The sequence below is a fragment of the Sphaeramia orbicularis genome, chromosome 3 (assembly GCF_902148855.1).
Source record: "Sphaeramia orbicularis chromosome 3, fSphaOr1.1, whole genome shotgun sequence".
Classification (NCBI taxonomy): Eukaryota; Metazoa; Chordata; class Actinopteri; order Kurtiformes; family Apogonidae; genus Sphaeramia; species Sphaeramia orbicularis.
Window position 1 is genome coordinate 44525965 of NC_043959.1, and position 259901 is coordinate 44785865.

Here is a 259901-nt window from a genome sequence, read left to right on the forward strand (position 1 = left end):
CAACTTTAGCAATTTTTGGGAATCATGTTTATGGCTGCCTTCTAGCCCAGATCTAAACCCTCTGGATTCTGCTATTTGGGGCGTTTTAGAACATGCTACCAATAGAACATCACACAGCAGTGTCGACTTTCTTAACCCTTTCATACACGAATTATGAGAACCTTGATCAAAATTTATTTTCATGAGTGTTTTTATTCCTCTTTAGGCATGAAAAAAAAAATGTGATTGAAAATTTTGTTAAGAATCTATTTTTCATGGAGTTCAAAAAATGTCCACTCAGTTTGACACCATGGATTTAATTTTTGTAGCAAAGAAGCATGTATTTACTGATAGATCATGTGAAAACTATGAAATAACAACACTTTTAATGCAGCTAATCTGATGTTTTCTCACATTTTAACATACTCTAATACTAGTCATTACTCACTTCATGGAAATAATATGCAAAAAAAAAAAAAAAAAAAAACCTTTATGTAAAATTAAAAAAAAAAACAAAACTGTTTAATAATAATGACAAGCAATTGATTTACACTCAAACATGTTACTGCAGATCAGGTTTATCAAGAACAGCTAAGTTACTGTAATAGTGTGAATTGCAGTGAATGAGATGATGCATAAGTGTCCACTGTGTTGGCTGATATGCAACTAAAACAACAAAACCCATGAATATATAAGACAACAGCTGTAGAATAACTGTCCACTGTAGTGACCACTATGCATGAAAGGGTTAAAGATACTATTAAAGAAGAATGGGAGAAGTTGTCACCCGAATATTTGAGGAACACTTGCGCAAGTTTCAGGAAGCGTGTGAAGGCAGTTATTGAGAAAGAAGGAGGACACATAGAATAAAAACATTTTCTATTATGTCAATTTTCTTGTGGCAAATAAATTCTCATGACTTTCAATAAACTAATTGGTCATACACTGTCTTTCAATCCCTGCCTCAAAATATTGTAAATTTTGCTTCCCCACCCTGTATTAGAGATTAAGGGAGGTTTACTTGTTTTTTTGTCTGGTTCATGCTAAGATGGACTGTAGCCCAGTCAAAACCAAGAGTAATAAGTATATTGTTTTGACAGATGGTAGAGTTTTAAAAAGGGCTGTCTAATTCACACTTTTTTTTCCCATGCAAGACATTGTTTTTAATTGTTCTGGGCATCTTCTGCAAGTTGGGGGTAAATACATTATGCAGCTTTGGCGCGTCTCAGCTGCCATATTTCCATATTTTCATCATCTGAGGGCTTATCATGTTAATTGGTGCTGAATTATTCTTTGTTTGTTGAAGGTTTTATTACAGATTTAAACAAAAAGACTTAATATCTACATTATCATCAACATTAACCTGGTGAACAGGACTGGGACACAGCATCAACCTTTCACTGTCATGTTTGTTTTGTCGTGTATATTCTGATTATATTCACAGCTATAAGTCATTTACACTCTTGAGGACAGCTGTATTTAGATAGTGGGAAACCGACCACCTGGCAGAACAGAATGCGATCTCAATGCACACAATACACACACACACACACACACATAATGGATCAGCGTCAGTGTTTCGACAAGGGACCCACCTGCTGTGAGTCAGCGGCCACCGGACCACCGTGATGTCGGTGGATGCATATTTTTTGATTTCATCTGTGACTTTTCACATCTATTTGTTTGTGTGTGTGTGATATTCAGTGATCCAGTGTGGACCTCCTCCTCAAGTGCATCATGGGAAAGTAGAAGGAACTGACCACTCATGGGGATCCAGCGTTAGCTACAGCTGTTTCCATGGTTACCAGTTGTCCACTCCTGCTGTGTTGACCTGTGAGGGGAATGGAACGTGGACAGGAGACATACCACAGTGTCTGCGTGAGTTAGCTGGTCTTACTTACCAGAAAACTGGTGCCGGTGTCACTGCTTCCTTTTCAGAAAAGTCAGAGAAGTCATAAATGTATCTTGCGTGTGTTTTCAGCGGCTCTGTGTGGAGATCCAGGCTCTCCCGGAGGTGGATTCAGGGAAGGGAACATATTTTCCTACAGGTTAGTGTTTAAATATTGACTAAGGTTTTATTTTATGTGTGGAGGATATGCTTTCATATCTAGTAAAGGAAAAGATTCACATGACAGCTTTGCAAGGAGCAGGTGTAGTGGTGTTATTCAAGCTGATTGATGCCTGATTGCTGATCACTTTTTGCTTCGTGTGCGTGTTTTCTACCACATAGGTCAGAGGTCAGGTTCTATTGCCACGCCCCTTACCTGCTGGTCGGCTCTGCCTCAAGAGTCTGTCAAGCTGATGGGATGTGGAGCGGCCAACAACCAGCCTGCATAGGTAAATAGAAGACCATTAACATTAACTCATAACAACCCAGTGTGACTTTTGTGGCAGTTCCCAAATGAATTTTTCTCTCTATTTAACCTTTCCTAAGTGATTTATCACCAATTATTAAAATATTATCCTCTGAATTTTGCAATTTATGCAGTGAAAATCATCTATTTTTCTATGTTTAACCCTTTCATGCATACTGGTCACTACAGTGGACAGCTATTCTACAGCTGTTCTCTTGTATATTCATGGGTTTTGTTGTTCTTTTTGTTTTTTGTTTTTTTTTAGACATAGCTTTATTAAAGTTTTAAGACACTGTAATGGAAATATTACTTATATCCATATATATTCACATATATTTCATATATCATATAGGCTTCTAACTTTATTTCAGATATATTCATGTCACTGTGTATTATAGAGCAGTTTGGACCTCTTTTGTGTTGTGTCCAGAGTAGAAGGCCAAACCAACATTTCTCACAGGGGTCTTATCTCTAAGTTCCTGACACTAACCAAAACACTTTCCACACATCATAATTTTCTCATGGGAGACAGAAGACTACAGGGTGATTTGTATTTTTGGGTTCAGACCGTCTCAGTCTTTGTCTGAGGGGTATCTCTTTCTATGGAGCTCCAAATAAAGGGATTTCTTTGACACTGAACGTTTGATCTTATCCTTCATTATTATAGACGAATTAGTAGAGTAATATTTTTTCCATAACAACACAACATATCTTTTCTGACATGAATTGGTAACATGTTGATCTCTCCTGAGCATAAACCCCCAGAATCACAAGCCCTCTCCATAGTTTTCACACAATTTATCAGAAAATACATATTTCTGTGCGTCAAAAATTAAATATGTGGTGTCCGTTTGAGTGGATATTTTTGCAACTTCATGAAAAATAGGTTCATAAGATTTTTATTTTTTTTCATTATTTCTTTTATGTATTTTTTTTTTAAATTTTTTAAATTATTTTTATTTTATTTTGTTTTATTTTTATTTATTCTTCAGAAGAAAATTTCCAATCGCATTGTGTTTTTTCATGCCTAAAGAGGCATAAAAACACTCAGGAAAAAAATTTGATTAAGGTTCTCGTAATTTGTGCATGAAAGGGTTAATTGACTGATCATGAAGATTTTGATAGAAGCTCAGAGTAAAGTCAAAGGTTATTCTATCAAAACAGAACAAAACTGAGGAAAAGTTGACTTTTTCTGTAAAACATAGTATTAACTGAACATAAACCCAGTGTCTCCATCCACTGTCATCCACTGGTTTTACTGGTAAATTAATGCTGTTGAAGATGACATTGTTTCCACAGTAACTACGAAGCCTCTGAACGTCCAAATGGGTCATATCTGATGACCATGAAAAGATGAATAACTGTATTTTACACCAATTATTTACATGTATTGATAGGATTAATGGATCAGCAGTTTATATCAGATGTTTGGGTCTTTATGGGTTAAAAGTAAAAATGTGAACGATAGAGCATAATGGTGTGTCTCCAAAATATGTACAGCTATTCAACACACGTAATCTTACATATTCTATTATACAGAAAAATGTCTGCAGTTTTTCTAAGCCACCCTTAAATACATTTTTCTCCTGATTCGCTATGCCTTGATAACAGGAGGTTCAATCTTTGGTTCAATCAATGCCAGTGAGACGAATACCTCACATTTGGTGGTGGTTTAGTCGTCTGTGCTGCACAGTTAAGGCTGGTTTATCATGTTATTTTCTACTCTATCTGTTCGAACAAAGACTTGAACACAGAACAGATCCCCACACACAAGCCGGCACCGGCCACGTCAGAAGGCCGAGCCACCGATGTGACATACGGCGTACTGTAAATGTCATGATGCAGCATTTTACAGTTTTTAATTACAGTAGATACAGAAAACTAATGTCGGAGCGGTAGGTTGAACCCCTGCAGTTTGACATTAAATGACAATGCAGTCTCCCACAGGGCTTGTTAGTGGTCACCTCTGATGGAAAGTGTGATATTTCATTGCCATCATTGCTTATAAAATCTCTCCATCTCACACACACACACACACACACACACACACAAAACTGCAATAATTTGAGATCATTTCCCCAGGTCTGACAGAATGTTGCATTATTTTGCGAAATATTACACACAAGACTTTTTTCCATAGTTGTGAGTAACAGACAGCATTTTGTTTACAGCAACGGAAAACATCATCAGGTTTAGAATAACGCTGCATGAAATCTGATTAATAGTAAACAAGGTTTCAGAGCTAACTCCTATACACTGCTTGGCATTAGTATTCCTGCGCAGGTTTAGCTGAAGATATGATCTAATCAATAGATAAAAAGTGTAGTTTTGATGTGAGCATTTGGGTTCTATAAAGATTTTATCGTGGAAAACAGCTCTTCATTTCTCAGGGAAAATTAAGTTTCTTTTTCCTTTCTGGGTTTCTGTTGTGAGAGCATGAAACTTATTTGGAAGAGTCTTAAATGTCAGCCCAGCCATTTTAGCATTTCATTTATCGACTATAAATATCTTGTTTCCTCACAAATCATAAGCACAGCCATCTGTGGTGGCACTATAAAAATACTATATTGCCTCTTCAAGTGTGTGTTAGCATCTAAAGTATGCAAACTCGCAAAATTCTACTTAAAATGTTGAATTGCCTTGTTGGAATTACTAGCATTGTATGAAACCCTTTTAAAAAAACATCTAATCTTTCTTCTTTGTTATTTCCTATTTTTCTTTCTTTTCCTTTTTGTCTTCCTGTTTTGTTTTTTTCTTTCTGTCTGTCTTTCGTGTTTTTGTGCAGATCCAGCCTTCAACAGCTGTCGTGACCCAGGAACTCCTGCCTATGGTATTCCAGTCATGGCCCAAGGGTTTCAGGTCAGAAATATAGTAGAAGATATGCTCAATTTCAGTACAGTGATGCTCAAAAAGCTATAATCATCCATACAATTTAAAGCCAGTATCCATTTTTTTGTGTGATGGTTTGGTTAGTCAGCAAATGAGAAAATTCCGGTCTGTGTGTTGGCTTCAGCCCACTCATCTCAGTATCTCACTGTGAGAGCAGGGAAGGACAGATGGGGATATCAGCATTACTTCTTCTTTTTTTGTAATCTGCAAGTTGCAGGCTAATTTGGTCTTTTAATGACCTTATTGTATTAATTTTCATGATCATCAGCCAGGATGCTAGGGTTATTTAATACAGCAACATCCTGCGACAGACATCTCAGTGTTTCACAGTAATGAACAGTTTAAATGTGAGAAAATACTGACAACACCACACACAATGCAGATATGGAAAAGCAAACTGTCAGTAATCCTAAAAGCCTTTTGAAAACAGTGACTCAAGTGATGTGCACTGAATTGTGGGAGAAACTTTAAAAAGCTACTGGTTCAAAGGCACAAGCACAATATGAAGCAATATATAATAAACATAACCTCATGAGAAGACCTCAGTGTTGATATGATACGGAGCTAATCAGTCGGACCATGCATAGCTCAAAACACCATCACCCTTTTTAGGTGTATGCTCAACATTGTACTGTGTACAGGGTGGGGAAGCAAAATTTACAATGAACATTTAGTTGTTTTTTCTCAGCAGGCACTACGTCAATTGTTTTGAAACCAAACATATATTGATGTCATAATCATACCTAACACTATTATCCATACCTTTTCAGAAACTTTTGCCCATATGAGTAATCAGGAAAGCAAACGTCAAAGAGTGTGTGATTTGCTGAATGCACTCGTCACACCGAAGGAGATTTCAAAAATAGTTGGAGTGTCCATAAAGACTGTTTATAATGGAAAGAAGAGAATGACTTCGAGCAAAACTATTACCAGAAAGTCTGGAAGATACTATTAAAGAAGAATGGGAGAAGTTGTCACCCGAATATTTGAGGAACACTTGCGCAAATTTCAGGAAGCGTGTGAAGGCAGTTATTGAGAAAGAAGGAGGACACATAGAATAAAAACATTTTCTATGATGTCAATTTTCTTGTGGCAAATAAATTCTCATAACTTTCAATAAACTAATTGGTCATACACTGTCTTTCAATCCCTCCCTCAAAATATTGTAAATTTTGCTTCCCCACCCTGTAGATGTACAGGTTTAATAACAAATATACTATGCCTCACCCCAAAAAATATTCAAGGATTAATAAATCTCACAACATTTATTCTACCCAGAGTTTTCTTCACCCTAATCTTGTATTGATGATGGAGAGACACACCAATGTATAAAGTTTTCTCCCTTACATCTCAAACAGTCTCACTGGGGTTCAGGTCTGGACTCTGTGGTTTTCATAACACTGAACCCACAGGCTTGTACTGTAGGCACTAGGCATGATGGGTAATCACTTCATCTGCCTCTCTGTTCACCAGGATGCACCGATCACTCTGGAACAGGGTCAGTCTAGACCAGGGGTAGGCAACCTGTGGCTCCGGGGCCACATGTGGCTCTTTTTTGGACCCTTTTCCAGTGGCTCAATGTAGCTTTGTCAAAAACCATATGGAAATGAATAGCACTTTTTTTGGACACATTTTGCCATTGCAATAAAGTGATTCTGACGTTATTCAGCTGTAAAAATGTAGACTCTACTTCAAATGAATAAAAAAAATAGTAATAGTAGCAAAAGTAGACTATTTTTTAATGTTGTAATACTGAAGGTATTGATCTATATTGTCCATTGCAAGGAAAGCCTTCACTTACCAGTTGATTTTTGCATCAAACAAAAATAATGAAAACTAGAAGCACTCGGAGAGCGCAGACCTCCGCCAAGGCTGATCAGTGGCCCCCCCGTGGGCCCCCCCGCCCCCGATCACCACCAAAATTTAATCATTTCTTCCTTATCCCATTTCCAACAAACCCTGAAAATTTCATCCAAATCTGTCCATAACTTTTTGAGTTATGTTGCACACTAACGGACAGACAAACAAACAGACAGACAAACAAACAGACAAACAAACAAACCCTGGCAAAAACATAACCTCCTTGGCGGAGGTAAATATCCCAAGTCGCTTTTCCATTGATCCTCAAATTGCGCGAATATAACTTGCGCTTAAAAATTTGCCTAATGCAAAAACAACTTCACCAAAACTCTTGTTTTTTGTTTAAAAGTTTTTGCACTGGCAAGAAGTGTATTTTCCGACATAGTGCAGTTGGTGTATCATGCAAAACTGCAATGAAAAGACCTTTTTCCGCAACTAGAGTCATGTGAATAAAAAAATTAGGATGCTGACAGATGTTACAACAAGTGAAGAAGAAGAGTTTTAAAAGAAACATGACGCGGTATGTGTGGACACACCAGGAAACTAAATCTTTTTTTTTTAATTTAGCACAGGATAGAGGGATAATATATAATAATAATGAAAATATCTGTAAATCAACACAATATTTCCGTTTGTCACCATGTTTATGGAATGACTTCTGGTGTCATCTCGTGATACTAAATAAGCAAATCATCGCATTTGTGATTTAATGGAAAAACCGACATTACGCACTTCTGTTTTTTTGACATTTTGTAAGTATCGGTAAAGTTTTGCACATATGTCCAATGGCAAAGCGACTATTGTTTTCTTTAGTTTTGTCATTTCTTTGTAGCTCTGTAAATGCACCAAAACTTTGGTTTATTTTCCACATTTTCTGTACAAATTAATCCTAAAGAGCTTCTTAAACAGTCACCAGTTTGAGGAAAGGTATAAGGTTATCTTTTGGCTCCAGTTTGTTTTTCTTTATCTGTCCCAAAATGGCTCTTTAGATTACAAAGGTTGCCAACCCATGGTCTAGACTCATCAGACCACATGACCTTTTCCCATTCAAAAACACAGTCCAGTCTTTATGCTCTATATCAAAGCCGTAGTTGTTTAAGAAATGAGAAGCTGCTGCATCAGAGTTAAATAATCACTGCAGCAACTATTCACGGAAGGCTTAAATATTTGCATAGTCATATCTAGGTGACCAGACAGTACATATAATGAGACATTTCAGTGGAATATAACAAAATGAATTCAGTAATCAGTGTGCAATGTTGTGAAAATTTCTTTTGAGAAGTAATATATAAGAGATTACTAGATAGCCTATAAATAATCTAAGGAATGCGTTTTTTTTTTTTTTTCATCTAAGTAATGTAACATATCATTTTATTGCTATCATCATAATTACTTGATAATTATTTGATGAGTTTTTAACAGGCCATTAAAACAGAAAAGTTTTTAAAACCCATTAGTATAGACAATCTCAGAAAGTCCATTGATATAAACACCTGCAGTGGCATGATTTACTGTTTTATTCTCTATAAGATTTTTAGCGATCATAATATAATGAAATATAACCCCTGTGAAATCAGAATGTTTCTCTGTTTAATTAAATGATGCAATTACATGTTCCTAGTCACCCCCCCACCCCCCACCCCTGTTAGTGTGCTGTCTGTTAGACATGACACAATTAAGGTGACTCATCCATGAATATGAATTTCTTTGGGAGATACAATGGCTCCTGTTTTTTGCAGCAGGAATGTATTAACACTCTGATTCATAATGGAAGTAAAGCAATTAATGTAAAATCCTCAATTTGTCACGTTGCATTATAGCAGCTGAGATTTTTACATTATGAAGCAGGCAGTATCATAAGCACTTTAATCTTGACCAGTGTTTCTGTGTTTTATTTGTCTAATCTGATATTAAATGTTTTGTTTACTACCTACTGTTTCTTACAGTAAATTAGGAGCATGAGGATTTCACATGTCTGTATATTCTTAGTTTTGTTTATTTTTGCTTTGGTTTAGGTTGGCAGTAAGATTTCCTTTAAATGCCGTAAGAACTACCATATTCTTGGTTCCACGACAAGAACGTGCCTAGAAAACCTGACGTGGAGTGGAACTCAACCTGAGTGTATAGGTAAGGAACAGAGTTGGCAGAAGTACTCACATTCTGTACTTAAGTAGAAGTACAGCTACTTGTGTGAAAAAATACTCCCGTAAAAGTAGAAGTACTGATTCAACCCCTGTACTTAAGTAAAAGTTAAAAAGTACAACAAAAGTACAAAAAATACAAAAGTAAAACTGCATTTTTTTCCATGAATGAAACAATACTTAATTACTCAGACAAAATCAGAAAAGTTTCCGTTTTCTAATTCCACAGTGAATGTACTGACCAGAGTCCTGCACTGGGTTTGGTACCCGACAGGTAACCTGCAAAAACATGCGGGGATAGGTAAAAAAAAAAAAAAAAAATTATAAGAATTTTCACAGGTAAAATTAAACGAAATGCAGGCAAGTAGTGGGCAAGGAAGTGGAAAAAATAAAAGAAGATTCATGACTGAAAATAATTGTCAGAACGTTTAATGATGATGATCATTTAATTTGACTGTGGTTGATCCACAGCTGGTTTGTTTTACTTTGAAGTGAGTTTCACCTCTGTTTACATCCACTCACAGACGTCATTGAGCAGCACACACTAGAGATTTATTGATAGCGTGCGTTTTAGCCAAAAATAAAGCCCGTAAAAGTGAGTTACTGTATAGACTGTGTTGAATCATTGGTTGGGTTGTGGTACTCAGCTTTGTGGGTGTGGGCGTAAAACTTTAGAAAAAGACAGACTTGTGCAGGACTCTGGTACTGACCCTGGTCACAGCCTGTGCTCCTTCTCTCCTCCAACGTTATAATAGTTTTGGATTTTTCATTATAGTTTAGTTTTATTTAGTTTTGACTTTTTTTTCCCTCTAATTCAGTTAGTTTTAATTAGTTTTTAGAGCAGGTTTGCTAGTTTTTATTAGTTGTCGTTTTTTCTGAATGCTTAGTTTTAGTTTAGTTTTAGTATTAGTTTCAGTTTTTTCATATATTTTATCTTCCTCGCCACCCTATTCAAAGAAATAAGTGAGGTTACTCTGGACACTTTATTTGGAGGTCAGGTTAGGGTGGCTCTGACTGAGCAGAGACACAAACATATGTATAGTATCATGTATAAATTCCCTATAGCAGGTTGGAGGGGGTAATGTAGGTGGGGGTGTGATCTATACACAACGTCATTTATGTGAAAACGAAACTGAAACTTCCCATACTTTCAACATTGGCCTCCCGACTTCCATACCTCTGTTTTCACGTTCTATCCTATATCAACATTGACAAAGATGAAAACTAAGGGAATTTTACACATAATTTTTATACGTTTTAGTTAGTTTTGTGAGCACATAATACAGTTTCAGTTAGTTATCGTTTTTTTCTTTTAATTATAGTTTTTATTTATTCCAGCTAACGAAAATGTTTTTTCAATTCCAGTTTTCGTCATTTCGTTAGTTTTCGTTAACAATAATAACCTTGCTCTCCTCTACTGATTTTCCCTCTGAAGCTACGTATTTTACATACTGTCACATCTGTTTACTTAGAAAAAGTAAGGAGCCTATTCTGAGAATGTAAGGAGTATAAAGTACAGATATTTATGCAACAATTTAGGGAGTAAAAGTAAGAAGTTGTCAGATAAATAGATATGTACGATAAGTAAAGTACAGATACCTAAAAAAATCTACTTAAGTACAGTAACACAGTACTTATACTTTGTTACTTCCCACCTCTCTGTTTGGATGTTCCATATAATGTGTATGATGTTGTGTGTTCCTGTTTCACTCTCTCTGTCCATAGCTCACTCATGCAGACAGCCTGAGACTCCCACTAATGTAGATGTTCGATCCATGGACTTGCCCACCCTGGGATACACGCTAATCTACACCTGTCAAGACGGTTTCTATCTCGCTGGAGGATCAGAGCACAGAACATGCAGGAGTGATGGAAGATGGTCAGGCAAACCCCCGCTCTGTAAAGGTATTCAGATCCTATCTTGAAAATACATAGCTTGTATAAAATTGCCTGAACCACAACTGCATGTTCTAATCCCGTAAGGCTTAAGATAAATACAGATTATATTCCTTTTATTGTTACGCTCTTATGAATCAGCCTCAGGCATGAGTTATGGAGTGATGTTTTCTTTATCACACAGACACACACCTATGGCCTCACGTAGTCTCAAACATGAAAACAGGTGACTCTTGAATACTCTGATACAAGAAACACTCAAGTGTATATGCAGACAGGAAGAGTGACGTGCAGTTTCATTGTTTACTGTCACATTCATACTTATCCTACGGTCTTTAGCGACTGTTGCTGCTGCTAAGTTTACAAAAAGTTTTCCAATTAAAGTCAGTGTGACTGAAATGTATGATATTTACTGTTTCAGTTGGAGTAAAGGTCAATCCAAAAGGAAGAGGAGAGTCAGATGTCCAGAAGAACAAGATCCGAGGTAAATAAAATGAAACACAAACTTACGGTTTATTTTCATTAAAAAATAAAAGTTTGTTCTCATGAAAGTGCTTTTATTAAACATGATCACCACTGTTTAGACAATTATCATTCAAATTAATAAAATAACAGTGGATTATGGTTTGAAAAGAGCACACATAAGCTTACACAACATTTAAGTGCAAACTCATGTAATACTATATAGGCGTGAAGTAAAACGTTATAACCACTGTGCATTTCAGAGGGACTGATGAAGGAAGGGCCGACACCAGGAAAAAAAAAATACTGAGGCTGAGGAGTTCTGAATAAGTCATTTCCATGAATGTGGGATTCACACAGTATCCTACTGTAGCAGCCAATGTTTTAAGGAACTGGTCATGAATGTATTTTGTCTGTTATTTACAGTGAAAAAAGGCTGCAAAAGCACGTTTTTACACCATTGTGATGATACATGGCCTTTGATTTGTAGGATGGGTAACAGGAAAACTACACTTGAACTATTCTAATGGAGGCACTACCATTGATACTGGTTTATTAGATGTAGCATTAGAACTTGGTTTCGATTTATCACCATTTATTACAATATTATCCTCTTTTTTTTGCATTTTTTCCTGTAAAATCATGTATTTTCCTATATTTAATTCACTGACCCTGTAGATGTTCATAAAAGCTCAGATTAAAGTTGAGGGTTAGTATATCAGAAACAGAGAAAACTGAAGAAAATGCTACTTTTCAGCAAAATATACCATTAACTAAACATAAACCAAGCTTCATCTACTGTCATTGATCCAACTCCATGGGTTTCACTGGTGAATCAATGTTGTAGAAGATGACAGTGTTTCCATGGTAACTACCGAGCCTCTGAACATCCAAATGGGTCATATCTGATGACCATGAAAAGATGACAAACTACATTTTACACCAATTATTTGCATGCATTGATAGGATTAATGGATCAACAGGTATTAAACAGTTTAGATCAGTAGATGGTTTAGATCGCCAGTGGCTGTTTGGTTCTTTATGAGTTAAACTTTAAATGTCCTAACTTTCTGTCTGTCTTGTTCTTCTTTTGTTACAGTTCCAGTCGATGTTTTTTCTACAAACTCAGAGTGGAGTGGTTTCTACGAGTATCTAGGAAAGAGGCAGGCCACCACATTTACAGTAACTGGGTTCAATGGGACCAGTGGGAGAGTTAACGTCACTTTAATGGAGACCAGCGGAGTGTCGATCAGACTGTCAGGTAAAAATAAGAAAGAAGTCACACGAATAAACATTCAGATTCATGTTAGTATGTTAATAGAAGGAAAACAGAAAAAAGTATACAGGGTGGGGAAGCAAAATTTACAATGAACATTTAGTTGTTTTTTCTCAGCAGGCACTACGTCAATTGTTTTGAAACCAAACATATATTGATGTCATAATCATACCTAACACTATTATCCATACCTTTTCAGAAACTTTTGCCCATATGAGTAATCAGGAAAGCAAACGTCAAAGAGTGTGTGATTTGCTGAATGCACTCGTCACACCAAAGGAGATTTCAAAAATACAGTCTACTCTCGTTAAACCGCCCGCCGTTATACCGCCATTTCCGCCTATCGCCATCCGCCAGCCCAGTTCCATGCACAAACAACACTTATACCATTGATTTCCCGACCGTTATACCGCCAGTGTGATTACCATCGAGTACACTTAAATTTTAACAATGCACTGAAACAAACGCGCCAGACGCTGATCGCGACAAGCTACGAGTAGGTCTACGGAACGGCCACCGTTCATTTATCGCAGAACACTCAGTAGGTCGGGATGTCGGGAAGAGGACGTGGGATTAAGCCAAAGCCTCAAGATGATGGGGTGTCATTTCCCGACACGGTATAATAATGCTTAAAATGTTTCCCCACTTTAAATGATCCCTTACAACATAACAGAATCAAGATTTATTTAGAAACGCAATTAGAACGGGTTAACGGAGGCAGCATAGACATCATACAGTAAAGACATGCACATTATGGACGCAACCCGTTGTAACGCCATTTTCGCTATACCGCCAATTTGGCCGTGAACGGAAGCTGGCGGTGTAACGAGAGTAGACTGTAGTTGGAGTGTCCATAAAGACTGTTTATAATGTAAAGAAGAGAATGACTATGAGCAAAACTATTACGAGAAAGTCTGGAAGTGGAGGAAGCAACAAAAAACGTACATAAGCTTTTATTAAAGCTCTCAAATCCAAAATCCTAAAGGATCCAACCAAATCCATGAGAAAAATGGCAATTGAACTTGAGGTAGACAACAAGACCGTTAGAAATGCAGTAAAATAGGATTTGAAGTTAAAATCTTACACAAGAACACCAAAACACTTGTTGACAACAGCAACAAATCCAACTTTAGCAATTTTTGGGAATCATGTTTATAGCCGCCTTCTAGCCCAGATCTAAACCCTCTGGATTCTGCTATTTGGGGCGTTTTAGAACATGCTACCAATAGAACATCACACAGCAATGTCGACTTTCTTAAAGATACTATTAAAGAAGAATGGGAGAAGTTGTCACCCGAATATTTGAGGAACACTTGCGCAAGTTTCAGGAAGCGTGTGAAGGCAGTTATTGAGAAAGAAGGAGGACACATAGAATAAAAACATTTTCTGTGATGTAAATTTTCTTGTGGCAAATAAATTCTCAAGACTTTCAATAAACTAATTGGTCATACACTGTCTTTCAATCCCTGTCTCAAAATATTGTAAATTTTGCTTCCCCACCCTGTATGTTCATCTGGTTAGAAAACTGCAACGCTGGCAGCCATATTGGATTAGAATTCCAACTGCATTACTGCAGTATAAGGTACAAGATTCAGAAGATCTACAAACATATTAAGACATTCTGCAGATTTCTGATTGTTACTTGTCATTTGCACAGTGGTGTCTTCCAATCAACTGACAGAAACACAAAAATTTTACAGTAAATCATAGACGTATTAGATTACAACTCATAGTGAGGGAAATTAATGCTAAAAACACTGCGCTTTCATTCATCTGTAATATCTGTGTAATATATCATCCCCTTGCTAAAACAGTTATTTGAGTAATTTTTTTTTTTTTTACAAAAATGACTTTTTTGCCTAATAATAATAATAATAATAATAATAATGGATTGGATTTTATATAGCGCTTTTCTAGACACCCAAAGCGCTTTACATTATTGATTCATTATTCATTCGCTCTCACAGTCTCCCTCTGGTGGTGGTAAACTACATATGTAGCCACAGTTGCCTCTGGGGCAGACAGACAGAATGCCTAAATCAGGGGTGTCAAACATGCGGCCCGGGGGCCAAAACTGGCCCGCCAAAACTGGCCCGCGGGATGAATTAGTGAAATAAAAAAATTACACTGAAGATATTAACAATCAAGGATGACAAAATAATTTTAGTTCAATTCCATCTAAAGTGGGTCAGACCAGTAAAATACTATCATAATAAAGTATAAATAACGAAAACCACATATTTTTCTCTGTTTTAGTGTAAAAAAAATAAAATAAAATAAAATTACCCAAAAATGTTAACATTTACAGACTAGCCTTTTACAACAAATGTGAAAAACCTGAACAAATATTAACAACCTGGAATGTCTTAAGATATTTAAGAGTAATTTTACCAATATTCTGTCTATTATTAAATGTTTTGTGCATTTGTAGATGCACTGTGATCTGTATGTTGTAATGAGCATGTAAAAATGAGAAGCTGAGGCCAAATAATGGCATAAATTGTTAAAATTGCACTTTTTTTCTTAATAAATTTCATTTTGGTCGTGGTTCATGTTTTTCCATATTTTTTTAAAAGATAGTTTGTAGATGTAGAAATTTAATAATATGTTCTTACTTTTTTCACTCTAAAACATAGACATTAGACATACAAGTTTTGGAATTGATATTATTTATGTATTATTATGTTATTATTGTGATGATCTGGCCCTCTGCAGGTTATATTGGGCTTTATGTGGCCCCTGAACTAACATGAGTTTGACACCCCTGGCCTAAATCATCAAATATTGAATTTCTAGTTAGGTTTTTTGTGTTTCCTGAAAAATCCGAGAAAAAAAACAGTATAATGACTCATATGAGGTATACCTTTGCCGAGAAGTTCTTGACTTTTTCAACACTCAGGTATGTTTTGATATTTTACATTCAATAGTTTAGCTTTACCACAGATTTTTTCAAGGATTTCTGCAGGTAGGAAAATCAATTATTGTGAATTTGTGATGTGCTGTGTTGTATTTTCTATCATCATACATGGACTCATCATGCTTAACAGTACCAGTGTCTGTGTTGGCGTCATGTTTAAGTACAGGCACATAGCTGAAGGGTAGATGTCACTTTTCTCCAGTAAGGTGCCAGGTCTGGGTGAAGGAAATAGAGTAAGTTAAAATGTCAGGATGTCTCCTTTACTGTGTTTATCAGTCAGTCAGTCTGTCTGTCTGTCTGTCTGTCATGCCTGTCATTCTGCTTGCTAACTTCCCTTGTTACACTTGTTTTACCAGATAATGGGCAACACCATTAAAAGTTAAAGTTCTAAGGCTCTAATTGTATTTTTGCTCCTCTAACATCCTCTCTTTTGTGTGTTTGCGTGCAGGTACCTATAAGTCAGAGGAAAACCAGTTGCTGTTGAAGGTCTACCAGGTGAAGGGGCCCACGGAACATTACTACAGCAAGTTTAAGAACGACAACTGGGCAATGGATGGATACGTAAGGCTGATTTTTATCTCTTTATAAAACAGTTCAGTTTTTACTGCTTGAGCCGAATGTGACAATAATGAGAATGAACTAATAACAGGATATTATTCTTTCATCATAGTGTTAAATGATTATTTTGAATTATTATTCAGCCGTACACTCAACAATAATGCTTTGCACCCATAACTCGCCTCGTGGACCCTTTCTTGTGATAGGCGTGTATTGAAATTCAAGACAAAACCTCAGTCACTTTATGCAAAATAGAGTTTGAAACACAAAGAAGTCTAATTAACATCCTTTCAAAGGGAGGGATGATGCTGTTTGCCAAGAGGCTTTTTTTTCCCGTCTGTGTCACAAAGGTGTAAGACAGAAATGATTTCATGAAATTATCACTATGAGCCAAAGTTGATTAAAGTAATCCAGAAATCTCAGTACATTTCTTTTTGTTTTTATCTACATATTATAATTCGAAAGCGCTGTCAGTTATTTAGAGAGTGTGGGCTTTCTTTTATTAGTCTTTCCAATGTTTCTTCTCTTTGAATTTTATAAATAGAAAGCGTTTAAATAAATATCTTTTCACTTAGATTGGAGTTTACCCCTCATTAGTATCTTGGAGGAAAACGGTTATAACTTGGGCAAAAAATCTGAGCAGACCTGAAACAGAATACCAACAACAGCTACAAGGGCTGAATGATAGTCTGGCAGCCCTGTCAATTATCCTGTCAACTTCAGAAAGAAAGGAAGTCAGTTTTGTTTGGGTTTTCATGTTTCATGTAGACTTTGAACTTTGTATGATGTGATATTTGACGCTGAGACCCGTGAAATAAACGTCTGTGTCTGGGAAATGGATTAAAAATCTGATAGTGTTTGACTTGTTGGCAGAAGGAAAGAGAGAAGAAGGAATGAAGGAACTGAGTGGGGAGATTGTAAAAGATAGTAATAGGCAAGCATGGAGGGAAAAATCATGTAAGACAGAGAGGAGGAAGAAAGGACACAGACAGTTAGCCAATTTATCAGGTTGCAAATGACAGTGAGGAAGAGAAGAAGGAGAAGAGGCAGGCAGATAATGGCTAAGTTATGATTTCTGAAAAACAATCTTTTTAAAGGTTGAAGATGAAAACCTCAGTTTTCACTTTGAGAGTAAAACATTGCTGCGGCAATTTTCAGAATGCAGACTGTTGTTTCTGAAAGATGGAAGGGAGGGGAAGTAGAGAGGCCAGAGTGCAGGAGGAGGGGGATACTGTAATGTTGGTTCATGAGTGGAGGCACAAAGCACACAGGGTATTATGTAAAACCCATTGTATAATGCAGACATGGTGAGAAAAATCTCCCTCTGCCTCGTTCAGAGCTTATGTTTGCAGCTCAAGACAAGTTATACTAGTGTAACAACATTTTACATAACCATGGTCATCTAAGTTCAGCCAGAATGAGCAGTATATTCCATATTTTATTCCCTCACATTCGACGGTTTGATCTACAATTGCTCTGTAATGTCATCACTCATGAATGTTTTTTTTTTTTTGTTTTTGTTTTTTTCAGGTCACTGCAGAATCGGACCAGAAGACGTTTGTGTACCAGGGGCACATTCACAGTAAAGACTTTGGCAAGTTCCATCTGACAAGGCAAGGTACGTCAGCAACAAAACAGGCACTGAAAACTTAAAACCACAGAAGTTCAACTTAAGTGTCTACAGGGTGGGGAAGCAAAATTTACAATATTTTGAGCCAGGGATTGAAAGACAGTGTATGACCAATTAGTTTATTGAAAGTCATGACAATTTATTTGCCCCAAGAAAATTGACATAATAGAAAATGTTTTTATTCTATGTGTCCTCCTTCCTTCTCAATAACTGCCTTCACACGCTTCCTGAAACTTGCGCAAGTGTTCCTCAAATATTCGGGTGACAACTTCTCCCATTCTTCTTTAATAGTATCTTTAAGAAAGTCGACATTGCTGTGTGATGTTCTATTGGTAGCATGTTCTAAACGCCCCAAATAGCAGAATCCAGAGGGTTTAGATCTGGGCTAGAAGGCGGCCATAAACATGATTCCCAAAAATTGCTAAAGTTGGATTTGTTGCTGTTGTCAACAAGTGTTTTGGTGTTCTTGTGTAAGATTTTCACTTCAAATCCTATTTTACTGCATTTCTAACAGTCTTGTTGTCTACCTCAAGTTCAATTGCCATTTTTCTCATAGATTTGGTTGGATCCTTTAGGATTTTGGATTTGAGAACTTTAATAAAAGCTTTGGTACGTTTTTTGTTGCTTCCTCCGCTTCCAGACTTTCTCGTAATAGTTTTGCTCATAGTCATTCTCTTCTTTACATTATAAACAGTCTTTATGGACACTCCAACTATTTTTGAAATCTCCTTTGGTGTGACGAGTGCATTCAGCAAATCACACACTCTTTGACGTTGGCTTTCCTGATTACTCATATGGGCAAAAGTTTCTGAAAAGGTATGGATAATAGTCTTAGGTATGATTATGACATCACTATATGTTTGGTTTCAAAACAACTGATGTAGTGCCTGCTGAGAAAAAACAACTAAATGTTCATTGTAAATTTTGCTCCCCCACCCTGTATGATAACTAAAGGGTATATGTATTTGTGTATGTGTTCATGCACGTGTATCCTCCTATGTGTCCACAGGCCCTGTAACCATAGCGATAGACACATCCAACCCATACACAAACAGCAGCTCCGTGGCAGCCGCCATTTTAGTTCCTTTCTTTGCCCTCATCCTGTCTGGATTTGCCTTCTACCTCTACAAGCATAGGTAAGCCATATCCCAAATGTAAACCCATCTCAGAAAAACAATCGGCCGGCAGAGTAGAATACCAAGCAGGTGTTTGCCTTCAACAGTAACTCTATAAAACAATATAGTAGATTTAACATCCTCAGTCAGTAATATTGTAATTCACTGAGTGTAGATATTCAAAATGAAAAACAGAAGCATCAGTTCTCATGTTAGTGGAGACATATTCAGCATATTTATCACCAGATCTCACTATTTGTCATGTTAAAGTACACAAATGCAAAAGAATTCCTTACACTGATATAACAGATAATTCGGAGAACTTTAATACGTTTTCACTGTATCACGATTTCCTACTTTGCCGCATCTAATTAGTTTCTTTATTTCACACATTTCTAGCTCATTTAAAACATCGCTTAAGGTTACGTCGCCTTATGGTCTCTAAATGCTCCTGCTGATAAATAGCATTACTGATATTTTCTGCCTGTTGGTTAATGTTTATGCTAAATTGTCAGACATCTGATTGGGAGCATCTGACACCAAAACTTGTCTCTGGTCTATGATGTGTCCTAAAGTGGGAAGTCACTCCAAACATTTCTCACAGAGGCAAATTTTGTCATATTTTAGAGCTTTTTAAGAAAAATGTAGTTATTAGAATTTCGTGTTAACAGTTCAAGGGGTAGGAAACTGAGAACACAAACATCCGCAGACACTGTGGAATGAGAGGAAATATATAACGAGTATGTTTTTTTAAACAGCAATAGCTTTTTCAGAGATAATGATTAAAACAAATGTGCCTTGATCTAGTTTGTCTCTGGTGTAATCGCTTCATCCCCAAAACTCCATTAACAAGTTTTTAGAATTTGCATTCGGCTGACAGTGAGAAAATGCATCTACAAATGTGGCCCTTTTCAAATGTGATGTTTTTTTGTATTTAAAGCTGTAAGTAAAAAGAAAACTGTAATTTCTTACTGTAAAAAAAACAAAAAAAACATACAGTTTTTGCAGTGCATATTGTTTACACTACATTATTTATGTTTGAGGTGGCTGAACATTGCCTTCTGTAAACTCCAGCTTGAATCCATGTATTTTGGAGTTAAAGATTTCTGTACATTTTCTATCCTCAAGAATAAAAAAAGAAAATTTGTAACATTAATAAAATAAATCCAGAATTGCAATTTAACAGTTTAACATGGTTTAGGGTAGACTTTAATCTTAAATGTCAGTATTTAGCCACAAGCCTTAATAACACAGATCTACAGTCGCAGAAAAAAATATTAGACCATCCTTGTTTTCTTCAATTTATTGTTCATTTTAACACCTGGTACAACTAAATGTACATTTGTGTCGACAAATATAATGATAACAACAAAAACAGCTCATAAGAGTTTAATTTCAGAGTTGATATCTAACCATTTTCCATGTTTTTTTGATAATAATCAAAATCACTTCAGTTCTTACATCAATGGCTATGACATTGCAGTGACAAAAACAGTGCTTTTAGGCATTCCGTGTTTTCTTTTCTGTCTGATTTAGTCGCATGATACACACAGGAGTTAATACTTGACTGCATAATCATTATTTTTGATCATTTTTAATGGTCTAATATTTTTTTTCTGTGACTATACAAGTAAAATGCTTACAGAATAAAAGTAGTGCAGCTTTACCAAGTTTGAGTCGCCAATAAAGAAAATTAAGCAAAAAATGTTGGTTTGCTGTAGTCTCTCAGGTAAAGTCATAAATAAACATATGAAATTTTGAGAGTTAATAAGTTTTATTCACAGGTTCTTTATACTGGAAGATTTATAAATACATTGTATTAATGTACATGTATGTAAGATGAAGTACATTTAATCACTGAGGTAGATAATTCCTAAAAAAAAAAAAAAAAGTAGACCATTGTAATAGTATTTTCATAAGGATCAGCTTTATTCACTAAGTACGGAAACACATACGTGGAATTCTTTGCCAGTAGTTGGTGTCTAGTAAATGCTAAATAGAAAATGTAAGAAAAAAATTCAGAAAAGTAAATCTCTATATAATCTCTATACGTAAAGACACAGGTATTATCTTATGCAAAAATAGTGCAATTTTTTTTGTGAAATGCAAATGAAAGTGCAAGTTCCACAGACAACACATAACCAAAATAGCTAGGGTAGAATTGTCAAACTATTGAAATTGTTATTTTTCTTCCCATTAACATGCCAAAAACAAAAGAGCATTTGTATATTGAATTACTGGTATGATCTGAAATCAGTCCTAGTACAAATCTTCCTCACTGGCATTGGCAAATTTTGTTGTGTACAAATATAACTCAAACTACATCTGAGATTAACAAGTAATACACAACAGATGCAGGCAGACAAATACTTGACTAAATACCAACTAAGTGGCAGTTTCCAGCATCTGCATTTACCATCTTTACTCCAAACATCAAAATGGAGGTGTCCATATTTATAGCACGGTGATGAACTCAAATAATTTCACTCCAACAAATGAGCAAACTGTGAATCTCCTCTTCTGAACAGCTTCTACTCCCTGTATCCTGAAACCTAATGAATAGTATTGAGTGGCCCCTTTATCAGACCTTTTGGGAGGATGGAGGGTTTACAGACATTTTTTATCATAATTATAGCTCTAAAAATTGCAAGTACACCCTGAGGGTTACATCTGATTGACCTTAGATATTAATTAGAGTTCCTAGAGAGTTCACAAAAGACTCTCAAGATGGCAAATAATTCACTACTATATTGAGGGTAAAATGTCATCATTTGCTTTTTTCGGTCTAAAAGTCATGTTAGATTCTACATCTGAGGAAGATTTGGGCTTCTGCAGCTGAGTTCATCACCCAAAGATTTTACAATTTTTAATATGATAACAGTAGCTAATGCTATACATAAATCTGCCGGCTTATTATCCCCAGAGCCTGTGTTATCAGAAAACCCCACAGTGGTGTTGTGACGTCCTTGGAAATGCAGACTACATGTTCAGAAATCACGGCCACTTAGTAAATGTTTGTTTACATAGTTAGTAGTTAGAATATAAAGCCTGTATGTGCTGGTTTATACACAGATACTTCATTTATCACAGCATTTGTTGACAGATTAGGCTTCTACATTGCCTTTTGCTAAATGACCTGCTCATACTAGTTGATGTATATTAAAGCTGATGGTTGTATGCAGGACATTGTCTGCTGACACAGATGACAATGAGAGACCAAAAGACACCTGGGGGCCTGGCGGCAGGTAAGACTGACAACTGTCATTCACCTGGTTACAAACAGCAACCAGACCTCCGCCCGCCGCCACATCCTCCGTCAACCTTGTCATCATTTTTATTTTTTTCATGCTGTTTGGTACGGCTGCACAATGGACCCAAAAACGATGACTTAACCTTACCCGAAAAGGAACCCAAATATGATACGACGAATCAGCGGTAATACATTTATACAAAATCAGAGAGTGAAATAGCGTAAGTTGGTGTGGAATTTGTGTTTTTAAGAAAATGATTGGTTTTTTGATCAGCGGTGCAGCCCTACTGTGTGGAAACAGCCGTCATTTTCAAGTAAAACGAGGGCGTTTTATTTAGTCTTTTAATCTCATTGTCATCTCTCTGTCAGCATGATATCATCAAGAGCAGATACGTAAAATGGATCACCTGTAACTTGGTCTAATTCAAAAAAAACAAATGTGCATTCTTATATAGGCTGTTGTCTTTTGTCGTTTCTCTGTTGCTACCTATGTGAATTATCCGCAGTATTAATTTATATAGGTGCTAACTATCCCGAAAAAATGCCAAGCCGACAAAAAAGAAATGATTTCTTCTGTCGACCATTTAATTGTTTAAATGAGAAAGCGAAAGCGCGACGATAGTGTTTACACTGCAGTTTCTCCTTGCTTCAGCCTGCATGTCTGTACTGTATCTATAACACTGTCAAAGTAATTATGTGCACTGTTTTTCATCCTACCAATAAAATGAAACTACTGCACCTACAGCCACAACTAGAAACTAGTGCAGCTATTTGAACCACTGCCACTGAGGGAGGTCTGCGGTGTGTGTTGGTGTGTGTGCAGTTTTGTAAAGTAATGGGTTGAGCATGTATGGTAGGCTTAGTGGCTCCCCAGGGCTGGATCTCTACCGATGCACATACACACACACACACACGTACACACACTCTTAATGAGGTCAGAGTCAAACAGCGTTTCAGCTGCAGTACTCCTCCCTGCTAATAGTTCCACAGGGTTTGGGAGTAAGTGATTATATCTAACAGGATTATAGGACCTGATTATCCAAAAATGTAATCTGCGACAAACAGACAAATTAGGAGGGGGTAGTCATATTCTGCTGCATATCCTTTTGAACCTCTGCAGTAAGTTTTGTAAAAATCCTCTTTCACATAGATTGAGTAATAATATATTCCTTTGAACTAAAAACCATCGGGCACCAATTTCAAGGCCATGACATGTTATATATCCGCAGACACACTAACATGACAGCGGCAGATGGGTAGTGGGCAGCGGAACCACTGAGGCAAACAGTCGTTATGGTTCATGTTCTCACTTCGGCCATAATTCTTCCTGCAATTTATAGTATTTATTTATTTATATGTGTTTTTGTTTTTTGTTTTTTTTCAGACACTCACTCGTATTTAGTTTGCACCTCTAATCTCACAGGCAGAGCTGCCAAAAAAACAAGACTGTACAAAGACAGAAACATGGCATTTTAAGTTTTCATTATTGATTAAACACGAGGCAATATGTCAATCCTTTTCACACTGACTTCAAATACATAAGATTATCCAGCGGTCAGCTCATTGCACATTTTGCAGTCAGCATACAGCACGTTCAAAGCTGAATTAAGGGACCTGAGGGACTAAAGCTGTAAAGCATCTTGACAGGTGTAAGCCAGTATTTACTAGCCTTTTGGTTTTGGTTAGATTCACATCTCTTCTGAAGAAATATGTGGATCCTTAACTGCTAGCTTTTGTTTTAACTTTACTTTGAATCTTTGCTGCTTTTGTTGTACAGCTTCTGTTCAGGTTTAAATGTTGAGAGTAGCTAGGATTTTCTTTTTTCTGCCTTTTTCACAGAAATGTTTCATTTTGAGCTAATCAGAAATATTAATTAATTCGATACTACTATTGGCTGCAGCGTTAACATAGTACAGGGTGTCCCATAAGTCTCCATACATAGGAGACATAATAAATAATGGTTCTAACATGTATTTCTTTATATTTCTTCTTTATACTTCTTCAGCAGTGGAGGACACGCATTGAAATGTGTTCCCGACAAAATGGCAGTCATGTAGAGCATATTATATAAAGAAAAATGGTTTATGTCAAGAAACATTTATTTTTCATATGTATGGAGACTTATGGGACACCCTGTAGAACTTGAAGTGTATGTTCTTGATGATACATAATACTGAGCAGCATTACGTTTTGGTTTATAATGTGCTTTTATTTATATATCAATGGCGGATTTCCCTACCGGCGCCCTTGGCACCGTGCCACTCATTTGCAGAAAAATATCTGCAGAAAAATTTGCTGTTCCGACCAGGAGTCAAACTCTGGTCTTCCACATCGCAATCCAACGTGTTAATCTCCGTTGGCCTGAGGTCAACCTGTTTGCAATCTGATTGTCTTGGTACTTTTCGGGATGTGACGTTTACATCTAAGCTTCAAGGTTAATTAAGATTAAAGTGTATATTGTGTGAAATATGACCGTAATGCAGAGTATGTTCTGTTTACAAAGCAGGCAGTCATGCTGAGCAGTAATATGACAATTTGGAGAAGGGTATCATATGTATGTATATATAGTGCCCCCCCTTTCATTTTGTCTGGATCCGCCACTGTATATATATATATATATATAAAAAAAAAAGAAAGTCTGCGCAACTGCATATCAACCATTAATATTATGTTTTTCTTTTTTGCCTTTCAGGACCCGTCCCAAAGTCCAGTTCAATGGTTATGTTGGACATGAAAGCTCAAATGGTCAGGCATCATTTGAAAACCCAATGTATGACACCAACATGAAACCCACTGAGGCTAAGGCTGTGCGATTTGACACCACTCTTAATACAGTCTGCACTGTGGTATAGTCCAGCAGACCTGCCACTCCCTGCACAGTGGTTGAATCCAGCTACCCCACTGCAGTCTGTGGTGTGGTTAACCCAAACCCAACAGAAGGAACAAACTTATGATTTGGATTTGTCACTTCAAGCAGTCTGTGTTGTAGCACGCTGGGCATCTCCCAGCAAAATCTGCATAGTAATACAGCTCTGCTCCACCTCCTACCTGAACGATGCTATCATCCACCTCTCCTCATAATCTGAAAGAGCAGATTAAGGCTGGAACTGGGAATAAATAAGGGAGCAGATGATGACGCCATCAAATAACATGAAGTCAGGAGATTAAAACTGAGACCAGAAATCATTTAAGCACTGATACTGATACTACTGAGACATCAAGGACAAAGTCAGGGAGATGGGACAGGTAGGAACACTTCCTCCTCCAGAGATAACCTTATTTAACAGCGTTTATCTAATATCAATTGATTGTGCAAATGTTCCAGCCTCCTACATGGAAAGGGCTTGGCATGGTCAGTGTTATACGGCCCAGAATTACACCACACCTGCAGCCTGACCAGTGACTTACCCCAACCAAACCCCCACCCCTATGCCAGATTTGCACAGTGGTATAGGCTCGCTAACTCCCCTGCTGCAGGCCAGACATGGGTTTGACCGATGTAAGGGTCTACCCTCAGGGGAAGCACATAGACTACACATAGACCCTCCAGACATCCAATAGTGATTGGACAGTTCCTGTGTGACAACACTAAACCATCATCGGTACTGGACCAAAAAACTCCCACTGTACTTCTGTCACATCACAGGACTGGACTCTATGACACATCAAGACAACTTCCACAGTCTGTTTTGGTGGAATCTGATCTGGTTCATTTGCTGTAGAGTTGACGACCAGATACAGCCAATGAAGTGACATATTCAACCATACTGAAACACCTGATATTCTCATCAAGTTTTGGACACAGTACTAATTTAGTACTAGGTATGTCAGTGGCAAATGTCAGAAACCTAAGGGTCTAATAACAGTTGCAGATGAATTTGACATGTTTTAGCCTGTTGGATGGGTTTGTTTCATAGCAGGACAATCACAGAGTTAAGGATTTAAGCTGTCTCAAATATACTTCACCTCCTGTGATTATTTTTACCTTTTGCCATTTACTATATTGCCTTTATGACAATATCTATTTACAGTATTTGGCAACAGTTCAGGCTAAAACATAGCAAATAAAGCATCTGCAAATGCTACTTTTCCCACATTATGTCCTACATCCTGTGAAGAGATGTGGACAGATACTTTTCAGAGGAACTACACTGCTGAAATTAGTCATATACACAATATTTCACTCTAGCTCTAGGCAGACCATCCCGAACCAGAAACCCAGACATTTGAGTTGCTGTGCGGGTCTACACAATGGACTGGTTTCCAGAGGCCTGTCTAACACAATTAAAGAATCAGACAACTGATTCTTGTTCTTGGACTAGCCAGGATTCTGTGTTTGGTGGCTGAACAAGTGGAAGCCTGGAGGCAATAAGCTGTCAGGATCGTCGAGTGCTGCAATCAGCTTTGGCCAAACCCAGGAAATGATTTGTCTTCGTAACTCCGGTTGGGAGTACCAGTCACTGACGGCTGATTTTTCTACAGTAACTCCCCAGCCACAAAATCATAAACACATGAACAGATTAATGGACAGACTGGTTGACTGACAGAAATTAGACAGACGAACGCAGACAAACGAACAGACAGACAACTCTGTCAGTTATGCTGGAATAGAGAGACAAGGACCGGTTGCTACGGAAACGGAGGCAAATAGTCTCTGAATGTCTCTTCCGGCATTTTTTTTCTTCAGTGAAGATATTGATAAACAGACTCTATGTTCGAAACCCAGTGGCCCCATGGGACTTCAAAAACCACTGCTGCTGGGGACCCCAAGATAAAAACTTTATATAAACTCTTAAACCGCACAAATTTTGCACTAGTGTGTTTTTCTGACTGGGTTATGAAAAAATGAATAATTTTTGGGTCTGAAATGGGTTTGAACAATAAGTCATTCAAAAAAGAGAATTTTATTCAGAACTTATATCTTTAAAAAGATGACAAATGACTAAATACAGGGTTACAGAGTGTTTGTATATACACATTTATATTTCACACTCCCTGTTAGCAGAAGGTGTGACCACATGCTATACCGTTGTTTATTTTGTTGCCATGACGACATGCTAGCCAACCAGAAAGTTGGGATCAGTTTACCTGTGGACCTCTAAACTTACAGTGTCATGTAATGGCACCAGTTCCTGCCATTTCTTGGAACGGTAGTTGTTTGTGGAAGCTTACTCTGAATACTAATACTGTCACATTATGTGGAGGAAATATCCTCAGTTGCCATCTGGGCTGAAACATTGGTTCCACCCTGGTAGTTTTATTTTCAGTCATTTTTGCTGACATTAACTTTCATCATTTTATAAGATTTGTGCTCTGAAAATGATGAAGGCATTGTAAACAGTATGTGATGTTTTACATGAAGGAGAAGGAGCAGGTGGTTGGCAGTGTAAGCTTTCAGAAACAGCTCATCATTTTTCAACTCTCTTTAAAAAGATGTGTTGTAATTGTCTGTAACTGCTCATCATCATGCATCATATCTCAACACATTTGATCATAACTTGATGCACATGGTCGTATCTGAACACACCTTTTTAAAGAGCACAGAGTATGCGTGATCGGGTTAAGAATTGGTCGTTCAAGGCGAGGAGGACAAACGGACATGAAGACAACATGCACAATTACTGTTGTCAACAGTTACCGCCCCCTGAGCCCCTCCATTGTTTGAGAAATACCTCGTGTGCAGAGAGCAAGTTACATCCTGCTTATCAATGCTGGAATCTCACTGCTACAAATACGCAAGCTTAGCGAGTGCAGCCTTGCATTCAGCTTATTTCCTGGTATACTAAATCACAATATCATACTAACACCCTTGAGTTCTTTGGATTCAAGAAAAGTCACTATTTTCAAATCACTTGCCAAGCTTGTTATTTCTCGCAGTGTTCTCTCGAAATATTTTTATTTTTTTGGAAGATGCTGCATTTGGTTTAGATCACAGATGTAACTGCTTTCAGTGTGTGTCTTTAGGCCTGTTTCATTCAACATTGGGTTTAGATTTAGGTTTATACTTCAGTCACTGCTATTGTTTGTTAGTTTTGCTGGTCCTGAATCATTTTCCTTTTGGTTTCCCACCTTCCATCACATTATCATATACCTAAAACTGATAAATCACCAATGCATTCATTGACATGTACAATATAAAATTGATCTGGTATGAATGAGAGGCAAAAACGTCCAAAATAGTAATTTTATCAGTAACATATACATATTACAGTACTATATTCTAGGTCAAGACTCAGTTTCCTGAAGTCTGAATGCAATTATTCCAAAGAACTGAAAAACATTTGGCATGAGAAGGCTGTTAAATCCACCTTTTGAAATGCATTACTGTAAATTAATTAGATCTACCGCTGTACGTATTTCCATTTTGGGCTTTAATGAAAATGAACCGCATCTGGCAAATGCATAATGGCGACTGTGCTCGGAAGCAGGAATAGCACCGGTATTATAATCTTCAGTGTAGGCTTGTAATTCATAGTGTCAGGGTTGAGGTTGAACAGGCAGAATCACGACGGTTACGACACTGGCAGGAGATTAAAAGAGCACCAAGACGAGAGATGAGAAGTCTAATGTTTTGAGAAGAATTAACGGGATATCTGTAAACAACAGTAGAATGTCTGCTGTCAAGATGGAGAGCCTCCGCTTGTCCTTTTATTGCTGAGATGCACCCAGCGTTTCTGTTTGAATTGATTTAATTAATTTAGTTGAGGTTTCCTATGGAGTCAAGAGAGCATAATAAGGCCTGAAAATTAGAGGCTGTTAGGTTTCCACAGGCGTAATAAAAGGTCTAATTTTTCACAATTAATGACAGATCTGGTCTCCCTATGTGCCTGAACAAGAAAATTTATAGTCTGCAGCTCAAGAGGCAGAGTAGGTTTTCCACAAACTGCAGGGTTGTTGGTTTGATCCCCAACTCCTTCTGTTAATATGTTAAGTGTCCTTGGGCTAAACACTGAACCCTGAGTTGTTCTGCTGCTTCTAGTGTGCGAACGAATAAATGGAAGGCTCTTTGTGAAGCGCTGCGCATATGCAGTCCATTTACCAAATGCAGTCCATTTACAGTGTCCTTATTTCTATCATCTGAAGATCAGAGCTGTACTCTGGAGTATCAGTCCTCATGTGCAAAAAAGCTACCAAACAAAAGCAAATGTTCGTGCTGATCCCAGAAGGCTGTAGCATATGTCCTTAATAACCCTGAAGCGGAAGCCTAAAATTAATACAATATTGCTTCAAGCACAGGTAAGTAACATTATATGACCACCAAAACAAAAAAGAGGAAAGAAGATGAAAAAAAAAAAAAAAAACCTTTGAGGAGAGTTACATTTTTAGCCCATCAGAACACTAAGTCTTTCTCTTAAAAACCCAGAAGATCTGTCAGCGTAGATCTGTCAAAATTGTCGGTACCTACTTGTACTGAAATACTAGTTTGAGAGATATTATGAACCTGAACTCAAAGGGAAAGATCTTTACCCAGCATGCCGAGCCATGGCGAAGGCGCAGGCTGAGATAGTGACATGTTAGGATTTAGAATGAGATGTCAGGTAATGTTTTTCATTGTCTGACTAATGTGAATGTTTCAACAAAGAAGACTTGAATTGCTGCCTGCATGAATAGTGCTCTGTCGTGTCCAGTAAAAGAGACAGATTTTGGCCCGATAGCAGGGAATAACTTTGTACCTTGACCATGTAATTCAATTAAAGGGAATGTGAATGAAAGAGGGACGCTCCCCTATCAGATCTGTCTGTGTTTCCTCTCAAGAAAAGAAGCATAAAAGCTAGATCTATTGTAGAGGTTCTGGTTTAAAAAAAAAAAAGTTCTTGACAGTCTTACCTAATAGATCTTCTATTGAAGCTGTAAGTGTACGGCGACTTCTTTAGACTCTTAATAAAGTGGTTTAGACAACAAGTTAAGAGGACAGACGCTGGAATGACTGCATATTTGGCTCATATACTCCACTTCAAGTACCCTCTCTAACAAATCAAAACATAAGGTATTCATTAAACATTGCACATCTCGCCTCTGAGATGCCTTTAACATTTGGATAGCGTTCTCCTCATTCAGGAATTGTTATAATGTGCGCAGAAGTTTCCACAAGTGTCCTTCATTTGGCATTGTCTGCAGTCCTCACTGTTTTAACAATGATAGCTCCTGCAAATATATATATATATATATATATATATATATATATATATATATATATATATATATATAAAACCAAAATTTCAAAATGCCAAGGTTGCTTCAGCTTCTTCAAAAGTTTTCACAGTTTAGGAAAGTTCCACATTTGTCCCTTACTTTTTTTAAAGTGGTATTGTCAGCAGTCTTCATTGAAACAAAGGGGTCCAGATGGCTTGAAGCTTAAAAAAAATACCAGCTAAAATTGTAAATGTCAGGCTTTTTCACAAAGTGTCACATGGCAGCGTTGTACTGTTTTACCACCAGGTAATACTGAATAGATTGATTACAGATAAAAGAAGATGTTCTTTTCCTCTAGGAGGCAGCATGACTGATGCCCGTAGAGTTCTCCTGTGGGAATACTGCAGGAAAATCCTAAAAGTGTTCATGTTCATAGGCAACTCCCCCACCAGATGACCTGTAAAGGCATTTCATCTGTGGTAAAATATGATTCCCAGTTGGAAACAGGGTCTACCTGTGTGTTATGAGTGCCTGCTCATGTCATACACAGTATTACAGCTACTTCAGGTCAATTAAATATTCTGTATATTCAATATTGAACATTTGCCCTTGTTAGGATGTAGTTGCGTATTTCACTCATTAGTTTGGATTAGACAAACTTCTCATGCCGTATGTTCAGCATTAGAGCTTTGAGGATTTATAACCTGGTGTGTCTGAGATGTACGTGAGTCGACTGCAGGACACCTCACTCATCAGTGTAGAAGATTAATTATTTCATTTAGGCTCATGACAGCTTGTAGATGTGAACACAACACATATTAGTGTGATATTTACAAGTGACAGAGATGGGATGTGTGAGCAACACATAGCTACATGCAGGAGTATTTTGTTGCTTCTAAATGTGAAGTGTTTTTAATTTTGTTGTCCTAAATGGCACACAGATATGTTGACAACATCATCAAGAGTTTGCCATCCTTATTTCTGTTATTTCATTGTTATCTGTTATACTGAGCATCACAACAGCCATCATTTCCATCACCGTCACCTCTCACCATCATCATGTGCTGCTGAACTTGAAGTAGGTGCAAAAGATTAAAAAAAAAAGTTTTTGTACAGAAATCTATTTTTTATGGAGAATTTGTAAAAAAAAAAAAACAAATTATTAAACATGCTGTACTTTTTATGATTAATGATGTAGGTACAACTAAATCTTGTTCATTAAAAGTCAATGTTTTTACCGTTACACACCATGTAAAAAAAAAAAAAAAAAAAAAAAAAATCTATGGTTCAAACTGAGTATCAAACATCAAAATGTCATATGATCTCTTTTGTCCATTATTGCTGCTTTTACACAGGAACAGAAAAACGGGAAAAAATCAGATCAGGCCTGGGTCGTATGTGCTCTTTATCATATACATCACTCCAATCTAAAAAGAAGGGATGTTGTTTTCTCCTCCTCTGTAAGTAACATCGAACCCAACATGGGTATATATGTAGTTTCTTAAGTCATCCATTCTTACAAAAATACCATTTGTGTATTGGTGTAAAAAAGAGAGATTTAGTGGATGCTTCTCATAAAAGAAGTGCCTGAGATCCAGGTCATTGTTCCTTTTAATGTAACCTTCCTGATGTTTCATATACATTCACACTGAAGGAAAAAATACACATCCGGATATTTGTTATCATGAGCATTTACAGATGGACTGAAAACAATGTTCCTTTCAAATGTAGTTCTTGTGTAAGAGCAGCCCTGCGTGGCTAATCCTAGTATCTATATCCAGGAGAGGGATGATTTCCACAGGTACAAAAGATTTTGGATGACTTGACCCCTTTATGGCCCAAAATCTAAACTCACATCTGTCTAAACAAGGAGGAATGAAGATGAGAACATGGTGTTTGGTTCTTTTCTTGTTTAGACACTGTGGGTTTAGGGTGAGAAATTAAATGGTGGTAATAATGAAGGCTCTGGCAGCAGCATTAGAAGACTGGCAACAGTTGAGGAGGCTCCTACCTTGACGAGAAAATGAAAGATCGGGATGGAAAATGAGGCTTTTTCTGTCCTTATGTGAGAGATAAACAATATGGAGTGTTATAAAGAGTTAAACAACAGATACTGTATGTGAATGCAGCCTCACAACCTGCTGTTTAAGAGAATCACAGTTTATCTATCAGCTATTTTGAAAACATTATTTGAGAATAAAGTTTTTGATACAATAAGTCCTGTTTTTGCACCACTGTTTTTATCAACTCATGTTCTAGTTGGGACCATTTGTATGATTGTGTTATATTATGTATTTAATTCATAAAGACCCAGTACTACTTTTGTAACAGTCCCCAAAGGATTTTTTCTCTCTATTTGACCTTTCATAAGCAAATTATCCTCTACGTTTTGCATTTTTCACCATAAAAGTATTTTCCTCTATTTAATTTCTTACATTTACCCTGACCCCTGAAGGGGAGACAAGGGGTATTGTTTTTGGTTCGGTTTGTTTGCTTGTTTAACACTGTAGCAGCAAAACTATTGGTTGCAATCATACCAAATTGGGTTTACAGATTGCCAGTGACCCAGAAGAGATGCAATTACATTTTGGGAAAAGCAGGTCAAAGTTCACATTTTTTATGAATTTTTAAAGTATTTTTTCTTTTCCCATTTACTTATAATGGGTGAAATTTCATGCGTCTCTAAAAACACCAGTTTTGTTTCAATTTACTTCAAACATGGCACATACAGAGTGGGGAAGCAAAATTTACAATGAACATTTAGTTGTTTTTTCTCAGCAGGCACTACGTCAATTGTTTTGAAACCAAACATATATTGATGTCATAATCATACCTAACACTATTATCCATACCTTTTCAGAAACTTTTGCCCATATGAGTAATCAGGAAAGCAAACGTCAAAGAGTGTGTGATTTGCTGAATGCACTCGTCACACCAAGGGAGATTTCAAAAATAGTTGGAGTGTCCATAAAGACTGTTTATAATGGAAAGAAGAGAATGACTATGAGCAAAACTATTACGAGAAAGTCTGGAAGATACTATTAAAGAAGAATGGGAGAAGTTGTCACCCGAATATTTGAGGAACACTTGCGCAAGTTTCAGGAAGCGTGTGAAGGCAGTTATTGAGAAAGAAGGAGGACACATAGAATAAAAACATTTTCTATTATGTCAGTTTTCTTGTGGCAAATAAATTCTCATGACTTTCAATAAACTAATTGGTCATACACTGTCTTTCAATCCCTGCCTCAAAATATTGTAAATTTTGCTTCCCCACCCTGTATATAGAGGCAGTTGATATGCTGACATCAGCACATGCATAGACATGATGACATCAGCTGGATCCATGGCAAAATAAGCTACAATAAATGTTCATGAAAACTCTGAGTAAATTCAAAGGTTATTATATCAAAAATGAAGAAAAAGTGCCTTTTTCAGTAAAGATATCAATAACTGAACATAAACCAAGTGTGTCCATCCACTGTCATTTAACAAACTTCATCAATGAATCAATGTTGTAGAAGATGATGGAGTTTCCATGTTTACTACGGAGCCTCTGAACGTCCAAATGGGTCATATCTGATGACCATGAAAAGATGACAAACTGCATTTTGCACCAGTTATTTACATGGATTGATAGGGTTAGTGGATCAATAGTTGTTAAACACGTCATATCAGTAGATGCTTTTGGCTGCCAGTGGATGTTTGGGTCTTTTTAGTCCTATCGGCCTGCCCGTGGGCCGAAAAAATTATTTTAATATTCATCTACTATAAAAATATAATAAATCAGGACAATGGATTTTTTTTTCAAAGTTTAGACCCTAATGTTAATAAAAGTACATCAAAAGTGTATTTTAGTGCAAACTTTAATGTTCAAACATGATTTTTAATCTTTGAGGGGTGAAATATACGCTATTAAAAATCTCCCACACAATTAATTAATTTATGTGTATCATCGTTAATCCAGCCAAAAAAAAACAGGTGAGGATAAAAAATTCTAATTTCTCTTTTAGTTTGTTACAGTTTACTCAGGCATAGTAATAGATACAATATTTTAGACAATGGGAATAGATTCTGTGAGGTCTCTAAATGTCCATAGACACCAAGAACATCCATATGAACCTTATTATTGTGGAGTAATTCTTCATTTATTTTGGGGATGTCTTTTTAGGTGTTTTTCCCCTGAAAATATGGTCAGGGTTAAACAGGTTAATTATAATCACACACAGTTTGCATGACGGTGTACTAGGCGTGTTTCGACATAGCTTCTCCACAATACTGCCTCTTAGCAATGCATGCTGGGATTTTTTCTAACCTCCAGTCACTCCGAACAGACTGCACAGATATAGAAACCTGACAGATGAACGATCGCAGATACTTTGTTTTATAAGCACAATAAAATAAATGAACATGAAAACACAGTCACATCCCTTTGCAGGTAAATTATATCAGGTGATGAGCAGATTAAGGTTGACACTACTAAGGGATAATCCATGACACAGAGTACTTATGAAAACCTTTTGTTTGCCTCTGCTTTATATGTTAAATGTGAAATAATCCACAATGACTGGAGTATATTATTTCACTACAAGGCCACAAGGATTATTTGTGGCACGATGCTCTTTAAATAGAAACCTTTTATCAACTTTATCTTTGACACTGCTGTGAGCCATAACCTTGCAGCTGTATTCTTTGTGTAAAATCACGATGAATCCGCATTAGGTTTTCCGAACAGTCACTTCACCATCGGCCTAATTATACGATAGCACCCTTCATATCATCTCTGCAAATACACCATGAAAAAGTAGACTAAATTAGATTCTTTTTCTATGGTCTTGTGACTTGAGAAAGAGGTGAAAAGTGTGTTCTGTTACTGGACCTGCTACTTCAGCATGTTGTCATGGATACAGAGGTTGGCCAGAAACTTTGGGACCAGCAAATCATATCAGTGAGAAATGGAAAATAGGTAATGCAGAAGTAAAGAGATTCCATCAGTGACTCATATGAAACTAGAGGAGGAGAAAGCTGGAGAGGTGAAGGCACGAAGCAGCACGACCGCTCAGCCGTGGTATGTGGCTGCTTTGGAAACACAGGGGAGACTGATAAGATGTAACAGCTGAAACTTTATTTATACAGCATCTCACAAAACAAGGTTACACGCTGCTTTACAAGAGAATTCAGGATTAAAAGTGTCAAGACTGAACAACAAAAACCAAAACAAATGAAGGGACAAGAGGAAGATAAGACGCACAGAATGAGGAACGAAACAGTAGGATGAGGAATCGAAACAAATAAGTGTACAATGAAACACGAGTGCAAAAGGACACGAAGCAGGAGAGGAAACGCTAGAGACGACAACAGATGATTGATGTCTCTTCGGATTCATTGGTCTCTTCCGCCCCACTGACCTGTCAATCACTCCATTAATGTCGCCTCATAGAAATGTGTCGAGAAAAAAAAAAGAGAAAACCACAGAGCCGGATCTGAAGTATCCTGGATTTGTATTTTACACACAGAGTATGTGCACTATATATTCTGTCCTGCTAATATTTTCTGATAAGAGGAATCTGGATGGGTTAGCCTACACTTGAACTGAAGCTCAAAACAACAGCAATTATGATAATAATGTGGCACTCACAAGAAGCACCCGCTCTTCTCCTTGTACCGCATTATTATTAAACTGCAAAAATGGAAGATAATTACACTCGTCCTTCAAAGAAGTTAATATCCCATTGCAATGGAGCTGCTTTTCTCCATTTTGTGCTCAAAGTGTTCCTCAAAAAGCAAGACAGTTGTGTTTGTTTTTCTTTAATCTCTCAATCTATACTCTTCGCAACTATTGAAGAACTTGGACTTATAAAAAAAAAAAAAAAAAGCTAAGATAAAAAGCTAATCGTTTTTTCAATAGTAACATCACTGAATAGCAGCAGAGCCTCTTCTCCACCCTGTTGGACTGAAAGCGGCTGTCAAAAAGTATCTATGATTTTTTTTGTCTGTATTTATAATGCAATTCAACTCAGCTTTATTCTAATATTTCATGGCACTTGTTCTCATGAGTATTAAGAAAAACTAGTGCAGTATTATTTTATAAATCTACTGAAAGACAGACAGACCAGCAATTGTTAGAAATACCGATGTTTGGTGAACCCAGCGTGTACACAGCAGTATTGACAGGATGGAGTATCTGGTGCCAAAACAAAGCTACAAGTTTCAGACTTGACTTTAGATCTGAGATGAGAACACCAAAGAAGTCAAATACAGAAATCTGTCATGTATGCACACTATCATACCAGTGGCAGGTTTTGTTGTTGTGTGTGTGTTTGTTTGTTTGTTTGTTTGTTTGTTTGTTTGTTTTGTAAGAGAACTCAGGATTTCTGTATTTATTGATTTACTTTTATTATTTATTTCGAACATACAAAGAAACAAAATAAAACAAAGCAAAATAAGATAAAGAAAATAACATCAAAAAGAACAGAATCTATCTTCAAGTATGTGCAAGTCTGAATTTTGCAAAGTCAAAAAGGAGTAGGAAGAAGTATAAACTTATTTAATCCTACCCCTCAAGTGCTTTTACACCTTTATCGCGAACTTAATACAAGAATTAAACGATACATTTTTCCTAATCTTAGCATTCAACCACAACGAATACATAATGCAGTAATTGAATTATGCACAACAATATGATCATGATAGTACAGTCATACAAACAGATTCAACAATTTTCTTCAATAATTACAGCATATTTATCAATACATTATCCGTAAACAAACAGCCGTCAGTGTCATTATTAAATACTGTACCTCACAAGAATCAAATCTTTATATCTTTTTTTTTAAACTGAATTATGTTTGATATTTGTTTTATCTCCACACACAATTAAATGTTTCGTGCTAATGCTCTTACTGTTTTTATCATCTAGTATGCTATCAAAGTGTTTTGTAAAGTACTATTTCCAAAAGTGCTTTATACATTCTTATTCTTGGAGAGGGAAAAAAATTAAGGGGCAGGAGGAAGGATGAAATACAGAGAATGAAGAATGAAACAATAGGACAATTAATCAAAACAAAAAAGTGTACAATAATAACAAAGTAAAAAAAGGACAAGATGAAGACAGAGAATGTTTGGTTTATCAGATTTTGGAACTGACAAACCAAACAAGTTAAAGGTTTGAGAGGTTCTGGTTTGTTGAAATGATCTAAAAAAGTTTTCCTCACTTTAATTGTGAATTTTGATAATAAATACGGACAAATATAGGAGAAACAAACCATGTATGAACCACTCAAGCCGTTATCTCCAATGCATGGTGCTGAACAATATAAACCAGAGCCACGTTGAAGGACGGTGAGTACAAATGTATTTCTTTTGTGCCTTTTTCTTCACGGATGTAAGTGCTTATAGGCATGCAACGTCGCTGTCCTTGGTGCTGAATTCAAAGGCTGGTTGTAATTCAGTGGGAATGAATACCTCTGCAGTAAATTTCCAAGAAAAAGTTCTCTTGTTTATGAGCAAATCATGATGAGAACTTCAAACAGTGTTTCTAATATGCATTAATACGGTAATTATTATGTGAAAAATTCGCACTCAAGACCCATTAAAGTTACAGGTTTGTCATTTGTTATTAGAAACTTACCTGCATGAAAATAACGCTCCATCAGCAGCCATTAAAATCCACTTTAACCCACCAGCAAACACATTCAGTTGATGGTAATTGTTGTATAATCAATATGGTATTACTCTGATTTCTCCGTGTCTTTGGTTTCCAGTTTGTTTCTTCTTGTTCAGCAACATCTATTTATAAGCCTGGTGGATCACGCACATGTTAAATGCAAGAGCCATTCAGGAAAGCCAAAGTCTCATTTACTTAGATTTGGTTTGGCATCTACAAAACACTTTAATTTACCATGAAAAATCGACCTTTAAAACTAAAATGAAAAACAGGGTAATAACGCAGGTTCCGTTCATCATTATCTACAAAGAAAAGGTCAAATATTTCAGTGATTATTTTTGGAGTTGACATAAGCATTTAAAATTGAATCAAAAAGTTTTGGATTGTGTTTGTTTTATTCTTGTCGTAGCAGGAAGTCACCTCTGTAATTTTATTAAACAAAAGGACAACATAATGTTGAACACAGAACATAAAAAAAACTTGACATGCTTCTGTTTTCTACAAATAACTGAATACCTGACTGTAGTTTTCTATGATGTTTATTGGTTATCACATTTGAAACTGTCAACTGAACCAAACAAGATATTAAAAGTGACCGATTTCATGAGTATAATCATGTAAAATACATTTATACCTACAGTACAGTGCAAAAGTTACCTTAAGCTTTATTGTTTTTGCAGGGTTAAAATGAGCATAGATATTTGTTTTCCTCATCCCCTTTTCTCCAGATACAACAAGAAAATATAGGAAATATTTGCACAACCTGAAAAAACACACAAAAAAATGAACTAAATTTGTTCTAAAGGTTAAAGTCAGTTTTTATTGTGACCCCTGACGACATGACAGGAAGCAGCACAAACTAATAGAAACATCTGACATGTTGAATAAAACCTAGTATAAAACATCAGAAAATTAATGCAATAAATCCCATATTATCTGAATAAAAGGGTTAAAGGCATGTTAAGCGCAGAGGGAGGTCACACTTAATATGACCACTTTGGTTTAGAGAAGCAGTTTTTTACCTGAAACTTTAGTTTTTTTTTCTGCTGTTCATACTTTACATATATCCAGAATGGATTTTAATACAGACTAAGAAATGCACATGTGTGGTCATTAGAACTTTACTAAACCAGAAAACCTAGTATTGGCTGAGGACTTTTCCACAGTAATACAAAAGCAAATTAAGAAACAAAAGAGACAAATTAAAGATCAGAACATTAAAGGTGGTTGTATTCGCTGTATCTTGTCAATTTTGTCTCCATACTAATCAGCCTATTTCACTGAATGTATCCAGTGGACAGTATATACAGAAGGGTCCAATCAAGCAAAACTGAACATCTACATGAAAAAGTAAAATTGCACACATCATTTATCAATTGGGCTAATTTTTAAGCTAAAGATCTCTATTTTATGGAACTGTTATCTTTTTTAAAATACCTCTTGTGAAAAAAAAGTTACAACCAATTTTACTAATTGGACATTTTGCAGCATAGCCATGCCTCAGACATAAAAATATAGCTTGAATTTGATGCTAAAAGTTTTAGTTTAGCTCAAAAATTGTAAAATGTATTCAATTGCATTTAAAAAGACTATATGTGAACAGTTACAGAGAAATTACTCTTTATTTGTAATTTACCTATATCAGTATGGACCACCACAAGTTGTAGATAACACTGTGTTAATATAAAATACATTAAACAAAGCATTGTGATTATATCTGGCTTGTTTTAAAAAACATAAGTCAACATTTTGGGTGATGCATACAATGGTAAAGAGTCGTCCATGTGTTACTATGGCAACCTGTCCACCTGTTACCGTAAAGAGACTTTTTAATATTTTACTCCAAAATGTATTTTCAGCATAGTTGAACATAATGTCTAAAAGGTTTTGTCCTGCTCTATATTAATTTCTGTCGAGAACTCCCTGTTTTAAATGTTTGTGTAAAGTTGAAAGAATTGATCTCCATTTTAAGTCCATGTGTTACCGAGCAATAATTTGACATTTTTCACTTAAAAATTTTATCTCCCCAAATTTTAATGTTAAAGTGCTTATAAATACCTACTCAAATATGTATAATACATGTATATAAGTTACTCTGCTTACACGACAGAGACTGTTGAACACCAAATGTGTCCTCGTGTTACCACTTGATCAGACCCATGTGTTAACCATGGGAACTGTGGGCATTGCTTCAAATACGCAGTGATGCAGTGATTAAACTGTAGCCCTGTTGTCTGCACAGAAAATCCTTCAGGAGGACCCGTCAGTGTGACAGTTACAGGTTAGTCTGCTGTTTTGCGAAAGTTACCTTCATGGAGATCACACTCGCATCAACATAACGCAGGGGAGCTAATTATTACTGTGAAAAAGGGCTTTTATCCACCAGCAAAACACAAAGTGTTGACATTTAGACAATTACTTTCTGATAAGACCACCTCAAGCTATAAAATACTGTGGAAATTTAAATTCCTGGATGACTCTTGAATGATAATGTCTGCTTTAGGCATAAAGGAAATATGATTTTAATAAGAGATAAAAAATAAAATAAAATAAAATAAGAGATACCATTGACTAATTAAGAAGCAGCAGTTTGGATTAATTAACAAGAAGCTGCTATCGATGTAGAATGAAATGCATCAGACTCATGTGAGGACGGAGGCTTGGTCTTAGCGTCGGTAGGGAAACAAAACCCATAAGTCAGACCTATTTAATCATATAGTAAACACAGCCTCATTCATTTTAAATAAGGAGTGAATAGGATCTTATGAAATGTATTTGTTTTTTGTTTTTTTTAATAAACTCAAGACTCAATATTTTGACTTTCAAAGTTTCTATTTGCTTAACATTAATGCTGATGTGTCTCTGTCTCTATTTATAACAAACTAGGTTAAAAATCATAATTAGGAGCTCACCTAAAATCCTGAATATTTATCTGTTTCCTCATCAACCTGCTCTACTTTAACTGCTGTGTTTCCTGCATGCAAAGTCATTCATTAACGGTAATATTTTCAGGGGTTTCTGGTCTTATATTCATGTTGTAATCTGATATATTCACCCATAAATGTTTTCTCCTGATAATCTTGCTGTTAGTCTAAATGTGATAGATATGACGGAAGAACTAACATCAGGTGACATTATTTTCCACAGTGGAGAGGCTGAGGCATTGGAAGGTTTAATTTCAAAACAATGTGGTGTCTAACTTTTTTTTTTTTTTTTTTTTTTACCTATTACACTGGGGAAAAATGCTTCCAGGATAAAAGCAGTGAAACTTTTCCAAATCAGGGTCACTAATGAAGCAAAATTAACCCTTAAAGACTTAGAGTTTAGACTTTTTTGTGACTTCCAAATTAATTTTTCTTTACACTTAAACTTTACAAAGTGATTTATTGTTATCTATTTTAATATTATTCCCCCCATTTTGCATTTTTCAGTGAAAATCTGGTATTTTCAGTCAAATATATGTTTATTATTTTATCAGTGTTGCAGAAGATGTGTTTCCATGTTCACTACAGAACCTCTGAATGTTCGTATCTGATGCCAGTGAAAAGCTTAGAAACTGCATTTTACCTGAATAATGTAAATATATTGAAAGTGCTAGTGGTTCAAAAGTTACTAAACATTTTACATCAGTAGATGGTTTTGGTTGTTGGCAGTTGTTTAATTCTTGAAAGGCAAAGTAAAAAATGTTAATTGTTTTACAAGATACAGTATTGGGTCAGTACATGGATTACCCGTGAACCAAACAGAAGAAAAAAATTAACAATCAAATTAGATATACTCAATTTAAATACTTAAAGGAAAATAAAGCATAAATCAGTAGGATCAAAACTCAATCCTGATAAAGGTGCAGTAAAAGAAAAAGAGACATTACATCATAAATATAAGTAATAGAAGGAGGACGGAACCTATAAATAATAAGGCAATTGAAGGTACAAGAAGGCACCAGAGACTTGCAGTAATATTGTTCGGGAATATTAACTGCTGAAGTCAATAAGAGTGTTTTACTATTTTTAGACAGCAGGAATTTGATCACTATGAACAAAGTTTTTTTTTTTTGGTTGAATTATACAGGGTGGGGAAGCAAAATTTACAATATTTTGAGGCAGGGATTGAAAGACAGTGTATGACCAATTAGTTTACTGGAAGTCATGAGAATTTATTTGCCACAAGAAAATTGACATAATAGAAAATGTTTTTATTCTATGAGTCCTCCTTCTTTCTCAATAACTGCCTTCACACGCTTCCTGAAAATTGTGCAAGTGTTCCTCAAATATTCGGGTGACAACTTCTCCCATTCTTCTTTAATAGTATCTTTAAGAAAGTCGACATTGCTGTGTGATGTTCTATTGGTAGCATGTTCTAAAACGCCCCAAATAGCAGAATCCAGAGGGTTTAGATCTGGGCTAGAAGGCGGCCATAAACATGATTCCTAAAAATTGCTAAAGTTGGACTTGTTGCTGTTGTCAACAAGTGTTTTGGTGTTCTTGTGTAAGATTTTAACTTCAAATCATATTTTACTGCATTTCTAACGGTCTTGTTGTCTACCTCAAGTTCAATTGCCATTTTTCTCATGGATTTGCTTGGATCCTTTAGGATTTTGAATTTGAGAGCTTTAATAAAAGTTTTGGTACGTTTTTTTGTTGCTTCCTCCACTTCCAGACTTTCTCGTAATAGTTTTGCTCATAGTCATTCTCTTCTTTCCATTATAAACAGTCTTTATGGACACTCCAACTATTTTTGAAATCTCCTTCGGTGTGACGAGTGCATTCAACAAATCACACACTCTTTGACGTTTGCTTTCCTGATTACTCATATGGGCAAAAGTTTCTGAAAAGGTATGGATAATAGTGTTAGGTATGATTATGACATCAATATATGTTTGGTTTCAAAACAATTGACGTAGTGCCTGCTGAGAAAAAACAACTAAATGTTCATTGTAAATTTTGCGTCCCCACCCTGTAATTTAATTTAGTTTAATTTGATTTAATTTAATTTGATTTAATTCTAAAAAAGAATGTGCATATTAAAATCATATATTATCTAAAAGCAGATGGTTTTATTCTCAGTCTGAACTGGGCCTTTCTGTGTTGAGTTGTTTGCCTGTTCTCTCCCAGTTGGCTGGATTCCTCTTCCATTAATAACAGGTACATCACATATACTGGTGAAGATCTGGTCCATGAGTGCCTTCAATGTCAACTCACAGCCTCTAATCCGCTAAGTGCTAATGCTAATCACTAATGCCATAGGTGTGCTAGTGTTGTGTGTGTGTTGATGGGTAAAAGGCACAGACCAGATTTCTCAACAGGGATAATAAAGTTAGAGAGTTTAACCTTTAACTTTAGCCTTTAATGAGAGAATGGGTTTTACTAAAAGTTACAACATGTACTTTAAACACTGTCTGCACATTAGAACACATTCACTTTTCCTTCTACTGTACATTACATTAATGTTATAAACTAGGGCTGTCAAAATTAATGCATCCATCATCATGATTAATCAGATTGAAAATGTTAACGCAATTAACCCATCTGCAGTGCAGAATGACTCTGAACTTCTTTGCCAGCGCATTTCGGGCAGTTTGTCCAAGCAGAGTTACTGTCGCACATGCGTAAATGGGCAGTTGATCCAGTAGTGACAGGCAGCAGAACCAACCCATAAAGATGGAAGACACTAAACAGCACGTTGACCTTCTGGATGGAAATATGAGGACAAGAAACCCAAGACGGAACAGTCGACCGACATGAAGTATTATACACACTCTGCAGGAAGGAGTTTTCTTTTCATCGAACCACTTCCATCTTAAATACCGCATTAACGTGAAATATACTTTAGTCTGTGGTTCTGATAGCACTTCAGCTAATGCATTGCCCAGCTTGCAACCAATACGTTAAAGGTAGGGTAGGAGATCCTGGAAAAACGGTTTGAGCAAGCTACATTTTGAAAATACACAATTCCAAAGTCCAAACCCCTTTCTTCAGACATGCCTCGAAGCCACACCTCCAGAGTACTGGATTGTACTCGCTGAGAGGGGAGGGACAAATGGCAGTTGAGTTTGATAGACATATTACCATTCAATCATTTTGATGGGCCGGTTAAAATGATTGGATGGTGTTTTTTCAGTCCTGTCCATTTCACAGGTGACTAAAACTTTTTATTTTTGTGTTAGAGTATTTAATTAGTTGGTTGCAATCGGGGTGTGAAGAGGATTTTAAGTAATACAGTGAAAAATGCTCCAGGAAAACATCTCCTACCCTACCTTCAAGTGTATATTTATTCCCTTCTTTCCTGAGTCTGTCTGCTCATGCAAAATGAAACTATGAAATTAATATTGACTAAAAATTAATGATATTTAATTGTGATTAATCAAAATTAATCCACAGCAATCCTGCGATTAATCTTATTTAAAAAATGTAATCATTTGACAGCACTAAAATAAACCTATGTATATACAGGGTGGGGAAGCAAAATTTACAATATTTTGAGGCAGGGATTGAAAGACAGTGTATGACCAATTAGTTTATTGAAAGTCATGAGAATTTATTTGCCACAAGAAAATTTACATCATAGAAAATGTTTTTATTCTATGTGTCCTCCTTCTTTCTCAATAACTGCCTTCACATGCTTCCTGAAACTTGCGCAAGTGTTCCTCAAATATTCGGGTGACAACTTCTCCCATTCTTCTTTAATAGTATCTTCCAGACTTTCTCCTAATAGTTTTGCTCATAGTCATTCTCTTCTTTCCATTATAAACAGTCTTTATGGACACTCCAACTATTTTTGAAATCTCCTTTGGTGTGACGAGTGCATTCAGCAAATCACACACTCTTTGACGTTTGCTTTCCTGATTACTCATATGGGCAAAAGTTTCTGAAAAGGTATGGATAATAGTGTTAGGTATGATTATGACATCAATATATGTTTGGTTTCAAAACAATTGACGAAGTGCCTGCTTAGAAAAAACAACTAAATGTTCATTGTAAATTTTGCTTCCTCACCCTGTATGTAATAATGCTTACTCATGTACCTTGAAGCCAACTCATACTTTTGTCATGTGCGTTTCAGTTCATTTTATCAAAATACAGTATGTAAGATTTTTATCTCTGAAGCAGATAATTTCCAAAAAAGATGTAGATCTGTGACTTAAAAAATGTTCCATCTCTTCCTTTTTTGTAGAAGCACAGCAAAGTACAGAATGTGCAGACATGGACAAACTTCCATGAGGTCTGTTATTATGCTGCTCACATAACGGAGGAAAAGATCAAGTCGATCCAGTTTTATGAAACATCATGTGTAACTGTATAATGGGTTTCCCTGGAAGAGGAAATATTGGTGAGGGCAATATTGTTTGTCCAAAATACAGTGAGGGTAGAATAATAAAAGTAGCTTCATGAAACCGTTTATTAAAAATGTAGTGGGTGTGAGTTTGTGCTGTTTTGGCCGCTCCTCACATTCACATGTAGCATCAAAGAGCTGTTGGGGCGTTTTGGGCTTAGTTGTAGGTGTTCATTTGGAGTGTGAGGTCAGCGTAAGGGGCCAGAGGATGCATTATGTCAACGGCCGACCCCCACCCCCCCTCTCCACCTTTAGCCTAAACACTACAAACACATCAACTGAACTGATGTCAGCTGGTGAGTGGATGAGTGTGAGAGGCTGTAATGGCTCCAAATGGTATAAAGAGATATGGAAGAGCATTTGGACATGTCATGTGACGTTACCTTGACGACGCCAAAGCCTATTCAGTACTATTGTAGGTTTGGGACTCTTTATTTTACATCTTTTCCATTCCTCACAGCCAAAGCACTTGAGGGACTGATAGCATGATTTGAATGTCTTCCAGGCTCTTCCCTCACAGAAGAGGAGAGGTACTTGTCAAATGATTAATTCACTTGTTATTGTCAAAACAGCATCATTAAACAAAAATTAAAATAAACGTGTGATGACTAAACTAGGTGTGTAATGTAGCATATGCTCACATTTCTTTGATTTCACGTGTTTTTACGGACCTTTGTCAGTTTAGGCGTACCATTAAATGCAGTTCGACGTTCCCTTGATGAACCTGTGCTTAACAACGCAGTGAACTGTAATTACCTCAGGCACAGTCTGCGGAAATGTAGGACATACTGAAAGTGGCAGCAAACGGCTCAAAATATGTGCAGGAAAGCCTTCATGTGTTTGAGTATTGAACAGTGGTGCAAACATGCATCAAAGTGTGTGAGTGTGTGAGCGTGGATATCAGGATATAAGCCAAAACGTGTCTTCACAACGACAGAAGCACTATCATGGTGTGTGTGTGTGTGTGTGTGTGTGTGTGTGTGGACTGGGCGACAGATGGTCCTCATTGATGCTTTATTAAACTGATCTGATAAATCAAATTGTTTTCTGTACGCTGGAACACAGAACAAGACAGCATTTGTATCTTGTTCAGATTTCGACTCATTTGCACATGCTTGACTGCACACACGATCGCTCTTAAATCTCTACCGTTTCCCTTTCAAGCGGCGACAGTGTTGTTTATACCCAACTGATGCTTTGTTCATCATTATCATTATCTGAGTTTCCTTTTGTCTCAGCTGCTTTTCCTATATTTCAGGCCATATTTTATATTTTATTGGCATATCAACAATAAAACTCAAGAGGTGAAACAAATAGAGAAACAAGAAGAACAGCTTTCGCATTAACTCCCACACTGTCAAGCCAACCTGATCAAAGCAAATGAAACAGAAAATGTTGCTTTCACTGTTACATCCTTTTCTCATTTACTGACTCCTCGGATTTGACAATGCATATCTTCTTTAAACTTTTGTTCTTTTTCTAATGGGCTTTAATCACTAAATCATTATTCACCATGAGCTGCATTAACCTTTGAAACATGTGAACCATTCTTTATGTTGAGCATGTTATCTAGCGTCACTGTTTTAGTCGTACTGCACACTGCTTTAAATATTCATTTGTATTTAAAAACTATATGATAACACTGGAGAACTTAAGATAAAATGGTAATTATACTCATGTGAGTTCCTCTAGTTATTAACCCTTAAAGAGCTGTAACTATTTTGTGGCAACATCCAAAATCAATTTTTCTATACATTTAACCTTTCCTAATTGATTTATCATCATTTATTACCCTGAAGGGGAGGCAAGGGGTATTGATTTTGGTTTGGTTTGTTTATTTGTTTGTTTGAGTGTTGTGAGGACTTTAGCAGCAAAACCATTAGTTGAATTCATACCAAATTGGATTAATAGATTGGCAGTGACCCAGAATGGTTCTGAGTACATTTTGGGAAAAGTAGGTCAAAGTTAATTTTTTTTATTAATTTTTTCAATCTTTTTTTTTCCCTAATTTACTTATAATGGGCAAAAATTCACATGTCTGTAGCAGCAAAACTATTGGTTGAATTCATACCAAACTGAGTTTATAGATTGCCAGTGACCCATAATAGATGTAGTTACATTTTGGGAAAAGTAGGTCAAAGTTGATTTTTTAAATTAATTTTTAAAATCTTTTTTCTTCTCCCATTTACTTATAACGGACGAAATTTCAAATGTTTATAAAAACATCAATTTTGTTTCAATTTACCTCAAACTTGGCACATATATAGAGGCAACTGATATGTTGACATCAGCACACGCATAGACATGATGACATCAGCTGGATCCATGCCAAAATAAGCTACAATACATGTGAGGGGTGGGGTTTGTTGTGCCTGGCACCACTTGTTGTAATATAATCCTCTGTATTTTGCATTTTTAAGTGAAAATCTGGTATTTTCTGGTATTTTCTGATCATGTAGGTGTTAAATAAAAACTCTGTTATCAAAACAGAGCAAAGTGAAGAAAAAGTGATTTTTTTTCTGGAAAATATTTCATTAACTGAACATTGAAACAATCTGCAATTACTGTTGTTTATTAAACTGATACCACTGAAAGGCTGATAAACTGCACTTTACCGGAATAATTTACATGTATTGATAGGATTAGTGGTTCAAAAGTTATTAAACATTTTAGATCAGCAGATGGTTTCGGTCGCCGGTGGCTGTTTAGGTCTTTAAGGGTTATTAAATGCTGGATTTTGTTACACATTCATGATATAGGAGCATTCTTATAATTAGGATAACTGCAATACTGATACCTTAATTAAATTTATCAGCCCAGTATGCAAAACAAGCAGAGGATAAACAAAACAAACAGTGTTATCAGTGACTGAGTAGGTGAGAGAGTGGGAGGACGAAATGGACCAAATCTTTTACTGGAGTCAGCAGAAGGACTGTATGTCTGCGTTTTCTCAACTTTACCCAAAATAAAATTTAAAAAAAAACATCTCCACTAACCTTAAAAGAAATTATCACACTTTTAATGCGATATGATATGAGGCTTATCAGGCCTCAGGGCAGGGGGAGCGGCGATTGTGCATCAAACTGCGAAGCCCACATTTTCAGCGAGTGAGATGTAGGTACATTGATATCATGATGAGATGTGTCTTATTCAGCTCAGCGGGCGATTAGTCGATCACATCGTATTGTTACACAGCAGTAATGAATCTGAGCTGCATGTGGCTGTGATTGCAAAACAGAAAAAAACTAGTACAACTCAATCAGTCTCAACACAAGTCATGATTTATCATGTTTACAGAGGATATATTATAATTAAATACTGAGGAAGCTGTCAATTACAGCAGACATCACAGCCTTCTATTAACCCTCAAATTTAATTAATGGAGAAATAAATCACTTATTGATGGACCACTGAAACACTTATTAAAAGGTACAAATAAAATGAATCTCACCAGTGACCCCTGGAAAATGTTTAGATTGGGTGTTTTATGAGATGTGCTTGTACATGGTGATACTGTTTTCCACCCAGATGATGAACAAGATTTCATTTTTTTTCCTTCTATACTCCGCCCCTGAAGGGAAGGCAAGGGGTGTTGTTTTTGGTTCAGTTTGTTTGTTTCCTTGTTAACACTCTAGCAGCAAAACAATTGGTTGAATTCATACCAAATTGGGTTTATAGATTGCCAGTGACCCAGAGTAGACGTGGTTACATTTTGAGAAAAGTAGGTCAAAGTTCAGTTTTTTTAATGAATTTTTCCAATATTTGATCTTCTCACACTTACTTATAATGGGTGGAATTTCAAATGTCTATGAAAATATAAATTTTGTTTGAATTTACTTCAAACTTGGCACAAATATAGAGGCAATTGATACATCAACAACTGACATCAATTGACATCAGCTGGTTTGACGCCAAATGATTTTTTTTAACAACTTTATTAACAACATTTGAGTATACAGTACAAAATTTTAGACAAATATCAAGATGCCAACAGAGAAAAAGCATTTGAACATGTAAGTTTAAGTAAATAATGCATAGATTTAAAAATACGAAGCATAATATACAAATAATAATTTAAAAAAGTAAATAAGTAAATAAATAATAAATCTGACAAATGTAAATAAACAAATGCAACAGAGAGTTCAGTCAGTATTAAAAATTGTTTATAAATAGCCAATGTGTTAGTGCTTTTTTTTAATTATTATAAATGAATTCTAAAGATTTAATATAATTTTCATATTCTAATAGGAAGATTTTAAAAATTGGGTGTGTTTTTGTGTATTTGTTTTTATGTATATGAAATTTTCCAAATAATATGAACAAATTTACAATAAATTCTAGATTGTTAGTATCATGTTTAAAATAAGTAATTACATTTTGGGATGTCAAATTTATTTTATTGTTACTTTTAGATATGATATAATTTTCAATTTTGGACCAAAAATTAGAAGAATGTTCACATAAAAAGAATAGGTGTAAAGTAGATTCAGATTCAGATTGACAAAAGTTACATATTTCTTCCACATCATAAAATCGACACAAAATAGCGTTGGAGGGATATATGTTATGTAAAATTTTGAGATGTAAAATTCTAATTCTGTTTGTAACACAGTATTTATACAGTAATGACTATGCTTTTGGCCAGTCAATTTTAGAAAAAGTTGAATTCCATACTGCTTTACCTCTGGGGGAAATTTTCTACTTTTCATTCAATGCATTACATATATGTCTGTTATTACAGCTCAAACTAAAAATATTAATGCCATTAATCAATAAACAAGGTTTATTTGTCTGTGATGTTAGATAACTAAGATGATTTTTCATAAGTAAGACAATATCATTAGGGATCGCTTTGAATACGTAGTTATATTCTTTATTTGGAATTGGACACGAATTTATTATCATAAATTGTTTATATCTTAATAAGTTCCCATCTTTGTTGGTTTGATGCCAAATGAAGCAACAATAGAGGGAATGCACATACGTCACTTCCTCCCTGGGCCACGCCCCTCTAAGACTGAGTGGCAAAAACAAACTGGCTCAACATGGCGGAGCATAGCAGTAACTTCAGCGACACCGGGAAAAATGTGGAATATAACATGAAATTAAAGACATTTGGACTGGACATGGATCGACACAAGCTACCAAACAACAAGTGGTCTACGAACATTGATATGTGGCCGGAAATCACGTATCCTGACATTTATATGAACCTGATTTCAACGCCGGGAAAATACCCAATGCAAAGGCTGAAAGCATACAAAAGACAGAGTTGTTGACATCCTGGTCATCGTTAATTAGAGGATTACAGCTGGTGAGTGCTTTCAATTCAACATACTATTGTTTTTGAGGTTTTCTGTCAGTGCAGACGTACTTTCTTGACGGTGGTAAAAGGTAAAAGCCCAGCAGTAGTGCTCACAGTTCACTACTGATTTACTGGAGTTGAACCCTTAGAATTGACCCAAGTGAGTGGATGATCTACTGGTACTGTGGAGATTTAAGTATAGTTAAAATCAAATACTTGATACAACACAGCTACAACAGCTTTGTGCTAGAGTACCCCCTTATTTGGAAAAGTAGGTTAGCCTCAGTTTAAGCTAGTTCACAAATTATGTAGAGTACAAGGTTCATAATTGCACAACTGAAGACAAAAACGTTTCAGTTATGAAATATAGAACTAAATGACAGATGCTAACATTAAGAGCTTTACTAAGAAGTAACGTTAGCCAAAACAACATGTAATTTAAGGTGTGATTTTACTAGTGATGGGTCCAGCAACACCGATGCGTCGGCGCATGCGTCGAGCTCATAGAACAAACCCCCGTGTCGGTGCGCGTATCGCTTCGAGAAAGTCACGTGACCGATACAGGAAGTGTTTGGAACTGACACTGACGCGCCAAACTGTGTTAATAAGGAAGCGCATCTGTCAACAGAATCTCTGAACTTTTGCGGTTCATCGTCATTCAATTCATCAAGAATCATGGTGCAGCCTCAAGCCAAAAGAAAGGTTTCCACTGTGTGGGACCATTTGGATCTCATATCGGAAAATAAGGTATTTGTTTTAATTTCCTTGTTTCATCCTGTTCCTCTCAGAGTTTCCACTTGATCTGTCTGAATTCAAATTCATTTCAAACTGACTCTTAGTTTACTATTCATATTATTTTCTGCAGGTTAAATGTCTCATTTGTTCGACAAAACTTTCCTATTTAAACTAAAGCACCTCCTTGATGCTGAGGCATTCTAGGGCCAGGCATGAGAATGAAGTCCCAGATACGCCCAGGCTAAACTCAGGTATACAGCCATTCTGCAATTTACTCAGTTGCTTTACTGATAATTAATTCCCTATTAATTTATCTTTTACTTCATTTTTAACCATCAAACTCAAAACATTGGAAAAACTTATTTTTTTGAATAAAAATTTGTTAAAAAAAAAAATCCTAGTCCACAAGCATCCTCATTCACAACACGTTCACTTAGATTTTCACGTTATGATACATGTTCACATTATTTATTGACTGTATCTAAAAATATCAAAGATATTTTAAATTTAAATGAAGATATCAAATAATACAACATAAAATACAATGACTTAAATTATATTATTGCATATACTAGATCATCAAATCAGTGTCAGTTGAGTCTGTCAACTAGGTTGCCTGTAGGGATTTTTAAGGTCCAGCAGGTGTCAATAGTCAGTGACACAGTATCGACACAGTATCAATACAGTTTGGCAATGTGTCGAAACGCTTCATGACGCCTCATCTACCCATCACTAGATTTTACACAAGAACACAGCATAAATTAATGTTATCTGACACGAAATGGCAACCACAAATCCATGTTTTGTTGTCTGGATTCCAGTTATTTCTACGAATTGCAGCGATCCATCTGCTTCTTCTGTCTTTGGCTTTAGGTAGCCGCTAAAACAATAGCTCTGAGTGCTTTTTAAACCTATTTGTGCAATCAATGGCACAACAGCTCTTCCCCATTTTTTAGATTGTTCTAAAGTTTTCGCAGTATTCAAGCCAAAGCCGCTACTTGTCTCCCTCTTTCTGCCACTCAGTGGACGTAACCGCGGTGACTTCCGCTAGCAGTGATGTCACGTGCATACCCTCTATATGTGCGAGAGGCGGGGTTTGCTGTGCCAGGCACCACTTGTTTAAAGTTTCCCATCAGTTGCCAAATGCATTTGGTGAAAATATGTCAATACAAAAGACAACCAATATACACATCACTGTATATTGTATATTGTCTTCTTGAGTAAGTGTGAACCTTCTGAGAAACGGCTTGTGATTGAAGGGTCACTACTTAGATTCCCAAGACCAGGCACGGAAAATGTTGGCTGATGTGCCTTTGAGCAAGGCACTTAACCCACCATCCGCACCCTGAAGTCCTGACATGGTAGCCCACTGCTCCCAGTCTGCAGTATGTGGTGCATTCCTGTATGTTAAACTGGTGATTTGTTAAAAACAGAGGGTTGATTTCAGTGTGTGTTTCATATCCACATGTAAAAAATATACTGACAAATGCATAAGTAATAATACACAAGTAAGAGTGAATAAATTCATGAAAATATTAAATTTGACCTGCAGTAAATGTCAATATAGTGTAGATGAAATGTAGATAGTTACTGATATGTGTAAATACAACTCATTAGTATTAACACATTTGTAAATTATGCAAAACCAAAAAAAAAATGTAAAGAAATCATTTTAACTAACATAAAATGATGTATATACTGTACATATTACTATTATGAAGTCAAAAGTTAATTAAAAGTTTTTAATCATATTCTATGCAAAATATTTTAACTATATTTATTCTAAACTATGCTGTCATTTTAAGTATTTATTAGAAATTATGCTGTCATTGTAACCCTATTTAACTTTAACATTATTAACATTATTCAAGGTTTTAACAAGCCAGCATCTTTTTAGATTTTGGACTTTTGGTTGGTAACAATATGCACGGTGAAAAGATTATTTTGGCCGTAAGGATATTATGATTTTTTATAAAACGAATTTTTCAGCCAACTCCATTTTTGAACAGTAGCTGGTGTCTCATATCGTTGTTGTTATTGAGGAGCTTTGGAGAGTTTTGCAGTTACATCTGTAGTCCAACAGTCACTTTTGTCGCCCCCTGGTGTTATACAATAGTTTGTGTTGAGCAGAAATGATCAGTCTCCTTGTATCTGCTTCAGCTTTCATTGTTATGGCATCATTTACATTTTTATGTTAATATTTTGTTTGTTGTGAGAAATCATCTATATTAATATTTAAATATACTTCTTGCGTTTACAGTAATGATTGACATATTTTTGTTTGTGCAGTGAGATACACGACTATATAAGACTTCTCTGGACATCAATAATTGAGTTGTACCTTTTTTTGTGTTGTACTTTACACTGTCTTTTTAATAAACTGAGGGAAGGGTAGCGGCAGTCTTCAGGGCTTTAATGGTGGAAAGGTGTTAAACCCAGCTGCCAAATCCTCTTCTCGTGTGCTCAGGGATGGAAAAGACAGTACAAGAGGTCACAAGAACTTGGGAGTGAACTTTAGGATTTATCTGGAAAATCCAACTAAAGTCCTCTATTTAGAAAACTGTGTAGCAAGTACCACAGTAACTGTGAAAAGTCTGGAAACACGTTTTTGACCAACGTGTGTATATTCCTATGATTTGACTGTACTGCAAATAATAGGCTGCAGTACTAACAACCTTTTGAGTTTTATAAATTATGACTATTATTTCATGTTTTTTTGTTTGTGTGTTTTTTAATTTTTAATATCATGCATGCACATTTTCTTGCACTTTATCCTGCTACCTTGACAAGTGAATTTCCTACTTGTCGGATCCATAAAATCTAATCTAATCTCATCTCATCTCATCTCATATAATATAATATAATATAATATAATATAATATAATACAGGGTGTCCCATAAGTCTCCATACATAGGAACAATAAACGTTTCTTGACATAAACCATTTTTATTTATATAATATGCTCTGTATGACTGCCATTTTGTCGGGAACACATTTCAATGCGTGTCCTCCACTGCTGAAGAACTATAAAGAAGAAATATAAAGAAATACATGTTAGAACCATATGTATTATGTCTCCTATGTATGGAGACTTATGGGACATCCTGTATAATATAATATAATATAATATAATATAATATAATATAATATAATATAATTTTATATCATCTAACCTAATCTAATATAATATAATATAGTATAATATAACCTAATCTAATATAATCCAATCTAATCTAAAATAATCTAATCTAATCAGAATCAGCTTTATTGGCCAAGTATGTGAATATAATACAGTACAAGGAATTTGGCTTGTTTTTTTCTTTGCTCACAATGTACAATTTCAACATAGACCCAAACACACTTAAACATAGACCTATTAAAAACAAACATTTGACTAGACACAAGGACAACAATGGGTTGAGATTTACAGTGGATTTGTAATATATACAAAGTGCAAATTGGAGTTTTATACAGTGAGTGAATATGTACAGGGATCCGGTCTATTAAAAATATGTTTTTGTATATATTGTTTACAGTGGGTTTATATTGTAATATGTACAGAGTGCAAATTGCAAAAAATCTAATCTAATCTAATCTAATCTAATCTCGTGTTTATATGCAACACACTAGGTAATTTAATTTTGACCAAACAAATACTGTAAATAAATGTTGGGTTATTGATACACAACGCTTAACATTCATCAGACTGTCACCTTAGGCAATAACAATAGATTTGAGATCAAATCCATGCTGCTATGTCACATTCTCCTTCACCAGTTTCTGCTTACAACAGGTTTAGAGAACATGCTAAATCAGTACAAATATACAAATATATACAGAGGAGCAAACAGTTTGATGGTTCAGCATTGATACAGGTCAGTACATAACACAACAAATGACCTGGAACATACACCCAAACACTGTAAAGGTTATTTAGAGAGAAAACACTCAAGAGGAGTATTATCTATTATGGAATGACCATAACTAGTCAGGAACACCTTTGGTAAGTTTTTCAGTATTAAAGTAAAGTATTTCAGGTGAATGTTTGGAGAAACTGTGTAAAACTGTTAGAGCTAGCTAGAGGATTTTTACATGTAAATAAAAATCATACATTTGTATATTTATTTGGTCATCATGCCAATAATTTACCTAGTTTGTGTTGTACATAAATAGTAATAAAAACCTGTTTCTGATCTGGGTGGTGTAGTGGTTAGCACTGTCACGTCAGCAAGATGGACCTGAATTTGACCCAGCCGGTGGGGTCTTTCTGTGGGGAGTTTGTGGAGACACAGGGGAGAACACACCTCCTCCCACCGTCCAATACGTGCACCTCAGTGGGTTTATAGATCACTCTAAATCGCCCGTAGGTGTGAATGTGAGAGTGAATGGTTGTTTGTCTGTGCATGTCAGCCCTGTGATGAATTCTGGACGGGTTTAGGGTGTACAACACCTCTGCCAATTGGTCCAGTATCCTTGCACCGCTCTGGAGGATCAAGTAGTTGATCCACTGGATAAATGTGTACAGGTGAATTTCTTTGCAGATGTATATGATATATGTTTCACTTTTTATTACTGAACAAGGGGTGCCAGGCACTATAAACCCTGCCCCTCGCATGTATTGTAGCTTATTTTGACATCAGTCCATCTGATGTCATCATGTCTATGTGTGTAGTGAGGTCAGCATATCATTTGCCTCTATATATGTGCCAAGTTTGAAGTAAATTGAAACATTATTGATGTTTTTATAGATGTGAAAATTATAAGTAAATGGGAGGAAAAAAAGGTTTAAAAAAATTCATTAAAAATTTGAACTTCGACCAACTTTTGCCAAACTGTAATGACATATATTCTGGGTCACTGACAGTCTATAAACTCAATTTGGTATGAATTTAACCAATAGTTTTTGCTGCTACAGACATTTGAAATTTCACCCATTACACTGGGTTACAAAAAAATGTTTTTTGCAAGTTGTCTAGGTTTTTTCAACTAAATTAGGACCATTTTGCACCGCTAAATCCAAAAATGACATCTGTTTTTGTCAATCAGGTCAGGTTTTTTTGCTAATTTGATTTTGAAAAATTTGATCTTCTCACAAAATTGATTACATTTCTGTGACTTTATCAGTTGATTTTTTTTTTTATATAGTTCTCACCCAAAATAGGTTTTAAGAGAAAAAAAATCATTTTCTAACAGGATTCCTGTTAGGTACAATGGTGTATTCACCGCAGATGTAGCAGAATATGTCAGGCTTATTTTTGCAAGATCTACTAGTCGAAGCCATTTCATTCACCTGTAATATTAAAAAAACCATTAATCATAAATTGGCAAAAGTAAAATCTTCAGAACTCGTTTATTGCAAGAAATATGAAAGAATTTTGTATCATATGATGTGAAAATGCCCATAAATGTAAGCAAAAATGTTAAATAGCCAATATGTAGCATAGTTCAGAAAGTTGACCTGATTGAGCAAAATTAATGTGATTTTTGGATTCAGCACACCAAAATTATCCTAAATCAGCTCAAAAAACTTAAACAATAAATTTGTTGTTGACCAGTGTTATAAGTAAATGGGAAAAAAAAAAGATTTTAAAAATTCATAAAAAAAAAATTAACTTTGACCTACTGTTCCCAAAATGTAGTGAGATTTATTCTGGGTCACTGGCAATCTATAAACCCAGTTTGGTATGAATTTAACCAATAGTTTTGCTGCTAGACTGTTAACAAACAAAGAAACATACAAATAAACAAACCAAACCAAAAACCATACCCCTTGCTTCCCCTTCGGGGGGTGGGGTAATTAATCAAAAATGAAAAAAAAATCACTGGTTGTAGCTGCAAACTGTAACAGGGAGAACTGGACATATGCTGTTACCCATAAAGTTGGAATAATTTTGTTGTCAGACACATTCCTCTTTTTTTCCCTCATTTATTTGTGCATAAGTAAAGAGTTTTCTTCTTGGCTTCCTGAAGTTGAGAGACCAACTTAGAATCTGGTAATATTACAAAAAATCTAGTTACAGTTAAATTAAGAAATACACCACTGCCCATAAATTTGTAATAATTTTGTTTTCAGATCCGTTTTTATTCCTATATATATATATATATATATATATATATATATATATATATATATATATATATATATATATATATATATATATACAGTACATCAGTAAACACCTTTGACCAGGTTGCACTTTATCTATTTTATCACATTCACTTTATCTATCTAACCCTAACCCAACTTTATGGGTAGAAGTGTGTATTTACAAATAAAAAACATATTTGAGTAAGCATAAGGCATTATATTTCAGTTCTGTCTCCTGTTAAAGGTCAAAAACAATTGTAAAAAGGTTTGTCCTGGGAAAGGCTAGAAGGGTGATAGATGTAAAAGAACCTTAGACTGAAGGACACACTGCTTCACAGTCTGGACAGACCAAAACAATGCTGCAGGATGTTATAAAGCATTGTACACCGCATTCTTATTCTTCAATACCACTGAAGTGAACAGAGACCCACTGCTGAGGGTTTCTGATAAGGTCATGAAAAGGCCAAAAGGTGGATTTTCTGGTCTTTATCCATGTTCCACAGGGTGCGGTGGTTGCTTGCAGTGTGTCAGCACATTGCACAAAATGACACACCATGGTCCATGAAGCACCTTTTTTCCCCCCGTGTCTGTCTGATCAGGTCATTATCGGGTTGATATCGTGTAGGCTGGAGGAGGCTTTGCATGACTGTGAAAAAGTGTAAACAACAGTGAGTCTGTCTGCAGCTCATTATCAGGGAAGAAGCCCCTGTGCATCTGTGTCTTGGTAACATCGCAGATTAGAGCGTTAGCCGAGCAGGACTCGATCTTTGGCAGGCGGTTGTTGATTTTAACGGGACAACTTTATCGCCACGTGGTTTGCTGTCACAGAATTTCATTATTATTGGTTTCAATGGAGAGTTTTTGTATCACATCTAAATTCTGTTTCAGGGGGCCTCTCTGTAGTGCCAAAAAACATATCTTGGGGAAACACTGAAATGCTATTATGTACTTATTGTTTTGGCCAATTGCCTAAAATGGGAAATGGCAATGGATTTTGGCATCATTGCAGGGATTTGGGCATGATTATCATTTTGGCATCATCGAATGTTGGCAGTGTGAGTGAATCATTTTCCCTCTTTCTCTCTTCCTTCTCTCTTTATGTATGTGTGTTTGTGTGACTGCAACAAGGAATGGAAATTCAGGATTCCTATCGGGTAAATGCCTCCTGAGTCCGCTCTCATCTTTCATTCTCCTGCTCTGCTCTGTCGTCGTCGTTCTCTGCCTTTCTCTGCCCGTGCCTTTGCTCCTCTGCGCTCTCTTCTTTTTCTCCGTGGTTGTCTGAATGAGGATGGTGTATGAAGGTGGATATTCGGCATGGCAGCAAGTTAGGGGAGCACTTAAACACACACAGGCAGACACACACTGTTATATCACAGGGATAAAACACGTAACCAATGGTACAGTACTGTAGAGGCTGTGTGTGTGGGAGTTTTCATCCTTGAATGGGTGCAGAAGGCGGTAATGTAGCAGACTTAATGACTCCACTTGCCATTACTTGCCATTATCACCAATTATATGCTATTACTTTACTAACTATATTATTTTTGCTCAGATTGTTTATAATGTATATTGCATTTCCCACCGGGACTGGTGCGTTGTGTGGTATCTGCTTTATCCTGTCGTCGTCATTTTAGTTTATCTGCTTAAAAGTATCATTTCTATGTGATTCAGAAGGATTTAACTCATGTTTGGGATGAAATTATTATTATTATTATTTTTTTTTTTTTCAGTTATTTGTTGAGCTATCCAAGTTATTGTGACTTGGCTAGCTTCATTGTAGCATCATAAAGAACTAGTTGGATAAGACAGTTAACACCTAGCAGATTTTTTTTCCTTCTTTTTAATGCTATGGATTTTTTTCAAAGCATAATATTATTCTCTTATCTGCTGCCTGCACATGGAAATATGAAAAATGTCTTTGTCATTGTTTTTGGTTGATTTGTTTAATGTGATTATCAGCTACTGATATGTGAGAGGACAGAGTATTTATGAAGGTAAACGACACGCGCATCCAAAATAGGAGGTGTGCAGGATCCCAAAAAATTTAACCATGAAAAAATAAAGGAAGGTCCGCACAACCTGTGAGCTCCCAAACCATTTATTCAGCGACGTTTCGGGCCAAGGCTCTTCATCAGACTGAGGACAGACAAACTTACACAGGTGTTTTATATGCAGCATCTAATCACAACACGTGACCTACGATATATGTCATTTTGGAGTAACAAAAAAAAAAAAATCTTTTAAAACTTATCAAGCATATGATCAATTATAAATGATCAAGAGTCAAACATTTGAAGTGACCACAAATACAAATTACACAGGTGTTTTATATGCAGTGTCTTACCACAATAGCATGTGATATTCAATATACGTCATCTTAGAAGAGCAGAAAATAACTTATTAAACCTTTATCATACATACAATCAATCATAAATTGTCAAATGTTTCGAATGTCTACAAAACACCTGTGTAAGTTTGTCTGTCCTCAGTCTGATGAAGGGCCTTGGCCCAAAACGTCGCTGAATAAATGGTTTGGGCGCTCACAGGTTGTGCGGACCTTCCTTTATTTTTTCAGGATAGAGTATTTAACAATAAAAACGACTGATTGATTGATTGATTGATTGATTGATTGATGTATTTATTTCGAATATGAATGTCACAACAGAAGAAAATAAATAAACAAAACACTTGAACATAAGACATATAATACATATTCAAATAGGAGTGAGAAGAAATATAACTCATAAATTCCTATCCCTTCTCCTTAAATAATTAATAACAGTAATAATCTTCCTAGTCTAAGCATATCTATACTATACACTATACTATGACTGATACTTACAATAGGTTTTTATTATAAATGAGTCTAACATCGATTCATTTCACTTATCATATTTGATATATATAAATGCTTTTTTTTTTTTGCATTAAATGTCTGTCACCAGTCTGCTGTGAGTTTCTGTTATTTCCTGAATTTTGTTAGTATAACAACTGTGAGAGAACCTAAAGTGAAATTGAATTTGTTGAACTGATAGTTGGAGGTTGATTCATCTCACTGTGCACCAACAGTAAGAAAGATAAGATAGGTTAAAGACATGTTAATAGGGTGGAGACACATGGTTAAAAGGTCTGTATAAAGACAGAAGAAAAATAAGTGACGTGTGGGTCAACAGAGCTGGAAACACAAACAGCCGGGTGGGCAGGGCATTAGCAGCTGGCAGCTCTGATAAATAACTTTGGATTGGAGCTTTCTGTTTAAAATCAATTCCAGCACCTTTCACAGATGTTGGTGTGTGTAGGTATGTATGTGGGTATGTGTGTATGTGCAGGCGTGCTCCATGTGTCAGGTGTTAGACCCGGGAATCTGTTAAGGTTATTATGACCTACACACACACACACACACACAGCGAGAGGTGTCAGATCATGGGTTTTGTGATAGTGTGGCAGTCTGCTATAATAGAATCTGAAGGGACAGAGACATAGAGAGATTTATAAGTGTACGTCCTTTCCCCTTGCCGCCCCAGCAGCTTCGTTCTCTGGTGCTTTATCAAACACCTCTATCCCTGGAATTACATTTTGACCAAAGACTGGCCTTTTTTAAAAAGTCTTATCTCCACTGTCGTCTGCTTCTTTTCCCATTCTTTCATTATAGCTGCTCTTAGAAAATGATAAAGTCTTCAGGCCTGCATCTCACACCCATTAGTGCATCGGTGGCAGCCTTAGCCTGAGTACCCAGGCCTTTATTATCTGGTGAATAAGGATATCGACTATCTTGCATCATGCCTTGTGAAATGCGAATGACAAAAAAGGAAATTGGCCTAGTCTGGGTCAGGTTGTGTTGAAAACCAGGAAATCATTTGGTATCAGACATTTTTTACATCTTCAGTGACAGATTTTCAGTGTTCGTAAGGTTGTTTTCAACAAACAAGCGAGGCAGACTATAACTGATGAAGGTTTCTGTCAGGAGTTAGTCGTGACAAAGACATTTCAGAGTAAAAGTTGAACCTGAAGGCATAGGAAGGATGGTCTCATTTCTACACAATCATAAACAGAGCCGCTACTGACATTTCTGTGGAATGGGTTGTTACCTCAGCATAAAATGGACAATCCTGATTCTTGAATTGCAGTGACAACCAAGATTTACTTTTACATCCTTTACTTTCTCTCCATGATGCACATATTCACTGAGTCATGGGCTTTACATGGTTAGTGAATGCCAGAATACTTCCATGTAAGTGAATTAGCGGAAAATAAATGTATTGACATGGGGAAATTTAACTTAGAGTCTGGTTTTGACCAACTCGATATGTAAAGTGTCATGAGATAACTTTTGTTATGATTTGGCACTATATAAATATAATTTGATTGATTGATTGATTGAAGGTGCAATATGGAAGATTTGCACAGCCATCCATAAGAGCTGTTTTTGCTAGAGTCTGTTTTCTACGTACCAGAGGACGGTATTTTGTTGACTTTAGCTAAACTAATGATGGTCTCAAGAGCCTACATCCATGATAACAGACAAAATTATTCTGATTTCTATGTAGAGATATCAGGTTAGATTTTCCTCTTTGTCCTCTGTGCCTGCCTTTTGCGTCTCTACAGCTGCAACAGCACACAACACTAGATGCTGATATCACACATACAGAGGACCTTTAAGGCAGCAGTGTCAAATTCATTTTAGTTCAGGGGCCACATTCAGCCCTGTGTGATCACAAGTGGGCTGGATCGGTAAAAAAACAACTTAATAACCTATAAATAATGCAGACTGATTTCATGAAATCGCATTGTATGTCACGCTAGTGCTTATGGCAAATGGTGTGCTATACGTATGCTCTTTCACGTGTTATTCAACGCAATTTGATCGCGTGTCAATGTATGCCAAGATCTCGAGTTTACATATCTGTAACCCCTAACCCTGAACCTAACCCTTTTTTTTTTTTTTTGTAATCTTATTTTAACCCTTTTATGCGTAGTGGCCTCTACAGTTGACATCTATTCCACTGCTGTTCTCTTGTATATTCATGTTTTTTTTTTTTTTAAATTGCATTTCAGCCAACACATTAGACCAGGGGTGTCAAACATGCGGCCCGGGGGCCAAAGGGTCCAGTTCGGCCCTTGGAATGTTTTTGCCAAGTGCAAAAATTCTTGAATTAAATTAAGCAAAAAAAATTTTAGCTTGAGTTAAGGAAAAAATCTTGAATTAAGACCAAAAAAAAAAAATTCACTTAAGTAAAAAAAATCTTCAATTAAACCAAAATAGTCTCAAATTTAGCAAAAAATCTTGAATTAAGCCAAAAAAATCTTCAATTAAGTTAAAAAAAATCTTCAATTAAGAAAAAAAATCTTGGATTAAGTTAAAAAAAAATCTTGAATTAAGACAAAAAAAAAATTTCAATTAAGTAAAAAAAAATCTTGAATTAAGCAAAAAAAAAAAAAAAAAAAATTCAATTAAGTAAAAAAATCTTGAATGAAGCCAAAAAAAAATCTAAAATTAACAACTTAAATTTGTTTTCTTTGTTTTAGTGGAGAAAATAACATTAAATTATAAAAATATTTACATTTACAAACTCTCCTGTAACAATAAAATGTGAATAACCTGAACAAATATGAACAACCTGAAATGTCTAAAGAAAATTCAGCCCAGTTTGAACTATTTTCTTCCTGTTCCTCAGTGTTTAGTGTCTTTGTAGATCTGATCCATACTGCACATGGAGAAATGATAAGTTGAGGAATAATATTGTTGAAATTAGGGCTGCTCGATTATAGGAAACAAAAAAAATCACGATTATTTTAGCAATAATTGAAATCACGATTATTAAAAACGATTATTTTTTAACCTTAAAGTTGTTTATTTTTTTCTTGCAAAACAATGTAAAATATACTCTTTAAACATAAATAAAGCTTTTAACCACTAAAACAAAGTATGTTCACTTTTGTACAAAACAAAATTTTTGAATGGAAATGAGTGTCCTGTAAATTCAAGTATGTTTCCTTTCGTAAATAAATAGTGCACTGTAATTAAACTGCTATAGACTTGCCATAGAACTGTAGCAATAAAAAAAAAAAAATCACGTAAAGTGCAAATTATAAATTCAAGTATGTTCAATGTAGTATGAAACATAGTAAATTCAGTGGCGTGCCGTGAGGTTTCAGTTCAGGCCTTCTGTATACATCAGCCATCTAGAATACGTACGTTAGGGTTATACGGGTTAGGGTTAGGTTAATACGGGAGTTACAGCGTAAAGAGATTCGGAGACTGAAGATTGCATTGCGGACGAAGTTGTTTTTATGCGTTGTAGTTTTTCATAAGATTATGATAACGGTGGCGGTGGTTAAACTTTAGATGGTTAAAAAGGTTTGTTGTGTTACCGGTCGGTGCGGACACAACTACGAAACACTTTTTGCACGTGATGTGTTTTTGCTCTTCGTCTTCTTCATCAAACCCAAAGTGATTCCATACAATTGAATTTGACTTGCCTTTTTTGTTTACCAAGCACTTGTGCTGTGATTCTCCTGCCATTTGTCCAGACCGCTAGGTACAACTGTCCTCTTGGGGTGGACCTGCCGGCTAGCTGGCAGCTGGAGCTTAGAGGGGGGCGGGGCAGAGCAGCTCATGGGAGCTTGCGTGCGCATGAATTAAAACAACTCAAAATTAATAATCGTTTTTTCTCGATTACATAATTTTTGTAATCGTTGCGTGTAATAATCAAAATCGTAATTGAATTTCGATTAATTGCACAGCCCTAGTTGAAATTGCACTAAATTTCCCTACATATTTAAATTTCAGGTTTTTTTTTTTTTTTTTTTTTGGGGGGGGGGGGTGGGGGGTAGTTTATAAAAGTAAGTATTTTCATAATTTAATGTTTGTTTTTTTTACACTAAAACAAAGACCAAAAATTGGAGTTGTCATTATTTATAGGTTATTATGTTATTATTTTTCTGGTCTGGCCCAGTTCAGATCAAATTTAGCTGAATATGGCCCCTGAACTAAAATGAGTTTGACATTAGACACTTATGCACCACCCATACACTGTAATTCATACCATTACTGTAACTTTGCTGTTCTTGATGAATCTGATCTGCAGTGACATGTTTTAGTCTAAATCAATTGCTAGTTGTTTTTAGACTGTAATTAACAGTTTTCTTCATCAAAAAGGGTTTCTTTTTGCACATTATATCCATGACGTGAGTAATAACTAATATTAGAGTATGATAAAATGTGAGAAAATATCAGATTAGCTACATTAAAAATGTTTTTATTTCCTAGTTTTCACACAGTACATCACTTTCTGATGATGGGTTTTAAATACAAGTTTCTTTGCTTCAAAAATTAAACGTGTGGTGTCCAGTTGAGTGGACATTTTTGTAACTCCATGAAAAATAGATTCATAAAAACTTTCAATCGCATTGTTGTTTTCATGTCTAAAGAGGATTTTTTTTTTTTCTGTCTTGTTTTGGGTGTTGGGAGTCTGATGTTTGTTTCCTGTGCTGAAAAATGTTGTCTTCAATTGAACAAATATTGTATATTTTCCTTCACACCAGAAAAATCAATAAATATATTTGATTTAAAAAGAGGAATAAAAACACTCAGGACAAAAATCTCGACTAAGGTTGTCATAATTCATGCATGAAAGAAAATTAATAATAAATTAATTTTAGGACCCATGCAGTCAGGGCTGGTGGGTGGTTGCACATACCCACAGAACATTGTGGGACCATGCTCCCATCCCAACTTATTGATTTAAATTAAATGTGTGTGGGGGGGGGGGGGCCCTTTTCCTTCTGCTCTGCCTGGGGATTGAACTTGGGTCCTAGGCATGAAAGCCCCAGGCCCCTTCCTCTCCACCATCTCTCCTCCAATAGATGCTCAGATCACGAGACCAGTGCATTATAGTTTAACCCTAACTCTAACCCCAACCCTGAACCTAAACCTAACCCTAAACCTAACTCTAACCCTATCCCTAACCCTAACCCTGAACCTAAACCTAACTCTAACCGTTCAACGCGTGGTATTTTACGTTTCTGCGTGCAAAACTTAAAATTACATTTTGAAAATGTTTACATCCACAAACTATCCTTTAAATAAATGAATAATATGAACAACTGTGAACAACCTGACATTTCATAAGAAAAATGGTGCAGTGGATAGCACTCGTGCCTCACAGTAAGAAGGTCCTGGGTTCGATTCCAACATCAGTCAGTGGGGGTGGGACATTTTGAGTGGAGTTTGCATGTTCTCCCCGTGTTTCCGTGGGTTCTCTCCGGATACTCTGGCTTCCTCCCACCATCCAAAGACATGCACTAATAGGTTACTCAGTTAACCTAAATTGCCCATAGCTGTGAGAGTGATGTTTGGGTCTTTATGGGTTAAGGTGATACGAGGGGTTAAAACACACATATTGAGAAATGTTAATATGAAACATATTTTTGGTTAAGGTGATTATAATGTATTCTTAGTTTGCAAAAGCATAACGTTTTAGCATTTTATTTTGGTGAATGGATTCTGTTTGTCTGAAATGGTTAACATTAATAAATGTTGAGTGTACAAACTGTCATTTTTAGTCATAACCTTCTTAGATTGTTAAGAACACAAGCATACACAAACACACTGTGAGATAATCAGTGAGTAATGCCTGCATGTGTGTTTCTCATATCCCCCGCTCAGTTTATTAGTGCTGGTCCATCCTCGGGTCGGTCAGTCTGACAGTGACAGTCACATTTCATTTCTCTAATCCCATAATGAAGGATGTTACAGTCTGCTGTGTGAAGTCCGACGCTGTAATGAGGCATTGTGCTGGAGGTTAGACGCTAGTCAAGAAAAGGTTGCAACCCTTCCCTGCTGAGGATGTCTAGTTAATGACAAGCGTGGGCTCCAGGGCAATTAGCAGCGCTCTGTTATTATTCACTTTGATAGGTGTTGTCTTTGGCCTCATCTCCTGGTGTGCTTAAACAACTTGATGGTCTTGAATGTAAAGACATGCCTCTGTTTGTTTTCTGGTCAGAGAGTTCAATTGGGCCTATGCTGTTTGAACGCTGCATGGAAATAAGTGTTGACAATGGTGATTGTAGGGGGTTAAACTTTTTGAAACCGTGGGAGCATCTTCTATCAAGTTGTCTCTGTTTTGCTGCTGGGATTTTCTCAAACGTGTCACATGTGAGGCAACATCCATTTAATCTATCGCGTAATTGACTATAGTGATGAATGATGGTCTTTTTATTCCTTTGTGCAACAGTCAATAAGTTTTATAGTGGTGAGTCTGGATAGCAGGTACCTAGCAAGGGGGGTATTATCATCTGTTATAGTTCACTGAGTTGAATTCAGCTTTGCAAGGGGTGTCCTGGAGTCACGCTGAAAAAAGTGGACAGTGAAAATGGTTTTCTTAGCTGGAGGGTTTCATTTCAACTTTAGGGGGCAACACTTGTGGCAAGTGGAGAATAATTGTTCCCTGTGCAACACACTGACAAAGAACGATAGCTTTGAAGAGAAAATATTGACTGAAACACGAAGCCAGTGCAACTTACTATGGTTAAAATGCTTTCATGTCACGTAAAATTAGAACTGACATAGAAAGAAAGTGGTGTTTGACTGTGGAGCTTGACTATATAGACATTACATAATAGACAGGTGTTTACAAATACTATTTATTTATTTATTTATTTATTTATTTATTTATTTATTTATTTACATTTTTAAAATATATAATAATAATAATGGATTGGATTTATACAGCGCTTTTCTAGACACCCGAAGCGCTTTACATTATTAACCCATTATTCATTCGCTCTCACATTAACACTCTGGTGATGGTAAACTACATTTGTAGCCACAGCTGCCCTGGGACAGGCTGACAGAAGCGTGGCTGCCAATTTGTGCCTATGGCCCCTCCGACCACCATCAAACATTCATACACCAGTGTGGGTGGCACTGGAGGCACGGAGGGTGAAGTGTCTTGCCCAAGGACACAACGGACTGACTAGGACAGAGCGGGATTCAAACCGCCAACCCTTCGGTTATTGGACGACCCGCTCTACCACCTGAGCCCCACACATACACATACACTTGTAAATATAAACACATGTAGATGTGTACCTCACTAACAAAGGCACCTGCAACATTACAAGTGTTACAAGCAGAAACAAAAAAAACAAGAAACAAAAAAAACTAAAATAAAAAAATAAAAAAATAAAGATTACAAATAAACAATACACATACACATCACAAACTTCTCAGCCATAAACATTTGTGCATAATTTAATGCCCTGTTACAATTACGGGTATTTGAACTCATTAACCCTGTTGTAAGGTTTACACAACTGAATATTTATTCCTCCTCATTGTCATTTGCTAAATCAATACTTTGCTATGTTATATATTTACTTTATTCATCTGTAATGGTATCTAAAAATGAATTGTTTAACGGCATTAGATAAATAATGGGATTAAAATAAAATAAAATAGTGCCAGGAGATCATGATGATAATGATGATGATAATGCTGGTGCTGAGTGTTATTATTATTAGTAGCAGTAGTAGTAGTAGTAGTAGTAGTGTTATTATTATTATTATTATTAAACGGGAATTAAAAAAGAGGAATGTGTCTGAAAACAAAACTATTCCAACTTCATATTTCTTAATTTAATTGCAACTAGATTTCTAAATATTACCAGATATTAAGTAAGTCTCGCTCTTTCAGGAAGCCTAGATTAGAGTAAAACTCTTTACTATCCATGTAGCATTAGGAGTGAGTGATATGATGGCGTACTGTTTTCACCACAGGCACTATTCCTTAACATCTCTGCTCTATATTCAGGGCAGGCTTTGTAACTACTAAAGGGTGGATTCTCACATGATCTCACAAATCCACCTGCTACGCAAGGCAATGTGATTTGGGCAGCAGAAGCTTAGCATGTTCTCACTTGACATGAGAATGACAGTTGGTGGAGGTAATGAACCACTAAGCTGGTTTGCCAACTGCTGCAGAGGAAAAGAATCACAAGGTAGAGGAAAGTGAAAATACAGAGCAGAAGGCAGCAGGGAACACAAAGTCAGGTACAACAACTCTCAGCTAAAGGGGTGCAATTTGTTTTTTTGCACTTGGCAACATGTGGTTTTGATAAGTGGGTTGATTGTTCATTGAAAATGTTCAGTATTCTGCAAAAGTCTCAAGTCAGCTTTAGCTTTTTCTTTTTCTTTTCACCACATTTATTTATTGGTCTGTTAGGAAAAAAAACAACAAAATGCTGGAAATATATGCACAGTATTGAAACACACAAAAAATTATAACTACAGGTAATGACAATAATTAATGTGACCTCTGTTTGGATTTAGTGCAACATGAACTCTCTTGGATTGTTGGATTGTCTCCGGAGGTTTTCCAACATCATCTTGTTGTATAATATCTGAAGCTTTCTTCAGAGCATCCCAATGTTTTTGCTCAAACAGCATTCCTATTTTTTGCATAATTTTTGTTTTTAATGCTGTTTGTCTATTTCCTGTATATGTGTCTTGATACAGAGATGGAGAAATGCATAAATATAGTCATTATAGCTTTGCTCAAACAACAAACCTAATGGACTTTTGCACAGGGCTGTATATCAAAGTGTACCATTATCATGATACTGTGATAGAAGATTGTAGCCATAACTCACTAACCTACAACTGTACATAAATGTAGCAAGGGATTTGTATAATATATGTCTTTAATACTATTCATGTTTATCTTAATGATATTTTTGGAATTGAAACCTCTGCATAAACTGTAAAATATATGAATAAATGCAAAAGCAGTTTTTTTTTTTTTAAATGCACGGGATTATATTATACATTATAATACTGCATTGGCTGTTTTGTCCAAAAAATATATATCAAACTTTTTGTTGCAACAGGCTGAGGTAACTCCGAAACCTGTTTTATATCTGTTCCACTGGAGTAAGCAGTCCTGCAGAGCTTACACTAACGGCTGACACTCATGGATGCATGAGCTGCTTCCAAAATCCCTCTTTAAGCTTTACAAATATTATCAATTCAGTATTCCAATACAGTGGAGAAAATCTGCTGACAGACAGGTGCAGGAAGAAAGAAAGAGAGAGAGAGAAAGAGAGAGCGAGAGAGAGATTAAAAAGGTAAGGAAAGAAAGGAAAAGAGGCTGCATGAATAGATACAGGAGGAGCTGAAGCATGTTTGGCCCTTGGTGCTCCGGTAACTAAAGCAGCTGTCATGATCACCTGGCGTTCACACATACATTAACATAAACCCAGTCCAGGACTCACAGTAGGAAACACACCCTCTCTGTACGTACTGGAGCTACCACCACAGCATTATGTAAGTGCTCCAGATGCCGCCTCATGCCTTTGATTGGGAAGTAGGACATAAGAAAGAGACAAAAAGACACAAACCAGCTGCTTATACAACCCATATGTTTGATCTCTTTGTAACAATATATAGGTTTGTTCAGTATATGTGTATGTGAACTACCACACCTGCAAAGACCTAAAAATGATAGTCTATTCATGTCATCATTTGTGTAATATGGTATTTTCAGACTACATTCATTAATTATAAGTCTCATTTCTTCCTCATTTCTGTTTCCTATCCTTACTCCTCTATTTTTTTGTTTTATTTCTGAGCTCACGACTTCACATTTGGCCGCTTTCTGCTCGAGAGGATCAGTGCTGAAGTTTTAATGTGTCTTCCGTGAAACACATGAACAAACACAAAAATGCTAGAGGAATGCTCAGAACCACTGAGTATGGTGCGTTCTCAGTCCTGAGGCTGGAATGTCTGAACATGGCCAAGTATCTTCTACCTACATTTACACTGCAGCTTGTTGATGTCTTCCACTCTCTGTGAAAGAGAATAACAGGTATGGGTGACTGCGTCGCTAACCCTCGTATTACTAGAATGCATGCATGTGTGTTTGTGGAGACGCTGTGACTGTCTTGACAGTGATTGGCTGTGACAGGGGAGGTGTAGAGGCCTGGAGCCAGGAGCAACTGTGTCTTAGTACGACGCAAACACACAGCGCTACTGTATTCTCAGAAGTGATCGTGGATATTACTTCGATGCTTAAATTTCACTCATTTTAGTCAGTGTCACTCTGTATTCCTGTAGTCATGCTGTTTTTCCCTATTTCTGTGCTCATTTCTTTCTCCTTAATTCAGTGGTTCTCAACCTTTTTTGGCTCGTGACCCCATTTTAACATCACAAATTTCTGACGACCCCAGACATTCAAAACAGAGGCATTTTTTTTTCTGCTAAAATTAATTTGTTTTTGATCATGTAATAGTTTGCTATACTATGTTGCAAATAAACGTTAATTTCAGATGACATTTAGTCTATATAATGTATATTATTATGGATGGAGGCAGAAAAGCCAGGTGTAGATTACTGCACAAAGGGAGACTTTGATTTTCCTTGGTCAGGATATGTACAGTCAGTCCAGCTTGTATTTACAAGGTTGACAATTAATACTGAACAAACAATAACTCAAACTATGAATTATGAAAGAGCTGCAGCATCTGAAACTGACCACATTGAAGATTTGAAAAATAAACAGTACCACAGTGCTTCAGTTTCAGCTTCACAGTTTGTCATGTCTTTTATGTATTGTGATTGTCTCTGTCAACTCACCATATATTTTTTATTAGTTTTTATTTTTATTTTTATCAGTTACTAGAAATTCCAGGCGACCCCACATGGGGCTCCGACCCCAAGGTTGAAAAACACTGCCTTAATTCATGTGTATTTTCCATTGCATTTGAAAAAATCAAAAAAACAAAAATATTACATTAAGAATTTCATAAACCTATGGCTTTTCTACAGTGGCAGTAACATGTCAATGAAGAAAAAAAAATCAGAGTTATTAAATTGTTAAGTAAGTTAGGATGCACAAATGATTCCATCTCAGACTCTACATTTTATTGTCATGTTCTCCTACATATCACAATATAGTATGCAGAAGAATGTAAAAAAAAAAAGAACAAAAACAGCCTTAAACATGATGCAACATAAATACTTTAGGGTTTCTCATAGAAGTTTTATTCATTATCAATTGTTATGCATGTCATTCTTTTGTGAAATAGTGAAAGTAAAGATGAAAAACCCCTTTCTACTCTCAGAGTCTGAGATGAATCCTTCAGATATTTTTTTTTTTCATCCAGAAGAAAAACACTGAACATGTTTTAATAGAAATGTTTGACATTTTTTGTTTGGTTATTGGCTTGGTAACTTGGACTTCTTGTTGAGGAAATAACTTTTATGCTTTTCAAAAGACAAGTCCTTCCTTCTCCAGTGCTCTCCTCTCAGTCCAAATCAAAAGGCTGAATACAGAGGAGCTGACACTGTTTCAAGCCGTTATGGAAAAGTGAAGCTGCTTTTCAAGGCTCCTGCATCCAGGCACAAAGTACAATGTAGCAGTAGAATCACCTCCAGGTTGCATCACGTTTTAAACCCTTCTATCTGTCACAGAACGTCTGTGATGAGATGAAAACATGCTTCATGGAGTAGATTTTCAACAGCCCAAAAACACAGGGATAAATGCAAAAGTCTGTTGTAGCCTCGAACCACTTGAATTACAACATGTTGAAATCTGAAGATGGATTTTTTTGCCCAGCGACACTAAAAAATTATCAAGCGCTGCAGCTTTAAAGGGGTTCTATGTGGCACTGATATTCCAAACCCTCAACAGCAGGGGGAAGTCATGTATCAGAACACACTTAGTCCTACTAAGACCACCAACGAATCAGCACTATGTATCCAGACTATATCACTCACTGAATAAAGTATAAAGTAGTGATGTTCAATACCATGGATTTCCTTTCTGATCCTTTCCGAAGTAAAATACAGACAGATATCGGTGATACTGATCTGATGCTAATACTTTGTACAAATACACTAAATGTCTGGAAAATTTAAAAAAAATTTAAAAAATAGTATATTTCAAATCATAACTTCATAAAGAATACAAGACATTAGAGTAATTATTGTTTAATTATTAATAACTATTATCAAAATGAAAACTCTAATATTAATGATTGTCTTGGTTGTTTGTGGAGCTAAAATAGTTCCACACATGACTCCTTTTCTGCTTTGCCATTTTTTTCTATAGACTGAGTCAAAGTTGACTGACTGAGAAGTGTGATGAGTACCCACTTACCCAGGCGGAAGAAGAAGTAGTTCCCATTAATTGTGTATCATTTGGACAAGATCCCAATAGTTTAGCTTTTTTAATGACCGAAGTATCAAAAGTATCGATATTTTGATTTGTGAATCGATTCTAGAGTGTAAAGATCTGGTGTCAGAGATATCAATATTTCAGTATCGAGCCTCACATCATTAGTATAAAGCTCATTGTTTATACACATCTGTATTATGGTATCAAGTTTTCTTCTTCAAACTAAAACTCATAGCTGATATTTGGACAGTCGGTCACAATAACACTGAGTCTTGTAACCTTCACGTCACCTATTAGCTTAGGTCTGTTTTTAGATAGAAAACAGTTGCAGTAAAACCACGAATCACCTCCATTTTCTGTACAGTTTGTGTTGTCAGTAGCTGCAATAACGGTCTGTATTGTTTTGTCCAGACAAGAGCTGACAGTTTAGTCTGAACTAAAGATCAACAAATGAACTTTGCAAACATAACTAGAACCCCCCCCCCCCCCCCCCCCCCCCGTGGGCCCCCCCACCCCCGATCACCACCAAAATGTAATCATTTCTTCCTTATCCCATTTCCAACAAACCCTGAAAATTTCATCCAAATCTGTCCATAACTTTTTGAGTTATGTTGCACACTAACGGACAGACAAACAAACAGACAGACAAACAAACTAACAAACAAACCCTGGCAAAAACATAACCTCCTTGGCGGAGGTAGTAATAACATCAAATAATAACTTTATACCTTTATAAGCCTCATACTCAGACTCACCCACGTAGAGGAAATGTTGTGAATTCAGCATCAAACTTCATTCTTTTCGTTCAGAGCTGTGTCCAGTGGAAAAAACAACAGTGCTTTTAGCTTTTGCCACTTTCTTTGACTCTAGAACTTGTTTCTAATCTCATCCCATCACTTTCTAATACTTGTTCAAAGGTCCTGTGGGGTTAGTTTTCCTCATCATGGGAGACCAGCAGAGTGACTCACTACTCCCTCTAGTGGTCACATAAAACTGTTGAACTGTCAGTGTGAATAGATTCAGTTCATATTTCTACAGTCACATCGCCATCTTTGGCAGAACTTCAAAGCTTTTTATTCTAAACATCCTGATGGTACTTTTAGGTCATGTGGGAAAATTTAAGGTAAAAATACTACATGTAGCCCCTGTAATGTTACTGTGTTTGTTTGTTAGTCGTGTCTTTGGAGGAGCTGTTCAACTCAATGTAAACGCAAATGTTAATAATTGACTAGTTAAGTGGCAAGTCAACAACATAACACAGTAACCTACCTTTAACATCCAACATGTGCTCATTAACAATAATATTATCGTCTTTGAGTTGGATTAACTTTTCCTTTGTTCAGGGTTCAGTCATCGTTGTGTGTGCAAACACTTGTCCATTTCATCAATGTGTGTAACACAAATCATTAACATTTAAATTACATCATAATTCATCTTAAACAGTTTCCTCCTAAAAGTAATTACATACACTACAACAGGTCACAGTCTATAAAAAATAATGTGAAACACCACACTGTTTCTTTCTTGAATCTCAAAAATTTCCTGGTACTTTCATTCTTTGCTCACCTCTGTTCAGAGATTGCACAGTTCTCCATTTAATTTCAATTTCTTGTGTCAAAAAGATCAAGGTGAAACCACATGGATCAGTAGGGCAATAAAAGATTAAAATTAAATCTGAAACAGGTTTGTTCTCTGCTTACTCACAGTTCAGAAGGTGAGACAAAATGTACTCTGAAAAGTCTCTGGAGGATTTATTGACATTTCAGATGAAAAAAAAACCAAACAAACTTAACGGCAGACCAGTGCAAAGGTTAACGTGTTTACTGATACTCTGACCTGGTTACCGTACGTACCATACCATACCATACTGTACCGTCCGTGCCATACTGTACAGTACAGTACCGTCTTCTTCTGCTTATCCAGGTCCAGGTTGCGGGGCAGCAGCCTCAGCAGAGGAGCCCTGACAGCTCCCTCCCCAGCCACTTCCACCAGCTCCTTTGGGGGAATACCAAGGCGTTCCCACAGGCCAGCTGAAAGACATAATCCCTCCAGCATGTCCTGGGTCAGCCCCGAGGTCTCCTCCCAGATGGACATGCCTGAAACACCTTCCTAGGAAGGCGTCCGGGAGGCATCCTCACTAGATGCCCGAACAACCTCAACTGGCTCCTCTCGACATAGAGGAGCAGCAGCTCCCGGATGTCCAAGCTCCTCTCCCTATCTCTAAGGCTGAGCCCAGACACCCTGGGGAGGAAACTCATTTTGGCCGCTTGTACTCACAACCTCATTCTTTCAGTCCTTACCCAGAGCTCATGACCATAGGTGAGGCTTAGCACCTTCTTCATCACAATGGATCGGTTTAGCATCCGCATCACTGCAGACACCGCCCCAATTGGCCCGTTGATCTCCCTGTCATCCTACCCTTACTCGCAAACAAGATCCTGAGATAGTTAAACTCCTCCTTGAACATTCACCTTACCGTGGTGGAGGAGTTTGAGAGCCCTGATGACCCTAGGAGCTATGTTGTTGGGGGCATTTTGCCCCTGGTAGAGTCTCCCATGGCAGATTGGTCCTAGGTGAAGGGTCAGGCGAAGAACGGTTCAGAAGACCCTGATGCCAGTAAATACCAAGAGATCATGTACCTGGGCCAGAGGGTTACCTTACTCACAGTTCAGAAGGTGAGAGGGGTTGGGGTCTGTGGGCGAGTGCGTGGTGGCCAGGCCTTTGCCCATGGGGTCTGGTCGGGCCCAGCCTGAACCGGAGACATGGGCTCATCACCCTGTGGGCCTGTGACCTGGTTAGTGAACTAAATAAAGCTGAAGTTTTATTATAAACAAGTTTTAAAAATCTTTGCACAACAGGTTATGGGTTTCAAAGTAAATAATTTTGTTTCATTTAGTTGTGGATTAAAGTGGATCAGAGAGACAACGCTTTTATCTTGGATGTTGTAACTTTCAAGTCACTTCTTGTTTTTACTGAATTGATTCAAAGAGGTTGTAGATTAAAGAGATGAAGGAAGAAAGAGATGGCCTGACACTGGCCATGAGGCGAGTCGAAAACAATCTGCTGGTGTACGTGCCAGCGTGCTTCTCGTACATAAAACACAACACACATGAGGCGGGAACAGAAACACTCAGACAGACAAAATGTGTGCAGTAATAACAGGTACGTCACAGAATTGAGTCATTCTTATTAGACCGCCACTGGGCAATGTCCTCCTCAGGACCCTGTGGTCAGGAGTCCACACCTCTAATTGTACGGTCACAACCACAACCACTGTTCTCTCATGTCTATGCACACACACATTTTAAGATACACTTTCTAATATCTCTCTGCTGGACTTAAATGGCTCATTTCACATTACCAAAGGCTGACTTTGAAACTATCATGTAGTTCATTTACCACACTGGATGTTTATACAACCCACTAAAAGCAGTAATACACATGCCTTTTAACATTTTGTTAATTATTGCTTGTGTGTAATTTTCATAATTGATGAGCATTTGATCACATGAATTGTTATGAAGTAATGTTGGAACATTGAATGTTCAGTATCAGTTATATTGTTTTATCCTTTTGGTTTGATTAGTCAGTTATCATAGAAATGAACCGTGAAGGAACAACAAATAAGACTGGTAAAAATCTTATTCAACCAATTAATGTTTAGTCTTTGCCTAGTAGGTTATGTATACATTATTTTTGTTGTATTTAAGTACATACTCATAAATACAGTACGTCTAGATATCTTGAATATTTGGTTTGTAATGTTATCTCAAATGTTGACATTTTTTTTGCTAATGTTGTTCATTAATTCACTTTCTGTGCAGCCCTTAGATTTTTTTTTTTTGATTTTTTTTTATTTATTTTTTTTTTAGGTTTTATATCTCAAAAAAACCCAAACTTTGATTCAACCTCATTTGAACACTGATACAATACTTAAATCTGCAACATCCAAAATCAGGAGAAAAAAATTAAAATAAAAACTGAAATCACCATCCTTCTGCTGCTTTTTCCTCTCAGTCCACATCATAAGAGTATATATTAGAGTACATATGCTGTTCTCAAAGTGCTGTGTAGACTTCACTGCTGAAGTAGTTACTGCCATGTGCTCAATACACTTCAGTCTTCCACTTGCAGGTTGCACAGAGTTGCTCAAAATATGATGCTCCTGATTTTCTTACTAATAGCTTCCATTTGTAACAGTGATTGGAGTGGTTTTGATCTATTCATCATTTTACCCACCTCCACTTGTATTGCCATCACGTTTTCACTTATAACAGTTGATCAGCTTGTTGCGTATCTCATAAATAAGATATTGAACAGATAGCTTCTACAGAAAACTTTCTTTAACCCATAAGGACTAAGCGTGACTTTTGTGGCAGTTCCCATATTATTTTTTCTCTTTCCTAAGTGACTTATCAACATTTATTATAGTATCTTCTGAATTTTGCAAGTCAAAGGTTATTGTATCAAAACAGAAAAAAAAACTGAAGAAAAGATGTCTTTTTCAGTTAAATATAGCACTGACTGGACACAAACCAAGTGTGTCCATCTACTGTCATTTATCCAACTCCATGGGTTTTACTGGTGAATCAATGTTATAGAAGATGACGGTGTTTCCACGTTCACTACGGAGCCTCTGAATGTCCAAATGGGTCATATCTGATCTTTACATGTTGCCCCTGGGCCAGTTAATACGCAGTAGTAACATGTCCTACCATAACTATGCAGACGACACTCAGATTTACATCTCGCTGACAGCAGGTGAACTTAGGCCTGTGGACTCACTTTGTGACTGCCTCCGACAGATCACTGTGTGGATGCAAAACAACTTTCTCCAGCTAAATTCAGACAAGACTGAAGTCATTGTCTTTGGCCCACAAAAACCCAGAGAAAGTGTCATCAGTCATCTGGAAACTGTTACTCTAAAAGCTAAAAACCAGGTTAGATATCTAGGGGTAATAATGGACTCCGACCTAAACTTTAACAGCCACATTAAATCAATTATATAATCAGCCTTTTACCATCTCAAAAACATTGCCAGAATCAAAGGTTTACTGTCTAAACCAGACTTAGAGAGACTTATCCATGCATTTATCTCTAGCAGGTTAGACTACTGTAACGGCCTTCTTCCTGGACTCCCTAAACGATCTGTAAAACAGCTGCAGTACATCCAGAACGCTGCTGCTTGAGTCCTGACTAGAACCAGAAAGTACGACCATATTAGTCCTGTGCTCAGATCTCTGCACTGGCTTCCTGTGGCTCAGAGAACAGACTTTAAAACAGCTCTGCTCATTTATAAGTCTCTCCATGGTCTAGCACCAAAGCACATCTGTGACATGTTGGTCCCATATGAACCATCTCGGACCCTGAGAACCTCAGGGACTGTTCTTCTGCTGGTGCCCAGAGTCAGGACTAAACAGGGTGAAGCTGCATTTCAGTTCTATGCAGCTAAACTCTGGAATAGTCTTCCTGATGACGTGAGACAGGCCTCTACTGTGACAATGTTTAAGTCTTCTGTTCAACTGTGCACAGAACAACTGAAAGGGTTTTATCTGCACTCTTCTCTTTTACTTTGTTTTAATTGGTTATTATTTATGTTTTATTGATTTTGTTTTAATTGTAATTGTTTGTTTTTAACCTGTCTCTGTTCCATTTTTGTAAAGCACTGTGAATTGCCTTGTGTATGAATTGTGCTGTACAAATAAATCTGCCTTGCCTTGCCTTGATGACCATGAAAAGATAACAAACTGCATTTTATACCAATTATTTACATGGAATTATAAGATTAATGGATCAACAGTTTAGATCAGATGCTTTTGGCCGATGGTGGATGTTTGGGTCTTTATGAGTTAAATTACCTTTCAAGGATCTTATGGCTGAGGCATTTTCATTTGTCAGTATTTTCATAGTGTTATGTGTTGGTTAAATTTATTTCTCTGTGGGACCTCTGATATGTGGAGGTTCTTGCACTAGAACCACAGGGTTGGAGGATTTTACCGAGCAGTACTGAGTGTTGAAAGTTAATTTCTCTGGGACTTAATCTAGACTATACTTGGTAAATTAATGAGTAGGTAGTTAGTCTGAATGTTTTAGAGGTGAGAAGCAATGACAGTGTTAATGTTTTTCTTTTTTTCGCTGATTGCAGAAGCAAAGAAAAGATTGCAACCGCCTGATACGAGGCTGCAGAAATAATTTGAGAGTCTGAATGATAACATTTCATAAAAATCAAGGAATGAATCAATGCTTGTGAGTTCTGGCAGTGCTGCTTGCTGATGGCTGGTGAGACAGGGTGAGAAGTTGAATTTGAAGTGGCTGATTACGATGTAGCTTCTTCCTCTGAATCTGCCCCTTAGCCCGAGGAGGTGCAGGCACCTGTTCGCTGTGCCGCAGCAGTTCAACGCAGAAAGTCAAGAAGAACATCTGATGCATGGCAAAGACAGGTGAGGCAAACCTGCTACGCTGTCTTCACATAATAATCTCAGTAAGACAGCTGGCCCCCACACATCAAGAGAAAATGAAAATTGCCAACAGACTTGACAGCTTCCTTTGTCTGTGTGACTTCGACATGCTGACACACATCAGGGACTGTGCTATTTCCAAGGAGCACAGAATTCATCTGCATGTGGTTTGGGGAAAAAAATGAGGAACAATATTGCAAATCTGTACATAAACTGTATGATCTGCAACATAAGTATAAACCAGGATTGACAATCTATTGATATTTTAATGATATACATTCCCTGTCACTCCATCTGTCTGCCATCCTTTTCCAACCCCCTCATCCAGCTGCACCATTTTTTTTTTTTCCCAGCCGATAAAAGTCTGCGTGGTCTTCTTCTCCTTGTTGGCTCCACATCAGTAACACCCCTTTAAGGTGTGGATTATGTTTAGTATGTATATGTTTGTCTGTGTGTGACAAATGAAAGGCTTTGTGTGTGCAAAAAAGAGAGGGCAGAAGACTTGCAAAGTGTCAAAGTGAGTATGTCTGGCTGTCTGGGTGGGTGTGCCTGTGAAGCTGCAAAATCATTTAAATTGGGAAAGGAATGCAGGAATGCTTGCGAGTGATTCCGATCGCAGCCAAATTTCCCTGTCAGAAAAGTCCCCAACCAGCCGCCTTGCAATTTCACAGTGATTGGAGAGGGAGAGAAAAAGAGTGAGGGAGGAGAGAAGAAATAGAGGAAGAAAGGGAGGTAGAAATGAATGGAGAGTAAAGAGATAGCAGTTAGAGGGAGATAGAGGCAGAGAGGTGGGCAGACTATGAAGAGTATAGAGTTCATTTTTGTCAAAAAAAAATTTCAGCTGTGGGGGTAAGAGAAGTGTGCAGTCAGATGAGAGGCTTCAGTCTTTTTTTTTTAAATCATCTTTTCAGGAATCAGCAGCTAACATTAAAATCACACATCACTCTCATTGTCTCCCACTCACACAGAACTCAAACAATTTTAAAAACACATTCTGCATAATTGACCTTTTTTCTTCTTTTTTTTTTTTTCCTGCGCCGGCTCTACTCTATTTTCATTCAGTGCAGGTCACATGGGCTCAGACAGCAATTGAGGTGCATTCATAAATATGAGCAATCTCAAAACTTCTACCAAAGTAGAAGTTTTGAGAGCATGACAGAACATTTTAAGGACCAAGAGAGAAATAAATATGCGTGAGAGGTTTGCGTGCTGGAAATTGATCTTTGTTAGTTTTGTGATGCTAATAGAATTGCTCAGATACATTGTATTATTGAATATTTGATTTGATTTCATTTTAGTGATTTATTTTGAACATGCAGTGAAGTTTAACATATGTGTGAACATGTAAAACATAAATAACAATACAAAAATCAACAATCAAGACAATCTTAGACAGAAAAACAGCACAATAGTTTCATTTATGCCCGAAAACCCTTGGCATTATTGAGTGCCTACCTAAGTAACAGGGAATTTTTCTGTGAGCAACGGTAGAAAAACACTGAAAACTGTGAATGTATTATGCAGGGAATATTTATAGGAATAAGCTCGTGAGAATGGAATATAACACACCGGATATTGAAGGATCTACTTAACAAATGCACTCACCATTATTAGTGCTGGGCAGCGATTAAATTTTTTAATTGCAATTAATCACGATTAATCGCAGTATAACTACCCCCAATATAACTATGCGATTAATCACGATTAATCGCATAGTTATATTGGGGTGGGGGGTGGGGGGGTTGCCAGCATCAACAGTGCGTATTTCCTTTCAGTGTTATTTCAGACTTGAAGTACTCTGGTGATAAAAAAATAATTCCACATTGCAGCGCTTTCAAACAACTTTGTCCTTCTCAACCCCACCATCTGAAGACATTTAAAATGAAAATGTCCATGTAAAACACCGGTACTTTTCCCCACCACTTTATATCCGCTTGTGAGTGATTGACAGGAGTCTTAAGCCCACTAATACAGGGGTTGGACAAAATAATGGAAACACCTTAAAAAAATCAACAAAATATAATTTAATATGGTGTAGGTCCGCCTTTTGCGGCAATTACAGCCTCAATTCTCCGAGGTATTGATTCATACAACTTGTGAATTGTTTCCAAAGGAATTTTAAGCCATTCTTCAGTTAGAATACCCTCCAACTCTTTTAGAGACGATGGCGGTGGAAATCGACGTCTTACTTGAATCTCTAAAACTGACCATAAATGCTCAATAATGTTGAGGTCTGGGGACTGTGCCGGCCATACGAGATGCTCAACTTCATTAGAATGTTCCTCATGCCATTCTTTAACAATTCTAGCTGTATGGATTGGGGCATTATCATCTTGAGGTGAAGGTGTTTCCATTATTTTGTCCAACCCCTGTAAGTACTAATACTAATAAGCCCAATAATATGTGATGTTCAGTTGTTCAAAGCAAGCAAAGGGGGCCCTCTAGTGGTCAGAATAAGTGTCACTAACGTATGTTTTATCCTTTTGGTGTTACTGTAGTCAGTTCGGACACAAGAAGACACGTTTCTTTCACTCTGTTTGTATGGCCCCAAAAACGTTTGTCTGTGAGTATTTTATGTTCAGATGCTGTGAGAATGAATAGTATCAAATATATCTGATGTGAACCTTTGTTGCTGGATAAAAAAGACGTAAATCTTAAATTAAGCTGTAAATGCTAATCGTTAGCGTGTCTATGGATTTTCCCATTCAAGTGAGCATCGAGCTAATCACATCGTAAATAAGTAAAGGTTCGTTCAAAGGCTGGCATATTATACCTAAACACAACCAATGAATTTACATAAACTTAGCATGAGCCTGCATAAAAAATTAGCAACCCATCTGCGACTGCTAGCATAAACGAATTAGCTTAAACATGTTAATAACACATTGTAATAAACACATCCAAAATAACGTCATAAACATGTTTCTAACGGCACGTTTGCATGTGAAATTATTTAGCAAACAACAGAATGATTGATACATACAGGTGTTGCTTCTGCAGGAGTTACACAGAGTTTGATTCAGCATTACTCGAAAAATTCGCCAGTTTTCTCCTCTCAGCTACACCGGCACCGGCGTGTGGAGCGCCAAAATAAAAGCATGAGCTTCAAAATAAGAGTCCGTATGTATAAATGAGCTAAGACTTGCTTGAAAGGCAGAACAGCATTAACGGGAGATAAAAAAAAAAATGTCGGCGTTATTTAATGAATGCGTTAACGCGGTAATAATGCGTTAACTTGCCCAGCCCTAACCATTATACAAAGTTATATTGTCCTAAGGATCATCCAACATTGCAACTGATGCATTTATATCCATTCCTAAAGGAGACATAATCAGACAGTTTAGTCCAAATATGTCCATGAACCTTGGCTGTAGACATCTTGTCTGCAGACGAAGGACAGAGGACAAGGCAAAGTGTTCAGACAGCAGTAAACCATGACTGCAACCTGACCTCAGAACTAAGAGATGAATAAAATCACATGTTACTTTAGAATTTTCTAACAGTAAGGAAGTGTATGTTATCACTGTTAATGCATGTATGAAAGGGTTTTACACATTTATATGTTACGTATGTTAATGGACAGTTTGAAGTTGTGGTGAATGTACATATTCTTATGCTGTAAATCTGTTCTGAGTGTGGAATAATGCAAAGAACTGGGAAATAATATTGAATAATTTCACTCTAATGTACCGCAATATGTCAAAAAATCTGAGCTGGTATTGAAACTAAATGTATATTAGTGTTGCCCCCCCACCCCAACCCCCCTCCAAAATGGTTCTACTGAGAGTAAAGCAGATCCTTGTGGTTCTCTTCAGTCCAGATGATTTATTGTGTGGTGCTGACACAAACAATGCCTCTGGATTTAATGCATGTAAGGTCCCACTAGTGTCCTAGCAGAGTGGACAGATAGTGGAATGGCAAATAGGCAGGCTGTCCTTGGACCAGAGATTCAGGGTTTAAGTCCCCATGTTGTGAAGCATCCACCCTGCTGAAGCCTCCACTCATCAGACACTGAGTCACTGCTGTGGAGCTGAAGTACCTGACTTCCCTGTAGAGGAAGCGATATGTTTCCCTGCAAAATATCACTTACTGTCACTGGAAATATACTGTGAGGAATATCGCTGTGAGTTGATAGAGTTACACATTTTCCATTCGATGCAAAAGGGGCTTTATGTTTACAGAACGTGTGTTGAATATGTAATAGGAAACCACTCCAATATCTCTACAAATACGTCTACATGTCTCCAAACAAAGCCTGGATGTGCACTGCTTTTGTGTCCTGGTTTTCTCTCGGACTATAGTGTGATCACAACAGATAATATTACTAAATGACAGAAAAGGTTGATTACTGTTGACTCATATAAAAGGACAGAACTTCATATTTTGCCGCACTGTCCTTTGCTTTGATAATATGATGTACTTACTATGGCATGCAGTGCAATATCACAGTAAATATCACATTTATTTCCATCCAGAGTTAAATACGTTTTTGGCCACTATCTTGTATTAATGATGGAGTGTTGGACCACTGTTTAAAGGTCTTCTCCAGCACATCCCAAAGATTCTTAATGGGGTTCAGGTCAAGGTTATTATTGTTAATGAAAACTAACGATAACTAGAATTGAAAAAACAATAAGTAACTGAAACTGTATTGTGTGCTTACAAAACTACCTAAAATGGATAAAAGTTATGGATAAAATTCCCTTCGTTTTTGTCTTTGTCGGATTGATATTAAATCGATTTATTTTGCTCAAGCAATTTTAGCTGGTGGCACCATACGACACTTCATGGTCCGTCACTTCTCGTCACTTGTTGTTTAGAGTCGTCCCTACTCTACCTGGCAACATGGAGACTAAAGTTGGGACAAAACAGCAGAGTTCAGTATAGGATTTATTTGAATATGACGACGAGTAAGATGAAAAAACTAAGCATTAAAAAAAAAAAAAAAAAAAAAAAAAGAAAACTAATAAAAACTTACAAACATGCTCTAAAAACAAATTGAAACTAACTGAAATAGAAGAAAAAAAGTCAAAACTAAATAAAACTAAACTACAATGAAAAATCCGTAACTATTATAGCCTTTGTTCAGGTCTGGACTCTGTGGTGGTCAATGCATGTGTCATTCTCCCTGAACCACTCGGTCACAAATGCATCTGCTGAATCCTGCCATTTTTGTCATAGAATGTGTCTGTGCTATTAGTGAACTTAAACTCTACTGATGAAAAAACTAGCTGACATCATTATTTTGGACACATAACGTTACTGAACCCAGACCTGATCGACTAAATCAACCCCAGATTGTAACACTACCCCCAAAGGCTTGTACTGTAGCCACTAGGCATGATGGGTAATCACGTCATCCGCCTCTCTTCTCACCCTGATGCACCATTACTCTGGAACAGGGTCAGTCTGGACTCATCAGACCACATAACCTTTTCCTGTTACTCCACAGTCCAATTTTTATACTCTCTATCAAACTGATGGTGGTTTTAGGAATGAAAAACTACTCACCAAATCTGTTAGGGTTAAACAACTTGTCGCAGCTAAAACACATTAATCACTGCAGTAATTATCCAATGGAAGGATCTTAAATATTTCCTCAGTTAAATCTTGGTGGTGACTTTTTTTGGCCAGGCAGTGTATGAGTGCTTACATTTTTCCTGGTCTAATGCTTCTGTGGGATGATGAAGTAGCACCTCCACAGACTTCAGGATAATTGCACAAACTAGTAGTTACAGGTAGTAGCAAATGCACCTATATAACACACATAACGTTAAAACTAGGGCTGTCAAAATTAACACGTTAATGTGGATTAATTCATCATCATGATTACTCTGAACGTCTCTGGCAACGCAGAGTTACAGTTGCATGTGCGTAAATGTGCAGTTGATCCGGCAACCCATAAAGATAGAAGACGCTAAACAGCACGTTGGCCTTCTGGATGGAAATATGAGGACAAAAAAACTCAAGATGGAACAGTTGAATGACATAAAGTATTATGTACACTCTGCAGGAGGGAGTTTTCTTTTCACCGAAGCACTTCCAACTTAAAATACCACATTAACGTGAAGCATATGTTAGTTGGGGATTCTGCTAGCACTTCAGCTAAGGCACTGCCCATCTTACGACAAACACATTAAATGCATAAATATGTTCCCTTCTTTCTTGAGTCTGTTAGCTACGGAAGAGGATTAAGGCCACTGGAAAAAAAAAGGTCCAGTATATTTTTTTTATTATTATTATTCTGAGAAAAAAAAGTCAGAATTCTGACAAAAAAGTCAGAAATTCTGAGATTAAAGTCAGAAATTCTGAGAAAAAAGTCAGAATTCTGACTCTACATCAGGGGTCACCAACCTTTTCTCTTCTGTGAGCTACTTTTACCTAATGAAGTTGCTGGAGGGTACTCTAATTTAGCAACATTTATTTACATAGCTAATTTTCGTACATACGCATGTTTTGTATAATATGTTTGTAACATTGTGTTCTTTATTTATTTTATTTATTTATATATCTTTGTTTTAACATTTGCAATACTTAAAAAGTGTTAATATGAAACCATTATTTTACTTTAAGAAAATCAAAAGTAGAAAAAAAAAACAAATACAAGCATTTGCATGTTGTATTCCTAAATATTTTAATACTATGTCAAAAATCATGAAATGAAATAATCCTGCCTATTTTTATAGAATTATTAAAAACAAATAATACACACCTGTATGTGCATTTTTAATACTTCGAAATTGTGAAAAGGAATGTTGTCACTCACACAATAAAACTTCACCCGGATGTGCTGCTGTTTTTCTGAAGGATTTGACCTTTTCTAAATTCACATATGCTGTCAAAACATATTAATTAAAACCAGAACTTTGTGCACATAAATCCACCATCCCCATCACTTCTACAGAGTCATCACACCGGAGTAAAACGCAGAGGCACCTGTTCAGGTCCAACTCCAGTTGTCTGAGCGCATGCGCAGATAGTGTACATATGTTTGCGCTGGTCCAGGATGTGAACCACTTTAATGATGCCTCTGTTGAAGCGCTGGTCTTGGTCAGTTTAGTGAACATGGACTGGTTTTTTTGGACTTTAGTTTTCAGCTCTTTTACCTTCTCTTCACGGAGGCTGATTCCCACCGGAGAATCTCCAGAAAAGTTGCTGTGAACTTTGGTGAAATTCCGCTCCACGTTGCACTTTTACTGACTTTCAGAACGTGCCACAGATCACACACACACACTCTCTTGTTTTTCACATTTGTCAAACAGAAGTCCGTGTCTCATTGTTGGTGAAAATAATTCCCTGACTATATTCAGCCGACATCGTTGCGGGGCTAAACCCACTACCTGCCCGGCATCTGGCTCATCCTGTGCTCCACCCCTCTCCAATGACAGGCAGCAAACCAGCGCTAAAGTTTGATTGACAGCTAGTTGACCATTTCATCTCGGGAGGGAGACACTTGTAATTTTGATTGGGTGGAAATTTAGACCTGTTCTACCAAATGACGAATCAACTTTGTGTTCTTATATTAGTGACCCTTGGAGAGCCGCCGGTAGATCGCAAGCAACGTGTTGGAGAACCCTGAACGAGTTCTATTTTTAGAGCAGGCCTGCGGGCGACTCGCGTGGTCCCTGCGGGCGACCTGGTGCCCGCAGGCACCGTGTTGGTGACCCCTGCTCTACATATTGGACCTTTTTTTCCCTCTAATCCTCTTCCGTAGTTTGCTCATGCAAAATGGAATGTAATTAATATAGATTAAAAATGAATGACATTTAATCGTGATTAATCGAAATTAATCCACAGCAACCCTGTGATTAATCTGATTAAAAATTTTAATCATTTGACAGCACTAGTTAAAATAAACAAAATACCTGTTGCATTTAAGGTATAACAATATCACAGTTAAGCTTTGGTTAGGATTAGGAAAAGGTTATAATTAGAGTTCAAATAAGAATACCATGTTTACAATAGCATACCAATATATTTATTTCAGGTTGAAAGAGACAAATATACTAATTTCCTGTGTTTAAATCCTTAAGTTTTTTTTATTCCACCATATCCGCCCAAAAATAAGGATGTTGTCCTTCTATAGCAGTGTCACCAGACCAGCCTTACTCTGACTTGTCATTTATTTATACACCTGAGTGTGATGATCTGGGGTGTGACCACAGTGGCCAGTGGTCATACAAACAACACTGAACTCTGCTTTGTAATATGTCAGATGCTCAAACAACCTTTGAAATATTTTCAACAAAGGAGGACATATTCTTTGGTTATTTGGAATCTTTTTTTTTTTTTTTTTGCACAGAAAATGCTGCAATAGTCTGACTTGGGGCACAGTAGAGGATAGGATTACTAGATTTTTAGACATGCTATCAAAGTGAAGGAAAATCTACCCACGGGTTGGACAGGGCAGATGGTCAGCTATGATGATCAGGAGGTGTGAAGGGTTTACAGATTCTGCCTTTACCAGTTTGATCAATAAGCAAACACATTCCAGCCTTCTTGATTGTATCACATTTTGTATTTATGTCTCAGCATTTGCAGATATATTTTGATTGATGTGTGAGAACCTGAGGGATTGGAGGTGCTGACATGGTTGAGGAATCAAGGATGAGGTTTTTTTTCCACTTAGAGTCAAGTGTAAGACACTCTGCTCTGGTCTGATTGTGTAGAGGATTTTTATGAGCCAAAAGCCAGAAAACGAGGTGAAAGTCTTACAGTGTGTATCTGATGCAACATCTTTTCAAAATCACTTCCAATTTTAAAGTCCCCAGTTTTAATCAACCTTCCTTACTCTCCCCCTGAATCTCTTTGTTTCCTCTTGCATCTCCTGTTTTCCTTTTCCAACTTGTGTCTCACACCTTTTCTTTTCTTTCATTCCCTCCCAGCTCTTTTTTTTTTTTTTTTTACTATATTTCTCTATTGCTCTGTAATAATGCAATCCCTCTTTTTTCTACAGCTTTTTTCTCTAAAGTAATGACTGTCTTTGCTTAAACTGTCTGACAAACATGTAAAATTAGATGCCTCTTGTGTTTTTTTTTCCTCCTATCCTTCTCTCCTCATCACTATTTCAGGCAAAAATCAGCAGTAATCAATATTATCATCAGAGTAATTATCAGTATTTCCAGCATAATGCAAATGGCAATTTATAGAGTGTGTGTGTGTGTGCATAAATGTGTGCTCATGTATACAGTATGTGTGAATAATAGCAGTATTTTAAAGTGTGACTGTGTGTCAGTGCACACCCACAAAATGTCTCTGCTCCTGGTTTATCTCATTGTTTGAACAGCGCAGCTTTAATTAGGACAGGCCTGTCTATCCTTGTGTATGTGTGTGTGTGTCCAAGTGTGAGCATGTGCCTAAAAGTGAGTATTAGTGTGTGAGTATATGAACATGTTACCATAGTGCCCCCATGTGGACAACTGTGGAAAAAAGTATATTCTATAGTGTTTCTCAACACACACACGCACACACTCTCACACTCCAATGACACGCTGTTATATTTGGAAACACAATTTCATGCTATCAGTGCTGGCTAGCTATTCCATTTAGATAGCAGCCATCTATATGTGTGTATGTGTGTATATGTTTGTGTGTGTGTAGTGTTGTGCATGCGGTTGTGTGACTGTATGTATGCATCTGCTTGTGTGTCTTCGAGTGCACCGTCCGTCTGTGAGTTTTGAGGGTCCGTCTCCAAGTTTCATGAAATTAAAAGTTGTCATAGTAACATTTGGATTCTCAGTAATTATGTTGATTAAAAATGTGAAAATTAATTAAAAAGTCAGGAAAATGATCTCACAGCAGATGATCAGCGAAACATCAAAATGATTCAGATCTCTGTCTCCCTCCCCCTTCTCCTTTTCTTTCTCTGTCTCACTTCAGAAGTGCTCTGTGGCAATGCAACACTGAATTATCTACATTCATATCTCACACACGTCTGTCTCAGTCAGTTTCCCTCTTCCTGTTACACCTATGCGCACAATTTACAACATGATAAGACTGGGTTTCTTGCCCAAAAGCTACAACCACAACAGCATAAGTGAATGAAAAACTCACGGAACAGAACAGCACCGCCGCTCCCATCTCACTTTTTTTTTTTCTTTCTTCCTTTGCCTGTTCATTCAGACACTCAACTCATTCTCATCTTGTTAACTAGCATGACAAGACTTTTTTCATACCACCAGAGATGACGCCTCATCAGCAAAAGTAACACAAAACAATGGCAACCTCACAGTCTCACTTTCTCTCCTTCAGTCTCTCTATTACTCCAGTTCTCTCCCGACCCGTCTCTTGTTCTCAGTCTCTTTCTCGCTGACAGAATGAATAAACAGGCTCAGCAAAGTGTAATCTCTTTCTTTTATTAGCAACAGCAAACACAGAAACAATGAATTTACCTTCCTCCCTCCTCTCCATCTGCTCCTCTCCCCTCATCTGCTTTAATAAACCGCAAATCTCATCAGCCATCTTTTCATCAGCTCTGCCATCACTACTTCCTGCACTTGGGTACAAGCCTTTAAACCTGCCCTGCTCCACGTCTGCTTCTGCTGGTGACCAGGAAAAGTGCTACATAATTGATATTTGGCTCTAAGGTAGAATACATATAGATTTTCCACAAATACTTCAGTGCTAATAGTCAGAGTCAATATGAAGCAGAATTTGGTTATGACAGTTGTTAGTGGCAGCAGTATTAGTGCGACAGTCCTGCTCCATGCCTCTGGTTTACTAAGTGGTGATTCACTGCAGGCTGATATTCAGCATGTTCAATATCTCATCATAGCAATGTTAAGGAGGACAGTGTAATATATTTACAATCTTCTGCTGACAGTGTCGAAGAGGGGGCCGTGTATGGATGGCTTTGTACTAGGGCTGAGCGATATGACCCAAAAAACTATGATAAGACATTTTAAGCCAGTTTACACTGATAATTATCATGATAACATTTTCATTATTTTAATATTTCTGAGTGAAAGTCAAAGAAACCATATGGTATATTTTTTTTAATGATTCTTTATTGTCAGAAAAAACAAAAACCTGACAGTTTCACAAATCTGAGGTAGAACAAGTCAGCTAACCATGCAATACGCTGGCCTTCTTCTTGTGGGTTAAACAGAGCAAACATCACACTGGTGTATTACTGCCCTCCGCTGGCCTACAACATGCACATGCGTGTTGCAAATTGGCTACTATAAACACTGGAACTATATTGAATGTTTAATGAAAATCTATCATGATCTATCATGATAATTATCATTGTTGTTTTATCGCCCAGCCCTACTTTATACTGACTGTCTTTGTACCTGTGTTAACATGTTCTAAGTGAGAGCATTGTTTTTCAACACTTGGTTATGATAACAATAATAAGCCAGGGCTGTTTTATGCATCTATATTGACCAATATATGAGATATTTTCTGAAACATGTAAATGAAATCCTTATATATCAACACATAAAACATGTTTCATGACCGTGAGCCAGAGCCAAACCACTGATCGCTGGCACAGCTGGCCCTCCCCACAGGCAGAGTGGGCCCACCTCTCCCCACAGAGCCGTGACTTTGGCTCAATCTTCAAAGGGCGCTAGTAGCGGTGAGGGTGTGTGAGGGGAAATCAAGAAAGTTCTCATAAATTATATGTTGCAAACCATCAAAAATGTAGGCATCTATGAAGATGAGACAAGTTCTCCGCACCTATCGAACTTATTGTTCATAAATAACAAGACTTTGGTGATGTGATATTCTGCAGATGAACAAGTTTGAAACAATGAGTCTAAAGCTTTGCAGAGCTAAAGCACTTCTAAGCAGTGACAACCATTGTGATAACCAACAATATCCTCTGTGTTGTATATTTTATGTGCTTTTAATAAGTTTTTCCATGGTGATCATATTGCAGTATCAATTAGAGTCATATTTCAGTCTTCTTCAGTCAGCAACAGTTTTATTCTAATTTCAGTTTTATTTCAGGTTTTCCATAAAATGGTCTCACACTAATACAATGTTTTTTTCTTTTCTGTTACATTTATTTCTGTAATTTTACTCATAAATGTTTCCTTTAATTTAACGGATAGCTGAATGAACTCCATTTCAATCAGCGATGTAATGTTTGTCAAGGCAGAGGATACCTGTAAAGCTTCTCATGTGAAGTATACATATGTCTAAATTATTCTCCCTGTGGTTTTCCTTGGTGCTTTTTACTTCCTCCTTGTAGGGGTGGGGCTCTTTACACCTCTTCCGGCAGCGGCCTTAGGAGGGGTGGGGCTTGCGGCGGCGGGGGCGGGGCTTGGAGCAGACTGGGTCTTAGGCTGAGGGATTTCGATGGGGAGTTTGGGAGGGATGATTGTTTTAGGGGTCAGAGTTGGTTTTGCCTCAGGAATTTTCTCTCCATGACGGTAAACACTGACCTAGAGATGAAAAACACAGAAGAACCAGTAATACAATCTGGTGTCTTTATTACAAATAAGTTACAGTTAACAGTAAAAGTTTTAAGTGCAGGAAAAATGTCAAAGAAAAGTGACAAGGTCAGATATGAGCTTTGCTTTAAAAAAAACAAACAAAAAAAAACACGTCTGAGTTGCATAGACGTGTGATCAAAAAACATCTCACTCTAAAGCCCCAGTGAAAAGACAAGATTTGTGCCACAGATGGTCAGAAAAATTTCACGGCTCTGACTAAATCCAGTCATTTGCAGTACACAGCGGTGACACTCACCACTATATCCACAGACTCCCCTCCATATTTGTTCTGGACAATCATGGTATATCTGCCAGAATCCTCCATGGAAACACCTTTGATCGTCAGACTGGCAAACTTCCCCTGGTCCAGGGAGACCACGTACTGAAATGTGAAATCAAAGGTTAAAAAGTGAGAGAAGCAGCACGGGGAGTTTAGCATGATTTAACATTTTAAACGCCTGTCACTTAAAGTTTTATGTAAAAAGTTGATTTCTCTTTAACTCAGAGCATCAGTATGGGTTTGACTGACATCCCTTTATCAAAAGCTGACACTGCTGGGAAAGCTCAGTGACCACAAGGGGAGATTTCTATCATATCATATCATGTCACATTATAGTATTTATTATTTGGGAGGAATTGGGAAGGAAGATAATGGCATAAAACTCTAACTAAAAAAAGCCATCCCAGTTGAAGTGCTCTTACTTCTTTAACCACCTGACATAAGATGTGAAGCTTTCATTCTGACTGGTTCTGTGCAAATGGAGCCAGTGAGAATACAGTATTTTAATTTCCCCTCTTGTTCCTGCCCACTCATCTGAAAGGTCCATACACTGGTACGTTTTTTGAGCACCACTTATAGCAGGGCCAATTACATTCCCATTAAGAGAAACACTTACTTTTCAGTTTGTGAAATTAAAAATTCTACTGGTTGAAAAAATGTCATATTAGTACAGGATGACTTCTTCAAATTAATAATTATAATGGTTTTGTGCCATACTTGTATTTTACTAAATCAAATGATGGCTTGTCATTCCCTGCTGCTTTTGCTTTGGTTTGACAAATGAGCTACTGCTGTTATACCCATGCAAAGTCAGCCCCGCACACATGCATATACTGTACTTTCTCTTCAGTCATCCCTGCTTCTGCTCTGAGATTCAGTGCAATATGTTCTGGATCTGTATATTTTTGTTTGTTTTTCTGTTAATATCTTCAATAGCCTTTGCGGTAACAAGGTGGGGGAGGAAACACTCCTGAGGTTTGGAAAAAAATATCACCAAGGACGTCAGTTCTTGTTTTAGACAGATTATTAGCAGGTGAGGGAATGAATAAAGGAGAGGGCAGACTTCAACTGGAATTCCTCATGGACCAGGGTTTCTCAAACCTAAATCTTCAAAGCTGGTAGGAGCCACAGGATGCTGATGCTGTTGAAACAGCCTCCTCTGGCTGGGGACAGCTGTAGATTTAGACGTGTTGGCAAGTAGGTCAATGAGTTATCAGCGGTAGATTTCTTTAAAGATTACAGATCCACGGATGTGCTGAGAATACTGACCTCACCTAAAAGTGTGTACAACAGATTCCTTCTGAAGAATTGTAATTGCTGCTGTTGTCGAGGCCCTTTGCTCTCATTCCCATAAGGGTTACGTGTAAACCCTGTTTACTCTGTTTATTATGGGCTCAGTATTTTCGTCTAAATCTATGCTACTTTCCTCTTACTCTGTTGGGTTTAGATGCATTTTTATGTGTTACTTTTCTTACTGTAGTTATAGACATGCTTTACATTTGACTGACACTTGTTACCCTTTGAGATGCTGCTGTCTTGTTACAGAATTCAGTGGACACATATGACACAGTACGGAGGGTGAAATCTGTTCAGTTTTACCAGACAAGTTAATAGAAGCATACTGTTGCAGGGGTGTCTCATTAATAAGGTAATTAATCTTGAGAAAGGAGGGTTGGGTTGATGAAGTGCACAACATGATGCAGCGTGGTGCAGTGTTGAAGCTCTAGCTGCTATTTATGCAGATTTGAAATGAGGCTGAGATAGATCTCCATTCCACAACGCCTGGTCCTGTGGTGTTCACCTGATCGTCAGGTTCCACCTCTGCTCCGTTCTTCAACCATGAAACCTGAGGCTTGGGGTCCCCGCACACTGTACATGTCAAACTCAGGGTCTGAAGACACACAATAATGGGTTCTTAGACAAGTATGCATATTTACACAGGGGTCTGATCAAGCGGTAATACATGGACACATTTGGTGTTCAACAGTCTCTGTCATGTAAGCAGAGTAACTTATATGCATGTCTTATACATATTTGAGTAGGTATTTATAAACGCTTCAACATTATCTGTAACAAAATCTGGGGAGACAAAATTTTTAGGTGAAAAATGTCAAATTACTGCTCAGTAACGTGGACTTGAAACGGACATCAGTTTTTTAAGCTTTCCGCAAACATTCAAAACGTGCGGTTCTCGACAGAAATTGATATCAAGTAGGACAAAACCTTTTAGATATTATGTCCAACTATGCTGAAAATATATTTGGAGTAAAATTTTGAAAAGTCTCTGTTTTATTGACATGAGAATGTGGTAACATGTGGACAGGCTGCCATAGTAACAGGCTGCCATAGTAACACGTGGACGACTCTTTACCATTGTATGCATCACCCAAAATGTACACAGGTAAAATTACTGAGCATTTTTCTCAAAAAGAATAAATGTGCCTCTATATTGAGTTTGGAGAGCTCTAACCAAAGAGTAACTTTTATTCGTTATAGAGAGGGACCAAATGTTATTTGAGTAGAGTAAAAATTTTCTTCAATTTAAGTAAATTTTACTCGGGAAAATTGCCTGTGTATCAAAAGATCCTTACTTTCTGAAACTTTCACTCAAACACTTGGTAACACGTGGACAGGGCCTTTTAAGCAACTTATAAATGTTCAAACGCAAAAATATTAATAATATTCACAAAATAATGAAAATCTATTACTTGAAAATTAACAATCATCTATATAATCAACAGATTGAATACATTCTCACAATTTTTAGATATAATTTTTAGTGTCAAATTGGAGCTATGGCTATGGTGTAAAAAGTACAAGTGATAAAATCAGTTGTAACGTTTTTTCTACAAGTGGTATTTTTATCAGTCTGTCCAGTTGTCATCTGTTAAGTGTTAAACTGTGGTAGCAAGTCTGAAATAAACGTGAATGAAAAAAGAATAACAGTTCCATAAAACTGAGATCTTTAGCTTAAAAAAAATGAGCCCACTTGATAAATGATGTGTGTAAATGTACTTTTTCATGCTGACTGTTCACTTTCACTTGATCGGACCAACAGGCAAATCAGACACATGCACACACTTGGACTTTACCTTCTTCTCCATTATAGTGACCACATCAGGCAGTCCTCCAACCACCTTACCGCGGTCTGAAACAAACCATTGCTTATGTTATGTTCATTTTTCTTATTGCTATGTTTATTTGTGAAGTTCTTCTGTTGGATGCATAACTTAACCAGTAGCTTGATGCTTTGCCAGAGAGTGTCTGGATAGCTATAACTTTTACAGAAATTAATGGGGTGGCAGAGAAGAAACTCTAGTAAATAATGAGACACGGAAAAGTGAGGATGCACTTACTCTTTTCAGCGTAGGCTTCAGCCCTGCAACATACACAAAACAGTTCACACACAGCAAATACAGACGATTTTAAATGACAAATACAACCTGTAGTTCACAGTCATTCCACGTAGGTGATGAATCTAACAAATGTGAAATGAACCCATAGGGACACAGTATTACTTTTGTGGCTGCTCCCAAATTAATTTTTTCTATATTTAACTTTCCTTAAGTGATTTATCACCATTTATTGTAATATTATCTTCTGAATTTTGTGTTTTTTTTCAGTGTATTTTCCTATATTTAATTCAATGATCATGTATATGTTCATAAAAGCTCAGAGTAGATTCAAAGGATATTCGATCAAAACAGAGAAAACTGAAGAAAAATTGACTTTTTCAGCAATTCTATCATCAACTGAACATGAACCAAGCATCTCCATCCTGTCATTTGTGAAACTCCATGGGTTTTACAGGTGAATCAATTAGAGATGCGCCGATCCTGATACAGTATCGGGATCGGGCCTCCAATATCAAATTAAGTATCGGAAAGTATCTGAATATGACATGACGTCGCTGATCTACCTTCTGATACAATAGTATCAGAATAGTAAAATAACTTAGTAGTAGTGAAGCCGCGTCCACACATTTGCGGCAACTAGACGGAAGTGACTTCTTCTTCTTTGAGACAGGCGAAAGTCAAATCCGCTTAGTTGCTGTAAATGTGCCGCGCGCAAAAACAAAGAAAGCATGTCCTTAATTTGGAAGTACTTTTCACTTGAGACGCAAGAAAGTGCCACGGCAAAGTGCAACATATGTGAAGCCGATGTTCCGAGGGGTGGACTAAAACCTTCAACATTTAATACCACCAATTTGGCCAAGCATTTACGAAGACGCCATGCGAAAGAACACGAGGAGCTGGAGCAAGCTAAACAGCAACAACAACAAGCGCAGTAGAGGATAACCGATTCATTCAAGGGGCGTGAAAAACTTCCGACAGACAGTCCGAAGGCTCAAAGGATTACAGAGAAGGTGATAAATTTCATTGCACTGGATGATCAACCTCTCTCTGTTGTTGATAATGTTGGCTTTCGTAGCCTGATAGAATACCTTGAGCCAAGGTATTTGATCCCCAGTAGAAAATACCTAACAGACACTAAAACAGGCCTACAGTATTTTATTTATTTTGTGTTTAATATAATTTTAAGAAGCAGCTATGGTCATTATTTTATTTATGTAGGTATACTGTTATTGCACTTATTAATATTGTAATTGCACAATATTAAGTAAATAAAAGGAGGTTGCCACTTGTACTGTTGCCTTTTGTACTGACTGCACTCATTATTAGTTCAATTAATTAATGGCTTTAATTGAAAAGTAATGCATTTTTTTTTATACTTAGATTTTTTGCTATTTAGTCTACTTAAGTATCGGGAAATAACCAAATGAATATATCGGATCGGATCGAAATTGAAAAAACATAGATCGGAGCATCCCTAGAATCAATGTTGTAGAAGATGACGGTGTTTCCACGTTCACTACGGAACGTCCAAAAGGGTCATATCTGATGACTATGAGAAGATGACAAACTGCATTTTACACCAATTATTTACATGTATTGATAGGATTAATGGATCAACAGGTATTTAACCCTTTCATGCATGAATTATGAAAACCTTTGTCAAGATTTTTTGCTTGAGTGTTTTTATTCCTCCATAGGCATGAAAAAAAAAAAAATTCCGATTGAGGTTTTTTTTCCATGTAGTTACAAAAATGTCCATGCATTTAATTTTTGAAGTAAAGAAACGTGTTTAAAACCCAATATCAGAAATTGTGATAAAAACAATGACATAAAAACATTTTAATGCTGCTAATCTGATGTTTTCTCACATTTTAACATATTCTAATGCTAGTTATTACTCACTTCATGTAGATAATATGCAAAAAAAACCCAAACTTTTTGTCTTACAAATAACAATTGATTTACACTCAAACATGTTAGTGCAGATCAGGTTTACCTAGAATAGCAAAGTTACAGTAATGGTCTGAATGTCAGTGTATGAGATGATGCATAAGTGTCCACTGTGTTGGCTGATATGGAACTAAAACAACAAAAACCCATGAATATACAGTCTACTCTCGTTAAACCGCCCGCCGTTATACCGCCATTTTCTCTCACCGCTGACCAAAACCATTGCACAAAAATCCCCAATGCATTATTCCATTAGCTACCGCCATTTCCACCTATCGCCATTCGCCAGCCCAGTTCCATGCACAAACAACACTTATACCACTGATTTCCCAACCGTTATACCGCCAGCATGATTGCCATCGAGTACACATAAATTTTAACAATGCACTGAAACAAACGCGCCAGACGCTGATCGCGACAAGCTACGAGTAGGTCTACGGAACGGCCACTGTTCATTTATCGCAGAACACTCAGTAGGTCAGGATGTCGGGAAGAGGACGTGGGATTAAGCCAAAGCCTCAAGATGATGGGGTGTCATTTCCCGACACGGTATAATAATGCTTAAAATGTTTCCCCACTTTAAATGATCCCTTACAACATAACAGAATCAAGATTTATTTAGAAACGCAATTAGAACGGGTTAACGGAGGCAGCATAGACATCATACAGTAAAGACATGCACATTATGGACGCAACCCGTTGTAATGCCATTTTCGCTATACCGCCAATTTGGCCGTGAACGGAAGTTGGCGGTGTAACGAGAGTAGACTGTACAGGAGAACAGCTGGAGAAGAACTGTCCAGTGTAGTGACCACTATGCATGAAAGGGTTAATATTTACATCAGTGGGAGTTTGGGTCTTTATGGGATCATTTATCAGGTTTGTGTCTAGTTTGTTTCTATTCCAGCCCTACTCATTGAGCTGGCACATATTGTTGCATTTGCCATTTTTGGGACAAAAGAGTGGTCAGATGGTTAGCCACAAGGTACTGCGATTTTAGAGCCAAACCAAATTATACTTCAGTCCATGGGAAAGTGACGCTGCTTTGTTTGACTGGGTGAGTGTGTCCGAGCTGCATGGCAGGACCAGAGGTCAGCCCCAGGACCAGATGGCTGAAGTGACTCTGCTCTCCTCGTGGCATGTTGATTCTCAATCAAAAGGGCAACAGGGTATCACTTGTGTCAATGTGTTTGTACAATCTTTTGCTTAAATGTCTCTCTTTGAATGTTAATTAGAAAGGAGAATTGGACGGTTTCCACTTTGCATGCAGTGTTTAGTGATTGGACTTTCAATTGATGTTTCTAAATGGATTTGGAAAATTCAGTATGTGGAGTTTTGCTTTGACCTAATTAGCCAAAGAAGCCCAAAGGACCTCCATTACCTGCCTGCTTCTATTTTTAACATTGATTTTTAGTCCAAATTATAACATACTGGAACGCTCTAGGCTCTAGGCTCCAGATTTTTTTTTTACTTTGACTACATTCTTAAATTTTTTAAAAATTAGCTTGCAGATGGAAAGTAACCTTTGGAGATGCTTTGCTGATCCATGAAAAATCAAAATGCAGTCTTGTTTACTCAGAGTTTAGTGCTTAGAAATACACCAAAATATGGAGTCATTACACTTGGCATCTGCATCTGCTATTCCCCTCAAGCCTGAATTAATTTGAAGAGGTAATAATAAAGGTCTCCTCAGAAACAGAGGGTACAGGTGGATGCTGATGAACAGAAGCAGGAGCCGTTTAAGTCCTGGATCAATATCGAGGTCAGTCCTGTACGTATAAGAGTCGACTAATGTCCGCCTTATTCGGTTCTAATTGCTTCCTCCATATATGCTCTACAATAGAATCTCAGCAACACGTAAACATGAAGATTAAAACTCAAATAAATTTCAGGTTGATGCTATTTGATTTTCTAAATATTAAAATAAGGAATGCGGTTACCAGCCTATAAACAGAACGAACCCTGGGAAATCATTTCAAATTACTTGGAACCGCTAGAGGCCTTAATGCTAAAAGCAACACAAATTCAAATGGGAAATAAACACTATTTCATCAATACATGTATATTCACAGACTTAGGTAACAATACAAATAAACTGTTGTCTTACTTGAGTTTCTGGAACTCAACGTAGGCTTTCTCATAAACTGTGAAAGACAAAAAAAAGAAAGGATCATTATTTTTTTTCCCCAACATTTTGTCCTTTTTGCTCTGTTTTTGTATAATTTAAGATACAGCGTGGAATATTTATGACTAACTCTCTCTGATTAGTTGGAGTTTGGTAGACAGTGTATGATAGGGTATTACGGCTTTTTTAGTGAAGAGTAGTCTGGTGTGACTGGGAAATCAATCAAAATATTAATCTAAGAAATAAAAAAGCTCTATCCACTTGAGGAGAACAGCAAAGATGAATCACAGTTATTTTAGCAAATTAACTTTCATGCTTAGATTTATTTATCTCGTATAACATCTGGATGTTAAAAATCTAATCTGAAAGTTGTAGCTCTTTCAAGAACAACTTCAATTTAATTTGCAGGTAAACAAAAATTATAGCAGACAATTATAACAGACCATTTTTCTTAAATACAGTTGAATATGCTCCTGTTTTGTGGCTTTGGAGAAACATTTGGTGAATATGTTATTACTTGTTGGAAGATGATGAGGATTTATTTAAAAAAAAAAAAAAAAAAAGCATAACTATTTTATGCTTCTGAATAAAAATGCTGAAAACTTTTACTCTTTATGCATGAAAACTTCCACTTGGAATTAAAGGACTTTAATCCAAGCTGACCCCAGCTGTAGATTTTTGTGAGGAGCAAACTTTACAACCATCTTTCAAGCCCTCGAGGGTAAGTATTTACTAGTAAAAAGGTAAAGTTTTGAACGGAGTATTACTTTAAAGTCTCAAACTATAGACTGAAGTCAGGAGCTGCATTAAAAACAATCGACTGCTTTCTTTCTTGCCCTATTTCACTCGTGACATTTTATTGTACTGTCAATAAAAGTGACGAGGGGGCGGGGGTGGTAGATACTCACCATCACCGCTGAGGTCCAGCGTGCGTTTGTGTGAGTTTTCAGGGTCAACGATGACAATGGAGTACGCTCCTTTATCCTTCTCCATTGGCTCAATCAGCTGTGAAGAAGAGAATGAACTCCTAAGTGTTCATCTGCTTAGTTTTACTCATAATTAATGGCTCAAACTTAGTTTATTTCCGTTCAGGCTAATTATAATTATAAAGCTTCCTAAGAAAAAGTAAGAGAAGAATGCATTTTTTTATTAATTAATAATAAACTTTTAAATGCATGACATTTTTGTTCATTATCTACCCCTTATTAAGGCTGCATCATCTGTTTAATTAATCCCAACATTGTACCGGTATCACTTCGACAGAGTAGCACTGATGGGCAACAATGTGCTGCCTTGAGGTATTTCTTTACAATCAGTGAAACAATTTCCCGCATACGATCCACCTAAGAAGTATTTACAGCTCAGCGATGTTCAGAGAAAGGTAATACCTCCATTGTTGCCATAGCAGGGGTTCCTCCAATCACAAACTTGTCACTGTGGGAGAGTTTTGTCTCACTGAGGAGAGGAGAGGAGATATTAGTGTGTGTTTACGTGAGTGGGTGAAGCCTGTTTCAGAGGTAATGGAAAATCATGTTTACATGCCTGCCTAATGTTACGCCTAAGGATACTAATTTCTCTCTCTTGCTATCTGTCACTCTCTAACACACTCACAGAAAGGACAAAGACAGGTTAAAAATATAATCTAAATAATTTTTCATCTATGAATAATTGAATAACAGAACAACCTTTATTTCACCCATCATCTTCCTTTCATCATCTCTTGCTTTCTATTTTTCCTTATTCTTTTTTCAGTCCGTTTGTCATAATGTCTTTTGTTGTTCTTCATTTCCGGCTTCTCTCTGCTTCCATTTTCCCTCCCTCTGTGTTTTATAATCTCGAGAGTACTATGGAGTGCTTTAAAGTGCACAAAGCCTTGCTTCTTTAGAGGAAATGATAGGGTTGTGATTTTTTTTTTTTTTGTCACAAAACAGGGCAGTTTTACTGCAATAAAAACAGGATAATGAAAACACTTGCCGACACCCATCACAAGTTTTATTTTGTGGCTTATTGTTTTTGCCACTCCTGACACTTTAACATGAGAAGAAAACTAAATAATGTGTTTGTGGTCAGTGTTTATAGACAGGCTTAAAATAAACCTCCTACATCTCCTAAAGACTGGATTATCATTATAATTTTCCTCTTAGCTGTGTTTGTGGATGTTTTGATGGTTTTTGTCTGTGATTAGGCACTGGCAGTGATAATGTTAGTAGTGGAGCATTAATAGTGTTAGTGTTATAAGTATAATTCTTACCCATGATACCAGGTGATGTTCATCTCTGAGGTGTAATACTTCAAGTGACATTGCAGCTGAATGCCTGTTGCTGTGCAGTTAATCACCAGCTCTGCTGCACTGGCGCCTGGAGGAGGTGAGTGAGGTCACAGAAGTTGTGGAGGGCACATTTGGCATCAGCATTACACATACTTTTCATTTGCTAGAAAACTATATGTTTTTTATTAGCTGTAAAAGCTTAGGTTATGTACTTTTTGTTTTCTGAGAAGTTATCAAAAAACAAACAAACAAACAAAAAAACCATCAGATTTCCATCTACGGCCATTTGTTAGACTTCTGTGTTCTGTTTGCTCAGCTCAGAGAGAAAATTAATGGAACTGATGCAGAGTACAGGCTGTGTGTATGTTCAAGTTCATAAAATACTGTCATACCTTACAGTGAATTTTACATCCTGTAGTACGTACTGCGTACTTTTGTGTATGTGTGTCATCATCACCATGGTTTCCCATTATCACAGTAATGAACCCTCTTCTCCTCTGCAACCACTGCTGTAACAGTTGCTGCAGAGCTGTCAAGTGACTGTCTCTTAAAATAGGAGTAAGATGCTCCTCCACACTGTCACTGTGACAGCGCAGTGGAATTTTAAAGTGATTTCACCACATGATGGCATGATGTCCAAATGCTTCCAGCATGACAACTTCTGCCACATGCTGATAAGTGTGTGTGTAGCTGTGGGATTCTAAAACAGAAATGTATCAGCTTGCTGATGGATCTGCAAAATCTCTTATCACTGGGCTGTGATTGTGCCATGTTAAATTTAGGTGCTTTGCACTTGATCCCTGCAGTGGGTTGGAGATAATGGAGATGATGTTTAATACTGTTTTTTAATATGGATATCCGTTAGTGAGCTAACAGTGTACATTGTGCATACATCTGTGGGTGTGTGGGTGTGTGTTTATGGAGAAGGCTGATACCTACCAGCCAGTTGGCTGATCCTGTTTATGGCATCGTCAAAGACTAGAAAAGAATCACAGAAACATGGGGTCAAGGAAAGAGCCAAGAGGCTGCAGAGTCACGATGCTGCCCTCTGGTGGCTGCACCCAAAGCTCAGTAAGGAGAAAAATCTTTAATTAAACACTTGGGTGTCCATGCAGGTCAATTAGTTGTATTAGGATGTTTTCTCTCCTGGTATTTACTGGATATTTGGGAAAGGCTTTGACCCAGTCACCCTTGTTTAATTAATGAACTAATTAATGGGAAAAGTTAAGGCTATTTCCAGCTTCCTGCCTTAAATAAACTGGTAAAACAAAAAGAGTGAAAAGCTTATTTGCCAGCTAATCTCCCTCTTATGGAGTGATTAAATACTTCCTAACTTCTGCAACAGAGGGGATAAAAGGTGATATGAAAAGGATTATGATGCATACAGACACACAAGATTATAAAAGTATAGAAGTAAGAGCTCAAGTTTATTCCACCCAGGAAAAGAGGTGGATTTTCTGAGGAGTAAATAAACCTGCAGGTAAGCATGTTGTCAAAGGCACTATTTTTATCAGACTTGCACCAATTACAATTTTTTGGGCCAATCCCAATTTCTGATTTGCAGGGTGCTTGCATGGTCGATACTGATTTTAGCCGATTCCAATCTCATTTTTTCCAAACACAATACACAAGACATTGCAATGTGTCTTCCTCATTAGATCATTTATTTTAAAAAGAAAAGAAAAATGTGCAAAAGGTGCCAGGTTTTTTGTATGAGAACAGGTGCATTGAGTTTAGTGAGTCCCCTTTTGTACCAGCAGCTGTGCAGCACTATGCAAAGGATCCATATCCTATTTGTGTTTGGTAATTAAATAATTTAGTCACATTATTGTAAATTATGGGATTTTTGGAACTAATGATATACATCATACAGAGGGTAAAATTATTGAAGAAGTACAATAATTATTGTAGGTTTGGCTGGGCCCGGTTCTGGGGAGTGGGGGGTGGGCAATGGCCCCTTAAACAAATGTCCTACCCCCTCATATAAAAGTTTCCAAAGGTAGGGAAAAAGAAAATGAGGTGCACGACAGTGGGAGACTTAGAGAAATTGGTAAAGTGTCTTAAGTTTCACTTTCACTTTGTATGGTTGTATGGTGTACGTGTACTCAGTGTGAGGTACATACAGCATGGAACGCACCCCCACCCCATCCCCCGCCTCCGTCAGTGACATGCACCCCCTTCACATTCTTGATTACTGCCACATATATAACTATCTGGAACGTGCCCCAGGTCTATATATGCGGCACAGCAGGAATTTGACCTGTGCTCAAAATCAATCAATTTCAGACTGACTGGCCGGTCGCAGGCCAAGGCTGATCACGTGAAAATTGGCCAATTTCTGAGCATGGCCAATTAATTGGTGCACTTCTAATTTTTATGCAGAACATAGGAATGGCAGGTTAAGGTTAGAAGGTTTGTTAAAAAAAATCATGTTTACCATGAACATTGTTTATAAATTTGGAATTGTATTTTTCGCTGTCTTGGAGTTTTTAATGAGCATCAGTTTCTATTTTTACTGCATAGTTATTATTTACTGTCATTTGGCTCAACGACCAGCCAGGATGTTGGTCCATTGTTCCCCTAATTAATCAGCAAAATGAAGTGGGACAGTGAAAGACATGTTTACCTTTTCCGGAGATGTCAATTTGGCTCATATCTTTTCCTCTGTCGTCACTAATAGTGGCCCTGTAAATGCCTGCTGTCTTCAGTGAAAACTAAATGGGAAGCACAAAATATTAGAGATTTAACAGGATCCATGTGGAATTCAGAACAAATCATAAATAAATCTTCTTTTTGCTGCCATTTTGTTTTTATGTGATAAAAAGTTACAACAATCCAGGAGTAAAGAGTGTTTCTATTATAATTCATTATCTCCCCCCGGGGTTAAATATAGTCCATCTGCATCTGTATCTGCATCTACATCTGTATCGACATCTGCTTCTGTATCTGTATCTGCATCTGCATCTGTATCTGTATCTACATCTGCTTCTGTATCTGTATCTGCATCTGCATCTGTATCTCTATCTGTATGTACATCTGCTTCTGTATCTGCATCTGTATCTGCATCTACATCTCTATCTGTATCTACATCTGTATCTGCATCTACATCTGTATCTGCATCTGTATCTGCATCTGTATCTGCATCTGCATCTGTATCTGCATCTGCATCCACATCTGTATCTGAATCTGCATCTGTATCTGCATCTGCATCCACATCTGTATCTGAATCTGCATCTGTATCTGCATCTGCATCCACATCTGTATCTGAATCTGCATCTGTATCTGCATCTGTATCTGCATCTGTATCTGTATCTGCATCTGCATCCACATCTGTATCTGTATCTGCATCTGCATCTACATCTGTATCTGTATCTACATCTGTATCTACATCTACATCTGTATCTGCATCTGTATCTGCATCTGTATCTGCATCTACATCTGTATCTACATCTACATCTGTATCTGCATCTGTATCTGCATCTGTATCTGCATCTGTATCTGCATCTGCATCCACATCTGTATCTGAATCTGCATCTGTATCTGCATCTGCATCCACATCTGTATCTGAATCTGCATCTGTATCTGCATCTGTATCTGCATCTGTATCTGTATCTGCATCTGCATCCACATCTGTATCTGTATCTGCATCTGCATCTACATCTGTATCTGTATCTACATCTGTATCTACATCTACATCTGTATCTGCATCTGTATCTGCATCTGTATCTGCATCTACATCTGTATCTACATCTACATCTGTATCTGCATCTGTATCTGCATCTATATCTGCATCTGCATCTACATCTGCGTCTGTATCTGCATCTGCATCTGTATCTACATCTATATCTGCATCTACATCTGCATCTGTATCTGCATCTGTATCTGCATCTGTATCTGCATCTGTATCTGCATCTACATCTGTATCTGCATCTGCATCTGTATCTGCATCTGTATCTGCATCTACATCTGTATCTGCATCTACATCTGTATCTGCATCTGCATCTGTATCTGCATCTGTATCTGCATCTGCATCTGTATCTGCATCTGTATCTGCATCTGTATCTGCATCTACATCTGCATCTGTATCTGCATCTGTATCTGCATCTGTATCTGCATCAGCATCTGCATGAGCATCTGTATCTGCATGAGCATCTGTATCTGCATCTGTATCTGTATCTGCATCTACATCTGCGTCTGTATCTGTATCTGCATCTGCATCTGTATCTGAATCTGCATCTGTATCTGCATCTGCATCTACATCTGTATCTGTATCTACATCTGCATCTACATCTGCGTCTGTATCTGCATCTGTATCTGCATCTGCATCTGTATCTGCATCTGTATCTGCATCTATATCTGCATCTACATCTGCATCTGTATCTGCATCTACATCTGCATCTGTATCTGCATCTGTATCTGCATCTGTATCTGCATCTACATCTACATCTGCATCTGTATCTGCATCAGCATCTGCATGAGCGTCTGTATCTGCATGAGCATCTGCATCTGTATCTGTATCTGCATCTACATCTGCGTCTGTATCTGCATCAGCATCTGCATGAGCATCTGTATCTGCATGAGCATCTGCATCTGTATCTGCATCTGTATCTGTATCTGCATCTGTATCTGTATCTGTATCTGCATCTGTATCTGTATCTGTATCTGTATCTGCATCTGTATCTGCATCTGTATCTGTATCTGCATCTACATCTGCGTCTGTATCTGCATCTTTATCTATATCTATATCTATATCTGTATCTGCATCTTTATAAATAAAAGGTATAGCCTAAATTCTAAAGCTTAAAGCCTAGAGCTGCTGATTTGTTTGAAGTTCTTTATATGTAGGCTTTGTCATTGGTAATACAACTAATATACTGTGCAGTAAAAGCTAAAATTCCCAGGATTTACAGCCCCAAAATGCAATTACCAATTTAATGGGCAGTTTGCAGACTCCTGATCCCAGGTCAGGTTTCACATCAGGGATAATTTCTGTGTCTTCTTTGTACCAGTGAAACTCTGATTCCTTCTTCAAATTAGCAACCTACAGCAAAAAAAAAAAAAAAAAAAAAATACACCTATTATTAAAGACTCACCATTATCATCATTACCAAGGGAGTAGGTTTTTGTTTTTAATATAGTAGAGCATCATTTCCCCGTCATAACTTAGTCCCAGGTGATCCATACCTCAAAAAGTGCACTTTTGTACCAGCTCCATTAATCTACCTCTTACCAGTCACAATTTAGATGCAACGCTTTACTTTACAGCAGTCGGTGCAATTTAACACTTGAAAGATAATTCTTCCATTAGATTCGGATTCCATTAGGATTGAAATCATTCATATAAATACACTTTAGTTCTGCATTTTAGAAACCTGCCAATAACGTCATCTCAATGTAATGCGCACACTTTGGATTTAATAAACATATGCATAAACAAGTGTACATTTATATGAAGACAGTGAATTACACATACTCATATGGTCTTTCACCAACATTATCCTTTTCTCACAAAATTAGCTGGGGCTTCAGAAGTAACTATTGACTATTGATGTTCAGTCTCTGTCATTCCTTTACATTATTTAAACGGCGCTTGCTCGGCCTAAATTAATTCTCCACAGAACAGATAATCAGCTCTCCATAAGTCTGCTTCCCTTTTGTTTAGAGTCTAAATATTAAATAAGTAGTGAATTTGGCTTTGACCTTGCAGACCAAAGTGACGGAGCAGTCATCTCCGACCTGAAGTGACAGGAACTCACTGAAGTGGGGACCTGTGGGGAATAAAGAGACGAAGAAGAAAGGCAGGGCTGTAAGCTCAAAGCACATTTACCTGTGGATTTTGGTTGACTGAAGTCTACTAACGGCTTTGTGCATAAGTCAAGTGTGTTTGGAATAATCTTCATGCATCACTGTGACAGGAGTACCTTACATTAACCTACAGGAACTGGTCTATAAATACGGCATCTTTTAAAACTGAATTTTCCCCATTTTATAATCCATTTAAAACAAAAATGGTTTGAATTTTCTGGTTGCAGCTTCTAGGTTAAGTGATACTGGTGTGCGTTTTTTTCTACTACATTAACTGACTCAGTCACTCGTCTCCAAAGCAACATGCAGTAGCAGTCTGCTGGTCCCAAGTCAAGTAAAGTAAATCCCATATAAGCCTTAAAATGAATTATGTGCAGTGCTTCTTACCCTCCTTGACTCTAATGTACTCTCTCCTCTGGTAGTCGGCCTCAGCCAGCGCTGCCTTGAAAGCTGCGTGCACATAAACACAGAATAATTAAAAGATCAAAGTGTTGCCAGTAGTTGCTATATATGCTTTCAGTGAATTAGCTAGCTAATGGTCCCCTGTATATGGGTGTAATCATAATTTATGAACTCAAGGATCTACATTTGAATATCGGAGTGTCCTTCAGCAGCATACATTTCCATAACATTATTATACCTTCCCTCCGTGATGTAGAAGGTGTACTTTCAAAACACAAACATATATGAGCAGCTCTATACTGGAAAATGTACAGGGTGGGGAAGCAAAATTTACAATATTTTGAGGCAGGGATTGAAAGACAGTGTATGACCAATTAGTTTATTGAAAATCATGAGAATTTATTTGCCACAAGAAAATTTACATCATAGAAAATGTTTTTATTCTATGTGTCCTCCTTCTTTCTCAATAACTGCCTTCACACGCTTCCTGAAAATTGTGCAAGTGTTCCTCAAATATTCGGGTGACAACTTCTCCCATTCTTCTTTAATAGTATCTTTAAGAAGGTCGACATTGCTGTGTGATGTTCTATTGGTAGCATGTTCTAAAACGCCCCAAATAGCATAATCCAGAGGGTTTAGATCTGGGCTAGAAGGCGGCCATAAACATGATTCCCAAAAATTGCTAAAGTTGGATTTGTTGCTGTTGTCAACAAGTGTTTTGGTGTTCTTGTGTAAGATTTTTAACTTCAAATCATATTTAACTGTGTTTCTAACGGTCTTGTTGTCTACCTCAAGTTCAATTGCCATTTTTCTCATGGATTTGGTTGGATCCTTTAGGATTTTGGATTTGAGAGCTTTAATAAAAGCTTTGGTACGTTTTTTGTTGCTTCCTCCACTTCCAGACTTTCTCGTAATAGTTTTGCTCATAGTCATTCTCTTCTTTACATTATTAACAGTCTTTATGGACACTCCAACTATTTTTGAAATCTCCTTTGGTGTGACGAGTGCATTCAGCAAATCACACACTCTTTGACGTTTGCTTTCCTGATTACTCATATGGGCAAAAGTTTCTGAAAAGGTATGGATAATAGTGTTAGGTATGATTATGACATCAATATATGTTTGGTTTCAAAACAATTGACGTAGTGCCTGCTGAGAAAAAACAACAAAATGTTCATTGTAAATTTTGCTTCCCCACCCTGTATATGTCTCCATAATCAGTGTTCACTCTGACTGGAGCTTGTTGACATGTCTTCTTATTAGTTAGCAGAACTGAAATAAACATTCAACTTGGAGTTTGTTTTGCATAGTCTCAATAGAGAGAAGCAGCTGCAACAGATAGAAATCTCATTTTGCTGAAAATCTTGTGTTTATTACTTATTCAGTTTAATAATAAATGTCAGGCTAGGTTTTGTTATAACCCGCCCAGGGACTACGGATGAAAATATGCTCATTAGATGACTCCAGCATGAAAATGTTCATTAATGTGCTCTGTCCCTGGTAAAAATAAATAAATAAATAAATAAGTTAAAAAAAAAAAAGAAATAGAGCAGGTTTGGGAGTCTTTGCAGGTAGCTGATGGTAAACAGTCTAGCTGAGGTGTATTCACAGTCGGCCTCTCTTACCATCTCCGATCAGAACCAGAGAGCTTTGTGCTTTGCCTCCTCCGTCTGTGATCTGGCAGGTAAATGTGCCTTCATTCTCCGCAGTGAAATGGTCCAAGATGAACTCAATGACACCTGTAGCGACGTCATGACCCATCTTGTTTGGCTGCAGAAAGTTGCGCAGGCAGAGTGTTAGTGCTGAATTACATATTTTCCATCTTGTATTGAAAAAGGTATCGTAAAAGGTGCATAACACTAAGAGATAAGCGGAGTGAGGATGAGTGTGGGTACTTATTTACTGAGATTATGGTAAGTATAATGTTGCACGAAGCAGCTGCATGAGTCATTAATGTACCTTATGGACTGACTCTTCAGATCGCAATTTGATACAGTTTTTTTCAATCTCTCCCTAAGAAAGTATCTTCTTAAAAGTGCAGTTTTGTATCTTACACTGGCTCCAGACAGTTCCTTGTTGTTGGCAAAGAATTTGTAGGTGACATTGGTAGAAATCTCTTCAGCCTGCAACCAGAACCTCATTCTACCTCTTTCCAGAATCTTATAGTCCAGCTCTGACTTCAGTGGGATAACTACAAGTGGAAGGTGAGAGAGGAGAGGAAGGTCAGAGGTCGCAAATATAATTGTACTTGTTGACGGATTATTTATTTAAAATCATAAAGGTGAAAGGAGAAGAAAGAAGAGGAGACGTGAGGTGCAAGAACAGGAGAGTTGAATAGTGGTTAGGCAGGTGATGCAAAAGCAGGTAAGACTTTTGTGGATCAAATAAAAAGAGAAATTGAAAGGTTCAAAGACTTTCAGAACAAAGACAAGTGATGGCATGAAAGAGAGGAATAGGGAAACAGAGAAAGGGTAAAACAGATTAAAGAAGAAACATTCAGAAAGTGTAAAAATAGAGAGATTAAAAGGGACAAAGAGGGAGATTATGAGAGATTGAAAGAGTCGGCCAGAGATACCTACTTGGGTGTCTGATATCATAGCTGAGCGCCAGCATCTTGGCTAACTCTGAAACAGAAAATAGCAGCTTTTCATTTCACTCAGCCAGTGGCAAAAACAAGCAATTAAAATGGAGCTTATACTTTATCTGTAGATGCAACTTTTATCACTGATGAAAGATTAGGTGTTGATGTATTAAGGCCATTTTGTTGAGGACAAGTTAGCATTGAAATTAAACATCGTAAAAAGTAGAGAAACACAAAAGACTGAAACAAATAACCACAGGGGAGATGAAACAGAGTGTGTTTCCAAGTCAGGAAACAATATTTAAAGGTCTTTTCGGAACGTTCTCCCAACAGACCGTAAAAATTGCACTGCGTGTCATTTTACCAGTAACTGCCCAAGTAAATTTTAATCAATGAAGACGCTGATGCTTGCAACTGAAATGACTTACTCTAAATTAAACTGTAAAAAGGGTAAATGAAATCACTGTAAGTCTTTCCAAATGACATAATACAGCCTCATAGGGTGATGGTGCAATAGCAGGAAAAATACTGTGAATGTTATGAACGAAAAGTCTTTGTTGTGAAAGAACACTCAAAATAATAATGTGCTGAAGACATAAACCAGTGGGTAAAACAATTATCGAGTAGAAAATGTAAATTATATGCTGATAAAAATGCTGAATATGATATATTGCACGATGCTTTAACATCACTTTAACTCATAAAGACCCAGTGTTACTTTTGTAGCACTTTTGTTCTAGTTCCCAAATGAATTTCTCTCTGTTTAAAATTTTTTAAGTAATTTATCACCATTTGTTATAATAATATCCTCTGTATTTTGCATTTTGTCAGTATAAATCTTGTACTTTCCTGTATTTATTTCATTAATCATGTAGATTTTCATGAAAGCTCATATTAAAGTTGAGGGTTATTATATCCGAAACAGAGAAAACTGAAAAAAAAAAGTGACTTTTTCAGCAAATATATCATTAATTGAACATAAAACAGGTGTCTCCATCCACTGTCATTGATCAAACTCCATGGGTTTTACTAGTAAATCACTGTTATAGAAGATGATGGTGTTTCCACGGTAACTACGAAGCCTCTGAATGTCCAAATGGGTCATATCTGATGACCGTGAAAAGATGGCAAACTACACCAGTTATTTACATTTGTATATTGGTAGGATTAGTGGATCAACAGGTATTTAACATTTTAGATCAGTAGATGCTTTTGGTCACCAGTGGCTGTTTGGGTCTTTATACGTTAAATTAATACTTTAATGAACAATTGGTTTGTGACGTGTAGTCTGAGTCTGGGTGTGTGTTTAAGCAACAGAGCCAAACAAAGGGTAATCTTACCTTCGGCAGAGATTGAATAGCTGGATGAAACTCCCTCAGTGTTGGTGACAGAAACAGAGTATGTCCCAAAGTCCTCTTTATCTGCGTTTTTAAAGATCAGCTTAGAACTACAGCCAAAGTGGAATGGGGGGGGGGGGCAAGAAAGAGGCAAAGAAAAGGATTAAAGCTTAGAGATGTTTTTCAAAGCTTCAAAAGGAGTTGTTTTTTTTTTTTTAAAGAAGTACATCACAATATGAAAACACATGTATTTCTGTTCTTTTGTTTGTGCATGTCCGTGGTCTTACTGGCTGCCTTCAGTCTTAATCACCAGTCCTTTAGAGAAATCAGTGATTTCCTTGTAATCTTTCTTCCAGATGAACTGAGAGCCCTCATTTATTTGGCAGGACTCAAATGACAAAACAATGTCTCCTGATTTCTCATCCACAGTGCAGGACACCTCCTGGGAACCTTAAATACACAAAACACACACAAAATCATTTTATGACGCACTAATCTCCCTAAAGTCCCTTCACTTTTTGTCTTTATTCTAATTTAAACACATTGAAAAACCCTGTTCCTTTGGTGTTACCTCCAATTACATGAACGTATATAGATTCTAGAGGCACTATTTCGATGTGAAAATCGGTATTGTACGTCGTCACCTTCTTAAAATAACAGCCTATGTCATTATTTTTAAGTTTTTCTAGTAACACAAAAGACTGAATCAAATATATGAGTATGGGTTTGATCAAGCGAAAGTGAACATCAACATGAATAAATAAATTTGCACACATCATTTATCAAGTGGACTCATTTTTTAGCTTAAGATCTCTATTTTATGGAACTGTTATCCTTTTTAAAATACCACTTACACAGTACAGGAGAAGTTCTGACCTTCTGCTAGGCCACATTAAATTAACAAAAGGACATGCAAAAGACTGTCTATTACTTTTAGAAATTAAAATTCTGAATGATGACGTTTGTGAATTCTTACACTGGCCACATTTTAAAAGACTATCTGTGAACTGTTACTGAGAAATGACTCTTTATTTATAGTTTACCAATATCAGTATGGACCACCACAAGTTGTAAACAACACTGTGTTAGTATTAAATACATTAAATAAAACATTGGGATTATATCTGGTTTGTTGTTTTAAAAAATAAGTCAATATTTTGGGTGATGCATACAATGGTAAAGAGTTGTCCACGTGTTACTATGGCAACCTGTCCATGTGTTACCACATTCTCATGTCAAAAAAACAGAGACTTTTTAATATTTTACTCCAAAATGTATTTTCAGCATAGCTGAACATAATATCTAAAAGGTTTTGTCCTGCTTCATATCAATTTCTGTCGAGAACTGAATGTTTTGAATGTTTCGGTAAAGCTTAAAAAATTTATGTTCGTTTCAAGTCCTCATGTTACCGAGCAGTAATTTGACATTTTTCACCTAAAAATTTTATCTCCCCACATTTTGTTACACATAATGTAAAAGTGCTTATAATTACCTTCTCAAATGTTTATAATACCTGCATATATGTTACTCTGCTTACATGACAGAGACTGTTGAACACCAAATGTGTCCATGTGTTACCCTTTGATCAGACCTGTTTGTAATGCTTTTTGTATGATTAACCCTTTCATGCACACTGGTCACTACAGTGGACAGCTGTTCAAAAGTGTTCTCTTGTATATTCGTGGATTTTGTTGTTTTAGTTCCATATCAGCCAACACAGTGGACGCTTATGCATCATCCCATACATTGCCATTCGTACCATTACTGTAACTTTGCTGGTCTAGATAAACCTGATCTGCAATAAGATGTTTGAGAGTAAAAAAAAACAGCTAATTGTTATTAGACTGTAATTAACAGTTGTTTTTTTTTCATATTATCTCCATGCAGGTATGTTAAAATGTGAGAAAACATCAGATTAGCAGCATTAAAAATGTTTTTATTTCATAGTTTTCACACAGTATATCAGTAAACACATGTTTCTTTGGTTCTAAAACTAAATGCATGGTGTCCAGCTGAGTGGACATTTTTGTACCTCCATAAAAATAGGCTAACAAGAATCAATAGAATTATTATTTTTATGCCTAAAGAGGGATAAAAACACTTAAGAAAAAAAATCGTGATTAAGATTCTTATAATTCATGCATGAAAGGGTTAATGAAAAAATGTAAAATTATGGCCATTATTCTAAGAAGGTGATGACATGATGCAGTTCATACCTTCAACAGCCTTGGCGGTCACAGGGTCAGAGGGCATTGAGGCCATACCCACTCCTGCTGCATTCACGGCACGCACTCGGACCACGTAGCTGACGCCCGCCTCCAAACCAGTTACCTAAAAAAGAAGGTGAGGACAAAACACACATGATAGAAGTGATATAGTTACTGCGACATAAACATTAATCATCTTAGCTTTCTGTCAGACCACAGACAACAGTACGTTTCTCCACAGAATTGGTGCATTTTGCTGGTAAATCATATTTGCAACTGGTAGATAAAGCAAAAAAAAAGCAAGATCCATCAGCTATATTGTCCAGTTAATGTTCATTATCCTACAGTGATTTCCAAATGTTACACTGGAAAAAATCTAAATCTTACCTAAATATTTTTCACTTGTTCCATTAGCAGATTTCTTTGCTTAATTCAAGATTTTTTTTGGCTTAATTGAAGCAAAAAAATCTGCCAGTGGAACAAGTGAAAATTATCTTGGTATCTTGGATTTTCACAATCTATTGTCTGAAAATAAGTTCTTATATCTCACTAAAAAGTTACTCTTTAGGTGATTATGTCTTATTTTATGTGTGATGAAATATTTTGACTAGAAATGAGAAATACACTTGGTAAGATTTAGATTTTTTGCAGTGTAGTATTGTTGATAATTATTGTGATAAATGCTCTGCTATGTCACCTTAATGAAACATTTAATGATAACATTTGCAATCAGAAAAAATATGATGTATGTCAATAATTCTCGCAGTGTCTAAATCAGCTAAAAATATAGCTCTATATTATTATGCATGTTGCAATCATGCACTTCTGCTTTTTCAAGTAACTGTTTACTTGATCCACTAGATGTCAGTGTCAGACAGTTTTAAGCAGCTGGTTCTAGGGTGTATTTGCTCTGTGCACTGTAGTTTGATATAGGATATTTAATAGAAATTTTAATTGTAATTGTTTTAAATTTGAAGTATAACATAAAATAATATCCACAAAATGTTTAAGGAATGTTATTGCATTAAGGATATACATCATATTCTACTTTTTGGAGGCAGTACTGTTTTATTCATCTTTAAATGCAGTGAACAGGATGAATTATGGAATGACTTTAACAGTGGATGTCATTCTATAGGGTGTCCCATAAGTCTCCATACATAGGAAAAATAAACGTTTCTTGACATAAACCATTTTTATTTATATAATATGCTCTATATGACTGCCATTTTGTCGGGAACACATTTCAATGCGTGTCCTCCACTGCTGAAGAATTATAAAGAAGAAATATAAAGAAATACATGTTAGAACCATATGTATTATGTCTCCTATGTATGGAGACTTATGGGACACCCTGTATTGTATCAAGATAATATTATATGGAGCCATATATTCAAAAACTTAAATAAAATGAACATCAGCAGCAACAAAAATGACAAATATAATACAGTCGTACCTTGAGGAAGCGATGACTGACAGCAGTCTCATTGGCTGTGGTCCATTTAGAAGTACCTGTCTTAGCGTACTCAACATGGTAGCCTGTGATTGGTCCAGAACCAGTATAGACAGGCTTCTGCCACTCAACCACCAACGAAGTATCTCTTACTTCACAGAAAGTCAGGTCATAGGCAGGGCCTGGTACGCAGAAAAAAAACACATGAATATTAAGGGTAATATTAATGCCGTTGATTTTTTTCTGACGTCACTCAGGAGATAGCTGACTCTAACCAGGTTCAGGCATATTCCAGGCATCACAGGTGAAGTCAGCTGAATGTTGGGAAGCAGGTCCAAGGCCAGCCAGGTTGGCAGCATACACCTGGAACTGGTAGACCGCTCCCTGTGTGAGGCCCTCAACCTGCAAGAAAACATATAATAGTTACTATAATGGGGCAAGTCATTATTATCATTGTAAAAATATGGTCTCCTGTCTCACAAGTTGAATTGTAGCAAGATTTTCTTTAACAGTCCTGCTTTCAGTGCACATTTACTATAATATCAGACAACCAGCGATCTTTTTGGCTACAATTATACTATAACTAGCGCGTTGAAAAGGATGTATAAATCCACTAAAATAACAAAATATAGAACATTAGAAGTACGCATAAAATAAGATATTATAGTGAATTGGTTATCATGATAGGAAGATACTATCATATTTATTGATCATTGTATTTGGAGTAAATATTTGAGGTGGATATGTATATTATAGTTTATACTGATAACGGTTGATTATTGCAAATCTGATTGTGTATGAGGTGACTAAAAAAAAAAAAGTGTATATGAATGGTTTTTATGGATGTTTTGTGTTATTGTAAAAAAATATACAGAGGAAAATGTGTGTTAAAGCAAAGGAAGCAGATCTAGTTTGACTATTAGATTGTAAAAAGGGGGTGGGAGTCAATAAGTTATACTTCTTTCCACTCCTTTTCGAGCGCAAAAAAATTGTATTTATTTATTTGTTTTGACCATGTTGTATGATTCTGTTATCTGATGATTGTATGTGCTCGAAATAAACTACTACTACTACTAATTGACCTGTGGATGGGTTCTAGATGTGGTAGTTTGTATGCTGTGTATGCGTGCATGCTGTACCACATTTGTCCAGCAGTCACCGCCAAAGTGTTGTGAGTATAGCAACGTGATTGTAAGGCTATTGTATTCCAAAATTACTAATATCTCCCAAAATATTAGTCCTGTCAACTTGCACTTTTCGCTAGTCTGTTCCTTGACCAAAAATACATAAGTACGCCAAACTGCAGCAGTCAGCTCTTTACAGATTTTGTGTGAATCCCCAGACACACATACACACACACAGAGGGCAATTGGCTTTTATAATATTGATTGGTTGCAGAACTTTTTTTTTTTTTACATGAATATCCTACCCATGTTTTATAACAGATGAAGAATGGCACAGTGGTATTTTAACTCCTTAGGAATAAGTGAGAAAGATTAGGAATACTAACGTTACCTTATAAACTCTTTCTGTCACCGGTGGGATATGAACCTCCCTCCATATGGTTGTTCCGCTGCGTCTCTTGTCAACAAAATACTCCTTAATACTTGCTCCTCCAGAGTGAAGAGGCTTCTTCCAGTTCAGAACCATCGAACTGCCGTCACAGTTCAGCAGAGCAATATCATATGGAGCAGAGGGGTTGGCTAAAAAGGCAGAAATCAAAATGATATGAAGGACACCATTTACAGTAGTCAGAATTATTTAGATCTAGCAGAGATGATTGTTATTCATCAATAATAATATCAATAAATATGGGGACACTGACTGAGGGCAGCCTTGACAGTCAGTGGTGCAGACTCCTGGGATTCATCACTTAGACCCAGCTCATTGATAGCCTGGACACGGAACACGTAGGTTTCTCCAGTTTTCAGACCACTGACCACAAACCTAAAGAGACAGAATCACATGCAAAATGATTTTAGCAGCTCATTCACGAATAAAGCCGTATAATGTTGCAAAACATACTTTTCGCTCCTGCGAGGTTTGTGGTTGGCAGAGGTCCAGTCCTTGGATCCCTTTACACACTGGTCAATGTAATAGCCAATCAGGTTATTGGGTTCCTTTGGAGGAGCCCACTGGATAAGGACAGACGTATCTGTCTCTCTTGTGGAAATCACCTGACCAGGAGCTGATGGCACACCTGGAAACAAAGCAATATGTAAAAATAGAGAATAGAAATCATGATAGTATTAATATTATAAAAATACAGAGAGCCACAGAAACACTTTTTTTTAAAAATATTTACAACTCAGAAGTTCTATTCTAGCACAACTTAAGAACTCGTTGCAGAAACCTCCGTTGTCCACATTAGAAACTTACATTACTAAGAACTGTTTTGACAAAAAATTAATATCACAGTTTAATAACATATTGATAGATAATCATAGTGATAATTCTGATAGTAAGAGACAAGAGTGGATAAAAGATTTAGGAACAGACGTTTCATTAACCCTTTCATGCACAAATTATGAGAACCTTAATCAAATTTTTTTCCTGAGTGTTTTTATTCCTTTTTAGGCATGAAAAAAAACAATGCGATTGAAAATTTTCTTCTGAAAAATAAATAAAAAAAAATAAATAAAAAAAAAACATAAAAAACAATAATGGAAAAAAAAAAATTCTTATGAACCTATTTTTCATGAAGTTGCAAAAATGTCCGCTCAACTGGACACCATGTGTTTAATTTTTGACGCACAGAAACATGTATGTACTGATAAATTGTGTGAAAACTATGGGGAGGGCTTATGATTCTGGGGGTTTATGCTCAAGAGAGATCTACATAATGTTACCAATTCATGTCAGAAAAGATATGTAGTGTCTTAAAACTTTAATATAGATATGTGTAAAAAAAAAACAAAAAAAACAAAAAGAACAACAAAATCCATGAATATACAAAAGAACAGCTGTAGAATAGCTGTCCACCGTAGTGACCAGTATGCACGAAAGGGTTAAATGAATGGAGTACAATTTGTTCAGTGACTCACATTAGAGCCATCAATACCCGTTTAAGGTTGGTACAGTTTAACTGGGTAATGCGAACTTATGTCTCCCCAGTACAATTAAATAAATTCGATCCTAATATACCAGACCTATGTTACAAGTGTAATAATCATCAGGGTTCATTATATCACTGTTTATGGAAATGTGATGAGATTAAAAAATTCTGGAATTCTGTGTTGAAATATGTTTCCCCGATTTCATCTTGTCCGATACCTGTGTGTCCTAAATTATGTATACTGGGCATTTATCCTGTAAACTGCTCTTTATCTGCTAAAGAAAGAAAAATGGTTGATTTATGTTTATTACAAGCTAAGCGGTATATCGCTTTGTGTTGGAAAAATATTGGTCGCCCCTCTTTTGACTTCTGGTTAAATAATTTAACCTCAAGTTTGGCTCTTGAGAAACGGACGGTTAAAAAGAAAACTTCAGAATTCTATAACATTTGGAAGATGTTTTTGGATTTAATTTAGGGTGGTGATAATGAAGGGGTAGTGAGTAAATGACAAATTGGGACATTTTGTTTGATGTGGGAATGTACATGTATAGTATTATTTCAACTCTACACCTAAGTTTTATTTATTATGTTATTTAATCAGCTGTTTCTATATAATGCTGTCAGATTACTGTTTGTCACATCTTTTTCAGATTTATTTTATTTATTTTTATTTTATGTATTTATTTTGCTTTATTTATATATATTTTCATTTATTCATTTATTTATTTTTTTTTCTCTGCCATGTTCAAGATGTTCATGATGTTTAAAGTTTTGTATGACTAAAAAATAATAAATAAATGTTTATTAAAAAAAAAAAATACAGAGGGCATTTAAAATATATAAAACATTAGTAGACGTTATATTGCATAAGTGCATATGAATATAGTTTATATTAAAAAGGTTGATTATGCAAATCTGATTGTGTGTGAGGTGAATAAAAAATGTGTGGTGAATGGTTTGCATGGATGTTTTGTGTTGTAAAAATGTAAAAAAAAAAAAAAAAAAAGTGTTAACAAAGCAAAGGAAGCGGAATCGATTTAATTATTAGTTTGTAAAAAGAGAGTGGGAGTCTACAAGTTATACTTCTTTCCACTCCTTTTCAAGCACCAAAAATTGTGTTTGTGTTGAATTGTTCTTTGTTTTCTGATGATTTTATGTGCTTGAAACACAACTTAACTAACTTGCTATATTGTATATTTTATTCCACACTGGAAAAAAATCAAAATCTTACCAAGTGGTATTTTTCACATTTCTAGTCAAAATATCTCATCACACTTAAAAAAAAGACATAATCACCTAAAGAGTAACTTTTCAGTGAGATATAAGAACTTATTTTCAGACAATAGCTCTTGAAAAGCTTATTTCAAGAAATCTTACCAAGATAATTTCACTTGTTCTATTGGCATATTTTATTTATTTTTTTGCTTGATTCAAGATTTTTTGCTTAATTCAAATAAAAAAATCTGTCAATGCATCAAGTGAAAATTATCTCAGTAAAGTTTCTTGAAATAAGATTTTCAAGATCTGTCGCCTAAAAATAAGTTCTTATATCTCACTGAAAAGTTACTCTTTAGGTGATTATGTCTTATTTTAAGTGTGATGAGATATTTTGACAAGAAATGAGAAAAATACACTTGGTAGGATTTTGATTTTTGCAGTGCATCCTTGCAGAAAACCTAGTGATCTGAGACAAGGTACAAAGTATTGGATACAGACCTTTGAGTTCCTGAGTCTCGATAGGTCCAGTCGGCTCTGACGGCTCACTGGTTCCATAGATATTGGCTGATAAAACTCTGAACATATATTGCTTTCCCTCGGCAAGGTCAAAGACGGCATAACGTGGGGATCGAATAGGGACCTGAGTGTTAACACGCTGCCACGCACCACTGCCTGCCATACTCTGTGGGGACATAAAACATGATATACAGAGTGAGACCGAGAAAGATGAGGGAAATGTGTCTGCAGTTATTTTATATTATGCAGTAGACTGCAGTGATTCTTAATAAATCTCCAAATGTTGCAGTGTATAAAAATGATGTAAGGGCTTATGATTCACACAAAATTAGAGGTATAATCTCAGGTCTATATAAAGGGCTTGTTAACATGAAAACACATTCCACTTTATATATAAAAATAAAATGGGAAATAGAGGGAGGACTGGATCTGACAGAAGAAGAGTGGATAAGAGTCTGGGAATATCAATGGAATTGTAGTAGTTCACAGAGTTGGAAAGAGTTTGGCTGGAAAAGCTTGATTAGATATTTCATTACACCACATCAAAAGTCCCTCTATAGAGATAACTCCCCAATTTGCTGGAGAATATGTGGTACTACAAATGCAAATCATTATCATCTCTTCTGGAATTGTTCAGTTATCGAAAATTACTGGAAGGAAATGCATAAGGAAACACAAGAAATTATCGGGAGCCACTTATCCTTTGAATGTAAATCTTTATTTTTTGGACTTATACCAGAAGGATGGCCAAAGAGAAACAAATATTTATTTAATATCCTGCTAATAGTGGCCAAAAAAGCCATCACAAGAAAATGGCTTTCATCAGAAAGCCCAACGCTGAGCATGTGGATGGACATTACAGTGGACATATACAGGGTGGGGAAGCAAAATTTACAATGAACATTTAGTTGTTTTTTCTCAGCAGGCACTACGTCAATTGTTTTGAAACCAAACATACACTGAACAAAAATATAAACGCACCACTTTTGTTTTTGCTCCCATTTGTCATGAGCTGAACTCAAAGATCTAAAACTTTTTCTGTGTACACACAAGGTTTATTTCTCTCAAATATTGTTCACAAATCTGTCTAAATTTGTGTTAGTGAACACTTCTTCTTTGCTGAGATAATCCATCCACCTCACAGGTGTGGCATATCAAGAGGCTGATTAGACAGCAGGATTTTTGCACAGGTGTGCCTTAGGCTGGCCACAATAAAAGGCCACTCCAAAATGTGCAGTTTTATCACACAGCACAATACCACAGATGTCACAAGTTTTGAGGGAATATGTAATTGGCATGCTGACTTCAGGAATCTCCACCAGAGCTTTTGCCTGTGAACTGAATGTTCATTTGTCTACCATAAACCATCTCCAAAGCTGTTTCAGAGAATTCATGAAGAAGACTGTGTGAGGAAAATGGTGGTCACACCAAATACTGACTGGTTTTCTGACCCCCCTGGACCACCCAATACAGTAAAAGTGCACATTTTAGAGTGGCCTTTTATTGTGGCCAGCCTAAGTCACACCTGTGCAATAATCCTGCTGTCTAATCAGCATCTTGATCTGCCACACCTGTGAGGTGGATGGATTATCTCAGCAAAGGACAAAGGAGAAGTGCTCACTTAACACAGATTTAGACAAATTTATGAACAATATTTGAGAGAAATAGGCCTTTTGTGTACATAGAAAAAGTTTTAGATCTTTGAGTTCAGCTCATGAAAAATGGGAGCAAAAACAAAAGTGGTGCGTTTATATTTTTGTTCAGTGTATATTGATGTCATAATCATACCTAACACTATTATCCATACCTTTTCAGAAACTTTTGCCCATATGAGTAATCAGGAAAGCAAACGTCAAAGAGTGTGTGATTTGCTGAATGCACTCGTCACACCAAAGGAGATTTCAAAAATAGTTGGAGTGTCCATAAAGACTGTTTATAATGTAAAGAAGAGAATGACTATGAGCAAAACTATTACCAGAAAGTCTGGAAGATACTATTAAAGAAGAATGGGAGAAGTTGTCCCCCGAATATTTGAGGAACACTTGCGCAAGTTTCAGGAAGTGTGTGAAGGCAGTTATTGAGAAAGGAGGAGGACACATAGAATAAAAACATTTTCTATAATGTAAATTTTCTTGTGGCAAATAAATTCTCATGACTTTCAATAAACTAACTGGTCATACACTGTCTTTCAATCCCTGCTTCAAAATATTGTAAATTTTGCTTCCCCACCCTGTATAAGATGGAGAGACTTACTGCAGAGGTGACCTATAAGAAGGACTTGTTCGTTACGCGCTGGAAGAAATGGATGGAATACATCATGCCACGCAGACCTGACTTTGATGCTTTTATTTTTGTATAGAAGATTAGATATAGTGAATGCAATAACTGCAGTTCACTCCCTACTTGTTAATGTTCTTTTTGTTTGTTTCATTGTTAAAAAAAAATGGGACATTCAGACTAATATACTGTTGATGACATTTAAAATGAATATCTTTGTCAAAATTGATGCAGAATGTCAATAAAAAAGTGAATTAAAAAAAAAAAAAAAATGATGGGATGTAATTTGTTTCCTAAAATGTGTTCTGATTATATAATGTGTAACTAGTGCGATGCAGAAGTGGCAGGTCCAGTGTAGTCCTCAAAGAAGCATCGGTTAGTCTTACCTTCTCCATGTAATACCACATGGGGGCCTTGCTTGCATATGCAGGGGCTTTCCAGCTCAGAACAACATATGTCCTGTCTGTTTCAGAGGCGTAAATTCCAGATGGAGTACCTGGAGGCTTTCCCTCAGCTGTACAGACATGAACAAAACACCTATAATTACTATTCTCAATGCTATAATATGCAGGTGTCAAACATGTGGCCCGGGGGCCAAATCCGGCCCGCCCAAGGGTCCAATCTGGCCCGCGGGATGAAATTGTGAAATGCAAAAATTACCCTGAATATATTAACAATCAGTGGTGTAAAAATCCTTTTATTTCAGGTTCCACATACAGACACATACAGTCCAATTAGATTTCAAGTGGGTTAGACCAGTAAAATATTATCATAATAACCTATAAATAATGACAACCCTAAATTTTCTTTGTTTTTTGGTGTAAAAAAAGTAAAATTACATGAAAATGTTTACATTACCAAACTATACTTTTACAAAAAACATGAATTACCTGAACAAATATGAACAAACGGAAATGTCTTAAGAAAAGTAAATGTAATTTTACCAATATTCTGCCTGTTACTAAATGTTTTGTGCGATTGTAACGCACATGTGTAAATGATAAACTGATAAACTGAGGTATAATATTGTTAAAATTGCATTTGTTTTTCTTAAGACAATTCAAGTTGTTCATGTTATTCAGATTTTTAAGGAAACTTTGTTGATATAAACCTGATCATAATATAATTTTACTTTTTTCACCGTTATTATTTTACTGGTCCGACCCACTGGAGATCAAATTGGGCTAAATGTGGCCCCTGAAAGAAAATGAGTTTGACACCACTGCTATAATACTATCATAGATATTATGTAATTAATATAAATATATGAACCTACCTTCAACTTCATCATGATAAGACACAACATCAAGTTTTCCTCCAAGCTTTTTGGCTACATAAAGATAAAAAAAACAAACAGCATTACCATATTACCATTTTGTCCATTTGGTAAAGTTATTTGTTGCAATAAAGCTGTGGAAATGGCGGTAATATTGCTATTTATTGCATTATATGAACACATTTATCATTATTTGAGCAAGGCACTTTAGACTGTGCCTTGAGCAAAGAAGAGCAAACACAGAACCTTAAATGTAGCCCATAAGATGTAAACAACCTTGAATTAAAAATGAGCAGAATGTGAACTATTTGCATTAAGTTGCATCTGTAGGCCTTAAATAAATCTGTGATGTGTTAATGGAGGAAGAAGAAAAGCAACATAACAGCATTTCATCAACTCTGTGTAGAATTAGTACAGTCACGGAAAAAATTATTAGACCACTCCTTGTTTTCTTCAGTTTCTTAGTCATTTTAATGCCTGGTTCAACTAAAGGTACATTTATAGCTCACACTGTAAGCCCGGAATTTATATTTACTAAAATGCTTTAATTACAATGCACTTAAATGATTTAAGTTTTATGATGTTACTATAAAATGTTAAGTATATTCTACTAATTTGTAGACATAGTTGAAAGTCCGAAAAAGTTTCAGTTGAATGGAATTAAATCACTAAGTTTTAGTCATGACCACACCTTTGTTATCTTCGCGTTGCATTGTGGGTATTGGGCATGTTGTTGAAAATGTGTTATTTTTATGTGCAGGGGTTCAGCGGGGTTGTGGTGTTAGTGTTAATTTGGATATAATGTGTGTATGGCAGTGTTTATTGTATTTATTTGTGTTTGTTTTTGTATTTTTGTAGAGCTGCACCATGAGTCAGAGCCATAGGAAGAACTATGGCTTTCCTGTTCATCCAAGGCGGTTATTATACAATGGAATTCTTAATATGTTGTCAAATTAAATGTACTTCCTGTCTTCTGGCAAATGACATTGAGTTAACTTCCATTCATGCTGCAATATATTAAGCTGAACAATTCTATAACTATTATGGTCAAGAATAGGATTTTGAGTTTATTATCTTAAAAGAAGTTGTTTAATCAATAATAAATTAATCTGACTGTAATTGAGAAAATTAGTCAGTGTAATCTAAAATGCTGAGTTGAATGGTTGGATAGTGGGGTTGATTTTACAACAGATTTAAAGTTCAAATAACTTGTCTTTTATGTCTTTGTAATGATACGATGTCAGCACTGAGAAGGATTACATGCGGTGTACCACAAGGATCAGTGATTGGTCCAAAACTGTTTATTCTTTATATCAATGACATCTGCAATGTAACAGATTTTTTTTAGATATGTAATATTTGCTGATGATACCAATTTGTTTTGCTCTGGAAAGAATTTAAAGGAACATCTGTGTAGTGTAGAAATGGAGCTGGAAAATCTTAAGACTTGGTTTGATGTCAATAAATTATCTTTAAACATTAAGGAAACAAAATTTATGGTTTTTGGGAATCTAAATGCAAGTGATTGTAATGTTAAATTAAAAATTTGTAATGTTGATATTGAAAGAGTTTCTGAGACTAAATTCCTTGGAGCTGTCATTGATCAAAAGCTAACATGGAAACAATACATTGAATACATTAAAGGGAAAATCTCAAAATCACTTGCAATCTTGTATAAATCTAGAAATGTATTGAATTCCAAGGCCTTGCATTTAATTTATTACTCATTGATTGTTCCCTATATAACTTACTGTGTGGAATTGTGGGGATCCACCTTCAAAACCACCATAAATTCAATAATAAAACTGCAAAAACAAGCTATACGTATTATCAATAAGGCTGATTATTATGCACACACGGAGCCACTTTTTCTAAATTCTTATGTGATGAAATTTTATGATCTCTTTTATTATAAAATAATGCAAATTATGTTCAGAGCAAAATCAAAAATGCTCCCTGACACAATACAGAGGTTCTTTTCAATTCAGGACATTCCATATAATCTCAGAGGTGTTTGCAAATTTACTGTACAAAAAGCTAAAAAAGGTATGAAAAGGAGATGTGTGTCCATTATTGGAGTTAAATTTTGGAATGATGCCAACATAAATTTAAAAACATGTAATTCTTTTTTGGTTTTTAAGAAAATGGTTTGTAAAGCTATTTTTGAAGCTTATAAATACGATTAATTATCTGTTGTTGTTTCTTTGGAGGTTGGTAGCCTAAAAAGTTGTAATATACGATAGGCCTTGATAAGCAGTCTGCTTCTGCCTATACCTTTTCAGTCATTATTCAACACATGATTCTTGATTTTGTGATTCTGTGTTTTTTTTTTCTTTCTTTTGCGTGAAATGTCAATACTGTGTACAATATTTGGTGTTGTCATGACTGAATAAACTACTACTACTACTACTACTACTACTACTACAGTCTACTCTCGTTAAACCGCCCGCCGTTATACCGCCATTTTCGCTCACCGCCGACCAAAACCATTGCACAAAAATCCCCAATGCATTATTCCATTAGCTACCGCCATTTCCGCCTATCGCCATCCGCCAGCCCAGTTCCATGCACAAACAACACTTATACCATTGATGTCCCGACCGTTATACCGCCAGCGGTGCGGCGCGGCACCCCCGAGGTGCGCCGCAGCGCGGCACCTCTGAGGGGTGCCGGTATAATCATTGTATAAGCCGCGTCGGAGTATAAGCTGCAGTGTTTAAAGTGTGGGAAAAAAGTAGCGGCTTATAGTCCGGAATTTACGGTATATATAGGCTAACATCTTCATTTCAGATGTCAAAAAGTGTTTGCGGCTCCCAGTGTTGTCTTTTCCGTGGAAACCGGGTCGAAATGGCTCTTTGAGTGTTAAAGGTTGCCGATCCCTGCCTTACAACATAACAGAATCAAGATTTATTTAGAAACGCAATTAGAACGGGTTAACGGAGGCAGCATAGACATCATATAGTAAAGACATGCACATTATGGACGCAACCCGTTGTAACGCCATTTTCGCTATACCGCCAATTTGGCCGTGAACGGAAGTTGGCGGTATAACGAGAGTAGACTGTACTACTCTTTTAGTGTTTTCTACTTAATAGTTTAAGTTCAATACTTTTAGCATTAAAGTTGAACCTACTTAAACCAACTGATTAGTCGATCATTACTCAAATCATTTAAGTGCAATCACTTGCCTCAAATTTTTTGAGTAAACTCTACTTATCCAGGCTTACAGTGCATAAGAGTTTAATTTCAGAGCTGATATCTAGCCATTTTTCATGTTTTCTTGATAAAAACCAAAATCACTTCAGTTTTTACATTAATATCTATGGCATTGTACTACCAAAAACAGTGCTTTTAGGCATTCCATGTTTTCTTTTCAGTCTGTTTTAGTCGCATGATACACACAGGAGTTAGTACTTGATTGCATAACTATTGTTTTTGATGACTTTTGATGGTCTAATATTTTTTTCCGCGACTGTACAATAATAGTGTCAGAAACTACGACTTTAATCACATTAAAAGAGCATCTGTAGGATCAAGTCTTCAAATAAAATAAGCATGAATGACGATGCAATGCAAAGTCAAACCCACCATGCAGCCTCTCGAACTCAGTAGGGTCCAGAGCAGCGATGGGATCAGACATGCGGGATGGTTTGCTGATGCCATGGGAGTTGACAGCTCTGACTCGGAAGTAGTAGGAGTGTCCTTCAAACAGCCCAGACACGGGATATTTACAGATCTTAATGGGGTGATCATTGCACTGAGCCCAGTTTTCTGTGCCAACCTCACATCTATGAAATGAAGATGAAAAGACAAGGAGAAAACAGGAGATGAGCAATGCAAGTAGAAAGGTATAATCTTACAATACGTCACAGATAAATTATTATTGTACATTCACTTTCAGGGAATACTTCAGCAAAGTCAGACCAATGCTACATTTAGGTTAATATATGTTGTATTACATTTCATATCGTTAGCCTCATAGCATAATTCTCTAAGTTAGGTGTGTGCAACCTATGGCTCCTGGGCCAAATGTGGCTTTTTAACCTCTCCCTATGGCTCCCCTTGTCAAAAAAAACATAAGGAGCATTTTGAAATAAATGAATGAACCATTACTTTTTAACATTGTTATAAGCCTAAATCAATTCTAACATTGTCCATCTGCAAAAATGTGCAGGCTATACACAAAATCAAACCATTTTTTTGACAGAATATGAACCAAAATGTACGTCACACTACATTATTTTCTTGCCAAATTTAATACAACAGACTCAGTCTGCATTTGTTCATAGTTTGGCTGTTTAAAAGTCAGAACATGAAAGTTGAGTTTTTTATCTCTTACACAATGTAATTTTATTTGGAAATAGTGTACATCGTTAAAAAATGTACTAATCTTGAATGTTTTCTTTATTGTAGTTGTATAATTTCATAAATGCACCAAATATTGCATTATTTTAGTGGAAATACAAAGTTAAATTGTTAAATAACAAACTAATGACAAATAGGCTACAGAAGAAAAGCCGCCTCATAGTAAAATATAGATGAGTTTGAATATTTTTTTATAGCTCCGGTCACATTTTTCCTTCTTTTTTGAGTCAAAAATGGCTCTGTAGACCTATGGCTCCTGGGCCAAATGTGGCTTTTTAACCTCTCCCTATGGCTCCCCTTGTCAAAAAAAAACATAAGGAGCATTTTGAAATAAATGAATGAACTATTACCTTTTAACTTTGTTATAGGCCTAAATCAATTCTAACATTGTCCATCTGCAAAAATGTGCAGGCTATACACAAAATCAAACAATTTTTTGACAGAATATGAACCGAAATGTATGTCACACTACATTATTTTTTTTTGCCAAATTTAATACAACAAACTCAGTCTGCATTTGTTCATAGTTTGGCTGTTTAAAAGTCAGAACATGAAAGTTGAGCTTTTTATCTATTACACAATGTAATTTTGTTTGGAAATAGTGTACATCATTAAAAAATTTGACTAATCTTGAATGTTTTCTTTATTGTAGTTGTATAATTTCATAAATGCACCAAACATTGCATTATTATAGTGGAAATACAAAGTTAAATAGTTAAATAACAAACTAATGACAAATAGGCTACAGAAGAACATCCACCTCATGGTAAAATATAGATGAGTTTAAATATTTTTTTATAGCTCCGGTCACATTTTTCCTTCTTTTTTGAGTCAAAAATGGCTCTGTAGACCTATGGCTCCTGGGCCAAATGTGGCTTTTTAACCTCTCTCTATGGCTCCCCTTGTCAAAAAAAAACATAAGGAGCATTTTGAAATAAATGAATGAACCGTTACTTTTTAACATTATAGACCTAAATCAATTCTAACATTGTCAATCTGCAAAAATGTGCAGGCTATACACAAAATCAAACCATTTTTTGACAGAATATGAACCGAAATGTATGTCACACTACATTATTTTCTTGCCAAATTTAATACAACAAACTCAGTCTGCATTTGTTCATAGTTTGGCTGTTTAAAAGTCAGAACATGAAAGTTGAGCTTTTTATCTATTACACAATGTAATTTTGTTTGGAAATAGTGTATGTCATTAAAAAATTTTTACTAATCTTGAATGTTTTCGTTATTGTAGTTGTATAATTTCATAAATGCACCAAACATTGCATTATTATAGTGGAAATACAAAGTTAAATAGTTAAAAAACAAACTAATGACGAATAGGCTTCAGAAGAACAGCCGCTTCATGGTAAAATATAGACGAGTTTAAATATTTTTTTATAGCTCCGGTCACATTTTTCCTTCTTTTTTTGAGTCAAAAATGGCTCTTTAGATTGTAAAGCTTGCAGATCCCTGGTCAAAGTCCTATTTTTGTGATATCTGCATAACTTTACTCTCCTAACACTACTGCTTCCTTTTGCGTCATTGGCTATGTCCTAAAAAAAAAAAAACACGACATTTTAAACAATTATGCTATGAGGCTGACAATATGATGAAATTTGAGGTGATGAATGAGTGTAAAGCAGAGCAGAGTCTTAAAGAAGATCCAAAAGTGGTTGAAGGTGAGGAGTTTAAAGAGGACAGAAAGGCCATGATTGTAAATATATTCAAACAACTCTGTCTTATCACTTACAGTAATCTGTTTTGCTCTCTGTTGGTCTGTTTATCTATTTATGCTGTTTATCAGTAACTCCTACTTGTCCACAAAGTATCCCAGGATTGGACCCTCTGTGGTGGTATTAGGAGGTTTCCATGACACAATGACGTAGTCTCTATTAGCATCGTGGATCTTGATGTCCATAGGAGCACCGGGTGCAGCAGGGACGGGGGGAGGACCATCTACACATACAAACAATAACAGGACAATGTGATGATTTAATGAATGTATATTAGAATGTATATGGGTGCGTCTATGAAACTGGTCCCTAAGAACAAATTCAAACCAGATGTAGACTAATGTCATGAAGCAAGTTTGGAAGCACTTTGGGTCTATTTTAAAAATATTTACTGAGATAAAAGAGAAGTATTTTTCAGATAAAGCACATGTTGATATTATTTTTATATTATTTTACACAAAAAGCCGCATGTAACAGAGTAAAAGGACATGAAAATTACACACTACTATTGTTTTCAATATCTTTTTAGTCTCTCACAAATACATTTTGGGAATTTCAATAATTATGCAAGGCAGAGTGGTTTACAAAAATGACCGCAGTTGCAAAATCACTTGCGATTTATTTGTGTTTAAATGGGCAGACACGATGGGCTACACACGAATATGTCTAAATTTCTCTTTTATTATTGGGTCTAAAAAGCTGGAAAAGTGCCATTTACCAAAATAAACCCAGTTTCATAGAAGCACCCAAATAAATAATCAGTGTTTTATGATGTGATGACAATTCAAGAATATCATGGTTATTTTTTAGTAATATCTTTGGTGCTCTGGATTAGATGTTTGACTTATAAATAACCTGATCACCTCTTTTATTTAACTACTGTCCTTCATCAAACACAAAACATATATATAATAGTGATGATAATAATAATGTTAATAATCATCATCATCATCAATGAAGTAAATTGCTAAACATACCCATCACAAATACCATTAACTGTTATACAACTAAAAAACACGCACATTTAGCAAGTTTTTATTTCGCTCATTAAATCTGTTAATCGTCAGCTTCTTTTCAGACAGACTTCATGTGTAATTTCATTTTCACTTTGTCTGTTTACCCATTCATTTACACCTCACCTGCAACAGAAACAAAAGCGCTGTGCTCGGCAGTGCCTCCTTTTGTGACCATGCGCAGGGTGTACAGGCCTTCATCGTCTTTGAAGAGGTTAGGAATAGTCAAGGTGGTGACTCCTCTGCCAGTGTCGATCTTAACCCATTTAGAGTCATACAGACGAGTTTCTGGAAATGGGAAAAAGAGTAACAGGGCCCTGAAGTCATCGTCAGTACTGTAATGACACTGTATTTCTTGTTAATATGCATTTTAAGTAGCTAATATGACTATAAATGTCTTATAATTTTACACAACATTTGACTGATGGTGATATAAAAGGTTAACCCTCGTAACAGTTTAATATTTATACAGGAGGATGTTACCATTTATATTAATGGAAATGAGAGGTATAGTGCAACCATCCATTTAAGGGCTTTCAGTATAATTAGTAATAAAAACGATATCCCTAGCATATTCCCATTATCCAGTGCCACGTGGCTAAATGTTGGCCTGATTATGACTAGTATCTGCAGATGGAGACACTATATACTGCATGTAATTATGACAGTGTAATTACTTTGTCATAACATACTACTATATAACAGTTACCATCTCTATACCACTGTGCCTCAGGCTGCAGATTGGCCAGGTTGGGGTTCAAGGTCATGGTTGCTGTCAGGGTGGCAGATTCTCCCTCAGAGGCAAACACTGGGCCAAACTTCTCCACAAAGGTAATGTTGATTTTAGTGTACTGGATTTTTGGAAGCATGGCAGCTGAAAAGGAAAGAGAATGAAAGACAAAGGTCACTTCAGACACTACTATAAAAAAGGTTAATTGTTATAAACTACACACATTAGTCTCTGTCATTAAATGAGATATACAGGGGTTGGACAAAATAATGGAAACACCTTCACCTCAAGATGATAATGCCCCGATCCATACGGCTAGAACTGTTAAAGAATGGTATGAGGAACATTCTAATGAAGTTGAGCATCTCGTATGGCCGGCACAGTCCCCAGACCTCAACATTATTGAGCATTTATGGTCAGTTTTAGAGATTCAAGTAAGACGTCGATTTCCACCGCCATCGTCTCTAAAAGAGTTGGAGGGTATTCTAACTGAAGAATGGCTTAAAATTCCTTTGGAAAAAATTCACAAGTTGTATGAATCAATACCTCGGAGAATTGAGGCTGTAACTGCCGCAAAAGGCGGACCTACACCATATTAAATTATATTTTGTTGATTTTTTAAGGTGTTTCCATTATTTTGTCCAACCCCTGTAATTAGATGCAGTTCATTGTGACGTTTACCTGTGAATGGCTGCCATGCGTAGGGACACACCTCCTCTTCCTGTTTGTACCCTGCGTATTTAGGAAGACATACCGAATGTTCATGTTTAGCATCAGCCAACTGTACAATTATTAGCAGATAGTAACAGATGGCAACAATAAATATCTGTCACCTTAACTATGGAGTTATAGATCAAAGCCCGTGACTGAATTGTAATGAAACATAATCACTTAAATAAGAATGCATTATTAGTAGAATAAATAGAAACATATGCTATAACAAATGTTACATTTTTACTTGCAATATAGTGTGTCACGATGTGCCTGGATGGTAAAAATTACACTTCAATACTTGATATTGGATAGCAGATGGCAGATACATGGACTTACTCTTGACAACTACTGAGGCCTGACAGGAGGCCTGTCCGTGCAGATTGCCCGCCATAACGGTGTACTGGGCTGTATCATCAGTTGAGCATCTATACAAAACCATTACAACACAAGTTAGGCACTCCAGTTTAATATCGACGTTAATATCGTCTTTCTACAGGGTGGGGAAGCAAAATTTACAATGAACATTTAGTTGTTTTTTCTCAGCAGGCACTACGTCAATTGTTTTGAAACCAAACATATATTGATGTCATAATCATACCTAACACTATTATCCATACCTTTTCAGACACTTTTGCCCATATGAGTAATCAGGAAAGTAAACGTCAAAGAGTGTGTGATTTCCTGAATGCACTCGTCACACCAAAGGAGATTTCAAAAATAGTTGGAGTGTCCATAAAGACTGTTTATAATGTAAAGAAGAGAATGACTATGAGCCAAGCTATTAGGAGAAAGTCTGGAAGATACTATTAAAGAAGAATGGGAGAAGTTGTCACCCGAATATTCGAGGAACACTTGCGCAAGTTTCAGGAAGCGTGTGAAGGCAGTTATTGAGAAAGAAGGAGGACACATAGAATAAAAACATTTTCTATGATGTCAATTTTCTTGTGGCAAATAAATTCTCATGACTTTCAATAAACTAATTGGTCATACACTGTCTTTCAATCCCTGCCTCAAAATATTGTAAATTTTGCTTCCCCACCCTGTATGTCATAAAATACAGTAAATGTAAAGCAGTTGCTGCAGATTTTCATCTGTACTATATATGTATTATATAAAGATCTACAGGACTGACTGTAAACTAATGCACCAAATGAGCAGTAATAGCTTACATACACGCATAATATTACATAACTTTGAGGATTATTCAGGAGATTGGGTAAATCCATGTTCACACATACAAGAGAACATTGCTGAGCACCGGGGATGAGACTGCTTTTGCCATCTGATAAACTTCTGTGAGACAAAGGTTGGTTGCTAATGCTGTCTGGTGTGTGTTGACTTCTCCTCAGTTTCCATCAGTCTGTTCAAACCTTATGCTGTAGGTCACAGGACATAATGCTTTGGAATCTGATGTTCTTTAGAGATTAGCTTGCTTGCTTTGAGTTGCCATACTTAATGGTTTGTTAATGTAGAAACATATGGCCACTGATCTTTGGATAAGTAAAAAATCTATAAGTTTGCAATTCTGGAACGTGTAGGGACAGGACAGCATTTTCTTGGTTGGTGCTGACAGAAAAACAAAAACTGTAGGACTTCTATACTCTACAGCTGTATGGTCTTATGTAGATATACTAAGGTAGTGGTTCCCAACCTTTTTTTCTCTCATGACCCCATTTTAACATCACAAATTTGTGGCGACCCCAGACATTCAAAACGGAGACTTTTTTTTTTTTTTTTGTTGCTAAAATTAATTTGTTTTTGTTCATGTAATAGTTTGCTCTACTATGTTGCAAATAAATGTTAATTTCAGACAACATTTAGTCTATATAATGTATATTATTATGGACGGAGGCAGAAAAGCCAGGTGTAGATTACTGCACAAAGGGAGAATTTTATTTTCCTTGGTCAGGATATGTACAGTCAGTCCAGCTTGGATTTACAAGGCTGACAATTAATACTGAACAAACAAGAACTCAAACTATGAATTATGAAAGAGCTGCAGCATCTGAAACTGACCACAATGAACATTTGAAAGATAAACAGAACCACGGTGCTTCAGTTTCAGCTTCACAGTTTTTCTTTTATAGATTTTGATTGTCTTTCTCAACTCACCATATATTTGTTATTAGTATTTTTTGTATTTTTATCAGTTACTAGAAATTTCAGGCGACCCCATTTGAATTCCAGGCGACCCCACGTGGGGTCCCAACCCCAAGGTTCAAGAACACTGTACTAAGGACATCAATATGCTTGAAACAGTCACTGGTCATATATAAAAACCCCACAGCTTCAAGAAATGACTACCACGCATGTGCCTTTAACTGCATTTGTATGGGTTATAGTGTCTCACCCTTTTCTGCTCTTTCATCCCACCTTGAAGGGTACCAATACATTTAAGTACTGTACTTTTACATATTAGGATCACACATAATATGACCAAATTCATTTCAATCATAATAAAAAGGCATCAAACTAGAAAGGCAATAAATAAAATGGGCATTTTTTTATGTCTGTCTTTGCATGCCAGAAATGGCCAAAATAGCAACTTAAGCATTTATATCTGTGTGTCTCTCTTTTACCATGACACTCTCGCCAAATTTTCACAACCTTACATTACACCAGTGTCATTCCATATGGGAATTACAGCTAATACAGGATGTGTAAGCTGATGAAGTCATAAGGAAGAGCACTAGGGAGCTGAGGGCGCAAATTAGTTTGAGTGTGTGACACTGTATGTGTCTTGAGGGGGGGGGGGGGGGGGGGGGTATATACAGGAATGCAATGATGTAAGAACCTCAAACTGAGGAGATGGGGGGAAGGGTGATGCATTTTCTGCCTGTTTGTATCATAAGCTGTTGGGTATCTGACATTTAGAAAGACATGTCCTTAGGCATTTAAGTTTGAAACTATTTTACCTAATAAAACATTCTTAGTTACTTTTTGGCTGAAGCATTTGAAGCAAAAGACAGAAGACGCTAAAGGTGATAGGATCCAGGGAGAGAGTGATGACTGAAAGAATCCTGGAGTATCACATAGCACTGAGGTCAGCACTCGAACAGCTGAGCCTCCTAAGAGCGAAGGGACAGCAGGACATACCTACGTCTGCCGTCGCATAAAGTCAGCCGACTCTCACTCAAGACTGTATTTGACTGTGAACCCAACAGACCTGACGGGAAAGACCTTCTGTAGTCAGGGGATAGATAACTGGCTAGTCCCTGACTTTAATGGGAAGAATGAAAGTCTCACAAAAATGCATCACATTAATAAGATATCACATCATGAATATTTTCTACCTAGAGTTTCACAAGCTTTTTTGAAACACAAAACCCTCAGCTGCTGACAGAAAAAGGTTTTGCTTGGTTTTACACGAGAGACCAGGAAGTTTAAGAATAGTATTTGCTGGAAGTTTTATTACCTCCGCCAAGGAGGTTATGTTTTTGCCGGCGTTGGTTTGTCTGTCTGTCTGTGTGCAAGATAACTCAAAAAGTTATGGATGGATTTGGATGAAAATTTCAGGAAATGTTGATACTGGCACAAGGAACAAATGATAAGATTTTGGTGGTGATGGGGGGGGGGGCTACTGATCTGCCTTGGCGGAGGTCTGCGCTCTCTGACGCTCTCTGAGTGCTTTTCTAGTTATTTATGTTAACTGACTGTACCTTGGGATCTCCAGAGAATGAGCTCCACCTTTGGATTCAACCAAATATTTTCCAGAGGAAATGTCCAGGACCACACCATCTTTATACCTAAAGAAGATAAAATAGCCTCTTACCACCATCAAAACACTTGAAGCCATAATAGAAAAAAATAATTTCTTGACAATATTATTACTAAAATATATAATATATGACAACAGGAAATAACCCAAATATTGTGAGGGGTTCAACTTCATACATTTGGGGTAATTTAGTAGATAACCAAATCTTATCAACTAAATTAAACGCTTTTACTTCTTACTTACCATTTAACAGCAGGTGTGGGAAAGCCCTCTACAGTGCAGAAGAGCTTGATTGGAGTGTTTTCAAACACAGTATGAGATCTGAGACGGACCAGGAACTGTGGACCCCTGGTCATCGGCCCCTCTCGTACATATTTGTCCAACATCTTTGCCTTTATCTAAACAGGCAAAAATGAATGCAGATAAATATTAAACAAATGAATAATTACAGATAATTACACATATTGTTCCTCCTTAAGAAGTATGAGGGATATATGTATGTACAGTGATTATAGAACATGTTTGGTTGTAGAATACTGAGGAGGAGGAACAAAACTCAATGAACCCACCATGGCTACCTTAATCCTTGGTGCTTTTACGAGTTTACCTTGGCTAAAAAGGACAAAACTTCCAGAATATACAATGTCGTTGCTGTTTGCTGGACTGTGTTTGTTAACTTCATGCAGCACTAGCAGTGGCTGTCACAGAAATGACAACTCCCATCCAGTGCTGCCATTTTCAGATGCATGATAGTGGGGAACCTGCCCCTGACACTGTGGATCTGGTCCACCTGATCCATGTCATAGCTCTGCATGGGGGTTTCAGCGTTACAATAGCTATTCTCTGTGATCTTGGAGCAAATAATGCGATGGAATCTTCCAGGAAATCAATGAAACAAAGGTGTCTGATTGTTTCATTGTTGCTGATTTCTTGGATTGTGCCACCCAAATCCAGGCCCAGAACCTCCCACAAGTTTTAACACTCCAGCCAATTTAAAACAGGTTTCTTTTTCATGGCCATACACAGATTGGACTCTAAAATGAGCAGGAAGCATACTCAGCTGATTCTGATGTAGCTGTTTTACATGAGACCTAACAGGCTAAGCACATCTGATATAGACAATAGCATTGATGATCATAATGTCTATAGTACAGACAGACCCAAAAGAGAGGGGGATGTAGTAAATGATTTCTTAGAACATCAAGGAACAACAAGTCCTTAAATAAATCAGCTATTTGATTCTTGATTTGTCTTTATTTTTGATTTTGCACTTCTTTTGCTCTTGTGTGCTTTTGTACTTTTGCTGCTGTACACCTGGAATTTCCCCTTGTGGGACTAATAAAGGCATATCTTATCTTATCTTATCTTATCTTATCTTATCTTATCTTATCTTATCTTATCTTATCTTATCTTATCTTATCTTATCTTATCTTATCTTATCTTATCTTATCTTATCTTATCTTATCTTATCTTATCTTATCTTATCTTTCATACTGCAGATCATATTGTATTTGAAACAGAAGAGGACTGCCTGAGCAAACTATCTACTGGTTTGATATTCACCTCTCAGGCACAATTTCATGTGTGCAGACAGAAGGCTTCATTCATGCACAAATTTCAAGTTTTGGGGGGAAACACACTAATATACTGCATCATCCAAACTATATCACACCCTCTCGTAGTCGCATCTTGCAATGCTGTTAGATGTCTGATATAATTTAAAACATGTCTCAAATATAGACAAAACTAAACATAAAATCAAAGCCCTTAAATCTGACATTTCCAAGGACCACATTTATGTCCTAACTGGAATATTTACATATATCATTCCAAAAATTAAGTGTTCTAGATATTGTTTCCCATACCAAGTCTATCTCAAGTCTACCTCCATCATATCTTTTACATCTCTATGGTCTGTACCTCTTAATATCTGTTCTGAAGGCCCAGGGAAATGGACTTTTATGTTTGTTGCTCCCTTTACATGGAATCAAATGCAAAATGGCCTTAAACCTAAAGAGCTTTTCTCATTAGACACATTAATAGTGGCTGTAAAATGGAAGTGGAGTAGATATTCTATAATGGCTTCTTTAACTTATTTTGTACTCATGTCATTTCTAGGATATTTGTATGTACTGCCCTTATGTATGTATGACTTGTAGTAGTACTGTCCTGCTTTGACCAGGACATCTCAATGAGTCTTTCCTGGTTATATATACAATATATTCATATTTATATAAAAATATATTGATTCTTACCATTTCTTGGATGTGAACTTTTGTTTTGTACTCATATTTGGTCTCCACCGCCTCAGAGCTGAAGACAGACATTAAATTAGTTCGGCTAACATATTCAGAAAAACAATTTCAATTCTGAACGTAGCAACGAACATGTATTCATGGACTGTGGAACCTGTCAGGGCCCTGTGTTCTTTAGAACATCAAACATATACAATAACTTCAATCCATCTGTACGTACTATGTATCATGTACTGTGTCAAATAAAAATTATAAATAAATCATCTAAAGTCATAAATGTATTAAATAATTCTGTTACGTCACATGAATAGAATTTTCATGCATGATTCATCGTGTTAACATTAAACTGCTGCTTGATTCTTTGTTGGACCCATTCTATTGAAAATGTGTTCCACGGTCCATGCATGGATTAATCAGTCACACATAGAATATGTGGTTAAATAACTCATAATGTTATTAGTGGAGAGCTTTGCTGAACATTTGAAGTAGGATCTATGAGTCTGGATAATGAAGGTGTTTTACTTTCTTTTACTTTGTTTTGTGTCTCAGATGTATACAACAGGCCATCTTCAGTAAGTATCAAGGGCTTAATACATTCTTTAATTATATTTATACCGTCTGTTGCTATTTATGTTGCTAAGCTGTTCTACCCAACATTCTTTAAAACCACTGTTCTTGATATTTTATTATAACAAGAAGTAATTATCAGTGATTCATCAGCCTTATTTTCTCGTCGTTATCTTAAGAGAACATCTACAGGGTAATAACCTCACAAATAACACAAAGACTAGGTCTATCTTTTTCACAGTAGTTTTTTTTATAGGTATAGATCCTGTGAGACTTTCAGTGAAACTGTGCTTTAAACCACAAATAGTTGAGGATACATTCCTTCACAGTAGGGATACTTTTATTTGATTTCATATTAGTTTTATGATGATCTTGTGCTGTCTGAAGGGTTCAGAACTTGTCGAGTATGAGATCATCACAATTTATTTGCAATGGGCCTAGACTTTGAAATTCATCAGACTAATGGATTTATGCGCAGTATAAAAGGTTCTATATTTGAATCATTATTGTAGAAAATAACACTCAGCTATGCATAAAACATAGTTATCTTTCAATTGTAGTGTATCTCTAGAAATGTAAGAAGCAAATAAAATATTTCCAAAGATTTCAGCCTCATCTCTTGGGTCTCCTCTACATAAAGGGTTACCCATTTGTCTTGGAAATGGTGCAGTTTGTTTATATGAGACACGAGTATGGAATTTTAGATCAGCAAATAAGGCTATGTGATCATTTGGATTTTCTGTCAGCAGAGAAAGGCATGAAATTAAGAGGAACCATAATTTTTTGGACTAGAATGGGGTGAGGCTTAATATTTTCAGTCTCCAACATTTGGAGATTATTTCAACTCCAGATTAATTTAGACCACAGTACCAGCCATTCAATGAGGAAATAATAGGTCATAATTTGTGGTTTGTTCGTGGATTAATAACACCACTGAATGAGAAGAAGAGAGGACAACTGGCAGATAACTGTCCCCTGGTGTGGCTTTGAGGAGCACACATTAACTGCACTATGTTTAGGATTTTTTTGGAACGCTGCTAACTGAAGTTAATAATAATGTTTTTGTCATTGCTAACACTGAGAGCTGATTATAAGGTTCAAAGTCACAAATGTAATGAGATAGGACATTTAACCCACACATCATGTTTATTTGTTGCATTAAGCAATCCTTTTGATTATAGCCAAATCCAATCCCATTTTTAACAGACTGTGTCACCAGGGTCCTAACCCACCAGGGCTGCCCCAATTTGGTATCTGGCCTGTTGCCTGAGAGCTGCAGACTGTCAGCATGAGAGGGAAAGCCACAAGTCAGAAGCTCTGTATCTGCATTTTCATCATTGGTTCTCATGACGCTCTTAGGCCTAATCAAAGGCATGGGAGACTATGATATTTACAGGTAATAGTCTTTTCTGTATAAGTAAACAATGGGTTGTGGTTTAACTGGTATTACTGCCTATAGGATTCATGGTTCCATCAGTATTGCCAGTTTAAATCACTGGACTGCTTTGGAGTCACTAAGGAAGTTAAGGACATATTATCCTGTATGAGCTGGGTTAATACCACAGAAATGATCCCACACTAGTAACTGAACACTTGGTTAAAATGATTACATTTTCAAATTAAAAAAGGCCAATTTTAGTCACTGGTTAGCAAAAATGAAAGCTGTGAAAGCTGTAATAAGTGAGGAGCAGCAGCAATAAGAAGGGGGCACAAGAAGATATGAAACACAGCAGTCTATGAACCTATTGGTACTTTTCAGTCAAACAAAAACCATATATGAACACCCACACACACAAATTAGCTAAAAGCAGCCTCAGAATATAACTTGGAATCTCTTTACTAAAAAATTGTCCCAGTGGTATTTAGACAGCTGAAGTGCTGAATAATTCTGTCAGATGCGTCGTTCAGTAGCAGAAAAACACTAGAGATTCTCTTAATCACCAGGTTCATATAAAAGCATGTAATGCCATTCCAAGTCAGGCAATTTGAAGACTTCTATAGCAAAAGGTAAATGATAACAGCCACTGTGGTCGCTGATGCAATCTGTCTGTATATGTAGATGCTGCCATTAGATCTGTTGGATGCAAAAACCAGATCAGAGCTAAGGTTGTATTGGTTGATTATCACTGATTGAGATCAATTTGATAACGATGTATGTAAGAGGAGCTGGTACATTACATTTGGAAACTCCTTTCAAGTCAAGCCTACACACAGTGGACTCTATCTGCTAAATGTCTGACTCAGATAGCAGCTTTCATTATGGCAAAGCTTACTACAGTTACAAGACTATTATTAGTGTTATTAAGCTCTGCAGGTGCTGTATTAGCTGGTGTTTTAGTTAGAATTAGCATCAGAGTATACCTGCTGTACTCCTTAACCACATATTTGCTGTCTTTGTGGTGGAGTTCATGGTCGTAATCTCCACGTTTGATCCACACTGACATGGTGACACTCTAGACAGTGACCTGTTGGACCAGTGACACACAAGTACAGACTGACGTGATAACACTTACAGGAGTCAAATACTCAAATGCAATCACGCAGTGACACAAACACACATACATACAAAAACCCGGGCTACACGCCCCAAGGGATTTTCAACAGTTTGTCACCTCTAGGTTAAAGAAAAGCCTCATGGGATCTGGACACATGGAGCTGGAAACACTCATACGTACTTGAGGCTTCAGGAATGACAAGGTGACACTGTACTGTTTTAAAGACCCATGTGACAGACATGTGTTCATACAAAAACAAAACACACGCAGACTATTGCTGGAAGAGTAATGAAAACAAATATATATCTTTAACTGTAACAGATGTCAAAAGTCAATGTCAAAACTATATTCAGCACTGATAGAAGTATAATAACATAAGAAAGGTGGTATGCCATATATTATGTTTGCTAATGGTGTTAAATTGTTCACCAGTGCCTGATTTAACTCACCACTGAAGCTTTTGTACAAAGAAATGAAAATAAAATTGTGTCTTTCAGTCACTTGCTGCAAAACATTTTTTCAGCTGTTTGCCCGTCATGGCAGATCAGCATGTTTACTGTATAAGCTTATGTTACATCATGTTCACACAGTGCTGTTAAAACATTATTGCCTTACATCACCTAAATCCTCAGAGACTAGAAATAAGGTCAGTTGAAACACGACCTGGGCCCCTGCCCACCCTGAGAGCAACTGAAGGAAACAGCACGAGTACAGAAATGTATTTTCCAGTGTCTCTCTTGGGAATACTATTTCTAAAAGCTATTTATTTAAAGCAACGTTTAAATAAACATCAAATGAAAACTGTCTCTCAAGCAGCCAGTCCAACTGAGAGACGACACCATGACGTCCTAACCCATGACACCGTGACGTCCTAACCCATGACACCTAACCTCTGACCCCATGAATTGAAAACAACAATACAACTCCAGGTTAAATAATCTGGTATGGCAGAATTGCAGTAAAAAGGTATCAAATGCTTTCATGTGAAAATATTAATCATCTGAATAATAGTTGGAGTTGAAAAGCTAGACAAAAATTTTAATTAGTATGCATTTATCATAGTATATTGGTATTTTTACACACAGTCCATCTCACAACTGCTAAAAGAAACCTTTTCAACAGTCTCAGAGTTGTACCACTGCAAAATTTCAATGCTTTTCCTTGTATGTTATGGTTGTTTATATCTCAACTTCCGGACCAAAAAGCACAAAGCATTTATATAACAATATATGCTGCAGGAATGGGAAGACATTATGCTTTCAAATAAATTAAGCACTAAACTCAAATGCCCTCGGGCAAGCTGTCATTGCAGACAGGTCATATTCTAGTAGTAGAAGCACCACACTCCAGCAGCAACCCTCTGCCTCTGCTCGTTCAGCCAAAACTGTAACTGCATAAATGCTGTGCAAATGACACCTGAGCCCCTCTGTCTGTAACAGTAAACCTCAAAAATTCTCAACCACAACTGTTCAAACTTTTGAAATTATGCAGAAGACTCAAAGTCTATATACATACACCTGTTCTGTGCTGAATATTGGCAATAAATCACGTCATTTAAATGGTTAATTTCAACCCGTGTTTAAGTATCTTAATTCAAAGCAAGATAAAACAAGTAAATGTGTGTTAGTCCAAGAAGTTTGAATTAAAACACAGCTACAGTGGACACCAGCAATTTGTCCACCAAAACAACAGTCTCAATGTCCAGTGGAAGCCAGTTTTAACAACTGTGTTCCGATGAAAAACACACCCAGAACAGCAGCTGCACTTATCATCATTATCTCCCTTACTACTTTTAATACAAATGAATTATTGCACATCTTTCAAGAAGAAGAAGATGTGTCCTATCATTCATTAGTAATATCAGCTCTGGTTAGGGACCATAACACATTCCATAGACTAATGAACTCTCTGCTCCTCCATCCCTCTGATCCCACCTGCTACACCTGGATTGGAAACAAATACTGATATTGCGGAGGTGACACCAACAGAAAAAGGAATAAAATTAAAATATTTTTTGCCTTACCCCTTGAGATTTCCTTTGGAGCAACTTCGGCCGTCAGCCTGAATCCACAGGGAGTCAGCCTGAACCAAGGACCAAGGCCAACAAAACCACTACCCGTCTCCATCCGACCCCCACCTGCCTCTTCTTGAGGCCTTAAAAGGACAGAGAGCTGCCTATATATAACCAGTATCCTTCAAGACCCAGGGCCACTAGAACTAGTCAACTATATGATTAACAGAGTTAGTCCATTACAGCTTTTGTAGCCAGCCATGCTAGCCCACCTGCAGGTTTCTGACAGTAGATCAACACCTAGTAATGCTAAATAACTGGTAATTAATTACTAGCTGCTCCAAATGATGCTGAGAACAGAGTCACAGTTCTCAAATCACATGCAGCACTTTAAACTGAATAACCAGTAAAATCCTCCATCTTTTCATGTTTTTGAGATCCCTTTAACACCTTTTATGCTGTAGAATAGTAAACATATATTAGATGTCGAGATGGTGTTTCAGAGATAACAGAGCATCTCCTTGAATTACAGTGTTTTACAGTAATAAAATTCAGCTGCTTTAAACATTGCGGCCATAGGCAGCTCTGTCACACAGTCTTTAAGATCTTTCTTCATTTGCACTTGCATTTGAAATGTCTTCAAACACTGTGATGCATGCTGAACTTTGGCCAGGGGCTATTTATAAAACTAGCTACAGTTACAGCTATTCCTGACCCTGTGGAAGAGCTGTGAAACACATTTCACATTTGAGGCAAGGATATGAACACAGGACAGCACAGAGTTACATTTGGGAAAGGGAAAGAGAGAGCAGCATGGTGGGGGGAGTGTGATGTGACGCAGACAGGAGAGACAACGAACAAACAACAATAAAAAGACATAAGAGCAGGAAACAAAACAATAAGTAGCATTCATGTACAGTCGAAGTCAGTAATTTTATGAAAATGCACGTTATAGGTGACTTCATGCTCTCCAGTAAGAGGGATATTTCTACACAAAATGTCAAATTTAATTTTGAACTGGAAACATTTGTCTGGGTAAAAGTATTAAATGATGACTATAACTGGGAATGAAAAGTATGAGATATTCTGTCTACAAAGGTTTTCTGCAAGTAGTATGTGACTTGCGAATAACTCAGAAATCTGGAAAAGACATATCAATGTGGAGTAACATGTAAATGAAGGTCATTTGATGTAGAAAAACATTACTGAAAGAATTAATAATCCAAAATGAAATTATCAAATTTATTTAAAGCACTGGTATATTGAATTACTGTAGAAAATAACTGGTGATTTATAATCATTTCCAAAGCTGTCATAACATAGTGATACAGTAGACATTAGAAACTAAATTTAGGCTTTTTCATCATTTCTTCTTCAAGTTATTATCCCTATACATGTTCAACATGTTAAACCATCAAATAAATACTGGAGAAATATAAAACAAGCCATATTATAGTATTATTATTGTTAACAGTTTTCTTGTGGGATTTAATTATAGGTCCAATAAACATAATTCAATTCTAGGTTTATGTTAGGATTAGGTTAGGGATTTAGATATGTTACAGTTATTGAAACAAAAATCCTCAGCGTCCCCAAAGGTGTTGACAACTGTGAGGATATGAAAGTGAGGGTGGTCTTCACCCTCACATGTACTCTCAAGGGGCTGTTCAGGGTTGAGGCTTAGATTTAGGGTTAGTATTAGGCTTAACTCATCTGTCTGTCTGTGGTTGTAAAGAGCCCTCTACTGGTCATGTGATAGTAGACACTGTAACTAAACCCTGGGGATAATTTTAGTACATCAGTGACAGACAGTTTAGCTAAATCTCCAGGGTAAAAAGGTGGCAGTAAAGAAAAATGTAAACTGCTTCCTCAAGGTCATATAGCCCACAGGGAAATGTAGACTACTGAAGTTAACACCATCTGCCCCTGGAAACATAACGGGATCCCCCACCCCACCCCTCCTTTTTTCAAACTCTCCTGACATGGTTGTTTTATACATTGTCTTATAATGAGTTTCATAATGAATCTTTAATTTAAAAGGAAGCCCTGGGCACATACATTTAAATCAGGCCTGTCATGTTAATTTTAAATTGTGAAACATGAGTAAAGACCACTTTGGAAAGCAAAACGTTTCACTAAAATGCCAGTCTGTGGAGGGCATGTATTACACATACCACTCTGCAAAACACCATTTCGACTCTTCCTGTTAAAATATCTTTGCTTGCCTGACTGTACTTCACAATTGCACTGTTTTAATTTATTTTAAGTTGCAGCATGTCCATTCTGGGGATAAGAAAAGCAACTTTATTTTGTTTTGTAGACTTAATGTCATGGGTTGTGGGCAAAATGTGTTATAGGACTTCAGTGTGCTTTTCTATTCCTAAAGTCATCCCAACATAGAAGTATGCGTTTTATTTTTAATGTGCAGGAAATTCATAAAGCACATCTCTGCTTAAACACAAATTCAGTGTAAAATGGGACGTAAAAATGAATTATATCTGTATGTGTTTGCATACATGAGAAATTGACCTAGAGGAGGACAAATATTTGAAATATCAATACCTGAAAATGTGTTTTATTGCAGAATATTTCCAATTTTTTTTTTTTTTATTTCTTTGTTTATTTGGAAAAACACAATTTACAAAACTTCTGTTACATGCACAGTTTAATTTCTACACATCACATAAAAAAAATGCTTATCCAAGATTTTTTGTCATATAAAGAACTTTTAAAGTAAATAAAGAAAAGTGGGCTGGAAGAGAGGGCTTATTCCATTACTCCAATGAAGAGACAAGACTCTATAAGGTGTGAATGTTTACATCACTCTAAACAGAAATGTTTCACATGCAAAAGTATTCACATCACCGATGTATTCATTTCACATCCATGACAAATTTAACATAATTTGTCCATTTTGACCAAATAGTGAAAAAAGATTCCTTTTGACCCTTAAAACAAAATGTCTACTAGTCCAGAATGTAAATGTCCTGTACGATGTCGATCCATTCTTCTGTTGTGGGTGCTTCAGGCTGTAACCATTTTCTCGTAATAGTCTTTTTACTTGCTGCCAAAAGCATTAACAACAGTTTTTTATCTTTCAGAGTCCAGTTCTCACATGAAATATCTCCTGATTATAGGGCTTCACACTTACAAGGAATTTTTTTCAGTAAAAATGTTATTTAAATGTTCACAAAACTGTTCCCAAAATGGTTTAATCAGTGGACAACTCCAGAAAATATGATAGTGATTGGTGTTCTTTGTCCCACAGTCAGAATATTTCCAATTTTTACCAGAATTTTGGTCTGCATTACCTGAATATTCATTTATACTATGATTAAGGACGAAGAAATTAGAACATAACATTTCACCAGACAGCAGAAACCCAAAATTTTGACACAAATAATTATAAAACAAACAAGAAATGTTTAAAATGTAAGACTAATCCATGAATTAGTACACACATTTGCAGGTCAAACTGCAGTTCCAGACAGTGTGGACTTACAGGAGAAAACCCTCAAAGTGTCCGCCACACGTCATGTGATAACATGTGACCTCTTCGGCGCCGGTGATTGGCTGAGCCAGACAAGCAGGTAGTAAAGGCTGCGGATATAAACAGTTCGTCTCTTCATATTTCTCTCATCTAGTTGAGTAATTTTCGGCACTGAGTTTGTTATTGAATATCCTTGTTGTACCGTCAGCTAGAGAAAGGTGAGCCCACTTTTATATTTTCGTTTCTTAATACCAGCGCTTGTTCGGTTAAAGCTGAAGTAAACTTCACCCTCTGTGCGTCTTTGTGTACTTACTGTCACCATTTGTTCTGTCTGGGTCATAACACTGCCAACTGCCGCTTTACACTTTATAAACAACGAGTTAGCTAGCCAGCGGGAACACAGGCTAGCTAGGTTCCTAACTGTAGCTTAGCTCTATAAGGGTGCGTTAGCTAAATGTAGTTCTTCTGCCTGAGAGCATAAATGACAGGCTTAAGTTGCAGCAGTCCTATCGGGATTGGTCTACTTTTTTAAGCTTCAGTGCTGTTTCTGTAACAGCTGTGTGGTTTACTGCTGTCTAGTTTGTGTACTTGGGCTGTTTTGTAAACTGTACTACACTGTTAGACATCTGCTGTTCTCGGAAGTAAATGAATAGTTTCTTTATCGTGTAACTTAATAGTGTAGACATATGTTTTTACATGCATTAATACTGAGGTCTAGTTTTTTAAGATATTGAAATAATATATTCAGTATTTTGCAGATTGCATAATTAAGTTGACACGCTTTGTCCTACCTGCCTCATTAAAGCTACAGCTGCTACTGAAGGAGAAAACGTCATCTGTGTGTTTCAGCTTGTCCTTGGCCTTCAATAAAACAGGGTTCTCATCACAGAGATGATTGTGATGACAGTGCATTAATTATGTTCTTAACTAGTCTAATGTCTAGACATTGAGTTGATGTTGTAATATGGATATTGCAGGAGTTTAAGGTTGTTTAATTTGTTAATATTAAATACTGGATACAAGCATCTGTTAAATTCTTCTTGAATTCTAATTTCTGTTTAAGGTGAGCCATGAAGCTGTGTTGTGTTCCTCTGCTCTGCCTGGCAGCAGCTGTGTCCTCTGCCTTTGTGGTTTCTACTCCGTAAGTACCAACCTAGAAAACTAGAGTCACATGTAGAGAAATCTGTTATTTTATCTGTAACACAGGTAACATAATGCATGCAAAGCTGTTATTATCATTTCATGTGTGTTTATGTGTATTTCATGTGTGTCTGTGTGTTTCAGACACATGTGGACTAAACTGATCCTGACCCACCACTGGCCCACGACCTTCTGTGGTGTAAGTGTCCTCCCATCTGTACACAAATCCATTAAACGTTATTTATTTTTAGAGATGAAATGTAGTTTGTATTTTTTGGTCACTTTAATTCTACATTAATCATTTATCTCATCAGTTTGTTATATGAGCTCAGATGTGGACTGAATATTTAGCTAAATAAATTATGGTATGTGCAGTTATTTTGTTCAGAGAACAAGGTACTTCAACTCAACACAGCTGGCTCTACTGTGATTCCCAGGAAGTTACCTAGAAGATGTACCAGTAGCTTTTAGTGTTCTGATGTCATGTGATGTCTGTTTCAGTCATGAGACTGACCGTGTGTTAGAAATCTGGTTAAATGAGGCAACATTCTGGCCAGTCCTGTCTATACTGTTTCCATGGGCCACAACAGAGACAACGCATCCTTTTTCTTATTTATGCTGTCGGGACACTTTCTTTGAGGGTTCAGACCATATGTTGTATCAGATGACTTGACTGTTTTCCGTTGTTTTGTTTTTCCCTAAAACTGGGTTTGGTTTGGCAACATTGTGGTCATGACAAGTTCCTGATTTCAGTAGAACATTTTCACCATTTCAACTCTCATTCTGTTGTTATGTCTTTAATCCCATAAAACACTGACAGTTTCTTAATGATTCTGGAGGATTATGGAGGGGAAATGGAAATTTAGTTCCTCTAAGCAGTGACATAGCTGCTTTTCCTTTCACTTAATGGTGTTTCATTCAGCAGTTGGAATTATTCAGTGTTCAGTGATGTTGACACATGGAATTCATGAACACTTGTTTGTGTGATCATTGCAAGCAAAATTAAGAGGTTTATTCAAATCAAATGAAAACTGGTATGTGTGATACATTTCAGATGGAACACTGTCATGTCAACATTAGCTACTGGACACTACATGGACTATGGTAAGCCTGTGTGTTTGGTTAAGTTTCAGCACAGTGAAAGAAGTTTGTGTGAGACATATTTGTTATTGAAACATATTAAATGTGTAGAATATAAACTCCAGCTAATAACAATAAAAGTCATGACTGGTGCATGACAACACTGTTTATAAAGTGTGTTGAGTTGTAGCAGATAGAAGTTAATTGCAAAATAAAACTGTTGTTGTGAAATGGCCTTGCTTAATTATACTAACTTTTAAGCTATTGCTTCACAATAACCAGACAAGAAGTGAGGTGCATAATGCTGTGAATATTTCTGTTTTATAGGCCTGATAAAGGGATCGACTGCAATTCATCTTGGCATTTCAACTCTTCACTAATAGAGGTAAAACCCTGTTCAGACCCGGGAGCTGAAGTTATAAAGTCATTTATCTTCTCTGTAACTTGTTAGACATATAAACAAGTCATTTTAATTTAGGGAGAAGGAACTTGGATGCCTGTGTACCAAGCAGTTGGGACAAAACTGATGGCTAGACATGCATGAAACAAAAAATACTACCTTCCCAAAGATTTAGGATGAATTAAATATCCCTCCTTTCTGCAGTTGGACTGTCATTTTACATCACCGTGATTAAAACAGGTGTGTTTGTGGGTTTGTGTTTTCAGGATTTGCTCCCAGACATGGAGAAAAGTTGGCCTGACTTACTTAACCCCTTATCTACTGGATTCTGGTATTATACTTGCGTACATTCTACATTTCTCGCTATATTGTATCTAAAAAATATGATTGTTTTTCAAAATATTAATCATGGGCAAATCATGAATTTTGATACAGATAATATAACATGGTAATAATGACTATATTACCTATTTGAAGTGCTCACTTTAGAGGTGGATAATCATAAACTAAAACTTTAAATTATTTTATTGTCTTTAGATTAGTCATGTAAATATGTGTTTAAGTGTTTGACTGGATTATTTCCATTCAGGTGAAACCCTTTGACTTCCATACATTGTAATCAGAAATATCAAATAGGTTAATGTCAGTAATATTAACATCAGTTGTGACTGGGGATCCTTAACTGTGGGACACAATGAGACAACATTGAGGTCTTCTTTAAGCCAGTGGAGACTCTTCATGATCTTGAATCAGTATTTGTAATCATTGGCCATTTTGAGGTTATCATTATTACATTCACTCACTTTTACTTTTACTAATCATTACTATTTTTTTTCTTTCTGGTCATTAAAAAACCCTAACCACTTTTGTTGGTCTTCTGTCAATAGGAAGTACGAGTGGCACAAACATGGTACGTGTGCTGCCAAAGCACCTTCTCTGAATAGTCAGCATAAGTATTTCAGTAAAGCACTGGAACTATACCACAAAGCGGACTTGGACAGGTACCACATATGGACACTTTCACACACAGATGCTTAGGGCTGGGTACCAAATTTTAGTACATGCAAAATACCAATTACATTGTTTACATACAGTGAAACATCAAAAAAATACTTGTTTATTATTGAATAATGTGTGACATCTAGGTTCAGTACCTGAGGAGTAAATCATCAGTGCATGCAACATGATTTTGTGTCAAACTGGTTTATTTTTTATTGTCTGCACTACTTTAAATGTAGAAAATGCAAAAGAGCTCAAAAATAAAATAATGTGTATCGTATTTGTATTCATTTCAAAGGTTTGAACTATTTCAAAAGGATAGCGAAGGATCGGGTATTGAAGCCAAGGTTTCAGGATTTGTATGAAAATGTGATACCCAGCCCTACATATTCATAGTAATATTGCTAGTACATTTCTTTTCATTTTGTACCATGTACTGACTAGTTCTCAGAAACTGTGAGGTATCTATTTATAAATCATAGACAGTTAAATATGAGTATGATTTTTGCAGCATCCTAAAGAAGTTTGACATCATCCCTTCAGAGCAGAAGTACCAGGTGGGTATTTATTTATTTATTTATTTATTTAATAATGTACATTAATCAAGTAAGACCCATTTTTTCATTAATTATATATGCCACCATTATGGGATATTTTCATTTTATTATAAATGTATTATTTTATTATCTTGTCAATAAGGAAGTTGGTCATTAGTTTTAATACCAGGAGGGTCCTGTACTTGTTATAAATTTGTTTTTGGAGCAATGTTAAGTTAGTTGTAAAGGCACTAACCATGACAGCTTATAACTTGAATATTATTATTAATATTATTATTATTATTATTATTATTATATAAAAGCATGTATCTGGTATTAGTATCTGCTGTAGAACATTAATCTTTACATCTTTAAAGTTTTTTGATAGTTTACTTTGTAATAAGTGGCAGCTTTCGCTCTTTTTCTCATGACATTTGTGTCTCTGTATAGTTCCGTCATATTGAAGGTGTCATAGAAAACTTCTACGGTGTCAAACCTAAGATCCAATGTGTGCAACCATCAAAGGTATGAAAACCTAATCTAATTTAATTACACAGAATGAGCATAATGATGATAATGCAAGTTAATCTTATTTTGTTGTTCATGGTTTTGACTGTTTTGCACATTTTTTGAGTCAGTAATCTATGTCAACTGCCATTCCCACATAAATATTTGTGTATGTGTTTGACAGAACGCAGATTACCAGATTTTGGGACAGATTGAGATCTGTTTCAGCCCTGATTTCACTCCACTTGACTGTGAGAAACAAAGTACCCCGGGAGCATTTTCTGAGGACTGGAAATTTTCAGGCCGTGTGAACAGGCCGTCTGGGTTCAGCGTATGTGACCATGATGTGCCAGTTTATTATCCACCTCTGTCATGAAGCACATGGACACACACTCGAGTCATAGACAAGAACAACGTGTTTACAATGAGACAAGAACGGCATTGAATACAATCTAATTCAGCGCACACATTGACTTAAAATATTGTAATTTTTCTTTAAATGTTTAGTACAAGCATTAATGCATGTGATCCCATAATGTCTGCTTGAAATGTTTTATTACAAATACTTGAAAAAAATCACCGTATGTGCACAGTACTTTTTATATCCTGCAAAAACCAGGGCATGCGCACACTCCGCTATTACGCAGCACTGTAATGGAATTATGTCCCTCCCTGACCCTTACTAGTAGATGAATCCGACAACGCACAGCATGTTTTTTTTTTTTTCCCGAAGCACAGCAGGGGAGTCAGGTCAGGCACACAGACTGTACGTACTGTAATTCTGGCGCTGCAAAGCATGAGGATCCTGAGAGTTTCTATCTGATATTTGACCATCCAACCAAAAACTCCAGATTGTAAGATTGATCTGGCCTTGTTTTATACTTGTACTACAGAAACGATATTTTTAAGGGCTTTAACTGCAATACAGTCTTAATAATTTAAGCCAATACATTCAAGTAATGTTTGATCATTTTAAATCGAGTGCCATTTTTTTTAGTTTCATTTTTATGACTGAATTTTATGACAGAATTTTTATGATGAATGTCAAAATCTACATTAAAATCTTGTTTTTTTACACACTCTCTAACACATGCCATGTAAATTCAACTCAGTATGCACTATATTGTGATGTAGGGCTGAACTACTGCCAAATGTTGCCAGTTGTACCAAGTAATATCAAAATGTTTTTCAGGATGTAGCAGATTTTAATAGTTAACACTTTATAACCCTGTAGAAGCCAATAACATAACAATGGCCGATAACATAATAGTGGCCACTTATGTAATACATTTTCCATTTTTAAAATGTAGTAACATAATAAAAGTCCTGAACTGATAACATAAAAAAAAAAAATTATTAGCAATGTAATAACTTAGCCAATAATGTAATAATAAATTAATATCACTGTATTTAAGTTTCATTTATTAGATATAATAGTGATAAAATCTCCCTCTCATTTTAAAAATGGCAAATTTATTACATTATCAGTTGTTATTACATTATTAGCTTCTACAAACCCCATACTGATTTGTGTTATGACTTGGTGGTGTTGTGTAGATTAATCTATAATTTGCACAGAATCAATTGATTTGCAATAACAGATAAAAGCCGTGTATGAAATGATTGAAATGACCATTTGTACTGTAATTTCTTTCTGTCAATAAACCTCATCAAGACAATCTACCTTCCAGTCACTAGTGAGTTATTATGTAATATCCATTAAACTATGTGTGCTTGTCTTGTTAATTCATATAATTCCAAGTTATTAACCCAGAAATGGGGCTTGTGAAAGTATCCTCCCTGGATGAGAGCTTTAAAATGTTTCTAATGTGCATCTGAACTCCTATACTGTATATAGAAGTGTGTTTCAGCCTGTCTGCCCATCCATATCTACTCAGTGTGTATGAATATTAATGTTGTGATCTTCTTACAGAGCCTTAATCCTACCGGGACAAAGACACCAGTCCATAATCCTGAATCTCCTCCCACAGCACAGCACTAGCAGATTGCCGAAAATACATTTGATCACACTTCTAAGTACTAAAAAGGTCAAGAATTTACCTGATAGTTACATCATAGCCTAAATGTGGTCCAAAAATCCTGTCAAAAAAATGATTTCATGTGTGTCCAGTATATCTACAGCTGAAAAACACCCCCCAAAAAATATGTTTTTTTTTTATGAGTGATACAGCAGATCTGACACTGACCCCTGATTTTAGCCTGTAAGTGAATTGAGTCAGAGCCCATGCAGTCTTGTCCACTCCCCTCAGTCTATATTTCCATGTCTGTCCGTGTCTGTCGTTGGTTATGTAACACTGCAGTTCTGCAAAGCTGCTGATGTGACAGATCCAAGTACCTACACACTCACCCTCCAAACACAGCGGACAGTGATCCAACAAATCATAGTCTGCATCACTGATTCTGTCATCAGTATTGATTACTTCCTGCTGATCAATAATAAATCAAATTCGGATGCGCGTGTATTTTCCATAGATGTCCAACTTTTTTTTTTGTTTGTTTTTGGCGTCGCACATTGTCTTCTTCTTTTTTCTTTTCTTTTTTTTTTTTTTTTTTTTTTCTAAATCCTGTCTGTGTCTGTGTTCATCACGCAGGACCAAAACAGAAGGGGCAGAGAAGGAGGGAGACAGAAAGAGGTAGCTGGGTTTGGCACCATGTGACCTCGCCAGCTGTTGCTGTATGCTGGTGGGAGAAACAGAGAGGGAGGTGGTGATGGTGGTGGTGGTGGTGGTGGGGGGGCAGGATGAGGTAGGGAGGGGTCGGAGCGCACAGGCACACAATGTGACTGGCGACAATCCCTTGTTCTGCAGAGAGAGAGAGAGAGAGAGAGAGGCGGCAGGAGGGGATGAACACACACGCACAGGCAGTGATGTGAAGAGGGAGCTCACACACACACACTCCTGAATCAGCGGAACAGATTTATTCGTCACCTCTCCCTGCACCATCACGCAGCAAATACACGACAATCCCCAAACCTGCACCTGGACCTGGACCTGGACCTGCCCTGTCCGTCAGCCCTCAGCTCCGGTACAACTGGTAACGGGTGTCCACTGCAGCTGACGGACCCACAGGAACCGACCGACCGACGCCTGAATCCCCAAATCCCCCACCCCCCTACCACCACCACCACCCCGCAGCCCGGAGAGACGAGGGGCAAATGTTAATGATGGGGAAACTAAGACGCGCCACCATTGAGGATGCGCCAATGGAGGAACTGCGGGACAAGTAGATACCCAATAAAAAGCTGTGTTTCTGCATCTCTACCATAGGACCTCCTGCAGGGAGATGTGCACCATTATGGGATAGATGCATAGCCGGTCCCCTCTTCTCTCTCATCCCGTTGCCATGGATACCAGCACGCGAAAATTCACAGTGCGGAGATGGTTTTCTATCTACCTGAAGAACAAAGCTGCAAGGAATAAGAACAGCACCGGCTTCTGTCAGCTAGAGGTTAGTAAATCTGTTTAGACACCCACCCCAGGAGGAGTGCAAACTTCTGTCAGCCTCAGATTAGTAAATGTCTGTGTGAGTCTTCAAGTGTGCTGCTGCATAAAGGGGGTTGCACTGCGGTTGCACCATGTGATTATATATACACATATTTAAAAAAAAAACAAAAAACAAAACATCAACTTGATCCTGGTTCTGCAGCTGTAACACACTCACTGCTCCCATGTAAACACTACCTACATGCTACATGGAGGCAGCGTGTTTGTGTTGTGCAGTGGTTCAGGATTCCTTGCTGCATCATACAGCTGTTGCTCTGCCACCTCCACCTCCACCTCCACCTGTCTGTCAAGAATCCAAAAAAAACCAAAAAAAAAACAGGAGGGCAGAGACCATTTTGACAGAGAGGGAGACAGGCTGCATTGAAATACATTCAGAACGAATTGCGAAGAAGCAAACCGGCAGGCAGGTTGAAAGATAAATGAATACAAACAGATTGATTTAGTGGATGACCACAGCAGCGGAGGTCTATTTATAGACCATAGAAAACAGCAGGGGGAGAGGAGCAGTATGCTGTCGGCAGCTCAACTACCTGTACTATGTGATATAAATAGAAAACTAGCCCTTCCCTCCCCTGTTTGTTCCTTGTTGTGACAGGGCAGATGATTCCACTTGATAGTCTCTCTACCTGTTAGTGAGACTGTTTGTTTCTCTGGCTGTCTGTTCGCTTGTGTTTGTTTACCTGCTTTGACTGTCTGTCTCCATCTGCAACGTGATGCTTTGATGCTCCATGTGGGAGATCTCTTTTGGCTTCCTCTGTCTCTGCAAGAGGGCTCTGACCTTTGATAAGGGTCATCAGACATATATTGAATCTCACTGATGAATCTCACTTTCCCAGTTTCATTTTAAGCAGTCGATCGATCACAAAACCCCACATGAATAAGTCTATCTTTTGGATGAGACTTTACATGTAATTACATTTGAAGCCACACCCCACATGGTGACATAAGAGCAGGTGATTCCCTTTGACAACTGCAGCATGCAGAAAAAAGAGGGTAAATTAAAATCATAAACAAAACCCTTACTTATACCATACATAAATACCGTATTAACCCCATACTGCCTGCATTTATTTACAGGTATAAATATATATATTTGTGTTGTTGCTGCCAATCAGATGATAAATTAAGTGGAGGTAATATGAATATACCCCTTAGATCCACTGAGGGTAAGTTATGGCATTATTTTTACATTAGATAATTGGATGGATTGGAAACAGCATGATGCAACAATTTTTTCAGATGCTTTTTTTTTTTTTTTTTGTGGAATGTCCTTGGCAGTGGTCAGGTTTTTCTTTCCTTAAGTAAAGCTGTGAAACACTTGTCCACTACAGAGGACAAAAATGCTTTGTCTGGAAATTGCTGGGTCTCAAGCAGATATTGCACATACAATAGCACACAGTAGCATTAGGTATAATTGTAATATTTGGCAAAATAGTGATTAAACACATTTTCCAGTCTCTGTTATATAGGTTAGTTTATTAATGCTGCTATTGAACAGTTCAGTCAACAATCCAAGCAAAACAAAAATGGTGAAAAATCAGTAGAATGTCATGAAATGAATAACACATTTCCAAAACAAGTGTTGAAATTGATTCATGAAAGTCAGGTATCATAGATAAACAGGTAACATATGTGCATTCACAGAGAGTGTTGAGCAGCACCACATGATTAAAAAAAAAGTGGAATATTGACGCAAATTTGCAACAATAGCCTACAAGAGATTAAACTATTGTTTGTTCTATTAATGTAAGGTATATTTCCAAATTTACATCATATAATCACTACGTTTTAGATGAGAACACAAGTCCTTTTGCATATAAAACCTCTTTGAAAATCAATCACAGACTCTTTCATACATCACTGTTGGGTGTGAATGTTTGTTGTTGCTATGCTGTCATGTCACATTTGATAGGCTGTGAGCTTTGCCTTTCCCCTTGGTTTCCCCTGATGTGTGTTAATGTGTTACCCTGCCTCTATGCCTATTTTCTCAATTACTGAATCCTAATTAATTTAGAACTGCAATTGCAATCATAATTGCAATCCCAGCCTGCGCAATTATATTATTTCAAAAGCCTACAATTTAAAGGTCTAGTGTGTGTATGTGTGTGTATGTGTGTGTGTGTGTGTGCGCCTGGTGATATTTTGGGTTCAGTGACACGGAGCAGAGAAAAAAATATAATGTGAAATTAATGTCACTACCTTTTGGTGTATTGTCTTAAGTCTTGTAAATCTTCTTTCTGTCACCACACTCTTACTACAGAGATGGTAACTGATATTTTTTATTCAAGCAGAATCAAAAATGACCTTTATCATATTGGCTATACATACAGTGGTGACTAAAATTATTAGACGTGACAAATCTGTCATTTTTTACATTTACTTGTCTCCTCCCTGACAGACATAAACCCAGCAGAGACAGATTCAGAGGTTTCCTTGACCTTCTGGAGGCTCTTTGTGCCTCAGAGACCGGTTAAAATTTCATAATTGACTAAAAGTGGCAAAAATCTTAACACCAAAATGACTCACAGAATTACAGCATTGGTTTCCAAAGTGGGGTACTTGAAAGAAGCCCAGGGGGTGCTTGAAATTTTTTTGGACAAATACATTAACCCATAAAGACCAAAACTATCTACTGATCTACACTGTTTAATACCTGTTGATCCACTAATCCTATCAATACATATAAATAATTGGTGTAAAATACAGTTTGTCATCTTTTCATGGTCATCAGATATGACCCATTTGAACATTCAGAGGCTCCATAGTGAACATGGAAACATCCTCATCTTCTATAACACTGATTCACCAGTAAAACCCATGGAGTTGGATCAACGACAGAAGTTGTAGATGCTTGCTTTTATGTTCAGTCATTGATATCCTTGCTGAAAAAAGTCCCTTTTTCTTCAGTTTTTCCTGTCTAAAAAGAATAACCTTTGAATTTACTCTGAGTTTTCATGAACATCTACATGGTCAGTAAATTAAATATTGGGGAAAATACCTGATTTACACTGAAAAATGCAAAACACAGAGGATAATATTATAATAAATGGTGATAAATCCCTTAAAAAATGTTAAATAGAGTGAAAAATTCACTTGGGAACTTCCACTAAAGTAACACTGGGTCTTTATGGGTTAAATAAGTCATCATGTACTGAATACAAAAATAAATAATGAGAATTAATGCTGAAATATAGAACACAGTAAATACATTCATTTAATAGTTTTATTGTCAATTGTCTTGTTTAAGCTTTGGGAACATTTTAAGAACATTTCTAGTTTATATTATTCAAAATGAGTTTATCTGAGTGGCAAAGTAATTATTTTTTGTTGATGACAGGTTCGTTTATTAATTAATGACCACTTTATTTATTTTTCTTATCAGTGAAAGAGGGCACTTTTCAGTTTATATTTTGCACAGGAATTTACTTTAAAAATTGTGTTATTTTTTTATTATTACAGTTAAATATATCACAGTTTTGCTGAATTTTTTTCAATCAAAAATGCTGAAGCAAGAGAGGGGGGTACTTGCTTAAAAAGTATATTACAGGGAGTATTCTACTGTAAAAAGTTTGAGAATCACTGAATTACAGCGTACTGTGACTCTGCCCAATCCTAGTTGGCAATGGATCATGTGCTTCACTGAGCAGACAGAATAGGCAGAGAAGGCCGGCACCATTGTGTATCACTGCCTATGACCTCAGGGCATGCATTTCCAGTAATAACACAATACCCACTGCCCAGTAAATAACCAGTCCCCTTTGTGTATGAGAGTAATGCATTTCCTTTTTGTGTTTTATTGGCACAATTGTACCCTGAAATATTGCTAGATTGCTAAAAGTGTCACCTTGCACATATCTTAACTTTATTATTATAATACGTCTCTTAACATTAGGATGACTGTTAGTGCTTATTTAACACCCAATATAATAATAATAATATTTTGAAGTATGAAAAAGCAAATAGTCAATTTATCTGTTAACATTATCCCTGCTCCTTCCCCAAAATAGTTTTACCTTAAAACACATAAGGCATATGTCTGAAATTAATCCATCATTTTGAAAGAAATCAGATAAATGTAGATCTAAACATGTATGTCAAAGTAATGAATATCTAAGTGTCAGTTTCTATGCTCCGTATATCTGGAACAAACTACCAGAAAATATCAGGTCTGGTGAGAGTCTGAGTTCTTTTAAGTCAAGGTTAAAGACTCACCTGTTCACTGCTGCCTTTGACTAAAAGGCTTTTGACTTTTTAAACTTTATATTCTCTTTGAAACTCTGCACTGCAACTCTTACTTTAATATGTGTGTGTTTTTATTTTTATTTAATTCTATTCTATTTTTTTTTTTTATTTTATGTGTTATTTTATTACTCGCTGTTTTTAATCACCTTTTACATGTTTCTTTTATAATGTTTTAAATGTGTTTCTTTTTGTTTCTTTTATTTCAATGTCCTGTGTGAAGCACCTTGAATTGCCTTGTTGCTGAAATGTGCTATACAAATAAACTTGCCTTACCTAAGTAACTGCTGCACATTGAATCAGATTGTTATTATAATTACAATATCAGCATGTGTAATTATATGCTCGCTTTAAAGGTTTAGAATTAGGAGGATCTGATTGCAGAAATGGGAAAAAAACACAATTCCTGTTGTATTGTGCAGTTTCTTTGATAACTAGTAATGTCATTTGAATATTCACCAAATCTGAATCACAGAACATCAAAGTCAAAGTAGTCCGTTAATAGCTATGGAGGTGATATGTTTCACGGCTTCTCTAGGGCCTACAGGAAGGTTTGGACCCCAAGTCCTCTTGTAGCTGTCTTAGGTGGGAGGGGTGCTTTATCTTTGTCAAATACATATGAAGCTCAAGCTGTATCTATGGGAATGGTTGTGGTGAAAAAACATAATTCTGCATATGTGGACTTCTGACTCTGCACCAACTTATGAAATGTGGCTGAGGGAAATGGAGAATGTATTACATCTAGAAAAGATTAGATACAATGACAAATCAAGACTCTTCCATAAGATGTGGGGCTCTTTATCAGTGTTCATTAATGGTGAAGACTGATTCACCCCTGCTGCTGAGTACACTTATACTATCTCTGTATTATAATGTCAATTTCCTTTTTTTTTTTGTCTTTCCCATTCCTTTTTTGTATTGTTTACACATCAAAACTGTGATAATGTGTTTTGTCATATGCTCATGTGCTTTGTTTATACTATAGTTAAATAATGAAAAATATGCAAAAAAAAAAAAAAAAATAGCTATGGAGATAAAAATACAAGTACCTTCAAAAAAAAAAAAAAAAGGTACAGTAGTAATTTTTATCTTTTTAACTGTTATTCTATAAGAATCAGTCCATACACTGTAAAAAATGATTGTAGAATTAACACCAAAAAGTTGTAAAATTGCAACATATATGGATGGGGAAGCAAAATTTACAATATTTTGAGGCAGGGATTGAAAGACAGTGTATGACCAATTAGTTTATTGAAAGTCATGAGAATTTATTTGCCACAAGAAAACTGACATAATAGAAAATGTTTTTATTCTATGTGTCCTCCTTCTTTCTCAATAACTGCCTTCACACGCTTCCTGAAACTTGCGCAAGTGTTCCTCAAATATTCGGGTGACAACTTCTCCCTTTCTTCTTTAATAGTATCTTCCAGACTTTCTCGTAATAGTTTTGCTCATAGTCATTCTTTTCTTTCCATTATAAACAGTCTTTATGGACACTCCAACTATTTTTGAAATCTCCTTCGGTGTGACGAGTGCATTCAGGAAATCACACACTCTTTGACGTTTGCTTTCCTGATTACTCATATGGGCAAAAGTTTCTGAAAAGGTATGGATAATAGTGTTAGGTATGATTATGACGTCAATATATGTTTGATTTCAAAACAATTGACAAATGCCTGCTGAGAAAAAACAACTAAATGTTCATTGTAAATTTTGCTTCCCCACCCTGTACAATGCAAAGTTGTTTATTTGAAAAGATTTTTGTGTTAATGATTAAATCGAATACATCTGTAGTTTTAACAGGAAGAATATGTTAATAAAACCAGATTTGTATGTAGAAATTATGTATTTTTATTGTTTTGAGAAAATAAAACCGGAAACTGAAAAACAAAGTGGTGCCGTTTAAATTGCAAGACCATAATGTTGAAATAACAGCCTATTCTCATACTTTTTTTTTTCAATAAAAAAAGTAATAAATAAGTAAATTTCACATTTTAAACATGTAAATATCACTGAAATCCAATGTTGAATTCACATGTTTAAAATGTTAAATCTACATGTTTACAGTTTCATGTGTTTTTATAGTATTGTAACCACCATTTTTTTCCGTAAAAACAACAGGATTTTTTTTTTCTTTTTTTTTTACAGTGTATCTACATAATATCTCAATTTTGCTGTTTTTCTAAATCAGTAAGTTCCCAAATCTTCCTGTTTTTTTTTTTTTTTTTTTTTTATCAGGATGACAGCATATTGAAGGAGATCGACATCAGCCACCATGTTAAAGAGGGATGTGAAAAAGCAGACCCCTCTCAGTTCCAGCTGCTTAAAGTTCTGGGACAGGGCTCCTATGGAAAGGTACGGGACACATGCTTAGACCACAACCACTGAGACCTGCATCTCCAATACCACTAAACAACACTTCCAAAGTCGTTCAGTCAGTTTGATCAGACGGGAAAAGCAGATCAGAGACGCTATCAGACAAAAATAAACCCTGGACGCTAAACCCAAGGCTGACAGCCACCTGCAGCTTTCACCACCTGTCCTTCTTTTCTACACTTGCCTAGTTGGACTTCTGCAGTACAGTTCAACATGTGCACCTTATGTTCTCATAGCAGGAATGTTTCTTGGATTGTAACCACAACACTAGGACCATAACTGTGCTTTATTTATCATTGCTGTGTGAAGATTGTAACTGCAGACAGCCATCGTTCTCTAATAATAAGAGATTTTTAGTCATTACCTCCGCCAAGGAGGTTATGTTTTTGCCAGGGTTTGTTTGTCTGTCTGTCTGTCTGTTTGTCTGTCCGTTAGTGTGCAACATAACTCAAAAAGTTATGGACAGATTTTGATGAAATTTTCAGGGTTTGTTGGAAATGGGATGATTAAATTTTGGTGGTGATCGGGGGTGGGGGGGACCCACGGGGGGGCCCATTTCCAACAAACCCTGAAAATTTCATCAAAATCTGTCCATAACTTTTTGAGTTATGTTGCACACTAACGGACAGACAGACAGACAGACAAACCCTGGCAAAAACATAACCTCCTTGGCGTGGGGGGGCCCACGGGGGGGCCCACTGATCAGCCTTGGCGGAGGTCGACGCTCTCCGAGTGCTTCTAGTTTCTAAATGTAAAGTAGATCTCGGCGGGTGAATTCTTTTTCCACAATAGTGTTGATGAGATGTTTCTATGAATTTATTGATGACTGGTTGGATCTGGATTTGACACAGAAAGCACTGATAACAAGTAATGGCGGTAAAATCAGGTGTGTGCTATGTGGTAAATTTTGTATAATGTGTTATGTTTCACAAAGGCAGATTTATAATTCAGCAAACAAAATATTAAGGACTTGAACCCTTTCATGCATACTGGTCACTACATTGGACAGCTATTCTTTAGCTGTTCTCTTGTATATTCATGGATTTTGTTGTTCTTTTCGTTGTTGTTGTTTTGTTTTTTGTTTTTTTTTACACATATCTTTTTTTTTTTTAACTTTATTTATAGAACTTTTCAACATTTATAAAACTTTTCATTTCACAAGTATGACATTTATAATTTCAAGCAATGTATTTATAATACAAAGATTGACACTAGACATAATAAACAAACAGAACCCAAGGCAAAACAAAACAAAACAAAACAAAACAAAAAAAAGGGCAATACAAACAAGACACACATAAAGACAGTCAAGACAGTGCATTCTGATACCATTAAAGGAGAGAAAATAAATAAACAAAACAGGTCAATAACAATATAAACACCTAAAATGTTTTTAAAGTTCCAGGCCAGGCAACATATTCACGCAGTGTAAAAGAGGCTCCCATATTTTGTAAAATTTATTGATAGTTTTAAGTTAGTTTTTAGTTCTAATTTTTTCTAACTTTATATTAAGCATGATGTCTCTAAACACATATCTTTATTAAAGTTTTAAGACACTACATGTCTTTTCTGACATGAATTGGTAACAATATGTAGATCTCTCCTGAGCATAAACCCCCAGAATCACAAGCCCTCCCCATAGTTTTCACACAATTTATCACTAAATTCATGTTTCTGTGCGTCAAAAATTAAACGTGTGGTATCTAGCTGAGTGGACACTTTTGCAGCTTAATGAAAAATAGGTTCATAAGAATTTTTGTTTTTCATTATTATTATTTTTTTAAATGTATTTTTGAATTTTTTTGAATTTTTTTTTATTTTATTTTTATTATTTTAATTTATTTTCAGAAGAAATTTTTCAATCTCGTTTTTTTTTCATACGTAGAGAGGAATAAAAACACTCAGGAAAAAAATTTGATTAAGGCTCTCATAATTTGTGCATGAAAGGGTTAATTTATATAAAACAGAAATGATTTCAACCAATGTTGCTACTCATGGCCTATTGAAAGTTGACCATATACACTGTCAGGCCAAAAAAAATGACCTCACCTGGATTTAACTAAACACAATAGGTAAGATCCTTGCATTGGATAATTAGCGCAGTGGTTAATATCTTAAGTCTTATTCTTAACTGATACAGTGAAACATCCATCAGTTTGATAGAGAACATAAAGACAGGACTGTATTTCAATGGAAAAAGGTCATGTGGTCTGATGAGTCCAGATTGACCCTGTTCCAGAGTGATGGGTGGATGAAGTGATTACCCATAATACCTAGTGCCTGCAGTACAAGCCTGTGGGGGCAGTGTTATGATCTGGAGTTGCATTAGTTAATCAGAAGCATATGTGTCCAGAAAATATGACAGATAAATATTATGATATTACATAAGTTTATTTAAATAATGCCATGGCAAAAGCATGACATAACCAAATGTAATGAAGTATTAGAGGTTGGACTTTTTTTTTGGCTATACTTTGTATTTGTGTTTGTATTTGTGTAATATTTCCACTAAGCTGTTATAAATTATATGGAAAGTGTATGCCCTATAACACTGGTCTACAATTTTTTAGAAATGATTTGCTTCAGAGATTAAATGTGCTAAATGTTATGTATTTTAATAAGATTAATTGGAAAATAAATGACAAAAGTGCCGGTTTGCTGATGTTTTCAAGGTATATGATTAAGTGTTATTACACATATATATTGGTTTATGTACATTTATATAATACACTGAATAAAAATATAAATGCCACACTTTTGTTTTTGCTCCCATTTTTCATGAGCTGAACTCAAAGATCTAAAACTTTTTCTGTGTACACACAAGGTTTATTTCTCTCAAATATTGTTCACAAATCTGTCTAAATTTGTGTTAGTGAACACTTCTTCTTTGCTGAGATAATCCATCCACCTCACAGGTGTGGCATATCAAGATGCTGATTAGACAGCAGGATTTTTGCACAGGTGTGCCTTAGGCTGGCCACAATAAAAGGCCACTCCAAAATGTGCAGTTTTATCACACAGCACAATACCACAGATGTCACAAGTTTTGAGGGAATATGCAATGGTCATGCTGACTTCAGGAATCTCCACCAGAGCTTTTGCCTGTGAATTGAATGTTCATTTCTCTACCATAAGCCACCTCCAAAGCTGTTTCAGAGAATTCATGAAGAAGACTGTGTGAGGAAAATGGTGGTCACACCAAATACTGACTGGTTTTCTGACCCCCCTGGACCACCCAATACAGTAAAAGTGCACATTTTAGAGTGGCCTTTTATTGTGGCCAGCCTAAGTCACACCTGTGCAATAATCCTGCTGTCTAATCAGCATCTTGATCTGCCACACCTGTGAGGTGGATGGATTATCTCAGCAAAGGACAAAGGAGAAGTGCTCACTAACACAGATTTAGACAAATTTATGAACAATATTTGAGAGAAATAGGCCTTTTGTGTACATAGCAAAAGTTTTAGATCTTTGAGTTCAGCTCATGAAAAATGGGAGCAAAAACAAAAGTGGGGCATTTATATTTTTGTTCAGTGTAGTTTTATAAATCTTCCACTAAATAGAACCTGTAAAGTGGATGTATTCTAATGTGCAGACTGTGTTTTGAAGTAGATCTTGTAGCTCTGAGACAAATATTCCTTTTGAGTCAAACCCATTCTCTCGTTAATTCTTGAATTTCACATTTTGACTCAAGGCTGTATCTTGGAAAGTTCAGCCAACCGGCATTTTTGACTTGATTTTTCTTTATCAGTGACTCTCATGTAGTAAAATTTCATTACTTTTATTCTAGAAGCATTTTTCCTTGTAGACCAGTGTAATATGTGATGGTTACAGTGAGGAAATACTGGTGTTGTTTCTCAGGTGTTTCTGGTGAGGAAGATAAGAGGAGTGGACAGGGGACAGCTGTACGCCATGAAAGTCCTTAAGAAAGCCACACTGAAAGGTAATGATACAAAGCAGTCTACACACCACTTTGACACTGTTAGTGAAATACTGACATTCATAAATTGATTTATTGAGGTATGTAAGTGTTGTATTGAATACCTTAATGTGGCCTCTTTAAAAGAAGCTGAGAGGTGATGTGGAATACTGTGGTAAAAAAATAAACTGTTTTCCAGCAGACATGTCTATATATTCATTAAGAGAAAATACAAAAAAAAAAAGATTGCAAAAGCATTGTGTAAATAAAAGCATCAGTACTTTTGCATTATTATTATTATTTTTTTAATATATATATAATTGCATTACTTCAAGTAGAGTTACATAAAGTAATCGACTTGTGCCTGTTTTTCTTAAGATGTCTGCACATTTACCATCTTTCCAAAGATATTTTCTTTTGGGTTTAGCCAATGTCTGGTGTATAAAAAAAAACAAACAAAAAAACACAGCAAATACTGTACATTACTGTTTCCTAACCATTGTTTACTGGCTGTCTTTAGTTAATGCATGGCAGCGTTAAGTGCTATATGACAGTTAGACCTCCCAGAGTGCCCTACATTCAAAGGGATTTTTGATAAAAAGAGGTTAGTTTGTACTTTTTGATTTAGATAAACTGGTTTTACCAATGAGATTATTGTAACTGAGGATGTACTATAAAAGCAGGTTGAGATGTCATGTGCTGATTTTCTGTGTCTTTGTACAAGCCTTAATCCTCTTTACCTGCACCTCTGCAAGTTAAATACTTCGAGTTTATCCTGTCAAGAAGACAGATGCTGCAATAACATTGTCACTGTAGTTTCTGCTGTATAGAACAACAACGACACCACAAGAAGGGTCTCATTCAATTTAAAATTTTCAATCAAGTTAATGCAGTTTCATCCTAAATATAACATCCCCATGGTACATTAGGGGCTTGTTGTGATTTAGCTGTTTGCAGATTAAAATAAGTGGATGCTGTATTATTAAATAGACTCCCTTTTTTCCTCACCATCCTCCTCTCAGTTCGGGATCGCGTACGGTCGAAGATGGAAAGAGACATTCTGGCTGAAGTGAACCACCCATTTATAGTTAAACTGCACTATGGTGAGTATCAGTGTGTACATTTGTAAGTGTAGGTGTTTTCAGTTCTACACTCTAAAAAATGATTCATGGGGCTTAAAATCAAGAGCTTTCTCTGCTTAAAAAAATTAAGTTTGTTACATGTACACATTTAAATCAGATGATAAGTTATTTTATTAAGTTGGTCTAAATGAAAAACAAGGAAAACACTCTTAACTTAATAACATATTGATTTTGAACAGACATTTCTGCCTTTAACTTAACAAAGAAATATATTAAGTTAGTACAGCTTAAAAATCTTGTAAGCTTCCTCTAAAAGCTGAGTACAAAGCTGACGAGCCCGGACATGTTTTGCTGACAGACCACACCTACCACAAGAAAAGGAGGAAGCACAGAAAAAAAAGGGAGAAACATGATTTTGCACAGAACTTTACCAAACTTTAAGGCTTGATAGAATTTAGCTTTGTTTCTGCAACAGTAGTTTTAATTATTCAAGGACTGAATAATACACATTTTGCTCTTTTCTAATTTAATTTAATTTCCTATGTAGCTGGGATAGGCTCCAAGCGACCCCCGTGACCCTAGTGAGGATAAAGCGGGTTCAGAAATGAAATGAATTTAAAATTGTAGTATATATTGTCGCGTATTTGCTGCATTGCATTGTGGGTATTGGGTATATTGTTGAAAACGTGTTCTTTTATGTGCAGGGGTTCAGCAGGGTTGTGATGTTGGTGTTAATTTTGAGTTAATGTGTGCATGCTAATGTTTATTGGCCTTTTTGTGTTTATTTATTTATTTATTTTTTATAGAACTGCACCATGAGTCAGAGCCATAGGCCAAACAGTGCCTTTCCTGTTTATTGCTAGCTGCAGTTATATTTTTAATGTAACTTCTCACTGTTCAACATATATAAATTAATATCTGCAAGAACATGAGAACAATAGTACTGTCTACATTTGAGATATTAGCATGTAGACAAATTTAGTAAATTAGTTGCGCAGAGAATTAAATGGGTCAGTCATATAACTGGATTTTCCATGTGGAATTTCTTCTGATGTACAGAAATAAGTTAGACCAACTCCAAAAATTAAAGAAACTACTTGTATGAACACTTTTGAGAAGAATAAAAGTAAAACAATAAGTCAATATAACTAAATGGAGTAGTTTTTACACAATTAAAATTAAGTTGGTTCGACTTAATTAAGCTCGTAGAGTAAAAAGCAAATCATGTTGTTTGTACTAAAGTAATAGAGTTTACTTAACTAGAGAAGTCTTGTGGCATTTAAGCAATTTGCTAAGTTGAAATAACTTCAAAAGATTAATGGAAATTGTTACCTCAATTTTTTTACGTTGAGCCTATTAATAATTTTTTAGAGTGTAATATCTTGCTTTTGAAATTATAAAATATCTGCAATTTACAAACCTCATTTCTGGAAAAACATGTAAAATGTAATAAAAACTACATTTGCTCTGTTACTTCACATAAACCTTGTATAATAATAATAATAATACTTAAAAGATTTTTAACCCATAAAGACCCAAACATCCACCTTTAACTAGATTCAACTGATGTAACAGTTTAATACCTGTCGAGCCATTAATCCTATCAATCCATGTAAATAATTGGTGTAAAATGCAGTTTGTCATCTTTTCATGGTCATCAGATATGACCCGTTTGGACGTTCAGAGGCTCTGTAGTGAACGTGGAAACACTGTCATCTTCTACAACATAGAGTTTGATCAATGACAGTTGATGGAGACACTTGGTTTATGTTCCGTTAATGAAAGAAAAAGTGAAAAAGTCAGGTTTTCTTCCATTTTCTCTGCTTTGATATAATAACCCTCAATGTTAATCTCAGTTTTTATGAACATCTACATGATCAGTGAATTAATTATAGGAAAATATAGGATTTTCACCCAAAAAAATGCAAAATACAAAGGATAATAGAACCATAAATGGTAATGAATTACTTAAAAAATAAAGGAAAAATTCATATGGGAAGTACCATAAAATAGCACTGGGTCTTTATGGGTTAATGTTCTCTCTAACCGTCTCAGTTATATTTTGTAAATATAGAATAATACATTTAGAATTTGATCGGACTGATTCTGTAATACACTCAAAAAAGAGACAGATAGGGATTTTTATTGGAAATGTCTGGCCCGTTTCTTTATTACACCTGCACGAAAATCACATTTTTCTGGAGTTCATTTTTCCTGCCGGAGGGAGTGCCGTTCACTTGAGGCAGATCAAGCACATGTATTCTGGTCCTGTCCTGGTATTGTTGGCTTTTGGGGAAAGATGATTAAGTTGATGTATTCAGTTTTTGGTTTTCATTTTGATATGTCATTGGCTACTTTGTTTTTTAGCATTCCCCCAGAGGAATTACAGGAAAGTGACATATACAGGGTGGGGAAGCAAAATTTACAATATTTTTAGGCAGGGATTGAAAGATTTTTTTAAATGTGATAGTTGACAGGTTTTTGTTTTTTTTTTTAGCTAGAAGAGACAGTATAATATGGAAACCGTGCAGTCTGTCCCTTTAAATGTAACTTATAACTACAGGGTGGGGAAGCAAAATTTACAATATTTTGAGGCAGGGATTGAAAGACAGTGTATGACCAATTAGTTTATTGAAAGTCATGAGAATTTATTTGCCACAAGAAAATTTACATCATAGAAAATGTTTTTATTCTATGTGTCCTCCTTCTTTCTCAATAACTGCCTTCACACGCTTCCTGAAACTTGCGCAAGTGTTCCTCAAATATTCGGGTGACAACTTCTCCCATTCTTCTTTAATAGTATCTTCCAGACTTTCTGGTAATAGTTTTGCTCATAGTCATTCTCTTCTTTCCATTATAAACAGTCTTTATGGACACTACAACTATTTTTGAAATCTTCTTTGGTGTGACGAGTGCATTCAGCAAATCACACACTCTTTGACGTTTGCTTTCCTGATTACTCATATGGGCAAAAGTTTCTGAAAAGGTATGGATAATAGTGTTAGGTATGATTATGACATCAATATATGTTTGGTTTCAAAACAATTGACGTAGTGCCTGCTGAGAAAAAACAACTAAATGTTCATTGTAAATTTTGCTTCCCCACCCTGTATTTATTTAGAATACTGCTTGCCACAGGCAAAAAAGCTATCACCAAATACTGGCTTAAAAAGGACCCTCCCTCAATTTCCTTGGTGATAAAAATTGTCAACCAAATCCATTTAATGGAAATGATGACATACAATCGCCGCCTACAACAGCATAAGGGTGTAAAGCACTGGAAAAAATGGGACTTTTTCATTCAATCTGTGGACAGTAAACAGTACATAAATGTCTGAATGTACCTGTGACCTGTGACTGTGTTTCTGTTTGTTTTGTATTTTATATTAACCCATAAGGACCCAGTGTGACATTTGTGACAGTTCCCAAATGAATTTTTCTCCATATTTAACCATCCTTAAGTGGTTTATCACCAATTATTGTAATATTATTATTCTATTTTGTGTTTTTTTCAGTGAAAATTGGGTATTTTCTGACATTTAATTTGCTAATCATGTAGATGTTCATGAAAGTTCAGAGAAAAGTTGAGGATTACTATTTAAAAAATAGAGAAAACTGAAGAAAAAGTTACTTTTTCAGCAAAATATCTCATTAATTGAACATAAACCCAGTGTGTCCATCCACTGTCATTGATCTGACTCCATGGGTTTTACTGGTGAATCAGTGTTGTAGAAGATGACAGTGTTTCCATGGTAACTACAGAGCCTCTGAACGTCCAAATATGGTCATATCTGATGACCATGAAAAGATGAAGAACTGTATTTTGCACCAATTATTGATATGGATTAGTTGATCATCAGGGATTAAACAGTTTATATCAGTAGATGATTTTGGTGGATGGTGGATGTTTGGGTCTTAATGGGTTAAAACAATAAAAAATAAAGTACAAAAAAAAAAAAAAAGAGACAGAGACAAAATAAGAGTGAAAACTTTTGAAGTAGAACTGTTCTGTACTGTTCAGTTGAAGGGGTCATGACTGGGTGTAAAATAAGGTCACGTCGCTGAAGTTCATGATATAATTTTCTGTCAGTTCAAAAAGAGTATTTCTCAAGACAAAATTGCTAATAATGTCATGATGTAATGTTTCACCGTCTGCAGAACACGGTATTCTGAAAAGATTAGGGGAGTCCTGGGAAATCTCAATGTGTAAAGGCCAGAAACAACTATTGAACATATGTGACGTCCGAGCCCTCGGGTGGTGTTACATAAGAGATATGTCACCACGATGAGTATAGAGACAAGGACTCAGAAGGACTTTGGAAAACCGGTGTCACGATAGTCTACATCAAGAAGCAGAGCCTAAAACTGTGTTAGACACGGAGGAAGGCAGATATCCATTCTGTGTAGACACACTTCCATGTTCTGTGGAAATGTATGATGTGGTGGATGTTTCCGCTTGTCTTCAGGAAACAGAACATCAGGTTTTATTATAATATTTTCAATTTGCACATAAAAAAAAAACCTGAATGGAAACTCCAAAATTCAGAAAAAAAAGGTGAAAGGTGTTAAAGTCACGGTGTCAGTGAAATGGAAACAGATTTATTGGATAATAATGTGTCTGTGCATGTGAAGAAAGTGAAACAGACCCTTGAATTAATACAATATAAATATTAAACAAAAAGCAGCACTGAAATGTCACCGTATATGAAGAGTCGTCGAAATAAATACCAGCAAGACTTCGAAACAATTCACAAATGATTCAGACCAGTTGTTCAGTTTGACTTAGGGGTAATAACAGTTAACTGCCAGATACTACTGTTAAAATTTGATAATGATAATAGTGATGATTAAAAAATACATCTCTTCATAATCATATAATAGTAGTGGATGAAATTATGTATACATTTCCTTTTATTTTGTACATTTTTCATGTTCAAATTTGCGATTTATTTGGAATGGAATCTGAAAGGTGCAAAATATGAGGGTGTATTAGAGTCCATAGGTTGGTCAGCCGACACGTTACATACCACTGATGTGAAGGAATATTATGGAATTTTGGTGGGACATACCCTACCATCAAGTCGACATGTTTTCCCTGGAAGTCTTTTTCTTGTTATTTCAGCAGGACAATGTCAGGTCTCATTCTGCACAAGTTCTAACAGCATAGTGTCATTGTCACAGAGTCCGTCCCCCCTGCAGTCCACATGTGTGTCCTATTGATGAACTGTAGAGTATCATAAAGAGCAGAAGCAAATAATGGACTGATAAGAATGTGGCGCCTTGAATACAGGAAAATGGACAATATCAGTGTACTTGTATTGCAAAAAGTGCAAAGTGTTATTATAAACACGCATCTGCCACTACTTTTTTTTTTTTAGTGTTTTACAGGAACTCAAATCTTACATTTACAATTAATTTGTTCAGTGAAAATACTGAAAATCTTTTCTTTGTGCCTTTGCCAGATGAACAGATTCTGTGATGTAACAAATCACAAGTTTAGTTTTTTGTTTCATTTCTGAAAAAGGTCCCAGCCTTTCTGAAAATGCAGACTGTTGAAGAAAATGGCAAAGCAAGATTTTTTAGGCCTAACTTGTTTTTATAGGGAAAATAATCTGCAGAATGATAAAACATAAACAATTTTGTAGCTGAATATGAATTGAAAAAGATGCAATTTCCACTACCCATCTGGCTTTATGATTTAATACCAGATATGTGAATGTTTGCTGTAGGAGCAGAGATAGATGGGTGCTTCTATGAAACTGGTCCCTAAAAACAGGACATGGAGCTAAAACTTTAAACCAGATGTAGACTAATGTTATGAAACAAATTTGGAAGCACTTTGGGTTTATTTTAAAAATAACTAGAAGCACTCGGAGAGCGCAGACCTCCGCCAAGGCTGATCAGTGGCCCCCCCCATGGGCCCCCCCACCCCCGATCACCACCAAAATGTAATCATTTCTTCCTTATCCCATTTCCAACAAACCCTGAAAATTTCATCCAAATCTGTCCATAAATTTTTGAGTTATGTTGCACACTAACGATCAGTGGCCCCCCCTCGTGGGCCCCCCCACCCCCGATCACCACCAAAATTTAATCATTTCTTCCTCATCCCATTTCCAACAAACCCTGAAAATTTCATCCAAATCTGTCCATAACTTTTTGAGTTATGTTGCACACTAACGGACAGACAAACAAACAAACAAACCCTGGCAAAAACATAACCTCCTTGGCGGAGGTAATAAATATTTACTGAGATAAAAGAGAAACTATTTTTCAGATAAAACACATCTTTATATTTTTTATATTATTTTTTTTATACAAAAATCCGCATGTAACACAGTAAAAAGGACACGAAAATTCAGTGATACTATTTTTTGAATATCTTTTTATTCTCTCACAGGTACATTTTGGGAATCGAAGTAAATATGCAAGGCAGAGTTATTCATTCATTCATTCATTTTCTGAACATTATCCTCACTAGGGTCACGGGGTTCGCTTGGAGCCTATCCCAGCTACATAGGGGCGAAGGCGGGGTACACCCTGGACAAGTCGCCAGTTCATCGCAGGGCTGACATATAGAGACAAACAATCACTCACATTCACACCTACAGGCAATTTAGATTAACCAATTAACCTATTAGTGCATGTCTTTGGAAGGTAGGAGGAAGCCGGAGTACCCGGAGAGAACCCACAAGGCAAGGCAGAGTGTTTCACAAAAATGACTGCTGCTGCAAAATCACTCACGATTTATTTGTGTTTAAACGGGCAGGTTTTGTGTGTAACGTGAGTGGACATGATGGGTTACACACAAAACCTGGAATGAGACTGAAATTCATAAAAAACCTGCATGTCTGGATTAGAAAAACCACTAGGATCAACAAATTTAACACAGTGTCTTTGTTTATAGCAGTATATTAGACCATTTCAAGCGGTGTTTTCCAGATCAAATGCACTGACACCTAGGTAACTTTTCATGTCCCAATTTTGGTCCTATATTTGGCCCCAGTATTTTATTAAAAATTAATTTTGGGATGGCACAGAGTAAGAGTAGAATTTTTTTTGCATTTATCTGAGGTCATCATTAGGTACATCCTGGAGGGAAATATGTCTAAATTTCTCTTATTTTTGGGTCTAAAAAGCTGACAAAAAATGAGCCCAGTTTCATAGAAGCACCCAGATGGGTTACATTAGTTACTGTAAACTATTACACATCTGAAAATGACAGGATAGGATCTTCTAAAACAAGATAAAATATCTGTATACTCTGCTGTGATGATACTGATTTGATGACTAATATATGTATAGAACTGAAGTCTGTCAGTGCAGTGGGAGTTCCTGAACATACACTGTGTAATTCATTGTTTGTGTGCAGCTTTCCAGACAGAAGGTAAACTCTATCTGATCCTTGACTTCCTCCGAGGAGGAGACCTTTTCACTCGCCTGTCAAAGGAGGTAAGTTTGCTGCAAAAAAAAGCTTTTCCTCCATCCTTAGTCTCCATGAAGAATAAGTCAAATGTAGCGTTCAGGCTGTATTTCTTCATTTCTGTGGTGTACGTCTGCATTTGAAACTGTTGGATCATTGTAGTTATTCCCACTTTCTTTCCACTTTTTTTTTTTTTTTTTTTAAATATCTTTTTATTTCACACAGGAGAATCCTCCAAATACAGTACAAACATAGTCATACTGGGTCTCACTTTTTACAATTCTCCTTTGTACGTTCTTCCCACCTCCCATCCCTTAAGAAATAAATCAACACACACAAAAGTAACAAGCCAAAAATATACATATCTAAAGAAAGATAAATAAACAAATACATAATAATAATAAAAAATCATAATAAAATAAAAATAATAATAAAATAAATAAATAAATAAATAAATAAATAAATAAATAAATAAATTTCATCATCATCCTCACAAAAACATTAATAAGGGTAACAACATAAGCATGAACATACTGTAACATAAATAGCAATAATAGGGCAGTATTCGTTATCTACAAACTCAAACTTTCTCCATACCAGAAAGTAGAGGCAACCAAAATTCATTAAAGAGATGGCCCCGATTGTATTTATCCAAAGTCAGTTTCTCTAAAGGTAAAAGAGAAGACAGTTGTTCATGGAAGATCTTAAAGGATGGATGGGAGTCATTCTTCCAAAATAGAAGTGTGCATTTCTTTGCGAAGTAAGTGATCAGAATTAGTATCCTGCATTTTTTATGATCTAACTATAACTTATATGTGTCATTTAATAAATACAGACTGCTGCTTAAATCAAATTGTAAATCCAAAACTGATTGAGTAAAAGAGTGAATTGAGCTCCAATAACTTTTTAACAGGTCGCAGTCCCAGAACATATGCATGAATGTCCCTTCCATCTTTTTGCATCTATGACACACTGATGAGATATCCCTTGATACTCTATGCATTTTTATTGGAGTTAGGTAGACCTAACTAACCTAACTTTCCACTTTTTTTTATAGAATCTTTTCTGAGCTCATGTTTCTATGGATTTGTTTATTTTTGTGCTTTTTATTGTTCTGTTTTGCTCAGTGCTTGTGAATGCCTTTTTTTGTTCCAGGTGATGTTTACAGAGGAGGATGTTAAGTTTTACCTTGCTGAGTTGGCGTTGGCCTTAGATCATCTACACAGTTTGGGGATCATCTACAGGGACCTCAAACCAGAAAAGTACTATCTTACAGGCACCGTATTTGTATTCACATAATTTATTGAACCACATTTTCATATTTACTATATAATCATATTTTTGTTATAGTATTCTACTGGATGAAGAGGGGCACATCAAAATAACTGGTCGGTGGATCCAACAAACATTCTATTATTTGTGTTTTTGTGTCTGAGTTTTAATTTAATGACCATGTTTCTTTCTACCGTCTGCTTTTTTGTTCTGTTTCTTTGTCCTTCTCAGATTTTGGGTTGAGTAAAGAAGCCATCGATCATGATAAAAGAGCATATTCCTTCTGTGGAACAATAGAGTACATGGCTCCAGAGGTGGTCAACAGGAGAGGACACACACAGAGTGCAGACTGGTGGTCATTCGGGGTCCTCATGGTAAGAAAACATTCACCTTTTGGCAGTCTCTTTGCAGTTTTAACCCATAAAGACCCAAAAATCCAGTCGACTAAAAGCATCTATTGATCTAAACTGACATTCAGAGGCTCCGTAGTGAACGTGGAAACACTGTCATCTTCTACAACATTGATTCACCAGTAAAACCCATGGAGTTGGATCAATGACAGTGGATGGAGACACTTGTTTTATGTTCAGTTAATGATATATTTTACTGAAAAAGTCCCTTTTTTTCAGTTTTTCCTGTTTTTATATAATAACCTTTGAATTTACTCCAAGCTTTTATGAACAAATACATGATCAGCCAGTTAAACATAGGAAAATAGGTGATTTTTACTGTAAAAAATGCTAAATTCAGAGGATAATATTACAGTAAATGGTGATAAATCAATTAGGAAAGGTTCAATATAGAGAAAAATTCATTTGGGAACTGCCACAAAAGTCACACTGGGTGCTTATGAGTTAAAACCCACTTGTACTGTTTCTCTGTAGTCCATAGTGCATATGTTACCGACGATGTTCTGCCTGATCCTTTAGTTAAGAAGTATTTTACTACATGTCATTAGACCCTCAGATAGTGTGCCAGTGGACTGGTTTCTTAATTTGGCGTTCTTCAGGCAGTAATCTTGCAGATTAGGTCTCATTGCTTTCAGTCATCGTGCATCTGCCAGATACGACTTGTTTTGTTTGCTGGCAGTTAAAATCTATTTATTTATTTATTTTTACTAACACTGAAAAGGAGGTTAGTATTCACGAACAGCTGGCAGCTTCATAAGGGTACGAGGGAAAGATGTCATCTGTGTTTGTCCTTGGACTGGAATATATTAGATATAATTAAAACAAGTACCCTGACTGTATGAGGCTTTTTAGTTTTTAGCAGCTTATTTTGGGGTTTTCACAACTTCTCATTATCTGTTTTTCCAGTTTGAGATGTTGACAGGATCGTTACCATTCCAAGGAAAAGATCGTAAGGAAACGATGGCGCTTATTCTTAAGTAAGACATTTCTTGTTCACTTACTGCTCTTTCTTTTAATTAAAGCTGTTTACTCACCCATGCATTCAAACATGTTTTCCAGTGTTAATGGTCTGTGTATCTTTTGGCAATTAGATTTTCTTTTCAGAAACAAAAGAAGAACTAGTGGTTAATTGAATTTAGTTTTAAAATAGAAGAATTAAAATGGGATTTCAAGGCGTTTTTCTTTTTCAGTGTCAAAACAAATAAACCAAATTTAAAAAATGGATTGGTTTTTATTTTCTCTTTCTAATAACAAAAAATGAGGTTACTACCTGACAGAAATGGAAAAACGGACCAAAAATGCCCATTTTTTAATTTTCTGAGACCAGATGTTGTCTTATGGCTGTTCAGTCCCTCCACGAATGTCTACAAACGACAGATTTCGTACAAAGTGGGAGATTCGTAAGAAACTATCGTTCGTAAGAATCCTTGTGACCTAGGCATTAGCACTCTTTTCTTGAAAATGACAACATTTAATCTCAGAAAATGAAGGTCTTTTTTTTTTTTCCATTTCTGTCAAGTAGTATATTTATTTTTTGTTAGCAGAAAGAGAAAACTAAAATCAATGTTGTTTATCTGTTTTGACACTGAAAAAGGAAAATGCCTTGAAATCCCATTTCAATTCTTCTATTTTAAAACAAAAATCTATTAACCACTAGTTTTTCTTTTGTTCCTGAAAAGAAAATCCAATTACCAAAAGATACATGGAATATTAACGTTGTCAGATACTTGGTTTTTCTGATCTTCCTCCTTTTTACTCATGAGGAACTTCATTTATATTCTCCAAAAATGCCACATGTACTAGAATTTGTTATTATTAAATATTTATTAGCAACTGTACCAATCACACAATAGAAAAGAGGATGTTAACATTGAACTATATCACGGAACATATTCATGGGTGAAAAACTGTATTTCCTGTCTTCTCTGTACAGGGCAAAGCTGGGAATGCCACAGTTCCTCAGTCCTGAAGTACAAAGTTTGTTAAGAGCGCTCTTCAAGAGGAACCCTGCTAATCGACTTGGTACTGTACATACATCATCATTAACTTTACTGGCAGGCAAATGTATTTTCAGAGAAATGGTAGCAACAAACCCTTCACTGACACTTACTGATCACTGAGGTCACTGATTAGTTAGAGAAATATGGTCAAAAAGCCCACAGCATTAGATATATAGACATTTTAGACAACATATTAGACTTTACTGAATCCAAAAGCCATTGCTATTGGACCTCATTTTCATGCTATAAACTAATTTTCTGCAAACCAAGGCGTTTCTGCAGTAAAGATGTAAATTGGCTTTATTGTGAAAATGCAGCAGAGGCAAAATTGAAGTTAAAGTATGATTTTCCACCAGGAAGCGATATCATTCATGTGTTAAATGTGGATTTAGACTCAATTTAGGTAATGCTAAACTTATCTGGAAACTGAATGTGCTGTAATTTGTAAAGTTTGTCTGACACATGTGGTTTTATTGTTAATATGTGTGTGTGATTGGCAGGCGCAGGACCAGAAGGTATAGAGGAAATAAAAAGACACCGTTTCTTTGCCTCCATAGACTGGAATGTAAGTAAAATATGTTGTGTTTTGTGTTAAGATTGTTCAAATATAATTATAACAACAAGAATAGCTCATAATAGTTTAATTTCAGAGCTGATATCTAGCCATTTTCTATGTTTGTTTGTTTGTTTTTTTTATAATAACCAAAATCACTTCAGTTTTTACATCAATAGCTATGGCATTGCACTGACAAAAACAGTGCTTTTAGGCATTCCATGTTTTCTTTTCTGTCTGTTTTAGTCACATGATACACACAGGAGTTAGTACTTGATTGCATAACCATTGTTTTTGATGACTTTTGATGGTCTAATAATTTTTTCCGCAACTGTATATTATGCACACAAGTTAGAAAACAAGGCCAGTTTGTGATATTTACAACAAAGCACCAGGATATAAAACAAAACTGTCATAACTGAATAAGTAACATTGAGTAATGCCATTAAAATGTCATAACTTCCTCAATATTTCTGCCCACAATCAAGCCTGGTGAAACTTATTATTTGAACTTCCCTTTCTGTCAAGTCTTGTTTTTGCTGTTTCTGGAAAATCCCAATTACCGGAAAATATTCATGTACTCACGTGCAAATATTATGGTTAAAAACATCACCGTCATAATCTGACCATAATGTGACGTGAACTGTGAAAGGACCAAAGGACAGATATAACTCCAAAAGAGTTGGAACTCCGTGTCAAATTTAGATAAAAAACATTTCACCAGTTGCATCAAGTAAAAAAAAATACAACATAGAAAACCCAGGACTGTTGAGCAGCTTGATTCCTGGATCATACTCCAGCAGCTGGTCTCCTTAGTTCCAAATGTTTACAGACAGTTGTTAAAAGATGTGGAGCTACAACAGTGGTAAACATGACCCTATGCTAACTCTTTGAAGATATGTTGCTGCGATCCATTTTAACCCTTTCATGTACGAATTATGAGAACCTTAATCAAAAATTTTTCCTGAGTGTTTTTATTCCTCTTTAGGCTTGAAAAAAAATGTGATTAAAAATTTTGTTCTGAAAAATAAATAATAATAATGTAAAAAATCACAATAGTAATTTAAAAAAAATAAAAATACATTAAAAAAAATAATAATGAAAAAAAAAAAAAAAATTCTTATGAACCTATTTTTCATGAAGTTGCAAAACTGTCCACTCAGCTGGACACCACATGTTTAATTTTTGACACACAGAAATATGTATTTACTGATAAATTGTGTGAAAACTATGGGGAGGGCTTGTGATTCTGGGGCTTTATGCTCAGGAGAGATCTACATAATGTTACCAATTCATGCCAGAAAAGATATGTAGTGTCTTAAAACTTGAATAAAGATATGTGTAAAAAACAACAACGAAAAGCACAACAAAATCCATGAATATACAAGAGAACAGCTGTAGAATAGCTGTCCACTGTAGTGACCAGTGTGCATGAAAGGGTTAAAAACCTATTTTTGTGCTCATGGGTTTATGAGATTTGCAGTTTATTGTGTTCTACTTTACAGTGTCCCAAGTTTTTTGGAATTGGGGTTGTAAAAATCACAACCCCTGAACATGTATTATATCAAAAACACATTGTTAGATGTTTACAAAAATCTTTCAAGTGACTTCAATGCTTTACCAACACTGTCAGCTGTTATAATGGCACCATATTATAAAAATATAATATTATGTAAACACATGATTACAGTTACAGAAAAAAGTTTTTGGACACCCTGTGCATTTGTGATATATCGCATTAAGAATCACTCTTAAGTTGTTAAACTCAAGTATTGCGCCTAACCTACATATTCCCTTCTGCACATGCTCCGTTCTGTCAAGGTCAAAACTGGATGTTTCAGCAACATAATGAAACACATTCAGAGCATGGCATGTTAAAACTGTCAAGAATGCAGTTATTTTTTCTTGCTTTGCATTTGTTTATGTCTGTAGATGCAGCCACACCTTTTGAAACAAAAAGGATTTTTCCAGAAATATTTCACAATAATTGTTGAGGTTGTGTAAAATTTTAAGGGTGTCCGAAATTTTTTTTTCCACTTCTGTATGTGGACATCATTGCACGGCAGAAAACATCCATCCACCTTCCAGACCACTTAGTCCTTAACCAGTGAAGACCCAGTGTGACTTTTATAGTAGTTTCCCAAATGAATTTTTCTCTCTATTTAACTTTTCTTGAGGGATTTATCTCCATTTATTGTAATATTATCACAGGTATTTTATGTTGGGTTTTTTTGTGTGAAAAACAGATATTTTCTTATGTTTGATTTACTGATTAAATAGATGTTCATAAAAGTTCAGATTAAAGTTATTATACAGGGTGGGGAAGCAAAATTTACAATATTTTGAGGCAGGGATTGAAAGACAGTGTATGACCAATTAGTTATTGAAAGTCATGAGAATTTATTTGCCACAAGAAAATTTACATCATAGAAAATGTTTTTATTCTATGTGTCCTCCTTCTTTCTCAATAACTGCCTTCACACGCTTCCTGAAACTTGCGCAAGTGTTCCTCAAATATTCGGGTGACAACTTCTCCCATTCTTCTTTAATAGTATCTTCCAGACTTTCTCCTAATAGTTTTGCTCATAGTCATTCTCTTCTTTACATTATAAACAGTCTTTATGGACACTCCAACTATTTTTGAAATCTCCTTTGGTGTGACGAGTGCATTCAGCAAATCACACACTCTTTGACGTTTGTTTTCCTGATTACTCATATGGGTAAAAGTTTCTGAAGAGGTATGGATAATAGTGTTAGGTATGATTATGACATCAATATATGTTTGGTTTCAAAACAATTGACGTAGTGCCTGCTGAGAAAAAACAACTAAATGTTCATTGTAAATTTTGCTTCCCCACCCTGTATATGAAATAGAAAAAATACTGAAGAAAAGGTGACTTTTTCAGCAAATATATCATTAACTGAATATAAACCAGGCATTTCCATCCACTGTCATTTATCAAACTCCATGGGTTTTACTGGTGAATCAATGTTTTAGAAGATGACAGTGTTTCCACGGTAACTACGAAGCCATATTGAGGTCATATCTGATGACCATGAAAAGATTCAAACTGTATTTTACACCAAAACAGTTTACATCAGTAGATGTTTTTGGTCGACAGTGGATGTTTGGGTCTCTATGGGTTAAGAGGGTCATTGTGTGTGTGTGTGTGTGGGGGGGGGGTTCAGGTCCCATCCTGGCTAAGGAAGGTGAAGGTAAGATACACTCTGGACATGACGCTAGTTCATCGCAGGGCGGCAAAAACATTTCTAGCATTATCTGATTAAATAAATTTTCAACCATCCAGTCATTAGTTTAACTAAGACCCAAACATGCAAGAGTTTGTGTTTCAAAGCAGATAAACAACATCTCTAAGCGTGCAAAGGTCATACTGTTGAGTCCATTATTCTTTTTTAGAGATGTTCTGAATTGGACAGGCTTGTCTCTCTTGTTTATCCACTGTTGTTAGTAGTGACGCTCTCATTTCCAACAAAATCCACCATTATCTGCTTTACATGCCTACTAATCTCCACCCTCACCATTGGCTCTCTGTGTACTACACTAAGTTGTTTGCCAAATATCACATTTTTCCATTTACAGATGGTGTTGCTGGCTTGATGTGACACGCTATCAATAAGAGGCTTACCCTCTTCTCCATGTTATGCTAATTAAATCACTTTTCGTGAACAACTCTGAATATTTTGTAGTACGTCAGAATCATATTTTTTCTCTGTTATCCTCGAATCATTTACAAATTATAATTCATTGATGTTCATTAATGTGTTTCCGGCACCCTAATATTTCAGTTGCAATTGGATTAAAAAATAAGTAAGATTGGAAAGAGAAAACAAAGCTTGAAATGTGTTTCCCTTCATACTGGTAACCTGATGCAGCAGTAAACAGTGAAACATGTCACCCACGCAGGGCTCTAACACTGTGGGAAACTGACTGTTGGTGCAAAGGCGCCTCCTGCTGGGGATTCACACTAATATATGACAAATACTGAATGTGTGTTCTCAAAATGCATGTTAACATTTTGTAGTTTTACGCGACAAACATAGATCAGCTTCAGAAATATTAAATATATTAACTGTATCTATCAGTCCTGTCTGTTACATGTTTGAGGGCTTGTCATTCTTAGATAATCACATCCACTGTGATAATATCTATTAAATTTCATCACTTTCCTAAAATAATTGTCACTATTGTAATTATAATGTAATTTTTTCGGGAATTACAAAAAACTTAACCAGAAATTATTTGTATTGATGATTTAGGCAAAAAAGTTCAAATTATTTTTGTCCAAAAATTATTTTAGGACATTGACAATTTTAAACATTTTGTGTATTATTTGTGATAAGATAACACAGATTTTTGTTTGTTTGTTTGTTTATTTATTTTGGTATTTTGTAGAAGTTATACAAGAAGGAAGTGAGACCTCCATTTAAACCATCAGTTGGAAGACCCGAAGACACTTTCCACTTCGACCCTGAATTCACCTCCAGAACTCCAACTGGTAACTCAGAAATGCTCAAAACACATATGCATGCACACATACTGATGGTCTTGCATTCTTTTTCTGCTAAAGTAAGAGTCTTTTAACTTAACAAGCAGCAGTATTTTCAGTTATGGCTTTGTGAAATGTGGAAATGTTTCCTTTTCTCTAACACTGGAAAACAAATTAAAGTGTTGTGTTCACATGTTTGGCTTTCTGTTTTCCCCTGTTTAGATTCTCCTGGGATCCCTCCCAGTGCTAACACACACCAGTTGTTTCGTGGTTTCAGTTTTGTTGCAACTAATCAAAGCCAGGAGCCCAGCGTTGCTATGGTAACACCCTCCCGTCATGAGGTGACCAACATCAATCCCATTACTCAGGTAGAGCACCAGCCTTAAAAAAAAAAAAAAAAAAGAACTCTAGTCCTATTTACCCATCGAATTAAACAACTAAGTCATTTAATCAGACTGTAGAAACACATTTACTGAGTAAACCAATCACTAAAGGTGCTTCTAATTATCAGACTGACTGGTAAACAGACTGAAGTGAGAGGCTTTCTAATGATGCTGACCTTTCTAAATATTATCCTCATTAATCACTCCCACTCCAGCGCTGCAGGACGAAACAAAGCAATTACACTCACGCCAAATGTTCGACATTTGTCAATATGTCAGATACTGAAATAAGATACGTATACTGTACCTGTGTGTTAACCTGTTTATGATCTTATCAGCATCTCCGTGGTGACGTGGCCTTCAGTGACGTTTATGAGCTGAAAGAGGAAGTTGAACAAACAGCGACGTCCACCTACAGAAGATGTCTGCATAGAGTTACTGCTGTGGAATATGCTGTAAAGGTACTGAACACTACACCTGAATGGGAACATACGGTATATTATAGAAAATATCATCACAGCCGTAACCTAAACACTTACGTATTTAATGAATGAATGAATGAATGTTTATTTCAGTTAAATACAAAACACATACATATTAAAAAAAACAAAAACATAAAATTAACACAATTTGTAACTGAAAAAGGAAGAAGCTGAAGCCAGAGGCTTATTTCTGCTTCTCCTATTCCCATCCTTACTCTAAGTCCACACCTGAAGTTACAGCAGATTAATACTTAAACCCAAATTATACTACATTCAGTGTTATAAGTCACTTTATTATCATATTACTTTCATAGCCCTTCAGAATTTGACAAATTAAAGTCTTTTTGAAACTCAACAGTGAGCTACACAATTTCACTTCATCCTTCAGTTCGTTCCATAGCTTGACACCAATAACAGAAACACTGTGATATTTAACGTTTGTTCTTACTTTACATTTTTCAAACACAAACATCCCTCTTGGATTATAATTTCCTTCTCTTAACTTAAAAATTTTCTGAATACAAGGAGGAAGATTTTTACTTTTAACACGAAACATAAATTCCATTGTTTTTAAATATACAATATCAAAAAATTTTAGAAAACCAGATTCTACAAAAAGTGGATTACTTGATTGGAGATAAACAGCTTTGTTTATGACTCTAACAGCTTTTTTTTTTAAGTTTAATTATCGGGTCTATATTAGTTTTATACACATTGCCCCATATTTCCACACAGTATGACATATATGGCATTACAAGTGAACAATACAATATATGCAAACATTTTTTTGTCTAACAAGTCTCGAGTTTTATAAAGAATCACAACAGCCTTGGACATTTTACGTTTGATATATTCTATTTGTGGTTTCCAACAGAGTTTATGGTCAATAATCACTCCCAAAAATTTTGTTTCATACACCCTTTCTATTTCAATTTCATTAATTTTCAGTTTTATATCATAATTTCCCCAAGCACCACCAAAAACCATAAATTTTGTTTTATCTTCATTAAGTGATAACTTATTTACGTCAAACCATTTTTTTTAACTTTATCAATTCCTTTTCCACAGTTTCTAATATTTGTTTCATATTTGCTCCCGAATAAAGCAAATTAGTATCATCTGCAAATATTGTAAATTTTAACTTACTAGATGCCATAAAAATATCATTTAGATGAAGTATAAATAACTTAGGTCCCAGAACTGAACCTTGTGGGACCCCACATGTTACTTTTCTAAGTTGTGAATTTGTGCGGTTTTATACGATTATAATGAATTAAAACTGGGGCTGAACTCAGGGGAGACAACGATAGAACAGTACACCTACACACTTTCCTTCTACACTTCTCTGGTCACATTGCAAATCAAAAGACTAAGTGTCAATACAGATGACCTGATATTATTACATGTCGTTATGGAAGAGTGAAGCCAGATTCCCAAACTTCAGCAGTTAAAGTATGTCCAGTGATCAATAATTGGAGCTGTCATTCATATGTTTAACCCTCTGTCTGTCTGAAAACATCCATGATTAAATGAAACACTGCAACATGGAGTAGATGTTTTACAGCCTGACAACACAGGCAAGGAGTAGATACAGAAGTTTTATGTCCTCCTACTTGAATTACAAAATGCTGAAAGGTAGTTATGGATTTTTTTTACCCAGTGACACTGGAGCTTTAAAGTATGGTGTCACTTATTAAAATTTAAGGATGCTTATGTAAAAGTCATTGTAATGATTAATAGATAATAAGATTCTTATAAATCCCTACAAGCAGGTTAATATTATTGTGTTAATAAGATCAAAGAAGGGTAAAAAAAAAAAAAAAATAGCATTTATTAGCAATGGCAATATATTGTTTTTTACACTCCATTATAATATATTTTTATTTCAGTTTAACTTACTTGTTTATTGTGTCATTGTTTAACTGTAGTTGTTTTTTAAATAATTAACTTATAATATGTGCAAATTATAATTTAATTATGGACTTAGATACTTACTTTACTTATAAAATAAAGTATTACTAACCTTCAGTTACCAAAATTAGCCAAAAAAAACTTTATAAATATTCTTCTATTCTTTTATACTTGCTAAGAAATACCCAAAATCTCAGGTCATATTTGTTACAACATGCAGTTGTACAGTCACGGAAAAAAATATTAGACCATCAAAAGTTATCAACAACAATGGTTATGCAATCAAGTACTAACTCCTGTGTGTATCATGTGACTAAAACAGATAGAAAAGAAGACATGGAATGCCTAAAAGCACTGTTTTTGACAGTGCAATGCCATAGATATTGATGTAAGAACTTAAAAGTTTTTGGTTATTATCAAGAAAACATAGAAAATGGCTAGATATCAGCTCTGTAATGAAACTCTTATGAGCTATTTTTGTTGTTATCATTATATTGGTCCAAACAAATGTACCTTTAGTTGTACCAGGCATTAAAATGGACAAGAAATTGAAGAAAACAAGGGTGGTCTAATAATTTTTTCCACAACTGTATGTCTTTACAATATATACAATCTATATAATATATTCTGTATGTTTGTGTGTTTTTGGCAGATTATTGACAGAGCAAGAAAAGACCCATCAGAAGAGATTGAGATTCTGCTAAGATACGGCCAGCATCCAAACATTATTACTTTGAAAGACGTAAGTGTGTACACTTAATCCTTATACAGGACGCAGGGGCATTTTTCTTTTCTTTTCTTTCTTTTTTTTTTTTTTTTTTTCACAAAAGCAATGTTTTGTCTCGCTATTGCAAGATGAAACTAAATGGTGACCAGTGTCTGAATAATGTGCAGAATCTGTATTTGTTAGTAAGTTGTATGTGTTCCTCATTCCAGTGTGTCTGTCTACTTTCAGGTGTTTGATGATGGCCAGTGTGTGTATCTGGTTCTGGATTTAATGAGGGGAAATGAGCTGCTGGATAGAGCTCTGACTGTGCCAAATTTTACAGAGAGAGATGCATCAGACATCATCTGCACCCTGACGAAAACAGTGGAATATTTACACTCACAGGGGGTAAGATGGATGAACACAAAAATCAGAAAGACAGATGGAAAGAAACAAAGAAACACACACTTTTTTAATACAAAAAACTTTTATTGAGGACAAACTTACTGATAAGTTATAAATATACATAGTCTACACACAACATTTAAGTTTTGTAACCCATAAAGACCCAGTGGTATTTTTGTGGCAGTTCCAAAATGAATTTTTCTCTATATTTAACCTTTCTTAAGTGATTTATCATCATTTATTGTAATATTATCCTCTTGAGTTAGAGTTTTTCAGTGTAAATCAGGTATTTTCCTATGTTTAATTCACTGATCACATAGATGTTCATTAAAGCTCAGAGTAAATTCCAATATTATTATATCAAAACAGAGACAACTGAAGAAACAGTGACCCTTTTTCAGTAAAATGTATCATTAACTGAATATAAACCCAGTGTCTCCATCCACTGTCATTAATCCAACTCTATGGATTTTACTGGTGAATCAATGTTGTAGAAGATGACAGTGTTTCCATGGTAACTACAGAGCCTCTGAATGTCCAAATGGGTCATATCTGATGACCAAGAAAAGATGACAAACTGCATTTTACACCAATTATTTATATATATTGATAGGATTAGTGGATCAATACATATTAAAGATTTATATCAGTACTTGGTTTTGGTCAGCAGTAGCTGTTTGGCCTTTGTGGGTTAAGGTAGTTATACATTTTATCATTTATTGTAGTATTTCATAAGCCAGTGGTCAATATTTTGTGGTTGTAAAATAATCATATGATAACACATAAATAATATGTCCATATCTGTGTTTGTTCCTCTTGTTCAGGTCGTGCATCGGGACCTGAAGCCTAGTAACATTCGTTATTCTGATGACAGTGGACTCCCTGAAAGCATCAGGTTATGCGATTTTGGTTTTGCCAAACAGCTCCGGGCTGAAAATGGCTTATTGATGACTCCCTTGCTACACAGCTACATTCATGGCTCCTGAAGTATGTCAACATTCTTAATGCGAATTATAAAACAGTGATGGAAAAATACACCAAAATGATTATTCACACAGTTGTTGGTGTGTGTGCAGGTCCTGAGGAAGCAGGGTTATGATGCAGCCTGTGACATCTGGAGTCTGGGGATCCTCCTCTACACCATGATAGCTGGGTCAGTTTGATGCTCCTTTAAAGGGTTTGAGTGGTGGATTTTTAGGAGGTACTTATCCATAATCAGTTTGGAGAAACCAACAAGAGTAGTGCACTAAACAACCAAACATACTGTATACTAGTCACATATAAAAGGCAAGGCTCCTCTGTATTTAGACCAGACCTGGGCAATGTGCGGCCCAATAGCTGACCCTGACTGGCCCTCATGAGGTCACTGACTAGTTAAAAGCCAATGCAGATTGTAATGGCAATATTACTTATATCCGTATATATTCATATATATATTCATGTATTTCATATATCATGTAGGTTTCTAACTTTATTTCTAACTTTATTTCAATTAGTGTGACTTGTTCTGTGTTGTGTCCAGTGTAGAAGGCCAGGCCAACACCTGAGTAGCATAGAGAAGATTTCTCACAGGGGTATCATCTCTAAGTTCCTGACACTAGCCAAAACACTTTCTACACATCATAATTTTCTCATGGGAGACATTTTACTACATGGGGATTTGTATTTTCGGGTTCATACCGTCTCAGTCTTTTGTCTGAGTGATATCTCTTTCTATGGAGCTCCAAATAAAGTGATTTCTTTGACACTGAACGTTTGAACTTATCCTTCTTTATTATAGACGAATTAGTAGAGTAATATTTTTCCATAACACAAATATTTATCCTTGTAATAAATGCAGCCAGTACAACAGCACTGCTTTTGTTTAAGGATCGGTTAAATTAGCGTTTTTTCACATGTACTCTGGGTACTTAGCATAAGGCTTATGCACTGATGGGTTTGTTGGTCAGTTTCAGCCCATGAAGAAATCAGCTAACACCAACAAACAAAGAAAGACTGATTCAGAATGCAGAGTTTTAACAAAACATGAACTTCTAAGTATTGTTCACTGAAGTCAGAGGTAAAGAAAAAAAAAAAGAACTGAGATATACAAACAAACAAAGCTGTGCTCCACATTTTCATTGTATCATTATATTGTTTCATTTACTGTTTTATACAGATATTGAGCAGAGCTGCAAGTGTATTGGTCCAGCTCTAACAACTGTCAAAGTTTCTTATGTGGCCCCATAAGAAAATGAATTGCCCACCCCTGATTTAGACCTCTTCCACTGCTGTCAGAAAGGCCTCCTGACATTGAACTCAAGTCATTATATTACCCATAAAACCCACCAGACGTCTTTATCACCAACAGTAATTTAACTTCACAGAACAGATGATTTGCTTTGTGTCTTGTTTTATTTCAGTTTCAGCTTAATTCTGTCCTCCTGTTTGGCCTTCTGTTGTTATTTTGACTCCTGGGCATCCTGCTGTTGTGCCCTTCTGCTTTGTCTGTCAAAGCACTTTGTAAACTCAGTTTTTAAAGGTGCTATATAAATAAAGTTATCATCATTATTATTTGCTGTTCCATGCTGACTTTGATCGACTATATATATATATAAAACACACCGACAATGAATAAGTACTTCATCTAACCCCACTTTAAATAATCCACATTAACTGTTTAAAACATACAGGGTGGGGAAGCAAAATTTACAATGAACATTTAGTTGTTTTTTTCTCAGCAGGCACTACGTCAATTGTTTTGAAACCAAACATATATTGATGTCATAATCATACCTAACACTATTATCCATACCTTTTCAGAAACTTTTGCCCATATGAGTAATCAGGAAAGCAAACATCAAAGAGTGTGTGATTTGCTGAATGCACTCGTCACACCAAAGGAGATTTCAAAAATAGTTGGAGTGTCCATAAAGACTGTTTATAATGGAAAGAAGAGAATGACTATGAGCAAAACTATTACGAGAAAGTCTGGAAGATACTATTAAAGAAGAATGGGAGAAGTTGTCACTCGAATATTTGAGGAACACTTGCGCAAGTTTCAGGAAGCGTGTGAAGGCAGTTATTGAGAAAGAAGGAGGACACATAGAATAAAAACATTTCTATGATGTCCATTTCTTGTGGCAAATAAATTCTCATGACTTTCAATAAACTAGTTGGTCATACTCTGTCTTTCAATCCCTGCTTCAAAATATTGTAAATTTTGCTTCCCCACCCTGTAGTTATAAGTTACATTTAAAGGGACAGACTGCATGGTTTCCATATTATACTGTCTCTTCTAGCTAAAAAAAAAAAAAAAAAAAAACCTGTCAACTATCACATTTAAAAAAAAAAAAATTCCGATGTATTTATAGTTCAGCCACTGAATCGCTGTCTTTTTCCTGTTTCATAGCTTCAGCCCGTTTGCCAGCAGTCCTGATGACACAGCCGAGGAAATCCTGGCTCAGATCGGCTGTGGAAAATTTATAATCACAGGAGGGAACTGGGACGTGGTGTCAGATGCAGCAAAGTAAAATTTCAATAGTTCTTTTTTAAGTTTAATACAGGAATACATCTTTGCTTGGGTTGAGCAGTTACACGTGTGTTATGTTCATCAGGACATCGTAACCAAGATGTTGCATGTGGATCCTCACCAGCGCCTGACCGCCCCCCAGGTACATGACAGTAATGGAGGACTTCATTACACAAAACAAACTGACAATAACAGGGTTTCCAAAGTAGGAAAAAATTCAGGAATATGAATTTTACACTTTAAAATCTAATACATATGATGTTAGATATTGTTTTGAAGTCAACTTTTCTATCATAAAATGTCATTCATTTCATTTTTACTTGCAAAAGTGATCTTAGGGTAAAATTTGTATTCATTACAAGGTAACAAAACTATAAACCAAACCAATATGGAACCAGTGTACACTAATGTAAACTGCACAGTCTGATCACAGTTTATCAAAGCACATTTAACCGATGGACTGTGATGTGATTTATGGTATAATATACTGTACATGTGTTCTCAAAAGAATATCTAACAAGTGGTGTCAGGCACAACAACCCAGCCCTCACATGTATTGTAGCTTATTTTGGCATCGATCAACTCTTTCATCTGTATTCAATATTTGTTAAATGTAAAAATTATATATATGCCAAGTTTGAAGTAAATTGAAACAAAATGGATGTTTTTATAGACATTTGAAATTTTACCCATTATAAGGAAATGGGAAAAGAAAAAGATTTTAAAAATGTAATAAAAAATTTCTAAAACAAGCTATCACGTAGATATTTTGTAGAGTAATGTCTAAAATTAATCTCTATATCTTTGCAATATTTTAAGTAAATTGAGTTTAAATTGACATTTTTATAGCGATTTGAATGATTGCCCATTATAAGTAAAGAGGGAAAAAAAAATTTTTTTTTAATCCATTAAAAAAATTTGAACTTTGACCTACTTTTCCCAAAATGTAATCACGTCTATTCTGGGTCATTGGTAATCTATAAACCAAATTTAGTAAGAATTCAACCAATAGTTTTGCTGCTATAGAGTTAACAAGCAAACAAAAAAAAAAACCAAATAAACCAACCAAACCTAAAACAATACCAAATACCAAATAAATGATAACAAAAGACCTCCAGAACAAATTTGAAATGAACTAAAAATAATTCATATAAGTCAGAATTGTTTATTTTTTTATTTAGTTAATATAATATAGGCAAATCCAGCTAAAGAACAGAAATAGTCTGCAGAATGGTCTCAAATAATGAAAGTGTAAACAGGATGTTGTTGAAATGTGCAGAAACCCTACATAACTTTTATTATAAATATTCTGACATGTTTTATTTGCCCTTTATGTTAAGGTGTTTGCCACAATTTAGAGATTTAGCAGCTGTTGAAACAATACAGTAGAAAATACTGTCTTCACTGCCTCTGCTTTCTAGGTTCTTCGTCACCCCTGGATCGTAGAGAAAGACAACTCTCAGACACAGTTCTCACAGACAAGACGCTTTAAATTCAAGGTCAGACCTGTGTGTGTGTGTGTGTGTGTGTGTTGTGTGGTACAGTGTAAAACCAGTTCAAAACAAAACAAAAATATTCATATTAATATAATTTATAGTGAATATATACTCAGTGCCAATGAAAACGCAACACTTGAAGATTCTTATATTTTTTAAATCGATGAGGATTTTTATTCCATAAGCTCTGTGGAATTAATCATAGGCCCATTTCTATACAGTAAAAATAAAAATCCCTCCAATTTGTTGACCAAAAATAAGGATAAAGAAAGAAACTCAACGACCCCCAAACCAAAGTCACAAAGCGGTCCCGGAGGTGCTGCAGCTCAATGTAGCGATCCTGCTGTGGCGTGGTCACACTGTGCTCGTCCAGGGCGAGGTCTGTCTGCAGTTGAGCCAGTTTCTTCATGCCTCTGTTGCATCCTGACTATGGTGGACACATTGCATCCCAAAACGGCACGCCACCTGCCGAGCAGAGATTCCGGCCTCCAGGGAGCCCCATAGCATGGCATCTTTGGTCACGTGTCAGTCTAAGCATCACTGAGTTATTGCAAATGATTTTGGTGCTTTTCAGCTTGCCTTTATATACAGAACATGACCACTCCTTAACTGACCACAATTCCTTAAGTTGAGCAGTTCATTGCTGAGCGATGAGAAAACAAGTCTTATGAATGCAGACAATAGTGTGACAATAGCTCAACCCGTCTCAGGTTGTTAAGAAATTGTCTGGGATTATCTTATACAGGTGAAACTTAAACATATTGATGCAGCTCAGGAACAATAAAACCATTCAAGTGTTGTGTTTTCATTGGCACTGAATTAATATTTATATGTATTAGTATGAGTACAAAAATGACCAGTGTGTCCTTGTACCGTCAGTGTTTATTTTAATGTGGTTGCTTATAGAGTATTACAATAGATACAATAGAAAACATGCATACAGCTCAAGTCACACATTTACGCTTCCCTAAGTTTTCGACAGAGGAATTAAAGATCTGATTACATACTTTTCAAAAGTGTTGCTGTACTTTTACATTTGTTACTCTCTATTGTCTAACCGTAATATCTAAATTCAGTAGAAAGTATTTTTTCATATAGAATCATTTTTAACTTCCAATCCCTCGACACCAGCACAAGATCAGACAAATATATTATCCTGAGTGTCACTTTTTTGGTTCAGTATTACTACTTTTGGGTTCATTAAGTAGACTTTATTGCAGTGTTTTTCAACCATGGGGTCAGGACCCTACGTGGGGTCACCTGGAATTCAAATGGGGTTGCCTGAAATATCTAGTAATTGAGAAAAGTTTAAAAAAGGCTGTAGCAACATGTGCAGGCTCAGCCGTCCCATTAAATATGGTGAGTTGACAGAGACAATCCCAATCCATAAATGACATGATAAACTGTGAAGCTGAAACTGAAACACTGTGGTTCTGTTTATATGTCAAATGTTCATTGTGGTCAGTTTCAGATGCAGCAGCTCTTTCATAATTCATAGTTTGAAATCTTGTTTGTTCAGTATTAGTTGTCAGCCTTGTAAATACAAACTGGACTGACTGTACATACCAGGCCTGTAACGGTACACGTACCGAACCAAACCGTTTCGATACACACCTGTTCGGTTCGGTACACAGCTGCACCGAAACGGCACAGTATGATGAGAAAAAGAAAAAGGAATGAAGATGTCCGTTAGATGCGGATCTTGGTGAACCTGGAAGGAAGAGACTGAAGACCCTCCACCATCAGTCCAGTCCAGTTTGGATCAGTTCAGGTTCAGGTGAAGACAACAACGAGGAAAAGAGACGTTAATAAGATAGGACGTTGTTTGGCCCCTAGAAATACGGTAGTTCTAAAAACACTTACACCTGCTCTGTCTGTCTGTCTGTCTGTCTGGTCTGTCTGTCTGTCTGTCTGTCTATCCGCACACTGTATAATAGAGGAATAAATAGAACGTTGAAAGTATGTAAAGTTTCACTTTCGTTTCACGACAGCGTTCGTTACATTAGTTATGGACCGCACCCCCCGGTATATAACTGCGCGCCCCCCCCTACCCCCCCGGCTCCGCATAAAAAAAAAAAAAAAAAAAAAAAAAAAATCCCCGTGCACACAGGCACACACAAATACACACAGTGTCCTAAACAGTTTGTTCTCTGTCCTAAAATAAATAATTTGGTTCATTTTGTTGTCAATGTTGCTCTTCAGTTTGCTTCAACAGTATACCATTTTTTCCTTTTGTTAATGTTGCACTTCATGTGGAATTTTTTTGTTCTTTTTATGCAGAATGTGAACTGACAGAACTGTGATTAGATTTTTCTTGTTTGTTCAAAACTACCTTTCAGGGAAAAGTGCAATATTAATGTTTAAAATACATTTAGTAATATTAATCATTTATTTTATTTTCTATTTGATTTGTAGCAGCAGAATTATATTATTCCTGTTTTTCTATATTCTATTGTCTCCAAAAATTGGGGGGAAAATGTTAAAAAATTCATAAATGCATTAATAGACATTTTGAGGGGTTTTCTTTCTTCCCGTACTGAACCGAAAAAAAACAAACTGTGGCTTTGAAAACCGAAAACGTACCGAACCGAAAATATTGTGTACCGTTACAGGCCTAGTACATATCCTGACCAAGGAAAATCAAATTCTCACTTTGTGCAGTAATCTACACCTGGTTTTTCCACCTCCATCCATAATAATATACATCACATAGACTAAATGTGTCTAAAATGAACGTTTATTTGCAACATAGTATAGCAAACTATTACATGATCAAAAATAAATTAATTTTAGTAAAAATGTCTCTGTTTTTAGTGTCTGGGTTCATAAGAAATTTGTGATGTTAACCAAAAAAGGTTGGGGAACCACTGCTTTATTGTATCAATCTGCATGTGTTTCTCAGTTTGTCCATTAGGAGGCAGTGTTTGCCTTTGTTTCCATAAAGAATTGTTGCATAAAATGTTTGTTTTCTTCCACTAGGGGGCGCTGTCTGCCACTTACTCAGCCCTGCGTCGTTGTGCTCCTGCTCCTGTCCTAGAGCCTGTTCAGTCATCTAGTCTGGCTCAGCGACGAGGGATGAAGAAACAGGGGAGTCCCACAGTCAATTCAGACTCTAAAGAAAAGGAAAAGTCTCATGAGTTAACTCCCACTTGGAAGAGTTAAGTATAACCCACAGGTGGAACTTATTTGCAAAGCACAACCCCTGTGACAAAGCACTTACAGGCCGATAATCTAAATCCAATAGGTCACATAAAATGACAGTCCCCATTTAATAAAACCAATAAAACAGTTCACAAACCCCCAATACCAGGATTACTATCAGATTAACCTCAGTTCAGTAGATTTAGTAATAAAGAAATAAATAAATAAATAAATAAAAATAATAAAATGTTCTCACACTCAAATCTGACTCTGTTATCTAACATTTGTCATGTGATTCTGCACTTTAAGTAAGATTGAAAACCAGCTTTGACCATAAAACTGTCCAATCACAGCATCTTAAAGCATTTCTCCATTAAACCCTGATGTTAAAGCACTCATAACCTTGCTTTACAGAGTCAGACTAATTCTAATATTGACTTCTACCTTTGGAAAAACAGTTTATTTTTATTTTTATTATTATTGATAACGGCTAAGATAGAAAAATCTGAGAACTGCACAAGCAAAGTGGCGTTTGATGAGGCACTGTCCTTTACTTCTGAGCTGTTGATGACATTCTGAACACAAGGACACTTACAGTCATACAATTAAACCTGAACTGAAAAACATAACAGATACATTTGGATTTATAAGTTGTGGTTGATAAGGTGTATTTCAGTAGAACAGATCATTCAGTGCCACAAATAAAATGCCAAGTAGTCCGTTTAGTTTATTTTTTTTTTATGTTTAGTACATACATGTATGAGTTTATGGACAGTCAGTATTCTTACCCCCTCCCACTAATGTGATTTCTTAAACATTATAAATATATTTGTAAAAGGCAGTGCCATTTGCATTTCAGTGTTTCTCCGTCAGTCTTTTTAAGATATGCATGTCAGTGTCCTACAAACGGATATAAGTCGACAGTGCCAGTGAAGTATTGCTTTATGTTTTGTCTTCCATTAACACAGCCTTTATAATGTATAGATAAATGTACCACTTCTATGATTCCCAAACCGCACGGAACAGTATATGAGGGTATTTACGTTTGTTGTATAGTTTGTTGTGTTTCTTCATAACATGTTCAAACTGTTACTTGGCTTAGCGTAGTCACAGTGGCGGGAAAAACTAGACTCTCTGGCTTCTAATACTTATTAAAATCTGCATTCAGTGTGATAGATCATCATTCTGTGTGTGCTCAAGTGTGTCCAGTAGCTGCCAGTTAGCTTCTCTTTGCTGTTAGTATCTAAAAGCCAAAATTCTGGATTACCACTGTGTTGGACGATTGTATATACTGTGTACTGCTGCTGCCCTGATTGTATGTGATGAGTTGTACAATCACAAATACGAGGTAAGATTGAACAGGGTTTTTTTGCAGAAATACGTAGCATACTTTGTGTTGTACACTTTATCCATCTGAATGCAAATTGTGCTGCAGGTAGAACCGCACATAACAACTTATCACAAGTCCAAACATACTGTATAGTGCAACCAATAAGCAGATACAGTAACGCTGTACATATGTTTGCCGATACACAAACTTTACGTGTTGTGCACTGCACATGTAAAATGTGTAGCTAGGAGTGATGAAACTGTAAGTATGCACATAAGAATGTATTTTGTGTTGTTTGGGGTAAAGTTGTAAATATTGTTTACTATTTTAGATTGTACATACTATTGTGCAAAGGTACTAGTACGGTTAGTTTGTATATATAGTGTTGTACAAATATCAGCAAGCAGAAGTACTGTATATATTGTGTTTGCAGATTAACTGAAATTGTACATATTATAATGTGTTGTGCATCCATTGCTGGGAGCGTACACACTGTCTACAACTGGCCAATCACTGATATTATTGGCTAGAATGCCAAAGTTTTACAAATAAAGCATTAACATGGAAACAGTCCTGTATATGTGAAATTTTGATGATATATGACTACGTGTGTTGTCTGTTTATGGTTAAGTTTGAACTACACTACATTAGTGCAAATGTTGTTCAAGTTAATGCAGTGTTTTTCAACCATGGGGTTTCCTGGAATTCAAATGGGGTCGCCTCATATTTCTAGTAATTGATAAAAATAAGAAAAAAATTACTAATAAAAAATATTTCAATATATATCTCATTATAATTAAAACACCACACACTTTTCCTATAAAAATCCAGTTCAAATAAAATGCAGGATATAATATTAGAGAGGGCATATCTTGATTGCCCCATTAATGTGACTGTGTGCATTACTATGCTTCAATCTGCCTGGACAAAGTCGCAGTCAGAAAACCGGACCGAACAGAGAATGGAAAGATTTCTTCACCTTCCTGGCCCCGCTAAGACATCTCCAAGAGAAACGGAGAAGCAGGCACCAAAAATGTGCATTATACAGGGTGGGGAAGCAAAATTTACAGTGAACATTTAGTTGTTTTTTCTCAGCAGGCACTACGTCAATTGTTTTGAAACCAAACATATATTGATGTCATAATCATACCTAACACTATTATCCATACCTTTTCAGAAACTTTTGCCCATATGAGTAATCAGGAAAGTAAACGTCAAAGAGTGTGTGATTTGCTGAATGCACTCGTCACACCAAAGGAGATTTCAAAAATAGTTGGAGTGTCCATAAAGACTGTTTATAATGTAAAGAAGAGAATGACTATGAGCAAAACTATTACGAGAAAGTCTGAAGATACTATTAAAGAAGAATGGGAGAAGTTGTCACCCGAATATTTGAGGAACACTTGCGCAAGTTTCAGGAAGCGTGTGAAGGCAGTTATTGAGAAAGAAGGAGGACACATAGAATAAAAACATTTTCTATGATGTCAATTTTCTTGTGGCAAATAAATTCTCATGACTTTCAATAAACTAACTGGTCATACACTGTCTTTCAATCCCTGCCTCAAAATATTGTAAATTTTGCTTCCCCACCCTGTATTGTATAGTAATAAATAGTTAAATAAACCTGGTGACTGTTCAGTTGGTGTTCTAGATGCTGGACAATGTGGCAGTATAAGCTTAAGGAAGCCACTAGATGGCAACCGATCATAGTCTATTATATGTGCAGCCTCTCTCTCCTTCTAGAAGTTGTCTCTTTACAGCCATAATCCTTAAAAAAAAAAAAAAAAACTCTTTAATTTATATCAACCACTGGGCTCACACTCTGTTCCATAAAAGCTTTTAGCAGGCATTGAGCTGATGTGTCAGGTGGGTGTGGCAGGCTCATCAGCTCTGACATTTAAGTGCAGTAGTGCTCAGAGCAACGGGATTGTAGGATATGAGCAGATAAAGATGACAAGCCCCCCTGCGAAGATGATTGCAGTGGAGTGACAAGAGGAGACCAAACAACAGATAGAGGAAGGAGAAGGTGTCGGCAGGGAACAGATGAAAGGCAAAAAGAAAGAAAAAGAGCTTAGAGAAACAATAACTCAATACAACAATTACCGCTTTGTCACAGTTTAGATCATCTTCCATAAAGAAGAAACTTTAAGAATCTATTAAAATGTACGATGTTTTCTTTATCTTATCTGTTTTGTTTGTTGTTTTTTTTGTTTTTGTTTTTTTTTACATTTGTTCTACATGTTACCTTCTCCACACTTTTAGAACTTACAACATATATTTAATCCCTCTACCTTTTTCACTCAAATCAGTGGAAAAAGGACCTTGAACATGAAATCAAATACTTATAGTGCCCACTGTGGATGGACTTTTTTTTTTAGTACTAGTGTTTTATGCAAAGGGGAGAAATTAAAATACATTTGCGTTCAGATGTACAGCATTTGGCAGGTGCTATTTAAGTAAAGGACAGGTTATAATTAAGTCACACTATGTGAGTGTACATTGGTTAAATAAGCTAAAAGATATACATTGAACGCCACAGGACGAGAAAACTGCAGGTACTCTACTTAGTTTGTAAAAGCTGTATCTTATGCTTAGGCAAGATAAAATAAATAAATAAATACTAAAGTTCTCATGTTGGTGCTGAGTGAAAAATAATGTACATTTATATAAGAACGGGAAAATATGTTCTTAAATCTCTTACTTGATTCGTGCTGCAATAATGTGACTGGACTAGAGTCAATGTGTGTGTTTTTTTCTTTTTTCTTAATCATTTACTCCACTTTTTTTTGTTTTTCCAACAAATAGCATTTCTTGTTATGCAACACTGTGGCTCTAAAGTTGTAATAAAATATTTTTACCTCTTCTCATGAAATGATCGTGACAATGTAATTTATTCTTGGTAGATAAAGTGTAACCGGAACTCAGTATGTAATCAGTGTACCTGGTCAAAGGCGATTATTGTAGAAATAGGAAAAAAAAAGAGAAATGTGTCTGAAAACCAATTATTCCAAGTAAAATAAGATATTTTGGTGTGCAAAAGATGAGCAGTTTTGTTCAATTATAGAACCTTCCTCATGATTCACATTACCTCAGTTATGTCCATTTATACTACACATTTCTATGATGAAGACAGAACTGTAGAGACTAAAATGGAGCATAAAGAAACTAGATTACAATGTTAAAGAACACACTCCGTATGTATAGCTAGTCCTCTATGTGCAAAATCTACTTCTGTCACAAGGCAGAGGGTCTTTAGACAAGCGACGTACACAATATGACAGGGACGGAGATCCCACCACCTATGGCAAACACAACACACACCACACCCATAGCCCTGTGGCACTACAGCTAGACCTGCCACTCGGGACGTTCACCGAATCAGACGGACAAATCTCCAACAAGACGTCTCCTGACAAAGACTTATCACTGTGACAGGAGAAGTGTGTGCAGCTGTGGGTGGTGGAGTTTACAGCAGGGACATGGGGGGGGGGGAGCTTAACACGTTGTACATTCACACATTGACTCTTCTCTCCCACCACACCAGAAGTGCTATACTTCAGTCTGTACGATCCAAAAGTCTATACCACTGCGTACGTACCGCATGTCATCAAGGTGCGTGAGTCTATGTGACGACAGAAATGAACCTAAACCTACTGGACTTCTGCTCTGCTGCATTTTACCGCACCTCCAATGAATCTATTTGCAGCAATTTTCTATAAAATGCTGTTGAAGTGTTACAGATTTATTCTTCATTTGCTTGTGCTTTTATTCCTATGTGAAAATCTTACAGTCTTTCCTTCTATTTCAATGCAGTCGTGGATTAATAAATCCAACAAAGGTGGATGATTTCTGAATCATTAGTCATTTGTAAATCACAAAATATTTTACCAGGACTGTGGGGAAAATGTGTTCTAATTACATAAATGTAATAAGCAGCCAACGTGGATGAAATGCTTGACGGGACGCAGTTTGATATTTCCTGACACAGTTTTGAACAAACCACAAATTGCTGCAATAATGGTGATATAATCATGTAATCCAAACACAAATACACTCACAAGTCAAAGGTGCCAGTGGAGGATAAGTGAAGCTCCACAGAAAGTCAATTAATCTTTTCAGTGGTCCCCCTTCCCTCCGCCCTGCTTAAAAGCTTCATTTACCACCTATGGAGAAGAGATAGAAACACCATTAGTGAGATGATGGCAGGACTGGAAAGGGGAAAGGAGAATCTCACAGTTGGATGAGCTGAAACAGTATAGGCCCCCATCTCCTCAAAAAGTGCGTGTGCACGAAAAGGCGAGAGTGTCTTCTGCATGAGTGAGCTCAATTTGGTTCTATCTTGATTATCAAAGGTAGTGGTGTTCAACTTTTAAGGCGGAAGTATGCCTCAAATCCTAGGGACGACAATGGGTGGGCTGACCTGTGCATTAAGGCTACAGCTGGACACAGAGGAGCCGACCGGGGTGTTGAGACGCTATACAAGTCGTAAATTAGAGGATAAGGCCCCGATTGTTATTTCCATATCCAAGCCAATGTCTGTGATTGTCTGTATGTGTGTGTCTTTGTTGCATGGGACCCCAGCTGGATAATGACATTCATGTGTGTTCACGTGCACGCGTTTGAGTGTGTGAAATGCCAGTGAGCATATAGGCTCTGCTTCACTGAGCTCGGCTGGCTACTGGAGCACAATTGGGGGTCTCTCTGTATGGAAGAGGTCAAAACACACACACATACACACACACTGAAGCGCAAACACAAATAAGGAAGTTTGGCTGAACAGTCAGATAATCAAACAGTATGCAAATCAGACGACTGCTTTTTCTATGCACTAACACACAATTCCTGTATTAGTTCGAAAAAGTTTGCCAAATAGAAGTCAGTCGCTTATATATCATGATTCTGTTGCAGTATTTTGAATATTTCTTGACATTTAGATTTCAGCTACCTGGGTTCACCTGCTTTAAAATGATGTAAGTCGAGGTGCACATGGCGTCTCCCTCTCGCTGCTCCTGCTGGTTGTAATTACTGTTGGGCCCTTTCTCAGGGCTGAGAGGTTTAGTTGGGTTAATAAGGTTGCTGCTGGAAGAAGGTCAAGTTGAAGTGGTAGTAAGAGAATGGAGAGAAAAAACCCAAGGCTGAAGACTTGACAGCGTAACTACAGGCACGAGGCCCAGTCACCATCTCCTTAATTACAAGAAGCAGTGCAGCCTCCAGTGTTGACCCTGAGGACAAATCAAGCCAATAACATGCGTGCAGTTCAATACGTGTTCTATTACATGCTCAGACTCCTTGTGGGGGATAAACAAGCATGGGCTGACATCGTGACTGTGAAAACTAATCACTTAGGAAGAAGTCTGTGAACACTGCCAAAGGACTGCAACAATATGTTTCACTGTATGATATACAGTAGCTCTGTATCTGCAGCACGTCTCCTTCCATGTCAATGTGTGCTTAACGTGTCTGTTTGCACTACTCCAGTGTGTAAACAAATGTTTTGTCCCAGTTAACTAGGTCCCAGTCCGACCAAACTATTTGGCATTGGTCCACTGATGCTGGTGTGCAGTGCGTTTGGGTTACAAACATTGATATGTGAGCATATGTGTGTTGTGAATGTGGCAGCCGGGGGGATAGCATGCTGCTGCTGCTGCTGCTGCTAGCTGCTGCTGGCTGCTGACACTGGGCCTGTCTGCCTGGTGTGCCCCTTCTTCTGCACCAGTAGAGCTGGCACTGCCTCCTTGCCTCTGCCCAGCCAATTCACCAGTGCGCCAGCTGGGCGCTACCAGGCGAGGCCCTGCAGAGAGAGGACGCAGGTCAGCCGTGACACAGGGACACAGCGAGAGAGGGGGTGTGGAGTAAAGTGGCAAGTTTTATATACAGAGCAGGAGCGCAGACAGGGAAGGGTATGAAGGCTGTGAACGCAGGGAGCACGAGAAAGAAAAAGCAGTGAAATCTCTCACAGATCCAAATAGTAAACCCAGATGATGACAGTACAGTAGGTTTTTGCTAGGGATGCCAATAATATCGGCCCACCGTATTGGCATAAAAATGTAATATCGGTGAATATCATTATCATTTTTTTGCCTATCATTAAAACCGATAAAATAATGCCTTGATTTCGCCGGCATTTACCGACACGTAAAGGAAGCATTGTTTGTAGCTGAAGAACTGTGCAGTTTTTCAAACTGTACAGTGGAGTTGCCACACTGTAATAGACTCATGGAGGGAGGAGAGAAAATAAATATATGGCATTTTTTCCACAACTTAGTTGAGTATGTATTCTTTGCACAGACAGTGTTTACATTTAAAAGCCTTGTTGCATTTGAGAATGCATCCAATGGGGCATCACAATAAAATTAGGCATGATGTGTTAATTCCATGACAGGAGATATGTGATGTTACCTAAAATTAGTTTAATATCACACATATATCGGCAGCGGTATCGGTAGATATTGGAATCGGAAATTAAGCGTTGGACAATATCGGCATATCTGTTTTTGGCAAAAAAGCCAATATCGGACATCCCTAGTTTTTGCTTTTATTTATGCCAGTCTTCTTTTTTTTTCTTTAATGTTGTATGTTATTAACAGATTTGTTCGATTATCTCTGGTGTTATTTCTCAATGACTGTTAGTTGTCATAAATGTTTAGAGCATAAATTAAAGTTCTCATGAAAGATGAAGTCAATAATCAACCAATTATATGAACTTACATGACTATCAATTACATCAGTAGAAATTATTAGTCAATTATATACACTATTCTAAAAAAAAAACACATCTTGTATCCAGTGTGTTTGAGCTTGTAGCCTTCATCAAGGTCCTCAAAAATTACTTTTAGAAAAATGTTTCATGTGTCATATCTTATTTAAAAGCAACTTAATTCAACATGTTTTTCTTTAGAGTTAAATAAAGTTGTTTTATACTGCATGTGTTGCTCTAGTTCTTGTTCTGTAATTGTTGCTGCTGCTCAGCACATTTCACACATTTCTCATTAACACGGACCTACTTAACAAACCGACCTCTCTATCACTATGTAATTTCGGTGGACAAATGGTGTAGATATTGTATTTTCCACCTACACTTTTAGATTGTTACCCAGGAAAATTACTAATTTAGTTAGATCAGGGGCGTCAAACATGCGGCCCGGGGGCCAAATGCGGCCCGCCAAAGGGTCCAGTTCGGCCCCCTGGGATGTTTTTGCCAAGTGCAAAAATTCCAAACAGTCTTGAATGAATTAATACAAAAAGGAGTTAGCGTGAAATTAAAGAAAAAATCTTGAATTAAGCCAAAAAAAAAAATCTTCAATTAATTAAAAAAAAATTCTTGAATAAGTAAAAAAAAAAAAAATCTTGAATTAAGTCAACAAAATATGCAACTAAGCAAAAAAAAAAAATCTTAAATTAGTAAAAAAAAAACAAAAAAACAAAAAAAAAAAAATCTTGAATTAAGCCAAAAAAAAATCTTCAATTATGTTAAAAAAAAAAAATCGTGATTAAGCCATAAAAAATCTTCCAATTAAGTACAGGCAAAAAAAAATCTTCATTAAGAAAAAAAAGAAAAAAAAAAAAATCTAGACTTAACAACTTAATTTTTTTTTCTTTGGTTTTAGTGCAAAAATACAGTAAAGTATGAAAATATTACATTTACAAACTATCCTGTAACAATAAAATGTCATAACCTAATAATATGACAACCTGGAATGTCTAAGAAAATTAAGCAAAATTTTAACAATTTTTCTTCTGTTCCTCAGTGTTTAGGGTCTATGTAATCTGATCCATAAGGCACATGTAGAAATGATAAGTTGAAGAATAATATTGTTAAAATTGCACTAAATTTTCTTAGGTTTTTTTAATTTAAATTTCAGTTTTTTTTGGTTTTTTTTTTGATAGTTTTATAAAAGTAAGCATTTTCGTAATTTATTGGTTTTGTTTTTATGGTTTTTTTTACAGTAAAACAAAGACAAAATTTGCAGTTGTCATTATTTATAGGTTATTATTTTATATTTTTCTGGTCCGGCCACTGCAGATCAAATTTAGCTGAATATGGCCCATGAACTAAAATGACTTTGACACCCCTGAGTTAGATGAACGAAGTTTTAACAGAATAAGAACATCATCCTTCCCACTTGTCTTTTACCACTAATCCACAGGGAACCAAATTAAAAAATGCAATGTAAATGACAGGAAAATTGTCTTCCATGTAGATTTAACACAGAACTACGAATCTATGGTTTGATATAAAGAAAATGTTGAACCACAGTGGGTTTTTTTTAAAGTAAATTAGCTAGTTTTTCCATAAAGCCATTACAACCTGGCACTAAACTGGGTTATTGAGCTGAACATGTCTTCTGATTAAGACTTTCTGTACTGTGGGAAGTAATTCATCATCTCTAACAGTTTATTCCAGTTCTATTATAAAAGGAGAGCGCTTCACGTCACCTCTTTTGTTTGCGCATTTGTTGTCTGCTTGCAGTCTGCAGTCTGGTGGGACTAATGAGGAAAAACTGATGTAAACCAATACCTCTCGAAAACGAAATATGTTGCCAAAAAGACCAATTAAAGTTCCACCGCACTTACTTCTGTTTCATTTGGTAGATTAACAAACTAAAAGAAAAGACAAATGCGCTCATCTGGTGCTTGCAGACACCTCAGGAGAGTCGGGTTCTTGGGTTGTTCTATCATGTATAATAACTCTTTTTGCAGCAAACAGTGATTAAGGGGAATTAGAGACCTGCTTAAGAAAATCATAGTGTGAGCTCATCCACCAGTAGGAAGGGGGTGTTTGCGGTGTGCGAGACCCGACGCATGGATACTGCCCAGCCTAAAGTCATGTCTCAACACTGACATCTTCTCCTACTGACCTATTCTACACTGTAATAAAAATGACATAGAAATTAACACACAAAAAGGTTGTAAACTTGCAAACATAAAAAAAATGTCTGTGAAGTGATATACAATGCAAAGTTGTTTATTTGAAAAGCTTTTTGGGTGTAGATCAAATATAGCTATAGTTGTACAGGAAAGATAGTATGTTACCAAAACCAGATTTGGACGTCTTTTGTTTTGAGAAAATAAAACTGTAATTTGAAAACAATGTGATCATAATGTTGAAATAGCCTATTCTCCTATTTTTTTTATTTGAAAGTAATAAAAAATACATTTAACATTTTGAACATGCAAATATCACTGAATCCATGCTAAATCTACATGTTTAAAATATTAACCCATAAAGACCCAGAGCTACTTTTGTGTCAGTTCTCATTAATTGACTTTTTCTTTCTATTCTTACCTTCTTAAGTGATTTATCACCATTCATTCTATATTATTATCCTCTATTTTGCACTTTTTCCATTGAAAATCAGGTATTTTTCTATATTTAATTTACAGATCATGTACTTTAATCATCATTCTGATATGATATTTGAGGGTTATTATATCAAAACAGAGAAAACTAAGAAAAAAATGACTTCTCAAGTAAAAATATATCATTAACCCTCCAGTATCCGGGTGCGCCTTTTAGGCCACTTTGTACTTCGTGTTAAAAAACTTCATATTATTTTTCACAATTTAAATAAGGTTAGAATTCAAAGTTGTTCAGTTTTGCATGATCTTTAAAATTCTGCCACCAACTAAAATTTGCACATTGTAAACAAAAGAAATTACAAGACTAGCATCTGTCTCCCAGTGGGCCTAAAACGCACTATTCCTTCCATTTGATATGGTATGATTGAGTGCTGAGCCTTGATTTACAAAAATAAAATCAAATTGAGCAGAAAAATAAAGCAATATATAATATTTAATAGTTTGATTTACAGGTGTGCATTTTACGCACACTTAGTGACAGATGCTAGTATTTTTGAACATTTGACCTAGCGCCAAAAATAATAATGCAAATTAACCGATGTTGGAGTTAATCATTGACATATGCCAGGCTGCAAAAATTAAATAATATGTGATCCCCTTTTTATGTAGTATATTGGAAAAAAAAACATTTTTTTGGTGTTTTTTCCATCCAAAAAAATGGTTTGGTTACATTACAAACACGGCATTTAAAGGGTTAAAAAATGTGACAGTTATTGAGTATTTGGTATTTTTATGTACGGCTCAAGTTGATGAAATAGAAAAAAGTGTAAAAGAATTAAAAACAAACTGTATGAAAAAAATTTTGACATTATTCCACAAGTGTGCCAAAAAGGCACACTTGGGGCTTCGTAAGGGCCTTGCTGGACGGGATACTGGAGGGTTAACTGAACATAAAAACAAGCATCCCTTACTACTGTCATTGATCCAACTCCATGGGTTTTACTGGTGAATCAATGTTGTAGAAGATAACGGTGTTTCCATGTTCACTACAGAGCCTCTGAATGTCCAAATGGGTCATATTTGATGATCATGAAAAGATGACAAACTGTATTTTACACCAGTTATTTACATGTATTGATAGGATTAATGGATCAACATACATTAAACATTTTACATCAGCAGATGATTTGAGTTGCCAGTGGCTGTTTGGGTCTTTATGGGTTAAATATACATGTTCCTCCATAAATGTGTTTATGGGTTCGATGTGTTTTTTAGAGTATTGCTCTGGAAATCAAAGCTGCCTTTTTTTTTTTTCCCCGTAAAAACAATGCGATTTTTTTTTTTTTTACACTGTATGCAAGTCTCATAAATATGTCCTTAAAAGTACAGTAAGATTTATCTGTCAAATTGGACTAAGTTTGACTGACACTAAGTAATATACTGGATAAAAACACTCTGAATTTAAAGTGATGCATACAATCACATCTGCTTATGTAACACAGCCACACAATTTTGTTAAAAGGACACATTACTGTAAACTAAATGAATATTAGACTCATACTATTACACTCAAACTTTAGTTAAGGTGGTTTATGGTATGAAGTGTGAACAACATGACCATAATTGTTCTGCATGAACTGGCAAAGTTAAACAGAGTGTCCTCAACGCAATAACATTCAAGCATGAAATGTGACTTTATACATGTTATTGATTTGTACATAACCAAATAACTTCATTACCTCTGATAAGGAGGCAGTGGAATTCCATGTGTTTATTAATTTGATGGAGGCCTGTCAGCAGGATGTACAAAAATAACTGCTTTGATTATCAGGAAATTTGGACTTAGACCAGAGACAAACTCATCACATTTAGGAGCAGATGCATAATAATGGTAGATCCTGGATTTTTATTCAACTTTTCAAACATCGTATAATAAGAATTGCAAGGGTGTAGGGTCTTGGTAGAGGTATAGATTCTAAGAGCCTCCCTCTAATTTGCGTCCCTAAAGTGTCCCTTCATACACACATAGGGATGTAACGATTACCGGTATAACAATAAACCGCAGTAAAATTACAGATGGTTAGTATTACCGTTTAAACTGTAATTATCATGATAACCGTGTTTGATTACCGTACTTTTCCGGAGAAAAAGCCTATGTAAAGATCTGGTTTTATGTCAAATATTTGAGTATAGTTTTAATTTATTGCAATTTTAATTTTCTATAGCTAATATTTGGAACCAATATTCACTTTTAAAGTCTTTGAAAAGGTTTGTTAAGCATCTTTGTGTTATTTATGCAATAAATTATATACATTTTTCAAATCAGATTTTATATTACTTTTGTGTTTTTGTCCTTTTGTGTTTTTATAGTAGGTCAAAGTAAGAAAAATAATAGACAGATGAGATAGATGAAGTTGTGCTGAAAAAAAAGAGATCCCAAACATGGGTGTAGTAAACATTTGTATGTATAGTATATAAAGGTAAAATCAAAAGTACTGAAAAGCAGACAAAATAGGCTCAGACCACTAAGGGTTAATATTTGAATGTTTCTGCTAAGAGAAAGTGCATTGTGCCAATTATTTTATTTGTTTTTTGTTTTTTTCAAAATAAAACTTGGTTAAATTATTTCAGTGTGTGTATCAGTACTTTTTGAACATTTTGAACATTTTGAGCACAATTTCAACAACACCGCGATAATAATGATAACCGTGATAATTTTGGACACAATAACCGTGATATGAAATTTTCATATCGTTACATCCCTATACACACATAACTTAAAACTAGCCTTTTAGGCAACGTGATATCATGAATTGCGTAAATATACATGACACTTTCAATTGGCATGTTATCTGTACGAATTATAAGCTTTCCACGTGTATGTTCATGCTGTGTCAAATACCACGCGATTAGCCATTAGGGTTAGGGTTAGCAGTTATGGATATGTGAACTGGAGATCTTGGCGTACATTGACGCGCGATCAAATGGCATTGAATAAAACACGAAAGGATGAAAATGCGTACACATATAGCACGCCAAATGTCATAAGAACTGGCATGACATACAACGCGATTTCATCAAATCAGTCTGTGTAAGGAATCAAGATGAACAGCCAGCAAGATGTCATTCTGAGCACAAAAGAGATACATTGGTAGATATCAAAATAACACAAAAGTGGAAGAATTGATGTTAAAGGTCACATGAAAACTAAAAAAGACAAAGATACTAAATAGAGCTCAGTTTATGTTAACTCAGGTCTGACACCAGCTCCTTAGTTCCTCTTTTCAATCCATAAACTAATGAGTTTAACAGGATGACAAATAGCACCACACACATGTCAAAGGACTATGACCCTTCCATCCAAGCCTTAATAACAGATCTATAGAAGACTACAATTCAGCATCACACACAGGACGGACTTATTTGTTCAGACCTGACAAAGGTATAGGGGACCAACAAAACTAGTTTGAGACCAAATAGTGATGTAAATAAAATGCATAAGGAGAAACTTAACACAACTCAACAAAGATTTGTGTGTTCAAAGAAATCAGGGAGCAAAGCCAACACTAAGAGGTGAAAATGACAGGGAACAGGGAAGAGATGAGTTGGAAAGAGTTATTTTTTGGTACAGCATTGTAGCCAAATACAGTACATTATTGTGTGTAACCCTGCTGGCTTAAAGGATAACAGCTGTTCCCTTACACCTCTACCGTCACATCCTCATGTCGTCCTGTAGCCTGACATTGCAGGACTGCGGGGCTTTCCCTTGAGCATGAGAATCAATGGAGAAGCTGTTACACAGTGAGCGCAGAGGCCCTGGACACCCTTACCTCCTTTATCCATCTACTCCCTACCCTCCTGGCCCGCCGCAGACACTCTGAACACCCTCCCCAGCCTTCGCCTTCTTCAAAGCGGCCTCTCTCCCGCCCTCTCCTCCATGGGCCCTGGGTCTCTGGCTGGGGCAGGCTGGCACAGCTGTGCCGGGAGCCGTGCTGTCACAAGCAGTTAGGGTGACAGCCACTCACACTTCATAATGTCCCTCTCACAGGTCACCGAGCGACAAGCTGGGTCACCTCGCTCCAGCAGGCAGCCCCAGGGGAAACGGAGCACCCCCTCTCACACCACCGCTACCTCCCCCATCCCGCCTTCACCAACCACCTCTCCATCACCCCCCCCACACACACACTTCACCCTCCTATTGCCCAGGAAAAGAGAGAGAGAGAGAGAGAGAGAGAGAGAGAGACAGAAGGGGGCAGGTGGAGGTGTTCTATTCAGCTAGGCCAGACTTCACAGACCCTCCACACTGGAGACTCCTTCAGGGTCACGCCGATGGTGGGCACGCCACTGTTGCTCGGTCCAGTACAGATAACGTTGGCAGTGTGAGTTAGGGTCAGTATGAGCTGGTTACATAGTAATTGTAGACCTCAGAGGAAATATGATCATGATGATTCTTGATACTGCAGGTTTTGAGGGAAATGGTGTGGAATGTAATGAAAACACAGTTCACATGCAAACAAGTACAACTCAGCTTAATTAGAAAAGTACATGAATACCAAATAAGCGCGATTAGTAATAAACATAATAGTAAATTGTATGATATTTAACCTTCTGTAACCCAAAAGAATATATTACTACTTTGGACTTCTAATAAATCCCATTTCTGAATGAAGAAAGCTAATATTGGAGCACATTCCACTTGATTTTTTGACATGCTTGGCACTTTCTAAGATTGACATATTCAACCACATTTGGAAGCCCTCTTGGACTATACTGAAGGAAGTGTGTCCTCAGTTCTGTATCGGGCTTTCATCTGCCTCTTAAATGGACCCTTATTATATTATACAGATATGAATGTGATGGAATCCGTCTCTATGCTGACTGTAAGTCTGTATTTTGTTTTGACTGTGGTGCTGAGCAGTTTTGTTTGTTTTGAAAAATGAAAATGTAATAAATATAATCTAAAAGAAAAAAAAAAAGAAAGAAAGAAAGAAAGAAAGAAGAAAAGAAAGAAAGAAAAGAAAGAAAGAAGAAAAGTAAAAGTAATGAGGACAAATGTAACAGACATATAGCAAATGTACAGTTTTAGTGAGGTACCACTAAAACTGAAAGAAAGAAAGAAAAAGAAAAGAAAGAAAGAAAGAAAGAAAGAAAGAAAGAAAGAAAGAAAGAAAGAAAGAAAGAAAGAAGAAAGAAAGAAGAAAGAAAGAAACTGGTGTATCTGCAAAGGAAATCCAATGACATTCCTTCACTGATGGCACTGTTTACCTGGTGTTATATGAGCAGATCCATGACTGAACTTATTCCATAGTAATAGTTGTGAAAGTGTCTTTCCTGAATTGTCACTGACGCATGTTATGCATTAACTCATGATGACCCAGAACTGTTGTGACAACCTTAAATACATTTTTCTCTACATTTAACCTTTCCCTAATAATTTACTGCCATTTATTGTAATATTATTAACAAATTTTTGCATTTTTCAGGGAAAATCTGGTGTTTTCCTATATTTAATTTAAAACATAGAAAACTGAGGAAAGGGGACTTTTTTTTTTTTTTCTTTTTCTTTTTCTGTTTTTTTTTTTTTTTTTTTTTAAATTTTTACAGAGAATATATCATTAACCGAGTATAAAAAACACCTGTCTATAACCACTGTCGTTTATGCAGAAAATGGTGGAACCTCAATGTCCAAATAGGTCATGTCTTACGCTGCTGAAAAGCTGAATTTTACCTGAATTATTTCAATGTATCGATAGGATTAATGTTTCAAAAGTTATTAGAAATGGTATATTAACATTTTAGATCAGTAGATGCATTTAGTCACTAATGATTGTTTTGGTTTTTGAGGGTTAAATATGTGCAGCCCTGATGAGTAAGTGTAGAGTAGATGATAGATAATTTTAAGGGTTTGTTTGGTAATGTTTAGTAGCATCTTTGCAGAATGTAAGCAACTGAATGCCCCTTGTCTGACCCTTCACTGTGGTGGCTGCTTAAAATGTAAAAGCAGGTGTTTGGTTTGTCTGTTCTGGGCTTTGTAGTTAGGGGATAAACACTCTAGACCACAAACAAAACAAAAACTGAATGACTGCATGCCATAAAGTGGAAAAGAAGATTTAGAAAAACAATCCCTTTCTGAGCTACTGTAGAATCATGGTAAAACAATATGATTCAGTCTAGGAGACTAAATGCTAACAAACACACAGTTATGAATATTATATTAAATTTTTCTATTAAGCATGAAGGATAATTAAGCAACAAGATAATGTGATGATGTAATGTTGTTTTTTGTTATTTATATGTCTTCTTTGTCAATCAGGGGACAGACTGACTTGATATTGAGGATACTTGGTCACCTGTGGTTCATAATACAATACTGGGGTGGAATCAAAAAAGACAACATAATTTCAAGGTGGCTGCATCCTTACTAGTTAGGTTATTTATGAAAATATGCTTAAAGACGGACTATCATTTTCTTGTTATCCCTTGGCTAAGAGTATGAACTTAGTAATGGCCATAGGAGAGCACCATATGGGCCTGATGTCTGCCATCCGACTGTCATTAATGTGCATTATCTCTGCTCTCAGCCCCATACTGACATCTACTTTCATAGCAATGTAAGGCTGAACAGACAACGTTAAGATCTACATTAATGAGCTCACACTGTCTCCCTAATTGTTAGGCCATTTTTACCTAATGCACAGCTTTCAGGTCATCACTTTTAAACCTGTCTGTCTGGATGTGTCACCTGAATTAAGTATGTTCTTTGTGACCCTTATCATATCTGTATATTAAAAAAATAAATAAAAATAAAATGGCTTCTCATACTGATAAAAAAATAAATAAATAAAAATGAGAGGAGTTATGAGTGAGACCTGCACAGTAATCCATAGACTTCCAACTATCTGTGATGTGTTGTTAACAAAGATGTTTTCCTGCTTCACGCACTAACAAACTGCAAGTTAAGCATGTGAATTTGAGGCCATATAAGCTAATTGGATGCAGAGCCTGCATTTGGCTTCAGCTGTGAGTGAGAGGCCTCATACCTAATTCCTGTTATTCAAACAGTCACACCCTGAGAATGGTTAATTCACTGAAGGTGCGCACACACCCACTGAACAATGTGTAGCAATTAATTTCGCTCTCCCTCCCACATCTGGCGCTTCGGTGTGACCCTGCCTCTGCTGTGCCATGTCGCTCAGCCTAGGCAAGCCTCTGCAATTTCACACGTAAAGGACCCCAATGAAACGTGAAAAGAATATGTGCCATTGTTAAATTGCATTAAAGAGTTTAAAACAGTAGATATGTGCCCCCCCCCCCCTCCCTGTTCCCCAGAAAACAAAGCAGTGAACGTGCTGAAATGCTCAGTGATGAGATGTGACATAATGTAATATGCACCCAGGATGCATTTTCACAAAGGGGAAAATTTCATCATCAGGCTCTATTCCACTCATGATAAACACTTCAGAAGAGACTGAACTTAATCCCTTAGCAGGAGTCACGACTCAGGACTGTCAGGCCTCCCTGAAGGTCCAATGTCTCCTGGTTTATTTTTAACACACAGTATTGAATCAGGCAGAACATCACAGAACCCTCAAAGTTCAGTCTAAGGCAGAAACACCAACTGACACCCAGGGCTGTTTCAAGGTATCTGGGGTCCCTAGGCAAGAAAGTAAAGTGAGGCCCCTAATACGTGAAGATGTGGTGGTCGAATCACCGAAAAATAAAAATAAAATCCAGATGTGATTTCCTGTTTTCTGGTGCATTTAATGAGTCATGAATTACTCTGTGTTATGTAACAGAGTATCCACCAGAGTGTAGTAAAGGACACAGTGTCTTCAATTAGGCATTGTTGATGGGAATGACACAATTGTCACTATCAATTGGCGCTGACAGAAATTTAAGCAAAGCGCCTAAAAAGAAAAAAGGCATTTGGTGAGTAGGCTTACTTTTGTCCTTATTCTAGAAGTATATGATTAAAGTGCGGAGGATTTGATAGTAACTTTGCAGGAGAAGAACTTCACTTCCCATAATGCACCAAAATGTAACGTCAGACCTCATCGGCAAAACTACCTGAGCACATGGTGCAAAGTGTTGTGATGTGTTGATGGGCAAGTGTGGGAAATATTGATAATTATAGAGTTTAAAATGTAGGATTGTGATTACATGGTTCACAGACATGGTTCACAGACATGGTTCACAGACACCGCCATTCATTTTTTTATGTTGTATTTGAATATTCTGAATATTTGACGATTTTGAAAAGTGTTGTAATTTCCTAATTATTCTAATTGTTCCTGAACGCCTCATGTATCGTTAACGTGTGTTTGCCTTGAACGTGAAGAAAAAGTCGGTTACACCGTGATGGCGCAGAGCTGATGTGAGAGACTCGAACAAATGTTGGCTTGAAAATACAAACTTTTGCTGCAGTCCTACTCTAGTCCTCTTCTGTGCCTAAACCAGCTGACACACAAGGAACAGACGTATGGATGAGACGGACAAACGCAATGGAAAAGAGACATTTTTCTCCTAAATGGGATGGACAGATCACCAACGGAAACTGCTAGCTAACCGAAAATGTCCACTGAACACAACTGGATGGGATTCGTCGGACCAGACCATTTTGTTTGGAATGAAGTTGTGTGGGTGACCGCAGCAGGAGGCAGACAACCGTCCAGAGTAAGTGAAATCACTTCAGTAGGCTTAGCTTTGGCTTTTCATGACTAAATACTGTTAATGCTGTCGTACTTCGGTCCTCCACATCCAAATTATTTAGGTCCAAAGAAGTTTTGGAACGCTGTACAACAGTAGAAAAGGGCCATCAAGAAGTTGTGTTTATTCTCTCTTTAAATTCTTCCAACAGAACACAGTTGTGTTGTGTGTATATGATTAATTGTTGAACTGAATCCTCTCCCTCTCATGCTAACATCTATCTGTGTGTTTGGTCACTGATGTTAGGGCTTTTGTTTGCACACTTTCAAACATATCACACAGTTGTAGCCTATTTGGAGAAAACAGTGGTTTACTTAATGTTTACCGCTGTGTCATTGGTGTTTTTCCCTCTTCTTCTTTCTTTTTTGTCTTTTTGCAAACCCTGAAGGGTAGGACCGCTTCATCATTGCTGTTCTTTTAAAATGGCCGCCGCTGTGCTCAGTGTGGACAGACCGTTAGTTCCACTGACAGCAAGTGGGGGGTGTGATGGGGGGTGCGCGAGGGCGAAGGTCACTTCTACATGACCCTCATAGTGTTTGTCATTGCATAGGAGGAATCCCTCTAGTTTAGGGGGCCCCAGTCACAAAACAGTACAGGAGAGGGTTAGCGCTGCCTCACTGTGCTGGTTTGTTTACAATGGATGGTTTTTAATTAGTTGTACAGATAAATGGCCATGTGGCCATCGGGGGCCCTCATCAGCGAGGGGGCCCTAGGCAGCTGCCTACCCTGCCTATGTCATCCCGACGGCTCTGCTGACATCCAGCTAGTTACAGCAGTGTTTCTCAAACTGTGGGGTGGGCCCCCCAGGGGAGGCGCGAAGACTTGCCAGGGGGGGCATGGGATCACTCCTGGGTGTTTTTTTTTTTTCTTCAGGTTAGCACATGTAGCAGGTGGAACTAATGTTTTAGTGTTGGAGCACCCTGGACTCATTTTAGGGATGCACAACAAACAAATCTAGTACCATGGTGATCTGTGACTAGACAAGACAGAGAGTTTAGGTTTGGACAATGGACAAGGATTTTACTGCAATGTTCCTGTTTTTGCGTAGTTTATACAGTTTGCACTTTAATGTTCTGAGATGTGCAATGTAAATGGGCTCATTGCAGCCACTGATATTGTTAAAATCTTTGTTACCAAAAATTAGTTTGTTGTTCTAAAAAAAGTGACTTTATTGTCATAATTGTAAGATAATTGCACATTTCCTATTTTTATTTGGAAAAGTATTACCTCAGGGAGCAGTCTGGTTGAGTTTATTTGTATTATTCAAGCAAAAATCTAAGTTATTTTTTAATTTGTACAACAAATTATTCAAGGAAAGCAAAAAGCATTTTTACAATATTGATGTTTCTTTCAATAAAAGTTGTAATTGCACCACTGTTACAATGTTGTTGGGGCTGAGGGGGGCCTGGAGATTTTTCATCCTCCAAAGGGGGGCCCAACAGAAAAAGATTGAGAACCACTGGTTTACAGTAACTGTTCCAGTCACATAGGCCTATCTACACTTTAGAGTCCGATCAAACGGTAACACATGGACACATTTAGTGTTCAACAGTCTCTGTCATGTAAGCAGAGTAACTTACATGGATGCATTATACACATTTGAGTAGGTTTTTATATGCACTTTAACATTATGTATAACATGTAATTTTATTTATCTCTACAGAGCCATGTTGTATATGCATAAAGATATCTAGTGACAGCAAGGGGTTTGGGAGGGTTAAGTGGGATTTGTTTGATTTTCTATCTTTTTTTTTATGTGTGTGAATACCTGTGTGTATTATCATTGTTGAGTATTTTGAAAATTCAATAAACAAATCCAAATACAAACATTATGTATAACAAAATTTGGGGAGATAAAATTTTTAGATGAAAAATATCAAATTACTGCTCGGTAACACGTGGACTTGAAACGGACATCAATTTTTTAAGCTTTATGCAAACATTCAAAACATGCAGTTCTTGACAGAAATTGATATGAAGTAGGACAAAACCTTTTAGATATTATATCCAACTATGCTGAAAATACATTTTGGAGTAAAATATTGAAAAGTCTCTGTTTTATTGACATGAGAATGTGGTAACATGTGGACAGGTTGCCATAGTAACACAAGGACAACTCTTTACCGTTGTATGCATCACCCAAAATGTTGACTTATTTTTTAAAACAACAAACCAGATATAATCACAATGCTTTATTTAATGTATTTACACTGAACAAAAATATAAATGCCCCACTTTTGTTTTTGCTCCCATTTTTCATGAGCTGAACTCAAAGATCTAAAACTTTTTCTGTGTACACACAAGGTTTATTTCTCTCAAATATTGTTCACAAATCTGTCTAAATTTGTGTTAGTGAACACTTCTTCTTTGCTGAGATAATCCATCCACCTCACAGGTGTGGCATATCAAGATGCTGATTAGACAGCATGATTTTTGCACAGGTGTGCCTTAGGCTGGCCACAATAAAAGGCCACTCCAAAATGTGCAGTTTTATCACACAGCACAATACCACAGATGCCACAAGTTTTGAGGGAATATGCAATTGGCATGCTGACTTCAGGAATCTCCACCAGAGCTTTTGCCTGTGAATTGGATGTTCATTTGTCTACCATAAACCATCTCCAAAGGTGTTTCAGAGAATTCATGAAGAAGACTGTGTGAGGAAAATGGTGGTCACACCAAATACTGACTGGTTTTCTGCTCCCCCTGGACCACCCAATACAGTAAAAGTGCACATTTTAGAGTGGCCTTTTATTGTGGCCAGCCTAAGTCACACCTGTGCAATAATCCTGCTGTCTAATCAGCATCTTGATCTGCCACACCTGTGAGGTGGATGGATTATCTCAGCAAAGGACAAAGGAGAAATGCTCACTAACACAGATTTAGACAAATTTATGAACAATATTTGAGAGAAATAGGCCTTTTGTGTACATAGAAAAAGTTTTAGATCTTTGAGTTCAGCTCATGAAAAATGGGAGCAAAAACAAAAGTGGGGCATTTATATTTTTGTTCAGTGTAATACCAACACAGTGTTGTTTACAACTTGTGTCGGTCCATACTGATATTGGTAAACTACAAATAAAGAGTCATTTCTCAGTAACAATTCACAGATAGTCTTTTAAATGTGACCAGTGTATGAATTCACAAATTTCATCATTCAGAATTTTAATTTTTTGAAGTATTAGACAGTCTTTTGCATGTCTTTTTGTTAATTTAATGCAGCCTATCAGAAGGTTCGGAACTTCTCCTGTACTGTTTTGAAGTCTGCAGCGGTAAGGTTCAGGAGTTTTTTCTACAAGTGGTATTTTAAAAAGGATAACAGGTCCGTAAAAAAAAAATCTTTAGCTAAAAAATGAGCCCACTTGATAAACGATGTGCGCAAATGTACTTTTTCATGTTGATGTTCACGTTGGCTTGATTGGACCCTTTAGCAAAAATGGGGAACACAATGAAGAACTAAATAAACTGACTGATATTGGGTTGTTAGAATATTAGATTGATTCCCAAACAGTAAATATATTTGCCAATGAGGTTATGAGATCACATGTCTGTCTTTCTGTCTGAACTGTTGAAGCTTGATACAAGGGTAAATTTTGGAGCAAATCCATAAAATAGGTACCAAGGGTGGTTTTTTGAATGGAACTAAGGCCTTTGTCAATATGATAATAATCAGTGGCACACTCTGAAAAATATACTCTAGTTCAATAACTTTGCTGTTTACTAATACTGTGGAATGAGACCAAGAGTGGACTGTTGGTCTTGGAGGACATCTGTGCTTTTCTTATGATGTGTCATGTATTTGTAAAGTAATAAGAATAAGCAACCATGCTAGCTATTCTGTGAGGCTATCCATGAGCAAAGAATTGTACTTTAAAGGGTCAATGTGTAATATTCACCCTCACATACGGTGTTAAAAACAGACTCTCATAAAGAAACTGTGTTTAGTTTATCTGTCCTGGTTTTATTATTTAAGCGACATTAACTCTGATCCACTCTCATATACAGTATAGTAGGGGATGCACGTGTACTGGAATATTGGACGTAACCCGTTAGAAAACAGTAAAAGAAGTGGGCATAACGTAACAGGCATGCAACCATTCGTATTTTCAGGTCATTCTACAATAGTGAAACTAATACATGAATATTAATTTAGACTTCTGCAATTAGAAACCCGTAAATATAACACTGGGTTACAAAAAAATGTTTTTTGCAAGTTGTCTAGGTTTTTTCAAAACCTTGCCAAACAAACAAACACGCACGGGAGGCAGATCTGTCTTGGCGGAGGTCTGCGCTCTCCAAATGCTTTTCATGTTGAATGTATTGGACTCACAAATCCAAGAGCCGCTCAGGTAAATACAAATGCTATATTTGATCCAAATTGACCAATCTGAGTTCATAAGAGTTCGTCGATATGTTTAGGTATTTTTGCACTATTTTACTGACATTTTAAAAGCTGAAAATAATTTATTATGTGGAAGAGTAATTAATGCTCTACAGGCAAATGTCTACTATTACAGGCCTTAGGTATTTAACATTTAACAGACAGGTCATCTGTTGATTCCAGAGTCTCTGCTTTTCACATTTCGTACTTTTCCCCTGAACACACCACGTCCTCTCCCTCTACTCCCCCCCACTACAACACCTCTCCCTCTCGCTCTCCCTCTCTGTGCCACTGTGCCAGTCACCCTGCTCTAGGGCTCTGGAGATATTTCAAACGTATCTGGGAAATCAATCTTACAGCAAACTGAAGGAAAACATCGAATGTCATTGAGCAATAAGTATGAAGCCTGTCAGAGGTGGAGCTGAGAGCTGGGCCTGCGGCGAGTTAGGCCAGCCAGTGGCCCAGTGAGAGGCCTCGTCAGCTGGGCCCCCTGCCCCTCCACAAACACACACACCCTCTATCTACGCGACAGGAAATTAGAGCACACTTCATACCGTTAGAAAGCATTTTAGTCACACTACCTCTGTTTACTTTCTCTTACATGTACTGCCCTAAAATTCATGTCTCATATTTTACAGGAGTGCGATGGATTTTTCTGCTTTTTTGCAGTAACCACACCACAATAAAACAAGGTCATGGTATTTATTATAAGAGTACATACTACACTCTTGTCCATAAAGTTGGAAAAAATTTATTTTCAAGCACATTCCTCTTTTTATTCTTATTTCTACACATCAAATGCAATGATTACATACTGAGCCCTAGTTACATTTCAACTGTTATGAATAAATCATTGTCACAATCATTTCATGAAAAGAGGTAAAAAATATTTTATTCCAACTTTGTGAGCAACACTGTAAATATTTGTCTCTGCAATGTTTAACAACCCTATTACTCATGTTAAAGCCTTTATATCTTCTAATAATACATGTTCATAGAAATTATACTCCCCATATTCAACATTCAAGTATTAGGGTCTGGATTTTGTGTTTTTAACTTGCAAGTTTTATTCTTTCATGTTCCCTAAACCTCTAAAGAACCTCTAAAAATAAATCACACTATTAGAATCATTTCACGAGAAGACCTAAAGAATATTTTATTTCAGCTTTATAGGCAACATCATATAGTACTGGGCACCAGGACATGATGTTGAACATGTGTAGAAGCACTTGTACAATACTGATTTGAATTTAATTGTTTTTAAAAGCTGTGTGTTAAACAAAAATATTATAATGTCTAAAAACAACCAAAACTATGCTACTGTGTACTCATTTATTAAACTTTTCCAACAATGTTCATATTTAGACACATTTTATCCGGTGTAACAAGTAGTTTCTTTTAGTTACCTAATACTGGCATCATACCCCCTACTCTAATATTAATGTTTTAAAGACTAAATATAATGTGAATACAATTTTTACATGTTACCTGGTCTGTTAACGTGTCAGTTGGCAGTAATGGTGAAATCAACTTCAATGACCCTCAACCACTTATTCTTTTGACAGACCACTAGCAGCAGAAATTATACACTATGCATTTAACTCATAAATACCCAGTGCTATTTTTGAGGCAGTTCCCGAATGATTTTTTTCTCTGTTTTTAAGTTTCTTAAGAGATTTATCACCAGTTATTCAAATATTATGCTCAGTATTTTGCATTCTTAAGTGAAAATCTGGTATTTTCCTGTATTTAATTTGCTGATCATGATTGATGTCCGTAGAAGCTTAAATGAAAGTTGAATATTATATCAAAAACAGAGAAAATGGATGAAAAAGTGACTTTTTCAGTAAAATATTTCATTAACGGAATATAAACTAAATGTCTCCATCCACTGTCATTGATCCAACTCCATGGGTCTTACTGGTGAATCAATGTTGTAGAAGATGATGGTGTTTCCACGGTAACTACAGAGCTTCTGAACGTCCAAATGGGTCATATCTGATGACCATGAAAAGATGATAAACTGCACTTTACACCTATTATTTACAGATATTGATAGGATTAGTGGATCAACATTTATTTAACTTTTATATCAGTAAATGATTTTGGTCATCGGTGGATGTTTGGGTCTTTATGGGTTAATGATAATACATGTAGATTGTCCGATCTATCCTGTTTACATGTATGTTGTCCAGTGGGAAAAAACATTATTATTGAAGTTATGAATAAAGTGTTATTTATTCTAAACAAGAGGCTTAACCCAAAGTAGACAATGTTTACACCGTATCCAGATTTTGACGTCTTGCAGCACATGATTCAGAGTTGCACTTTAGAACTAGCAACGAGACACAGGCAGTCACAAAAAGCGAGAAACGGGAAATATGAAGGAGGAAGATGGATTTCAGGGGGCAGGAGGGGAGAAGGGCGGGAGAAAAGAGAGACTGAGCCCAGACAGACAAGTGAAGGGAAGCAGAAGTTGATGAAACAAGATGTCACCATCGATGGGTCATTACACCCAAGTAAGCATGGGACACTAGCTGGGCCTGTACTGACCCCCTCTCTTTCTCTCTCTTTTTGTCTGCGTCCAAACAGAGGAACTACAAAATGTGCTTGTCTTGGTTTCTCAGTATTACTTCATGGGTTACGCAGTGATAATCATCACGGTACAACAAATCACTGCAGTTCAGTGTTGCCGTGTTTCTAATTGGCCCTCTTATATCCATATTCACATGTTTACATCTCAAGGGTCAATCGAATTAGGTCGTATAATGAGCCTGGGTGCCGAATATCCAACGCAGCTGAGCACATTGGGGCATAAATTCACCACAAATCAGGTGAATCCAGTTAAGAGTGTTTACACTTTAAAGCACATGCATTGAGTGTTTGTCTCCCAGTCCCTTGTTGCACCCATCCTGTTGCTCATTATCATGACGCCAAGCCCGAATGAAGATCAGCGCAGCTATGATGCCACTTCAACGGGTCCAAGATACGGGACCAAAAAGCGACACTAATCTACAAATCCCTAGTGTGAGAGTTTAATAGTAAAGCTCAGCCATTATTTAGTTTAAAGCTTATTCATTATTTGTTGAATTTGCACACAATGCCCATATCACACAGCCACTGACCACATCTGAGAGATAAACCAATTAGGACTTGAGCATGGAGGAAGTGAGATGTTAATGTAAGACCTTCGCTATTATTCCAGATCTAAGTACGGGAATTGTGATCAGCCAGTGATTTAAGGCTTGTTTCTGTTGACACATGCAAGCTTGGATAAGCGCCGTGATGTGAATGTGACGGAGTGGGATCAGGATTTGACGGTCCTTAGGCTGTTCAGTGGCAGGGAATGGAGAGGTCATCGTTTTAAGTAACAGCGCTAGAACAGATAGAGCCACTCAACTGTGAAATGTAAGGCTTTTTGTGTGGTCATTGTCCTGCATCAGTTAATATGCTATTGTCACTCGATACAGGACCTTTATTTATGTATTTCAGTATTAACACTTGCATATTAACACTACTTCTATACATTTATGCATTCCTATGTGTAAAAATAAAGTGTGTGAGTGTGATTTCTATCTACATATAACCCCCCCCAGCATTATCTTGATACAAAACATAAAACTACAAGTGCGTGTAAGCAAATTTCCCAATAAATCAAATAAAAAATTCCAAACTAATGTAGTCAGTGTCAGATAAAACTTCAGGTTTTTTACACACGAGATGGGGAGCAGCCCACAGGGACCCACATCAGCTTTCATGTGTGTGCATTTAGACTAGTGACTGGAACTAAAACCTGGTCTACGAACCAACACGCTTTGGCTCCACTGGGACACACATACGCGACAATAACAACCAAATTAACCATGCACACGCAGGCGTCAGCGTGTTGCGCCGATGTTGGTGAGCCATGGGCACAGGCACAGGCCCCAGGTCCACTCTGGTCCAATGATTCGAACGAGTACAACAAGGCAATATGCAGCCATGGACCCTGTACTGTGAAATTAGACTATAGTGTGAAAGTGGAAAAACCAAATAAGCATGAGGTTGAAACACAGTATCAAGCTCTCTCGCCTGTCTCATTCGTGTGTCTCAACACTGTCAAACTCGATAAAGAAGAAAATTGTCTACGGTCAGAAGAATCTTGGCTTTTCTTTCGTGACTAATGTGCTGTATTGTTGAAAAAGTGTCTCCTTTATTCTAACTTGAATCATTAGGCCATGCACATCCAACAAGTCAAACTCAGTGGAGATAAATAGAATATTTGGAAAATCGGAAAAAAAATAACTTTTAACTTTTAAACGCATAAAAAAGTCAAACTAATGAAACAATTATAATAACTCTCTGCAGTGCTGATGCTGTGTTGGTATGTTTCGCCTTATGTAAGTATGGCTCTTTACATTAATGCCATCTATAAACTGCAGCTGTGGATTGGCTCACTATATTCTCTCTGTTTTTATGTTCATCTGCAGTCCTCCTTTGACCCTCTCACAGGCTGCTGCTGTCATGCTGGCAGCTCTAATAGCATCGAATCCACAGAGACCTTACCAACACGGCTTGATCCACCACACACACACACACACACACACACACACACACACACACACACACCACACACACACACACACACACACACAAACATGCACACACACAGCCCTCTGTGAACCTTAGTCCATAACATTTCTATAGCTTTGATAGCTGATTTCTCTCTCTATTTCCTGTTGCTTACACAAAAAAGTCATGAATATATTGAGATCGAGATCGACAACGTGCTCCTTCAACAACATACACATGTCACAGAGGTCATAGGTACATTGTAGAATTAGTTCACACCAGAGACACTTGCATATTTGCTTGACACAAAGTGAATAACACACCCCCCTCTTATCTCCCACACTCTCCTGTTACCTTATCCTGTAGGGCCGTAGTTGTCCTGATTGCATCTGAGGGCAGAAGCAGCAGTGTTGGGATCCACAACCACACACACAGATCATGTAAAGCAGTAGTCGGTATAGGCAACATGGGCTGGCAGGGAGCTGGTCTACAGCATTCTCACTCCACCAGGCCTAGTTATACTCTGCCTGTTTGAGGTACACTGATTATTGATATTACACACACACTACCTTCACTGCAGGGTATGTGTAAACTCACCATGCAGAAGCAGGTCGCTGCATTAAACACAAGCATATGCTAGCAAGGAGTCTTACTATGATCTTGCACACAGCACTCCAATAGACTGGGCTTCTGCACGCTACACTAGCCCATATTCCACTGCATTACATTGGGCAGAGCAGGCTAATGCTAGCTGATGCACTGCCACGTGTAACAAGTGCAAGGCCTTGCTAGCAGGATGCTAGGCTAGGCTAAAGCAAATCAAGGCCTCCTGCAGTCATTGGTGTGAGAGCCCATTTTCACAGTTCACACCCGACCTGCTAATGGCTGATCATTCATTCACGCTCTCTGTTGATTGTGCAGGCAGGGGGTTGGCCAATCGTACAGTTCGCTAATGTACCGTACATAGTGAGGATAATCGGTGAGAGCAATAAGCATGCTAATGTTCTGTTGGCATGAAAACTGAGGTCTGGTAATCTGGGAATTCTTTAGCGCAGGATCATCGACAAGAGTTGAGTTTGGGAGTGAGTTGCAGATTCTCATTGTAATGGACATCTGCTCAGGGCTTGAATTCAATAAATCAGGCAATGAACGATGCAAAAAGTTTGCTAAGAGGACCCATACCTGATCATTTTAATTGCAATTTTGAGTTTTGTTGAAATAGGCCTTACTCCACATCTGAAGTTTTCACCAGTTGATTCTGCATACACAGTTTTACTCATTTTTAGGGTAAATGGGGTAACTTATATCCTCTGTGTATTTATCAGTGGGTTTTTATCCTGATGAGTTGCATGCTGGCTGATGGAAGATTTATCAGTAGAGCACCATGTTGTAGATTTTCATCCTAAATACTAGGGCAGGTAATTCATTTAAGTCCACTCCAGAACAATTGTCTTAGCCCAATCAGCCTGCCCGCGGGTCAAAAAAATTATATTAATATTCATCTACTATAAAAATATAAGGCTGGGTTACAAAAAAATGTTTTTTGCAAGTTGTCTAGGTTTTTTTCAACTGAACTAGGACCATTTTGCGCCGCTAAATCCAAAAATGACATCTGTTTTTCTGAATCAGGTCAGGTTTTTTTGCTAATTTGATTTTGAAAAATTTGATCTTCTCACAAAATATAATAATTAATACCAAAATAAGATTGGTAAGCACACTTTATGACACTTGTGACTTGATTCCTGTTAGGTACAATGGTGTATTCACCGCAGATGTAGCAGAATATGTCAGGCTTAGTTTTGCAAGATCTTCTAGTCGAAGCCATTTCATTCACCTGTAATATTAAAAAAAACAATCATAAATTGGCAAAAGTAAAATCTTCAGAACTCATTTATTGCAAGAAATATGAAAGAATTTTGTATCATATGATGTGAAAATGCCCATAAATGTAAGCAAAAATGTTAAAAAGCCAATATGTAGCATAGTTCAGAAAGTTGACCTGATTGAGCAAATTTAATGTGATTTTGGATTCAGCACACCAAAATTATCCTAAATCAGCTCAAAAAACTTAAACATAAATTTGTTGTTGACCAGTGTAATAAATCAGGGCAATGGATGTTTTTTTATACTTTAGCTCAAAGTTTAGACTCTAATGTTAATAAAAGTACATTAAAAGTGTATTTTAGTGCAAAGTTTAATGTTCGAACATGATTTTTAATCTTTGTGGGGTGAAATATATGCTCTTAAAAATCTCCGACACGAACAGTTAATTTATGCATATCATCGTCAATCCAGTCGGGGAAAAAAACAGGTGAGGATAAAAAATTCTAATTTCTCTTTTAGTTTGTTACAGTTTACTCAGGCATAGTAATAGATACAATATTTTAGACAATGGGAATAGATTCTGTGAGGTCTCTAAATGTCCATAGACACCAAGAACATCCATATGAACCTTATTATTGTGGAGTAATTCTTCATGTACTTTGGGTATGTCTTTTTAGGTGTTTTTCCTCTGAAAATATGGTCAGGGTTAAACAGGTTAAAGTGAGTCTCAGTTAGGTACCTAAACCCACACACGTTTGACATTAAAGTTTACAGGGGGTTCATCAGATGGGCTGTTGTAATAGTAGCTACAAGGAGGAATTGACTATAGTTAGCCTACCTTATGTCTGGGGCTTACTTTTGTGCACTATATGCCAAAAATACCGCAATGTTAACTGATATATCCTGCTTACAGAAATGGCATGGAACAAGCTCAAATTTAAGTTTTGGCAGGTACTTAGTGGAAGTGACAAATATCTCTACAGTCTATAATGTGTTCTGAGTGATCTGAGAAGACCATCATCTATTTAAATCATAATGGATACGACTGCAAACTCCCAGGTCAGTTACATGGAACCTGCTTAGAATTATCTTTAAAGACATTATCTAACAAACACACATCGAGGTACAATATTGATAAAACTGAACCTAGTCTGCAAAATTGCTGCTAAACAATATTTCTTTATCTGTGCTCTACTATAATCTTTTCATTAGGGCCAATTTAACCCTTTCATGCATAAGTCACTACAGTGGACAGTTCTTCTCCAGCTGTTCTCTTGTATATTAATGGGTTTTGTTGTTTTAGTTCCATATCAGCCAACACAGTGGACACTTACGCATCATCCCATACACTGACATTCATACCATTACTGTAACTGTGCAGTTCTTGATAAACCTGATCTGCAGTAACATGTTTGAATGTAAATCAATTATTTGTTAGACAGAAAGGTTTTTTTTTTTTTTTTTGCATATTATCTCCATGAAGTGAGTACTTACTAGCATTAGAATATGTTAAAATGTGAGAAGACATCAGATTAGTAGCATTACAAATGTTTTTATTTCATTGTTTTCATATCACTTTCTGATATTGACACGTTTGACACTCATCTGACACGTTTCTTTACTTCAAAAATTAAATGCATATATATTTTTGTAACTCCATAGAAGAAAAAAGACTCGATCACATTGTTTTTTTCATGGCTAAGGAGGAATAAAAACACTCAAAAAATAAATCTTGATTCAAGTTCTCACAATTCATGCATGAAAGGGTTAAGGCTAATCTTTCAACTCACTTCTAAAAAGTACAACCTCTCAACATTTACACTGGAAATACTTACAATCATGTCAACCACAGCAGGTGATTTGATTAACAATTGCAAGATCATATTATGCAAAATGATATGGGATTTAGGGGAACGTAATCACAGAACTGGAATGTAATGTTAGTATACATAATAGGCTAACCTGGTTGCATTTTTGTTTTGAAGGAATGGGCAGTTTATACACTTGATTCATATAGATCATGGTTGTTCTCCTTCTTTATAAGACAGCCAAGAATGGAGAAAACAAACTCTGGTTGTAACAGGGGACTTGTACATTTTTAGGCCACAGAAGGTAAGGGTAAAGTGAACAGCTGCAACCTACAGCTTCACTTCTAGATTCCACTAAATATTACACATTGAACCATTAAGTGACCGTTTTCTCATCATTGATCAGATGTAAGCTGCTTTAACAAATCTGTCAATTATTTTTATTTCAGTGCAAAAAACATTTTTACGAAACATACTGTTATAGTGCCATAAGCAATTTAATTTGAAGTTAGTAAACTTGTATTGTATCTCATTTATGGATGTTAGCCAACTTAATTATGTTAATTACTGAACAGAGGGACAGAAAAAATGTCTGAAGAAGGAAGCCAGAACCAAAACAAATAAAACCCTTTATGTATTGAATCATCAGGCCTCAGGGTGTTTAAACACATCTGAATTGTTATAATTCTATTAGTGTTTACAGAGACATACTGAACACATTCACCACAGTCTCTTTGCCTTTATCGTATTTGGCAATTCTAATTTACATTAGGCTTGTAACAGTTTAGCAGCTTCTGTGTCAGTAAAAGCTATCAGGCGTACTGATGTGAAGCATGTTGCATCTGCCTCCCTCACAGGTTTTTCACAGTGCATTAGGAGAACCTTGTAGAATCAGTCTTTGAGATCACACTGCATTTTCTGTGCGACTTCACATCCTTACCCTGTGGATGAACTAGGCTCTGCTACCCTGTCCATCTCGATATTCCAGCTCGTCCCAGAAAGTCCTGTTCTGCCAAACATGACAAACTTCCTCAAGTAGATTTGATTATATCACAGGAGGGAGCGTGCGACCGCAGACTCAGACTTAAATGTTCTCCAGGCTAAAAAGACAGTGATAGAGTTAGTGCCAAGGAAGCATAATTAATGTTCTTAATTGGGCCTCTCCTTACAGTGGCCACTGATAGTCCACTCATAGCCAACCATGGCTCCGGGGCCACTGCCATGCGCTGTTAATGACGTGTGGCCTGTGCTTGTCTGATCTCATACAGTTGTTGGCCTTTTCTAACAAGAATCTGTCTCAGACAACACTCACATATACACTGTGGTCAAGGACCACCCAAACTGCTCTTCCATAAAGTGTTCCATTTGCTCCTCTTTTTACTTTGAGAAGACCCAAACATTTGTTCATGATCTCTCTGATATAATTAGACGGTCTTCTCTTACTTCTCATGCTGATGATGAACTGAGTCACAAGTGTCCTCTGCTTGGTATTTCGTCCAGAGATGGATTATTAACCATATGAATCTGTTCTATCTCTTCTTCTAACCCACGGCTTGGTGACATGGGAAGGTCAATGAGGTGTAAATCCGTTGCTCTTACAGACTCAGGTCACAGTTAAGTCAGGTGTGATACACAAGCTTGTTTGACAACAAGGCACAGTGTGTTACATATGCTTAGAGCTAATCCCTGCGAAGATGTGTTTATGTTTATAGAAATTGGCATAGTTGTTAAAATCATTCTGCGTAACTTCATGTTACATCCAGATGACAACCTCTGTTGCCATACTTGCTGTCTGTAACCCATGTTTCATGTCTTTATCTATACAGTCAACACTGTTAATAATGATGATGAAGTCAGTATACTGTAAATTTATGAAAATGTCAACCTTTCTGGCAGAATCAAACCAGCAGGGGTCAGTAGTGCACTACTATCAGCAGCTGAACGCAACCTCTCACAAACAGCTGTAAGCCTACCGAGCTTTTACATAATGACTTAAAATATGTAAGCCATTCTGCTCATCTTATTGTATTGTACTTATTATATATATAGTGGATAGTGAAACTAGATATCCAGAATAATCAAGTTACATTAGAGAAAAATTTCAAGTAAAAATCATTATTAGCATACTTGCAATATCCTATTAAAAAAGTGAAAGGTCACAAACTGAGCTCTTATTTTTAAATCATAATGAACTTAAGTGCAAATGGGAGGCAAAGACATCACTGATGCACAAAGACGAAGACCGACAGTACCTTGTAATTGTTAGATTTAATCAGCATTTATAATTTTCCCCTCAGTGAATACAAATATCCCACAACAATCTGCCCTAAATTTAAATTCACTTTATTCTGAAGCATAATTAGATACTATTAGAGTTCATATCTAAATTCTTGCTGTCTCTGCATAGGCCAGTTTGCGCATTGAGAGACAATTAAAACAGGATAAACAGAATAAATAAAGCATGGTAGGATGCAGTTACGCTCAAGCAAATTATTTCATATATTAGTAAGTAAAAGAAATACAAAGAATACAGCAGCACACAAATCAATTTGCTGATATGCCATGTTCTTTGGCTTCCATGGTGGCATCGCTGTGTCCAACACGAGGAGAGACTGACACACTTTCTCTGTGTTTTCACCCTGAGGCAGAGAGCTAATTAAGGAAGGACTCTGGTTTTATTTACTGTCAGCTTCTGGCCCCTGGGTCTGTGTGTGCATGTGTGTGGGCAGGACTGATTTTGCCCTATCTGAGACTGTTCTCAGTCACACCAGTTTAGTTGGCTTTGCCATTTTACCCACATTCACCCAGCGGCATTGAGAGAGTGGTAATGCTGACCATTATCCATTAACTAAAGGTTTTCTTAAGGGTATCTCCACTGCAATGCAGAGAGGTGCTGGGCATAGCATCCAGCGCTGTGGGGAGAAATATCATTACTTTACCTCTGACGTGAACCAGATATTAAGAACGTTATATTAAAGCTATGTTCTTGAGAATTATCATATGCAAAAGGTGAAGATCAGTTCAACCTTTTTAATGATGATACATGGAATATAGGTCCTTTTGTGTTATAGTGCTTTTTAGTTTTATCTGTTATGAGATCATTTTCACTGACTTTAAGACATTTATTTGGATTAGTGTCCTTATCAAACTCATCATCGGACATCTTGAAGTACTATATGTACATCCAATGCACTTGCTATTGTCACACGTCCCCACAATTTTAACACGTTATATGTAACAAACATCTTCTACAATACAACAGTGACTAAAGAACAGCACCTGTAAGAATAAAAACAACATTCAAAACAATAATGATTCTAAAAAATAATGACTTCATCAAACATGAAAGTATCGTGATGATGATATTGATGATACTGAATATGTTATTATCAAAACAAGTCTGACATTTTTCTTGCATCACACTGACTCTGTTTGCAACAGTGCAAAAAAAGATAATATGCAAACAAGCAAAAAAAAAAAAAAAAGATAGATACATGCATTTAACATTACACAGAAGATTATATTCATGGTCCTTCATCATATATTTGATCCTGGGCTCAATATTCAAGGAGTGTGTAGTTCAAGGTTCAAAGTTCAAGGTTCAAGGTTTTCTTTATTTGTCTCCATGACGAGAAATCTGGTTTTCAGGAACCAGCAGCGTCCATAAATACGCCACACAGTACAACGATACAACACAATACCGCATTATCTAACTCACAGATACATAAAGCACTGAGAATCAACCACTCAATGCACAGACATCATGCAGCTAATGTAGTTCATTACAGTGCATCACAGTGTCTCAATCTATCATTAACCACTTCCATTAATCAATTTCATTGACTGAGGAACAAATGAATGTTTATACCTGTTATGCCTACACAGGGGTATCCTGTATCTCCTACCTGATTGCATTAATTCATACTCAGTACATGGGAGGGATCTGCTAAAATCTTACGAGCCTGTCTTATGGTTGTTTATTCCAATGTGGCTTGCGAGGAGTGACTGGTGGTGACATACTCATTCTTCTACTTATTACTCATCATACTTACATATTTATATGTGAACAAAACATAATGTTCAACAACTACACTGTTGCCCATAAAGTTGGAATAATTTGGTTTTCGGACATCTTCCACTTTTTGTTCCTATACACATCAGTAATCACCTTTGACCTGGTGCAGTGATTCCATACATAAGTAAATATGTGTCTCTGCGAAGTTTAAGACCACTATTGCTCATGTTAAAGACTTTCTAGCTACTAATAATACAGGTTGCTGTTATATAAAAAAATTAAACTTCCTACATTCGACATATATTCAAATATTAGGATCTGCTATTTTTTGTTTGTAGCTTGCTAGCTTTATTCTTGCATATTCCCTGAACCTCTCTTATATATACCATGTATACCACTCTGAAAAATTACCCAGTGTCTGTGTTGACTGTGCATGGTCATTTGTAGTTAAGCTGACAGTGGACATCCTCCCAACATCCACTGATGTTGATCAAACAGAACCTGCAGTCTCCCACTGGCCCCAAGCTGATTCAAACCGTACCTCAGCAGGACACTCTTTACAGGGTTCCACTACAGTTCCATTTGTTGGTGACAGCACTGCTGCAGAGGTGATACACCACGGTGACAGGGCCAGCCCCCCTTCCACCCTTTCCACCACCATCCACTCACCCACTGATGGTGCCCCAGTGAGCCCTGTACCTCGCCCACATCAGTCAATAAACTGCAGGTGGCCACACACAACATCACTTGGAAATGTTGAGGGGAACGACAGGAGGGGACGGAAAGTAAGTGAGAGAAAGGAAGTGATAGATGGGGTGGAGGAGAGTGTTTCAGTGGTATCTGAAGAGCGAGTGCATAGAGGAGAGCTCCTATTATGTGCTGTTGTGTCTGACAGCGACGGTGCTGTAGCTGTTATGGGGAGTTTGATGACCTAAGTGACCCGGAAAGCAAGGAGTGGCCCACACAGCTGTGGTCACCGTGGTGATCTCACACAGTGTAATTAATGCACACAATCAGAGGTGTGCGCGTACGTGTGTGTGCGTGAACACGTGTGCAGGGGTTTGCCTGCTTATTACAACCAAACAGTGAGTTACAATCTGACAACAGAGAGCTCTGGGTAATTTCCCATCATGCCTCATCAGGAACAGCAGGGGGCCAAGAGCCTCGCCACATCAGCTCACACTCGGACCTGGGTAGAAAATTACCATCATTAAACAGCGATGTGTGAGAGAGAGAAAGAGGGAGCCAAAAAAAGAGAGCCTGTGATAGACAATGGGATAGTCAGAGACAGGCGGAAAGGAAGAAAGACGCATATGAAAGGAATCAGAGGAGAAAGACGGAGATTGACACAGTCCGGCTACAGTAAATACCAAAAATAATAATGCAGTATTGATCAAGTAAACTAGGATCTCTGAGAACCTATGCTTTTCAGAAGACAAATCTATAAAATAATTTCCTCCTGACAAAAAAGTACAGAACAGAGCTTTACCATGTTTTCTTGTCTTTCCCTTCTCTGTCTGTCTTTTCTCCCACTCATTAGCAAGTGGTTGTGATTGTATTGGATTGAAGAGTGACTGTATTGATCTGATTCGGCCCTCTGAGGACTAATGCAATCAGTGCCCTCTGCCTCTGTGGAGAAGCAGGTGGTGGAGGATGAGATAAGTAGAGAGACAGGTGGGAGGAGGCAGGAGTCGAGCTTTCGGGAACCCTCCAACATCACATGTATTTACAGGTAATACACTGCGTTGTGCTAGGTGAACGAACATGAAACAAAATATGCATCATATCAGGAAAACCCAGCATTTTTGTCATTTCACATCTAACTGAAGCGCACACAGAATGATAGATGAATTATCTGCAGCGAAACTCTATACCTGAATCTTAAGTCTGTTTAGTGTAAATATCTGACTGAAATCTGAGGAAAAACATCGGTAGTCAAGTGGATAAGGATCCCATTTTGATTTCTGCTCTCAGTCTTTCTCATTGCCCTGTCCTTGTTTCAAATCCCCTCTATGGACGTACTTTTCCAATACATACACAATATCACAGTATACCTACCACATATAAAAAATCATGCCTTCTGCTTTAGGATGTATCTGTAAAATTGCAACCACACTGTGCATTGCAACAGGCCCTGGCTGTGGGACACAATGTTTCCTGACAGTCTGTAGTCTCACAGCTCCCTGGCGGTTTTGACAGCTCTACTAGGCCCATGGCCCTTCTTAACTCCTTCTGTCTTTCTATCTTTTTCTCAGTTCGATGCTGAAAGTGTTTACCCTCCTATCCTCTGCCATTACCTTCAGTGTCCCTGCACATATGTCTGCACTTGCAGTTACCACCTTGACTCCCTTTTGCTTTTGCCTTTTCAGTCCCACAGAGCTCTTTTATTTGTTTTCTTCTGTCTCCTGATCTACCTAGTTTTCTTATGAAAATTGCAAAAAATAGCATCGCTTCATCGCTTGGCTGTTCACCTGGCTGCTCCGCTGGCAAGAGATAAGAGGACGGATGAGATTAAAAAAAAAAAACAAATGAGATGGAAAATAAACAGTGAGAAGAGAGAGAGACTGAAAAACCCAGGAGGACAGTTGGACATATGCAGAACAGAATTTATGTTTTGTTGAAGATCAGTCTTACTTTGCTCAGCACCCCCACCCCCTCACCCCCAACCCCATCTCTAATATACACAGTGTATCTTCCATAAAACCACACATACAGACACACATTTCCCTTGTAAAGGCCTACACAGATGCGCTCTTGGTGAGGAGGAGAGAGAGCCTTTGCATGGATGACCCAGTTGGGCTTGTGCCAGTTCTGGAAGAGCCTGGAGCCAAAGTGTAGACCTGGACGCACACACACATACACACACACACACCATCTGGTCCCGTGCCTTTTAATAACTGAAACAAGGCACAAGATGTAGGCAGCATGGTGCATAGTTTCCCATCAGCCTGGCAGCGAGAGAGCAGTAAGTAACAATAGCAACAATAGCCCTGAGAACAGTAAATACACAAAGCATTACAGGTGCAGGTGAAAACACAGAGCGCCGTGGATGAGGCCTTTGCAGAAGATTGGAAAATGTGTTGAAGGCGCATATAATGCTTTCTGACTTTCAACACAGGATGTTCAAAAAGACTTTCTTGTCATACCCAGCATAAATTCTTTCTCTTCCTTTGCTCTCTCCCTCTTTTCTTGCTTTCTGCCTTTCTCCCCTGCTGTGTACAGGAGTCAGTCTGACTTTTGATCCTGACATCTGCGTCTTGCAGGAATGTCTGTGTGCTCTCTCTGCCCTCTGATGTAGCTCCAGGAACTAATGGAATGTGAAAGAGACAGACGGGCTTCTCGTCTGAAAAACACTGCCCTCTCTCCATACACGTGTGTATATATGTGTGTGTGTGTGTCTGAGTGTGTGTGTGTATGTGTGTGTATGTGTGAGTTAAGAGGGCACTCTTGCTCCCACACATATCCACTGTCTGCTTCCATCCAGCTATTTCCATAGCATCTTCGAAATAAAATGAAATGAAATGAAAAGGGTTGAGATGGCGGGGGGGAGATGATAAACGAGTTGAACACCTCAATTTATGTTTTTGCACATGGCAATATAGTGCATGGTTTTAGATGGAGTAACCTTTGAGCTGTAGTGTACGGGTTAATCCCACAACTCTTTCACTTTTTTCGCTCCCTCTCTCCCTCATTCTGCAGGGAGAGTCTGAAGGTCTAAAAGGGTGTTTACAATTCGCTAATCTGACTTCAAACCAGCTTAACTCTGGGAGACATCAAAGGTGCGCGCGTGATGGCCCCACTGATCCCAGTAAGGGGGGGATGTATGATAGACTGGAAACATAGTGAGAAGGGGTGGGGGGAGAAAAAAGGCCTGGAAGGAACAAGAGGAAACTAGATATTTCTGAGATCTTGTGATGACTGTCTCACTTGGTCAAGAAAAAACACAACTTCTCAAGATTCAATGTAAAACGAATAAGCTCAAGAACTTCTCGATGCGTTGGTCATCCTCCCATAGGCTAAAGGGTTGTGATCCGAACATGTTAATGAATGAATTGACATATTTTTTATGAAGGTCTCTTATCTGAGAGTCCAAAATTTTTTGTGTCCCACTAAAGAATGCATTCATCTGACTATCATATTTATCAACATCATTAGCAATGGAACGGCAGTGAATATATTGGTTTCTGCTTTTCATAAACATATTCATTAAGAACTGATAGCTAGATTTTCTAATACAGTCGCAGGAAGTGGACAGAGAGGCCTTTGTCCTGCTGAGTCTAACTAATGATGAAGAGCTCATTTAAACAAGACTTGCATGAATATACAGACAGGAGGAAATGCAGGCAAGGTAAAATTAGCCAGTAATAAATGAACATTGTGAAAATACATCCAGCATTAATTGTCATCCAAAGGTCACGGTTCATTAAATTACCATTAAAGAGTTTGACAAAATATATTTGGTGCTCACTGAGGTATGCTGGCTTTGTGAAGTAAAATGTATAAATAACTGTAATAACTACAGCTGTGTTTCTAAGACCTATTAATATCAGATAGGAGAGGAGAAGCCTATTCTGCAAGGACATTATCAAGGGATTCGCGCTATTAACAGATGTATTTTTCCTCCTCTTTGAACACGTAGAAATAATGCAAATTATAATAAATTGCCATGTAATGAATAGTCAGGCCAAAAATGAGGACAGTATGATTTGATGGAGATGAACTGATCGCAGTCCTATTAGTTATTCAGTATGTGTGCTGAATACATCTCAATGCAAAGTTCTTTTGTGATTTCAAGTTTGTCCCACATTTCCATTGAGCTATCAGGGACAGACATGTGAGACAGCCCGGGGCAAACATCTGCTCACACATGTACACATATGTATAAACATGCACAGGCTGACATACATGCCCACACTGGACACTTAGAGGAAAGAAAGGAAAGGAAAAAAGAACACACACACACACACACACAAAAAATGAGAATACAGTAAGCGCATATTTGATTAAGTTCAAGAAAAGAAAAAAGAGGAAAGAGAGAGGGAATATGTGTGTGTGTGTGCGTGCGTGTGTGTGTGTGTGTGTGTTTGTGTGTGTTAGAGAGCGAGGCAGAGCAACATGAGACAGAGAAGCTTGGGTGGACAGACACTGATTCCCCCAGGTGCATGTTGGGTAAGTCTTCAATAATCTGGAGTGACAAGGAACAGAAGGAGCCGATTTCTCCTCATGTCATATCCTCTTTCTCTTCTCGCTTCCTGCTTCTTGTCAACAGGACTTTAAACTGGTGTTTGTTAAATTGGATGTCAGGGTCAAAAGAGGACTTTGTTACATCGAATGCTTGTCTGTTTGTGCGCATGTGTTTATGTGTATGCGTGTCTGTGTGTTCAGTGTTGTCATGTAAATGTGGTAACATATTGTTTTGTCGTTTTTTTTTTTTGTCCCTGAGTCAAAGAAATACTACTAAAATACCTTAATAAAGAAATCTAACACAAATCCTTTCATTGCATGGATTAATTGAGCTCAAAACCACAGAAGAAGAATCCCTGCTGCATTGGCCCTGGAGCCCCGGAGCCTCCGCTGTTCAGTGATGCCACTGTAGCAGGTCTACCCAGCCTTTCCAGGAAGCCTCAGATGAGTAGCAAGCCCCTGGACATCTCTGCTAATCACTCATCCCTAAACAAGCACTTTCTAAATGACCTCAGAGAGAAAGAATCAACAGATAGACAAACCACACAGCCAGACAAGGCCCCCAGGCCTCTAACCAATTTAAATCCCAATTAGATTTTCACATACTCTCGAGAGGTAAATGTGTGTCCGTGTTTGTTTGTGCATGCTCGTGTGTATGTTTGTGTGCGTCGACATGGACTGTCAAAAAAAAAAACAACAAAAAACCCTGCTTTTTGTATGAACAACAAAGGTCATTGCCTGTCGGAGTCGGTGTATGTTATTGTACCAACTAGTGTGTGTGATATTGTTTTGACTCTCATTGTTACAATTGTAGAAGCAGCTGACCTTTGACTGTAAAAAATATAGGCTCACATTATTGTCATTGTCAAAAGAGTTTCAGGTTTTTTATCATGATACTGTCAGTCAGAAACATCAAGAGAAAAAATTCAAATCCTAGGTTATTCACAGATACATATTTCTAAAAACCAAAGCACTTTTGTTGTCACCTAAAAGAGAATAACATGCAGAATAAGTGGCCAAGGTTTATTTGCTGTGATACACAACGTCAAGGAGGGTTGAATCACAGAATAAATATGAAAGAAAGAATCACATCACCTTCTCTTTTTCTTTGTGTCTGTGGTTCTTTTCTTTCAGATCCTAACATAGAAAACATTAGATTGCTTTCAAATTTCTTAAAACGTCACCTATTTGAGTTTGTAGCTGTAAAGGATGGAGATGAGCATTTCATGTGTAAAAATATTCATTTCAGTCACAAATCTTAAGTGCTAAATGTTATAGAATCAGATTTTTTCTGTCAAAGCCAAATGTTAACAAACGTACTTTAGATTCTGTTTTAATGATTGAAGCCCACACTGACAAAAAAAAAAAGTTCATGTTGTTTTATGGTAACAGCAGCGAGAAAACAAACTGCCTCATTAATGTCTGTACATAACTGCCTAAACAAATGCACATACATAGGGTGGACTTAACAAACACATACCAGATGGCTCCCTTCACCTCTCACATAATGGTCCCTGTGGCAACAGGTCAAAACAGGTCCCACCTGAACGGGGCATTTCTGGTTCACAGGTGAGCCCTCTCTTTTTCCTCTGATTCTTCTTTTCTTTATAGTTATGTCCCTCATCTCTGTCTCTCTGACAGCAAATGAGAGCAGGTCAGCATGTGCTGGGTTACTTCTGTAGGCCAGATGGGATTTAACAGAGATGACATTCAGTGGACAATCCACCTGATGTAACCACGATACAGATGCCTGTTTCTGTCGGTTTGATAACCATGACACAGAGGTCAACACATGTAGGTGAAGACAAATGCACACATGAACAACAAATAAAAACACTGATTAACACTGATTTACGGGACTGATATCTTGTGAATTTTGTGATTTTTAAGCTGGTCATGAATGAATGGAAGTATGCTGGTCTTTGTCAACTCTACCCACACTAGAGCGGGTCTCAGACACGGTTTTGTGCCTTTGTGTCATTCCTCACCATGCCCCTAGGTGGCAGTGTTGTCATATCAACCTCTGAAATTGGATGTCTGTATGTTCAAGCTGGCCCAACTTTCTAAAATATCTAAATACTCTTCTACCTCACAATGTCTCAGTGCAGCACGAAAAATTCAATACTACATAACATATTCCATCTCCCACTAGTTTCTACAAGTAGACTTTTTATTTTATTGAGTGTTAAAGTTGTAGTAGCCTTTTGTTTAGATTTGTATAACAGGTAATTTTCATGAAATGTCAATGATCAGAAATAAATATTTTGCTCATGTATCAGGAGTGATTACATTAATGTAGTTAAATGAAACATCAATGATTTAAACTCATTTCATTACAAGTTATACAAATGTAAAGTTATCCTAGTGTTGAGTGAAAATGAAATACCATCATCATCATCATCATCCTCATCCGGCCATTTTTTACATGTATTTTCATCAGGCGTTAGTTTCGTGTGTGCAGTTTACTCTATATGTAATGGTAGTTTGGAGTGACGGTTGAGATGTTCAGATGCTGAATGAGCTACAACGACAAGAAATAGCAGCCGCATGATGTACACAAGTGAGCAACACACAATTAGACTCATTATTGTGTCCTGGAGATGAGAGAAGTGCAAAGTGGGCACTCCCCTGCTGTGACTTGGCACCCTTTGGAGACAGTGAATCATGTACACATGTACACAGTACCTCACAACAATACACCCGAAGCCCTTCAACAGTCTGCCCCATTCATAACCCCTTCAGTTAGCTGAGCATTCTGCCTGCAATTATCAGTCAGTCATTTACAAATGGTATTTAGATATGTGGCCAACTCACCCAGTCACACAGGTACAGGTTTTTCAACAGTAGGCCCATTTCCAATCCTGGCTTGATGACACTATGGTACTGACACTCTTTCCCCATGTTACAGGCCTCATTTGGTAGTAGCATAGTAGAAGCACCCTCACCTTTGAAAGTGTAGTTTGGGTATTTATACAAACAGGCTTAAAACACCTCCTTGTGCCCCTGTTTTTCCCCTCCTTCCTTAGCGGCAGGACTGTGGGTGCATCTGGCCTCACCAATAGAGTGTTGGTCTGACAGCTAACACGGCACTATGTCATGGTGTGCACTGATTGTCTTATCTGCCCATTTATCACAGTTGAATTGGAACCAGCCTTGCCTGAAACCTGCTTTCAGACTTTGTTCGGGTGACTTAGGATGCATGATGCTGCAATTGTCGATCTCTCTGAAATGGGGGTTCCATTGCAAATGTATTCAGGGTTACTCTTACAGTTCAAGATACTTGTGTTACATGACTGTATTTCACTGCCCTGAGATTATATTACTCTTACATGTTAGACTTCATGGACGATGTCTAGTATTTATACTGTTTGAATTACTTCCTGACATGCGTACGTTTCTCTTGCTCAAATGGCCGTAAGTGGGCTCTTGCATGATTGTAAAGCCTCAGAAATGCATCAGTGTGCAAGAAGGGGCTGGCTCCGAGAGGTCGTCCACACAAGCTGTTTGCACACAAACCCGCACTGATGTCTTCTGTCAGAGCTCATTTTGGTAAACACTGATGTCTACGTGAGGAAACAGAGTGACAGGTGCATGATTGAGGTACTTAAAAGCAGACACTCTCAGTGACTCTCCTCCTCTCTCCTGATCTCCCAGGGTTGCTGTGATTCTCCTTGTGCACTTCTACGCTGACACTATATGCATTAGCTCGCTTTCATCTTCCGCCGCATTTTTTCTGATCTCATTTAAGTGATGTAATGCACCTTTAGCAAGCTTTGGTGATAATTGTAAGATAGTTTCGACAGATCATAATAATCACCTCATTATCATTCACAGAAGCGGAATTTTCTACTTCTGCGTTAAAACAAACAGTATCATGTCTTAGGGATCTGTGAAGAACTTGTTTGATTCTGTCAGGCAGGTGCTGGCTTCACATGGACTTTGTCACCTTTTTCAAACACTTTCCTTTACGAACAGGTTCGCTTAAACGAGATCTGTAAAAGATAAACATTAAATATGCATCCAGATCTTCTGCTTGGGCAAGTGGACTGAATCTGTATGAATGGCTAATGTGTTGCTGTGACGGGAAGCAACTAGATTGATCACTCATTACGATATCTGCTCCATTGGCCATTAACACCCGCAAGGAGCCTAACCATGGGCCCCATCACACACCAGGGTTAAATTGAGAGTGAAGAAGTGAAGTGTGCTTGTGTGTGTATGTGTGTGAATGTGAATGTAGGAGGAAGTATTGCTGCATGATCCAAATATGGTCATCTATAGGCTGCTGCAGCCTCAAAGCTGGGATAACAGTGCAATGAGAAGGTTCAGGTGCACTGGTATACATTAGATGTACAATACATTTATATAGTTTCCCACCAGGGATACTGTCCTCTGTATTTATCACACTCAGTAACCACACACACTAGGCCACAATGATGAAAAGAACTAACCATTTATCCAGATGGTGCTTCAAATGAGGAAAGTCATATGTGTGATAATATTAGACATGGAGGTGTCAGCGTCCACATGTGTCCTGCCTGAGACTTCCCCTCCTGGTGTCTTCTTCACTACTGACCCAAAACTAAAAAAGACCAACACACGATTGATTGATTGATTGTTTATTTATGACCTGCCTCTACACTTACGGTCCATGGACTCTGTAGAGCACAGGTGTCAAACATGCGGCCCGGGGGCCAAATCTGGCCCGCCAAAGGGTTCAATCCGGCCCCTCGGATGAATTTGTGAAATGCAAAAATTCTAATGAAGATATTAACAATCAAAGGATGTGAAAATCATTGCAGGTCAATTCAATCTGAAGTGGGTCAGACCAGTAAAAACCAATCATAACAACCGATAAATGATAAAAAAATGCAATTTTTTTTCTTTTTTTTTTTTGTAAAACAAGTAAAATTACACAAAAATGTTTATATTTACAGACTATCCTTTTACAAAAAATGTGAATAACTTGAACAAATATAAACAATATGAAATGTCTTAAGAGAAGTATGTAGAATTTTATCAATATTCTGCCTGTTACTAAATATTTTGTGTATTTGTAGATCCACTGTGATCTGTAAGTTGTGATGCACGTGTATGAATGATAAACTAAGGCGTAATATTGTTAAAATTGCACTTATTTTTCTTAAGAATTTTCAGGTTCATATTTGTTGATGTTATGTTCAAGTTCAGTTCGTAGATGTAAACATTTTCATCACGGATTTTTACTTTTCTCACTCAAAAACATAGAGAAAACTTTGGTGTTGACATTATTTATAAATTCTTAACCTATTATTTATATTATTTATACTGGTCCGGCTCACTTGAGATCATATTAGGCTGAATGTGGCCCCTGAACCAAAATGAGTTTGACACCCCTACTGTAGAGAGTTTTAAAAAACATCTCAAAACACTCCTGTTCAAACAGGCTTTTTAATTTCCCAACTGACTCAGGGCCACCACAATCTGATCGCACTTTATGTATTCATCATATTTTAAACTGTTTTTAATGGTGTTTTATTGTGTTTTATGGGTATTCTAATTGTATTTTATTTGTACTCTTTTATTCGTTTTTCGCAATGTAAAGTTGCTACTTTACAGAGTTACATGTGCTCCATGTGTCTCCCCCTACCTCCCCCCTCTCCCCCTCTTCCCCTCTCTCCCAGTCTCTCTATATCTCTATCGCTCTCTCTCTTTTCTCCTCCTTTACTCTTGCTCTTTAACCCCAACTGGTCAAGGCAGACGGCCATCCATCAGGAGTCTAGGTCTGCTCGAGGTTTCTGCCTATTATAGGGAAGTTTTTCCTCGCCACTGTCACCAGTCACAAGTGTTTGCTCCAGGAGGATTCTGTTGGGTTTCTGTAAATTTGATTGGATTTTGATTTGATAAAGCACTTTGTGACTGTCTGTGAAAAGTGCTCTATAAATAAAATTTACTTACTTACTTATTTTATTTCAAATATAACATTAAAACCAAAACAAGAGAATTTAATACAAAAAGAAAAGGAAATTCAAAAAGGAGTGGGATGAAGTTTAAGTTCCCTAAATTCCCATGTCAGATCCCATTCTATAAGTAACTCAACAAATCCTACACATATCCGACTAAATTCTGACTGAGCACAAACACAAAAGTGCATGCATATCAAAAATAGCAAATGTAAGGGTGAGTCAAGAGGCCCTCCACACCCACTGCCACAGGGCTGTTGTCAAAGGAACAAAATTTAATAAACCTGTCCAGTGACACCTGCACACACTCTTTCACATACACTCTCTCTCTCTGTGTGTGTCTCTTGTGTTTTCTCTTTTCTCTTTCACACACACATACACCTGCCTAAGTGAAGGATTTACTTGTATTACACACAGTGCATTGAGCATGCCAATCACCCAACAGTGCAGCTGTCTGTGTGTTGTCTGTGAGCTGTCTGCATTCCTTTAGAAATTAACCGCGCACCTCCAACACTCTCAGACACGCAGCTTTAAATGGTGAAGCAGGGACAAATGTCATGACAAGCTGTTCCGTCAGGTACATGTCAAAATCACTCAAATAGTTTTTAATTACCATAACTGAATAACTAATGCCAAGCAATTTTTAAAAACAATATTGCATTTATACCTCAATGAACCAGTCAGTACACAAATCATCATCAAGCTATTCTGCTTCTGTGCAGACTCACACCTCGCTACGCCACTCTAATTACATTCAAGATGTCAAATGTTTTAAGCTTACAGTAGCTAAACCATTTAATGACTACAACTGCTGTAGTTCCTGCATTTCAGACTCATCTAATAATAATAATGTGAATCCACAGACTGATTTAAAAAAAAAAAAAAAAGAAAAAAGTGATCAAAAACCCATCAAAGTGTATTTTCAGGGTGACGTTTAAAACCCAGCTTGGAAGGGCCAGTAGTTGCTGTGATGTAGTGTCTTTTTTTTTTTATGAAGATCTTGTGGATGCTGGTGTTGACATAAAGCCTGTTTACTCCACTGCGCTCCCTCTGTAAAGATTTGGTCCATAGAGACCCCATACGGAGCGAGGGGACCCCTATTCATCTCCTCCCAAATGGGATAGCATCCTCCAGGGGAGAGGGGTGACACAGTCCCTGCCAAGGCGATGGGGAAGTCCTTCTGCTGATAATAGCAGTCGACGGGGGGAACAACCTCAGCAGGCACCAGGCCAGACAACTGTCAATCACAGTACCTCTCCTCTTTTTCCACTTTTGGTCGCTACGGCCCCTCCTCTCTACATGTTTCTTTTTCCTCCATCTCAGCGTGGACACACTGAAAAACTCTGGTTCAAATCTCCAGATTCTTGCGGTGAACATAATGAACATGAGGCTCTGACAATGATTGGCTGGGGCATCGATAAAGGCAAAAACCCTTTACAGATGTGTAATTATTAAAAATAATAATGCATTTTAATGGGTCAGCTAATTATGTATCAGGGCAGACAACAGCCAAACAAAAGCAGAAAAAAAAACATCAGAACAATCAGTAGAACTAGACTCTAATCTTCCTCTGCATTTAATCTCAATTAACAATTTGTGGATTTGTTTTACCTAATTAGTAATTACAACAACGATAATTACACAACTCTGCAATGTTAAACTAATTGTTATGAGAATAAAGTGCATCCCCCTCTCAATCTAAAATGCAACTTTAAGTCTAACTCATCCATCCATCAATTCTAAACAATAAATAATTAAAAAAAAAATTAAAAAAATAAAAATTGCATAAGCAGCACAAGGCAGGAAAGCATTAACAGCAAACTCTGACTAAAGGGTAAACTCATACTGACAACCTGAAGATATCTGTATTTGAAGTACAGCACTTAGTTATAATAATGTTACTGTCATGAAGCGCAGTGAATATGCTTTAAGAAACAATAAAAACAAAAAAACACTTCAGCGAGAGTCATTTGTGTGGTAATCTTCATCAAATTGAGTTTATTTCTTGTTATATTTAAGAGTATGTAAGAAGAACCTGAACCCAGATCTTGAGAACATATAGGAATCTGATGTACAGTGAGTCACAATTTCCTGCACTTTTCAGTCTTGAAGCAATTAAACCATTTTTTACCGTGTTAACTTTGTATACACTGCTAAAAATAACCTAAAAGAAATACTGAAAAGCAAGGGAGGGCTGTAACTTATTATGTAATGCTGACATGAAACATTTATATACATGTAAGAAATGCTGGACTAAGCTACTTTGACCTCAGACCTCGCATAAAGAGCCAGTTTCAATTATTTGTTGTTCGAGTTCTCTTGCATGTCAGATGTTCTAGAAACGATCCTCTAGTGGTCTTCAAATACAAACACTGTGTACATGAATTTCTAGTGAACTTGTCTTTCAGGCAGCACTTGTAATATATTTTTATGGAGTTTTTGATATATCAGACATATTTAAATGTATACAATGTAATGCAGTGTACGCTGTAGGACCGGATAGTTGAGTTTACTCTAAAAATCTCAGGTAACTCATTGCCTTGAAAAATTTAAGTAATGAAAACTTGAGTGTATTAAACTTAATCGCTTGATTTGAATGGAATTGCCATTTTAAGTACAACACACTAAATGCCAAGTTCATTTAACTTAAAATTTGTTGCAATGTCAATTGTTTTGTATAATCATTAGACTTCATATCGTCAGTTCATTGTACTCATTTACAAGTTGATTTAAATTAAAATCTTTTGCAATATAAAGTGCTTAGTATAATTACTCAGCTTTCTAGATTCTAGTATGGATGAAAGTTAAGGAAGATAGCTCAATGACATTTTCCGGTACAGGAAGTGCCTTGAGTTTTTTCAAGAAATTATAAGTTTTATTTTTTAACAACAATTCTGGATGAACAATTCTGGTTCTGACTCATGGCGCAGCTCTACAAAAATACAAAAACAAACACAAAAAGGTCAGTAAACACTGACATACACACATTAAGTCTAAATTAACAATAACAACACAACCCCGCTGAACCCCTGCACAGAAAAAGAACACATTTTCAACAACATGCCCAATACCCACAATGCAATGTGGGGATAAAAAGCTGTGGTCATGACTAAAATTTAGTGATTTAAATCCATTCACCTTAAACTGTTTTTGTACTTTCAACTATGTCTACAAATTAATAGAATATACTTAACATTTTATAGCAATGTCATAAAACTTAAATCATTTAAGTACATTGTAATTAAAGCATTTTAGTAAATACAACTTCTGGGCTTACAGTGTAATTAATATAGAGAAGTTCACCTGAGTAGGCAGTCCTTCATTACATCCCTCAATTTGATGAGCTCAGAATCAGGCTGCTAGACTAGCTCTGGGCTGTCCGTTTGGAACCAGTGTTAATGCAATGCATCAAAGACGGTCATGGATGAAAGTCAAGGACAGATTGGCATATAGTTCTGTGTTGTCTTTGCATAAAATCTGGACCTCACACAAACCCTTTAGCCTGCTCTCTTAGCGGTTGATGTTTTATGGGCTTGTGTTATTGTCTGTTTCTCTGTACTACAGTTTTGTTTTTATCCTGGTGTATGTATGACATTTTATTTATTTTATTTTAAGCTTTTATTAGCATTTTATTGTAAACTGTAAAGCATTTTGTGATTTTATCTGTGAAAAGTGCTATATAAATAATATTTACTTACTTACTTACCTACTTACTTACTTCTCTAAACTACAGCCCACCTGTAACAGACATGAATTGAACACCAGACGAGCCTCTAATGCTACTTTTACTTTGACTTTGCCACGAACTAATGCACTCAAAAACACATTTATATACTGAGCCATCTCATATTGGAATTGGTTACCTCCATAAATAATGTAAATAAGTAATCATGTTGTTTTTAAAACAAATCTTAAGAAATTTATAATCAACTAGAAAAGCACTCGGAGAGCGCAGACCTCCTCCAAGACAGATCTGCCCCCCCCCCCCCCAATCACCACCAAAATTTAATCATTTGTTCCTTGTGCCAGTATCAACATTTCCTGAAAATTTCATGAAAATCCATCCATAACTTTTTGAGTTATCTTGCTAACTAACCAACAAACAAACAAGCACACAAAGCAAAGTGATCACAATACCTCCTGGCAGAGGTAATAATGAAACAATGCTAAATTAATGTATCTATGTTTTTTTTCTGTCTATGTGTTTTGTAAATGTATAGATTGTAATACTTTTATATTGAGAATGGACCCCAGGAAGAGTAGTCTCTACGTAAGTATAGAGACGAATGGGGATCCTTAAATAAAGAATAAAGACTGTTAAAAGAACATGGACATATTCATCCACATCCAAATGCATGATTAGTCCATCTTCACAGTGAGTTCTCATCTGGTCTTACAGCCATCCAGGTGATTGGACCGTTCTGGGCTCATGTTAAAGCCAGGTCAGAACATTTATGATTTATCTACTGTCTGCCACATTCTAATCCCCATAAGCGGTTGCTCTGACATGGTTTTAGTTTTGGCCAAAATGAATAACTACATAAAAAATATTTCTGTCCTGTTGTTTGTTTTTAAAAGAACACAAAGATTAAATTCAAAATTTTTTTCGACATGTCGGTTGTTTCATCAGGAGGTTGGGCTACAAAAATAACAACAAATGTCATAATAATAATTTCATAATGCATTAAATGTCATTGCAATAATCCATTATTTCAACTTAAGGGATAATTTTGTTAGCTTTGTTCTCTACCGAGCTTTCGGTGCAGTCGCCCCCCCACCCTATGGAACTCACTCCCACAAAACATCAGGAACTCAGACTCAATACAAAACTTCAAATCACTCCTCAAAACTCACATGGTCAAACTTGCATTTTCTTGAGCCTCTTTTTTCCTCTCTGTTATTTTTGTTTTGTTTGTTTGTGAAGCGTCTTTGAGTGTCCAAAAAAGCGCTATATAAGTGTGATGTATTATTATTATTATTATTATTATTATTATTATTATTATTATTATTATTATTATTATTATCTAGGCTTATAAAATACTTCAGAGTTTGTATTCTCTTAATTTTACTTGAAGCTAAATGTTTTATCATTATACTTGTTTTAAATGTTCTACTTATGCTAAAATGCTATCAAAGTTGCGTATGTACCCATATCTGTAGTTACAAAATGTCTCACTTTGACATCTATGCCTCTAACATACACTGACTACATTTGTGTCCTCCTTGTCATGTTGTTTACACTTATTCTGGGGATTTTTTTTTACATTTTTTTTTTGGCTCACCTGCACAATTTAGTGTATTTCAATCTTGTTTTATTCTTTTTTTTTTTTATTAAGCAAACGGACAAATACAAATAAAATACTCTATATACAGTACGTGTCCCATTCTGACCATAAATAATCACTTTAAACCACATGTAACCATCTGGTTTCTTCAAATTTTACTCAAGAAGAAAAATCAGCCCCAAAATTTAAAAGAATTATTTATTTAACATTTATTATGATAATTATTGATGACTGATTTTTATCATGATGACATTTCTAATGAGCGGGAAGGGAAAATCCTAGTAACTGCAGGTACATATATTGCATTACTTAAAGGTGAATAATGTACAAGCTAATCTCTGAGTATTACAATCAAATATCGCTCATTCCCACATCCAGTGGATCACTCAGCTGTTCCTCTTTGGTCCATTACTCAGACACATTTAGTGGGGATGTGGCTGACCAATGGACCAAGGAGGAAAACGCTTGTTGATAGAAGCAGAACTGTCACCATGGCCGTGTAAAAGTAGAAGAGGTAACGCCATGCTTTTTGCTGTAAGCCGTCTATTAATGAGACATCATTCCATCAGAGGCGGTCTGTTATGACAACTACCGGAGGCAGTTTTGCATTTGTTTGTGTGTGTGTATGTGTATATTTACAGGGTGGATACTCCTGGCCCACAGCAAACACTGAATAATGCAAATTTCTAAGATTTGCTTTTAAATATTAAGACCTACAGTATGACATTTGTCAGGGTGGAGATGGAAAAAGTAATTTAAGGGAAGACATGAGGATAATAATATAATTCTTTGTGACAGATGACATGTTTGAGAGCAAGACTGAATGCACAGTAGCATCAAAAAAGAGGCAAATAAAAGCTTGTTTTTATTGTAAATGCATTCAGTCAAACGCTTAATATTATATACATTTAATACATATTACTCATTTTTTTGGTCAATTAGTGTAATAGGATGTATCATTATGTTTGGTTCATTGTTAAATGATATAAATAAAACTCTGTTTAATGTTAGGGTTATTAAATGTCTACTAGAATTGCGTGTCGTTTCAGCTGTCCTATGCATTATTGGGTGAATCAGTCCTATTGAGAATGGACCCGCCGTTTCGTTTTAGAGCAAGCTTTTTAAATTTACAAGTGACTTTATGTGCGTGTGTGTGTCTTAACCATCTGTATGTATAGCAGGTATTTGCGTGTCTAAGAGTGGTATGGTATAAAAAGAAACCCCAAGACTCATAAAATATATAACACAGCCCATCTTGCAGATTTTCCAAACAGTGGCACACACACACAGGCACACACCATAGATAGCCTTTGGTCCTTTAAACTGTTTCAGACACAGCGAGAGCCATATAGACTTTTAATAAAGCTTGGTTAAATCAATGTTACCCTAAAGACTTATTAAATATTAACATTATTGCTGCACATAATGCTGCAGAAAACATCTAAATCTTTGGAAATACTTTTGTTACAGAAAAACATACATAAAAAAAAGTATATACTCAGTCAAAAGACTTGTAAAACCAGTCATGTTGTTTACCTTCTGTTTAAGTTTAAAGGAAAATACATACATTGATTTTTCTTCCCACAGTCAATTTTCCTTCAGTAAACACACTTGCCCCTGTAGAACACAAGATCTTAATATAGGTATGATTTATATTGATATTTACTGTATATTTATGTGATAGATAATGAATTTATTTTGTTATTACTACTGTACATGACAATTGCTATTTTGTCTTGATCACCTTTATTTATTAATGTATTTGCTTTGATATTAGTTCCTTGTACACAAAAAATGTTTAATTTTTTTTCTGCTCAAAACAAATAAATGAATGAATGAAATGAATGAATGAATGAATGAGAAAGAGGTCCCCATTTTTATTGAATTTTATTTGCTGAGCCAGGGAGAAAAGACATAATAGTTTATGACCAATCTGTAAAAGAAAAGTACAGTAAGTCACAATGCTCTGCACAAAGTTGAAAGTGCTCCTTTATCTTGATAAAATTAAATTTTGCTTGTTGTGTTAACTAATTACACTGCTTAAATTAACTTAGAAGACATACTAAAAAGCAGGGAAACTGTTATTTTGGTATTTCGTTACAAAATGCTGATGCAAAACTTTTACATACACCCATAAAGTTGGAATGAAATATTTTTACTTCTTCTCTTGAAATGATTGTGACAATGGGATTCATCCCTAATAGATAAATTGCAACTGAGACTCAGTATAAAATCATTAGGCATAAAAAGAGGAGTGTTTGAAAACAAAATTTCTCCAACTTTATAAGCAACAGTGTACAAGAAATGCTGGATAAACCTATTGTGATGCAGTCCAGACTTTGTTTTAAATGTCATTTTCTAGCAGTGATTCCATCTCAAAGCTCCTAAAACCTGTACATGAATTTCTGAATTTCTTTGTTGACAGGAACTTTCCAAATAAAACACTCTTTGTGGAGTTATTGCTGTTTTCAGATTTCTTTAAACTTCTTCAGTATGGTGCCATTTCTCAGTTCCTACCTACTTAGGTGCGCTGATAAAGGCTTATGTTGCCCCACGACCACTTCGTTCGTTTAGGGAATGTTGTCTTGCAGTCCCAAAACCTTGCACAAGACAATCCAGGCTCTTTCCATCGGTCGTTCCATGTTCGTGGGATGATCTAAGAGCACTAGAACAGGGGCGTCCCTGCCTATCTTCAAGAAGCTCTCCAAGTCCCAGCTCCTCAGAGAGCGCCTCCTGTCCTATAGCACTTTCAAACATTCCATGTTGAATGCATTGTTATTTTTATTCTATTGTTTTATTTGGTATTTGGTACTGGTTTATGTTTTATTTTTTTATTGTTTTTAATTGTACAGCTGTTTTGATGTCTTTTTAATCTGTTCTTGTATTTTATTCTACTATTTTGCTTTATTTTTCTGTACGACACTTTTTAATTGTACAGTTTTATGTTTTTAATCTATTTTTGTATTTTATTCTTTTATTTGGTTTTTATTTATTCTTCTGCGCAGCACTTTGGTCCACTGTGGTTGTTTTGAAGTGCTTTACAAATGAAGTAGAGAGAGAGAGAGCGAGAGAGAGAGAGCTTAATTGTTAATCATCCCCCTGTAAGTTGCTTTGGAAAAAAGTGTCTGCCAAATGCATAAATGTAAATCCAATCCAATCCAGCTTTATTTGTAAAGCACTTTAAAACAACCGCAGTGGACCAAAGTGCTGTACAGAAGAAACATTAAAACCAAAATAAAAGAATAAAATACAAGAATAATTTAAAAAAACATAAACATAAATGTAAATATAAATGTCAGTGTAAACAACTAACACAGATGACCTCCAAAAACTTGTCTTAAAAGACCTGTGTTGTTTACATTCAGATTTAATGGTAAATTGAGTTAAATTTTTAATTCTACATATAATTTTTATTAATTGAAATGAAGTAAGACACATGCCCATTTTTGTCCATAGAGAATACAGTTCATTCATTCATTCATTCATTCATTCAGTCATTCATAACCTTAATTTAAACTTGGAGATATATTGAGGATGCAACCTCATTTACAATATAGCCGAGACGAAACAAAACATTTGAAACATACAGTGGACATATCAGAAATACCGAAATGTAAAAGTGACAAAGACGAATTAAAAACAGAGAAATTTACTTAAAAACAGGAACAGCTGGAGGTAAAATAAGACGGAATTATGGATTTAAAACATAAAATATTTGGAACATCTAATGCACATATCAGAAGTACCAAAAAGTAAAAGTGATAAAGATTAACTAAAAACAAAGGTATCTACTTAAAAACAGGAGCAGCTGGAGGCAAAATAAGAAGCGATTAAGGATTTAAATTGTCCTAATGATAAGTTACAGTTACACAATACAGTTAAAACTTAATTTAAAATCTTAGTATAAGTATGCTTGAGAGAATAGACAGACTTTACAACCGAGCTGTGAAAGATGTTGCAATTAGTAGTGCGGCTTGGTTTTTCTTCATGAAAGTGCCTACCAAACAAAACTCTTACCTAGGTTTTAACTAGTTTTAACCCATAAAGACCCCAACAACCACTGGCAACCGAAATCATCTCCTGATATAAAATATATATTAACTTCTAATCCATTAATCCTATCAATCCATTTAAATAATTGGTATAAAATACAGTTATTCATCTTTTCATGGGCATCAGACATAACCCATTTGGACATTCAGAGGCTCCGTAGTTACCATGGAAACACCATCATCTTCTACAACATTGATTCACCAGTAAAACCCATGGAGTTGGATCAATGACAGTGGACGGACACACTGGGTTTATGTTCAATTAATGAGAGATTTTGTTGAAAAAGTCAAGTTTTTGTTATTTTTCTCTATTTCTGATATTATGACAATTAACTTTAATCTGAACTTTTATGAACACCTACATGATCAGTAAATTAAATATGGGAAAAATACCTGATTTTTATTGAGAAAATGCAAAATACAGATGATAATATTATAATAAATGGTCATAAATCACTTAAGAAAGGTTAGCTAGAGAGAAAAATTCATTTGGGAACTGACACAAAAGTAGCACTGGGTCTTTATGGGTTAAATTTACTAATCAATTCTGACTACAGATGATGCCGTAGATGACTTAATCATACAGTATATAACACGTATAACCACGTAAAAACAAAACAACCAAGTGCATTTTTTTTCTGAGCTGATACAAAAGTCCACTGATTCGGAGGCTCCATAGGTCTGTGAAGAGTTTCCAGTCGCACCACATTTCAGCTGACATCACCAGCCTCTTATTTTATCAGTCAAGCAAAGCATCAGCGTTTTCATTTACACAATGGGTTCCCCCAAACTCACCAAACCCTCATAATGACCCAGTCTCTCAATCCATTGCTGTGGTTGATGTTTGGCTTGCACTGTAGCTGATATTGCCCCCTCCTTTTGCTTTCTCCTTTCAAGTCCACCCATTTGACAAAGTGAAAACAGCAACAAAAACACAAACAAAAACCTCCCCCGAGCTCAGGCACGCACAGCCAAACCTGACATTCTAATTAGTTTTAAAAGTAATTGCTCGAAATGATTAGTTGAGTTGGGCCACTTTCCCCTGTTACCTCTGAATTGGAAATATAATTGCGGCGGACAGTAATTGGCCAGCCATAGACTGTTGGTTATTGTAGTCTGTTGTGGCCGGCTGCATCATTACCAAGCCTTGGATGCGGTTCAGCTTTTGAACTACACTGACCAAAGAGGAACACAAACACACACGCACGCAATGCTCTGCTTCCCCATGCCAGCTTACCCTTCACCACTCGGGTCCATGCCCCGCTCCAAGGATCTAAGTTGTTTTCCATCCTGACCTCTCTTTTTCTTTCTCCCCTCCCTTTCTTTGACCCCGCTCCCTTTTTACCTTAGGGGCAAACGAAGGCCTCGTCATGTGGTCGAGAGGTTTTAACCAGGAGAGATGAATCTGCAGAAGCTGGAGAGCAGGAAAAAATTATTAGTAAAGAATAAACTGAGCAGGACAGTGGGATTGTCTGTTGTACCTCTCTGGGGATTTCATATTACATTCATTGATGTATATACATTCATGCCCTTAATTGTTGTTCTGTGCATCCCTACCTGTGTGTCTATCTGTGTGTGTGTCTTCCATTGTGTATGCTTTCTCTCTTATATTGCCTAGATCAGTCTGTCTGTTTATGTTTGTTGTGCAGAGTTTCCTTTGCTAAATTGTGTGGAAGCCCAACAGCCCCCATCAGTAAACCAGGCAGAAAGGGTTGCATATCCTGCTATGGGATCCAGGACATGTCAGGGGGACCACATACACACAAAAACACACACACACATGCTCACACACACACAGACGACCTTATTCTCTGTGACTCACATGCACACACATGAACCGTCTGAGTAATTGACTGTCCATCAGTAAAAAAAACACACTTCCACTTCTTGAGTCATTAAACGTATTATTATTATCATGTGGACAAATTGTGGCGATCGTGGTATGAGAAACGAAGCGTGTCTTATCAATGCGGTCGACACGTGACAAACAGATCCTAGGAATTTTCTAAAGAGTCTGAAGAGATGAGAAAACTCCACACCATGCCTCCACTACCACAGAAAACACTATCCTGAATGAGAGCGCTCTTAACAGCAAATGTGTATCTGCCAATTACTCGTCTCCACTCTCTATTAAGCAAAGGGGGATATAGGTCAGGCCTGTCAGACTAAGTCTTCTGTCATCCCCCATGCCTGCTCTGCCCTCTCTGCATCACTCCTCGCCTGAGGATAAAGGTCCCATAGCTTTCCATTAGGACCCTCAGTGAGTGAACTCTATGTATGTACAGCAGAAACCCCCCCTCATTCCATACATACATACATATATACATATATACATACATACATACATACCCACCTACACCATTAGGGAGAAAAAGCACTAACAGTGTTGACTGCCTTTAGGACACAGGTGTCAAACATGCGGCCCGGGGGCCAAATCCGGCCCGCCAAAGGATCCAGTCCGGCCCCTGGGATGAATTTGTGAAATGCAAAAATTACACTAAGATATTAACAATCCTTTTAGTTCAGGTTCCACATTCAGACTAATTCAATCTCAAGTGGGCAGGACCAGTAAAATACTATCATAATAACACAGAAATAATGACAACCCCAAATTTTTCTCTTTGTAAATGTAAATATTTTCATGTATTTACAGTAAAACAAAGTATAATTTCACAAAAAATATGAATAACCTGAACAAATATGAACATTTTGAAACATCTGAAGTGCAGCTTTACCAATATTCTGCCTGTTATTAAATGTTTTATGTATTTGCAGATCCACTGTGATCTGTAAGTTATAATGTACGTGTGTAAATGATAAACTGAGGCAGAATATTGTTAAAATTACACTTATTTTTTTCAGTTTGTTCATGTTATTCACATCTTTTGAAGGATAATTTGTAAACCTTTTCATAATGTAAATTTACTTTTTTTGCTCTAAAACATCAAGGAAAGTTTGAAGTTGACATTATTTATATATTACTATGTTATTATCTTACCGGTCCGGCCCACTTCACATCAAATTTAGCTGAATGTGGCCCCTGAACTAACATGAGTTTGACACCCCTGCTTTAGGGGAAAGAACTCTAAAGCCAAATCCTTAGCCTCACTTTAACTTAATTCACAGGTGAAAATATAAGTAACTTTTTGGACTTAGAAGTTCATAGTTTGACTTCTTTAATGAAATCCACCAAAAGTTAAGTTTTGCCTTCCAAATAGTCTTTGTGTAAAGTTGTTTTTTTTTCTTCTTCTTTGATTAGCGGACTGTGAGTATTGACAGCCTGGTGTGTGTGATCATCACAACAAACTGACAGTAGGGAGCTCGATAGCCGTCCTACCCAGCCTTCAATACCATCTGTCTAGTATGGATCTCTGGAGGTTGACGCCTGTTGGCTTGGGAGATGTACACACCACAAGCCTCAAGGGTTGGCAGAACAGAGTTGGAGGAGGTGTATCTGCCCCAATTGAAGCTGTTCAGTCATCTTCACACAGAATAGGGACTGGAGAATCCCCACTCTTTTTCATGCTCTCTTTCTCTGTCTTTCTCTCTCTCTCTCAGACACACACAGAAAACCAAGAGTGATCAAACACTACTGTGATGTCTTAATTAAGAAGTACTAACAGGCTTGATTAAAAGCAGAGAATGAAAGGATCCATCAATGAAAGAAGCAATTCCCTTATCAGCTAACAGCAACATGAGTGGATGGGAGAGGAGGGAGCGCTAGAGAAAGTGGAGGAAGAAAACAGGATGCATCTACATAACAGAAATATGCAAAGAGAGGGCGAAGAGAAGTGAGGCGTGACGGGATTCATGCAGTACTCTGATTGATACGGTGTCAAGTTAGCTCAAGTATCTGACAGGTGAAAGTTTAGTGCAATAAAGGCAAAGCGCAGTGTGTCACTAGTTCATCTGTGGCGGTTAAAGATGGCAGTATTTTTGTGTGCAGACAGCAGTGAAAAAAAAAAAAAAAAAAAAAAGACAAATTCAGCTGTCAAAGTAAAGCTGCAGCATCTGATACAAGTTTACTTTTAGGTCACATTCTCAAGCAAGGATATGAAAACAAACAAACCAAGCCATTACCACAGAGAGGCGGTTCTTTTACTCTCTTTACCCATATCTCCGGCTCTCCTCTTTCACGTGTCTCTGCACTTTTAAAGGATTCAATTAACCTGAAATGAACCAAGGAATCAAGCAAACGGATACAGTCTGTCTTCCAGTCTCTGCCCCATATTCAACTATTCTCCACTTCAGTTCCCTCTTGTCCCTTATGCCCCCTCCAGTTATTACTCATCTTCCTCTTGCTTAACTCCTTTATTTTGTTTGGTCAACAGTTTTAGAAAATACAGAAGCAAGGGCAAGTCTGAGGACCGTGTGCTGAGTTTATAATAACATGTATCTCAGTTTGAAAGTAAAGTAACAGCTGATCGATTTGACTGTTTGTATAAATGCGCAAAAAAAGATTAAGACATCATTCAATAATGTGGCATGATTAAAACTGTAGCTCTGCTTTTGTTGCTGTATTTAACCCTTTCATGTATACTGGTCACTACAGTGGACAGCTATTCTACAGCTGTTCTCTTATACATTCATGGATTTTTTTTGTTTGTTGTTGCACATATCTTTATTAAAGTTTTAAGACACTACATATCTTTTCTGAAATGAATTGGTAACATTGTGTAGATCTCCCCTGAGCATACTCTCACCCCCAGAACTACAAGCCCCCCCCCCACCGTTTTCATACAATTTATCTGTAAACACATTTCTTCGTTTCAAAAATTGAATGCAAGGTGTCCAGCTGAGTGGACATTTTTGCAACTTCATGTAAAATAGGTTCATAAGTTCATTTTATTATTATTATTATTAGTAGTAGTAGTAGTATGTCTTTTTTAACTTTATGTTTTGTGTTTTTATATTATTTATTTATTTATTTATTTATTTATTTATTTATTTATTTATTTATTTATTTTTCATAAGAAAATTTTAAATAGCGTTTTTTTCATGCCTAAAGAGGACTAAAAACACTCAGGAAAAAAATCTTGATTAAGGTTCTCATAATTCGTGCATTAAAGGGTTAATTACAATAAGAATGACTAAGATAAGCATGTGCCAATGAGTTCCTACATTATAGAAACTCTGGAAGAACACCAAGAAATGACATTGACCCTCATCTGGACACTATAACATTAAACAAAACTGTCAAAACTGCATATCCTAAAAGACCATTGAATCAGACATTATAACTGTGACTAAAAAAGAAAATCAAAGCAAAAAAAGTATTAGTTAAAGAAACAGAATGTAGAATTTCAATATCAAATCACTTACTGAAAATCATGGTGAAAATATACCATTGTATTCACTCATTTCTTTTACTGTATTTACTCACTACCTCTGCCAAGGAATGGTGGATTTTGATAAAATTTTCAGGAAATGTTGATACTGACACAAGGAACAAATGATTAAATTTTGGTGGTGATGGGAGGGGGGGGGGGGACTGATCTGCCTTGGCTGCGGTCTGCGCTCTTTGAGGGCTTTTCTAGTTTTTTTTTTATTGTATTTACTCATTTTTAACTGTATTCACCCTTTTTTTTTTTTTTTTTTTACTGCATTTACTCTTTTTTGTTTTTATTGTATTTACTTTTTTTTTTACTATATTCACTCTTTTTTTTTTACTGTATTCACTTTTTTTTTTATTGTATTCACACATTTTATTCTGCATTTACTTATTTTTAACTGTATTCACCCATTTTTATTTATTTATTTATTTTTTTTACTGTATTTATTTTTTTCTGTATTTACTCATTTTTTCCACCCACATAGGCTTAATCATGATCCCATTTTCCACAACAGATGATGGTACAGTTCTTCATTTCAACTTTTATTTATTTTATCATGTCATATGAGGGTAAAACATGTATGTTCACACAGTTTTTAGTCTGTAAACTTCCACATATGATGTCATGGCTGTAGGAACTGAAGCCAATTATCATCCTGGGAGTCAGATTGGAGGTTGGTCTCCCTGTGGTCTTGTAGTACCACCAACCAAGTGAAGGGGCTTCATTCATCTATACAAACAGTGTCTACAAATGTCAGCATCACACACAGCAGTACAAAAGGGGATGTACTGACTCTGTAATGACTGTATTTTTGCTAAACAGGTTAGAAATCAATCCTTGACCACAGTGAGTAAAGGCCAATAAAGTAAATATTATGGAGTGATCTTAACCTTTAAAGACCAAAACAGCCACCACCGACTGATACGCAGCGTTTAATCACTTCTGAACCATTAATTCTAACAATACATATAAATAATTCAGGTAAAATGCAGTTCGTTGTTATCAGATCTGACCCATTTAGATCTTCAGCGGCTCTGTAGTTAACATGGAAACACATCTTCTGCAATATTGATTCAATGTTAATGGTATGCAGTATATTGCATAAAATACCACATTTTCTTCAGTTTTCTGTTTTGATATAATAACCTTGAATTTACTCTGAGCTTTTATGAACATCTGTGGGATCAGTTAATAAAATATGGGAAAATACACTCTCAAAAATAGAGGTACCAGCTTGTACAAATGCTTGTCGCTGGGGGTGTACTTTTTTGAGAGACATTTCTGTACCCTTTCGAAATGGTCCAATTTTGTACCTTAAGTACTTTACATAGAAAGAAAACTCTCATATAGTTGATAATGCCATGATGTTTAAAGTTTGAACTGGTGGCCTAATTCAGAAAAAAAAAACAAAAAAACAGCATAGGCAAGCTATGACATCAAGACATGGAGGTGTGAAGGAAAACTTGATAAAACAGAGATTACGGCAATAATCAGAGTTTCTAATAAGCTAAATAAATTATTAGGCTATTATCATTGAGCTAACTGGGCTATAAAATTAAAACACAAATTATTATTAAATATAATAGAGTAATTACAGTATGATATATAATAAATAATGCGCTAAGCCTAATGTTTTAACTGTAATTAGGCCTACTGTTCAGTTCTCCTAGCCTATAGCCTATTCTCATGGTCTACACATATTTTTTAATGCTGCAGGGTACCTTAAAGTACAAATTTGTACTTGACATAACTTTGGACCCTTTTTCATAGTCTAAAGGTGCAATTCTGGCCTCCTAAAGACCAATATTGTACATTTGAGAGAACATTCTTAAAAAAATGTACTTATAGGTATATAAATGTTCTGATCTTGTACCTCTATTTTTGAGAGTGTACCGGATTTTCACTGAAAAATGCAAAATGTACAAACAAGAGTGTAATAAATGGTGATAAAGAACTCAGGAATGGGAAAATGTAGAGGCAACAAAATCGTTTAGGGTTAATCCAATAGAAAAATGGTGTTTAAACTTAAAAAGCAAGTTTATGTGAGGCTCAGCTGCATAAGTTCTCTGGGGGTGATTGGACAGAATTCATGCAGGATGTTGAGCGAAGCTTAAAGAAGGCTACAAGAGATGTTTGACTCAAATGACACTATACAAAAGGTAGTGCCATGAAATGTTGAGTAACAGCACATGCAAATTTTAGGCCCTTTGAGAAGGTCATAAATAAATAAAAGCTGAAAGGAAAAATTCTTACATTTTATCTGAAATTTTACTAAGTGAACCTTAGTATGACTATGCAGTATGTGTACTTCTGACCTCAACTGTATATTAGAAAACACAACTACATAATAGAGCAACATAATAGCAACAATACACTTCATTTCTGTCCTGCTGTACTGCAGACACATCTCAGCCCAGTTGACAGCCCACAGCCTGACTCTGTGGTGCTGCATAGCTCAGCACAGCTGTCTGTTGTCCGTTTCATCCAATCTCTATCTCTTCCTGCCTCACTCCCAGCTTTGTGCCCAGTCAGCATGATAATGATATACACCTTTGCCCCGGTCATCTATTTGGGACTCTGCTCTCCTATAGCTCAACTCAGTGTGGCAGTGAAAGCAAAGTAAAAGGTTTGGGCTTCCGCATTCAGGTATTAGAACCAAAATAATAAATATAATAAACAGTACAGTAAACCGTGCAATAAACCTGTGATTTGATCAGCATGTGCTCAGTTGTAAATAGTGTTTATAGCTTTCTTGATTTGTGTTTATCTTGATATTGCACTTCTTTTACTCTTGTACTTTGCTACTGTAAACCAAGAATTTCCCCTTGTGGGACAAATAACGGCAGATCTTATATCTTATCTTAAAATAAAGGAGGTTATTCAGTTTAAGTATCTGCATCTCCTGTTGTGGAATGAATAAAACTGAAGAATGCTTGAAGATTAAAAAAAAAAAAAAAAAAAAAGACACAAGACACAAGACACCTGAGGTAATATGAATCCCCCATCTTCAGATTTAACTTTGATATTATTTCAGTTGTAGTAAAGCTGTGGTGCATGGGGTTTCATTAATAAACAGTTAGAGCTCCCTCTATGGGGCGATATCTTTAAAGGGACAATAAGATTACTCGTGTCAGCATTTCATCTGAACACTGGCACCGTGTTGACACGCAGCAGATGAGTATTAAACCTTGAGAAACAAAGATGTGCTTGAAGCAAAACCCAGCATAAATATTTTTCAGATGCACACATACACAAACACATGCTTACACAATCTTGAGCGTCCCTCCCAGCAGGCACAATCACACTCAGGCAGATAATTCAGTGTCACA

At 36.6% G+C, this 259901-nt stretch overlaps 4 protein-coding genes across 5 annotated transcripts in view; 3 read left to right on the forward strand and 1 right to left on the reverse strand.

The window, feature by feature from the left end:
- Positions 1-30495, forward strand: part of LOC115411411 (CUB and sushi domain-containing protein 1-like) — a 692182-nt gene extending 661687 nt beyond the window's left edge. Inside the window, exons 63-75 of the mRNA XM_030123526.1 lie at positions 1684-1857; positions 1961-2027; positions 2210-2316; positions 5119-5192; positions 9098-9209; positions 10949-11128; positions 11541-11603; positions 12681-12842; positions 16223-16335; positions 17863-17950; positions 18972-19098; positions 22260-22322; positions 25020-30495. Coding sequence (XP_029979386.1) covers positions 1684-1857; positions 1961-2027; positions 2210-2316; positions 5119-5192; positions 9098-9209; positions 10949-11128; positions 11541-11603; positions 12681-12842; positions 16223-16335; positions 17863-17950; positions 18972-19098; positions 22260-22322; positions 25020-25179 — 1490 coding nt within the window. The 3' untranslated portion in view covers positions 25180-30495. The remainder of the gene's footprint in view (positions 1-1683; positions 1858-1960; positions 2028-2209; positions 2317-5118; positions 5193-9097; positions 9210-10948; positions 11129-11540; positions 11604-12680; positions 12843-16222; positions 16336-17862; positions 17951-18971; positions 19099-22259; positions 22323-25019) is intronic.
- Positions 30496-90203: 59708 nt separating this feature from the next.
- myom2b (myomesin 2b) lies at positions 90204-145305 on the reverse strand. 2 transcript variants are annotated; one of them, XM_030160754.1, is made up of 39 exons: positions 143381-145305; positions 141224-141327; positions 138296-138353; positions 136284-136438; positions 135982-136068; positions 132659-132747; positions 132290-132340; positions 131588-131752; positions 131005-131166; positions 129947-130088; positions 127356-127555; positions 123768-123821; positions 122878-123005; positions 120197-120380; positions 117451-117625; positions 117251-117372; positions 116941-117128; positions 115701-115827; positions 115429-115607; positions 113982-114096; positions 112053-112215; positions 111769-111875; positions 110427-110471; positions 109902-110038; positions 109473-109617; positions 107833-107895; positions 107341-107408; positions 106568-106681; positions 104267-104354; positions 102580-102618; positions 101623-101728; positions 100760-100826; positions 100280-100376; positions 99354-99390; positions 95297-95319; positions 95033-95088; positions 93742-93831; positions 91917-92042; positions 91400-91609 (listed from the first exon to the last, which is right to left on the reverse strand). In XM_030160754.1, exons 2-39 carry the CDS (start codon positions 141304-141306, stop codon positions 91400-91402), a joined length of 4245 nt encoding a protein of 1414 aa, XP_030016614.1. In that variant the 5' UTR covers positions 141307-141327; positions 143381-145305. The 2 variants fall into 2 exon arrangements, with proteins under 2 accessions (XP_030016621.1, XP_030016614.1); XM_030160761.1 differs by lacking the exon at positions 143381-145305 and having other exon boundaries at positions 90204-91609; positions 141224-141306.
- Positions 145306-146951: 1646 nt separating this feature from the next.
- On the forward strand, positions 146952-153143 carry rnaset2 (ribonuclease T2). Its single transcript, XM_030160783.1, has 10 exons — positions 146952-147076; positions 147922-147999; positions 148143-148197; positions 149053-149102; positions 149406-149463; positions 149745-149809; positions 150366-150479; positions 150989-151034; positions 151464-151538; positions 151705-153143. The coding sequence occupies exons 2-10, from the start codon at positions 147929-147931 to the stop codon at positions 151894-151896; spliced, it is 726 nt and encodes a 241-aa protein (XP_030016643.1). The 5' UTR covers positions 146952-147076; positions 147922-147928; the 3' UTR covers positions 151897-153143.
- Positions 153144-154365: 1222 nt separating this feature from the next.
- LOC115437538 (ribosomal protein S6 kinase alpha-2) lies at positions 154366-196760 on the forward strand. The gene is given in 25 exon segments (XM_075353529.1): positions 154366-154772; positions 154775-154863; positions 154866-154988; positions 161522-161638; positions 165521-165602; positions 166601-166681; positions 174033-174112; positions 175239-175345; positions 175434-175471; positions 175587-175729; positions 176672-176742; positions 177699-177787; positions 178266-178330; positions 182733-182835; positions 183049-183194; positions 183548-183670; positions 186255-186344; positions 186558-186716; positions 187538-187666; positions 187668-187700; positions 187790-187866; positions 190105-190220; positions 190308-190366; positions 191646-191723; positions 194700-196760. Coding segments are annotated over 25 exon segments (2418 nt in total). The 5' UTR covers positions 154366-154735; the 3' UTR covers positions 194883-196760.
- The last annotated feature ends 63141 nt before the right edge of the window (positions 196761-259901 follow it).

Excerpts from the sequence above, each read along its gene's own strand:
- rnaset2 (XM_030160783.1), top strand. The coding sequence starts at position 147,929 with ATGAAGCTGTGTTGTGTTCCTCTGCTCTGCCTGGCAGCAGCTGTGTCC. Across the intron at positions 149,103-149,405 it reads TGGACACTACATGGACTATG|GCCTGATAAAGGGATCGACT; the intron begins GTAAGCCTGTGT and ends TCTGTTTTATAG. Across the intron at positions 149,464-149,744 it reads TCAACTCTTCACTAATAGAG|GATTTGCTCCCAGACATGGA; the intron begins GTAAAACCCTGT and ends TTGTGTTTTCAG.
- myom2b (XM_030160761.1), bottom strand. The coding sequence starts at position 141,306 with ATGTCAGTGTGGATCAAACGTGGAGATTACGACCATGAACTCCACCAC. Across the intron at positions 123,006-123,767 it reads TTATCATGATGAAGTTGAAG|CTGAGGGAAAGCCTCCAGGT; the intron begins GTAGGTTCATAT and ends ATGTCTGTACAG. Across the intron at positions 92,043-93,741 it reads AGGTGGAACCTGACGATCAG|TACGTGGTCTCCCTGGACCA; the intron begins GTGAACACCACA and ends TTCACATTTCAG.